The sequence below is a fragment of the Balaenoptera physalus genome (assembly GCF_965194825.1).
Source record: "Balaenoptera physalus genome assembly, chromosome: 16".
NCBI lineage: Eukaryota > Metazoa > Chordata > Mammalia > Artiodactyla > Balaenopteridae > Balaenoptera > Balaenoptera physalus.
In genome coordinates, this window is record NC_138898.1 from 9,628,146 (window position 1) to 9,916,503 (window position 288,358).

At 42.1% G+C, this 288,358-nt stretch overlaps 2 protein-coding genes, 1 long non-coding RNA gene and 1 pseudogene across 8 annotated transcripts; 3 read left to right on the plus strand and 1 right to left on the minus strand.

Annotated features, from left to right (window-relative positions):
- Positions 1 to 87,840: 87,840 nt before the first annotated feature.
- On the minus strand, positions 87,841 to 88,619 carry LOC309646099 (paraneoplastic antigen-like protein 5; the record flags this gene model as incomplete). Its single annotated transcript, XM_082432080.1, has 2 exons — positions 87,841 to 87,872; positions 87,914 to 88,619. The coding sequence occupies 2 exons, from the start codon at positions 88,617 to 88,619 to the stop codon at positions 87,841 to 87,843; spliced, it is 738 nt and encodes a 245-aa protein (XP_082288206.1).
- A 450-nt stretch (positions 88,620 to 89,069) lies between these two features.
- On the plus strand, positions 89,070 to 114,227 carry LOC309644582. The gene is made up of 3 exons (XR_014254509.1): positions 89,070 to 89,285; positions 89,628 to 92,847; positions 93,187 to 114,227. It is a non-coding gene; the product is annotated as an uncharacterized lncRNA (long non-coding RNA).
- Positions 114,228 to 134,091: 19,864 nt separating this feature from the next.
- On the plus strand, positions 134,092 to 209,669 carry ZFP64 (ZFP64 zinc finger protein). Of its 5 annotated transcripts, none has more exons than XM_082428384.1 (9): positions 134,092 to 134,701; positions 137,852 to 138,085; positions 148,739 to 148,900; positions 149,962 to 150,024; positions 153,031 to 153,282; positions 195,624 to 195,773; positions 195,945 to 196,007; positions 205,524 to 205,775; positions 208,817 to 209,669. In XM_082428384.1, the coding sequence occupies exons 1-9, from the start codon at positions 134,656 to 134,658 to the stop codon at positions 209,524 to 209,526; spliced, it is 1,932 nt and encodes a 643-aa protein (XP_082284510.1). In that variant the 5' UTR covers positions 134,092 to 134,655; the 3' UTR covers positions 209,527 to 209,669. The 5 variants fall into 5 exon arrangements, with proteins under 5 accessions (XP_082284510.1, XP_082284509.1, XP_082284508.1 ...); XM_082428383.1 differs by having other exon boundaries at positions 134,093 to 134,701; positions 137,846 to 138,085; XM_082428382.1 differs by lacking the exons at positions 195,624 to 195,773; positions 195,945 to 196,007; positions 205,524 to 205,775; positions 208,817 to 209,669 and adding an exon at positions 159,516 to 160,942 and having other exon boundaries at positions 134,103 to 134,701.
- Positions 209,670 to 237,892: 28,223 nt separating this feature from the next.
- Positions 237,893 to 244,533, plus strand: LOC309644577 (large ribosomal subunit protein uL30 pseudogene; annotated as a pseudogene). The gene has a single exon. The product of its transcript is annotated as a large ribosomal subunit protein uL30 pseudogene (transcript).
- Positions 244,534 to 288,358: the final 43,825 nt, after the last annotated feature.

The window sequence follows — 288,358 nt, forward strand, 5'->3', positions numbered from 1 at the left end:
GAGGATGGGACGAGAAGTGGGCAGTCTTCACCCTGGAAGAGGGCTCTCACCAGAACCTGACCATGCTGACACACTGATCTCAGACTTCTAGCCTCCAGAACCATGGGATATACAACATGGGACAAGTTTTATTATTTATAAGCCACCCAGTCTATGGTACTTTGTTACAACAGGATGAACAAAGACAGACATGTTCCAATCCACAGTTGCAGTGACAACAGTCAGTGTTGAAGTGTTGCTTCCTTCAATCTAGGCCCATGGGTGACCACTGTGAGCAGAGCTTCCCCACCTTCCCCCTCAGATGACCTGCTGGATTTATAGCATGAATAGGAAATAAGCTTTTGTTGTGTTAAGCCATTGATATTTGAGTGTTGTTAGTTACTGCATAATCTAGCCTTGTCCTAAATGATACCAACCCTATATTGATAAAGGATATATCCTTTGTGAATTTCCATGTCCTAAATGCCCTCTGTATCCCCCATCCTTTGAGCTTTTAGTAATCTACCTCTTTTTTTTAAAACATAACTTCTGCCCTGACTAGGTTTTCCCAATCATTTTTCTATAATCATTTATAGAAACAAAGTCCTAGATCCAAGCCATCATTCAAATACTTTTGTCCACTCCTCAGTTTATTTAAAAATTCCATTTTCCAGCTAGAATCACCTCTTTCTATCTCCAGTTGCCCTTGTACATGCATCACCTGTAGGCTTTCTTGGCTACATCATATTTGTCACCAGAAGCAAATCTGTAGTTGTTTTTACTATTGTTGTTAATTTCACGAGCATTTCCAGGTATGTAAGAAGAGCAGAGGTCAGGAGACTCATGTGAAACCTGGATTGTAACTGACTACGTGGCCCCCTTCTGCACCTGACCTTACTTTAATAAATAGAAATTAGACCTCTGCGAAGGTTGTAAATGACTATTCATTAAGGACCTTCCAGGGGCAAGCAAGTTGCAAAATTATGAAATGGCTAATGTTTTCGTGTATTTTGTTGACTGTCATCTTTCTAGTGACTAGAAAATGTGTAGCACAGAGTAGATGTTAAATAAATATTGTGAGTTGCAGAGGGAAGAGGCACAAAGTGTGAAGGCTTCCTGAAGAACACAAGAAAACAGAGGCCAGGAGATACTTTGCTCAAACAGTTCTGGGAAAGTTCCACCATCATTAATTTCAGACCATGAGAAGAATTTCTGTATAGGTCAGCAGTGGTTCTAATGGTTTGGAAAATCTACTCTGAATCAAGGGCAAATGCTACCTTATAGCAAAGGTACTGGGTGTTTCCTTAAGAACAACCAAGTGCCATTTCGACTGTTATGGTAGACTGAGCTGGGAAAGGTCAAGGCAAAGAGAAAGAAGAGAACATATGCTTATAGCAGTGGAGGGGCCAAGACGGGGTAGGGGAGGGAGCCGTGGAGGGCTTGAGCCTGCCTCCCCACAAAAAAAATCCATTATCCTCAAAAGTCATTCCAAATAAGCAGTAGTAAAATATCTTGGTTTTCATTCATAGACATTTTCTTGATCTTAAGAAAATATGACTAAAAGCTACTTTTCAAAATAGCTATCATATTGATTGTAATGCAAGTTAAATAACAGTGTTCTTTCTGTACAAATCCAGCTTTTGGACAAATCCCACCGCCATTACCAGGTTGCTCTTGTACTGAATTTTAGAACAGACCCTGGCTTAGAATGTATTGTTCATTTCCAGCATCAGCACCAATGAATAAAATGGTCCCATCCTCAGTTACCCCTCCCAACTCCAACATGGGAGCTGGTATTATTACATGCTGACTTCCACCACTAGCTTGTGCACTGCTGATTGCAACACTCAATATCAATTTTCATTTGTTTACCTGGAGATAGTAGAAAGCCACCCTGTCTTAGTCAAGATGAGTTTTTGACTAGAAGGATAAGAAACGCAAAATAGCAGAGGGGGAAGTTTCTTAAGTCTGGCACTAGGAAGCTGAGGGTTGACATGGAGCTACATAATGGTAGGGTTCCAGGCTTCCTCTGTCTTGTTTCTCTGCCAGAAACAGTTTCCATTCTCATGATCACTTCATGGTCCAAAATTGTTGCTGGAGCACCAACTGTTGTATCCACAGTCCTACCATGAGGAAGGAATAGGGGGAGAAGGGAGGCAAAGACGTACACATCACCTCCTTTTAAGTGCATTTTCCGGATGTTGTCACTTCCTCCTACAATTAATTGGATAAGACTCAGCTTCACAGTTCCACTTAGGAGCATGGGGAACTGGGAAATCTTGCTGTACTGGGGGCTTACATGTGCCACTGAACAATTAAAGGTCATTTATTAGGAAATAAGAGGGGAATAGCACTGGGGGATAATTGGCACTTCCACCCACTCCAATATGGTTTATGCCAGATTTTAATTTGTCTTACTCTGCCTCTTCTCAAGTGCTAAGAAAAATAATGAGATATATAAAGTTTTCTGAAACCATGAAACCTAACTCATTTACCTTTATAATTTTCTATTAATCTACTACCAGAATTCATTTTACATTTAATTCCAGCCTCTAACACTTTAATGCCATCTCTTTAGTCTTTTACACATTAGTGGTCTCAGTCATGTCAGACTTTTCATCTCCTTTATATTCATTTATTTTAACTTTTAGTGGTCTTCTAGCCAATCCTTTATCCTTTTTATTACAAGAGCATGAAATTTTATAATCCCCTAGAGCTTTGTTAGTCAGCTGCTACAAGGTTCTTAACCTTCACTAATTTATTCCCTCTTTTTTGACTTTCAGATCTGAAGCATGCCTTAATATTTTGTTTTCGAATATGAAAGTAACTTTTATTAAGTAGGTTTATTGCATTAATAGATTTTTATTTTAGTTTTTATGGTTATATTTAAGTTCTCTGCTAGTTATGCCGCAGATCCCTTTAATAACAATTTATAATGCTATGTTATATAATTTATATTTTAATATAATAAAAACGTACCTAATGTAATAAAGCAAGGGTAATTTTATAAAATTTTACCTGGAAATCATTTCTAATAAGCATGTATTTTTTAGCTCCCTAACAAACAATTTTATTGATATTTATTATAATAGAAACTCCCTAAACAAGAATAGCTTCTCTTTTTAAGGAAAAAAATAATAATAAAGACAGTCCCTCTTAAAATACCACGTATGTTTTGATTTTTTATTTGCCTCATCCTTTCTCCTCACTGTTTTCTCAAAGGCAGAGAGGGAATTGTTTTTTCTTCGTCATACAATTACCTGAATGATCAATACCCGGCCATGAAAATTTCTAATGCAGGTTACCACAGCAGGAACAATCATGTTGGCATTAACTGAGATATATATGTGACAATAAAATAATACTAATAATTATAAAACACTCTCTCCTCCTCCACTGAAAATCTGGCAGGGAAATATAGAAAGACTGATCAAAATGCAAATGTTAGACATAGATTTGTGCACTGAGGGAAGGAAAAACCGAAGTGTGAACTTGAGGACGTTAAACCTTCTGGGCTTTAAAGTAAGACCAACACAAGAAAAAAAATGGTCATCAGAGTGTTGGACTCTGATAATATTTCTCTTTAGGCAAGGACCTAACTGACCATATCAGTGAGTGTCTGTTGCGTAATAACCTCCCCTCCCCCACAAAAATAACTCAGTGGTTTAAAAGAAGAACTTTTAGTTCATGAGTCTACAAACAGGCTATTGCACTTGGGAGGTTCTGCTGATCTGGGCCAGGCTTGCTCGATTTGGCTGAGTCTCACTGCAGAGTCTGTGATTGGTTTCTGAGTCGGCTGGGGGGCTGGCTGGCTGTTGGTTAGGGCACCCAGCTCTCATCCATGTGGTCTCTCACCCCCAGCAGGTTAGCTCAGGCTCCATCAAATGATGGCTGGGTTCCAAGAGCAGCAAAGAGGGCACGCCCAATGAATGGGTGCTTTTCAAGCTTCCGCTTGTTCTGCTTAGTGTTTGCTAATGTCCCCTTGTCCAAAACAAGTCATATTCCCAACCCAGATGCAAGTGGGAAGTGGGGAAATGGACTCCCCCTCTTTATGGGAGTAGTAGATGATTGTGGGCATTTTATAATCTACCACATCACACCCAGGATTTCCACCCTCTTTGCTATCAGTTCTTGAATTCCATGGCCCATTGAACACTCCATTCTCTCAATTAATGAGTATTTCCTTTGTCCCAAGCCCTATTTTAGAAGTAGTAAACAAAATAAACAAAAATCCTGGCCTCATGAAGCTTACCTTCTAGTATCAACAGAGGTCCCCTGTTTTCTAAATCAATATTCTTTTTGACCCCAGACAATGTCTCTGCTTCCTATACCCAATAATAGACCTCTCTAGGTTTTCCCCATTCACTTTCCCTTCCCTTTTCTTCAGGCGATAGGCTCTTCCCTTTCCTTTTGGGAATTTCTCCTTCTACCTCCTAGGGGACTGTCAAACATGGGCTTTTTTTTTTTTTTTGCCTCACATCTGATCATGAAATCCAGTCAGGTCAATCAGAATACATCATCCTGGACGCAATTATTGGTCCAGGGTTGGGCAAATGAGCCCAACTCATTATTACATTATGTAATGTAACATTACGTTACATTATTTAATGTTATATACATTTATTACCCACCCCCCCTTGTTTTTAATAATTTCTTATGTAAAACCTTCATTCAAACCCAAAAAAGATGTAAGACTAACTTGGGGGGAGGGGGCAGATAATCACTTTGTCTTTGAGGACTAATCAAAGACATTCTCAGGAATTGATATAAAGTTGTTTAAGAAAATCAGGTATCTCTACCTACAGACAAAATGTGAACTAGAAATGCCAATAATCTTAGATACCCCATGAGAATAAATCAACCAGAGGAAATCAGAACAAAATAATGAAGAGAGACAGAATCCTCATTATGTCATTTGCACTCCTAGAAACAGCCATGCCTGAAGCCACATCCACTTCCGCTCTCAGTTATGTAAGTCAATTGCTTATCAACTTTGAGTTGGTTTTTTGTCATCCACAACCAAGTGAATTGAGATTCACCCAGTCCTCCAGCACTGAACACTGCTGTCCCAACCTCCTAAAGCCAGCTAGAGCCCCTGAAAGCCCTGTGTACTATTTACAGAACACCATGAAATACACTATACATAATTCTACCATACAAACAAAGAGCAATCCATTAGGCAGAAAATAACAACATGATACAACTACAATGTAACAACCATAGATGCATCTTTTCTCTTTTTAAAACATGTTATTAAACTAAATAAGTCCTGCCATTTCCAATTTTTTATTAATAAACATTTGATTTTGTTTATCCATTGGATCACTTATAGTTGGTACTCACAGGCTCAAGATTTATAGGAAGGAAAATAAAAATGAATAAAATTCTATCTGATGGGTCATTTTTTCCTACCAAGTCAAAAATGATTAGCTTCCATTCAGGTCATGGAAAATTCCAATGATTCTTTGGACCACAGACTGAGAACCTTTTTCTAAAGTAATATTAGAGATTATATTAGAATAATCAATTCTAAATTATAAATGGTAAATTCTGCTCCTCTCTAGCCACCTTCCCAAGAACACCCAGGGATTCTAATGTCAGTCTTTGGGAAGTGTATTCCCCAAATTATTACCCAACTCAGTCTTTCTCAAGTGTGTCCTATGAAATGTTACACACACAGAGTTCTGAGTTCAATTATGCCACAAACTTTATCACCTTCTTGGAGAGAAACTGTATGCATTAAAGGCTCCAGAGAAGAACCAGTTTAACTTTGTCTGACCTAACATTTCTCAAACTTGCTGGATCACCAACTACTGGGAGTTTTTTTCATCATACCATACAGGTTATTGTTTATTAAACCAGTTATCCATGGAGTCACTATTAGCCTACCACCTAAATAGGGGTCAACGAACTTTTTCTATAAAGAGCTAAAGAAAAAATAGTTCAGGCTTTACAGGCAATTCAACTATTCAATTTGGTCATTGCAGCAAAACAGCCATAGACAATGTGTAAACAAATGGGCATGGCTGTGTGCCAATAAAGCTTTATTTATAGAAACAGATGGAGGGCCAGATTTGGCTGTGGGGCATAGTTTGCTGGCCTATGCCAGCACCAACAGGAGATTTCAAGTCTAGAAGAAAAGATGAGACCATGAACTTAGTTGATGTTGGAATCCCAGCTCCATGAACAAGCTGCATAGCCTTGAGCAGCTTCCTGAACCTTTCTAAGCCCTGTTTCATAGCTGTAAAATGAGGATTAAGTGTACATTTATACACCTATTGAATTTGCATTTCTACATGATTTCTCTGAGCGGAGGGTGTGCATGTGTATGTAATTCCAAAAAGCGGTTCAGTGTAAAACATGAGCTAATAACATAAGTCAAAACAAGGTGGGGAGATGAAAAGATTCCTACACCAAAGTCATACAGCAAACACAGCACTCAGATCCAAGGATGATAGATTTAAAAATATAAGCCTCCTGGGTATTTGTAAAATTTGGGGAGACAGCTCTGAACTTCTAGTGTATGGAGTGAGGTTTACGCCAATTTTACATAGCTCTCAAGGGCCAGGGAGACCCAATTAACATCTTATTTCCGTAAACCTACCAGAAGCTATATTTGGGTTTATAATGTGTCTAAAGAGACAAAAGAAAACTGCCATCCAAGTCACAAACACACATTTTCGCTATTTAATTTTCAACCCTAGCCTCTGATGACCAAATAGACCATCAGGAAGTTCTGTTTTCCTTTTATTGGTAGGACAAAATGGAGATCAAGCCAAACAAAGAGTTAGGTTATAAACTGTGCTATGGTTCTAAGAGATTGGAATGTTTTACACAAATGTTTGCTTTCATAAAATCTTCTTTACACTCATACTAGCAAAATTATATTTTTATTTTGCCACACTGTGTTCATAATTTCAATTTTTACTACATAATGTAGACAGATTTTTTTTCCATTCACTTTATTTTTTACACACAGAGGTGACGGAAGGGAAAAGAACACTCAAATCCCTCCAGAATTCCCCTTTTGCTCCATAGGGACCTAACATTTATCATGATTAATTTTTTTCTTAACAAAAAAAGAAATGAACATTTCTTTGTCAGGTAGAAGCTTTTAGTCATCCTGACACCAGGCTTTCATGCAGCAAAAATATTACTAATACTATTTTCCCTCTGAAGTGCATTTGTTATCAATATGCACTTAAACTGGTGATCAAGTCTTGCTAAGAGAGACACCTGCTCTGCATTTTCTATCTGTTTAATACCTTAGGGATACATCACTTAATAATTTAGTGCTAAACCATTTAGCATTTTAGCCCATCATCGCTTATATTACACACAGGATTTCAGTAATGTCTGATAAAATTATGTGTTAGCTGCCTTATGTGTGTGTAAAACTTAATAAGTCTTCTTTCCCCCCTCAAGTTTAATAACTGATTTTCTTACATTTATGGATGTGAAATTTTATTGCTCATGGATATAGTTTGAACCTAAATCTTCATATCTTATAAATTGATTTTTAGTTTCCTTTTTGACCTTATGAATTTCAATCAGACAGTGACCTCTTGTTGCTCATGAATCTGACTGATTTAATGCCTTATAACAATAATAGTGGAGAAAAAGCATTATCATAAGAGCCCACAGGGTTTGCAGAAACCCATAACTAGATCTTGGAGGCCTCAAGCAATAATAATTCTTGACCTAAGACCATTCTCTAAAGCCGGCATTCTTTACTGTATGTTAAGCTACAACAAGGATGGCCCATCCTTGTTGTAGCTTAACTAGGCTGAAGCAATGGAAAAGTCCCAAAAGGAGACTGGCTAAAATTGTTTCAAAGACACAGTCTTGACCATAAACCAGTAATAGGAAAGGCACAAAAAGCTAACTTTATCACAATTTTATCATGATTGGAAAGAAAAAAATAATATACTCATGCTGTCTTTGGGGGGGAGAGGCATTTTAAATATTTTAGCTTGATAAAAAAATGAAAATTTAATATTAATTGTCTTTACAGACTGTACTGTTATTACTCTGTCTCATATTGTGACTGCTGTGTCGATAGTATAAATGGAAGAATTGAAGGATTGTTCCTTTGTTTCCCTGGCTATGCTAATTTAATTTAATTGGTTTACTGAATAACTGGGTGCTGATGCTCATTATTCCTTATTAAGAAAGACTCTTAAACCCAAAACAAAAGCAGCTCTTTTTTTCTTATTCTTTCTTTTTTTTTAATGAACACAGGGGTGCAACTTTTTCCTGCACGGAGATCAACAATTCTCGAAAGATAAAACAGCTAAAATTTGGGCTTACCTACCAGCTTCCCCTCTATGAGTCATTCTCTCAACAACTTAAACGTCCTCCCAATTGCTGCAACAAAATGCTGGCAATGGAATGCTGACTAAAACTGAAATTACTTGTGAAGAATAAACCTTTTCTGCTGAGAGAACTTAAGCAGATGCCCTATTTAACTCACTTGCTTGGTAGGTAGCTGCTTAAAAAGAAGAGGAAAGCAGACCGTCAAAAATCTTACTCTGAATGAACCCCCACCTCAAGTTCCACGTGGAGGTCAGCTATTGGGATTCAGAAGTACCTAAGACACTAATACTCATCTCCCATTTCAACCCATCATAATACAAGAGACTAGGAATGGGAGCTGTTGGTTCTGTTCACCAATATTTCCAATACTCCTCCTTCCAGGCATTTGACAGGATTAACTTTCCTGCCGCCTCGAAGCTAGGTGTGCCTATGCGACCATGAAATGTGAGGGGAAAAAAATATATCTAAAAGTTGATGTTTGATTCTACAGTGTCCTCTTCTGCCTAGCCGAGTGTGGAGGTACCTCTTGATCTGCAGGTATGGAGCGGGGTCACTGAACGCGCTGCCTTGAAAAGCTGTGCAAACCATGGTGGGCCTGACTTGAGCACAAAATAAATGTTTTCATTTAAGGCAATGAAATCTTGGCGTGAAAGCCTGTGATGAGTGATACACCTACCCTTGGTTATCTTCATTTTGGGGAGAAGGTATCCTCTGGATAAGGGAAGTAGGGAGGAGACAATATGGAATCGAGGTAGAAATGACTACCTGATCCCAAATAGAAACCTTATCTGTGACACATCTTTAAGCTAAGGCATTGCCAGAAAAGGATCCTATTGGAGCAAAATACAACAATAAATACTTACTTACCAATGAGTGGTCATTAACACATCAGAATACATTAGCAAAATTCTTCTATAAAAAAGGGTTAGGGTTCTAAGATAAAAAGGGCAAAGGAAGGTAATGTTGTCTTTCAGTTCAGAAGTGGAGGAACCCTATTTCTAAAAAGAACATCAAAAGAAAAATGAAAAGGAATGGAAATAGGAGGTGAAGCCATTCATCATTTCATAAACCTAAATTTTGAACTGTTTCTCCAGTAATTTTTTGGTAGCCTTTTGTGGTGAATGTAGACTTAGAGTTACAATGTGGCCCCTGAAAGAGTGAGTAGCAGTCAATGGCTCATTTCTTCCTTGAACAAATATTTATTGAACAACTAGGAGGGCTGCACAACTTCCCACCATGCTGTCAGGCTCTCTCATACTGACTCTGGCCTCTACCGTGATATCAAGGAAACGTATCAGTAAGGGTTTTGCTCTAAAGTGTTAGTAACATGTCACCTCATTCCAAGGTGTCTTGAACAACATAAGTGAGTCTCCCATATCCATCCCGTCTTTGCCCATGATGAGCCGTCCCGGGAGCTTAAGGATGACCGAGCTCCTCAAATGGGATCAAATTAGGCGGAAAACAGCTCCACAAGAGGAAACCTTTGTTTTTAGGAAGGGCAATAGCACAGGGCCACCACAAACTATCCTCAAAACTATTACCATTGTCAACAGTGACAAAGGATAACTTCTTACTTCTATATTTTTCTTTTACTTTCTAATTGTTATATTTTTCAAAAACACACATTGCCTTTGACATTATATTTATAAAAGGAAAAATACTACATTTAAAATCATGTTATCTTCTTATATCCTCAGTTGTTTTCATCACTAAGATTATAGTCTAAGATAAAAAAAATCTCAAATTCAGAGAAAGTCAAACCAATGGCTTGACATCCTGAAATTTGACCATCTATTCCAAAGTTATTTGAATGCCTCGGGCAATAATATCCAAAAAAAAAAAAAAAGAGATTCAATGGCTTTTCTAAACCATATCAAATTATTTGCAGAAAATGGGACACAAATTATGAATAAATCTATCAATATTTATTTCTTCTGGTCTTCCAAGAGCCTTTCCTGGTTCTATTTTCCAGGGTTCATTGGAAATAAGTTCTTTAGGGGGAATCTCATGGTGCCTGGGATCTTTTCTTCTTTTTCATTTCCTTTCATGTTAAGCCATATTTCTCATAATGGCAGAGTGCTAGCTGACTATATAAATCTGCCCCTTTCTGTTTATACTGTAGTTGCCTGTCAAAGCAAATAAGCCTGCTTTGCATTAGAGCTTGGAAATTAAATTGTGGGAGGTTAGGTCCCTCCAGTTAAGGTAAACCAGAGTGGTGTGAATTCATACCCAAAGGAACACACAGCCAGAATATCTGCATCTGTGACAATTAGGCAACCTCAGGGGGTGGGAAGAAAAATTTTTCAAGGCACATATATATACCAAATAAAGTCAACCAGTTTTCTTAAATATAAAAACACCTGCTTTTTAAATATCTTACCTTATCAAGATTGTAACTGTAAAAGTTAATTCTCACTGATGCTATTAACGTAACTAAGAAGAAAATCTTATTTCCTTCTTAGCTTCCTCTACCACTGGGTCGTAATCTTAAAAGGAACTCGAATCACTAAAAGAATCTCCCTTAAAATATAGAAAGTGCAGAAATAGTTGCAGGTGATTATGGTCCCAGTTCTTAACCCTGAATATTTCCCAGAATACTTTACATTTATCACAGGTTTAATAGTAATAAATATTATTGAGTGCCTGTTATGAACTTTAAATTGCTTGGCCCTTGATATACATTATCTTTTTTAATCCATACAACTCTAAGAAATTAGTAAGTATTTGTATGCTTATTTTATGGATATCAAAACCAAGATTCAATTAAGTAATTTGTCAATTACAATTCATAATTTGTTTTCCAAATATACATTAAAATACATACATAACTCATAATTTAAAAAACACATCTCATACATGCACTATGTAAAATTTCTCTCATACTACCTATTACACAGGTACCCTCGGTTTAGAATATTCAAGAAGAAGAAAAAAGAAAAAAAATTTTGTGAAAATCTCAAAATGCCAAGAACTGCCTCTGTGCTTTCCAGATCGTTACTGCATTTGGTCTGTGCAAGCGTAATCAGGTTGCATTACTAAAATCAAGTGCAAGCAATGGGCACAGCTAGGATTTGAACTCAGGTCTCTCTAAGGAGGGTATGGGAGGCAGTGTTAATCTACAGGCTCTGAACTCAGCTGTGTAAATGACAAGCCCAGCTCCACAACTCACTAGCTGTGTGACCTTAGACAAAACAGTGGAACTAATCTGTTTTCATTCCTCGTATTAGTAGTAGATCCCACGTTGTATTGCTGCTGTTCCTCTGAAGATCAAATGAGATAACGTTCATAGAGGTAGTATCTGATGCACGGCAAGCTCTTATGGTAACCAGCCTCCAAGAGGGGCCCAGTGATCCTAGCCTCCTGATAATCACAGCCTTGTGCATGCCCCTCTCATGTTAAATAGGGCTGAGCTATGTAGAGTATTACAGAAATGATTGTATGATTTCTGAGCCTGGGTCATAAGAGACTTTGTATCTTGTGCCTTGGTCTCTACTCACTCTGGGGGAAGCCATCCATCATGCTGTGAAGACACTCAAGCAGACCTCTGAAAGGGCCCATATCAAGAGGAGCTGAGGCCTCCCACCAACAGCCAGCACCAGCTTGCGGGTGCATGTGAGCGGGCCTTCGCAGACGTGGACCTGCCGTGCCCTGGATTCAAGCCTTCAGACTACAGCCCCAGCCGACATTCTGACTGCAATCTCATGAGAGACCTCAAGCCAGATCCACCCAGTTAAGCCACTTCTGAATTCCTAAACCATAGAAACTGTGAGATAATAAATATTTATTGTTGCTTGAAGCCACTAAGTTCTGGAGTACTTTGTTACACAGCAATAGATAACCAATAGAGTGCTCAAAAAACCCTAAGCTCTTAGCAGAAACCGAAGTATGAACTTCACCAAGTTTCATCCTGCTTCACCTTTCATGAAGGAAAGACTACCACTGTAGCGAATTTTAAACCCTCTAGCACAGGGTGGGAGATGCAAGTAATGAGGAATTTTTTTTTAGGGATGGGGGCTTTGGGTGCTACTATTCAGATGACCACATGCCTTATTCACATGTGCATAGCATCATATCCATTGAGAAGTTCAAAATTCCATTACTAATACCACCAGCTGGGGCAACTGCCCTAATACAATCACAAATCAGTAGGCTATTTTACATTTTCAATATCCATTTGCAGACCCCAAATATGCCATCTTTCCCCATGATTCCCTCTATTCACTGCCTTGCTTCTTTTCTGATTTGTCCCAGCAACACAAAACAATAAAAGAGAAGCATGCAAAGCAATATTTCTAGTAAAGAATGTTGTTTTCCTATATGTTGTATCTTTCCCATCGGAGGAACGCAGGAAGCAGGAACGGGTTTAATATTTTTGTATTAACAAGACTCATAGTAGTAACATCCCTCTGCAGCCCTCACCATCACATCAAAATAAATCACCATCTTATCAACCCGTCCAAACACTCCAGGTTCCATCACCCTGTACAAAACTCCTCATCTATCGTTCCAGAAAACGTTTCAGAACCATAGAAAAGTCCTTAGCTTTTCCCGCAGGTTCTATGATGAATGGATCAGCTTCTCTCCTGTTCTGTCCTAAATGTTGGGACGTATATGAATAAGTGGTCAAAATTCTGGAGCTTAGGCACTCTCTCTGCAGATACACTGTTGATGCGAATGTCATTGGGTACAGCCATGTTAGAGATGATTTGGTGACACGATGATTTTGCATCAAGCACTAATTTAAAACTGACTTTAGATCCTAATGCACATGTCAGATGCAATCTCACTGTAAGATAAGGTGTCATGAGAGCAATTCCAGGGGCATGAGAGTGATGGGGGCATAACAGGAAGTGCCAACTAGGAAACAGGTAGCCACATACTTCTGTATAGAACATATGTCAACTAGAGCATTAAACAAAGCAAACATATGTTGAGCACCTACTATATGCCAAGCTCTGTGCTAGGTTGCTTTTGCATGTTAGGATGCTCTCAGTCCTCAGAGTAAACCAATCTACTAACACATGTTACGTTTATAGAATGGCATAAACCGGGGGTGAGCAAACTACAGCTGTGGAGCCAACTAGCCTGCTGCCTGTTTTGTAAATAGTTGCATTGGAAAATAGCCACGCCTGTTGTCTACACGCTGTCTACGGTTGTTTGCACACTACAACAGCAGAGCTGAGTAGTTGGGACAGAGATTGTGGCCCATGCAATGGACTGAATTGCGTTGAAGTCCTAACCCCCAATATGACTGTATTTGAAGATAGGGTCTTTAGGAGGTAGTGAAGGTTAAATGAGGTCATAGGGCTGGGGCCCTAATCCAATAGGACTGTGGCCCTATAAGAAGAAGATCTCCCCTAACCCCCCATGTGAGGACACAGTGAGAAGGCAGCCATCTGCAAGTCAGAAAGAGGGCCCCCACCAGGACCTGACCATGCTGGCGCCCTGATCTCAGGCTTCCAGCCTCCAGGACTGTGAGAACGTTAATTTCCATTGTTTAAGCCACCCAGTCTATGGTACTTTGTTATGGCAGCCCTGGCTGTCTAATGCAGCCCACAAAACCAAAATTACTTGCTATCTAGCCCTTCACAGAAAAGGTTTACGGACCTATGGAAAACTTATAAGCAAGCAGGAAACCCTCTGAGAATTCTCCGCCCACTCTCTATTCACTGTAGGGAAACATATAATTCTCTTAAATTAGGATGGTTGGGTTTGAAGGTCCAAATATACTGTCACACGTTTTCCTTTTGCTTCTGTCTTTAGTCCATAGCAGTTCCAAAAATTCAGTGAGCATAACAGGAATCTGAAATGTGACGTGTCCAGAACTGAACTCCTGGTTCCCAGGCCCTTCCCAAACCTGCTCTCCCGTCTCAGTCAATTGCTTCATCTTTTTGGTTCTCTAGACAAAATCCTCAGTGCCTTCCTGGACTCCTCTTTCTCTCTCAACCTACCCCTACCCATCCAATCCATCAGCAACCAAGTCTCCCTTCAGAGTCCATTCAGAATCCACCTTTTCTCACACAGCCACTGCTACCCCCCGCATCCACCTGGGCTCCCTGCTCCCACCCTGGACTCTCTCAGTCTGTTCTTAACTCAGAGCTGGTGTTTTCTGTTAAAACTGGTAAGTCAGATCATGCTGCTCCTCTCAAGAACTTCCACAGCCTCGTGTCACCGTCAGAGCGAGAAGCCCTGCTCCATCAGCCCCTCTCCCCACGGCATCTGACACTGACTCTGCTGACCTCTCACTGTCCCTCAAACACATGAGGCATCTTCCTTCTGCCGAGAATGCTTGTCCTCAGACGTCCACATGACTCCTATCATCACTGCCTACAAGCCTCTGCCGCTTCTCAGTGAGCTCTTCCAAGGGGACCCTCTTTACAAAGACAGACTGCCTGATGAGACGACCACCCTGATCTGCAGAGTGCATGTGAGCAAGTCATCCAACCTCTCCAACTCTCACCAGAAAACAAAAGAGCAAACAACTCTTTCACAGGGCTGCTTTGAGGAATAAACAAGGTCATGCACGCATATACATTCTGTGAACTATAAATCTCTAAACCAGGATTTAGCAAATGTTTTCTGCAAAGGGACAGAGAGTAAATATTTCATGTTTCGTGGGCCATAGAGTCTCTGTTACAATTACTCATCTCGATCATTGTTGATACAATACAAAAATGGGCATGGCTGTGTGACAATAAAACTTTATTTACAAAAACAAGTGGTGGGCCAGATTTAACCCTTGACTGAAGTGTGCAGATTCCTGTTCCAAACCATTGCTCACTATTATTATTGGTGATGATGAAGAAGATACGTTAAGATGTTACATGCCCAGGGGTACAAAACATACTATTTGTTGTTGTTTTTGTTTTTATTTGTTTTATCCTGGTAGAATGTAAGCTCCAGGGGCGACAGAGATCTTTATCTGTGTTTTTGTGCCTTGTATACTGCTCCACTTCTAGCACCAAGAATAGCACACGGCGCATAGTAGAGCTTCAATAAATATTTTGGAAGGAATGAATGAATTCTATATTTTGTCAATGAGTTAATGTATTTTTCAAGTGTGCTTTTTGACTATGTGTGATTTTTGCCTTACTCTGATTTTAAGGCAGTGATTCTCAACAATCTGGCAATGTCTGGAGATACTTTTGCTTGCCACAATTGGGAAGGGATGGTGCTACTGTCATCTGGTGAGTAGAGACCAAGGATGCTGCTAAACATCCTCCAATGCACAAGATAGGCCCCCATAACATAGAATCATCCTGCCCCGCATAACAAGAATGTTGAGGTTGAGAGACCCTGCTTTAGAGCTTAACATCCCACGAAATCTAATTCCACTGTGTGTACCGACATTTAAATGCACATACTCTGTATTTGTTAGAAGCTTAAACAAATAAGCCATTTTTTTCCTTTCCATAAATAGAAGCCGGTGTAGGGAGTCCAGGGCTGCTAAACATCCTATAATGTTCCTTAATGTCTTCTGCTCAGACAAAAAGACCTGTCACCTCACAATCACAAGATGGCTGCACCACCTCTAGTATCACATCCCTGTTCCAGGAAATAAAAGGGGGAGGGTCAGGGAGGGAGGCAAAGAATAAGTTTGAGGTGAATGCTGCTGTCACTGTCTCCCACCCTTGTGGAGCCTTCCTGGAAGCTACATCCAGTGATTTCCACTTAGATTTTATTGATCAAAACTGTCTCTATCTTCACAGAAGGCTGAGAAGTATGATTATTTTTTAGAATTAGGAATGTGGATGCAGCCAACAAATTGTTGTCCTGTCAGTAAGGAGGAAGGAACCACGGACATTGTGTGGGTATCTAGCATTCTCTACCACATCCTTTGGTTTAGAATTTTCACATCTAAGAATTTCTCACAGCACATAGAGATGTGAATATGAGAGTGTTCATCACAAGAGTCTAATACAGAAAAAAGAAAACTGGCAACCACATAAGTGTATGTACCTGATGCTGTTGGTGTCCCACCCACATGCCTTTAATGAGCTGGTATCCCTCCACCCAAACAGCAGTGACCGCTGGCCACTAATGGCTCAAATCTGAGTCTCTTCTGGAAGGTTGCCTGGGTTCCTCTCCACTGATAAATCATGTGTATACAAATGCCTACCATGGGCACTGCTTCTAGGAAGCCAGAGCTAAGGCAACATACATCAAGAGAAGACTGACCATTTACATTAAGATATAAGCATATAATAATGAATGCCAGTTAGAATTAAACAAAGCTATATACAACGATATCGACAAGATGTCTGAGATTTTTCATCAAGTGCAAGAAAAAAGCAAGTTGAAGAACATTATGTGTAATCTGCTCTGATTTGTATAAAATAAGAATACACCTCAATATGCTTAAGTATACTTAGAAAATTACTAGAAGAATACAAAAGAAACTGTTTGTTTCCTCTGGTTACCTTTTCTTCTTCTATTTTTCTGTATTATTTGACTTAAGAAAAATACGTTTTTCTTTTATGACTTGAATTTTTTTCCTTAAAACATCTCCATTATCCAACACGATCAGAGGTTCAGATTTTTGCTCGGTACAATATCTGCTACCAAAGGATTTCTAACTTTAAAAGCATTAAATAGAAGGCTTAGGTTCCAGTCCAGCTCTGCTATTTACTAGTTAACTTAGGTAGGTCATTCCACCTTTTAGATGCCGCCTATAAAATAAGAGTTAAAGTAAATACTTTAACCCATAGTGCTATCTGAGGAACAGATGAAATAATGCATGTGTAGATATTCTGTGAACTGTAAATCTTTATGCAATAGTTATGTTGTTATCTGTAACGATACCAACAGTACATCAAGACCTTAAAAATCCACGGATACAAATTAAATATTATTATGTGGTATGCCCCAGCCATGGTTCTGTGATGCAAATAAGAAAAATTGATGCTGGTTGATTTATACAGAAAAGGTTATTGGGAAGCTCACAGAAACATTCAGGAAGGCTAGATAACAAGGCTTGGAGAAATGGCAGTACAAAAGGTGGCTTTTCATCCAGAATTACAGAAAAAGCATGTTATAGTTTTGTTATAGTCTGGTGAGGATGAGTTGTGGCCACACATGCTGGAGACAGCAGCTTGTTCTGCCAGCACCACTGACCCTGCCCACTCTGAGCCCTGGAGAGAGGCTGTTCCTGTGAACTGGCACTGCTGTACCAGAAACATAAATGTAGCTGCAGCATCACCAAAAAGATATCCCTCTGCCTCTATTTCATGACCATCACGGGCTACCAAGGCAAAGTTCAGAAGGCGTTTTCCCACGGAGCGGTGCAGGACATCCTAGCTGCAAGAGAGTCTGGGAAAGTGAGCATTTGTCATGTTCAGTTTTAAATGAAAGAATTTGATTCTAACCAAGATTTATGTGGTGGGAAAATTCCTTCCAACATTGGAAGGGAATTTCAGATACCAGAAACAAACACACAAACAGAGATAAATGTTAACTATTTTGTATCAGCATAGAAGACCTTGTGAGTAGCCAAAACACACGTCGCTTTTATTTATATATTTACAAATACATTCATATAAATTGGATTCCCAGGGAAGCTGACTCTGAGACAGAGATTAGCATGCAGGGATTTTATTAGAAAGTGCTCTTAGGATCAACATCCTTGAGGGAAGAGGAGGGCAGGAGGACTGGACAGAGGGAGAAGTTGAGTTGCAATGCAGGCTCAATGCAGGACTTGCAGCATTGTGGTAACAAGAGGGCTGCCACAATCCCAGCTATCACAACCACATGCAAAGGCAGGACACTGGAAATATAAAACACAGAAGGGACAGAGGTCTTCTCCTCAAGTGGTTCTTTTCTTTCCCAGATCCCAGTTGTTGTTGTTTTTTCTTCCCAAGAAGTTCCTGGAAGACTACATCTTACATTTCATTGGCCAGAACTAGATCACGTGATAATTGTTAGTTAAAAGGAAGGCTGGGAAAGTGAGTTTCTGGCGAAGAAGAGAGAGTCAGCCAAGTTTGGGTTAGACTCGCTGGTAAATGCCAAAACACACACAGTGCCCACCCTCACATTACTTAAACCTTGTGGAGCTCCTTGAGCACTTGCTCAGTGCTAACCATTGAGCTAAGACTTTTTACATTAAGCATCTTGTCTGAGTCTCACAATGACCGTATTAGGTGAGTTTGATCATCATGCCCATATTACAGATGAGGAAACTGAAGTTCAGAGCAGTTATATGTCCAATGTCACACAATTAGTAAGCAGCAGAGCTTCAACTCAAACCCAAGCCTGACTGACCCCAGAGTCTGTGTTCTTTGTTGCTTCCCAGCATATGACCACATGTAGAGTTATACTAGAAAAGTGGACCAGGGACAAAACCAAGGGACCTGAGGGATCAGGAAGACTTCATGGAAATCTGGGTTGGACCACGTGTGGCAAAGAAGAGCAGACAGAAAGCATTGCTTCTTCTCTGAACCTGTTTATGGATGCAGAGGAGAAAATCCAACTGAAATTAAAATGCTCGAGCCAAACTATCCAGTCCTTGCTACTCAGTGTGTGGTCCACAAGTCAGGAACATAAGCATCACCTGGGAGCTTGTGAGAAATGCAAAATCTCAGGCCCATCCCAGACATACTGAGTCAGAATCTGCATTCAGCAAGTTCTCCAGGTGATGTGCGTGCACTTAAAAATGTAAGGAGCACTGTTCTAGAGGCTTCATTGAGAACTCAGCCTGGGGAGTAAGCAGAACAAGCCCTGAATGCTGACTTTTAAACTAACTCTCCCAGTGAAATGGACTGGGTATAATTGTAATAAGCCAGTCACCATGTTTATATAGATTATCTCATTTTGTCACCACGGGCCATCAACAAAGCTATGGGTTAAGCACTATTATTATTGACAGAGGAGGAAACTCATTTAGTAACTTGAACCCATTTCACCAAATAACTTGGCAGAAACTAAGATGTGAAACCTCCATAGTTTGATTCTGGAAGTTTCCTTCTTCTGTACCACAAAACATCCCTTCATTACAGATGGTTTGAGGAAGGAATGAGATCATCTTTGTAAAAGACTTAATACGGTGCCTGGTACTTAACATACATGAATAATGAAGAGAAATAATCTGACTCCCTTTAATGAGATTTAAGCCAGTGAACTCTCAATCACCTAAAAGTGGCTATCTGTTGAAAACTTCTAATGCCAGCTTCTACCAACACCCAGAATACATTTCAAGTTTCCTCTCCCATCAGTCCATGTTTTATCAAATGAAAATAAATTTTCCTACTAGCCTGAAGCAAAATGTAATTAGAAAGGTGCATCTGCAGCCCTGAGTCAAATATGGTCCTCCAAAGTCACACTTCAATGATTCCGGGTTTTCCACTGTTTTGAATTATCCATGCCATTGCTCCCCTTATTGGCACTGATAACAGAGTGTTAACTACATTACATGCAATTAAACTCAAAATATTTGTGCAGCAATTATATGGATTCATCAAACCTAATGGTGCAGTCACAATTTCGTGTGTACTCATCAGTACTGCTCAGGAAAAAAAAAAATTGGCATATAGAAATATATTCCCACAAGCTGATCATTATAAAATAAACATTATGTCTGATGTCCTCATAGTAGCTGGTATCTGTCAATAGTAAACACATTAGAAGTTTCCCACAATATTGACCCTACTGCTATCAGTATTTTTACGCACCCTGCATTAGGGATCAGATATAACAGGAGGGTATTTGTTCAGCAAGCAACAAGTAACCCACACTTGCGTTTATTCTTCTGTTTAGAAGGTTATCCATTTTCTTTCTTCTTTTGAAGTCTTCTCACCTTCTTGTTTTTGGTTTTCCGGCATATGAACCCATTGTTAATTCTTAACCCCATACTCTTGGTCCACCTCCAAGTTGACCAGGAGCCAAAGTGGACATTTTCTGCCCACAATGACAGCTTCCTACCTCAAGCATTCATGACTCTTTCTCTCCCTGGGAGCTTTCTCCGGTACCAGGAAAGCTTACTCAGCTGGGAGTTTGAGGACCCTATTGGGACAACCCTCAACCAAAGAAGAATGGGAGTTGGAGGAATCGTACTCCAGCTTTCCCACCGCTCGGTGGGTCAGTTCTGAAGCTGGTCCTACTCAGTTCCTCAGAGGGTTCCCAAAGGGATTGAGGCCCAGATGCCACAGTGGTAAACCACTGGCTAATGCTTCTTTTATTGACTTTTCCCCACTCCTTCACTTGTGCTTCCTGGAATCATCTTCCAAATACACTCCCTGGACCCAAGCTCTTGGAAAAGGGTCTGCTTGGGGGAGAAACCCAGCCAGCACAACCCCTTTTGTTTAAGGACTTGACCTTCTTACAAAACTCCCACGGTAGAAGCTATATTCTCACTTTCCTGGACTCCTTTGTAGTAAGGATACATAACAGAGGCTCCAACAATCAAGTGAGTCTTTGGGAGCTTATAACACAAAGAAGCAGAGCTTGTGCATCATCTATTCTAGCTAAGGTAGCAGCAACAGTGGCAGAGCTATATCTGGTTTCCAGAAATGGCACAAGCAGTGATTCTAACTGAAATCCCATTTCTGCCTGGTGTAGGCAGAAGCATCCGGACCCAGGAGTGTCTTCATGATACCAGTTCCTCCCACAGACTGATTTTGGCCTTTTTCCTGGCTTCTCTGGCCCTCTGGCCCTCTGCAGATCCTCTAATAAATTCCTTTTCTGTTTCAGTAAGCCAGAGTTCATTTTCTGCGGCTTGAAACTAAAAAGACCAACTGATACGGGTTATGTTCTCCTTATGTATAAAAATAACAAGGCTACTCATGACATTGTCTGTCAGAGGCGAATACTAGAGACAAGCTAAATATCCATCAGGAGGAAACTGATCAATTATGAAGTATCAAGTCAGTGGCTAAAAACTAACAAGATAGCTCTGAATGTACATATGTGGAATTTTCCCAAGGTTCAGTTAAAAAAATGAGAACCATGTATGTGGTTTGCTACCCTTTCCATTTTTAATAGATAAGTGTGTATGTATAGTCTTTTATATAATAGAGATAGGTAAGTAGATAGATAGATAGATAGATAGAATGTCCTATATATTTGCACAAGTATTGAATGTCTCTAGAAAGATCTGGTAACAGGGTTTGCATCTTGGAGGGAAACAAGTATCCTGAAAATCAGGTATGGAACCAAGTCTTACATTTCCCTATGTATCTTTTAAATATTTTGAGTTTAAACTTATGAACATTTTTCATCTATGCAAAAATAAATAACATTTCAATTTAAATGTATAAATGAGGACAACAAGCTGAAGAAGAAGAAAAATGCAGATTCCAGGACCCTGATACACTTGGTCTAAGGCGAGACCAAAAATGCTGCATTTCTAGCAAGTAGCTCCAGCGGCTCTGATGCCAGGTGCTTCTGAGACCCTGGTCTATATTGTCAGGGATCCGGAGTGGTTTGTGCTACTCCATATTGTCCAGATCTCTGCAATGAGCCCAAATTAATATTGTATTTTTAAGTCAATACTTTTTTTCAAAGAGTTCATGCTGGGGAGACACACATGCGCTGGCGTCCACAGATTTCACCAGGTGTGTGAAGGGCTGCATCAATATACTAACAACCAGCAGAGTTTCCTAGACCCAGACCAACTGCCCAAGGGCAAAGGTTCTGATTTTTACCTCCTTTTCCATCCTTCTTGGAATATTAAGTGGATATGATCCTATGTTCATAATGTGCTTTTATGTCTACATCAGCGTATACACACACACTCTGCCGCAAACACACACACACCCCTGCACACTATTCTCAGCTCTCATAAACCTTAAAGTTCTTGGAGTGTTTTCCACCACAATATATTTTGAGCATGAGGACAAAGGTCACTCCTTGAAAGTTGAAAGGTCACTATTCTCACTGTGTGGTTGCTTTTCTCGGCTAAAAGGCTTCTTGCCCTATCCCAACTTTTGTCTCTTTCTTACTTTTTTACTTTCTTTCTCTGGGCATCGTGCCAAACATGTAAGGAGGTGACCTACTTTATCAATCTATTATAATCTTTTAAAGCCTCTGCCATTTCAAACCAATTTACTTTTATATGGCATCTTCCATAAAAATTATCTCAAAATACTTTGAGAAGAAGTAAAATTATGATGAAACGGTTGAAGCATTTTAAAAGTTCTTGGTTGTGAGGATCAAGAGTTAAGCACATTTCAGTAATTTCCTGTAAGTTCACAGGTCTTAATGTAAGAGTTTTATTATTCTTAGCAATTCCTGTTTTAGAGAACAGTGGCTGGCAAAAACTGAAACTTAGGTCTAGATTACTCAGAGCGTGAGAAACGTGTGAGAGCCGAATCGGGAAAACACAATTGCATTCGATTCAGACCTGCGGCCTTTCTGTTAAGCCAGCATCCCAGCCCGCTCCCCACGCCTCAATTCCGCCCTCCTTCTTCCCCTCTGGTTCTCTCAGTGGCATTTGACTCCAGTCTTTTTTTGTGGCTCCTCCCTGCTCTGTCCTCTATGACTCCAAACTCAACAAGTTCTCCTAACATTCTGGCCATTTCTTTTCCCTCATTTTTCTGGAATCTCATTTTCTAGAATCTTCCACCTGTCCCTTGGTTTTCCCCCAAAACTGTTTTAAGGAATTTGTAGGAGATCTAAATTTACACCAAAGCTGTTTCTGATCCCCTGTTCTCTCCTTTTCTCACTTGCATCTTCAAGTCTGTGTTGTTGTTTTTATTCCCAATGGAGTCTATTCTGCTGACCAACATATTATTAATGAATTATTCTTCTTTAGTCCTGCTCAGAATCTACTCTTTCTTATGTTGGTAATCACCCCCAAGACCTCCTTTGGAAAACAAGACCTCCACCATCTGTGGTCTGCGTGTTTTAAGTGGAGTCTCCCCCGGGCCCAGGTTACAGAGGTGGGCACATGACCCTGACTGACCCAATCAAAGCTTTCTATTCCCCTGACCACGATCAGTTCACAGATGAGTATGTGGCAGTCGTTTATTTTGTGTGTGATCCCAGGAAACACCAGTAGGGAAGTGGGGGACGTGAGACAGGAAAGGGGAGGCAGCCAATACAGGGTTTGTTAACAATGAAGGTACCATGTTGGGTACTGGGAGATCAGTCCTTCTCAGCCACATTGGCATCCAGTGTAAAACAGGATCCAGAAGCAACAGAAAGTCCTTTGGAAAGGAAATGCAGGTGCTGAATGATGGAATTTGGGCCAGTGTCTAATGAAGTGGTGAGGGCATAGGGGTGGGACTCAGGGAGTACCCGCTACAGCTTATAGGACTTAGTGGCCATTTGCCATGCTTCCTTGCCAGTCCCAAACATGAACCCTCTTTCATAGACATGGGTGAATTCCTACTAATGAGTCTGGATGAAACATAGTGACCACCTACAACTATAAAGACTAAAATCTATTTATTCACATCCCACGCCTCTCTCGCAGCTAGGGTACAGGCATGTGACCTTCTCCAGCCACTGGAATGCACCCAAGCCAGATGTAAATAGTGACGTTTTGGGACTTCCCTGGTGGCGTAGTGGTTAAGAATCCACCTGCCAATGCAGGGAACACGGGTTCAATCCCTGGTCCGGGAAGATCCCACATGCCACGGAGCAACTAAGCCCGTGTGCCACAACTACTGAGCCTGTGCTCTAGAGTCCGTGAGCCACAACTACTGAACGTGCGTGCCACAACTACTGAAGCCTGCGCACCTAGAGCCCGTGCTCCACAACAAGAGAAGCCACAACAATGAGAAGCCCGTGCACCGCAACAGGAAGTAGCCCCCACTCACCACAACTACAGAAAGCCTGCATGCAGCAACGAAGACCCAACATAGCCAAAAATAAATTAATTAATTAATGTTTAAAATAAAATAGTGACCTTTTGGTACTCGGTAGCAGGAACATATTCTGGCAATATTGTCTGGGTCATAGTCTGCGCTCAACAAATGTTAGCTGTTCTTATGATTAAAAGGAATATTTCCAATTATTTTCTTATATTTAAAATATGGGACCCCTCCCTTTAACAACAACAACAAAAAAAAACCCATATGCCCTCCAAAATGTTATTTGATATTCAAAAGAAATTAAATATTATTATGGAAAATAAACCAAAACAATGGAATAAAGCACTACACTGTTGGTAGAACATGCACAGCCCGATCCCCCAGCAGTGTGCTGACATGCCTACCTCCAGACACTTTTTCCCCAATGAAAAAATGGAAGGATTTGAAAGATAATTTATTATACTGACTAGAATGTCTAATTGAGCTTCGCCATGTTCTAGACTCTGCAGATATTGGGGATAATAAGATAAAAGAAAAATACCCTGCCCTTCAAAAGAACACAGATTAGGTAGGGAGATGCACTGGTAGAATAATAATTACCAAAGTGTTACCACCAAAATATTTCCAGAGGGCAATGAGAACGCCAAGAGGGGAGCACCTAATTGCTGGTTGCTTAAGCTGCATCTTGAAGTTCAAATAGGATTTAGCCAGAAAGAGAGAGGGCAGAAACATATTCCAAGAAGAGAAATGGCATGAGCAAAAGAGATAGATGTAAGAGGGTGTGAGCACTTTGGATATTACCAGAGAAGGAGTGAGTGAGAAAGGGTGCAGGAACTTCCAGGAGCTCCTGTATCCACTCCATGGTACACCAATCTTACCATGGCTTCCTTTCTCCAGAAATTAAAGGAGGGAAGGAATTTCAGAGAAAAGATCAAGGCTGCTACTTACAGCCCTCTTTAGAACAAACGTTATCCAATACTAAGGATCGTCCCTGGATCAACACGTGCAAGCACGTTTCCGTGATTCCTCACGTGAGCGAAAAGGCAACTGACTAGAAGATCCCATTCATTAGGAAGCAAAGTTTTGTGTGTGTACACGTGTTTGCGTGTGTGTGTGTGTGTTTAAAGAAAGGTTCTTAATTATAATTTATTTCTAAGGAAAACCAATGTATAAATATGTAGATTTCAAAGTTATTCTTTAAACTAGTCATGATAACTATTCTACAGTTACTTCACAAATAGAAATTATCACAATTAGAAACACAGAATTATTAGTCCAGATGACTTCAGCTTTCTAAGAAATACCAAAACTCCACCTGGAATCACATTTTATTCTAGTACTTAAGTATTTGTTATTATTAAGGAGATGAGGTGACAATTTCCACATCATAGATGTGTCCTTGTTGTTTCATATTTGGAATATTGCTGGTCTCATTCCTTCAAAATATATACGCAATTGTCTTTTATTTTTTTTTTGCAATTGTCTTTTTTTTTTAAACATCTTTATTGAAGTATAATTGCTTCACAATGATGTGTTAGTTTCTGCTTTATAACAAAGTGAATCAGCTACAGATATACACACGTTCCCATATCTCCTCCCTCCCGCATCTCCCCGCAATTGTCTTTTAAAGTTTGATCTTTATTCAGCTTCATCAGAAATTTCATTTTGGTCTTTGTGGTAGTCATCAGTATAAGAAATAACAACTATTCATTTCTCTTTTCAATTCAATTCAAATTGAATCAACAAGACTTATTGAACACTGGTGACTAGTTCAGCACTTAGTACAGAGAAACTAAATTTTCTTCCTGTCTTTTTGTATTTACTACTTCTTTTTTAGCTATGAAATCCACTTAGGAGTCAAAAAAAGGAATTCTATTCAATTTCTTATTTAATGTAGGTAAATCACAAATGGATGCTTTAATTCTGAAAAGCCCAGTATTGTTTAGCCAACAGATCATACACATGATTTTGTTATTGATACATTCTGTTTGAAATCTACTTAAGGATCAAAATTTTAGATGGGGTACTAAGTTTAAAATCAAATTTGCCCAAAATATTGAAGCCAAAACATAAATAAATAAAAGATGGAGTACCTACCTCTATAATAGTCCTTGTTCTGCAAATAAATCTAAAATCAGTCTTCTCCTTCCCGATTTGTGAGACAATTTATCTGGATGAAAGTCTAACTTAAACTCCTGTGTAATTTTGGGTTTGTTTCCAAGTGGGAAATCCAGATGTTAATGGACTAAGAGATTCCTTTGGGAGATGTGAAATGAATGATCCAGATGTTGAAAGCACAATCTGTGTTATTTCTACTCTAGGGGCACAATGCTAGAAACCATCAGAAATGTGGGATGATCTTGGTTTATTATCATGGGAAGAGGTAGAATGATGAAATGTGGGGTTTATTTGGTCTAGAAACCAAATAACTAGTGACCTTAAGAAGAGGATACTTTTGAATGGTCTCATGTTGACTTTTATTTTCCTAGAAGGCAGCTTTACACTCCTCTCTAAATCTGAGTTGTGCTAGTTAGCCAAGTACAAGATGTCAACACAGTCAAGAGACAACTTGCACAGGAGCTGGGCTCTAGAGGCAGCACAAAAAGCTCAAATTACAAATGGTCCAAATCATCCTTAAAAGGGTGCCATGCCTACACCTACCTACCGACTACACCTATACACCATCTCCCAGCAAGCCCAGCGCAGACCCTTTTTCTACAGAATTGAAACAGATGGTTGCTTTTCTGGTCCATTCTAGAGCTCACTAGCACTTAAAGGCCATGTTATATGACCAATATGCCTCTTTAAATGCTAGAACCACAGCAAACAGGGTGAGATGCCCACTCTCTAAGTGAAATGCAGGAATTGAGACCAACCGAAGGAAAAGCAAATTCTCATTTCCCATCTCACACTGTGTGCAGCATTAAGTGTTAAATAGACTGGTAAGCGTCCTTATTTAGATTGCTTTCTTCTTGTTCTCCTTTGCTTTATATACTTTTGACTGATATATATTAAAAGCACATAGGATGGACTCCACTAGTCCCTAAGACAGCTGTGTGATTCAATGGCACAGGAAGCGCACCAGCAGCACGGGGTACATATAAGGCCACACTCAGTAGGCACACCCTGGCAAGGCAATGCCAATTGTTCATTTCCAGCACCTGTTCTGATTGACTGGGCTTCTCTTATGATTGGTTGATGCCTACAGTTTAGTAGTTTTAATACCGCCACTGTGTACAATTCCCTAAATACAAGGGCACAGAAAGTTAGACCACTGACAGAATTTGCAGGAGTCTAGATATGTTCCAGCCTAACCAGTATACAAACTATTGAAACCAAAAGAAGTCAGGAATTCTAAGAAGAAGAATTTTCTGCCCTCTCTGACTCTCAAGGTCATGGTCAGGTAGGCTTTTTTTTTTTTCGAGCTCTCCCCACCCTCAAATAAGCCAACCTCTAAGGACTCCTGCTGTTCATCACATGGGGTCTCAGCAGGCCGTGTGACACAGAGGATGAAGAGCTATATGGTGGGAGCCTCTGACTGTGGGGCGATGCTTATCACACGCCTCGAACAGCCCCCTGTGTCAGGGAACTCACAGAGCAAGTGTAGGCGTTGAAGGCAGCAGATAACCCTCTCTTCCCATCAAAAGCACAAGCCTTCCTTTGGCAGCTACACAAAGGCAGCTCAGGAGGAAAAAGCAAGATAGAAATGAACTCAAAAAGTGAAAGAAAAAGGCTGGAGTGAAATGAGAGAACAGGAAAACGTAGAATGTAAGAAGAACTTGCCAGATACCTCCCAACTGGTCACATCACATTTGGCAGGAAAACAATGGGGCCATCATCTCTATGGCTTTAGCTGTGAGAGCACACTTCCCCCACCCATGTCCCATGTTCTGAGGGGCAGATAGGTTCCTCCTTCCTCCATAGTCATGCAGAGTTTATGCAGTTTCCAGAATGTCACCTACCTGGGCTGGGACAGGAAGGCACCAGGTGAGGTCTCCAGACTCGAACACAATTATCACAGTCAATAGGCTTCCAGTGCAACAGCAGTCTTTTTCACTTTATTCTTGCTCATGAGAAATTATTAGCTGGCTTCCAGAGGGAGGGCACATACATATGACGCTTCTGCCTCTGTCCTCGCACCAGGGCTTGTATTTACGTAGAAATTAGGAATCAGCGCTGGAAGTAAAGAATACACTTAAACTCTAGTTTACTTTTCTCTCCAACCACCAAAATCATCCTGGATGCTCTTCTCCGTGCTAATGGGATGGGCAGTGGGCAGCCTGCAGTGGGGACTTCCTGACCCTCCCCCTCCATGTCATGGTCCTATGAAGCCATCCTGGGTGTTCATGATAATATCATGCTATCGAGTCACATCCTACATGCATTCAACTCCTGCCAAATCTACAATATGTGCTGGGTCGAGCAAGATAGAGGCCGAAAGGAAGGAAACCGTGCATGCTGGTAAGTCTGCTCCCTGTTTTCCTCAGTGAGCGTGTGCCCAGAACAGGTGTGAGAATGAGATGTAAATCTGAGCTCCCCTCTGTCATTCATCACCACGTCCCTCCCACACAGGTGAGCATCTCACCCTGCTGAGCGTAGATTTTGTGCCTCTAAACACAAGCCAGCTCTTTCATCTGGAGTTCCACCAAAGAATCTGTGATCCTGTACTAACCCTGGAGGAAAGCCTGGCTGGCTTGGACTTACTGAAAGATGCTGCATTGTTATGTAATTAGTTTGGGGATTTTCTGGGGGTAGTTTTTTTGTTTTTTGTTTTTTGTTTTTATTTATTTATTTATTTATTTATTTTTGGCTGCGTTGGGTCTTCGTTGCTGCACGTGGGCTTTCTCTAGTTGCGGCGAGCGGGGGCTACTCTTTGTTGCGGTGCGTGGGCTTCTCATTGCGGTGGCTTATCTGGTTGCGGAGCACCGGCTCTAGGCGTGCAGGCTTCAGTAGTTGTGGCACATGGGTTCAGTAGTTGTGGCTTGTGGGCTCTAGCGCGCCGGCTCAGTAGTTGTGGTGCACGGGCTTAGTTGCTCCGTGGCATGTGGGATCTTCCCGCACCAGGGCTTGAACCCGTGTCTCCTGCATTGGCAGGTGGATTCTTAACCACTGCGCCACTAGGGAAGCCCCCAGGGGTAGTTTCGACTCTATAAGAATTTTCCCGTTGAGGATGACTTGAGAACCAAACTGATGTACAGGATGAGCATCTTCCTAGTGGTTGATGAGGATTTGAAGCGTGACCCAAGGTGGCCTCCATGGGTAACGTTTCTGAAGTTGGGACCCAGGACCCATCCTGTGTTGTCCCCGATCTATGTCACAGTTAAAGGAACCCGTTGCACGCAAGCAAAAGTGATTTCAGAATTACGCCAGTCCTTTATATTTGACTGCAAAAAATAACCCTTTAAATATTTCTCCTGTGTCCTCCACTGCCTTGCACAGCCCGACTTCTCACCTCAAACCACTCTGAAACCATCCTCCAGCTCAATTCACCAAACACCTATTTCAATCTTGCTCCCTTCCTTCCTTTTTATTCTCCACCGCAAAGACCTACGTGGCATAAGGCTCTCTTTGAAGGGCAGAAAAGGGGAGGAGATAGAATCAAGCCAAGCCACAGTCTTCTTTAGGAGGCAAGGAATGTGGAAAGGATGGGGAACATTTTATAATCAATATAATTTTTATCCTGTCACACATTTGCAGGCTCTTGAAAATAAATTACGTTAAGCCCCGAGGGCTTAAGCTATGATGGTGGGAATGCCAGGTGGTAGAGGCATCTACCTGGTACCTCTTCAGTCTACACAAACAGAAGCTACTGAATATTCCAAATCACTCAATATGGTCAGTTTGTTAAGTCCCAGTTCTTTAGTTTGGCATTTGAGGCCCCCCAGAATCTACCCCATTCAACTTCCTCCATCTTCTCTCTCACTGTTCTTTCCATGCAGGAACCACTCCTGCAAAACTCACCTACTCACTGTTTCTCATACACACGCATGCTTTCCTAACACACCTTCTTGCCTGTGCTGTCCCCTCCACCCAAATGCTCTTTCCCTTATTCCCACATGTTGAAAATCTGCCCAATCTTCAATACACCATTCAAATGCCACCTCCTTCATGAAGCCATTCTTAAACTCCTTGGCCCTTTTCTTCCACCTATTTGATGGCACTTACCAGTCTGTGTTCTGGGGAGACTCATTTAATACTGAATGAGTATAGCTTAGCCCCAGCATAGACCTAGACAACTAAATGGGCATCTGTCAAATGGACAAATAATGTAAATGTAAAGAGAGAAAACAAAACGTGCACCTGTCAAAGACAACAAGGGAACGTATTTATGTCATCCCTATACCACACCTCTAAATTAGATTGCCAATATATAACGACGTGTGTGTTGTCTTGCATAACTCCTATACTCATAACAGACATTAACAATCAATCATGACTCTCTGAATCCCAGCACACTATGCCTCTAAATCAGATGTTGTAATTACGTAGCATGTGTGCTGGTTTGCATATCTTCTACACTCATGGCAGACATTACTAATCAATCGTGAGTCTTTTTCTCCCTAAACCCTCACAACCTCAGCATCCCTCCAACACAGAGCTCCAGGCAGACACTACTAAGCAATCTGGATCACCATGAAACCTATTGCCCTACAAGCTCTCTTTCTCTAGTCAGAATTGTTTATGCCAATTATTTTATATAACACATTCCATTCTTCTCTTAATTCTTCTGGGTCCAGGCTTGTGCTCATCCCAGCCTCAACTTCAAGACTTAGCACTGGGGACTGTTTCCCACACAACAAGGTCAGCAAGGCATTTGACCACATTTCTAGCTTTCTAGCTAACTGGCTGCCTCAAGTAAGCTGGCCTCTAGTTCAACCCAATTGTAGGACCCTCACCCCTACTTTGGCACTGTTCTTACCCCAGAAAAAGAAACTCCTGTTATGTGCCCACCCCAGGAGCAGGAAATAGACACCTTAGGTCAGGAAGGGCAAATACATAGCATATAAACGGCAACTACCCTTTCCCATGCCCATGGCAAACATTGCTGGTTGAATAAGATACTCTCTCATATGAGTCCAGAGGCATCCTCAGAAGTTTTCTTAATGCAGGACCCCAGAAAACCACTAAAAACCAATCTCAGCTTGCATTTGAGATGAAATTTATTTGCCAGTCATGTCATATGGACCAATGGGGACTCCCGTTCCAAAATCATATAACCCTGTAGAGTGGTTTTGTTACAAAGATCTCTCTTCATTTGCCTCTTAATCCTTGGGAGATTCTTAGAATAAACCTAAAATCCAAATGAACCACACAAGGGCCACACCAAACAGAACTAAGGGCTCAGCTGGAATCTGCTGCCCCAACATCTGAGCAGTGGCACACTATCATGGCCAGCTGAAAGGTGGCCCAGATTCTCAAGTTCTGGGCAATGAAAACTTTCTCAAACTCACTTCCTGCTTTACATTAAGGAAATCTTACAAAAATTACAACCTGTCACATTATATTACCTCAAAGCATGATGTAACATCATAATTTTTTAAAAAGCATTCGTTTTAATTTATAGTGTTGCATTATACCACAGAAATCCTGATTTTCCCCTGAGCACCAATAAATTTTGACAATGATGGTTTATCCCAAAACTTTGGCAGACTACAACACAATGAAGGTTGGCCAAAATCAGGTATTTAACTGCTACTGAAGAACTACTGATGAGTCACCAGGGCACTATTCTGTCTCCTGTCCTGAATCAAACTCTATTGTCCTGTGCTGTCCAATATAGTAGCCACTAACCAATATGGCGATTGAAGACTTTACATGTGACTTATTTAAACCGAGAAATACCACAAGTATAGAATACACATCGGATTTTGAAGGCTTACTACCAAAAAAAGTGTGTAATATCCATTTAGTAACTTTTGAAATATTGATTACATGTTAATATTACATTTTGGATATATTAGACAAATAAAATGTATTATTAAAATTAACTTCACTTTTTTCTTTTTACCCTTTTAATATGGCTGCTAGGAAATTTTATGTTACATTTGTGACTTACATTATATTTGTGTCATTAGCGTTACTACAGAACATTCCACTGTCTCCATGAACAGGAAGACCAAACAGCTGAAATTTTAAGTAAAAGAAACCTTAAATCTCCTTTGTGGGTTCAGATAAGAGATGGCAGTCTGATTCCAAAGAGCAAAACTCTAAGTATTTTTATTTATGCACTCAAAGAGCATTTAGTGAACACCTACTAGACACCAGGCACTTTTCTAAGCACTAAAGATAAGACAGAGTGGAAAAGAAAACTAAGGCCTTCCCCTCATGGAACTCTCACCCTAGGAGAGAGATAGACAATAAATATATGTGACAAGAAATGCTGTGACGAATAATAAAGCACAGTGAGGGATGGTGCCTATCAGGACAAAAGGTCTTGCTATCTTATAGGATAGCGGAGAAGACATCTCTGAGGAATAAGAGACGAACCTTAATGCAGGGCCCAGTGAGCTAAGGGGATGCCTGGGGAAGAGCATTTCAAGCTGACACAACAGCAAGGTACCAAATCTCCAAGGTAAGAGCTGGTTTGGCACACCCAGCAAGCAGCAGAAGTCCTACAGGGACAGAACAAATTGAGAGAAAAAGTGAGAGGTAGAAGACGACATCAGAAGGGGGGAGATAGGCATGTTTAGATCATGTAGGGTAGGGACCAGCAAACTAGGACCAGCGGGCCACATCAGTCTGTTTTTGTAAATAAAGTTCTACTGGAACACAGCCATGCCCGTTTTCGAATGTCAGGGCCAAGTAGTACCAACAGAGACAGCATGGCTAAGAAGTCAGGTATTGGCAGGCTAATTCCTATAGAGTTAATCAAATCAAGTCCTCAAATATCCAGGGTGGTGTCTTTCACCTTAAAGACAGAAAAGTAGGAATTTATGGGATTTTTATTTGGAGAGGGTAGGGCTTCCCTCCTTTGTCATGTTCTAGGTAAGGGTTGGACAGGTCAAATCCAGACCACCATCTGCTCTTATATGGCCTAGGAACTAACGATGGTTTTTACATTTTTCAAAGGTTGGAAAAATTTTAAAAAGGATATTTTCTTATATGAAAATTACATGAAATTCACATTTTACCATCCATAAATAAAGTTTAATTGGAACACGGTCATGCCCATTTGTTTCCAAATTGTCCATGGCTGCTTTCAAACTACAATGGCATAGCTGGGTAGTAACAACAGAGACCACGTAGCCCCTACAGTAGAAAGTATTTATTCTCTGGCCCCTCCCAGGTGAAGGCTGCCCACCTCTGGGGAGGGCATTATACGGACTCTGGCGTGTGTCCTCAGTTTTGTGACCTGACCAGACATGTGGTTTAAGGAGGAGTACTAATAAAATTAAGGGTATCCTGTTTGTCACGTGGACACTTCTGGGATGGCCCACCCGTCTGCAATCTTCTTGTAGACAAAGTTCCTGTCTAGCTCCAAGCCTCAGCAGAGCCTCACTTTACTCATGAGAGGTCCTCTGTAAATGTTTGTAGAGCGGCTGAACAATTGAACGGGAGGCTAGCCCCTACATTTATACATCATGAGCTGGGATAACCTATGTGGCCCTTCTAGGGACAGAGACACTCTACGTGTGTGCCTGTGGAAGCATTCCCTCTGCCTTGTCACACAGCTGTTCCACAGCATGTAGAATTTCTGCCCTAAACACCAGCCACATCTGCTGGCCTAAGAATTCAGTCTTACCTACCTGAGGGAAATTCTAGTGCTACCTGCCAGGATAATTTTTCACCTTGTTACATTATTTGTTTAATTCCTGATTATTTTAACCCAAACAGAAAAAAAAGAAATATATCTCCTTCAATGTGAGGAAGCAAATAACCCAAACAATTATCTTTTGACTAATGGTTTTAAATGTTCCCACTATGCAGACAAAATTTCAAAATATGAGAAAAGATATATGAAAGAGATACCCCCAAAATCATACAATTAAAATTCTAGTTTCTCAGATTAGTAAAAAGGGGGTGCGAATAAGCAATGCTTTGGGACACGTAAAATCTTAGTTCAGCACAAACAGAAATTCTGGAACAATGAAAATAGTGTTCACAGTGATCATGATAACAATACTAAAGTAGCTAGCATGTATTCAGCACTTGGAGATACCCGGCACTCTGCAAAGCTCTTTAATACACTATTACATTTAAAGCCCTAATTCAATTAAAACTAAATTAAAGAGCACAATTATTCCCATTTTACAGATGCAGAAACTACAGTTGAGAGAAGGCAAGTAGCTTGCTCAAAATCACCGAGCCAGTGAATAGTGGAGCTGGGATTCAAACCCCCTTCGGTCTAACTCCATCCCGACTGCAAGCTTTTCACCCTCGCTTCATGTTGTCTTTATTCTCCTCACCTCTTTCCTGACAGGTTACCACGTCCACTCATTCCTGCATATTTCTGTCAAGCCACGTCACCTTCCAGTTCTTGCAAAGACCGGCCCTGTACCTGGGTCTTCGGAAAATTCATTGAGCTTCCAGGATGACTGCATGTTCCCAACCTGTTTTCTCTGTCTAAATGCCTACTTCTGGGCACAGAGCTGTCCCTTTAAAATGCCTGGCAGTGTGTGGATCAACGTTACCAACACAGTGCATGCAATTTCCACTCTTTGCCCCTACAAGCAAATCATCTGTGGAATGTTTGAGGATAGGAAATTTTCATCAACAGTGAGACTTTTGATTCTGGAGCAGGAAGGAAAGGAAAATGCATTATGATGTATTATGCAAAGCCAGAAACCTTAGAACAAGCTCTCTGCTCCTCAGCACTATTGAGATTTGGGGCCTGAGAATTCTGCACTGGGGGAGGGGAGGGGTTTGTCACGTGCACTGCAGGATCTTCAGAAGCATCACTGGCCTCTACCTAGTAGCACCATCCCTGCTTGTGACAACCAAAAAATGTCTCCAGGCGTTGTCAAATGTTTCCCTGGGGAACAAAATCACCCCTGGTTGAGAAATGCAGCCGTAGAAATATCCAACCAAAGTCTGCCATTTGCAAAACATCCCATTTTGAGAACCTTCCCAAGAGAATGTTTCTGCACTGGCACATCAGCATCTCTATACTGAACCTGCAGTTTAAAAAAACAGCATCTGGAGGCCCTGCATCTAGGGAACTGCAGCAAAGACCAGCCCCAAATTCATAGCAGCGTATAAAAAGGCATTCTCCCACCGCTCAGCAAATCCACCTCAACGACTCCTCTTGCCAAGTGGGCTCACATTTGCTTGGGTCTCTGAACTTAACACTTTTACTAGGAAGCACAAGAAAAACAATCCTGAATATCACAGACTTCCTGGCTTTTCATCTTCAGAGTCTAACACACTGAAAATAAACTAGATTTTCTTTAGTGTTCTATAATCTATTTTCACAATCCCTTCCTGGCTACCCGATTGTTTGTATCAGGGTTTCTCAAGCTCTGTTCTACTGACATCTGGGGCCAAGTAATTCTTTGTGGAGGGGGCTACCCTATGCCTTGTGGGGTCTTCAGCAGCATCCCTGGCTTCTACCCACTAGATGCCAGGAGCATCCACCTGTGACAATCAAAAATGTCTCTAAATGCCCCCTGGAAGCAAAAGTGCCCCCTGGTTGAGGACCACTAGGTTACATGAACTTCTCTTTCCCAGCTGTTCTGTCTTGATTAACCATTCCTGGTTTTACCCAGCCATCAAGGCACCATCCCAGGAGCCATTTAATTGTTAAATCCTTTGTCAACCATTAATACATATATGTTGTATCAATAGTTACACTCTATTAATAAATCCATACATTTCTTTTTGAAAAGGGGGAAATCATCCCAAAATATCATCTTGGAGGACATAAGAGGAGGCAGCAGCGTTTCCTTTCTGGAGCATTCGGCAGCTCTCTCCAGCCCAGGAGCATGTGCTGCGTTCCCTAACCATGGCAGCTGCACGATGATGATCGGTCATTTCAGAAAAATACTGAAAGAGCCTCGAATCCTTACTGCCCTCTTGAGAAATTCTAGCAGAAGAGCTCAATCTGTCGCAGTCAGCAGAAAAACAACGCTACCCATCGCAACTGCGCCTGAAGTTGTAAAGCAAACAATTTATTTGCTGAAATTTTTGAAAGACGAGTCTACCAGACCCTTTCCTTTACAATCTCACACCTGAACCATGAGCTGATGTTGGCTCGTGCGTCGACGCAATCGTAATTTTCCCAGCTCCAGGTCCACCCTCCAACACAAAGATTTTATGCCCACAGATGAATCAAATTCCGATCGCTGACAAAGTCACAGGTGACCATATTTTAAATGCAAATACTCAGGTTTGTACAAATGTGTTCTCTGGCCTTTGTTTACTGGCTTACCAACGGTCATATACACAGAGATTTCTTTTTTATGCATCTCAGAAAAACCAGGACTGAAAAAGTTATTCACTAATTCTTCACGTTTGCATTAGGTTTTGGTGGATAAGAACTTTCCAGCACATCTTGGAGCTAATCATAACTCCTTTTTCATGAAAGAAGATTTTTTTAACTTTGGATATTGTTTTGATGAAGACCCATTATTTGCTGACCAGCTGTATTCCAACGAGTGCTGCAGCACAGGTTAAAGAGAGCTTTCCCTACCAAGGTCCTAAAAGAGTTATCCCAGCTCTAAACTCCTGTCTCTTTAGCACAGTTGGAAATTAAAAGAAATAACTTTAAGAAGCATATGCTTGAAGACATACACTAGATAGGAAATCTTGCAGATTTAATCAGAACTTTCAGATCATTGTTTCCATTATGACAGGCAACAGCAAAAAATGCTGAATGTTTATGCCTAATGGGTTTGCCCTTTGCCAGACAAATCCTTTTAGCTACGGCAGGGAAACGCATAATTTTTATGGGCTCTTGGAGAGAGTGCACACTGCCCTCTGATGGTAACACATGCTCATAATTTTATGGGGTCCCTTGATCAGGTTCCAGAAGGCTGAAGGATGTTACTACCAAAGGCAGATCAATAATCCCATAGATGAATGGGCACCAATGGTTATCTTTACTTTTCCAATTTTGTCCATCCTCTTGACAAGGAAGTAAGATACTGGATTCTTTCCTTTTTTTACCAATAGCTGCGAGAACTATTTTGCCAAGAAGAAAACGTGTCAAAAAAGTAATACTTAGAATATTTAAACACCATAAGACACAAAATAATATGCACATACATAGCACAGCACAGACATAAAGCCTCAATGAAATAATGTTTTACTGCTGAATAAAAGAAGTTTCTCTCTAATTTCGAACTATCAATAAGTAACCCACCTAAGGTATCAGAAACTCAGATTCAAAATTAGCCGCCCCCCCCCCAAAAAAAACAAACAATTGAAAGGCTTTTGAGGGCTTGAGGGGCCTTTAGCTAGAGTTCATAAAGGTATTTTTTAGATGAATGAGACAGAAACTATAGTGTAGGATAAATTTTCCCCCAAGCCCTTTTGGAAGTCACCATACTGCACTGTGACCTCTTTAAAAATGTACAAATTTATCATATTCAGCTATTTTTATCTACCAAATTACAGATGCCTCCGAATTTCGCTAATTCCCAACATCTAAGAAAGGGGAACAGGGAAAAATAAAAGCCAGCATATTCCCTATCACAGCGAAGCTCTTGGAACTATATCCAAACGGGGCTGTTGATCTGTGGAAATGTAAATGTCACTTCTAAATATAGCATCAGGGAGCCAGAGAATCAGCATTTCTGTTGATGAAACACCTTTTTGGGAAGCAGCATGCGCAAGGCAACGCTTCTCTCCACACATGGGAGAGTCACGAATCTTCTGCCCAACGCTCCATCCCAGAGGCGCTCCAGCGCCGTTTGTGCTCAGAAGCCAGCGCATTCTCACCGATATCCTTAACCTTCTACGGCACCAGATTGTGAATCAAAGCAAATCATTTCCTGTGCCTCTCTCCTCTTGTCTTAAAAATAAAAAAGTAGAATTTCATTCTGCCTGATTAGGATTCCTTACTAGTTAGGGATGCTCGCAGGCTCACAAAGGAAACCAAAAATGGGGCCGTGGGCCCAACTGTGCAAGCGCACTTATACTGGGATTTGGGGTTGACCGCACAGCCACCAGCTGCCGGGACACAATCATGACCCGCTTTTCAGCCTTGACTCCTGCTGTTCTTCCTTCCCTCAACCACTCTGGAATGTTTTCAGGTTTTGGAGTACTACATCTTTCCCACCTCGGGGGCCTTTGTGTAGGCTGTTCCCTTTGCCCAAAACCTTCTTTTCCTGTGTGCTTTGCATTTCTAGCTCTTTCTCATCTTTCCAACTCAGATTGTCACTTGCTAGTAGGAGCATTTGTGACATCCTTACCCCCCCCCACCTTGATTTTAGTATATTGCAGCCCTGTTGGGTGTAAAACTTCTGCTCAGAAGGGCCCTATACTTGGTTTAATGCTCTGCTATAGCTGTTTGAAATTCTTAATGTTTTTCACAAGAGGCCCTGCATTTTCACTTTTTCACTGGGCGCCACAAATCATGTAACAGTCCTAGTCACAGCCCTTCGTTTCCTTCATAAAACAGAATTTGTAGTTGTTGATTTGTCAGTTTATGGGGGACGGGGACTGATCTGTTTTCTCCATTAAGGCAGAAATTGTACCTATTTTGTTTACTGTCTAGTCCAGTATTGTCCAATAGAGTTTTCTCCAATGATGAAATGTTCTAGATCTTTGCAGTCCAATATGTTAGCTACTAAGCTACAAGTGGCTATTGAACACTTGGTCGCTAATGCAATTGAGGAACTAAATTTTTATTTTATTTCATTTTAATTAATGTAAATTAAAATTGAAATAACCTCATGTGGCTCGTGGATACCATGCTGGACAGGTCTAACCGCTACGGCCTAGCACAGCAGCTGGTAAATGCATCTAGAATATGATGAGGGCTTTTTAAAAGAAGCTCCTTGGCAGCAACACAGCACTTTGGTAGGACGCATCAGAATTCCCCGAGGAACTTATTAAAAATGCAGGTGTCTCTGCCCCACCCTCCAAGACTCTGATTCAGCAAGTTGACAAAAGGTCTAAGCATCTGGTATACCCCAAAATTTGAGAAGCACTGTGTATAGTTTACCCAAGAGGCTTGTCTTTACAACAATTATTTAAATCTTAACTCTTCCTGGTCAAATAATGTTAATACAAATACCATTTCTAGAATTTTATTACCCAAAAAGTGTCCCAGTTACAACCAATGGCTGTTTCAAGCGATATCTAACCCAGTAAAATTCCATTGGAGAAAATAATTTTGACTTTTGGTTTTTTGTAATGAACTTTGATCTATGACCTTGACTTTCAGTGCCAAGAGTGATAGAGAGCTCTTTTTTCAAGACTCGAAAATTATGGGTTAAGTGTATGTGTTTCACCCAGCACTAGGTAAGTAGCACAACTTTATTAAGGAGACACATAGACTTCAACTAGGAATTATTTGTGAGGAGGGACAGGAAAGTCTTTGTTCATAAATTTGGAATGCGTCCTTTTTTGATGACTTGATCTAATCTTACTCTTCCTTTTCACACACAGACACACAAAAAATGCAAAAGGCTGTTAATGTCCAACCCTCTCTTTATGTACCTTTGTCTTTAACCATTACTGTAATTCAGGCCTCTAACATGAGTCCTTTTTCCTCCACTGAGCTATCAAAGACACCTTCCTAATCAACATTACACACAGTAGCATAATAGATGGCACCACAGTGAATACAAGGATAAGCTGTAATTCACTCTGGGGCTCTGCTGATGTCATAAACCGCACGACCAGCTTTATGGAGAGTGGCTGCGCCCAGAAAGTGAATTCCGATCTCGGCTCACTCTGGGAGCCATCTGTTAAGGAAACAGATTTAAATGCCGACCTTTTCGTCTCTGTCGTTTACAGAGACTTCAAACTTTTGCTGTAAAATTTAAACTTTTCAGCCATGAACAGATTAAAATTCCTTTCTAGAGGCACTTTTTGTCATGTATTCCCGCCTTTAACTGACAAAGAGATTGGTGGTCTTACCACCCATTGCCACAAAATATTTTAAAAGGGGGAGATGCACCCGGCTATAGTGAACGTGGCGGCTCTGTATGCCTGTTCCTAACGGCCAGACCCGCCTCCCACCCCAGATACTGAAAACAACCCAATGATTCACCTTCCCAGCCTCCTTTGCGGCAAGTGCAGGTCATGTGACCCAATTCTGGCCAATGAGACACAAAGGGGTGCCTTCTGGGAAACAAGTTTTCCTTGTTTCAAAAACAAGAGCGTGTGAGGAGAGAGCCCTTCACCTGCCGCTCCTCCACTCTTACCCCCAGCCCAGCACTTCCGACTTCAGTTGCTCAGGTGCGAGTGCATTATCTGAAGCTACAGTGGCCATCTTGTCATCATGACGGAACATGCCTGAAGGTACAAAGCCACCTGCTGCAGAAGGGGGAAGGGAAGGATAGAAAAGTCTGGGTGCTTGACCACCTTGCTGAGATGCTGAATGAACCAGCCCCAGCATTGTCCACCTCTGGGCTTTCTGTTAAGTACATATTTCTATTTCAGTTTCCTCCAGAAGCAGAGCCTGAGATCAGCATTTGGGTGCAAATAATTTACATGGAAGGTGACCCCAGGAAGTACCAGTAGGGAAGAGCAGGGGAGACAGGGAAGGGAAGGAAACCAATTCAGAGTGTTAATGAGCAGATAACCCCTTTGGCCATCCAGGGCCCAGTCCAGAGATAGCCCTGAGGCAGAGAATCCTGCTTTGAGTAATAAGCCAGTGACCTACGTGAGAACGCTGTGTATGTTGGGGAGGGGGGTGATGGTGGGCAGGATTCCAATAGCACAACATCTTCTTCTAGAGTAAACCATAAAGGCCTTAGGTTTTGAGTTACTATTTGTCAGTAGTCTATTACAGGTAACAGGTTGTTCCTAATTGACATCACTGCAGAACTGTTCCTCTAAGTCATCTGTACCCTACAAATTTCTCTACAATTCCATGCCAGTGAAAAGCCACAAATGCTAATTTGTTTGGCAGATTCTTACTGAGCACTGCCCTGTGTCCGGCATCAGCAGTGCAATGGTGAACCAGATGGACGTGGTCCCTGCTGGTGCAGGTCTTCCTCTCCAGTGGGGGAGCTGGACACGGCACAAATCACCCCTCTCACGCTTCCCACGGGAACACGGCAAGCAGTGCTGCGCACTCTCAAGAAACGGTGAAAGGATGATAAGAGAGTGCCACAAAATTAGAGTGTGGAGTCAGGGAGGAGTTCATGAATCAGAGACTGGACAGAGTGGGAGGCAGCCAGAAGGAAAGAGAGAAATATTACCCCTAATCCTGGCACAAATGGGGAAGAAGCGCTACTGGATAGGACATCATAAAAGCCCCAGCTGGAAGGTCATTCAAATAACATCTTTCATGGGAAAAGAAAACAAGAATTTGACCCTCACCCAAAAACTTACACTGGGTTGGTCTGACTAAAAAGCAAACTGAATCATTACAAGAGCCATCATTTTCTCTTGAAACCAACCAAAAGTCACGTCCAGACTAAATAAATTCTGATCTTCCTACTGCTTCAGACTAGAAGATAACTCCTTTGGGACTTTATCCTTATAGAAATAATAAACAGTTATTCACAAAAGTGCAATTTTCCTGTGGAAAAAAATGTCACCATTTCTTTACCACCACACTTAGGCATTTGTATGCACGCACATATACAGAAGATCTGATTTCACAGATCAGTCTCTCAAAATGTCAGGTTCAGGCTTCCCTGGTGGCGCAGTGGTTGAGAATCTGCCTGCCAATGCAGGGGACACGGGTTCGAGCCCTGGTCTGGGAAGATCCCACATGCCGCGGAGCAACTGGGCCCGTGAGCCACAGTTACTGAGCCTGCGCGTCTGGAGCCTGTGCTCCGCAACAGGTGAGGCCGCGATAGTGAGAGCCCCGCGCACCGCGATGAAGAGTGGCCCCCGCTTGCCACAACTAGAGAAAGCCTTAGCACAGAAACGAAGACCAAACACAGCCATAAATAAATAAAAAACTAAATAAATTAAAAAAAAAAAAAAAAGTCAGGTTCATGAACATGCCCATTGCCCTGGGGTCAGGCCTCCCTCTCTTGGCCCTCATCATTCCAACACCTCCGCAGACTCTTACACCAGGGGTTCCCAACCCCCGAGCCATGGTCCCGCGGCCTGTTAGGAACCGGGCCGCGCAGCAGGAGGTGAGCGGAGGGCGAGCGAGCAAAGCTTCATCTGCCGTTCCCCATTGCTCCCCATCACTTGCATTACTGCCTGAACCATCCATCCCGCCCCAATCCATGGAAAAATTGTCTTCCAGGAAACCAGTCCCTGGTGCCAAAAAGGTTGGGGACCTCTGTCTTACAAAATTCCATTAAAACACCAGACTACAAAGCACAGTTTGGAAAACACTAATAAAAGGTGTTTTGGTTTTTTTTAACTAGTAAGTCAAGACATAGATAAAGATGTTGCTGATCATCTAAGTCAAAGGTCAGCAAACTATGATCCTCTGGCCAAACCTGTTTCGAAATAAAGTTTTAACGGAACACAGCCACACCCACTCATTTACATACTGCCCAGGGCTTCGTTCTAATGACAGAGTTAAGTATTTGTGACAGAGACTGGAATAGCCTGCAAAGCTTAAAATATTTACTCTGGCCTTTTACAGAAAACAATCAGCCAACCCTTGATCTAAGTCATAGTTTGCAGGAGATAAGCATGATATTAATTCAAACTGTAATCCTGGCCTATACCCTAACAATCAGATTGTAGTGAAAGGAAGAAGGAGTAGGAAGAGCAAAGGGAAACCACAGTGGGATGTGAGGCTCCGAGAACGCCTGGAGGCCAACCTGCCTCCTCCCATCTGAGAGAGAGAGGACCAGGGGCCTGGCCCGGCCTCCAGGGGGATCGCGCCATAGCTGGACTCTCTGACAAACTCAGAAATCCTCTCAGCATCCCTCATCTCTCAACTCTGGGGCTTGCAAATGCTGCTGCCTCAACCAAGAGCATACTTCCCTCCCTTTACTTGCCAAATCTGCATCCTTCTTGTGGCATCTCTGATATCACACCCTTTTAGAGTCTTCTCTGAGCTCCCCAACCTGATCAGGTGACCTCATCTCTGGTCCCACATTGCTTTCTCTTTTCCTGCACCTCCACCTGTCATTCTGTGTTATAACTGATGGATTACTTGTCTGCTGCCTCCACTGAATAGAAGCTCCATGAGATCAGAACTGCACCTGTCTTGTTTACTTTTGTCTTGTTCTCAGACTCTAAAACAGTTCCTGGCACATGGTAATACATAAATGTTTGGTGAGTGAATTCCTTTGTATGAAGGTTTGTAGATGAAATCTGTAGAAAGGGAAGGTGATGCTTATGGAATAGGAAGAATTACACACTATCTGTCTTAGATAATAATCTCCAGGGAGCATGTGCAAAGCCCCGGAGTCATGGGGCACTGGAGGCATGGAAACTAGACCAGCATGGCTGGAGCATAGAAAGCCAGGTGTGAAGAAAATCAAGGCCAGACCACACAGAACCTATACATCAAGTTAAGGATTTTTTTTCTCTCATCTTAAGAGCAATGGAAGAACCACAGAAGGTTTTAAGTAAGGCAGTAGATGATTTGATTTCTACTACCAACAGTAGAATTTGTAAATTCACAGGTAGTAAATAACATACTTAATTAAGTGCCTTTCATTGTGCTAGATATTAAGAATAAGATACTTAAAAAATCATTGTCCCTGCACTTGACATATTTTATATAAGGAAAAGATAATCACAGTTTGACTAGGGTTTCAATAGAGTTAAGCTTAGAGGGCCATAGGGCAAGCACCTAAAAGGCCTCTACATTTTACTCACATGCATAAAAAGAGTGGATTCCTACAGGAAACCTTTAGTATTGCTCTCTACCTGGGTGCATATGACTAAAGGAGAATCACTCAACCCAGTGGAAGTATTTCTGTAGCCAAAATTTATAATAACAGATATGAAGACTGAAAACATGAAATTATTCACAAGAAACTGTTCCACTGGGACTTCCCTGGCAGTCCAGGGTTTGAGACTTCACCTTCCAGTGCGGGGGATGTGGGTTCGATCCCTGGTCGGGGAGTTGGGATCCCACATGCCTCGAGGCCAAAGAACCAAAACATAAAACAGGGGCAGTGTTGTGGAAAATTCAATAAAGACTTTAACAAAGATGTTCCAGGGCTTCCCTGGTGGCGCAGTGGTTAAGAATCTGCCTGCCAATGCAGGGGACATGGGTTCGAGCCCTGGTCTGGGAAGATCCCACGTGCCACGGAGCAACTAATGCCGTGTGCCACAACTACTGAGCCTGCGCTGTAGAGCCCGCGAGCCACAACTACTGAGCCCACGCTCCGCAACTACTGAGCCCACGTGCCACAACTACTGAAGCCTGCGCACCTAGAGAGAAGTCACCGCAATGAGAAACCCGCGCACTGCAACGAAGAGTAGCCCCCACTCCCCGCAACTAGGGAAAGCCCGCGTGCAGCAACGAAGACCCAACGCAGCCAAAAATAAATAAATAAAGTAAATAAATTTATTAAAAAAAAGATGGTCCACATCAAAAAAAAAAAAAAAAGAAAGGAAGAAAGAAACCGTTAAGTGAAAACAAAGCAGAATTCCAATTCCAATATATACCAGGGATGGCAAAGTCTTTCTGTAATGGGCCAAATAGTGAATATTTTTAGGTTTCAAGGACCATGTGGTCTCTGTCACAACTACCAAACTGTGCTGCTGCAGCATCAAAACAGCTGTAGACAACACTGAGTGAATGGGCGTGGCTCTGTGCCAATAAAACTTTATTTACAACAACAGGTGATGGCCAAATTTGGCTCTTGGGCTGTAGTTTGCTAATGCCTGGTCTATTCTACATTAAAATTATTACTAAATAAATGTGTAATGTTTATGAACATAGACAAAAGGAAACACAGAAAATGGAAGCCCTCATTGTGTTTGGAGAATGCAATTATAAGTTTGGTGGCTCTCTATTGATTTTCCCTACTCAACATGTATTTATCCTTCTGGGAACAACACTCTAATTTAGGGGAGAGAGAACTACCTTTCTATCATCTTTAATCCATGTGATCCCTGGGGTTAGCCCACCCCCAAATCCAAAGTAAGGCACATGCCCCAGACCTGGCCCCCATAGGTCATCACATTGCCTTGGCCATGGTAATTCATTCAGAGAGAAGCATGGGCCCAAGCAGACCAATGAGAATCACTTCCCTGCATTTATTTTCTTCTTTAATATCAAGAACAATGAGACCTCCTACTGCTGAGGTTGCTGAAATCATGGTGTAAGAAGCTGGAGCTGATCATGACCATCTTGCCACTCCAAGGGTTGTCCTGCTCAAGAACAATGCCCACACATTGAAAACAGAACTGAGAAACAGAGAAATGCTGATGGATGTTCGTGGGCTCTTGGGATCCAGCCTTATCTGAAACCAGCCCTATTCCTGGATTTTTCCATGACTTGAGCCCATATGTGCTTTCTCCATCTCAGCTTGTTTCAATTTGGTTTTTGTTTTTGTCAACCAAAAACCAAGAGTGAGGTCATTGTGAATGCTTTTCTTTCTTATTTTAAAAAATTCTTTAATGTCACTATTATACCACTTTATGAACAAATAAAAAACATGAAAAGGCAACATGTTTTAAAATTTTATTTCTCAAATTAAAGTCATGCTCTATTTTTTTGCTTTTCCTTATCAGGTGAGTGACTGAGTCAGTTGCAGTTCTTAAATTTGACCAAGAAAATCTAAACACTCTCTCCAAAAATTGACTTGGATTCTATTTTGAAGAAAATATATAAAGACAGGGCTATAGTGGAGATCACAAATGATGACAATAGAAAATATTTCAGGAAAGACCAACTGACTCTGCAAAAATATAGTGACATATGTAGGACAGCTGAAAGTCTCCACGAGGGGATGAAAGTGATCTGTGACCATCACATGGTCACAACTCCGTAGAAAAAAGACTTTGGAAGAAAACACAAATCTGACAGTGTCACAGCTGTGCTTAAAACTCAGCAATGATCCCCAGTTGCCTACTTGAGCCCAAACTCCCACAGTGGATATAATTTTCACAGAACACAAATATGAGTGTAAAAGAATATAATTTTTTTTAATTTTGTAACTCTAATTTCTTTTTTTTTCTCAAATCCCCTATCTACCTAATTGCAGAAAATGTAGTCACTTCCAGGTAAATGCCATCATTTGGGGGTAAACACAATCAATTCAGGATTCTACATGCACACACACACACCCTTTCCTTCTCCCTTGGGCAGCCTCCAAAGACTAAGAGATTTGGGCATATAATCATATGAGGAGGCAGAATCTGGTCTATCACAGTACTCTACTCTCCAGTAGCGTCTGGTAATATTTTCTGGTCTTTGGTGGTGTTGGTGTTGGCTTTTATTTCCCGGCCTTACTGAGATACCCGCGTTAACCTGTGTCCCTGGTTATCAGGTCTACGAAGGTCAAGACACGGCTTCCATGTCCAGGTCCAAGGGAGCTGCTCTGCCACCAACCCTCACAACCGGTTCCAGCAAGCAAGCAGTCAATGGCCTCGCTGCGCACAAGTGCCCCCAAACAGTGGCAAAAAGCACTTCTACTCACATCCATTAGGCCAGAAAGAGGTGAAGTGGTCTCCTTAGTCCCACAAAAGGCTGGGCTATGCCATGTTATTCTCAGTGACACATGCCTGGAGAACCTTTGGGGTTCTCGTTCCTAAGAAAGAAAGGGAGATGTTAGGAGAAAACAAGTGATCTCTGCCTCAGACGTTTAATACGCACCTCAAAATTGTTCGAGGTATAAAGACAATCACAGAGAAGCAACAGGTCAGAGAGACTGAAAACAAAGAACAAAGGAGCAAAGGAAGACAACAAAATTAAAAGAGCAAAGGGAATACTAGTAATCAAAAAAGTAAAGGGTTTAAGAGTCACTGTGGCCAAAAGCTGAAATAGGAAGGAAAAAGCCAGAGTCGAGAACTGGGGGTAGGTGGCAGATTCCAGAGAACAGAATTAGAAGAATTGAGGCCACCTCAAAACGTGAACAAACTTTTCACAGTCATTTCTTGATCTTAAGGGGAAATAAACTGAGCGTGAAGCACAGAAGGTGAGAAAAACACAGCTTATAAATGGAAATGCACCAAACAAAGTGGAAAATTCACACCAAGCCCATAGATAAGTCTCAGAATAAAGGGGTCCTTTATAGGGTCAAAAAAAGGAAAATGAGGTTCTCACACTGGAAAATGTGAGTTGAGGAGGAACAGAAACTTTGGGAAGAAACTAAGCAGGTGCTCCCACCGAAACCTGACCCTCAGATTGGTGAAACTTGGTTGTTTGGTTTTATAAAATAGAAAATGACATGCAGGTTTTATCCTGGAATTTGATACCTGGCATTTCTCATTCTCTGGTTTTGCACCAGTTCTAATTCTGCGAGAGAGAAGGACCTGCCTGCTCTAAACAACACGCAAATTAAGGTGTGACTTTTGGCTCCCTTTTTTGTTATATATAGCTATCGTCTGCTCTGGAATAAGCTGGACTTCTTCCACTGAGTTCATATCTCCTTCTGTCTTTTCTAAAATGCATTTTAAAGCTTCGTGTTTCTTTCTGGAAAATCTACCAAAATGTAACAACAGATTTTAAAGCTTATATGTATATTAATCAGGATGCCAACAACCACAATCTAATATAGTCCTTACCTTTTACTCACAATGTGAATTTTAATTAAGTGCATAATTAAGATCCGAAATGCAGAATATATTTTTGGTCCTGTTAACTGTGTGTAAGAAACTCTAACATGGAATGAACTTAGCTTCCCTGCTACAAAGACTTAACATGTTACAAATTAAGTGAATGGCAGCTACACTTGGGTTTTCAAAGGCAGTTTGAAGCCTTCAAGACTGCTGACAGAAATTGGAAACAAGTTTTATGTTCATCAGTGGAGTGGGGGATGATCAAATAAATTATTGTACATCCATACCATGATCCCATATCCTTTCCTCAAAATAACAGTAAACTTATAGGCACTGATATGGAAAAATTACCAAGATACATTATGTATAACAATATACATAGTATGACTCCTTTAAGCTAAAATATGTGTGTGTATGTGTGTACATATATACGCATTCATATATGTGTGTGTTTATGTGCAAAGATGTATTTGTATAATTGGATACATATTCAGACTTACTCAAAAACATGTAAAAGAGTCTGAAATAACAGACAAGAAATGCAAACATTGATCAGCTCTAGAGCAGGGCTTAGCAAACGATTTAGGTACAGGGACAGATAGTGAATGTTTCTAATTCTGAAGCCATACAGTCTCTGGCACAACTATTCAATTCTGGCCTTGTAGGACAAAAGCAGCCATAGACAATATGAAGCAAAGGTTGTGTCTGGGTCCCAATAAAATTTATTTACAGAAACAGGCAGGGTGATGGGGCAGCTGGCGGTAGCCCATGTGTCATACTTTGCCAAGCCCTGCTCTGGAGCAATGAGTGAAAAGAAATGAGGAAAGAAATGATTTCTTTCCTTCTGCTAACTTTGGGGGGTTTTTGTTCTTCTTTCTCTAATTGCTTTAGGTGTAAGGTTAGGTTGTTTATTTGAGATGTTCCTTGTTTCTTGAGGGAGGATTGTATTGCTATAAACTTCCCTGTTAGAACTGCTTTTGCTGCATCCCATAGGTTTTGGGTCGTCGTGCTTTCATTGTCATTTGTTTCTAGGTATTTTTTGATTTCCTCTTTGATTTCTTCAGTGATCTCTTGGTTATTTAGTAGTGTATTGTTTAGCCTCCATGTGTTTGTATTTTTTACAGATTTTTTCCTGTAATTGATATCTAGTCACATAGCACTGTGGTCAGAAAAGATACTTGATACGATTTCAATTTTCTTAAATTTACCAAGGCTTGATTTGTGACCCAAGATATGATCTATCCTGGAGAATGTTCCATGAGCACTTCAGAAGAAAGTGTATTCTGTTCTTTTTGGATGGAATGTCCTATAAATATCAATTAAGTCCATCTTGTTTAATGTATCATTTAAAGCTTGTGTTTCTTTTTTATTTTCATTTTGGATGATCTGTCCATTGGTGAAAGTGGGGTGTTAAAATCCCCTACTATGATTGTGTTATTGTAGATTACCCCTTTTATGGCTGTTAGCATTTGCCTTATGTATTGAGGTGCTCCTATGTTGGGTGCATAAATATTTACAATTGTTATATCTTCTTCTTGGATTGATCCCTTTATCATTATGTAGTGTCCTTCTTTGTCTCTTGTAATAGTCTTTATTTTAAAATCTATTTCGTCTTATATGAGAATTGCTACTGCAGCTTTCTTTTGATTTCCATTTTTATTTATTTATTTATTATTTATTTTTGGCTGCGTTGGGTCTTCGTTGCTGTGTGCGGGCTTTGTCTAGTTGCAGCGAGCAGAGGCTACTCTTTGTTGTGATGCACAGGCTTCTCATTGCAGTGGCTTCTCTTGTTGCAGAGCACAGGATCCAAGCACTCGGGCTTCAGTATTTGTGGCACACGGGCTCAGTAGTCGTGGCTTGCGGGCTCTAGCGCGCAGGCTCAGTAGTTGTGGTACACGGGCTTAGTTGCTCCAAGGCATGTGGGATCTTCCCAGACCAGGGCTCGAACCCGTGTCCCTTGCACTGGCAGGCGGATTCTTACCACTGCACCAACCAGGGAAGTCCCTTGATTTCCATTTGCATGGAATATCTTTTTCCATCCCCTCACTTTCAGTCTGTATGTGTCCCTAGGTCTGAGATGGGTCTCTTGTAGACAGCATATATACAGATCTTGTTTTTGTATCCATTCAGCCAGTCTATGTCTTTTGGTTGGAGCATTAAATCCATTTACATTTAAGGTAGTTATCAATATGTACGTTCCTATTACCATTTTCTTAATTGTTTTGGGTTTGTTATTGTAGGTCTTTTCCTTCTCTTGTGTTTCCTGCCTAGAGAAGTTCCTTTAGCATTTGTTGTAAAGCTGCTTTGGTGGTGCCAAATTCTCTTAGCTTTTGCTTGTCTGTAAAGGTTTTAATTTCTCTGTCGAATCTGAATGAGATCTTTGCTGGGTAGAGCAATCTTGGTTGTAGGTTTTTCCCTTTCATCACTTAAATATGTCCTGCCACTCCCTTCTGGCTTGCAAGAGTTTCTGCTGAAAGATCAGCTGTAACCTTATATTTGTTGCTTTTCCCTTGCTGCTTTTAATATTTTTTCTTTGTATTTAATTTTTGATAGTTTGATTAATATGTGTCTTGGTGTGTTCCTCCTTGGATTTATCCTGTATGGGACTCTCTGTGCTTCCTGGACTTGATTGACTATTTCCTTTCCCATATTAGGGAAGTTTTCAACTATAATCTCTTCAAAGATTTTCTCAGTCCATTTTTTTCTTCTCTTCTTCTTCTGGGACCCCTATAATCTGAATGTTGGTGCATTTAATGTTGTCCCAGAGGTCGCTGAGACTCTCCTCAATTCTTGTCATTCTTTTTTCTTTATTCTGCTCTGTGGTAGTTATTTCCACTATTTTATCTTCCAGGTCACCTATCTGTTTTTCTGCCTCAGTTATTCTGTTACTAATTCCTCCTAGAGAACTTTTAATTTCATTTATTGTGTTGTTCATCATTGTTTGTTTGCTCTTTAGTTCTTCCAGGTCCTTGTTAAACGTTTCTTGTATTTTCTCCGTTCTATTTCCAAGATTTTGAATCATCTTTACTATCATTACTCTGAATTCTTTTTCAGGTAAATGCCTATTTCCTCTTCATTTGTTTGGTGAGTTTTTACCTTGCTCCTTCATCTGCTGTGTATTTCTCTGTCTTCTCATTTTGCTTAACTTACTGGGTTTGGGGTCTCCTTTTTGCAGGCTACAGGTTTGTAGCTCCCATTGTTTTTGGTTTCTGCCCCCCAGTGGGTACAGTTGGTTCAGTGGGTTCTGTAGGCTTCCTGGTGGAGGAGACTGGTGCCTGTGTTCTGGTAGATGAGGCTGGATCTTGTCTTTCTGGTGGGCAGGACCACATCCGGTGGAGTGTTTTGGGGTGTCTGTGAACTTATTATGATTTTAGGCAGCCTCTCTGCTAGTGGGTGGGGTGGGTGGGGTTGTGTTCCTGTCTTGGTAGTTGTTTGGCATAGGGTGTCCAGCACCGTAGCTTGCTGGTTGTTGAGTGGATCTGGGTCTTAGCGTTGAGATGGAGATCTCTGGGAGAGTTATCGCCATTTGATATTACATGGAGCCAGGAGGTCTCTGGTGGACCAATGTCCTGAACTCGGCTCTCCCACCTCAGAGGCTCAGGCCTGACACCCGGCCGGAGCACCAAGACCCAGTCAGCCACACGGCTCAGAAGAAAAGGGAGGAAAAAGAAAGAAAGAGAGAGAGAGAGAAAGAGAGAAAGAAAGAAAGAAAGAAAGAGAAAGAAAAGTTATTAAAATTAAAAATTTATTAAAAATAAAAAAGTAATAAAAAAAAGAAAAAAGCAAGCAAGAAAGAAGAGAGCAACCAAAGCAAAAAACAAATCCACCAATGATAACAAATGCTAAAAACTATAGTTAAAAAAAAAAAAAAAAAGAACAGACAGAATGCTAGGACAAAGAGTAAAAGCAAAGCTGTACAGACAAAAATCACACAAAGAAGCATACACATACACACTCACAAAAAGAGAAAAAGGAAAAAAAGTATGTACATATATATGTATTAAAAAATAAAAAAGAGAAGAACCAAATCAATAAACAAATCTATCAATTATAATATGCTCTAAATAGTAAATTAAGAAATACATAAAACCAGAAACAAATTAGATCCAGAAAGCAAACCCCACGTCTACAGTTGTTCCCAAAGTCCACAGTTGTTCCCAAAGTCCACCACCTCAATTTTGGGATGATTTGTTGCCTATTTAGGTATTCCACAGATGCAGGGTACATCAAGTTGACTGTGGAGATTTAATCCGCTGGTCCTGAGGCTGCTGGGAGAAATTTCCCTTTCTCTTCTTTGTTCGCACAGCTCCTGGGGTTCTGCTTTGGATTTGGCCCTGCCTCTGTGTGTAGGTCACCTGAGGGTATCTGTTCTTCGCTCAGACAGGACAGGGTTAAAGGAGCAGCTGATTCGGGGGCACTGGCTCATTCAGGCCGCGGGGAGGGAGGGGTACGGAGGTGGGGCGAGCCTGCGGCAGCAGAGGCCGGCGTGACGTTGCAGCAGCCTGAGGCGCGCTGTGTGTTCTCCCGGGGAAGTTGTCCCTGGATCATGGGACCCTGGCAGTGGCAGGCTGCACTGGCTCCCGGGAGGGGCGGTGTGGAGAGTGACCTGTGCTTGCACACAGGATTCTTGGTGGCAGCAGCAGCAGCCTTAGCATCTCATGCCTGTCTCTGGGGTCCGCGCTGATAGCCGCGGCTCACGCCCGTCTCTGGAGCTCATTTAGGCAGTGCTCTGAATACCCTCTCCTCGTGCACCAAGAAACAATGGCCTCTTGCCTCTTCAGCAGCTCCAGACCTTTTCCCGGACGCCCTCTCGGCTAGCTGTGGCGCACTAGCCCCTTCAGCCTGTGTTCACGCAGCCAACCCCAGTCCTCTCCCTGGGATCTGACCTCCGAAGCCCGAGCCTCAGCTCCCAGCCCCAACCCGTCCCGGCAGGTGAGCAGACAAGCCTCTCGGGCTGGTGAGTGCTGGTCGGCACCGATCCTCTGTGTGGGAATCTCTCCACTTTGCCCTCCGCACCCCTGTGGCTGCGCTCTCCTCCATGGCTCTGAAGCTTCCCCCTCGCCCACCCACCATCTCCACCAGTAAAGGAGCTTCCTAGTGTGTGGAAACTTTTCCTCCTTCACAGCTCCCTCCCAGAGGTGCAGGTCCTGTCCCTATTCTTTTGTCTCTGTACTCACATTCTATTGGCTAGAATTGTCATATGGCCACACCTCACTACAAGAGAGTCTAGGAAATGTAGTGCAACCATTGCCCAGGAATAGTTTTGAACAATTAGCAATCGCTGCTACAAGTGCTATGTAAGCCCCTGGAGGGCAAAGATTTTTGTCTATTTTTTTCTGCCCCTGTGTTCCAAGTATCTAGAACAGGGGTCAGCAAACCTTTTCTAAAAAAAGGCTAGATAGTAAATATTTAGACTTGGTGGGCCACATGGTCTCTGTCACAACTACTCAACTCTGCTGTTGTAGCATGAAAGCAGCCATAGTATGTAAGTGAGTGCGCATGGCTGTGTTCCAATAAAACTTTATTTACATAAACAGGCAGAGGGCCAGATTTGACCCTGATTTAGAGCAGTGCCTGACACAGTGGGTGGTGCAGAATAAATGTTTGCTAAATGAATGATAGGGCATAAACAGTCCAATTTCACAGGTTTTTCCTGAGGAATAAATAAAATATTGCATGAAAAGATTTAGCAAAGTGCCTGATGCATAGTAGTGCTGGATAAATGCTATGCACTCATTATATGGAAATACGAAAGAGAAATAAGATATATTCCTCAAGGAACAACCACTATAGTAGAGGAGATAGATATTTCCAGGAAAATAATTAAAATAGTGTTTGTGTGAGGTTATAGGAGTATGTCCAGGGCTCAGATATAGTATAGGGTGGTTAATTCTGGGGAGGAAAAAGTTGGCCAAGGGGAAAATCACAGAGTGGGTAAGACCTAAAAAGGGGTTGAAGAAATAAAAGCACCTGCACAGGCACTCCAGGAAATGAAAATTTCTTTCACCTTTCGGAGCCAGAAACTCATTAAAAGAAAGCTGATAGCAGACGCCAGAGTCTGTGTAGGAGATGTTCTGCCTGTACCAGTCCTCCTCTCCCATGTTTTTACCTTTAGTTCCCATTCTCCCTTCAAAGTATCAGCTCAAACATCACCTCCTAAGGGAAATGTTTCCTGCCCACCTTTCCCTGCCCCATGCCTCACAGACCAGGTCAGCCTCCACTGCTGGATGCACTCAGCATTTGCTCCTTGTAGATTTATACTCAGCTGACTGTGTGCATGTGCATGTGTGTGTGTGTGTGTGTGTGTGTGTGTGTGTGCGTGCGCACACAATGTCTATTTCCCCAGAGTACAATCAGCAGGACTGCATTGCTCACCACCTGGTCCCTAACTCTATGCGAGGCGCAAGGAAAGCACTCAGTCACTATTTGCTGAATGAAAGAATAAATTTTGCATCATGTCCTCCAATGGGGTCTTGAATGTAGTTAATCGGGGCCTATAACTAAGGTCAGAACTACAGTTAAGAAGCTGGGTGAGCTGGTGATGAAGTTGACATGATTTGGTAAAATCTTGGAGTCTCAAGAGACAGTAAAATGCAACGGTGAAACAGTAGGCTCGTACGATCTCTGCAACTCCTCTCGAAATCTAAAATTATTCCAAAAATCAAAGTTTATTTTCTTAAATGGCAAGCTCTAGAGCTGAGCATCAGGGCTGCAGTCTTGGCCCTGCCGGGTATTCGGCATCATTGGGCGTTCACTCAGCCAGCCTCCTTATCTATCAATTAGGGATGGCAGGAATAAAGGCTTGGGCTCCACAGGGCAGTAAGGAATTTGCAATGAAGTGCTTGCGCATGGGGAGTTTTCAGTAACTGTTAGCTACTCCTATTATCATTTTTTTTTTCCTCCTACCTCTTCAGAGTTAAACAGGAGAGCCATTCCCCTTCCCCAGGGGTGAGCCGCAGCGGCAAATGGAGGTGACAGAGTACAGGACCAAAGAGATTTAGTTCAGAGTAATCATCTCATCACATTCTCCGGATGTTACTATGATTTCATTTCCTTGAGAAGATTCACAGACGTTTACACACCAATGCAGGGAAATAGAGCTACTCAGGATAAAATTAGGTCAATATTGATCGAGAAGGCTGAATGACGCTCAGACACACTGCCATGTGCACCCATTTAGCTGTGATATAATTGACGTTTCAAAGTTAAGACCACAGGCATTGGGATGAGAACATGAGTCACAGATATATGTATATACATTTGTTTACCAACTCCATGGTACATACATATGCACACAAGCCATGAATTAATTACCTGATAATTCAATATTAGATGCACATACAGACTCACAAGCATACAATGTCACTTCCATTTAAATAAAACGTGTGTGTGTCTGTGTTTTATAATAAAAGCTTACATTGATCAAGTGTTTACTATGTTATAGGCATTGGACTAAGCATTTTATATACGTTAAATCTGTTTAATAAATATAGTGACGTATAAGTTGGGCTTTATTATCATGCCCGCTTTACATATGAAGAAAACTGATGAGAGGTAAAGCAACTCACCCCAGATAACAGCCAAGAGAGGCAGAACAGGGATCCCAACATTTGGAAACAGTGCAGCACTATCTAATACTAGCTGCTCTTGGTGTTGGTGTTGTCAGCAGTTAGTGTATAGAAAGGAAGGCCCAGGGACTTCCCTGGTGGCGCAGTGGTTAAGAATCCACCTGCCAATGCAGGGTACAGTGGTTCGAGCCCTGGTCTGGGAAGATCCCACATGCCGCGGAGCTACTAAGCCCATGCACCACAATTATTGAGCCTGCGCTCTAGAGCCCGTGAGCCACAACTACTGAAGCCCACGCACCTAGAGCCTGCACTCCGCAACAAGAGAAGCCACCGCAATGAGAAGCCCGCGCACCACAACGAAGAGTAGCCCCCACTCTCTGCAACTAGAGAAAGCCTGCATGCAGCAACAAAGATCCAATGCAGCCAAAAATAAATAAATATATAAATAAATTTATTTTTTTAAAAAAAGAAAGGAAGGCCCAGATTATAATAGTAAAAAAATTAAGTAAATGTTCAGTGTTTAGGTACTAGAACAGAACTGGAATGATTCCAAAGAATAAAACTTAGCTTCATTTACTATCATGACCCATTTGCCTGATCTCTGAAATGAATTCAAGCCCACCAGAACCAAGCCTGGATGGCACACACTGTCTCAACTGAAAAAAAAAGAATTCTTTTTAGCTTATTAGAAACTCCGTGCATTCCTTAACACAGCTTATAAAAAATTCCATAGAAAGAAAATAGGTTCAATAAAAGACCAAATTCTAATTAAAATAAATAGAAACACTAGTCATGGCAGAGGTAAGAGAAAAAAATAGGCAAAAAAAAAAAAAAAGAAACTAAAGCTGTGTGATTTAATCTTCTTATTGTCACATGGAAATAGAGAAACCATGACAAATGAATCTAAGCAGTATCTACTAAAGAGGGGTAAGAGAGGAGGGCACAAGAATATGTCCTTTTACTAATCTGAGATATTTGGCCAGATAGTTCCAGAAAAACAACCAAACACTACTCTTGGCAAAACAGTTTTGCATTAACATTTTCTTCCAAAATTTTCTTGACTTTGAAACAGGAAGATGGGTAATACGGAATTTCTTGAGTCAAGGCCATGGACAGAAACATGCAAAGTTCCCTCTGATAAGTGAAATGGGGAGCCCTGTGGCATCTGTACCCGTCACTTCAGGGCCAGGCTCTTATCACCTGAGTGAATGACACTGACATCCAAAGCCTCTGGAGACAAGTTGGCCATTGGCACAGTAGATCAGAAGGACCAGAAGGACCTCGGGAGGCAGCCTTCAACCACCAACTGACAGTGTTGGTGTATAAATACCCCAACTCCCTCCCTCCTCGGGGGGAGCAACTGCGAGGTGTTTTTCTACACTGGCTTCCAGAATTTTCCAGGAGGCATTAAACTCCAGTTGCCTGTGGTGGTAGCTGTCTTGATGACACAACTTTCCTTCCCTGTCTCACTCCTTACCCATTTTTTAGTATTTCCTGGTACCATCTCCCAAGTAAATGACCTGCACTTGGACCTTTATCTCAAGTTCTGCTTCTGGAAGAACCCTAAATAAGACAGAATCTATGTACATGTTGAGGGGGAAGAAACTTGCAAGGACCAGCTTTGTTCAGGTCCCCAATGGGAGTTGGAGAGGGAGAATGGGGAGATACAAGGAGATCAAGAAGAGAAAATAAACACAACCCACATCCTTTTGTCTCAACCCTTTCATGGGAGTAGTTCCCACAAACAGAAGTTGGGATAAATAGTGATCCTATAGTTTGTATGTACATGGGAGACCCCACATGGGAACTCTCAGAAATGCCTGAGAAAAAGGTGGGTTGCGGGATCTGTGGGGCAGTGTTACCGTGCAGGCAAAGGCTGTGATGCAGGTCAGTGATCAGCACTCTATTACTGCCCCTGGTGGCTGAGGCCTGGGGATCTGGGATCTCAGGGTGGTTGAGAAAGACAAGGCTGATAATTGTCCTAAACTCACAGATACACTTAAATTGCCATATTCTAAGCAACGTTTTTAAAGTTCTCAATTTCTTTCCATAACAGATGGTAAACTTCTAGAAATTACATCCCAAAGGTAATACTGCTTGTAAATTTAAGTAGTTATGAACATTTTTTTTAAAAAAAACTCTTGGATGATACATACATAGGGAATATTTTCTAAACAATGCTGTAAGAATTAAATGAAGAGGTCGATATCAAGAGCAAAATGATTTACCCCTCAGCATAGGGTATGTATTTTGACACAAATATAAAGGTAAATTTAAACCTTCTATACTTTCTAAATGTATTTTTAGATTTGATGTTTACAAAATTCTATTTTTCAGATGGTTGTAAGCCTGGTGTCTGAGGTGGGTAGTCTGGGTTCAAATCCTGGTTCTGTCACTTATTGGCTCAGAAACCTTAGGCAAGTTACTTAACCTCGGTAGGTCTCAAGATTTTCATCTCTATGATAGGAATTAGTATAACGTTGTTGTGACCATGGGCAACGTATTCAGCCTCTCTGAGTCATTAGATTCTGTTATTTGAGGAAAGGCTGTGATTCCAAGTTAAGATGTTCATTGGAAGGTTTTACCACCTCTTACTGAATTTCCCTGGTGGACCCCTCATTTAGGGTATGTATTGCACAAATGCACATCTACAGAAAGGCAAATAGTTAAACAGGGCTAAGGGCTTTGGAACCAGAGGTTATGTGGCCCCTGAGCCTGAGTCCCTAACTCTATTCATCTTCTGTGAGAAGCCAGTATTCTCATGATAAACTCAGGCTTTGTCTAAGTTAACCAGAGTTAGTTTCTGTTGCTTACAGCCAACAACCCTAACTGATAAGATATTTCATTCTATTTCTGGGCTGAACTCTCTCAGGGCAGTTTCTCTGCCTTAATCACCAGTATGACCAAGAACTACTGACCAAGGACCACAGTATTAACCAGGGGCAGAGTACCAGCACGTTGGCAGTGTGCTAGGGGGGTAGGGGAGAGTGTAGAGCATATAAAGTTCTACACATCTTCCTGGCTCTAGAGACGCCACAGAAGTCTACAGGGCAAATACAAGACTGGGAGAGGTGAAGAGCTCAAAATCTAGAATGAGGGAGGTGTGGGTCAAATTCAAGCTCCACTGCTTCCAAGCAAGAGGGTGCCAGGGAATTTACTCTTTGGGTCCTCAGCTTCCTCACTGGCAAAAGGCAGATAATCATTTTTCCCACCAGACAAGGTTACTGTGAGGATGAAATGAGAAATGGTGCTCTCTGCACTCAGTAAATGTGGACCAGTAGTGATGAAGGTGATGAGGGTGATGGGTATGTCTGGTTCACCGTGGTGAAACCTGCAGGGAGCCTGAAGAGCATCCTGGAAGAGAAGTCGTCCCAGGGGAACAAGGATTCAAACACAGTGAGACTGGCCTCGTACAAAAGTCTTAGTCACCTAAAAGAAGGCGTGATTCTAAATATAACATGGTTTGAGGCTCTTGGGTTTATCTCCTGGCCAAGACCCTATTGGACTCTTGTCCCCAAGTCTGATGCAGAACTGGGAAAATGTGAGTAAACACTGAAGATGCTTTAGGCACGGGACCTCTGTAAGACATGGGGGTACCAGCAGATTGTCTGGGGCCCCTTTATCAAAGAGTATTACAGGGGGGCACGTCTACATAATACAGCACACCTTGGAGCCTTGAGAACCCAATTTCTCAGTATTCTCCTCCATAAGAAGGATATCAAAATTTTAAATAAAGACAGAATCAGGAATAGCACTGCATAGCCAAGCCATATGGGAGCCTGAGGCATCAGGAAGCAACAGCTGTACTGACCCTGTCTTCATTTTAAATTTTTGATATTTTGTTCATAGTGGATTTCTTTGCATTCATTTTGATTATTTTCAATGTTCCATTAAAATATTTATCTTGATAATGGAGCTTTGGGGTACCCTTTAAATTCTGCACCCCAGGCGAGTGCCTCACTTGCCTCATCCTTCAGGGTACCCCAAAATATTCATGAAGGAGGAGGGCCACTTGATGGTGCAGAACTGGGCAGATGGAACCAAGGGACAGAAAAAGGTAGGTTATTTCTGTCACTGTGCCCCCAACCCCTATTTGCACTCACCAATAGAGGTAGACAACGGCTATGCTGGAAAGCATTTCAGAACAACTGATATTTTGGTAAAGAGTTGAAAAAGTACCTTGTCAGTTAAATCTGCTTTTTGGTGCATGGTCAGGGCCTGGTTCCCTTTCCTGCCCTGGCCTGCCCACCCCCCAACCCGCTGCCACCACACACACAACACAGGAAGTTTGTCAGCAGCTAATCTGAGCCCATCTACTACTGCTCTTTTGTCCGTAATGGCGTATCTCCACGTGGGGACACAGCAGTACATACGAAATAGGACCTGCCCTCCTGTCCAGCACACACACGCGGAGGCTGAGGCCAGCGCTAACAAAGCCTAATTGGCAGGCTCAGCAGTCAGTTTCTGATGACACAGTCAAAATCATAAAAGACAGAGATGGGAACAAAGAAAGTTTAGAGGGAATAATAAAGGAAATAGCCATACCATGAACATTTGCCAACGAGAAGAGAGGGCAATTTGAAAGAGAGGGGAGGGACAGCTCTCAGGAAAGAAGAAGGAATAAGAAACAAAGACGTGGAAATGCCTTCCTTGATAGACCATGTTAAAATAGATCAAGGCACCAAGCAATACATAAATCGACAGAAGCGCAGATGAAATAGATAATTTGGCATGTTATATATTCTGATCCTGCCATGTACTTGAATTCAAGGAGAGACACACATATACAAGTTAAATTTAGTAATAAGCAGAGTTCAAATTATAAAGTCAAATACTGATGCGACTTGAGGGAATGGCTACAATATCTGTTCACATACCCGCATTTGCCCTAGAGTTTTCCAGGAATATTTTTATCTCCTCATTTGTTACTTCACCCATTATTAAATTCTATAAAATGGAAAAAAAAAAAAAAACCCTACAAACTTCTGGAAGGGAAGGAGAAAAAATAAAAACAAATAACTACGTTCCTTGTAGAGGTCAATGTTGTCTTAAGGGAAACTAAGCAGTTGATTTGTGTTCTTGCAGGAAAACCAATTTAGGATTTCTGCTTAAATTAAAGTGATTAAAAATTTTAAACTGCATGAATTTAGCATTTTGGTCTGACGTGGTTTTTTTTTATTGTATCAAACTCTGTGTATGCTTTGGGGGTTGGGGGGGAAGTATATACTTCTTCAGCAGGAAAATGATGGATTTTTTTTACTGCTTTTGTTTCAGAGAATTTCCGTGTCCAAGGAAATGACCTAGTTTATGGCTTTTCTGCATTCAGGGCATGTTACCAATGTGCACACAAAGACAAAATATATATATATATATATATATATATATATATAGTAACAATGGGAAATATCTTTTGGATTACTAAAAGAAAAATTATAAGCCCAGTTTTATGTATGGAAAATGCTCCAGACTTCTTTGACCAAAATTCAATTCCATTCACATCTATCTGCCTATCTTCTGCGGGGAGGTCACAGTTCAAACCCTAGAGGAAGCTATAAGATGAAGCAGAGGTTGCAAACTGGTGGCCTAGGGGCCAAGCTGAGCTAGAGATGCAGGGTTTTTTTTACCCTCCTGTTGTTGCACTGCAAAGGATATTAAATTTTACTTACTTAGCTGCCAACATTTAAAAATTAGGAGACTTCATATAAAATTTCAGTTTTGGCTTCTCTTTAAAAACCTGACAATCCCATAACATAAGGAGGTCTGCATTCCCACATGAAAACAATTGGCCTGAGTAGTGGCTGCCCCCTTAGACTGCATAAGCTCGCTCCATTTCTTCCCAGTCCCCACCACTCCCTAACGTCCTTTGCATAGAAGCTGAGTCTCAGGTATCATTTATCATCATACTTATGCTACTGTTTTCCTTATAGCGAATTTAAGAAATATGAGTACTATTCCTTATACCCACATCTCTATCTAAAGTGGGAAAATTAAAACAGATCAAGCAATTCATGTGCTTCAAGGAAAAAAATTTTCTCAATTTCAGCTTGCTTGATTCACTTCACTAGTAGGTCCCCATAAAAATAACAGCTAATACTTCTGCAACCCTTACTATGTGTCAGGCAATTTTCTAAGCCCTTTACGTATTTAAGTGCATTTAATCTGTACATCTACTCTATGAAGCAGATGTTGTTATGATCCAATTTCACAGATGAGGAAACTGAGGCTCAAAGATGTTAAGTGACTTGCTCAAGGTCCATTGCTAGGATTTGGGAGGACCCTGTGGGCATTTGAATGCATGCCCCTTGGCATAAATATATGATACCAGCATATAATAAGAATAAGCTAGCATGTGTTACCTGCCTAGCATGTTCCAAGCACCAGAAAAGGCTCTTAAAATATAAATCGGTATAGAAAGAAACTTATGGTGGGTTGCAAAAAGGCTACAAATAAGATGCTTCGAAGGTTACAAAGAGAAAACTGTTACATTGAGTGCCCATAGGAAGCTCAGAAGTAGTTTTCATTGAGGAAATGAAAATTGTAATGGACCTTAAAGTGTAAGAAGGTGTAAAATACATAGGGTATTTTAGGAGAGAACTGAATAAATGGCAGATTGTAAATGGGAAAGTACAGGACACAGCCCAGGACAAACAGGACAAACAGGGGCAAGGCCAAGGTAAAGCTGGGTCATATTTCTTCATGTTTCTTGATATTTCTTGAAGTAGCAGCAATGCATCATGCATTTTGCAGGAGACAGGGATGAACAAACCTTGACACTGCCCTCATAGAGTTAACACTCTGGTAAAGAAGAATAAAGTGTGTGGAAGCATCTCCAATTCAAGGGGGAAAGTGAGAAGTAGCCTAGAAGAGTGGCCCACTTATCCAACTGCCAGAGGAACGTCTTCACTTCACTGTCCTGCAGGCACTGCACCCCAACATAGGACAACGAGGACCCACATCTCCTGCCACACACCCCCTTTCCAGTTCAGTGAAGGGTGGCTTCCTCCCAAGAGGACAGCTCAGATAATTAGCACCATTCTTCTCTTCTCCTTCGTCCTCACTCCCAACATCCCAGTCACCCAGCCCTGCCGATCCTACTTCTCGAAGGTCTCCAGAATCCATCCTCTTCTCTTCTTGCTTCTACCACTGCCTAGCCCAGGCTGCCATCTTCTCTTATCTAGACCATTCTAACAGCATTCTCATTGGATGTCTCCCTTTTCACAGTCTAGCCATTTTCCCTAAATTTATAATATGTATTTTCACTTATTCATGGCATATTTTTCTCTGCTAGAGTCCACTTGATCTTGTGAAAAGACATATTATGAATAAGGATATACAAACTGACACGTTATCAATGTAGAAAATCTATTTAAAACAAACAATAGCAATTCAGATAACACAAGGCTGCTAATCAGCTCTGCAGAGAGTGATATAATGGTTATATTGCATTTTTGGAGTCTACCAGGTCTGAGCCAAAGGCCACCTCCACCACTTACTAGTAGTATGTGACCTCAAGTAGTGTGCCTCTCAGCTTCTCCTTCTATAAACTGGGGTTAATAATAATACCAGAGAGACCTTCAAGAGGGCGGAGGAGTAAGACATGGAGATCACCTTCCTCCCCACAAATACATCAGAAGTACATCTACACGTGGAACATCTCCTACAGAACACCTACTGAACGCTGGCAGAAGACCTCAGACTTCCCCAAAGGCAAGAAACTCCTCATGTACCTGGGTAGAGCAAAAGAAAAAAGAAAAAACAGAGACAGAAGAATAGGGACAGGACCTGCACCTCTGGGAGGGAGCTATGAAGGAGGAAAAGTTTCCACACACTAGGAAGCCCCTTCGTGGGCGGAGACTGCAGGTGGCAGAGGGGGGAGCTTCAGAGCCATGGAGGAGAGCGCAGCAGCAGGGGTTCGGAGGGCAAAGCGGAGAGATTCCCACACAGAGGATCAGTGCCGACCAGCACTCACCAGCCCGAGAGGCTTGTCTGCTCACCTGCCGGGGCTGGCGGGGGCTGGGAGCTGAGGCTCAGGTTTCAGAGGTCAGACCCCACGGAGAGGACTGGGGTTGGCTGCGTGATCACAGCCTGAAGGGGGCTGGTGTGCCACAGCTAGCCGGGAGCGAGTCCAGGAAAAAGTCTGGACCTGCCTAAGAGGCAAGAGACCATTGTTTCGGGGTGTGCGGGGAGAGGGGATTCAGAGCACTGCCTACACGAGCTCCAGAGATGGGTGTGAGCCATGACTATCAGCACGGACACCAGAGACGGGCATGAGACGCTAAGGCTGCTGCTGCTGCCACCAAGAAGCCTGTGTGCAAGCACAGGTCGCTATCCACACCCTCCTCCCGGGAGCCTGTGCAGCCTGCCACTGCCAGGGTCCCGTGATCCAGGGACAACTTCCCCAGGGGAACACATGGCACGCCTCAGGCTGTTGCAACGTCACACCAGCCTCTGCCACCACAGGTTCACCCCACATTCCAATTATAACTACTGTACCCCTCCCTCCCCCTGGCCTGAGTGAGGCAGAGCGCCCTAATCAGCCGCTCCTTTAACCGCATCCTGTCTGAGCAAAGAACAGACGCCCTCAGGCGACCTACACGCAGAGGTGGGGCCAAATCCAAAGCTGAACACCAGGAGCTGTGCAAACAAAGAAGAGAAAGGGAATCTCTCCCAGCAGCCTCAGGAGCAGCGGATTAAATCTCCACAGTCAACTTGATGTACCCTGCATCTGTGGAATACCTAAATAGGCAACAAATCATCCCAAAATTGAGGCGGTGGACTTGGGGAGCAACTGTAGACTTGGGGTTTCTTTTCTGCATCTAATTTGTTTCTGGTTTTATGTTTACCTTAGTTTAGTATTTAGAGTTTATTATCATTGGTAGATTTGTTTATTGATTTGGTTGCTCTCTTCCTTTTTATTTTTTAATATATATATTTTTCCTTTTTCTCTTTTTGTGAGTGTGTATGTATATGATTCTTTGTGTGATTTTGTCTGTATAGCTTTGCTTTACCATTTGTCCTAGGACTCTGTCTGTTTTTTGTTTGTTTGTTGGTTGGTTTGTTTAGTATAGCTTTTAGCGCTTGCTATCACTGGTGGATTTGTTTATTGGTTTGGTTGCTCTCTACTTTCTTTCTATTTTTTATGACTTTTTAATTATTTCTGTTTTTAATAATTTTTTAAATTATTTTATTTTATTATATTTTTCTTTCTTTCTTTTCTTTTCTCCCTTCTGAGCCGTGTGGCTGACAGGGTTTTGTGCTCCAGCCTGTGCCTCTGAAGGGGGAGAGCCAAGTTCAGGACATTGGTCCACCAGAGACCTCCCAGCTCCATGTAATATCAAACGGCGATAACTCTCCCAGAGATCTCCATCTCAATGCTAAGACCCAGCTCCACTCAACGACCAGCAAGCTACAGTGCTGGACACCCTATGCCAAACAACTAGCAAGACAGGAACACAACCCCACCCACTAGCAGAGAGGCTGCCTAAGATCATAATAAGTTCACAGACACCCCAAAACACACCACCGGATGCAGTCGTGCCCACCAGAAAGACAAGATCCAGCCTCATCCACCAGAACACAGACCCCAGTCCCCTCCACCAGGAAACCTACACAACCCACTGGACGAAACTAGGCCACTGGGGGCAGATAACAAAAACAACAGGAACTACGAACCTACAGCCTGAGAAACGGAGACCCCAAACCCAGTAAGTTAAGCAAAATGAGAAGACAGAGAAACACACAGCAGATGAAGGAGCAAGGTAAAAACCCATCAGACCAAACCAATGAAGATGAAATAGGCAGTCTACCTGAAAAAGAATTCAGAGTAATGATAGTAAAGATGATCCAAAATCTTGGAAATAGAATGGAGAAAATACAAGAAACATTTAACAAGGACCTAGAAGAACTAAAGAGCAAATAAACAATGATGAACAACACAATAAATTAAATTAAAAATTCTCTAGAAGGAATCCATCACAAAATAACTGAGCAGAAGAACGGATAAGTGACCTGGAAGATAAAATAGTGGAAATAACTACAGCAAAGCAGAATAAAGAAAAAAGAATGACAAGAATTGAGGAGAGTCTCAGAGATCTCTAGGACAACATTAAATGCACCAACATTCGAATTATAGGGGTCCCAGAAGAAGAAGAGAAGAAAAAACTGGACTGAGAAAATATTTGAAGAGATTATAGTTGAAAACTTCCCTAATATGGGAAAGGAAATAGTCAATCAAGTCTAGGAGGCACAGAGAGTCCCATACAGGCTAAATCTAAGGAGGAACACACCAAGACACATATTAATCAAACTATCAAAAATTAAATACAAAGAAAAAAATATGAAAAGCAGCAAGGGAAAAGCAACAAATATAAGGTTACAGCTAATCTTTCAGCAGAAACTCTGCAAACCAGAAGGGAGTGTCACGGCATATTTAAGTGATGAAAGGGAAAAACCTACAACCAAGATTGCTCTACCCAGCAAGGATCTCATTCAGATTCGATGGAGAAATTAAAACCTTTACAGACATGCAAAAGCTAAGAAAATTTGGCACCACCAAACCAGCTTTACAACAAATGCTTTTTTACAAAGGAAATGCTTTTCCTGCTCTTGTGTTTCCTTATCTCTAGGCAGGAAACACAAGAGAAGGAAAAGACCTACAATAACAAACCCAAAACAATTAAGAAAATGGTAATAGGAACATACATATTGATAATTACCTTAAATGTAAATGGATTAAATGCTCCAACCAAAAGACACAGACTGGCTGAATGGATACAAAAACAAGACCCGTATATATGCTGTCTACAAGAGACCCACTTCAGACCTAGGGACACATACAGACTGAAAGTGAGGGGATGGAAAAAGATATTCCATGCAAATGGAAATCAAGGGACTTCCCAGGTTGGCACAGCGGTTAAGAATCGCCTGCCAATGCAAGGGACATGGGTTCGAGCCCTGGTCTGGAAAGATCCCACATGCCTCGGAGCAACTAAGCCTGTGCACCACAACTACTGAACCTGCACTCTAGAGCCCACTGGCCACAACTACTTAGCCCGTGTGCCACAACTACTGAAGCCCACGCGCTTGGAGCCCGTGCTCCGCAACAAGAGAAGCCACCGCAATGAGAAGCCCACACACCACAACAAAGAGTAGCTCCCGCTCACCGCAACTATAGAAAGCCTGAGCGCAGCAAGGAAGACCCAACACAGCCAAAAATAAATAATAAATAAATAAATTTTAAAATAACAATGGAAATCAAAAGAAAGCTGGAGTAGCAATTCTCATATCAGACGAAATAGACTTTAAAATAAAGACTATTACAAGAGACAAAGAAGGACACTACATAATGATCAAGGGATTAATCCAAGAAGAAGATATAACAATTGAAAATATTTATGCACCCAACATAGGAGCACTTCAATACATAAGGCAAATGCTAACAGCCATAAAAGGGGTAATCGACAGTAACACAATCATAGTAGGGGACTTTAACACCCCACTTTCACCAATGGACAGATCATCCAAAATGAAAACAAACAAGGACACACAAGCTTTAAATGACACATTAAACAAGATGGACTTAATTGATATTTATAGGACATTCCACCCAAAAACAAAAGAATACACTTCTCATGTGCTCATGGAACATTCTCCAGGATAGATCATATCTTGGGTCACAAATCAAGCCTTGGTAAATTTAAGAAAATTGAAATCATATCAAGTATCTTTTCGGACCACAATGCTACAAGACTAGATATCAACTACAGGAAAAAATCTGTAAAAAATACAAACACATGGAGGCTAAACAATACACTACTACATAACCAAGAGATCACTGAAGAAATCAAAGAGGAAATCAAAAAATACCTAGAAACAAATGATGATGAAAACACAACGACCCGAAACCTATGGGATGCAGCAAAACAGTTCTAACAGGGAAGTTTATAGCAATACAATCCTACCACAAGAAACAACAAACACCTCAAATAAACAACCTAACCTTACACCTAAAGCAATTAGAGAAAGAAGAACAAAGAAACCCCAAAGTTAGCAGAAGGAAAGAAATCATAAAGATCAGATCAGAAATAAATGAAAAAGAAATGAAGGAAACAATAGCAAAGATCAATAACACTTTGATCTTTGAGAAGATAAATAAAATTGATAAACCATTAGCCAGACTCATCAAGAAAAAAAGGGAGAAGACTCAAATCAATAGAATTAGAAATGAAAAAGGAGAAGTAACAACTGACACTGCAGAAAAACAAAAGATCATGAGAGATTACTACAAGCAACTATATGGCAATAAAATGGACAACCTGGAAAAAATGGTCAAATTCTTAGAAAAGCACAACCTTCTGAGACTGAACCAGGAAGAAATAGAAAATATAAACAGACCAATCACAAGCACTTAAATTGGAACTGTGATTAAAAATCTTCCAACAAAAAAAAAGCCCAGGACCAGATCGCTTCACAGGTGAATTCTATCAAACATTTAGAGAAGAGCTAACACCTATCCTTCTCAAACTCTTCCAAAATATAGCAGGGGGAGGAACACTCCCAAACTCATTCTACGAGGCCACCATCACCCTGATACCAAAACCAGACAAAGATGTCACAAAGAAAGAAAATTACAGGCCAATATCACTGATGAACATAGATGCAAAAATCCTCAACAAAATACTAGCAAACAGAATCCAAGAGCACGTTAAAAGGATCATACACCATGATTAAGTGGGGTTTATCCCAGGAATGCAAGGATTCTTCAATATACGCAAATCAATCAATGTGATAAACCATATTAACAAATTGAAGGAGAAAAACCATATGATCATCTCAATAGATGCAGGAAAAGCTTTCAACAAAATTCAACACCCATTTATGATAAAAACCCTCCAGAAAGCAGGCATAGAGGGAACTTACCTCAGCATAATAAAGGCCATATATGACAAACCCACAGCCAACATCATTCTCAATGGTGAAAATTGAAACCATTTCCTCTAAGATCAGGAACAAGACAAGGTTCTCCACTCTCACCACTATTATTCAACATAGTTTTGGAAGTTTTAGCCACAGCAATCAGAGAAGAAAAAGAAATAAAAGGAATCCAAATCAGAAAAGAAGAAGTAAAGCTGTCACTGTTTGCAGATGACATGATACTATACATAGAGAATCCTAAAGATGCTACCAGAAAACTACTAGAGCTAATCAATGAATTTGGTAAAGTAGCAGGGTACAAAATTAATGCACAGAAATCTCTTGCATTCATATACACTAATGATGAAAAATCTGAAACAGAAATTAAGGAAACACTCACATTTACTTGCAACAAAAAGAATAAAATACCTAGGAATAAACCTACCTAAGGAGACAAAAGACCTGTATGCAGAAAACTATAAGACACTGATGAAAGAAATTAAAGATGCTACAAACAGATGGAGAGATATACCGTGTTCTTGGATTGGAAGAATCAACATTGTGAAAATGACTACCTTACCCATAGCAGTCTACAGATTCAATGGAATCCTTATCAAACTACCAATGGCATTTTTCACAGAACTAGAACAAAAAGTTTCACAATTTGTACGGAAACACAAAAGACCCCGAATAGCCAAATTGATCTTGAGAAAGAAAAACGGAGCTGGAGGAATCAGGCTCCCAGACTTCAGACTATATTACAAAGCTACAGTAATCAAGACAGTATGGTACTGGCACAAAAACAGAAATACAGATCAATGGAACAGGATAGAAAGCCCAGAGATAAACCCACGCACCTATGGTCACCTTATTTTTGATAAAGGAAGCAAGGATATACAATGGAGAAAAGACAGTCTCTTCAATAAGTGGTGCTGGGAAAACTGGACAGCTACATGTAAAAGAATGAAATTAGAACACTCCCTAACACCATATACAAAAATAAACTCAAAATGGATTAAAGACCTCAATGTAAGGCCAGACACTATAAAACTCTTAGAGGAAAACATAGGCAGAACACTTTATGACATAAATCACAAGATCCTTTTTGACCAACCTCCTAGAGAAGTGGAAATAAAAACAAAAATAAACAAATGGGACCTAATGAAACTTAAAAGCTTTTGCACAGCAAAGGAAAACAAATAAGATGAAAAGACAACCCTCAGAATGGGAGAAAATATCTACAATGAAGCAAATGACAAAGGATTAATCTCCAAAATTTACAAGCAGCTCATGCAGCTCAATATCAAAAAAACAAACAACCCAATCCAAAAATGGGCAGAAGACCTAAATAGACATTTCTCCAAAGAAGATATACAGATTGCCAACAAACATATGAAAGGATGCTCAACATTACTAATCATTAGAGAAATGCAAATCAAAACTACAATGAGGTATCACCTCAGACCAGTCGGAATGGCCATCATCAAAATATCTACAAACAATAAATGCTGGCGAGGGTGTGGAGAAAAGGGAACCCTTTTGCACTGTTGGTAGGAATGTAAATTGATACAGCCACTATGGAGAACAGTATGGAGATTCCTTAAAAAGCTAAAAATAGAACTACCATATGATTCATCAATCCCAGTACTGGGCATATACCCTGAGAAAACCATAATTCAAAAGGAGTCATGTACCACAATGTTCATGGCAGCTCTATTTACAATAGCCAGGATATGGAAGCAACCTAAGTGTCCATCGACAGATGAATGGATAAAGAAGATGTGGCACATATATACAATGGAGTATTACTCAGCCATAAAAAGAAATGAAATTGAGTTATTTGTAGTGAGGTGGATGGACCTAGAGTCTGTCTTACAGAGTGAAGTAAGTCAGAAAGGGAAAAACACATACCATATGCTATCACATATATATGGAATCTGAAAAAAAAAAATGTTCTCAAGAACCTAGGGGCAGGGCAGGAATAAAGACGCAGATGTAGAGAATGGACTTGAGGAGATGGGGAGTGGGAAGGGTAAGCTGGGACGAAGTGAGAGAGTTGCATGGACATATATACACTACCAAATGTAAAACAGATAGCTAGTGGGAAGCAGCCGCATAGCACAGGGAGATCAGCTCGGTGCTTTGTGACCACCTAGAGGGGTGGGATAGGGAGGGTGGGAGGGAGATGCAAGAGGGAGGGGATATGGGGATATATGTATATGTATAGCTGATTCACTGTTATAAAGCAGAAACTAACACACCATTGTAAAGCAATTATACTCCAATAAAGATGTTAAAAATAAATAAATTAAAAAAATAATAATAATACCAAACTTCCAGGTAGTTGTAAGGATTGAATTAAGTAGTCATAATGCTAAGGGCTTTGCACATACTGAGTGCTCAAAATTGTATTGTCTTTATTATAAAGGTTATTTTTTTATTAGGTAATCCAAAATGTTGATTGTTTAATAAACCAGGTGAGCTGCATCGCTGCTCCCTCCCAGCATATAATCAAGAATTCCAGCATACCTGCAAATCCTCAGGGCCTTGAGTACTCTGAAGCTAACCAGTGTGTGTTGCCTCAATTAAGAGCAGAGAAATGGTTTTTTCTTTGTGCTGTGATTTTAAGTAATATCAATGTTTCATAAAACTTATTAGTATAAGTCTAGGTGAAACAAAAATAAGATAGCACACTGGGAAATTAATTTTAAACATATTCCATGTAAAATGCGAGGATTCATAATATTGTTTCTAAAGCAGTCTCATCTTAATATCATATATTTTGCTTTATGAAACTCCTAGTTTTAGATTAATCATATTTTTTTATTTACTACTTCATATAATAATTGGCTTATCTGTGATATTAATATGCATGAATTTTTTTAGTTTGCTTCTTCAAGAAAGCATTCAGCCTGATGTTTATAATATGTTGATTTTAATATGCAATTGATGTTTATATACAGATTAAATTGGATTGCATTCATACTAAACAAGAAAACCAAAATGTAGAGAGGTGCTGAGACCTGAGTAAATCTCATTAAAGTATGAGAATCCATGATGGAATTTTAAGCTCATTCCCTTCTTATAGTATAGCAGTAGATCAAAATTTACCCCGTTTACTTTCATGATGCTCTACATATTTTTAGAACGAGGAGGAGGTATTTGACTCTGGGTTTCTCCCATAGCAGTGGTACTCAATGAGGGAAAGGGGAAGGATTTTGACCCCCAGAGGACATTGGGCAACATCTGGAGATATTTTGGATTGTCACCACTGGTGAGGGGTCAGGGAGGGAGGAGTTACTGGCATCTAATTGGTAGGGGCCAGGATGCTATTAAACATCCTACGATGCACAGAACAGCCTCCAAAACAAAGAATTGTCCCTCCCAAAATTTCAAAAGTTCTGAGATTGCGAACTCAACCCTTACTACACAAAAGTAAAATTGCTGTCTGTTTACAAGCAAATGATTTCTATATATTTATATATATTTACTCATTTATTCAACAGATATTCATTGAATTCCTATGGTGTGTCAGAGACTCTTCTAGGACAAGTCTTCACAGAGTTTACATTGATAGATTGAGATAGATAGAAGATAGATAGACAGACAGACAGACAGACCGACCGATAGATCGATAACAGACATGATACAATTTAGTGGGTAAGTGCTCTGAAGAAATATAAAGTAAGTTAAGAGATGAGGACTTTCAGAAACTCCTTTCTGAAGTGATGACATTTGAAAGAGACCTAACTGAAGTGGAGCAGGGACTCATGCAAATACCTGGGGCCGCAAATGTAGGCAAATGCAGACTGAAGTGGAGATGTGCTTGGCATGATCAAGAAGGAGCAAGGAGGCCACTGCATTGCAGGGAAGTGAACAAGAGGAAGAAAGGAAGAAAATTAGGGCAGAAATAGTGAGAGGTGGAATCAGGTAGGGCCATGAGAGCCCTAATAGGACTTTGGATATTATTTTAAGTGTGACATCTTCATAGGGGTGTGTGCGTGTGTGTGTGTGTGTGTGTGTGTGTGTGTACATATATATATATATACATTTTTTCTGGTTCCAAAAGTAATACATACTTATTGTTTTTAAAAATATTGTATTTCAGATATAATACTTGAAAATACACCAAAACACTAATATTCACAGTTTGATGTATATTCCTCCAAATTTTTTTCCATGAGTATACTAACACTGCCATATGTACTATCTGTTTATTTATTCATTAACTTTTTTACAAGTGAATATACATATACATATCCTTTTTGGCATCTTTCTTTTTTCCCACTTACTTCTGAAACCCAAATGGTCTTGCTTTGTTGTTTTCACTTTTTCAACAACTCACTGAAGAGGAGCAGAGAAGGGAGGAGGAAACATTTAAATAAGTTTTGTTTCCGTTCCTTACCTTTCCACATCCAGCAGAAAAGTAATCAAGAGAAAAAATAGACATGAAAATCAGACCAACGAACAGCACAACTACTGGGCTTTACGACAGCAGATTTCTCTATTTTTCAAGTGCCTGCTTCATTTCTGTACATTTCTCCATAGATATCTCACGCGTCTTTTGTTAGTTTTTTCCTATAGGTGTCACTGTCTTTCTTGAACACCTCACTTACCTGTTTACAACATTCCAAAGAGTCCCCAGGGGCTGCTGGGTAAATGGCAAGCCCCCTCGCTTGACACACCAAGTGCTTCTTCATGAAGGATCTTCCATTTTCACACACGTGTTATGTACTTTCAGACACCTTCCCTTTGGGGCCCTATCCTTTCTGTCAAGAACATCCTTTTTCTTTACTTTACCTCAGAGACAAACTTATCCTTCAGTACCAGCAAAAAATAACACCTCTTAGAAAAACCTTTAATGACCCTTTAATCAAGGTCTGTGGCAGGAGTAGGTCTTGAACTATTGTTCTGTGTTATTTCAACCTCACTCCCTCCCGCACTGTTCTCACTGGCATTCCGAGGAACATTTTCTCCCAAACCAAAAACAGACTCAAAGAAGCCACAAGACTAATTTTGAGACAGAAAAATTTAGATGCATGTTTCCAGGGGGAGTTTTTGTCTCCCAATAAATAGGGCTCAGACTTGGATAGTAGGAAAGGGGGGCAGGGGGCAGACAGGTGGCTCAGACTGGGGAAGGAGTAAAGACCTTGGAATCCTGAAGCTGCAAGAGAGAATTCATTACCGATGGCATTTTGTCTCCAGGACCTCAGAGCAGAATATGAGACCTAGTGCCAACACGTCCCCATGTAGACAGTTCAATGCAATAATCCAAGGTACCTGTAAACCCTCTGAGCAAAGAGTGGGGGATCTGGATATCTTGAGTAGGGAGAGCATCATCAAGGGAAATCCTTGTCCCCTAAGCAAGAATTAATGGAAGAAAAACAGAAAGGTTCTTACGCAAGTTCTCAGCAGTGGGAGAAGAATCTCCAAAGAACCCAGGACAATGAGAGGGAAAAGAGTCAGCTTACACGTCTGCTAGGGCCAGACTGTGGAGGCATTTCACAGCATTATCAGGAACGTGGACACTTCCCTGCTCACCCAGCCTCAACTCCATCCCCATTCGCTGAACAAGAAGGTCAGAAACCCCTTTGGACTGTCTTGTATCTACAGAGTAAAGGAAGAAAGAAGGTGACCATGTCCCTATTTAATGGATGTAGGTTTTCCTGAAGAGCATGTCTAAGGGAAGGATATTTCAATTTAAGTCACGTTCAGAAACTGGCTTCTTATATGGTGCAAAACATTCTAATTTCTGAACTAAACCTATGTTTAGTAACAGAGCAACTGCAGAAATTTCTATTAAAATGAGTGATCAAAAAAAGAATCATCTAGGGGCAGAGGAAAACCCCTCCCAGTTCAATAAAGTTTTAAGTGATAGTGGGAGATAAAATAAAATTGCTTTATGTTTACACCCCATTATTCCTAACTTGTTTAATGTTCTATTATATACATAAAGCCACTACTTAGCATAATGTCTTACACATGGTAAATTCTCAATAAATGTCCTTGAAAGAATGAAGATATCCTTGAAAATTACCATTTCAAGATAAAAGAGAAGGAAGAGAGAGAGAGAACAAGAGGACGAAATCCACATAGGTAATTCCTAGCCCACTTAAATTTAAACTGACATTAAAATTATCATTCCATTTATTCCTGAGCACTTGAAATTTTCTCCTCTGCACCCATTCCTGTTATTAAGTCAGTGAACAAATGAGGTTGATAAGAACCCAGAGTTCCAGGGAAGAAGGGGCTTAGGAAATGTATCTTCTCCGTGAAGAAGAGCAGTATGCTACTACCCCAGAATCCCAAAAGCTCAAGTTTTCAACTAGTTATTCTATCAAAACATAAGCCTCCATAAAATAAGGACTCTGTCTATACACATTTCCCCAAACGGCCAAACTATTTCTCGAAACACTTATTCAAATAGTATCTCTGCCTGCCAAGGGGGATGTCCTCTCTTCACTTCTTTTTTTTTTTCTTTCATGTTTACTAAGATATAATTGACATACAGCACTGTGTAAGTTTAGGGTATAGAGCATAATGACTGACTTAGAACCATGAAATGATGATGCAGTAAGTTCAGTGAACACCCATCATCTCATATAGATACAAGATTAAAGAAACAGAAAGAAAAATAGTTTTCCTTATGATGAGAACTCGTGGATTTACTCTCTTTCATATATAACACACGGCAGTGTTAATTATCTTTATCATGTACATCCCTGGTACTTATTTATCTTACAACTGGAAGTTTGTACTTTTTGACTGCCTTCATCCAATTCCCCCTCCCCACACCCCTACTCCTGGCAACCACAAATCTGATCTCTTTTTCTATGAGTTTGTTTGTTTTTGAAGTATAACTGACCAACAACGCTATGTTGGTTCCAGTTACACAACATAGCCATCGGATACTGCTATACATTTCAAAATGATCTCCAAGATAAGTCCAGTTACAATATGTCACCATACAAGGATATTATATACTTATTGACTGTATTCCCCTCACCATCTTCATTTCTTCTTGAGGGCAGTTAGGATGCGGTCTCTAAGAACTAGGAAATAAGGGACATTTCAGACGGAGATAATAATTGTCTGTGCAGAGAGATGTGGAAGCAAGGAGATATTGGAGACATGTTACCTGGTTTTGTTATGACCCTCTGGAGTCAGTCCCCACCAAGGGTCCTCCTGCCCAGTGTCACTCAGGACAACAGAACGAGACCGAGCTCAGTCCAGAAGCAAAGGAAAGCTTCGTTGTTTGATCCAGGAATGCAGACGCCCGAGCTCACGCTCGAGAGCACGCGCCACCCCACAGGCGGTGGGCCTGGCTGCTTTATAGGGTCTCGTCAGCGGGGCGGGGAGAAGGCGGAATTCTCGCGGGGCTGGGAGCGGCTCTGCTGCTCACGGGATCACAGTGCCGGGTGCAGCGTCTCCGCGCACGGCCCGCCGCCGCCGCCGCCGCCGCCATTTTGGATTGAGCGTCCGGTGCAGCGCTTGTGTACAGGGCGCCTCAGCCGAGGTGTCGGCGCGGATGTTTTGCATCAGGAACTCTGGTCTGAAGGGCCGGGTGCGAGACCTCTGCACGTCGCAGCCTGTGAGCCAGTGAAACCAGATGAAGCACACAGGAAAAAAAAGGTTAGGCTTTTTTTTTTTTTTAAATGGGAATTATTTATTTATTTATGGCTGTGTTGGGTCTTCGTTTCTGTGCGAGGGCTTTCTCTAGTTGCGGCAAGTGGGGGCCACTCTTCATCGCGGTGCGCGGGCCTCTCACTGTCGCGGCGTCTCTTGTTGCGGAGCACAGGCTCCAGACGCGCAGGCTCAGTAATTGTGGCTCACGGGCCTAGTTGCTCCGCGGCATGTGGGATCTTCCCAGACCAGGGCTCGAACCCGTGTCCCCTGCTTTGGCAGGCAGATTCTCAACCACTGCGCCACCAGGGAAGCCCTAGGCTTTATTTTATTACCCAGATTCTATTTTTATTTCCTGGGAATTGTTCATGGGCTTTGCCGGTGACAGTTTGGTTCAGCGGGAACATAGGTTCTGTGGAGCAGGAGGAGGAATAAATGTCAGGACGTGAGATCAAAATAGTAGAGCAAAACTATGCCAGGCATTTGGAAATCTGTTCTGCCAGAGGTCCCAACACTCATCCTGTAAGATGCTACCCTTTGGAAAAGGAGAGTTTTCTCCCAGCATTGTCCCCCTCTCTTCCTCACTTTTAATCAGGTTTTCGGGTCTGCATTCGATAGCTCGGGGCAGAACTCAAGATGTTCTCAAGGTTTTTTGGCTCTCTTTTCCCAAAATCCTGCAATTAACAAACGTGACTTTTAAAAGACAGAGAGAGGAGGTTTGCAGACAAACCCAAAGCATATTGAACAAAATATGTAGGAAAAGGCGTTTCCCCAGAATAGAAGGAGAATCCTTCCAGGCTGGAGAAGATGAATTTAAGCAAAAGAGAGAAGGAAGGTGGTCCTTGGGCTCAAAAAGGTGGGAGGCCTGTACTTCACTTCTTGTAGCCCATTAAAGAGGCAGCAAGTTCCAGAATGTAAATGATCACACAGCAGGTCTAGGCAGATGGGGCCATAAGCATCTCCCCCAAAGTCCCGTCATCCCAAACATGGCAGAGTGTTAGCAGGAAGCTGCTGGGTTTGTCAGGCAAATCGGGCAGTGGACATGCCTATGTGGTTTAAAGCCAGTAGATCAAGGGACCCACCTCTGATGCCTGGACACAGTGCAAGGTCCCCAAACTGTGGCACAAATCAGGAAGGATCAGGACTCATGGCTGGAAGCAACAAAAGCTAATTCTGATTAATTTCAGCAGAAAAAAAAAAAGTTTTAAAGTATTCTCTGTAGCTCACAGAATCTCCCAGAAGCTCTGAAGAACCAGAAGCTCTGGAGACTTTGCAGTCATAACAATGCCTAAAACTGAGCTGTGAGGCTGGTCCCATGGTGATGCCCCCTATGGCCAGCATTGGGCACAGACCCTGTAGTTTAAACAGTGCTGGACATTGGACACTGACGTCAGAACAACTTCTACCTCTGCCTGGACATGACCACTGCTATTGCTACAGCCTACTGCCAGAATGCATCCTGTGCAATCTCTGCTTTTCCTGTCACAAGATTCTCAGCAGAATCTGGAACTTCCAAGAAGACTGGGAAAGCACCTTTCCATCATCAGAAGTGGGAGGTGAGCTCAGCTTTGTAAACATGAGGGCTCCTCAGACTTGAGGAGGGAATTCAGATGCTCAGCAACCAGAAACAAGGACAAATGTCCATGACAGAAAGGAATCTCCAGGAAGAACTTAGTTTAATTTTTCTGCCAACTCAGCAGAGTGGGAGCTCCCAGTTAACGATTAGGTTGAAATCTAGAGACTACAGTTCCATTGTGCATTTCACTTTGCAAACTAAAATTGATACTCACTCCACCATGGCAGTGTGAGATTTTCAAAAGCCCAGGTCGATGAGCTACAGGTTTTGTGTTGGTTACAACCAAACTGTCTAGTACAGCAGCAAGAGCCCAGACTCTCTCAATTTCTGGCTGGAGATTTTTTTGTTGTTTGCAGCATTAATTAAGCACCCTATGCATTAATTTTCTCTGTTGCAAAATGGGAATAATAACAGTACCTACCGCATAGTGTGATGGTCAGGTTTAATGAGCTATAATGGAGGATTCGATTACAGGCCCCAATTCTTTTTCATCCCTGTGTGTACACCCTTTGCCAGATCACTTTACAGTGTTTCTCGATAAAGAGGAAGAATCCCTTATACCTGGGTTGACCTTGTGACTTGCTTTGGCCGATAGAATGCGATCGAAATGATGGTGTGGCAGTTTGAGTCTAGGCCTCAAGAGTCTTGTGTATCCTGCTTGGCCTTCTGCCACTATCATGAGAACGTGCCCAGGCCAGCCTGCCAGAGGATGCAAGATGTGGAGCAGAGACAAGTCATCCGTCACCCAGTGGCCCCAGCTGACACCCACATATGTGAGCAATCCAGACAAAGGCCACTTAGCTGGCCACCCTCAAGAGTAACAAATGCGTATGTATATGTCGCTGAGCTTTTGCAGGAATACCTTAATGATACAGAATGGTTAAAAGAATGTTTAGCAAACAAAAAAACTAAGCACATAGTAAGAACTCTATAAATTTAACAAGCATATCAAAAAGAAGTCATCCTATCAATGTTAGCAGCTGTGTAATTTGACAGAGCGGGGGCTGATAGTCCATATAAAATCATCAACGAGATTTTTCAGCCAAGGGCGCTATCCAAGGCATTAATATTCCTAATGTCACAGGTAGAAAATGTCGACCCTCTCCCTAAAACACAGATCTGAGTGAAGGTTAAAAAATAAAGAACTTGCAGACCCCAGCTATCTAGATTTGATGTCTACTAGAAGCGTATTTGGCCTTGCTGACTCAACACATAAGTTACATGTGATAAAATAGACAATTGAAGCTCAAAATCCTATTTAAGCCCCAGATCAATGGTTTAACTCTTAGGACAGGTAGACACCACTATGTGATGGAAATGTTGTTTGGGAAAAAATGATTTTTCGTGGTGAAAACCAAGACAACCACATCTGTTTTTACTGGTTTAATGTCAAACCAACACTTCAAAAGGTAAATTCCAGATACATGTGAGTGGATTGTGGTGCAAGCAGATTGTTTTTATTCTCTATTATTGCATGTTTCATCTTACCCCAGTGTCTTCCCTTACAAACTTGTCATCTCCCCAAAAATCACTATAGGAATCACAGAATAGTTTTACTTTGCAAATCTACCAAGATTATCAAAAATCTGTTCCTTGTGCTTCATTGTACAATGAAGTCGAAAATTCAGTAAATAGAGCTCGGTGGGCCTACTTTTTTCTCCTGACTCCAGTGATTATCATAATTTGATTTTATAGTTTTCTGTCCTGAGCTACCAGCTAGGGAGTAATCTTCACTGAGTCATGAACTTTCCCATCATTAAATGTCTGCACCTATTTTCAACGTATCAGAAGTGTCCAATAACTGCATTTTATCTGCCTTGAATAAAGTCGAGTTGGGACACAGGGGAGCATACATACAATAGAGTTTCCTTTATGCCTTAGCAACGTCCTTGTGGTTTGGAGTTCCAGCTTTGTCTGTGACTACTTTTTCAGGAGCATAAAGATCGTATAACACATCTTCCGTAGAGACCAGGACATATGTTTACAAGGACAGAAATCTGAGTAATTTCCCACCGGTCCAAAGAGAATATTAAACTCTTCTGTCATTCTGTAGTATATTATTTATGGTCCCTCTTTTGTTGGCTTTTTTTTTTTCATTTGTAAGTTCAACTCCATGTCCTGATAGAAGGTGATAAAATGCTCCATATGTTAAAAAATCTTATCACTAAATCAGGAACAATACTATAAATTTTGGCCTTTGAAATCAAACTGACTGGTGAGGATCATTTTGCTCCTGAAATATTACAGTAGTGATCAATTTGCTGTAAAACTAAGCAGTTTAGCTCAGCAATCTATAGTTGGAAAGCAAGTTGTTCAAGAGGAAAGTTTATACCCAGCCCAAGGGATAAATTAAATTTTATGGGGAAAATATGCATTATTACGTGCTTATCTGTTGAACATATTATTCTTTTCCACATCAGTATAATAAATATATTTAACCGTATATTTTATCTCACATACATATAGTGATGTGGTAATTTTATTCCTCCTGGATCGGCTCAAACATGTTCAATTAATCACAGAATAGAGAAGAGCTTTCAAATCTTTTTTTAAAATTCTGATGCACTTAGCAAATGTACATTCCCAGTGAGATGGAGTTGCTTTGCCATAGGAGAATAGTTCAAATTCTATTTCCTTGAAGGGCGAGCGTCGACTGATCTATTTTATCCTTTTTCCCAATTTAAAACCCCTTCTCCTTGCGTAGCAGCTCTCAGCCAAAAATGCTTTGGCCTTACTTGATTCCATTCATAAGGAGTGATTTCGCTTTGAAGATTTTTGCCTCAGAGTACATGTTGGTTGTAAGAAATCAGAATTAGAGAATATGAATTCAGGGCCTGTGCGTATAGAAGTAGTAAATCATGAGAGCTAACATTAGTTGAGCCTCAGTACTTGTCAGGCTGACTTGCCTCATTCCATGTCATTCTCACAAAAATTCTGTGGGGTAGGAATGTTGCTATGTCCATTTCAGAGATAAGGAAACTGGGCTTCAGGAGTCAGGCTAAGCAGTGCCTGTAGCAGAAGGCGAGAACCACTTAGGAAGCCATTGCTATAACCCCCAAGGGAGAAAATAGCAGCCTGAAACAAGATGGCAGCAATGGAGGTGAAGACAAATAGGTGAATTCAAGAAATATTTGGAAGATGGAATCAACAAGACGTGATGGTTTGGTGGCTGGTGCCATTCCCAGAGAAATGCATTTTCGAATGTTTGCCAGCAAGCTCTATCTATGCGTGTATGAGAATAACTTAATACAGAAAAACCCAGGCATGTTTCTACATTTTCTCTTCATCCCATCTATCTTGCATGTAAATGAGTATATAAGGAAATGTTACCTCAAACTTCAAAGGGTAGAAAAAAGGTTGAGTCTGAAGCTTATTCTAAAAGCATGAACAGTTCAATGCATCATGGTGACTCTCAGTGGGGAGGGGGTGATTCTCCATGGTGTTTCTACATGTCTTGTGACAGGTTTTGTCCCAGACTGTCTTCTCAAGGATGTTTATTTGTATAGCATATAGCCTTGAAAAATAGAAATAGTGTCTTCCTCCAGGGCAGAAAGCAGATTTGTTTCCTGACCTAGAGAATAAAGGTAACGCCCCCCTCTAAGGCAAAGGTTGAGCAGATACGCCAGTAGCCCCTTTATAATGATATTGGAAGTTTCTTAAACATGGGGGTCCTCAGCTATAGCATAAACCTGCTGCATGTGCAAAATCTACCTAGGCCACGCCACAGTGCTCACATGGGACTTGCAGGCGAGGGGAACAGATACAAGTAGGAAGCTCATGCCTCCTGCTGTGCTATGGAGTAACAAAATCTTTTTTCTCTGACCCGAGTCTTATGTCTTCTGCCAGCATCCATGAAACTGTGGCCGGCTCACTTGTTAGCTGGAAAGCAAAGTAAAATCTTATACCCCCCACAGATCTTGACAGTGACATTGCCCATTATCTAGTGATTGTTTTAATTAACTTATTTTTAAAACTTACTCAATTAACCAGTATTCCTCCATCCTCTCCCAAGGACCTAGAACAGCCTATTAATTTACATTGCTCAGGTTCCTCCCTTTTGGATTTCTGCTTCCTTTCTTCATTTTTCAGTTGGTAAAATTACATGGCACATCAGTATTATCACAACCCCAAAGTATGAATTATCACAATTACCTATACTTGTAAATGTCTTAACAACATTCTAAATAGACTGTTTCATATGAACAAACTAGCGTAAGCACTCCATCCATCCATCAATGTTTACTGAGAGCCTTCTATGTGCCAGACACCGCACATGTCAAAGTGAAAAAGACAGACACGATCCCTGCCCTGGGAGAGCCTCAAGTCTAAATAGAAATGCAGATAATTGAGCAAGCAATTACAATGAAAGGGATTAAGCATCATGTTGGAGAGATGGTAGCTGTCATCCAGGGGAGCTAAACTGTAAGCTGATATTTGACACCACTCATGCATAGCGGGGTCAGCCAGGAAAAGGTGAAGAGCCTTGTGGAAAAGTGATTCAGCTTTTGCAAACAGTTTATGCAAAGTCTGTAGGAAAGCAAGGACACAGTGCATTTATAAATAGTGGGACAAGGAAAGAGATGAGGGGAAGGGTAGACAAAAAACAGACAAGGGAGCTTTGTAATCATGAATAAAGAATCAGGTCTTACCCTACAGGCAATGAGAACACAATACAAAAGGGTCTTAAGCAAGGAAATGACATCATCAGATTTACTTTTTTTTTTTTTTTGGCTACGTTGCGCAGCTTGTGGGATTTTAGTTGAATCCAGGCCATGGCAGTGAAAGTGCCTAGTCCTAACCACTAGACCACCAGGGAACTCCCCAGATTTACATTTTAGAAAGTAAAAATCACTCTGGCTACTGAATTGAGAACACATCGGAGGGAATGACTAGAGCAGGGATTCTCGGTACTGTTGACATTTTGGTCTGGAGAATTCTTTGTTGGGGAAGGGGGGCTGTGCATTGTAAGATTTTATCACCATCCCTGACCTGTACCGATTAGATATCCGTAGCATCCTCGTGATTATGACAAAAAAAAAAATTCCCTGGGAAGCAAAATCACCCCAGTTGAAAACCACTGGGGGGAAGGAGACCAGTTTGGGAAGCCATAAGCAGGAGAGAGGAAGGCAGCCTGGACCGTAGGAATGGGGAAAGGAGATGGATTTAAGAGAAATGTAGACACACCCTTGAGATTTCCCATCATCTGTTTATACATCCCTGAGAAGGGTCTGCTGCAATGACCCGCCCCTCCACTTGTGTAAGGAAGTGAATTTTACTACTTGCTTCTGCCTCTTATTCTAAGCAAAACTTGCTGTTGTGTGTGTCTGTCTCATCCCTGCTAAGTTGTATACTTTCATACATATGTATGCATAAGTTAAGTTTTTGCAAGCATAATTTAGACTTTTCAAAACAGTGACACAGTAACAAAGAAAAATTGAGACATGCATGCATTTGGAATATTGATTCCAGTTTCTCACATACTACCCCTGACATTTTCCATGCTGCTTTGTTTTTATGCGTTTGTTTTCTCTGCTTTCCCATGTCTTGCCCAACTTTAAAGGAATCTGCAGCTAACAGGCAATTAGGCCCGCCATTAACTGTAAAATGTAAATACTATTCCAGACCAACCCACCAGAAAAATCTGCTGGTTATTAAATAGGGTTTTCATAGGCTAAGGGACAACTTAAATAACAATATTTTCATAAAGTTTACTTTGGTAGAAATGGAAATTATGTTTACAGGAAGTGAACTGTGTGCTAGGAGCTTTGCAAATATTACCTCAAATGTTAAATCTTCACAAGTACTATAAGGGAGCAATTATTTATCCCATTTTATATTTACAAAATCTGAGATGAGACTCAGAGAAGTAAAGGAACTTACCTAAGGCCACCCAACTAATAAGCTACAAAGCTAGAATAGAAAGGCAGTAGAGCAGGGCTGAGCAAACTTTTTCCATAAAGGTTTGTAAATATTTTTAGCTTTGCAAGCTATTCAGTCTCTGTCACAACTACTCAACTCTGCCCCTGTAGCTGGAAAGCATACGCAGGTGATATGTAAATGAATGGGCACGGCTGTGTGCCAATAAAACTTTATTTATAGACAGTGACATTTCAACTTCATATTTTCACATGTCAAAAAATGTAATTTTTCAGTATTATTTTCTGACTATTATAAAAGATAAAAATAATCATAGCCCATGGCCAGACAGAAAAGCAGTGAGCCAAATTTGGCCCACAGGCCAGAGTTCACCAAGCTGTTGGCAGAGTATGGGAAAGAACACAGACTCTAGAGGCTGGCTCCCTTGGTGTGAATTCCTGCTCTCCCACATCATCTTAAATATATAAACTCAATGAGTTACTTAACCAATATCTCTGTACATCAGTATCTCAGGTTGGGTTCCCCCAAAACAGACCCTGAGACACGTTTTGAGGGCAAGTAGTTTATTTGGGAGGTGATTCCCCGGAAGCACTGGTGGGGATGTAGGAAGCAAGACAGGGAAGGGAGGGAGCCCAATATGGAAAGTTACTGCTCATCAAGGAGCAGGTTACTGCTGGGGACAACTGGACACAATCCTGCCGGGCCCTCCAGGAGACAAGCCTCAGTACTGCCCTGCCTAGCAAGGAAGGGGGATGGGGGGATATTCATCCTCTGCCAGCTGTGGTGGAGGGCTGCTCTCAGGGGTAATGACAGGGCAGTACCTCTACACCCATGTAGATAGACCATTCGCTGGGGACCAGAGAAGGCCCTGGGGCAGAGTCACAGAATGCCTAGGGAATGGGGGGTGGGGCACTGAAAGGTCCCCTGCCACTCAGCTTCCTCATCTGCAAGTAGGCATAATAATAAGGCCTACCTCGTGGGTGTATTGAAAGATTAAATGAATAATATATAAAGTGCTTTAAGTCTGAGACTAGGAAATGTGGGTGAAGCACTTGCCTCAGGCATAGAATTTAAGGGGATGCCAAAAAACTCAGTAATCAAGATCAATCATATTTTGGGACTTCCCTGGAGGTCCAGTGGTTAAGACTCTGTGCTTGCACTTCTGGGGGCGCAGGCTTGATCCCTGGTCAGAGAACTAAGATCCTGCTTGCCACACGGTGTGGCCAAAAAAACAAAACCAAAAGAGTGTTAACTTCATTTTAAAAAAAAAAAAAAAAATCATTCATATTTTGATGCAACATTTTTTTAAAAAACCAAAGTTATTGGAAAAAGTCCATGATGAACAAAATATCAAAATGTTGCATGTGCGGCCGAGCAACGCGGGTCCCGGGAGCGCGGCGGCGGCGGCACGGGGGCGCCGGGCGGCATGAGCGGGGCGGGGGGCGCGGGCCGGGCGCTGGCCGCGCTGCTGCTGGCCGCGTCCGTGTTCAGCGCCGCACTGCTGGCCCCCAGCGGCTCCCTGACGCCAGACTTAGGAAAAAAAGGCGCTTAGAGCTGAAGATGGACCAGGTTTTGCTGCTCATCCATAATGAACTGCCTGGGACAAACGTGACCGTCTACTGGAATTTCGATCGCTGTTATCACTGCCTGCGCCAGGTCCTGGTCGGCGTCTCCCAGAGCAGGAAACCCGGGGAGCCCAGCGTTGAGGCCGTGGCTGTGAGCACCCAGCCCGGATCCGTCCTGCAGCTTCGTGACACCGCGGCGGGGAGGCAAGTCTGTAGGCTGGAATACAAATCTGGAGAATTCGGAAACTACTCTCTCTCGGTAAAGCACACCCATGGTGGAGTCAGTGGAATTGCGTGTGACCTGGTCGTTAATGAGAAGCCAGTCGACAGTAACCTTCCCGTGAGTGTCGCGTTCCTTGTCGGCCTGGTGCTCATCATTGTGGCGTCCTTTCTAAGGTTCTCGCTGAGGGAAATTCATTAAACAGAAACATTGACTGAAACCATTGAACATAGGGCATAACAACACACAGAGGAACTTCTAACGGCCACCGGATCCAACAGGTCCCGGCCCCCCACCCCAGGGTCCCCAACAAGGTGCCTCTGCTGCACCCCACCGGGTGGCCCTCCATCCCCCCCCAGTCTCCCTTCCTCAGGGCCCCGCGGGTGGCCTCTCGCCAGGACGATGGGTGCCGGCAATGCCCGCTCCCCCCGGGGCAGCCCCTCCCCCTCTGGCCCACATGCCCGGGGCCTGGCCCTGCCCTATGGCGGGCACAGGACGGTCCCACAGCAGGGCACGCGCCACTGAGCCGAGGACGTGGAGTCCCGAGGAACAACGGGGTGGCCCAGCAGATCACAGGCCCCGGGGTCCTCCTGCAGACCTCCTGCAGCCCCGGTCCAGGTCTTCCTTCCCAAGGTCCCAGGTGGGCTCCCAGGTCCTGGGATGGGCGCTGGCTGTGACCTCGTCCATCCCGTCCTCCCCGCCGGCTCCTGGGACTGGGCTCGGGGTCTCCGCGCCGGGCCGGGGTCAGGGGGAACTGCTCAGAGGAGAACACACGCACATTTCCACAACAAGAAGCAGCGCTGGGCCTGAATCTACGCCCAGAAAGCACACGTTGAGCTCACGACACTGGCCCACAGAGACCAGAGCCTTGGCTGGCACGTGGCGCACCACAGGGCTCCGCGGGGGGACGATGGCTAGGGTGTGTGTGTTGGGGGGAGGGGATCGGGGGCTGGGGGCGTTCCTTGACACCTGGGTCCCTCTGGGGCCTACAGGGACACATTTGGGCTTGCCAGCACAGGGAGCAGCCTGCCCCAGAGGGGGGACACTGAATAGGGGTCCCCTCTCGGGAGGGAGGCCCAGGCACCTTGAGTGGCCCCTAACGTCTCCCAGGCCAGTGTGGGTGGCAGCCATCTGCAGGTGCCCCTCACCTAGGCCGGGGCTGGCCACTCAGGGCTGCTCCCAGGTGGCAGGCTTCGGGGCTGGCCTTGGCATTGGCAACTGGTGAGTTGTGCTTCTCCAGGCCAGTCCCAGGTCTCCAGTGGCCACGCACAAACCTAGGTAGAACAAAACACTCTTCCCTCCCGCCAACAAATTCTCTTGGACCCTGCCCGGACCCCCCTCCTCCTCCTGCCCCTCGTCCTCTTCTCCATGTCTCCCTCCTCCGTCTCCTCCCTCTCCTCCTTCTCCTCCTTTGGAACAAACGCTTCCCTGCACCCCCCACTCACACCAAAGCCAGTTGTGGGGTACTGGGCCACCAGGTACTCGGCGCCCTGCCTGCCAAGCTGAGCCGACGCTCTCGCCTGGGATCGTCTCCTCACAGCGTTTGCTGTCCTTGTCCCTATTGCCCTTGCAGGCTGCAGGGGGAGGAGACTGCCCCCGGCCCTCACTTGCGCAGAGGCTCCAGGGGGCTGCCTTCCTGGGGCGGGGCTCCCCTTGAGCGGTGTAGATGATCCTGAAGACGGGCTGGACCCTGCGGTGTCACCTCCGGGGCATCTCCTCTCTGCCCCGCAGCTCTTCCTGGCCAGCGCCAGTGCAGGGGCGGCCCTGGGGGAGGCGCCTCTAGGCCCCGCGTGGCCTGGGGGCCCATCAGCATCATTAGCTCAGAGCCCACAGGGTGGGCGTCTGAGGGTGGCCGGAAGACAGGGCTGATGCCAGAGCCCCCGACTATACCTGTCTCAGTCTCTGCTGTGTTGGGGTCTCTGTCTGAGGCTCGGGGACCCCTCGTGCTGGGTATAGTGGCTCCCCGCTTGTGTCGCCGGTGCCTCCCTGAGCTGACTTTGGCTTGGTTGGTGGAGTCCCTTCCAGCTGGTGGATGCCGAGGGGGCTGGGCCTGGGCCTGGCTGCCCTGCCCCTCTGCCCCAGTCAAGGCCCCCACTGTTCCTGCGGACTGCCCCTTCCCCTCGTTAAAGTATCTGGGTTGCCTGCTAGGGGAAGGGGTGCCTGGATATCTTGAGCCTATGCTTCCTCGGGCTTGGGGTGGCTCATGGCCCCAGCCCCAATCTCGTTTCCCAACTGCTCTGCTGCAAGCTGAGGCTTCTGCTTTGTTGGGGGCTGGTTCTCGGCCCTAGGACACGCTGCCTGGCTGTGGTGTTCCTCTCCAGTCCCGCAGAGGCACAGCACCTGCCTGCGCTTCAGTGACAGGGTAGCCCCTTCCTGGACGGTCTCAGCGCTGCTCCCACGAAACAGCCGTGCCTGCACCATGACCGGAGGGGCTGGCACACTGGTTTCTGCCAGTACCTGGGGACCAGAGGCCCTGCGGCCCCTTCCCACTTGCCTCTGCTTCTCCCTGGCCACTGCCATGGTGGCCTCCCACTCCTCCTCGTCTCGAATGAGCTTCAGTAACTCCAGGAAAGTGGGCGCACACCCTCGCTGCTCCAGGAGCTTGAGCTTGCCCTGGAGGGCGGTGCTCATGGAGGCCTGAGCCAGGACGTGTTTCAGGCGAATCATGTCTGCGCTTCTCACTGACAAGGGGCTGTGCTGCAGGGCATTCTGCAGCAGGGGCTGTAACCGTAACAAAAAATCAGAGACTTTCTCTCCGGACTTCTGGCATGTCTGGAGGAAGTTTAAATGTGAGGTTCTATAGTCCTCTTTACTCCCGAAGATCTGCTTCAGGGTGTCCAGGCACTGCTCCACAGTCATGGAGTCATTGTTGGCCCGGAGCACCTGTATGAGGGACAGGGCGTGGCCCTCTAAGCTTTCCAGGAAACGCCGCTGCTTCTCTACCTCAGGCACCTGCCACAGCTGCATCATCTCAGTCACCTGCTCTAGCCAGGCTTCAAAGTTCTCTTCGCCTGGGCCTGGGAATGTGCTTCCTGAAAACACCTTCAGTTTTGGGTACCACATGCTTTCTTTCAGAGGCTGCGGGACTGGTGGCTCGACTTGAGCCAAGCCTTTTGGCTCTACCTCCTCAGGGTAAGTGCTATGCTCCAGGGTATTGACCACATCTACCATTCTCCGGCCCTCGTCTTTCAGGAAGTAGTTCAGTCTGTTGATAAATTCATCACCTGGGCTACGAGGCTTCACCACCACTTCCCAGGTACCTCCCCTTCCTGGGATCTGATTGGGCATCGTAGCAAAATTGACCTCGTCAGCCAATTCGATGAAAACTGCCTTAGAGTTGTCTTCCCTTCTGAACATTCTGCCCAGCGCACTGTAGGCACACAGGGGCTGTAAGCCCGCCTTCAGGGTCTCTGTCATTTCCTCTTCACTACAGTCCACAGGGATGCCCACGATCAGCACGGCCTTCCTGGGGTCCAGGTCCATCCCCTTGCACCAATCCTCCAGCAGATTCACAGCCATTGCTCCCACTACCTATGGACTGATCTAATGCTAGGGGCAGTAATCAGCTCACAGCGTCTGACCAGGACTCAAGGAATTCTGAGTCAATGCCAAGTATGAAGGCAGGATCGCTCCGGGTTTCCACAGCCTCTGCTTGCCGTGGCCTCCTCCTCACAGTCCAAGGACTCCTCTGTGTGTACTGGAGGCGCCTGCTGGAGACGCCTGCAGGCCGGGGCGCTGTGCACCACGCCACCGCGCGTCCGTTCCCACTGCTCGCGCGGCGCATTCTCCTGTAATTGATTTCTAATCTCAGTGTTGTGGTCAGAAAAGATGCTTGATACGATTTCAATTTTCTTAAATTTACTGAGGCTTGATTAGTGACCCAAGGTGTGATCTATCCTGGAGAATGTTCTATGTGCACTTGAGAAGAAAGTGTAATCTGCTGTTTTTGGATGGAATCTGAGAAAAAAAAAAAAATCAAAATGTTACATAAAAGTAGGATCAGTAACAGCTCTGTGTGGATCCATACTGGATCCTGAGTCAAAACAAAAAAATATACATTACCATAAACATGCTTTTATGTATTTTTAGTGGTTAATGTTTTTCAGAATTAGATTTTGAAAATGTTGATGATGGTTTTGCTTCCATTCAAGGAGAAAAGTGAAATTATCGTCAATTCTGTTTGGGGTACAAATAAAATATTTTTTTTTTTTTTTTTTAAAAACAATGTTTTTTTTTTTTTTTTAATTTTATTTATTTATTTATATTTATTTATGGCTGTGTTCGGTCTTCGTTTCTGTGCGAGGGCTTTCTCCAGTTGTGGCAAGTGGGGGCCACTCTTCATCGCGGTGCGCGGGCCTCTCACTATCGCGGCCTCTCTTGTTGCGGAGCACATGCTCCAGACGCGCAGGCTCAGTAATTGTGGCTCACGGGCCCAGCTGCTCCGTGGCATGTGGGATCTTCCGGGACCAGGGCTCGAACCCATGTCCCCTGCATTGGCAGGCGGACTCCCAACCACTGCGCCACCAGGGAAGCCCAAAATATTTAAACTTAAAATAATGTTATGCATTTTAATACACCTGCTTGTCAATTTTTCAGTATTTTTTTTTCCAACTTCTTTAATGTTCTGGAAAAAAACTAACAATTAAAAAACTACATATGAGCATCATATGGGAAATGCAGATTTTCCTTTTTTGCCTTAGGTTTCAATATGGCTCCACACAGCACTGTCCTTTTTTAAATTTTTGATGTTTTGTTCATTTTGGATTTTATGTTAATTTTGATTTTTTAAAATATTGCGCAAAATATGAGTTATCTTGATAACTGAATTTTCTGATGTGCCCTCCCCCCTAAATTTTGTACCCACAGTGAGTGCTTCACTTTCCTTACCCTAGTCCTGGCCCTGGTTAGTATATACCTGGCAAATAAGTGCTTAATAAATATTACAGCTCATCTTCAAACCTGGTTTATGCAGCACTACTATCAGTGTTCTTTTTTGCAGCCCCCATGCTGCTTCCTTGGTCTATCAGGATAACCACATATTCACATCATTATATCTTTTTTTCTATCATGGCATGTGGGAAAAAAACGCAGTCTTTTATTGAATATTTCTGAAGCATATGTGTTGATAACTACTCACATAACCTGTTATGGAGGGGGGGAAAGTTAGCAAAGCCAAGGCAATTATGGCTGGATAATTTGAAGGACCCACTTTTTCTTGACAGCAAATTAATTGATGTTATAATGGGTATGTCACCCTGTCATCCATCAACATTTAGTGAGTTCTGACAATGTGCTAGGTTACACGTGAAACAGAACACACACACACACCAAAATCCCCAACTTGTTCATTGCCAAGTGTGATCCATTGATGATATGGTTTGTAATGTATATTTTTTTAAGTAAAAGGGAAATAATATTGCCTGTACTCCCTGTTTCATCTTAGCCTGCCTCTCACCCCCTCCCTCTCTGTGCCCTCCCACCGCCTCTTTCTTTCCCTCTTCCCTCCACCCTCCCACCCCAAATTTATCTTAGCACAATGGTTCTGGTTCGTTTTGAACACGAGTTGTAATCAACTTCTGAAGTGGAATAAAGAGAATTCTGATTTGTGGGAGGAAGTAAATTTGTCTGATAGATGCATTTTAATGACTTCTGCTTATTAATGACCCAGGCTTTCCAGAACCACATTTAAGAATTGAAGCCGTAATCGGCTCTGCTGATTTGGCCTCACAACATATCACTGTAGAAGCAATTAAAAGAATCAGCAGCAGCTGCCTAACCGACTAACCCCCTGTGCGCTCTTCTCTGGGCCTGTTAACAGAGAGATGCTGGGGTCTGGAGAAGTAAATAAACAATAGCTTTGTTGAAAGTGCTCCTGGAAGAAAAAAAAAAAGCCTATGACTCAAAAGAAAAAAAAAAAATACACCAAGTAATTACAAAAGAAACTTCATTTCCAATTGCTGAATAAGACATTAAAGAATTGCAGGAAGCAAAACCCAGTACAAAAACAGCTATTTAATTTTTAGAGTTGTGGTTAGAAATCAAAATGAAAGGATGCTCTGGGGTGGATTTATAACTTTGTCCATAATTCCACTTCCCCATTTTTTTTATTTGTCTATGTACATTTGTTTTGGGCAACACATTCCAGTATCAGATTGAGACCTACAATAGTGAAATTTCATCCTTAACCCCACATTTCCTTTATTCTAGCAGCTCTAGTTACAACCTAATGTTATTTTAACAGTTTTTCTTTAATTTAACGATATTTAATTTGCATTCGCTCAAGTGACATACAATAGATCATGCTATTACCATGATTTATATCAGATGAACTGGCATAAATTCAACATTATAAATTGCGCCTGTAAATGAAACTATTATTTTACAGGAATTACTGAGCAGAAAGGGTAAGGACCCTCCAGTCAACCTTAGTCAAACCCACTCTTTAGAGTTTTATATTTTATGCCTGCAATAAATGCTTTTGTGAAAGCCCATAACCCACAAAAAAGTCATTCGAAGTACATTAATTACGATAATACTATCCAAAAAGCTGCAAGGGCCTATTTTTGTGACATCATTCTTTGATTTCTCGCTGCCTTAAATTATCCCTCTGATGGCTGTGGAGATTAACAGTCATACTTTTGTCATTAAATATAAGGCATTTTAAAGCTTAATCCACCTAAGTTCTAATTGATATTGCTTTCAGTTGGCAGATAGCAACCTGATTTATAATTTAAATATGCGGCATTATATGCATCTCTTCAGTATAATGAAAAAGCAAAGTTCCTCTCATCTTTCTCAGCAATGTTAAACATCAAGGAAAAGTCGCTTTCTTTTTTCCTTTTATATCCTGAGCCTAATTGAAAACTGTTCATTGAATTTCAACATGATAGAAAAGTCTTTTTATCTCTCAATTTGTCCATTAGCGATTATAATTGAAGTATCTGCTACACAGCTGAATTGATATTGTTCTTGTTTAAATTCTGAATTACTCTAAATCTTTCAGAAGACATCAGAAAATATATATGTATATGTATGCACACACACACACTTGCATATGTATGTGGCTGAGGAGATACCAGCTAACGACTTTGCTTAAATGGAACGTTAGACTAGCTCACTCTCCACGTGGATAAAGCCACACAAAGAAGGAAATCATCTCATTTTGCTGGAGAATGTGTTGCATAATAATCTTACCGGCATGACCATAAGGTTTGCTAATTGCCACATCTGTTTAACATCTGTCAGAGGCTTCCCACATGTTGCCAGCAATATTACAACACAGTACATGACCACAAATTTTATTGTTTTCAAATGTGATTTATTTGTCATAGACATTACTACAGCTAATGATGTCTATGTTATACCACTAATTATTTTCTGTTTTTTTAGAAATCTCTATTTAATCTACTTTCTCAGTTTGGATTATGCCTTTCTTTCCTGCCCCCCATCCCATGACCCCTGGCTTCCTGTAACCTCCCTGACAACCCCTTCATGTTAATGGTACTAATTCTTCTTCATCCAGAGTCATAAATATCCTAATGGGTTTGTAGAACTGAAAAAAAAAAAAGTTTGCAAAATGTCTTCATTTCTTAATGGCACTGCTGAATTCTTTCACTAAATCTCTAGGCTGAGCCCATGTTAGTGATGATAAATGTACAAATATATCACTGTTTAGGCTGCCTTTACGGAGGCAGAGTCTTGCTGATTTTTTTAATTACTTTTATATCTCACCTGGTTCCTCACTACAGTGCCTCCTTTTTTTTTTTTTTTTTAAACTTTTTTTTTAAAATTTTTATTTATTTATTTATTTTTAATTTATGGCTGTGCTGGGTCTTCGTTTCTGTGCGAGGGCTTTCACTAGTTGTGGCAAGTGGGGGCCACTCTTCATCGCTGTGCGCGGGCCTCTCACTATCGCTGCCTCTCTCGTTGCGGAGCACAGGCTCCAGACACGCAGGCTCAGTAGTTGTGGCTCACGGGCCCAGCCGCTCCGCGGCATGTGGGATCCTCCCAGACCAGGGCTCGAACCCGTGTTCCCTGCATTAGCAGGCAGACTCTCAACCACTGCACCACCAGAGAAGCCCGACAGTGCCTCCTTTTTTTTTTAAGCACAGCAAACCACGACATCTATTAAGCAGAAAGTAGAGATTGACAAACTGCAGACTGAGCGAAGTACACATGACCTGATTTTAAATGAACTGATAGGTGTCACTGATCTCTGTTACACATAGCATATGTGAATGCCATATGATGTATTATTTATCCATAGTAGATGCCTTTTTGTTTCATTAATAAACCTGTATATCAGAGATATACAGTACCAATGATTAGTGTGAGGCAGTACAAAACGACATGGTATTTGCCCGCCATTGCTCAATTATTTTCCTCATTTTTTCCCTGTGTCTTTGCATGAATTATTAAGACCTTGGCTGTTTATTTAAGAATCTAATTTTAGTGCATGTGTCCAACTGAATTCTGTTTTCTCCTCTAATGAAGGAAAACAGTGTGAGAATTTCCAATCTTGGTCTCTGATTTTAGATATGCAATGCACAATGCAAGTCGTAAAGGTCACTCTGCTTTTGAACCATATAGTATAGACATTTGATGGGCCTAAAAATCCATTTTGGTTACGCATCACATCTTGCCAGCAAATTAAAGCAGAGCTGCTTGGTTAAGTCAAGCACGATTTGCATTCGCTTAGAGAGAAAGAGATTAAAGGAGCAAGGATCTGATTTGAGCAACCCTACAGAAAATCTCTTCTGTAAAAGGAAGGTAGGTGATTGGAGATAACTTCTTGAAGTTGCTGTGAGTGACCGTTGTTCATATCGTGATGTCTAACGTTGCCCATCCTAGTCACCACATTTTGATGACTTTGGTTTTCATGTCTAGTAATGCACATTCATTTACAACCAAATCATGCCACAACCTGCATAGAGATCTTTGAGAAGGCTTATTGAGAGAGTAGATAGAGATGACCTTACACATAAAATCTGCTTTGCTTTTCTAAATATGAACTGAAGGATAACATTTTGTTATGGATTAAAAGTGATTGAAGATGATATATAGATGTATAGTTGGGGGGTTTACTTAGATTTTTTTTTCATTAAATGACTTTTTCAAAGATAAGTCTGAGACCAAGTTTCTTTAGCTTGTTTGTTCAAGATCTAGTGGAAGGAAAATGATAAGTTTTCAATGTCCACATTGCTTTGAGAGAGTAGTAAGTGCTGCAGAGTCTGATAAGAAATCTCACATGGTATAAATCAAGCAGTGTCTGGAAGCATACAGTCCTGCCACAGTCAAATTTAAATTAACTAGGGAAATGCAACGTGGCAAAATGAAAAAAATCACCACGCACATCAAAAACACCTTTTTCAGAACCAGGCACACTCCTTCATGGCTAGTGGGAGTTTAAATAAATTCAGACTTTTTTAGGGCAGTTTGGCAATAGCTTTCAAAATGTATAATGCTGTTCCATTTGACCCCAGTGTTCTTCTGATAGGAACACACACACTATAGATATTCTTGCACAGGGGTACAAAGTTAAATGTACAAAATCAATTTTGCAAAGTTGTTTGTACAATTAAAGATTTTTAAATCGAAAACTGGAAACACTTCAAGGTTGATCAATAGGGGAATATTTGCACAAATCATGCTTGATCCATTGTAACAGAAGAATATTGGAAGTAATCTAAATGATTATCATTAGGAGAGTAGACAAATGATGGGTTCATATAATGAGATACCACACAACCATTATAAATAATAAAGATCTATGGTACTAATATGGAAAGATGTACTAGATGATAAGTAAAAAACAAGCTATATATAATATGGCCAGTGAGTGTGTGTGTATTTGTGGATGTAAGGTGTGTTGGATGTTTAAAGCTTTACACATCCACTAGAATGTACATCCCCAGAATGGAAGGGATTTGGCCTGTCTTGTTCACCAACATATTGCCTACATCTCTATATCAGTGCCTGGCACAAAATAGAGAATAATTGCTTGTTAAATGAATAAATGAATGCTCATATGCTAGTACAAGCATAAAGGTCTGCGTTAAAGATATGGAAGGATACAAACCAAATGTATAAAAGATAAGGCACAGGATTAAAGGAGACAGACTAGGGAAGGTTGTGTTGATTCTCTACACTGTTGGAGTATTTTTAGAAAGTATTTTTCAAAAGGCTTTATCAGAAAAAAAAAATTAAAAGGCTTTCAAAATATAATAAAACCAAAAAATTGTGGCTCCCATTTGCATTTTTGTATGACTGTAGGATCTGTCACAAAGATCACAGTCTCTTCCGTCATGCCCCATTTCCCCCTTCTGGTTAGAAAAGAGGGCGGGTAAGGACATGATGGGCAGCATTTACAAGGAATAAGATGCTCTTCTAAAGCTCCTGTGATTGCACATTTGGGGGGCTGACCTCAGCTCTGTGGATGCTGACCTTGTGAAATACTCAACAGGAAAAGACTTGAACAAAGCCATCAAGGACAGCTCAATCAAGGTGTCTGACTGTCTGGAGCAGCAGTGAAGAGAGAGGGGGATGGACGGACATGTTAAAAATTAATAGAAAGTATATTAAAGGACTTCCGGTTTAAAATGGTGGGTTGAATTCACCGGTTTATCTTCTCTTCTTCTCAAAACCTTGCTAAAATGATGGTAAAGGGATTAAAGAGTTATAAAGTCCACAAGGACAAAGAGAGTGGGAGAACAGACAATGACAGCAGAGAAATGTCAGCCAAATTTTGAAAGGTTGAGTAAACAAGTGGTAAGTGACTAGGTTCCAGTACTTTCCCATTAGCTCAGGACTGGGTGTTGGGAAGGCAACGTGAAGCCAGTTCAGCTCCAGCACCTGGAGAACTTTGAGACTGGGAGGCACCAGTTACTTCTGAAGGCGGGAGTACAGGCTTGGAGTGAAATCAGGAAAACTCTAAGGATTTCCTCCCCCACCTTCCTCCTACAGAAAGGAAAGTTATTAAGGGCATGAGTTTAAAGACTATGGAGAGAAGGACATCCAGCACAAAGGAGGCTGAGAGTGACAGCCCTTTATGATATAAGCAGGCATACTGACAAAGACCCTCACCATCCTGTCTCTGCTCAGCTCCCAGTCTGGGCTACCAGGTCAACACTCACCTCCCTCCCAAGTGAGCGGCTCACTGTTTCCTCTATGAAAAATACCTAAGAGAAAGGAAAACTACAGATACTGACATCCTGGGGGATTTCCATGAAGCAGGCAAGTCACAGCCCATTGCTCCCACTCAGAGGCCCACCTGTCAACAGTCCATCCCAGACGTAAAGCATTGAGTGTGCTTTTAGTGCCTCACTTCAAAATACAAATGGACATCCAAGCATCACCAGGTATTTGAGAAAAACCTCTAAGATAAATTCAGAGATGAAGACAAACGGGGAAAAGGAGGAACACTAAGGAAATAGAGACTGTGTAATGTGCAAGAAAAAAACGTCAAAAATACTGAAATATCTTCAGAGTGATAAAGCATTCATAAATAAAATGCATATGATGATGAATAGCTTTTGGAAATTAAAAGATAGAGTGCAACATTTAAAAATTCAAATGATAGTTTGGAAGACGATGGTGAGAATTCTCCCAGGAAGTAGAACTAAGGAAAAAGAGGTAGACAGTAGAGAGAAAATATTAAGAAAATTAAAGATACAATATCCAAATAATAGAAGTTTTATAAAACAACAATAGTAAAAATTAGGAGTGAAAAGGGGGAAATAACATAAAAAATTATCCAAGAAAATTTCTTAAACTGAAGACGAGCTTCAGGAACCCATTAGTTACCCAGCTCAGTAAGTGAGAAAAGTCCACACCAAGTTATATCATCATAAAATTTCAAATCCTAAAAACTTTCCAGAGAGACAGAGATATTAGAAAAGCATCATCACACATCACAACAGCCATGCTGAAAACTGGAAGACAATACATTTCTTCAAAATGCGAATGCAAAAGTATTTCTTTCCAAGAATTCCATAACCAGCCAAATTGTTACTCAAGAATAAAAATATTTTCAAACTTGCAATCTCTCAAAAATTCAAATCTCAGATCCCCTTTCTTTAGAAAAAGGGGGACTTTTTTTCTTTTTCTCCAGATAAAGGGGGTTCGTCTGTCTGAGAATGAAGCCAACCCAGAGGAAAAGAGAAAGGGCAGTGGGGTGGGAAGTTGGAATCTCACCATCATCATTTGAGCCCTGGACCCAAAAGTGATGAGGAGTGTGGGTGTGTGACCTGCACCACAGTTTTTGGTTCATTCTGACTAATTCAATCCCTGCTAGTTAGAGCCCATCCCTTTCTACCTCATCCGTGAGTTTTTCTGAATTGTGCCAACCAATATGGATCTCTCTTTTTCCTGATCATGAATCATTTAACTTATTATATTAAACCAGTAAGACACTTTATTTCTAAGGCATTACTTCCTTAGCATGTAGGTTTTATGTTTCTCTCCTACATATAAGCCTGTCTTTCCCAATGGGTTAAAGCTACTCTTGGACTGAAATGGTGAGTTCCTGGATCCACCTCCCCCTCACACCCAATGGGCCACCAAGTTGATTCCACTTCACCTCCTTGCTCCTCCCACCTTCTCTCACATAAATTTCTACTGATTTCCTTGCTTTCAATTTCCCTCCTCTAGAATCAGTCCTCCACACAGCTGCCCAGCCATTCTAAAATGCCAATTGGATCATGACCCTTCTTCCTGTTCGAAACACCTTAATTGCTCTCAATGGCAGCAGGATAAAATCCAACATCCTTAACACATCATGCAAGATCTAGCCCCCAACTATCCGCCTCCCCGTCCCACGTGAGTCATCTGAAACCACTTAGAGCTATTTCATACCCCTATGACTTTGCAAACCCTGTACCCTCAGCCTGGCATGTCCACCCCTTTAGTCTGACAAGTTCTCACACATCCTGCTAGAACCAGCACAGATAAGTCCTGCTCTCTGAAATGTCCCCTAGTCCTTCCCTCCCCGTTTAGATTGCCTGCTCTCTCCTCTAACATCTGTCCTCTATTAGAGCACTTACCATATCTTTTACCTCTTGTGACATGTTGGCTTCCCACACTAGGTGATGAGTTCATTTCTCATTGAGACAGGCTCTGTCCTTGGTAGATAATAAATACTTAGTGATGGATCAATGAATTCTCTTCTAGAACCCACTTCCTAGCACTTTTGTTGAAATACACCTCAATAGATATCTAGCAAAATAAATGGAAGTTTCTTTACTCTCTGTAGGATGCTTTCTTTGGCTTTGTCTGCCCCACCGTATTCCCCATCATGCCGGTGCTGGTGCTAGAATGATGACTTTTTTTTTTTTTTTTTAGGAAACTATCTCTCTCTTGGTCCCTCCCACCTCTCCCTTGTCTTACCAGCTCATGAAAGCTGACTGTTAAATTTTTAGCAACCTTCTAAGCCATTTGAGACTGTGCAGGTAGTCTGAAATCAGGCATGGTGGGAGTATTTGTACATAGAAATGTCCCCTGCCCATCCCCAGAGCCAGTTACTAAATATTTCCCAGATTTCAGCCCATGTGGTTTGACGGGAGTTGACCCCACCCACAGCCCACCCAAGGTGGGTACTTGGCTCAAGCCTGGCCACTCAGTGTGGTCCAAGCCTCCCAGGGCCACAGTGATTGGTTCACAGAGGGACACATTATTTTTGCCTGACCAATGAGAATCTCTCCTGAGACGTTGCTCAAACTACTCAAGAGAGGTGCTCCAGGCACTGACATGGGCATCTCTACAGAGGACAAATAATCCCCGCACTTCTGGCCTGCCAGGAGGGGAAAACCTGTCCGGGAATGAAGCCAACGTGGGGCCAGGGTTGGAGGCGGGGGAGAGCGAGGGAGGTGAAACTAAGTCCTGACATAACCGTTTGAGACCTGGATCCAGCGATGACTCAACCGGTTCTCGTTCCTACACATTCCAGTTTTCCGAGTCAGTAAAGCCCCTTTTTTCCTTTGAGGGGTTTGGGGTTTGTTTGTTTGTTTTTTGTCACTTGCCATTGAACATATCCTGCCTGACGTATAGTTTATCCCACCAGGTCATGTGAGTTTTCCTGTAATGTGGAAGGCACCTCTTCAGGTTGTTACCTTGCTCCAGTCAATGACCTTGCGCTGGGGACTGCCCCTAGACATGGACCAGGGCCCCCAGCAGCAGTCTACACACCATGGCCTTCCCCTCCTGGCCACAACTGAACCTCTTCCTCCCCTGTATTTGCAAGTTTCAATGGGAGGTGTTTTAGAGTTAAACCACATTATTGGGAGCACTTGAGAGAAAAGAGCCACAGGCTTCACTAAGTCCCAAGCTGCCCAGTGGCTGCTCTGCCCTTGGCTGCTTCCTTGATTTTATGAGAAACCCCAATAAATTCCTTATTTCAGCTTAAGTTACTCAGACCTGCTTTCTATTAACTGCACTTAAAAGAATCTTAACTCAACCTTTCCCAAAAGGTAGTTCATGAACAGCTGGGATACAGGATAGTTTTAAGTAGCATAGTGATGTCTACTTCTAACAATTGTGTATTTATTTTATGTATATTCAGAAAGATAAAACTAACACATCTAAAGTGATTCCATGGATGCCATTACTTAGGATGAAGCTGAAACAGGTATTTTTTTTTAATCTGTCAATTTCAAGAGAACATTCAATAAATATACCCATCAGGGTTCTTGGCTACAAGCAACAGACCAAATCTGGTTAACTTAGCAGAAATTAATTTGTTGGCAGGAAATCAGGAAGTCCCCCAAAAGAGAAGAAGGCTGGAAAAATGAGCAGGAACCAAGCAAGGGAAGTTGTGTCAGAGGAACCACTTCAAGGTCACTCCAGAGGGACCTTAACTCTTGTTAAGACACAATTACCCAAGTACCGTGGCCACTGCTGCTACTGGATATTTCTGCCATTGGGCTCACAGCACTGTCCCAATGCCTTTGCTACACATACTAAGTGAAGTACCTCTACGTCCCTCAAGGTTTAAGTGCAACAGGGTATGATGTGAGCCAAGCCAAGATGCCACCCCTGTACCACAGTGGGGAGAGAGAGGGAGTACTTGCCAGTGGGTCTCAAATGTGGCTGCTCATTGGAACCATCTGGGGAGCTTTACAAAATGCTGTAACCTGGTCCCACCCCACAGGTTCAGACTGTATTGGTCTGGAGTACAGCCTGGGCATCAGAGCTTTTAAAGCTGTCCAGGAGGTTCTGTTGGGCAGCCTAGGTTGAAAAGCACTAGGCTAGGTCGCCTAGCTTTCATAGTGGGCAGTTTTATTCACTGAAGGGAGCTCGGCCTTATCTGAACTTCTTTCCTACATTCCACAATTGATTTCCTTACTCTCCTTATATGCTCTAGTGCTAATGCTGTTTTCAGCTCCTTCAATTATGCAATTTCCTTATCTTTATACTATTGAGAATACCTTACAAGATTTCTTAAACAGCAACTAAATTTATCTGCCTGTCATTTTGTTTTCATTATCCATGATAGCAATCTCTCGCATAGCTTATGAGAGCATATCAAGTGATTGGTTTTAAACAAACAAACAAAAATCCACAGAGTCAACATTTGTCCCAAGGTGTGTAGGATGCTTGTTGCTTCGATGGCTTTGGAGTGATCTGCATCTGATTTGGGCGTTCACCCTGGCCCACAAAGACTTCTCTCCTGAGCCTGTGGATGTTTGTTCTTGTCTACTGTTCCCCTTATCACAAATACTGGTGTACTGTTTTCTGGAGTGTGTTGCTGTGGCCCAAGTTTTGCTCCATAATGAAAGCTATAATTCTGAAAGCATGCCGAAGGAATGAAGACGCATGGTAATTGTCAGAAGTTCTTCATTTTGAACGTGAATTGCTCATCGTGGTTGACAGTTGATGGCTTTTAGCCGTAGAATGCCTGTAAAAATAACAAGAATTTTAACAACCTAACTTCTGGCTTGCTTTCAGGTGAGCTTATCAACAAAGGAGGTCTGGATCCGTGGAACACATGAGGAGGTCAAACTCAAAGCTGTGTTGAACCTCAGCTGTGAACCCCCATGATTACCCACTTGGCTACCTGGGTACAGTGTTCATGCGTTTCTACTTGCCACCATCTGCCCCAGAGTTAAACTCTGATGATGCAGCTGGGCAGGCTTCTCTGACTCCTCTAACCCAGGGTTTCTCCACCTCAGAATTACTGACGCTTTGGGCCAGATAATTACTTGTCGTGGGGACTGCCCTGGCGTTGCAGGACGTTTAGCCGCATCCCTGGCCTCTCTTGGTCCACAAGATGCCCACAGCACATACCTCTCCCCAAGCTGTGATGACCAAAAATGCCTCCCGCCATTGCCAAATGTGCCCTGGGCAGGGAGCAAAATCACTCTCAGTTGAAAACCACTGTTCCAGTTCTTGCTGAATATTAGGTTTACCCTTGACACCATCCCAATGGAATCAGAAGCTTTGGGCATGGACCCCAGGAGCCAGCACTGGAAAAGCTACCCAGGGGTTCTAAAGCACAGCCTGGGTTGAGAATTTCCATCCTAAAGCAGCTAGTCTAATATTGCTATGGAGCTTCTTAAAGTCCTGCTCAAATATTTTTATAATCGGACCCTCCACTTAGCAACACATGAGCAGCTACTACATAGAAACAATATTAGCTATAATGTCAAGTACCGTCTCATGGAATTTGCAATTTAATGAGGTCATGAGAGTGCGAGGGAAATAAATTGTTTTTCATGTGTGAGTACATATGGAAAAATACCTGGAAAGGAAACCTAAAAGGAATGAGAGAAATGAGTGCTGATCTGTGAAAGGAGGGCAGGGGAAGTTAATAGACAGGTTGGACCCCGGGAAGCTCATCAGGGGTGAATATGCCCAAGACCCCTAAGAGGACAGGAGAGGCATAGGGCATTTTGATGTTTTGAAGATCCTGGTGTATTTTTAAATGTAGGGGGTTACAAAAACTATACTATATGTTCAGCATTTACCTTTTTTTAAATACCAGCTTTATTATAATTCACACACCATAAAATTCTACATTTCAAAGTGTACAATCCGGTGATTTTTAGTATATTCATAGAATTGTGCAATCACCACCACTATCAAATTTCAAAATATCTTCATCACCCCAGAAAGAAACTTCATACCCATTAGTAGTCACCCTCCCTCATTCACTGCTACTCTCCAGACCCTGGCAACCGATAATCCACCTTCTGTCTCTATAGATTTGCCTATTCTGGACATTTCATATCAACAGAATCATATAATATGTGGCCATTTGTGTCTAGCTACCTAGACAGCATCTAAAAACAAAACAAAGCAAAATGAAAGGGAAAACAAAACCTTCTTCCCAAGAGGCAATTTAACCTAGAGCCCAAGAGAAAGACTTTGGCACCAGACAAAACTCAGATTAAATCAAGTCCTAACCCTCTAGCTGTTTGATCTTGAGCAGACACCTTTGGTCAACCACCTAAAAGCATCCCCAACACCCTTCTCAGCATGCGGAATCCTAGTTCCCCAACCAGGGATCGAACCTGGGCCCCCTGCAGTGGAAGCACGGAATCTTAACCACTGGACCGCCAGGGAAGTCCCTAAAAATCGAGTTGTTTGCTTTTTTTTTTTTTTCTAACACCCTTCTCAACGCCCAACTCTTACCATAGAGACTGGAAAAGCTAAATAGGCATTGTCCCAAGTCTTCCAGTTTTGCCAAAAAGAGAAAATGGGAAGCTGTCTCAGACAGCTCCTAGGAAGGATATTTCCTTCTGTGATTAGAGAGAGATGTACCGGAAGAAAACACTGTGTCATTTGTCCTCCACCCCTTTCTTCCTTTGAAGGATGTGTGAAGGCAGGAAGCTTGGACAATGGCTGCCATATTGTGACCATGAGGGAAAGACCAAGAAGATCACAGAAATGCCAGCCCAGATTCTGATGTGTTGCTACTGAACCAGTGCCAGCAACTGCCTTCTCACTGATTTGTTATGCCCAAAAAATAAGCCCTTGTATGTCTAAGCTACTGTTACTTGGGTTTTGGTTACTGGAAGCATCAACTATCCCAAACTGGAACAGAAAATTATTTCATTTCTATGCGTAATTTCACATGTTGGTGGGCAGAGCTTCCTCACCTATGTCCCAAGAATCCATTGCCATTTGTTGAAAATAAGGAGTAGTTTCCTTTTGGGAATGTCTCTTCCCTTTGGGGAAGCTTATGGGACTTCTGTCCTGTTCTCCTTTTGGTAAGATATGAGCCTGTTACTCATCAGAAACCCCTCCCTGAAATTTGATTTTTGAAATGGAAAATTATTGGAATTCATTCTTTCCAGTGAGAGCACAATGACTAATGAGTCTGTTTCGACCACAGGGCTGTTCCTGTATTTACCCATGCATGCATTCATCCATGCCTTCCGAAAAAAATTTATTGAGCACCTAATATGTGCAGTGTGAGGACGTGGAATTGAAGAAAACAGACAAATTCAAGTAGCTTATATCCTAAGAGAGGGTGTTAGACTATAAACACATCTGTGTCTTATATAACATCAAGTGGTGATGAGGCTATGAAGAAAAATAAAGTAGGCTGAAGGGGATAGATTGTGAGAGAGATGGGGAAAACATGGCTTCTATTTTAGAGGGCAATCAGAGGAAACTATATTTGAACAGAGAAGCTCTGCAAAAGTGTTCCAGGCAGAAGGCAGAGCAAGTGCAAAGGCCCTGAGGCAGGAGCCTGCTTGGTATGTTTGAGGAACAGAGAGGAGGAAGTCAATGTGGCTGGAGCAGAGGGATGGAATGGAAATATGATGGATGAGAAGGCAGGAGAGGTGTCAGGAACTGGATCAAGTCAGATCAAGCCACTTACTAAGACATGAGGCAACCATTTTAACTTAATCCCTCTGGCTGCTGAGTGCAATGTAGACTGAGGGGGAAGACAGGGAGACCAGCGAGGAGGTGATGGTAGTATTTCAGGTGAGAAATGATACTGCCTAGAACCAGGGTTGTAACTGTGGGGTGAATGGGAAGTAATCAGATTCCGTATATATTTAGAAAGTAGAGCTAACCAGGTTTACTGAAGGACTGGATGTGAAGCGTGAGAGAAATAGGAGAGTCAAGGACAATTCCAACATGCTGGCCTGAGGAGCCATTTACTGAGGTGCAGGACCACAAGAAGGACCAGATTTTTGGTAGACGGGGTGACGCCAGACATTATGATGGCTGTCATTACTGTAGGTCTGTTGTGTAGCTCTCTGGGGCTCCCTCTCGGAAAGTCTGGTCCCTCAACCTTCCCACTGATTCAGGGCTCCCGGTATCCTGCCAGTAATTTGGCTTAAATTAACCAGAGTTAGTTTCTGTTATTTGCAACCAAAACCCTGTAATCGATAAAAGGGGCTCACTTGGCTCTTAAGTGTCAGCACAGGACCCTAAACACCATTCTTACTGTGGGAAAAACGTGTTCTGAGCAACAACCGACAAATTCACAAACGAACTTTCGGACGCCACCCATTTCTCCACGGGAGGCTGACTTTCCCTCTCCTGGCATCTCTCCTCAGAGAGACAGCTTCTGCCAGTACAAGGTGGGGAAGTGTCAAATACTATTAAAACCTGATTGCTAATTCAAATGCTATTGTGCTTGATATGCTTGTCATGTAAAAGTGCACAATGTAGCTTAATAAAATTGATAGAACTCCCTTTGAAGATATTTTTGTCACAGAGGCACTCAATAAAACTGTTTCCATCAGGCTCTTCTGCCTCTTGGATATTTTGCTAGTGACACATTTTAGTGAACTAGTCCAGGGCCTAGCAAAGCATGTTTTGCAAAGAATGTTGGAGGGGAAGAAGGAGTACTCAGATCTTTCTCTTTTTTTTCTTTTTTTTAAAAAATAAATTCGTTTATTTATTTATTTTTATTTTTGGCTGTGTTGGGTCTTCGTTGCTGCGCGCGAGCTTTCTTTAGTTGCAGTGAGCAGGGGCTACTCTTCGTTGCAGTGCATGGCTTCTCGTTGCAGTGGGTTCTCCTGTTGTGGAGCACGGGCTCTAGGCGCAGGCTTCAGTAGTTGTGGCACGCGGGCTCAGTAGTTGTGGCTCATGGGCTCTAGAGCACAGGCTCAGTAGTTGTGGCGCAGGGGCTTAGTTGCACCGTGGCATGTGAGATCTTCCCAGACTAGGGATCGAACTCGTGTCCCCTGCACTGGCAGGCAGATTCTTAAACACTGCGCCACCAAGGAAGCCCTCAGATTTTTGTTTTCATTTCTTGTAATTAGGAAGCCCTCTATCAACTGCCTAACAATACAGTTCATCTGGTCACTGGGAAACCATATCAAAGCTGTTTTGCTTCAGAGTCGTGTGCAATCCAATAAATAACCCACAGAGATTGCTGTCACTAACTCAAAACTAGCTAACTGTAAATACTAAGTCCATCAATCTGTTCAAGGAAATGTTTCTTTTCTTCTTGCCTATGTCCAACAAGTGTTTTCGGCCTGGGACCCAGGAGAATCACAGATTTGCATTCACTAACAAGATGGTGGACCTTAACTCCCAGCTTTGGACACAGCCAGCATGGAACAGAAGTAGGTAAGTGATTTCTTAGTGGTAAAACTGACCAGCCTTGGAGGGATACTGACCTGAGTTTAAAGCTGGGCTGTCTTGGACAAATTATATCATCCTGAAGCTCAAGTTTCACATCCGTAAAATGGGGACGGTATACTCTTGAGTGAGTGGTAGTACTCTTCTGAGTGTAAGTAATGGGAAATTCCATTCAAATGGGTTTAAGAAAGAAAAAGGAGATTAACTGACTTCAGTATTTGAAAATATTGAAGCTAGAGCTGACTTCTAACCCAGCCACATTTGGAAGCTCAAAAATCTCACCAAGACCTGGTGGCTCTGTTTCTTGGCTCTGTTTTCGCCTGTATCAGCTTCACACTCAGGCTGACCAGCTCCATATGGGAGCAGGATGGCAGCCAGGTGCTCCCGGCTTACATATTTTTCTAATGAAAAATAGAACACCCCTCTCCAGCCATTTGACCTTTGGCCCAAATTGTGTCATGTGCCCATCCCTAAGCCTATCCCTAAATCAACGATGCTCTGGTTATCCACATGCCCATGATGGAGCCATAATGGTGTCAGCAGTACTCAGATCACATGGATAGACTGTGGGGAAGACATTGTTTCCCCAGAGGGAAATTGTGTGCTGTTACCAGGACATGGAAGAAGGCATGCTGGATAGAAAATGTCTAGTACCAATATCCACTTTATTAGGACTGTTGAGCATTCAGTAAGACAGTATTGGTCTAACACCTGTGTCAATTAAGAATTCTTTTGGTTCGGGGGTGATAAAAATGTCTTGGAACTAGATAGAGGTGGTAGTTGCACAACACTGTGAATGTGCTAAATGTCACTGAATTGAATTCACTTTAAAATGGTTAATTTTATGTTATGTAAATTTCACCTCAGTTTTTTAAAAGAATACTTTTGGTTGCAAATAAGAGAAAACCCTGAGCCACTGGCCTAAAAAGTAGAGATTTATTTGTCTTATACAACAGGAAGTCTGAAGGTTTATAGGCCAGGGCTGGTCAATGAAGCCCTCAGACCTTTCCTTCTTTCTGCTCCATCACCCTCAGCATAAGGCATTTATCTCCATGGTCACAAGATGGCTGCTTCTCTTCCAGCCCTCACATCTGTATTCCAGATGGGAAGAATAATAAAGGCAAAAGGACAACAGGGGGAAGGTAGGAAGGGACTGCACGTGTATCAGGAAACTGAAGTTTGACAGAAAGACCAGCTCAGTCTTCCTGACTAGAACTGTGGTAGATGGCCACCCCTGGTTGCCAGGGAGATGGGGGAAGAGCACTTTTTTTATCTGGACACATTGCGTGCTTAAACAAAGTTGGGGTTCTGCTAATAAGGAGGAAAAGAGAACAGATTAGATAGACAACTAGCATTGTCTTCCACGTGCCTGCAACAAAGTAGGACTTCAACAGAGGCCAGTGGAGGTAGAAGGAGCAGGTGTGGTATTGAAATTCTGAAAACAAAAGATACAGTCCTCCTTGTCATTACCTCCTAAAGCTCACTGATTTTTCAGGCGTGAGTTTAAATAGGTTTATTTTTAGTCTTAAATACAAGCTGATTGAACGGGGGGAAATGAAAAGGTAAGTGAAAGAGACCAATAATCCTCTTATACCAATCACTTGCCTTTTTTCTTGTCTTTTCTTTTCTTTTTTTAGTTTTCATTTTAATGAACTGCATCTGAAACAGCGACCCTAACAAAATCTGGGAGGCAGGTTTACCAAATTCCAGATTTACTGCCTTCAAGTCCCCCCAAAGAATCATTATTTGTAAACACTTTATTTTTCAATCCTGATACCTCCCTGTGACTCGTGTGTTCCCGCAGTAAATTAACGTACTGAGAATGACTTCTCACTCAAGGTACAATGAAAACGTGAGAAATGGGTTTTAATAAAGAGGGTTTGAAGCGGGCATCTGAGGGATAGTAGAGGAGGGACTTGGTTTACATCCAAACATTGAAAGGACAGCAGAGAACACGTGAAGAATCCCAGTCATCACTCTCACCATGGAACTTGTATAGCTTGATTGTCAGTGTTTAGCTAACTATAAAAGACGGTTGCTGTATGACTAAATGTCATTTGCATAAAGTAAGAATTACACTCAGTATGAACAGAAACTTCATTTTCTAATAGAAACATATTTCAGCTTTTTCTCATGAAAAATAATTATTGTATATTTTTGAAAGTCAAATAATAAAGAAAAACTAAAGATCCTCCTCCTAGTCCCAACCCACAGGGAAAACTACTGATCAAACATCCATCTCAGGCTTATTTTTTTATCTATTTCCACAAACATACACACATTTTTAAAGCAAAAATGGAATCACATGGTGATGCTGGGCAGGGAACATTTATTTTCTGTGTCTCACATCTTCCCTAAAGAGGGACCACAATCACAGTATCACTCCTGCTCCCACCCCACAGAGGAGTGAGTTACTTGATAGATGGGTGATAGCCATTGGTCCACATTGCTCAGATGGACGGGCTAACATATTAAAAGGCTAATTGCAACTTGCTCCCTTTCTTCTCTGTCCCAGAACCATGCAATCTTTGAGGCAACAATCTTTGACAAACATAGCTTTTCCCTGGGTGGGCTGTGCCCAGGTGGACGCACTCCTAGAAACATCCTCCAAAAAAATGTTATCAGAAATAAAGCTGACGTTTTTATCCCCATCTATCTGAATTTCCTCTGTACCCATCTAATTATTTCCCTAGGTAAATTTCTAGAAGTGAAACTGCTGGATCAAGGCACATGGACATATAAAGTTAGTGAATTACTTAGCTAGTTATTGCCAGGTTTCTTTCCAAAATATTTATATTGATGGAACTGCAAATGTCTATTTTTCCACATCTTTATCAGCACTGAGCATTTTTAAAATCTTTTCCAGCTCTCTGAAATAAAAATAATGTTGGATTTTATTTGCAATTTTGTTATTACTGAGGCTACATAATTTTTCATGTGCTTAATACATTCTTTTCTGAATTGTCTGAGAAATTAAATTTTATTATTACATAGCCAAGTCCTAATAGACATTTGTTCAATGTCAAATTACGTGACAAATACCTCACGAAGCCTCTTCTCCCACCACTCTCAAATGCACTCATCCTAAAGTCAGGATTCAGAGTTGCAGTAGGAACCATCTCTGGCTGTTTTGAGTAGGAAATGATATTTTGTGGTCAGAGAATCTTCATGAGAGACTGAGAATCAGGCTTGGAGGCAGCTCAGCCAGGAAGAATGCCCACAATGGCACAGCAGAACTGCTCCAGGGGGACACTGATGGCCCCTTGCGGACTCAGAGCATACAGCTTGCACCACCTGCATCACCCTGTGTGCTCTGGACACCAGTCCTAACGTCCCTGCAGCTGCTGCCTCCAGAACCTGGATGGGGCTCCCACTCCAATCACCAGAATGCATTCCACGTGGTGCCTGCTTTGTCTCCCTGGCAGGATCTCAGGATCTGCAGTGGCTGTCTGACTGTGGCTCTACAAGAGCTGCCAGGGAGGCTGGGAAGGTGAGCCTTCTATGGAAGGTGACAGTTGTTACAACGTGGAGAATCTCCTGTGCCTAGGAAGGATGCAAAAAAGGGTTTGAGCTGCCAAAAAAATGGAGAGTGTCTGCCACAATTCTCGAGGACCTGATCCACATGTTACGGTGCCTTTGGACCTTCAGAAGTTTCCATCTGTTCCATCCAAGTCAGGCAATTCAGAGTCACTCCCATCCCCCAGTACACCTATTATCCCATTTTTATACATGCTGATACCTCTCTCTGGGATGCTGTTTCTTTCTTCTGCCTGTCAAAACCCTGCTGGTCCAGGCTACACTCCATTAAAAATTACACTTAAAATATATTGCAGGATCTGAAGTTTCAAACTGTCTCTGATAAGAAAAAAAAATCAACGTGTCTTCTGCTTCTTTCTTGCTACATTTAGAGGAAGACATTTGGCCCATTCTTCTGGGGAGGATAACTTTCTCCAGGATGGAAGACAAACACCATAAAGAGACCCCCTAAAACAGAGGTACCTGTCCTCCTGATGCTTATGTTATCTTTTTTAAGTTTGCTTAATGAGCAAACAGAAACTTCTTCCTTAACCTGGAAAGCCTGGAATCCTCCCAGCTATCCCTTACCACCATTCCTGCACGAGAATGATGGAGCCCTGTGGAGAAAAATCACCTAACAGTGTTGATTGACATCTCGACAAGTGTAGAAGGATGTAACATGTTTTGATGGGTACATTCCACTTTTTTGACTTTCTCTTCACTACACTGGATGGTGCCTTCTAGAAATGGTGATCAGCCACTTGTATATCCCAAAGACTGAGCCTGAGGAAGGAGGATCTAGTTTCATAGTGTTAGCAATTGGAGCTTCTTTTAACAGGCAATCAGGCCCTTCCCAGATGCTCTCAGGGTAGCGAGGAGGGGCCTCTGCATCCGCTCTTGTCAGCTGAGTCAGTCTCACTAAGGACCCCGACAGCTGAGATGAGTGGGCCCCGCATTACAAAATATGCATTGGAAAAAAATACCCAAAAGAAATATGTCAAAATTATAGCAGTGTTTGCCTTTGGGAGGGCAAATTAATAGGATTTCTTAAAGTGTTTTCTGTTTTCTAAATTTTCTACTAGATGCATGCATTTCATTTTCAAACAATAGTTCATCCACTCCAACTACTCCTCACCTTGCCCTTCATCATCACGGGTGAAAGGTCTGCCCATCTCTCAAGACCCATCAGGGATGCCACCTCCTTCAGGAGCCTCCACAGCTGGGTGATTCTCTGTCTCTCTGTCTCCCTCTCTCTCTCTGTCTCTCTGTCTCTCTCTCTCTCTCTGGCCTGGCCTGCTCCACCGTCTCCCACTCTTCTGGCTGGGATTAGATTTAGCTGGAGTCTCAATTTACCCTGCCTGCTAGCTGCCCTCTGTGAGCACAGACTCTATTTAACTTATTTTTTTTTAATTTCAAGCCATGACTGGCACAGCAGCTTACACAGATAAGGTACTCAACAAGTATTCAGAGTTGAATTCTCATTTTTTCTTTAATGAAGGTTTACCTCATCAGATTAATGGTCTCAAATGCCACTTCTCTCTGAGAAACTGAATCAGCTTGGGCTCAGTCATATCCTTGAGGAACCAGAGGCTGAGATTTTTCACAAAATCCACACATGCAGGCTCAGGGCTTTCCCAAGTTCTCACAAGCTTCAGGTGATCCTGGAGACCCCCTCTCACCAGAGATCCATTCAACAGACCCACCAACATGGGCACCAAAGATATATAAACAAAGGTGTCCCCTGCAGGGTTGTGTGAAATATTTTAAAAATTGGATTCAACCTTAATCTTTGAATATAAATGAAAGAACATCCACAGAGACTATGGAATATTCTCCAATGGTTGTAAAGACTATGTTAGGTCCACACATAGTAAAATAAAAAGGTCGCCAAGACACATTGTTAACTAGAAAAAGCAATATATCAATACATAGGCTATAATTACATAAGGTAGAAGTAATCAAAACTAACAGTTCATTATTTTTTAACATCTTTATTGGAGTATAATTGCTTTAAAATGGTGTGTTAGTTTCTGCTTTATAACAAAGTGAATCAGCTATACATACACATATATCCCCATATCTCCTCCCTCTTGCGTCTCCCTCCCACCCTCCCTATCCCACCCCTCTAGGTGATCACAAAGCAGCGAGCTGATCTCCCTGTGCTATGCGGCTGCTTCCCACTAGCTACCTATTTTACATTTGGTAGTGTATATATGTCCATGCCACTCTCTCACTTCGTCCCAGCTTACCCTTCCCCCTCCCCATCTCCTCAAGTCCATTCTCTACATCTGCATCTTTAAAACTGTCCTGCCCCTAGGTTCTTCAGAACCTTTTTTTTTTTAGATTCCATATATATGTGTTAGGATACAGTATTTGTTTTTCTCTTTTTGACTTACTTCACTCTATATGACAGAGTCTAAGTCCATCTCCCTCACTACAAATAACTCAATTTCATTTCTTTTTATGGCTGAGTAATATTCCATTGTATATATGTGCCACATCTTCTTTATTCATTCTAACAGTTTATTTTTAAAGTACAGATACACATAGGAAATGTCTGCAGTCTATACATGTACATGTGAACGGTGATTACTTCTGAGGAAGGAAGAGGATTTTCAGGAAGGGATGAAGAGGGACTATAATGTTTACCTCTATGTTAAAAATTATGTCATGAAATGATTATTGTTTGAATTTTTATGAAAACATATGTTCCTACATTATTTGTGTAATTACAAAAATTAAAAAAGAATTGTAATTTCAGGACAAAGTTAGAATTCTCAAGCATATGCAGATGAAGTCTTTTGTAGAACACCATGGAAATCAATTTATAAAATTTTAAATAACTAAATTTTGCATGTCTGCATTATGTCAATATCATATTAAACTATAGCCTTAAACTGTAACAGTTTAAGAAAAATGTAATGCAGTGAAACAACTTAAATTGAGAAGCTCCTATTGATTAATTTACTTTTCTGAAAATCAGGAGGGAAAGTCATAATTTATTTTTAAAGGCGGCATACCTCAGTGTGGTTTCAAGAATACCAGCATCTCATACAGCGTAGTTTGAGAAGCCCAAATCTAAAGAGAAAGGGAAAGAATCTAGAAGAATAGAAAAGTAGGCCATGATTATCAGAGAGCTAAGACAGTACAAGCTAAACAGACTGAAATCCTGAAAAACAAATTAAAAGAATGTCCTGGAAAATTGGCTTAGATAACAAAAATCACTCTGGAAAAACCGGCAGAATCACCCACCTAGACCACACTGCCTCTCTTTGTCTTTTCACAAAGGATCTAAGCGGACGGTATTAATATTTACAATAAATTTTCTTTGTGCAGTAACATATATAGAGAAACAATAGTCAAAAGACCTATGGGATTACAGTAATTTAGACTTATGTCTTTGATTCTATCGTACCATAATACCATGGGGATTTTATACATATTGAAAGACTCAGGATCATGTTATACTTCTTAAAGTGGAATTTCACACATATAAGCTGAAAATAAAACAATGTCTGGGAGAAAATTTCATAACATGCTCAAGAAGAATTGTATCAGAATTCATAGCACTGTAGTCATTTTTTTTATTATTTTTACAAAAAGGAAGAGAATGTTAAATATGCAACTAAAGAGCGCCCTCCAGTGGGAGATAATGTTTATACAAAATACTCAGAATTTGACCTATTTCCAGAAAATGTTGCAACTCAGATTTGCTATGGATAAAAACAGACTATGCTTAGAATATATTGCTTCAAATCACAGTATTCTTTGTTAAAATCATTACATTTCACAATGCTTTTTCTCTTCAACTATTAAATGCAATTGGTTAGTCTAAAATATCTTTTTCTCAAAGCATATCAAGATTGGAAACAATCACTTTTTCTTATTAAAATACCCTTCTTTGTTTAGAAATCCTTGAATCTTGCAAACATGACTTCAAATGAATATAAGATGAGGACACATTTGCCCCTCTTAAAAACTTCTCTTCTTTGGCCTTCAGTACAAATCTGCTGATGCTGACTTGTGGCCTGATGCAGACAGTGATAACGACCAAATTAAAATCCCTCTTTAGGCAGAATTGAAAGGTGCTGAGGAAGCCTACCACAGCATATTTCAGAAAAGTACCCAAGACTGGCCATCTTTATACAACCATTAATCGTAGTTTTTCCCTATTCGGTACACCAAAGAACTCATCACACAAGTAACGGGGAAAAGATATTAAACCCTTAAACACTGAGAAGGTTTAACATATGATCCAAAAGACCAACAATAAGAGTTTCACCAAAACAACAAGGTTCTCAGAGAACACAGAAACACTGAACTTTTGAATCAGGAGAGCATTTAGAGTTTGTTTTACTCAGTATCTCACTCTCATGATTTTTACCATATTAACATCCCATCTGTACAGTTATTAGCTTAATATTTGTCTTTAATCAGTTTGACTTTCATTTAAAGACCAAGATCACATACCATAAATAGAAACTAACCATAAAAATAAATTAAATTAAGAAAACAGTAGTATTACATTCTAGAAACTGGGTTTTGCATTGGGGTTTGCTCTTTTTTATGAAAAAGAGGAGGTTGCAAGAGAAAAGAAGTGTTTGGGACAAAATAGCACCCAAGGTAGACTTTCCCATCCATATTTCTGGAAGGGCTGAACGAATCAGGATTCAGTGCTATTTGAAGCTATGTCCGTGTAGCACTAAAATCATCTCTCATTCTGGCAGTGGTCCATGTCCACAGTTTTAGGAAGCTTTCCTCAAACTCTAGCTTCTCACATGATTGGCGAAAATAAAACTCAAGAAGGGAAACTGCCTTGCCCAAGGCTGTTGGAGGGACCTGGCCGGTGTCTGCCCACAGCCCCTCAGGCATTTCCATTGCTGTGCTCTCTAGAGCAGCTTCCCACTGGCAGCGTCCCATCTCTTTGCCTAGGGGCTCTTTCTGGTGGAGGGAGCCCACTCTGCATGTGCACTCAGGGCAGGCCAGAAGTTCTGGAGAATTAACATCCCCAAGAGCAGTTCTCAACAAATGACCAACAGGAACCGGTGTATAAATACCCCAGCTCCCTCTCCCTCCTATCAGGGAGGCATGCCATCCACTCTAGCTCCTGGGGTTCCCACAAGGGATGGTCAGGAACAAAGGCAGGAGCTAGTGCAGAACAAGAGTCAGGGGTCATTACCCTTGGACCATCTTTCCATCTCTGAGTCACTTCACTCACAATTCAAAGTCCTGGGTTAAGAGAATCTGATTTACTGACCTTAGGTCACTTGTCCACCCTTGGCTGCACTGGAATAATTAGAAGTTTCTGGAAGAGACCTCTTTGGCCTCCACAGTGGGAAGTGAGAACCCTTTGATTAACCATGCTCATGAGGGAAAGATAATATCTGAAAATGAAAACAGGATACTGTTGGAAGAGGGGGAAAATCCTGGGGTTGACTATAAGATAAACGGTCACAGAAATGTAAAGTAGTGGTAATAGTACCATTTTTCTTATCCTTACCTGGAAGCCCTGCTGTACACATTTGGGGGAGAGGGGGATTGGGGAGGGGCAGTATTTGCTCCCCTAAAGGACTTCTTCACACTCTTTTTTTTCCAGCATTATTGCAAAAATTTATATACTTAATGGCAAACATAGGCTCTAAGTTTTGATTTATACAAATACAAATTCTTCTCCCAAAAGTATCAACCATAAATAGCAAAAAGATAAGTAAATAAGAGCATGTTAAGCATGAGGAAATCCATGGGCTTCATGACTCACGTATGAAATTCCTGATGATAAAAACATGATCATATGATCATGCATTTTTAAGGCAAAAATAGTAGATCATGTGGCTAGAATCAATGTGAGGCATGACCATTCAGTTGGGAAAGAAATGTTCTTTTTTAGGTTCAAAAGAGAATGAATCATGGCCTGAAAGTCCAAGAACATAAATTTTACCATCATCATTTACAAAATATTACTATTGAAACCTAGGCCATTATGCAAAAAATACAGGTAGTTCCTCAAGGGGAAATACTTCAAACATTAATGTAAATAATAATGTTTTAAAGTTAAAAATGTTACCAAGAATGCAAGACTTATATACATAATACTTGACTTTTTGTTTTTTTTAAATGCCATTCCAGGAAAAAATGTCTTCTCTTGGGCACATATATAAAGGTTAAGAAATATTAGCAGATCATATGTATTACTAGTTTTGTTTTTCTACCATAAAACAAGAAAAAATGTAAAACAATTAAAAATTTTTTCATGCTTCATCCAAATGATATGTCAAAATATGCCCAAAAGAAAATATTTTAAATAAACAATAAAGTAATACAGAAGGCCTCCTACTTCTGTGAATTTGTTGAAGAAGGAAGAAGAAGAGTGGCAGGGGAAAAGAAGAAAGAAAATGAAAAAGAATAAAAAGAACCCGAAGTTGTAATGCTAAAAGAACACCTTTACAACTCAAAAATTCATATTTGGTTACACTGTAAATATTAGAGCCAAACTGAAGTAAGTCACCTCTGAGAATTTTTTTTAATGTTTGATTGACGGTATTTGAATAATCCATTTAAACAAACGCCAGGCCAGTTGAATTTCAAAACGATTCAGCATTGCGTGAGGCAAAACTGTAAGAGGGACTTACTATTTTAAATTATATGATATGTTACTATCAATAGAAGTGTATCCAACATGTGTCTAAATTTTGCCTACACAGCTAGAAAATAATAGATAACAAAAGCTTTTAAGAAGTACACATTCGTATACATATATCCCCATATCCCCTCCCTCTTGCGTCTCGCTCCCACCCTCCCTATCCCATCCGTCTAGGTGGTCACAAAGCACTGAGCTGATCTCCCTGTGCTACGCAGCTGCTTCTCACGAGCTATCTATTTTACATTTGGTAGTATGTATACATATAGCTGATTCACTTTGTTATACAGCAGAAACTAACACAACAATGTAAAGCAATTATACTCCAATAAAGATGTTTAAAAAAAAAGTACACATTCATATAAGTTCCATTTTCTATTATCTATTGATACTGTATCTCATGTTCTAATACAGTGGTTGTTCCGATGACACAAATTACACAGAAACTCACTATTTTCCCCCAATTTTACCCATCATTCAAATTCCAAGTCAAAGAAAAAGTTCCTCTAAATGAATTTTAGGACCTCCTTCCCCTTCTGTTAATTTTTTTTCAAGGCATTAGGCAGCTAACAAGAGAAAAATACATTCTATACATTTCACAGTTATTTGAAAATATTATGCTAGTGGAAAAAGCTGTACAGTACTGTCTTTATCAATAAACATCACCCAGTGTAAACACCACAGTGCTTTATCTGTAATGCTTGGACTGGAGGAATAGCATAAGATTTGTAGAGTAAAATCTCCACCAAGAATATTACACTGGGTAAGATTTTGGTGTGTATGAATTAATAAATTTCTTGTCAGTCTGGCCCTTAGGATTACTCTTCTGTCTGAATTTTGGTTTTGTTTTCTCTCTGTCCCTCCCTCATGGAGTTGAACCTGGAAATAGCATCACTCTTGAGCTCGTTAGTTTGATAAACTGGCCTAAGTGTGCAGCGATAGTGGGTACCTCCAGCACAGAAGCATTTATGGGTCTCCAGGGAATTCTGAAAAACACCAGGAAGTGTTTAGGTACTGAATCACAGCCAAGTGTTCTGAATCTTTAATTTTTTTTCCTATGAGGATGTCAGCACTAAAACATAGAACATGCTTTTCCCACTTGGTTTCTATTACTTGTAAAGCATTCAAGAGCTTACAGGCTAGAATTACCTCCTTCCCAGGCAAGAGAACAGGCAAAAATTCTAAGATGCATTAACAGTCCCTCTGCTGGTCTTCTTTTACATTTTTTACCCAACAATATAATAAAAATGACTAAATACTAAACCTGAGCATTGTGCTTCTGAATCCATCATATTTTTTATCATATTTATCCATGCAGTGTTCTCATCTTTGGTGGTTTAGGTAATGCATGTTGAAATAAATTTCACACGATAACTAGTTTGTTTTCAGATATGACACGTCCATCATCCAAATAACCAGGCAATTATGACATTGCAAACCTTTGGAATAAATGATTTGTTTTAAAGATGGTTTAGGTTACAGTTAAAAATTAAACTTCACAGCAAAGGCTGGAAAAAACAAGACAAAATTAATGTTTGTAAATAAGAATTTAAAACTGAAATTTGGGTGGAAATGACTTATTTTGTTTTGTTTTAATTAAGCACATGTATTATTTATGTTGGAATACCTCAGACAACCGCTGGCGGGGGAAAGAGGGATTACAACTGTATTTTCTCAGATCTTAGCTTATCTATCTTTGCTTGCTGACTGCATTAGCATTTTTTAAAAATCACCGCAACAATTGAACATTGAGATATTTATCCATAATCAAATAAGCAAAAATGTAGGTACAAAGATGTTGAATTAACCAAAATATAATATTAACAAATTGGAGACAACTGTCCATCAATAGGGAATGACTAATAAATTTTAATTAGAGTCATATAATCGGGATATAGAATGCTTTGCAGATGCTTTGAAAAATTGAGCAGATCTGCTTATACCAGTGTGGAATTTTATCCGTGACACAGAGTTGAAGACAAAAAGCATTCTGCATTCAGTAAGAATAGTAAGATGTCATTTTAAAATAAGCATTCATAGATATATTTGAACATTGCTTGCATTTTTATAACAAAAATATATTATTTGCTCACTGTATTATTTTTCAAATGATTATTTAAAGGGTCCAGAGGATACCAAAAAACCTGTTAATAGTTATTGTAGTGAGCAGGATGTGAGAGAAACACATTCACTCTTTACTTGTGTCCATATTACTCTTTTTAAACAAAAGACCCCATATTGCTTTAAACAACACTCATTTTGTCTATACCCTGGTTCAGCAAAGAATGAAAAATATGTCATTTATGTGAGGTATAAGGGGATAATATTAAAACAGGTGTGAGTAACAGGGACTAGGGAAGGAAAAAGCATGAATATCTAATGAAAGAAATGTAAACTAATATAATAATAATATCTAACTTGGCAAAAAGGGTATTTAAAGTATTTCAGTGGATGGTAGGAACAGAAGTTGGCACAAATTTATAGAAGGCACCTCAGCGTTACATAGCATGAACTTCACAAACATTTGTGCTCTTGAATCCAATGTTTTAACTTCTAGAAATTTAGCCTAAGAAAAGGGTTGATGCTAACAGCACTACTTTAAAAAGCAAAGAGCAGGAAACAACCTATATATCTGGTCAGAGAGGATTAGATGATTTTATTATTATTATTGTTATCATTATTGTTATTATCTTACCTTTATTGATTATAATATACTAGGCATTGAAATATGCTAGGCATTGTTCCAAGGGTTTAATGGACCTTCTGCCATGTACTCTTGTAACAATCATATGAGATATACACTGTTTCTTTCTACTTTTATAGGGAAAAAAAACAGAGACATGAGCTGTTCCATAACTTGCCCAAGATCCGCAGCTAGTGAGGAGTAGAGGAGGGATCAGAACAGATGGATAAGATGCCACAACCTGTGTTCTTAACCAACACATTAATCTATATTCATCTGACAGAATACCAGGTAGCCATTAAATATCGTGGAATATTACTGACCTGGAAAAATATTCATGATTTCTTGTTCCATAAAAAGATATAATTCAACAATGTGTATAGTATATACTTTGGAAGTGCACATTCACATACAAACATAGAGTTTTCTAAAATTAACATATATCCCTTTTATGATCAGAATTAGACATAGAAGAAGTTATTTTTAATCATTTTATGAATGTTTAATGACATAGTAAGCAAAAATAGAAGGTGCCAATTGCATATATTATAAAATATGATCCCAAATGTTGAAGCCCCAAACCCCCATGCCAGTGGGCCTTTCTAATTGATGTCTTCATCTGCCTCTGGCTGATATCTTATACATACACACAAACACACACACCCACGCATGCATACAGACACACACACACACACACAAAGGCCAAAGATGGGAGAGCAATACATAAAAACATTATCAGTGGTCCTCTGAAAGGTGGGATTTAATCTTTTTCATTATACTTGCAAAAATATTTTCCAAATTTTTACAATACAAATGTAGTATTTTTAATATCAGAAAAATGTTATAATTCTTATATTTATATATATAATATATATATGTAAAGCAATACAACAAAGCTTTCTCTATTACACATCTATTTGTATTATATTCGTAAAGTTGTATTTTGTATTGAAAAAATTCAAACATACACAGTAGTATGACGCCCCATATACTCATTATCCAAATTCAAGGATTATCAAGAATTGTTAAGACTGTGCTGCATTTACTTCAATTTATCAGGAAAGAGCTCAGGAGCAGGGCCGAGTTTAGGGTGAGGCAAGTGAGGCATTCACCTCAGGAAAAGAATTTAAGGAGGCACCAAAAAGCTCAGTAATCAAGATAAATAACATTTTAATGCAATATTTTTTAAAATTAATCCCAAAAATCCATGATGAACAAATATTTAAAAATTAAATAAGGACAGGATGTATCCCTCCACTTGCAAGACTCATTCACCCTAGTCCCAGCTCCGGCTTTTAGAAAGGGCAATGTGAGTGGAGGAGGGGGGGAAGGAGGAGGATGAAGACAGGAAAAGAGAAAGGGCTCAGTACTCAGAGGCAGGTCCTAGTGTGGGAGAGAGAGGAGGGGCTTGCCCAAAACACACCCAGAAGACTGGAGGTGAGCTGGCCCCCCAAAAAGGGAGGCAGGCTTCAAACCATCCAAGGATTAGGGAGGTGCCCTGAGAACAGTCTGAGGTCTCTGGGCTCTGGTAATTTCTAGTAAGAAATTTTGCAGTGCTATCAATACCATATCACAGTAGAGAGGATTGTGGGAGCTAAACCTCAGTCTGCCAGAGCCCCCATTTACATCCACGATGCTTTTCACCAAATACATCTCCAATTAAGGAGCACTATGGAAATACACACATGAAAAATTATAAACTAAGTATAATTACAAAAAGAGAGAGAGATTCAGTTCATCTCTTTGTATCATCTTAGATGATGGCAAAGAATACTACCAAAATTGTGAAGCCTAAATTAGGAAGGATTATTTGAGGATATACATTTAAGGTAATATTTAAAGAATGAAAAGAAGCACATGTGCTTTCCATTTTTAGCTGCATAGATATCCTGGCAAACAAACAAAATTAGAAGATGGTACAATCCTTATCATGACAGACAAAAACCCTGCCCCCTCTCCCACCAAAAAAATAAGTTTTCATGAACAGAAAGTTCTGGTGATGTGGCCATTGACACCTCCTAGCCACTGGTTTGAAATCTAAGATAGTCTGGAATTTCCCTGAAACTTATGGACCACCACGTAACAGATGTGGACAAAAAGGAAACTCCCAAATAATACATTTCAGAAGAAAAAGTAAACATCACTTCAGAGGTTGAACCTCAGCTCTGACAATATCCTTAATATTTCCTGCACACTTCCCCCAAATAATTATACATATTAGGAAGGAAGCAGACAAATTACTGTTTTAACATAATTAATTTGACATTTATTCATTGTTGTAAAATTATTATTGTCACGTAATCATACTTTAATGTGCACATGTCAATAAGGCAGACCAAGGATGAGGATTTTAAATAGTTTTAAGAAGGAAGACAATTAACTTTTATGATTGTTGCATAAACATTGCATTAAGTGTCAAAGTAACACATTGGAGGAATTCAAATGGCTTCATAAAATCGAAGAGTAGGAAAGTCATAATTACACATATCAGAGAATGATTGACTATTCTTTCTACAGAATTCCTTTGCTGAAGATTAACAAACTTAGTTTTTGCCAGAATGTTCCAAAATTTGCACCGTCAGTGGGACAGGAGATAAATATGATTCTATTTTAATTGTTCTGTGTTTAATTTATCATAGAAATATGACTAGCGTGCCAAGCCTGAGACGCCACAGTAGTATTACTTATGATGAACATTTGTTTTAAAAGTTCTTATTAAAAAAAAAAGTTCTTATAAATGAAAATAAAACTAAGTCATTGTATAAGTACTACACAGACTAGAACAGATGGTGTTCAGATGTAACAGATACAATGTCTCTGAGCACCCCTTTCCCGTTTTCCTGCACACGGACTCTCAACTTGTACCTACTTCCGGTAGCCCTGCACGTGGGTTTTTTGTCCACTTCAAGCTGCCAAAGGCAGTTTTGCCTGGGATCAGGCAGAGCTAGAAATGCCTTAACCAAGCCTTTAACTAATGACCAATAGGCGCAAGGGTATAAACCAGGTTCATCCAATAGAAATATAATGCCGTCCTCCTGTGTCATTCAAAATTTTTCTAGTAGCTACTTTTCCCAAAAGCACAAATAAACAGGTAGAAATAATTTTTTTTTTTGTTTTTTGGGTGCCTTGGGTCTTTGTTGCCGCGCGCGGGCTTTCTCTACATGCCGCGAGCCGGGGCTACTCTTTGTTGCGGTGCGCGGGCTTCTCGTTGCGGTGGCTTCTCTTGTTGTGGAGCACGGGCTCTAGGCACGCAGGCGTCAGTAGTTGAGGCTCGCGGGCTCTAGAGCGCAGGCTCAGTAGTTGTGGCGCAAGGGCTGAGTTGCTCCTTGGCATGTGGGATCTTCCCGGGCCAGGGCTCGAACCCGTGTGTCCTGCACTGGCAGGCGGATTCTTAACCACTGCGCCACCAGGGAAGCCCCAAGGTAGAAATAATTTTAATTATGCATTTCATTTAACCCATTACAGTAAAAATATATCATTTCAACATGTAACCAATATTAAAAATTACTAATGAGGTATTTCACATTCTTTTTTTTGGTACTGAGTGTTCAAAATCTAGTGTGTATTTCACACTTACATTTCAATTTGGACTAGACAACATTTCTAGGGCTCAGCGGCCACATGTGGCTAGGGGGCTGCCATATTGAACAGAACAGATCTAGACAGGTGCTGTGGACTGAATGTTTGTGTCTTCCCGTTTCTCTTTTTCTGTGTGTCTCTCTCTGCCATGTGAGAATACAGTAAGAAGGCAGCTATTTGCAAACCAGGAAGAGAGCTCTCACCAGAAACTGAATTGGCCGTCATCTTGATCTTGAACTTCCCAAACTCTAAAAGTGTAAGAGACAAATTCATGTTGTTGAAGCCCCCCAGTCTAGGGCATGTTTGTTACAGCAGCCCACGCTGACCAAGACAGTAGCAGGGCATGAGCAGCATGCCCCCAGAGCTCCCTGGGGGGCTCAACCAACATAAATTTTGGAGGGTACACAGTTCAACCCACAACAGAAGCTGGGCCCTAAACTAAGTTATTTGTGTGTCTCTTTAAGCATTTCCCAGGTGGGAAGCCTTGAAGAAAAAAAAAAAAATGTGCAACTTGTGCCAGAAATGAGCTGTTATGAGACCTTATTGAAATCTTCTTGATCAATTCTGCTCACTTTTCTTTCTCCTTTTAACTCTAGGCCCGGTCAGCCAAGTGTACACACCAAAATCATCCTTTTCTTTTTTTTAACTTGAGCCAAATATGCTAGGACACAAGACTAAAGAGTAATGACACCTTGAAGTGCTGAATAAGTTTTTTGGAAAAAAAGGTCACATCCCCGCCAACAAAAAAACAAAGCAGACAATGAAATCTCTGGTAAAAATCAAAAAGGAAGTCAGTTGTGATGTTTCAACCATCGAGTCCTCTTTGCAATGTGGTAAAAGAGATTAAAGTCAGTAACCATCACTGTATAACTTTCTTCTGTCTCTGACACCTCCTGGACGTGGCCTCATTAACACCAACTTTATTTCCTATGACTACAGGAGGTCTCAAGAACCTTTTATGTACTGTGGTCAAACAGAAATGCTGACCCAACATGATCTTTGTTTCTCATAATTTTAGTTGAATTTCTGTTACATTAATAGGAGCTTGGGGATTTGAATGCATTTTGAAAACCACATAAGTGATCCTGATATAATAAAAGCTTACTTTAATTCAGGCTGCAGGCTTCATTTTGAGTTATTATGTTAGTGAGTTTTTCAAGCACTTCTCCACACCAACCTTTTCATCTGAGGCACAGGCACTAAAATTCCCTTTGTGTCCCAAAGCAGAGAGAAGTTTCCTCTTGCTGCTGTACCAAATTACCACAAACTTAGTGGCTTGAAACAACACAAATGTACCATCTTACAGTCATGGAGGTCAGAAGTCCAAACTCAGTCTCACTGGGCTAAATTCAAGGTGTTAGCAGGTCTGGTTCCTTGTGCAGGTGTTAGAACCAGTTCAAAGGAGGATCCGAAGAACAGACACATTCACAGACCAGAGATATTGAATGAATGTGTGAAAAGAGGTGTATTGGCTTCCTAAAGCTGCTATAACAAATCACCACAATTTAGTGACTTTAAAACACTAAGTGGCTTATTAGCTTACAGTTCTGGAGGTCAGAAGTCCTAGAACCAAGGTGTCGGCAGGGCTGCATTCCTTCTGAAGGCTCATTGGGGAATCCGTTTCCTGGTCTTTTCCGGCTTCTAGAGGCTGCCTGCTTTCCTGGGCTCGTGGCCCCTGTCTCCGTCTTCAAATCCAGCAGTGTAGCGTCTCCGAATCTCTCTCTTTCTCTGACCTCTTCTTCTATCACCACACCTCCTCCTGCCTCCTTTTTATACGGACCCCTGTGGTTACACTGGACCCACCCAGACAATCCAGGGTCATCTCCCCAACTCAAGATCCTTCATTTAATCACATCTGCAAAGTCCTTTTTGCCAAGTAAGGTAACCGGTCCATGGTTTCCAGGAATAAGGACTTGAACATCTCGGGAAGGGGAGAGCATTACTCTGACTACACAGGAGGAGAGACAGGAAATTTGAAACCAACTTGCCCCTAATACGGTGTCAGAAAAGGAGGGGCCTGTAGAACTCCATTGACACACACACTCCCTCGCTGAACCTCAAATCTCACCTCTACAGAGCCCAGTTCTAGGGGTTCAGATTATATACCTTTCCAAGGGTAAAGCCTTTCCTTAAATTTTTCATTAATTAATACATTTAAAATTTGTTTTAGTTTACAATACAGATAACTTGATCTTTTTCCTTTAAATGTACAGATCTACATATTTTAACCCACGTATAGATTTGTGTAAGCACCACCACAATCGGGATACTGAACAGTTCCATCACTGTCCAAAAAAGACCCTCATGCTGCCCCTTGGTAGTCACACTCTCCCCCCACCCTTTAAAATCTTAAAATCTTTAAAGTGTGTTCACTTTTCTACCAGTATGAGAGTCATGATTTTAGCTTTTCTGAGAATTCTCTTGCAACACTGAGAATGCAGTGAACAAGTGGTAACTGAATCAGCAGATCCAGGAAAGCCAAATCCTGAGCCGGCAGTGGGAAAGGCCAGAAAGGAGTCCGTGTATCCTGCGGAGCCCTGGAGATGCTCAGGAATTAGTGGCACCAGATACCTCTGCAAGCTGGAGGTGAAAGTGTGACCAAAAATAGGAAGAGTGCGCGAAAATCTGAGAAAGAGTCCGATCCCCATTCTCCCCTCCCCCATGCCACATGCTGGGCATCTGACTCCCTTCAAACCTGGTTAAATGACTGGACTTTGTGCCTTTGAGAGGATAAAAGAGAAAGAAGTTCTCTGGACAGGGACTAAACTGAAAATAGAGGGGACAGGGGAAAGGTGACATTCTGATTGCTGAGACCCCGGCCTTCCTCCCCACCCTTTCCAAGACCAGGCAAGAAGGCTGAACTCCTCCAGGCAGGTGAGTGGACAAGAATTCCCTGGAAATTTTGCCCATAAAGAAGAAAACCTAAAGATACTGATATGTGAGTGTAGGGAGGTGGGTGATGGGCAATGACACAGCCCAGCAAGGTCACTCCACAGCAATGCTCAGGCTGCCTCTTTCTAGAAGACAATTGGACAGCCAAGGAGTACGAGACCTTTGAGGAAAACTGAAAGACACAGGCTAAAAGAACCAAACAGCCAAAGGCAGCCCACACGGAGGAAAGCAAAACTCTCTCTCCCTAAAACAGTAACATCATCGATAAGAGAAAATACTGCAGCCACAAAATAAGAATCAGAGGTCATTTTTTTTTAATTCAGATAACAAGGAAGAGTTCTGGGAAATTAAAAATATGAGCACAGAAATGAAAAACTAAGTTGAAAGCTTGGATGACACAGTTGAAGCAGAAAGCAGAGCAAAAAAATAATAATAATAACAAGACATGGAACTTGGAGAGAAATGATAATTAAGAAAAGGAGAGGACCAGTGGAGGAGTTCCAATGCCAAATACTGGGAGTTCTAGGAAGAGAACAGAGGAAACAGACGGGATGAAAAAAAAAAATCCAATAAAATTCCCAGAACCAGAGGACATGAGTTATTAGACAGTAGGGATCCATGCAATGGGTGGAAATAGACCCAACCAATAAATATCATCATTAAAATTCAGATTACAAAGGGACAAGGAAAGGTAGAAGCTAGTGGAAAAAAATACGAAGTTTGCATCTAAAAGTACAACAATCAGAATGGCATCAGACATATCCTCAACAACATGGTAAACTCAAGGACAGTGGAGCAAGGCCTTCAAACTTCCGAGGGACAATTATAGTTGATCCTCATTATTAGCGGATTCAGTATTTGGAATTTATCAACTCGTTACAATTTATTTTTATCACCAAAATCAATACTTGAGAAGCTTTGGGGGTCATTCAAAGACGTGCAGAGCAGCCAAAAAAATTGAGTCACATGAAGCATGCATTTCCAGCTGAGGCCAACCAGGGCAATGCTCTACCTTCTTGTTTCAGATCTCATACCTAAGCAAGTGGCCTCTTCACAGGCTATTTAGGGCCACATTTTTTGTGTGTGCTTTTTGTTAGTGATTTCAAACTGTTTAAAACAGCCTCCAAGCCTAGTGCTGAATTGCTATCTAGTGCTCTAAGTACAAGAAGCCTGCCATGAGCCTTGTGGAGAACATCGGTGTGGTAGGTAAGCTTTGCTCAGGCATAACTACGAGCTCTGTTGGCAGAGAGTTCAACGCTAATGAATAAACAATACATATTAAATAAGCTGTCTTTCAACAGAAACACACATAAAGTTATGTATTGATGTGTTGATGAAAATGTCATGACCAGGGACTCAAAGGAACCCAACTCTGTATCTCCTCTAGAAGCAGTTGTTCGGTTTTTGCTAATTTGGTAGTCATGGTGACTGTAGGACACAACTAACTCAAACACCAAGAATCAACTAGAATTATAACCTAGGATGTTTCTTTCATTTTTGTTTTATAATACAGGTAATGACTTTTTTCTATCAGTGTACAGTTCTATGAATTTTAACATGTGTATAGATTTGGGTGACCACCACCACAATCAGGATACTGAATATTTCCATCACCCCCAAAATTTCCCTGGTGTGGCCCATTTGTACTCAAAGCTTCCCCTCACCCTTAAACCCTGGCAATGATTGATCTGTTCTCCATCACTCTATCATTTTGTCTTTTACAGAATGTCATATAAATGAAATCCTACAGTAAGGAACATTTTGAGACTGGCTTCCCTCATTCAACCTAATGTTTTGGGATTCACCCAAGTTTTTACAAGTAGCTATCATTTGTTCCTTTTCGCTGCTGAGTAATAGTCTACGTAGCCTAGAATTTTAAACTCAAATCAATAAAGTGTGAAGATACACAGATCTTAAAATGTACCTTCCTTATACTTTGTCACAGGAATCTACTACACACACACACACAAAAAGGAGAAGTTAGGGAATAAACCAAGAGGTGAAGACATAAGATCTATAAAACCAGGGGATCTGCCATAAGGAAGAAACATAAGAAATTCCCAGGATGATGGTGAAGACAACATCTTAAAACAATAGCTCTTTAGCTGCTCCAATCCACATTGAAGAAACTTCTTCAGAAGATAAAATCGATAGAAGTTGTAAAGTGTTTGAATACATTGAGAAGAGATTTACACAACTGGTGGTGACTAATTCAGATGAATTAATACACGGAAAAGTAAGCAGACAAGCAGAAAAGGAAAATTATTAACTCTAATGAAAACAAAAAGGTGTGCAGAACAGGAAAAGTAATCAGAATACCCTATGGTGTAACTATGACCACTGAATATTTGTCTAAACATAATTACACTGTAATTCCTTCGGGGCCTGGGAAATAGGGGTGGGGAGATCACTCTCGTTCATAACAAGCCTTGCAGAATTATTTAACTCTTTAAAATATGTGCCTTTATAACAGATAAAAATTAAAACTAAACTTAAAAATTTAACTTGATGAAATATTTTTTTTTATATATATAAGGCCCGAGAGAGAGAGAGAGAGAGAGAGAGAGAGAGAGAGAGAGAGAGAAAGCCATTCCTGATAATACCATCCTTGAAGCGGAAGTCAGTAATTCCCTTCTTTGTCTAAAGCCAGTTCAAATTTGGATTTCATTAACAAAAGAAAACTGACAAATACTAAAGCTATGGACCCTCCACACCAGGAAGCACCATGTCTTCATTGTGGTCCTCCATTGAGCAGCTGGGACGGTGCAGGATGTGCTGAATGTGGTCCAGAAGGTGCTCCACCAGCTGGACGTCCACGTCAGCTGCAGAGCTCACTGCTATGAACAGTGGCCAAGACGTCCTGGAGCTGCTGGAGGAGCTTGTGTTCCAGATGCCCAAGGAACATGGTGCCCAAGCCGACCAGCATGGGGTTGGTTGGGGGTCTGGCCAGATCTCCTAGCTGGTCCATTTCCAGGTACGCAGTGGTCCTGATCTCTGTCTTTATATAAGTTGGTTACTTCACTGCGTCCTCAGTTGTGCCTGTTTAGTGGATGCAGGCTACCAGCAAGTGATTGCTTGAACCACACCTCTGTGTTCTGCTGGTGGTAGTTCATCATTATTGTAAAATATACGATATTTCACCTTTAAGTCTGATTGGACTTGAAAGCCATTTGCACTATCACAAGAAATTCCAACATTTACCAGTGACAGGAAAGGATATGCTTGCTGTTAGAGCCTTTAAATAAAACGTTAGTATTGGAAATTTCTGAAAGTTTGTTATAAAAATAGTGTATGTTTTGGGCTTCGCTGCTGGCGCAATAGCGAAGAATCCACCTGCCAATGTAGGGGTTATGGGTTCGAGCCCTGGTGCAGGTAGATACCACATGCGGCGGAGCTACTAAGCCCGTGTGCCACAGCTACTGAGCCCATGTGCCACAAGTAGTGAAGCCTACGTGCCTAGAGCCCATGCTTGGCAACAAGAGAAGCCACCGCAATGAGAAGCCTGTGCACTGCAACGAAGAGTAGCCCCTGCTCACTGCAACTAGAGAAAGCCCGCACACAGCAACAAAGACCCAACGCAGCCAAAAATAAATAAATAAATAAATAAAATTTAAAAAAAAAAAAAAAAAAAGACACTTTCATCCACTCTCGTCTCTTAGGAAATTCCAAGGGGTTTTAGGAGCTCCATGCCAAGAAAAGTGGAAAACCAAACACATATTTCTCATTATAAATCACACCATACACGTCCACTGGTAGACTAATTACTAGTGAAAGGAAATGAGTATTTTCATGTATACCTTAGAAGGAGGCTGGACACAGCCCGAGACAAAAGCTAGTCCTGACCAATGTAACCAGTCCGGCAGCTCCAGTAAACCCACTCCTGTCCATCTACTGAGAGGACTGACGTTATCTATGCCTTGAGGCATAACTGAGAAAAACTCTATGTAAGATGTTGGCAGCCAAAGGCATCCTAACTGAAACAGGCCAACAAGTTAACCAGTGGTTACAAAACACTGTGGTAAGTGCTAGAATATGGCCACACAGAGGGATCTAAGGAGAGGCTCCTAAATCGACCTAGGAGATCCTGAAAGAGGTTCCGTAGAAGGGGACCTTGAGCTCAGATTAAATAAGGAGATATGATCCTGGTACATAAAGTGAGAAACAGAATTTCAGATGGGAAACAGAATAGAACCTATATGGTACAGAAACTTGGATGAGCTTCAGATAATTCAGTATGGTAGGAGATGCTGGCTTGGTCTGCATCACATGACCACCTTTGTGACCTTTGGGCTGGGGGGCTGCGATTAACATTCTGTGGAGTAAGGGTAACCTTTCTCAAAGGAAGTCATGGAAAGAAGCAATCCTGTTATCAGAAGTAAGAAAAGGATACTAGGAAGACCAAACAAAAAAGTCCAATAAAGTTAGCTAAATAATAATACACTGAATTAAAACCTAGGTCTACATATCTCCTGGGTGATACATCATCTGAGAAAAAGTAGAGAACCTTTTCTGTGGCAGACAGCTATCCATCCATCAAAACTTGCCCCACTCCCACTCTAGAAGGTCCACATCTCCTTCAGGGAGACCCCCTTCCACTGACAGCAACACCTATCTTAGAATGGGGAATGAGAAATTAGTTTCTATGACTTTGGGCCTTTGTATTTTGGGGACTATTGATTTTGTTAGCAAGTGTAGCCTAACTAAAATACTTACTGGGACACTTTAATGAAAATCTGGATTATCAATACAATTGTGACATGACTACCTTCTGAATTGGCTGTGAACTTGGATGGGTCAAAAGCATTTAAAAGTAACGAACATTTCAAGATTTTTTTGGCAAGACAAAAAGAATATGATGTTATCACTGGGGTGGGGAGAAGGTAATGTGAGAACTCTGTACTGTTTTTGCAAATTCTTGTGAGTCTTAAACTATTCCAAGAAAAAAAGATATTAAAAAGTATTCAAAAAGGTAAAAAAATAAATAAATATTTTCAAATTTCCACCAGCAGCTTTGGATTCCCACAAGGGAAGGACCTCAGTTTCCCATTCTGTAAAATGAGAATTACAGCAGTGGTTTTCAAACCATAGGGTCACTGAGGGTGTTTCAAAAGCTCAGCAAATATCTGATTTGAATTTTATCTTTAACATATTAAAACTACTTGAAAACACACAGGCCAAAGCATTACATGCTAACTTTTAACACAAGGGGGACCCCCGCAAGTTCACATGAACTGTCACATTAGCTCTTTGACGTTCAGACTTTGGAACAAAGTGTCTTCTTTGCCATCTATGCATTATATTTGAACTTCTACTGAAACAATAATTACGCATTTTGTAACTACATTGTTCTGTTTTGTTGCAGATAGGTGTTAGGAGTTTGTTTCGTTTTGTTTTGTTTTGTTTCTTAAATTCAGAACTGTATCATAATTAGAGAAATGCAAGTTAAATTTACAACATAGCATTTTTTTTTTTACCCACCAGATTGACAAAGATCAGAAACTTGATAACACTGTGTGAGTTAGGATGTAGGAAAGAGGTGTCCTAACAAGTTATTGATGGGAGTTCTAAGTGCCATTGGAAAGCATCAAAACTTTAAATGCACATAACCATTGACCTAGCAATTCTATTTTAGGAATGTATCCTACAGATATACTCTCTTCTGTACAGGCATAGATACAGATATATATTCATTGCAGCTTTGTCTGTGGTAACAAAAAAACAAACTAAATGTTCATTAACAGGGAATGTTTAAGTAAATTTTAGTATATGTATATACACAATGGAAACCTGAACTCTTCCTAAAGCAATGAGGCAAATCTAGATCCACTTGTAAGCAATATTTTCCAAAATACATTGTTATGCAAAAAAAAAAGCAGGCCGTAGAGTGTTGTTTGCATTACGGTATTATTTGGAAGAAAAAGAAATGGATGGATATACAGATACCTTTCTGAAGAACACCCCAGAAGCTGGTAATAGTGACTACTTCCTGGAAAGGAAACTGGGGGGCTGTGAGAGGTTGAAGGGGCGCCCACTTCTCACTGTATACCTTTTTATACTGTTTGAGTGTTTTCATGTTAAGATATTAACTATATAAAAGAGTGAAAAAATCGAGCATGTGTATGCTTGCTCGTATGAAATTATCTAAGTGAATATACTATTAAAACACAGGTGTGCCACCCTCAGTTAGATGCCAGGCAAGACTCAAAGCCAGCTCTCATCAAAATAATTGGTTGTATAATCACCACTTAATGCCTGACAGGTTGAGTCTTGATTATATCCTATTACAGCAGGTTTTAGCACTTATCTAACTTTCAAGTGTTTCTTTATTGACCTTCATGTTTATGTAAGGACTGCACACAGTTGTTAAATATTGTTAGTGAATCAATTTTGGAATATAAAAAATTTTCCCCTGGTCTGCTCCAAGATTTCAGATCAGGTTTCAGTGAAAAGGTCAGGAGGGGCTTGCTGGTGTCATCCACGACGTGTGTCCATGCTACATGCCTGGAGCCCACGCCCCAAGATTCTATTCCAATGCATCTGGGTGGTGCCTGAGCTTGTGTGTTCTCAGCAAGTTCCCTTGGAGACTCTAAGGCCCTCTCCAGTTAAGAATCACCTGCCGCGTCCAGAAAAGCAAGAAGAAAATTATAAGCCCCACAAACCTTAATCTAAACCTTAAACCAGAGCCCAACCAGAAAGAGAAAGCAACTCTGAGGATTTAAGTAAAGTTGATGTCAGGAACTGATTCACAGGTGATGAAAGGGCTGAAAGGCCAAATGGGAATGGTTAGGCAACCAGAGATTAGTAATGGCTGGAAGTCACTACCCCTGCTCCCCAGGGAGAAGGCTGGGGACCAAGGGAGGAGGACATATTTTCAGACACCAGGAACCAGTCACCTGCCAGAAGCTGAGGCCACAGTGGGCCCTTCTGGGATCTGGGGCCATAGCAGAGACACAGCCACTGCCACCCAGATAGGGAGAGTGGGGGAGAAATACTCTGGTTTCTCCCTTCCACCCATTAGGCAAACCCAACAGGAAGCTAGAAGCCCCAGGAACCTGGAAATTACAGGGGTCAGCTCCCCTGACATGCAGAGCTGAGAGGAGTGGCAAGGAACGGATCAAAGGGCAACAGACTCAGGGCCAGCTCACCAGCCTCGGTTAAATTTACAGGTGAAACTTTAGGCCAAAATTTCCTGTAGCACTTTTGAGGAAACTGAGTGGAGAGGTTGCTGACACAAGTACTTCTGAAAAATGCAAAGCTAGCCATTCTCGTTAGCCTTTGTCTGGGAAAATAAAGGAGACTAAAAAGGTATTTGCATACCAGTTACCACACAACTTAAATGGAATCTATAATTTTTCTAGATTCTGTCATTGTACCACACTTTTGTCTCTCTGTTTACTGAAAAGGGAAAAATGCTCTTCTGTAATAGTCAAAGGTTTGCTTTAATAGTTATCTTCCAAAGTAACCGTGATACTAATCACCCACCCATCCATCACTTTTTAGATACCAGGCACTGTTATAGACGCTGGTGTACAACAAGGAAGAAAATAAAAGTTTCTGTCTCAAGAACTTAAATTTTAGTCTATTGTGCATGGTTGCCATAGGAAACTAAATTTGTTAAAATGTCTACTATCAAAAAATTTTTTGATCACTTGAAATTACAAATGATTTTGTTAAGAGAAGGATATCTTTGCTCACAAGACTTATGACAATTAACCTAGTGACTATGGCCTCATTATTCTTGTTATGATTAATATTACCGGAATTTTAAAAATATTGTGTATTTTCTTAATAATTGAAGAAAGTATCTGGAAATCTCCTGCCAGGAATCATTTAATGAAGGATATAATTCTAATTGATTGACTTTGAAGCATATGCAAATCTCTGTACTTCTACAGTTTCTGATACTTGCCCTCAAGTATTCTTAACTGAGCTGGTCCTTTATTGGCCTTTTGACTGGAGGAAATTTATTTAACCTTTAAGAGGCTCAGTTTCTACATCTATAAACTAGTACGATAGTGTCTATCTCTGTGTTGTTCTGAGGATTACATGACATAGCACAGGTAATACAGGTAATTCCTTGGTAGAGATTTTTAGTCAAAAGGAATATTTAAACCATAGGGGGGGTAAACCCCTTTTTCTATCAGAAACATGTTGGAAATTTTGTATAAATACATTTTATTTGAATGTAAAAACTCAAATACATGCAGCACAAGGGCAATGATCTAGGGGAACTGATACTCAGTCTTGATATCAAGAAGTAATAAGGAGGAGTGGAGACTGGGGTAAACTGGAGAAGTCAGGCTTCATCCAAAGGAGCGGCTTCTCAGACCTAGCCAAGCGCTACCATGTGATATTCCAAGTCCAGATTGGAGTGCCCACTGAGGCAAAGAGATTTTTATTTTTAATCCCATGTTCATTAGGATTTATTTAATGTAAGGGGCAAGGGAAAACAGGTAATAAACAAGTAAATTGTCATCTATCTCTAAAGACAGATATACAGATAGACTGATGGATTGATAGATAAATACAGATAGAGATATTCCAGATATACAATGTTAGATGTGATAAATTCTAAGATAAAGCAGACCGGAAGGAAACAGGGAGCCACTGGGTGGTGGAGGAGGGACTGCAGGATTAGAATGGGCTAGCCAAGGAGGGCCTCTCTAAGGATGGGAATTTGAAATCAGGACCTGAAGGGGTTATGGAAGGTGGCAGGTGGATACAGAGGGAACGGTAAGCACAAAAGCCTTGAGGCTGGAGAGCGCTTGGGGCTGCGCCTGAGGGAAGGAGAGAGTAGTAAAGAGATGAAGTCAGGCAACCGGTCAGATCAGGGAAAGCAGCGTCCACCAATAGCAGGAACTTCACCTTATAACTTAGAAATGCTCATCCTCGGGCCTCACCCTAGGCGCACTGAGTCAGAAACTCTGGGGTGGGCCCAGCAGTCTCCGTCCTAACAAGCTCTCCAGGTGACAGTGATGCACAAAAAAGTTGGCAGACCCCCGGAGCAGGGGGCTTACATTGATTGATCCCAGTTGTTACTCAGGCACGTGATCACGGTCCTCTTTATTTCATTAGCTGGGCAGGGGACCCGCCCAGCGCTCTGCTGATTTGCCGGGCGCTGACGCTCAGCCGGGGTTCACCTCAAGCCCGCGGCGCCCCGCGCACCCACCCAACTGCAGCCCGACTCGGTCCTCTCTGCAAACCACCCGGGCGACCCGGGGCGACACGGCTGCCCGGCCACAGTGGGGACCAGACGCCCAGGGCTGCAGGTGCAAAGGCGCCAGAGCCGGGGAGGCCAAACGCGCCGGCCCAGACCGCAGGGGTGTGAGCGGGGCGCCGGCTGCCGCAGCCCGGGGTGCGCATCCCTCTCCGCCCGTGGTCGCCCAACCCGCGGAGACGCGTGTGCGCCATCCGACTCCCGGGGGAATACGCGGGTGCAGGGCCTCGCGGCCCGGGCATCGGGATTGGCCCGCTGCTTCCCCCGGGAGCCGCTGATGCAAAGGCAGGTTGGGGCGGCCGAGCCCGGCCAGCGCCCTCTAGGCAGCGGAAGTGGAGCTTGCTTTACATCCGTCCTCCCCGCCTCGCAGAGTTGGGAGAAGGAAGGCTGGGGGGTGTGGAAAAATAAAAGGAAAAGTCCTTGCACCATGTAGACCCGCGCCCCCCTACCCTGGCACCCCGGCCGGCCGGGAACCTCCCAGTCTGCGGCCATGAACGCGAGCAGCGAGGGCGACAGCTTCCCGGGCTCGGTGCAAAGTAAGTGCTTTTCCGGGCGCAGCGCGCGCTCCGGGGCCCAGTGCGCGCTCCGGGGCCCGGGCCCAAGCACGTCTGCGACGCAGCTAGCAGGCCCGGGGCCCCGAAATCAGGGTGACGGCCCGGAACCGGCGTCTCGGGGACCGCGGCGGGCGCGCCGTCCGGGAGGCGCCGGAGAGGGCTGGGGGGGGGGGCCCAAGCCGGCGTGAGGGGGCGCCGCTCTCCAGCCTCCGGAGATCGCTTGGAAGGGAATGGTGGGGGAGGGCATGCCGTTCAGACAGTCGTCACCCCCTTGGGGCATTCCCCGCCCCCCGGCGGAGTTTGGAGGTAGATTTGGGGTAACCGCGGCAACGCTGATGGGGAAACTTCTGTCTCGGCGGCCCCAAATTCTGGAAGTCTGAGGCTCGGGGACTTTCACGAGGTCTGCCGGCTTACTGCAAAGCCTTTTCCACATTAAAGGTGGAGATCTGAATGGGGAACGGGGCCGTGGTCGTTTTGAGTTTAGGGTTCATTTTAATTTTCTTGTTGAGGACAGCCTTTTTCAAGCCCATGGTTTCGCCCGGAGCATTGTTTCCCAAAGTGTGGACCAGGGACTGAGAGCAAACCAGCCACCTGGGAGCTCGAGCGCTTATTGAAAAAAAAAAGAAAGAAAAAAAAAAGCTCTCTGTGCCCCACCCATCAGGTGGAGGGATGGGCTTGAGGGGAGGAGGGCGGCCTTATCCTGGGCGATTCTGATGCACATAAAGTTTGAGAACCCCTGGCACCTAGTAAGCGCTTAGCTTGTTAGCTGTTACTGTTTACAATTTTGGAGACATTGTTTCCCAAACTTGGCTGTGTATTCCATGCATAACTTGTGAAAAGTGCAGATGTCCCTAAACCTCAGCCCGCATTCAGCCCACCACCATTGTGACTCAGTATCTCCGAAGTGGGGCTCACACGTGGCCATATTTAAACAACGCCCCCCGCCCTGCCCCCTTATTCTGATGCGGAGACAGGTTTGGAGAACTTTGCAAAGATAAAGGAATTCTTTTTGTTGGTGATACGCACAAATTGTGCCCATTGTTTGTTACTGGGTCTCAATTAATACAGATTTTCAGAGGGGATACTTTCAAACTCAAATAGGGCACCTCAGTAATAACCCCACCAGGTGACATGCTGGGGGAGGGGATCCCTGTGCTGGCCTTTTACAAACACCATCTCATTTAATCCTCATAACCATCAACCATCGTATGAAGCAGAAACTTCTCCCCATTTCTTCTTGGGTATCAGTCCTATTTGATCATTAAGGAATCCTCAGCGATGCAATCACTACATCTCTTGGTTCCTTGTCTTCCTCTCAGCTTGGGCACCTTAGTAGCTACAGGAAGGCAGTGTTCCAGAGGAGAAGAAAAGTGTCCATTCCTTCCATCCATTCCTTTCGTTGTTTGCAAGATGGCTTATAAAACATTACCATGGGGCTTCCCTGGTGGCGCAGTGGTTAAGAATCTGCCTGCCAATGCAGGGAACACGGGTTCGAGCCCTGGTCTGGGAAGATCCCACATGCCGCGGAGCAACTAAGCCCGTGAGCCACAACTACTGAGCCTGCGCGTCTGGAGCCTGTGCTCCGCAACAGGAGAGGCCGCGACCGTGAGAGACCCCCACTCACCACAGCTGGAGAAAGCCCTCGCACAGAAACGAAGACCCAACACAGTCAAAAATAAATAAATTAATTAAAAAAACAAAAAACAAAAAACATTACCATGCTCAGCCCAGAGGATCTCTTCATAGCAAGTCAACCAAATTGTATTTCTGCACAGAGATGTCTTGTCTTGGTTGGAAGGGGGAAATTGGACGTAAAGCAAATATTTTATAAATTTTCCAAAAAGATTGTGATGCATGGATGCCAACCATATGTGTACAAAGGTAGTTCTCGTACTGTTTAGACTGGGGAAAATTGGGAATAATATACAAACCTTATAGCTACTGAGAAATCATGAGGCTTGGAAAACATGGAATAATGTGTTGTCATTAAATAATTATTTTATAGAGATTTTAGTGATATAGCACAATGGTTGTGCGATAGCATGTGGGAAAAAGATTAATTTACAGTGCACTAGGATCTTAAACAATGTTTAACTGAAAATGAATGGAAGAAAATATTTTGTAATGTTCAAGGTACGCATGGGTGGAAAGATTGTGAGTGATTGCCCTCCTTGCTTCGTCTCTTCCAAATTTTCTGTTATAAACATGAGTTTCCTTGTAATAAGGCAAAGAAATTTTTAAAAATAAAAATTAAGGTAGTCATATTAGTTAGAGACTTATTAATTGTATTTCTTTATTTAACAAACATTTATATAGCACTTTCTAATATAGTGCCAGGACTGTGGTAAGTGCTTTGCAAATGTTAATACAGTATTAACTCTTTGTATTATTACTATTGTGAAATAACGCCTCTGTCAGTTAGGAATGAATTTTGGTTGCAAGTAACAAAACTGAACTATACTGGCCTAATGAGAAGTCTAGAATTGCTTGATTCCAGGGTTGATTCAGGGGATCAGTGAAGTAAGCTTTTGTAGAGATCTTAGCATTTATCTCATGGTTACAGCATGGCTGCAGAAGGTCCTGGCATCACATCTGCATTCAAGGCCAGAAGAAGAGGTGGACAGTGTTAACCATGTCAGATCCCTTTTTATCACGAAAGCCACACTTTTCCCAGAAGCTCCTCCAGCACTGTGCTGGAGGGTTTCCCAAGTATGTAGTGGACCAAGATTATTTAGACTAGTGGTTCTCATAATGGGGTAAGGGGTTGGAATAGTGGGGGCATTACTTTTCATAATGACTGGGAAGTACAACTACCTTTTAGTTGGGATAGGAGATGGCTGCTGATCCTTTGACCTGTAGGGTAGCCCTGCACATTGGAGAACCTTCTCACATAAAATACCACTAGTGCCCCGTAGGCAATGATCAGGAGCATCGCTTGGGTCTGGGTACATTGCTGCTAGGGCAGAACTGGGATTCTGTTTGCAAGAAGAGGGGAGTGGAACAGATATTGGGCCAGCAACTAGCTTTGTCTGCCACCATGCCCTTTTTTCTTACCATGAATCTGGTTTGTGTTGTAATTTCAAGCTGTTTGGAATTAATCTGTGACTTCCCCTATGTCCCATGGAGTTCCAGGTGGCACAACAGTGCTGGTTGAGCTGACTCCCGACATCCACATCTGCGGCATCTGCAAGCAGCAGTTTAACAACCTGGACGCCTTTGTAGCTCACAAGCAGAGCGGCTGCCAGCTGACCGGCACATCTGGGGCGGCGCCCAGCACGGTACAGTTTGTATCAGAGGAGACGGTGCCTGCCACCCAGACTCAGACCACCACACGAACCATCACCTCGGAGACCCAGACGATCACAGGTATGGCTGGGGGATGGGGGAGTCACTTAGAGTTGGCCTGGCTATGTCCCAAACGCCTCCACAGAACTTGTTAAAAATATAGATACTCAGGGCCAAGCCCCTAGGGTTGCTAATTCATTATTTTTAACAAGCTCCACTGGGAAGCCAGCTGCCCAGCCAGGTTTGGGAACCGCTAGGTTAAAACATTAAGTGGTAGCAGTTATAAATTGTTGTCATGTGGTAAACAAAACAAACAGACAAAAACCAGGTTTCTAAAACAAAAACCTATATACTACGAAAAAATACTCGCAGGAAATGGTAAAAAGGAAAAGGTGGTAATTTGGGGTGGTGGGAATATGTGTGTGATTCCTGAATTTGCATTATTTGTCTAAAGGGACAAAAAAAAAAATGTTTAAATGTTTTTTTTTTAGTTTTTAAATCTATAAACAGGCGTTGATGCCTCCCCTCCCTTGTGCTACCAACCAGGAAAACAGAAAAGTTCATCCTAGTTCTTGGTTGTGTCCAAAATAAATTGCAAATGGATCTAAAATTTAAATGTGCAGCATGAAACTGCAAAAGTTCTAGAGTAAAAATTATACACACACAGAGACCCAAACACTTAAACACACACACACACACACACACACGCCTATACTTATACCTACTTATACCTAGTAATGTTAATGAGAGAAGTAAGCTGTGCATAAGGCATTAGGGAATGGTGAGGACTGTGGTAAAGTAGAGAAAGCTGCTCTTTGGATCCAGTCAGATATTTGGGTTTTTCTGAGAAACTGAAAAATGTAAAATTTCCGAAATTTTAAAACTTTGTTGGCCAAACAGAATACATCTGTGAGCCTGACTGAGCACACCAACAGCTTCTGGCTTGTTCTCAGTGTCTTGCAAGCAGTTAATCTGGAGCTGAGGTGTGGAGAACATCTGAAGTGGGGGTACCAACTTTCCCCCTATCAGTTGTACATTGGTGTGGTGTCTGAATTTTTCAGCAGCAAGCAAAGTTTTGTGGTTGTTTCCTTAATGCCTCCAAAATAATGTTTCTGCTGAATTCCTTAAGCATTGAAATATAATTGATCACCTCACAAACTTTAATAAGATTACCTTGAGGTCTTCCCACTTTCTCCCGAATTTATTTTAATTCTCATTTTAAAGGAAGTCACCAAGAAAATGTTAAAACTGAAAACCACCTTAGAGATGAGCCTGGTACAACCTTCTCCTTTTACAGCTGGACAAAGTAATGCTGCAAGTGGGGATGAGACATGGCCAAGGTCCCACCACAGGTTCAAGACGGTCCTGGGACTTAAGCGCTTTGGCCCTTTACCCTCGTGGTCTTCTCCCTGAGGACTTCGTGTTGGGTTCCCTGTCCTCAAACACAAACACCCAGTAACCCCACACCCTGGGTGTGAAGCCTGGGACACAAGGCCCCAGCGTGAGGAGACCTCAAGGCCTACACTTTATTTGTGGCCATTGCATCTTTCTGGGTTCCGAGCCTTCACTTATGCTGTTCCCTCTGCCTAAAATACCTTTCCTGCCTGGCTGACACCAGCTCAACCTCAGAACTTTAAGGTTCGTGACAGACTGCACACAGAGGATCTGGCTTCATCTCAGGACATTCCCCTCCCCTCTGAATTGCAATAGCCTTGATGATGTCCTTTCTGTTTTCCAAATGTGCCACGTTTCCTCAAGCCTGGGAGCCTTTGTAGGTGTTGTTCCCTCTGCCTGGAACTGACTCAATTCTTATGCGTGTGTCAGAGCTGGGCTTAAAGGCATTTCGTCAAAGAGCCCCTCTTTGACAACACACATGCACGTGCACGGTTCTCCCAGACCAGGTCAAGTCCCAGTACTTAAATGATTATTTGCAGAACAAACTTCAAGGTCTGTCCCATCGCTGAACCTTAAGCACCACGAAGTCAGGAGCTTCACCCCTCGTGTTCACCGTGGATCCCCGGCACCTTATTCTAGGCACTTATTCTTTGTGGAGTGAATGCACAGTTGCCCAAATCTCACATCCATCCGTGAAGCTGACCCCACACCAAATAACTGCCCCTTCTTTTGTCCTAGTTCTTTGCTCAGAGATGTTCACCCTCCTCTTAGCATTTCCACTACCCTGCCGTCATTCTCTCTGGCCATGCCTCGGTTTTGCCAACTGCCCTCTACGCTCAGGCCAGGCCTGGAGCCCTCTTTGTGCCCAGCTCATGGTGGTACCTACTGCACAGAGCTGACAGGAGCTCCAAGCTCCAGAGACGGACTGCTGGACATTTATCCCAGTCTGCCGTCCTGGCCTGTGGACAAGTCGTTTACTCTGCTTAATATTCCTCACCTGTAGAAACGGGTTATAATGGTACTTAATACTATTAGGTAGTAGAATTCGGTTCCTAATACCTAGTATCACTGGGTTATTGTGAGGACCCTGCAATAATCCACATAAAGGACCTGGGACAGTCATCTCAATAAACGACCGCTTTTATTAATGCAGAGATGAATGCGTGGGGTGAGGTTTGCAGGATGCCTGAGTCTCTGCCTGACCAAGATTTGCAGGATGCCGAGTCTCTGCCTGATCCAGCTGCTCTCCCTGATTGCGCCTGCATTTCTGCCACAAAACACGCAGAATCTTGCTTTTTTTCCCTCTCTTTAACACTATTTAGTTTGGTTTTCTGGGCCCAACTTCCCCCAGGTTTGGGCTTCAATGTTGCACTAGCCGCAGTTTCCAGACCTACCCGTGGACCAGGATCCCCGGGGAGCTTGTTAAAGATACTGGTGCCTGGGCTGCACCTCTGAACCCAAATCGCTGAGGCTTAGGCATCTGCATTTTTAACAAGCTCCTGGGGGATTCTGGGCCTCGACCCAGTTGGAGAGTCGCTCACTGCCCGAAGCCACAGTCTGACCCCTCACCCTGGCAGATTCCTCCAGATACCCACACCCAGATATTGTCCAGGGCAGTTTGTCCCTCTTCAGTCCTTGATTAAACCAAACCCTTCCTCACTCAGCTCATATGTCTTGTCTCAGCCCAATAATAGTTGGATGTAAAGTAAAATTTATTCTCTGTCTGCTAGCTTTGAAAGCTGCCTACTGTTTGGCAGTTAATTTAAGAACTTTTCTATAAAAGCAGTAAAATTAGATATTGATGCTGGCAAAAAAAAAAAAAATTAGCATCCTACATGCATTTTTAAGTTCACAGCTTAAAATCATGGGGCTTTGGAGTCAAGTCCCCAAGTTTGAGTCTTGGCTGCACAGGGCCTTAAGAGCTGTGTGACCGATGCAAATTATAATGGCTCTTGGTGTCTCATTTTTGAAGTGGGGACATGAATAAATAGAAAGGCCACAGACTTTGGTAGTGAAGAGTCTAAGGTCCTGAGCCAGACTGCCTGGGTTCAAATCCCAGCTACATCACTTGCTAACCAAGTCAACCTTGGGCAGGTGACTTAGGGTTTCAGTGTCTTCGTTTCCCCAGCTGTAAAATGGAAGTAATGATGGTTCTCACCTCAGAGGGTCCCAGCCAGGCTGCCATGGGCACCTACATGGAAGACACTTAGAGCTGTCAGGGTTTAGCTCTCATTACTTACCGAATCAGGGGCTGTGAAAATTAAATGAAACAGCACACGGAAAATTTTGCACAGGGCCTGGCTCATGGCAGGCCCCCAGCCAATATGAGTTGAATTATCACTGGACCTAGAATGATCTTTCCCACCTCTTCTGCTTAATTCCCACTTTCTTAGGTCCCAGGTTAAAAGTCACCTCCACCTAGAAGCTAGCTATGATTTCTCCCTCCCCCCCCCACCCCCCCTAAGGTTAGGTTCTTCACTGCTTCCTCACCTAGCATGTATCACAGTTGCAATTAATTTGTTATTTCGTAACAAGCAGTCTTTAGCCAGAAAAGTGAATTCAGATGCCCCTGGGGATCAGGCAGTGGCAGCAAATGCAACCGCAGATCCACTGTGGTGGAGAGTGGGCGGGGCTTTGGACAATAAGGAGAGGAGGAGGAAAGCAGCCCCTGAGAGCCAGGAAGCAGCGTCAGCTGGGCCTTGGTGTTGCTGGGAGCTGGGCTGACTCGCTGGTGGGCCGTGCTGTTCTCCTGTTGAACGCAAACAGGTTCACAGAACGTCTGCGTGAGACGGGGCCACTCTGACTGTGGTGGGACAGGATGAAAACAAAACCCCTCTGTCATCATACCTGAGCCACAGAATACCAGACATCCCCTCCTCCCCCACCGATCTGAGTGACACTGCTGCTTTACCTATTACAGCTTTAGCCTTCTCTGCTTCTCGGTAATAGTTGCTGAGATATCAAATCGTAGACTTGTCCCCACTTCCTGACAGCCTCCAATGCAGGCTTCCTTGAACTGTCCCCCCAAAATCATCTAACATGAGCCCCAAACCTCTAATACTCTTTAAGTCTTTTCTAGCACCCTCTTCCTGAGACCCTCCACGGCTCCCGTAGTATGAGGTTTCCTTCATTATAATGACTAATCAGCCTATCCAACTACAGGTGTGTCTCTGGTGGTCTTTGGCCAGAGGTCATTGACCTAGGGAAGACCCAGCCCACCTAGTTGATTTTGAAAGCCTGAAAAAAAAATTCTGAAGGCTCAGTTTGGCCTGTGGGCCCCCAACTAGTAGTTTAATATCTAGTTTACTAGACTGTAAATCTCCCTGGAGCAGGAACTAATCAGTCTTGCTTTCCTGCCACCCGGCACCAGGCCTGGCACATCCTAGGCACTCAATAAAACAGTTACCAAGTGAATGCAGGAAAGGGCAGCTGTAAGGATTAACTTCATTAATGTGCATGGAGTTCATGGCGTGGCGTCTGCCCCATCATCAGGGCCCAGCGAGGGCAGCTCTGGGACTGTCGTGTGTGCCAGATGCTGGAGCCGAGATAATGGAGGTGCTTCCCTTGGAGAATTCCAAGCTCATCAGGGAGGGGAGGAGAATTTAGCTGTAAGACATACAAACCCAGCCATCTGTGACAAGTACAGCCTTGTGTAGAGAGTTCATGCAGTAGATTGGTCCCAACGGGGAAAGCCAAGGGAAGAAATGATGAGTGAGATCAAATGTATAATAGGCCTTGAAAATCTCACCTGCCTTGGGGAGGAAGATGGGGGGCGGAGGGCGGGGAGCATTTCCTCCTGGTGGTGTGGAGGTGGAGAAGCTGATCTTGCTTCTGAAGGCGAGATGTGATAACAGTGGCAGGAGATGACACAGGGCGGCGTATGGGGCAGCAGCCCTGCTTTGATCTGGCCTTTAGCGTGAAGGAGCTGGGGAGCCACTGAAGGTTGCCGAGCGTGTGAGTAATTTAGTAAGACAAACGATGTAATGATTTGCCTGGAGAATCTGGCAATAATAATAATAGCTGGGCTTCCCTGATGGCGCAGTGGTTGAGAGTCTGCCTGCCAATGCAGGGGACACGGGTTCGAGCCCTGGTCTGGGAAGATCCCACATGCCGCGGAGCAACTAGGCCCGTGAGCCACAACTACTGAGCCTGCGCGTCTGGAGCCTGTGCTCCGCAACAAGAGAGGCCGTGATGATGAGAGGCCCGCGCACCGCGATGAAGAGTGGGCCCCCGCTTGCCGCAACTAGAGAAAGCCCTGGCACAGAAACAAAGACCCAACACAGCCATAAATTAATTAATTAATTAATTAATTTTAAAAAATAATAATAATAGCTAATTCTCATGTACTGCTCATTATGTGCCATGTACTTTTTAAGTACTCTATATGAAGTAGTTTTTCACGACTTAAATTGTTACGAATTTAAATTTAACATTTCATTTTAAAAATTAAATTTTCACAACATAAATTAGGTACTAAGAATTATTATCCCCATTTTACCCATAATGAACTAAAGCACAGAGGAATTAAATAACTTGACCAAGGTGACAGAGCCAGAAAGGGGCAGAACGGGGCCTGAAAGCCAGGCTACCTGGCCGAGGAATCTATGCACTTGACTGCACCACCTCACCCCTTAGTAAAGTCCTCACTGCAGTGTTTCTCCAAAGAACCACATGGAGCTTTGGTGGAAAATGCAGACACCCAGCCCCCTCCCTTAAGTATACCATCTGGGTGGGTCTGAGCAGGGTCCTGGGACTCTGGACCAGCCAGTGAGGGCTTGGGTCAGTTCAGCTGCTTTCAGTTGCTCTTAACAGCACTAAACTCCAAGAGGGCTGGATGGTCAGACATTCCTTCTCTCAGGACAAGAACGGCAGGGCAGACCCGGGGTCTTTGCATCCTCAGGGCAGACCCGGGGTCTTTGCATCCTCAGGGCAGACCCGGGGTCTTTGCATCCTCAGGGCAGACCCGGGGTCTTTGCATCCTCAGGGCAGACCCGGGGTCTTTGCATCCTCAGGGCAGACCCGGGGTCTTTGCATCCTCAGGGCAGACCCGGGGTCTTTGCATCCTCAGGGCAGACCCGGGGTCTTTGCATCCTCAGGGCAGACCCGGGGTCTTTGCATCCTCAGGGCAGACCCGGGGTCTTTGCATCCTCAGGGCAGACCCGGGGTCTTTGCATCCTCAGGGCAGACCCGGGGTCTTTGCATCCTCTTGCTGTCCTCCGCAGTAGTCCTCCTCACGGCCACAAGGTGGCCGCTGCTGCTGCTTTCAGCCTCAAGTCTTCACGCGGCCCTGCCCATGGACGGGGAAAGGGGCGGCTTCGCTCTACCGGAGAGGAAATGCTTCTCCAGAAATTCTAGATCCCATTGGCTAAGATGCCCCGTTCCGCTGTCTTGGAAGAAGCCAGGCCAGCAAGGGACAAGGAGGAGGGGCTTAGCAGTGGAATCCAATCCCAAGGCCCCTCTGGACAGCCACACTCCTGCCACTACCCTGTTAGAATAGTCTAGAGCAGGAGTTCTCAAAGCTGGTATGCAGAAGAATTACATGGAAAACTTGTTAAAAATCAGCTACAAATATACCCAGACTGTACCTAGATCTCGGCATCAGAATCTTTGGTACATGGTCAATTTTGAGAACCACTGGACCAGGAGGAGAAAGGCAAGAAAGGATGGAAATCTTTTAGTGGCAGTGTCAGGCACATAGGTGCTTCTTTTTTCAGAATGAAAGTCCACGCCAAGCCGCATATCTTCGCCCCAATTCCTAATTCCAGGACGGGGGACAGATGGGCTGATGTGCTGGGGCAGGTGTGGACCACATTCGGGAAAACCCTTTGGAAGAGCATGAGAAGACTTTTCCTTCAGAGAGAGGTGGATTTTTCTCCCAGGAGGTGAATTCTGAGTTTGCATTTGAATCAAGACCCCTAAGTGTGAGTCCTAAGCATGGCCTATTTTGGAAGAAACAGGAACAAACAAACGATAGATTTGACAATATGACAATGAAGCAATTTCCTTAATATGTAAAGATTGGGACTTCCCCGGTGACGCAGTGGATAAGAATCCGCCTGCCAATGCAGGGGACACGGGTTTGATCCCTGGTCCAGGAAGATCCCACATGCCGCGGAGCAACTAAGCCCGGGTGCCACAACTACTGAGCCTGTGCTCTAGAGTCCGCGAGCCACAACTACTGAGCCTGCACACCACAACTACTGAGCCTGCCCTCCAGAGCCCACGTGCTGCAACTACTGAGCCCACGAGCTACAACTACTGAAGCCCGCATACCTAGAGCCCGTGCTCCGCAACAAGAGAAGCCACCACAATGAGAAGCCCGCACACCGCAACGAAGAGTAGCCCCCACTCGCCGCAACTAGAGAAAGCCTGCGCGCAGCAATGAAAACCCAACGCAGCCATAAATAAATAAATAAATAAATAAATAAATCTGTAAAGATCATTTACGAGTCAATGAGAAAAACATAAAAATTCAATAGAAAAAAAAGCTAATAGCATGAATAGGCAGTTCATAAAGAAAGTATATGAATGAATAAAATATAGTGAAAAAGAGATTCATCTTCACCAATTATTAATGAAACGCAAATTAAACTAAAATGATCTCATTTTGTCCTGTCAAATAGTCTGTGTGATAGCCAAGGTGAAGGGGAGAATGTATATTGATTTAGATTTTCTGGAAGGATCTCATAATTATGAATCACCAAGCAATAAAATGACCATTGCATTTTGACCCGGTTCTTCAGCTTACAGGAAGGTATCCAGAGAAACTAGAGATAAGTTAAAATTTTTGGATAGGTATTATTTATAAAGGTAAACACCTAGAAACCAACTCATTGTCCAAAAGGGGGGAATGGTCAATTTAACTGTGACAGCCAACATGGTGGCATATTATGTAGCCATAAGAAATTGTGTTTTGGATGAATGATAACGTGGCAGAATGCTTTCACATAGCAAAATTGTTTAATAAAATTGCTTAATTGTTTAATAAAAAAGAAAAGAATACAAAACAATTTAAGCCATGACCCCAGTTTTATACTTTTAAAATCTGTATACAAAGGCTACGTTAGCCATTTGGTCCATCATTAATTCAACCAGTGTTCTCTGAGCCCCTGCACTGCCAGCGTCTGTGTGAGGTTCTGGGAAACAGTGATGGAGAGAAACAGGTGTTGTCCCCACCTGGTTCATCCAACCAAAGGAGGAGAGGATGGTCATTAAATACTTTCCCAAATAGCTATTTAATTACAGTAGAGATAAGTACTTTGGGGGAAAAGTTCGGTATTTAATGAGCATATCATGCAAGGGGGTATACTGCTGTATGGGGACAGAACTGGGCAGGTTTTCTTCTCTACACTTTTCTGTCCTCCCTAGATTTTCTACAGTTGGTGTTTACTTTTGTTTTGAAAAAATAATACATTTTTAATTTTAAAAAATAGAAAAGGATTTAAAAAATGGAGTTTTTAAGTCGAAGAAGAGAAGGGAGAAGCAAAGTGGCTTGGGAGACGTGAAATCTTCAGCTATTTGAAGAACAGTTTTGTGGGAGGAGCTACAGTTGGCCCATGTGAGCCCAGCGGGTCTAAGACACCAGTGGGTCCTAACCACAGAGAGAGATTTTGGTTCCATGTGACATTCTTACTTTTTAAGCAACAACATGAGTGAATAACTGAACACCCAAGGTGCTCCTGCTACAGACCGGGACTGCATATAACAAACCGTGCGTTTCAGATGCGCACCTGGGCACGCGGGCAAGCCAGGGAGAGCCCCGGCGGCAAAAACAAAACCAAAGGCAGGCGTGAGGCTGTGAGCTGCTGGGGGTTGTTGGGGGAGGGCTTGGCGGGGGGGGGGGGGGGGCTGATCTCACTAAGCACTGGACTTGGTTATGAGAGCCGTTGAGAACATTCTCCCCTGGGGATAGGTCACGCCTCCGCTGGAAGCAGTTCCCCCCTCAGCAGATCTGGGTGCTTGGGGTTGCCCCTGCTGCCTTCACTTCTGCCGGACGCTCAGATTCCCCAAGGCCACTGCCACTATTTATGCCAAGTCTGAAGACAGACAAGGGACCCCCCCCCGAAATGATCCCTGCATTTGGGTGCCTGACTCCCTATGCTTCCTGCCGCCTCCCCCAAGACACCAAAAGCACAGGCAACAAAGGCAAAAATGGACACCTGGGACTGCATCGAACTTCTGTGCATCTAAGGAAACAACCAGCAGAATGTAAAGGCAACCTACTGGATGGGAGAAAATATTTGCAAACCATGTATCTGAGGAGGGGTTACTATCCAGAATACTCTCGTGTTTCCCCTTTGCTGTGACTCACCACGAAAGGGATGCTAAGGCTTACGGTGGAGGGGCAGGTGGACAGTTAGGGGACAAAGCCCCATCAGTCTCCCTGGAGGGCGAGAATCCCAGGCTCAGGATCATTCAGGACCCAGCACTTACCTCCCAGGAGGGTTACGGACTTCACAGCTGAGCTGAGCCGAAGGGAGGGTCTGGCCACTGTCACAACCCCTCCTCACCCCAGTGTCTTCCAGCCTTTTTTTGTTCAAAAAGTGGTAGAGCAGAAAGTTGGGAGGTCATGGTAGCATGAACAGCCATCCTAGTTTTAGCACTGAAGGTCCTGTATCCTGGGGAACCCTCAGTCCCAGGCAAACGAAAGCAGTTGGTCTCCCTGAGTCTTGATCATTCCCGTTGAGAGTCTGGTGCCCAGTTCTGCTCAAGTGTAGTAACTAACATTTACTAAGACTCAGCTGTGGCCATATCCTGTGCTACTGATGCTCTCATGAAACTTTGCGATAACCTTACGAAGTGGGCACAGTGATTATCCCCACTTACAGGCAAGGAAACTGAGGCTCAAAGGAGTCACGTGACTGGCCTGAGGTCCCACACCTAGGAAGTAGCTGAACCTGGACTTTTATCAGTTCAAAGATACATTGTAACATCTGAAATGGGGGTGCACCTTGGAATCAGTGAGATGGCTGCCAGCCAAGAGGCAGTCACCAAAAAATTGTCTTTGCGCGCTTGTAAACAACCTTGATTGCATTGTCATTGATCACTTTTTTTGTCCCTCTGGCAGAGTTGTGTGCATTTTTTGGAGCTTGAGTCAACTACCTCTCTTTCTGCCCCCACCTTTTTTTCAAATCAGGGAGAAAATCTTTTCCAAAAGCCCTGCAGCAGATGTTCTCTAGTGTCTCATGGGCTAGAATGGGGCCACATGATCACTCCTAAGCAGCAAGGGAGACTGGGAAAGCAATCTTAACATGTTCATTCTCTACAAAGGAAGGTGGGCAAAGAGAATATCTATTGGGTATTCATATTATGAAAATTAATAATCATCATATCTTTTAGTTTCAGCTCCAGAATTTGTTTTTGAACATGGCTATCAAACGTATCTACCCACGGAAAGCAATGAAAACCAGACAGCCACTGTCATCTCTCTCCCTGCCAAGTCACGAGCCAAAAAGCCCACGGCCCCAACTGCTCAGAAGAGGCTTAACTGTTGCTATCCAGGTAAAGGCAGCATCATGTCCTACTTTTGTAGAGAATGTGACATTTAACAGGTCCAGGACTCGAACTCGTGTATTCCTGACAACTGGACGTAGATGTGCTCCAAACTGCTTGGCTTAAAAAAATCAACCCACAGCATTTGCATCATCACATACGACCTGTCTCTCACTGTCTCTGGGCACCATGCACTGGGCTCTAAGACTTTTATAGCCATGGGCCTTTCTTTGAATGGGACTAGTGAAAATTTCCAATTACTGTGAATTTTTCTTTCTGTGCTATAACTTAGGAAGACATCCAGAAAAATTATTCCTTCCTTACTTTAAAAAAAAAAAATCCTTTAGGGAAGGCAAGGAAAATTTCAGACTTAAGGAAAAGTTACAAAAATAGCACAAAAAATTTCTGTGTACCTTTCATCTGGATTTCCCAAATATTAACATATTACGTTTGCTTTGTTGTTCTTTCTATATATACGTATATTTCCCCCAAAGTTGCAGACATGATGTCCCTTTACCCCTAAGTACCTCAATGTATATTTCCTAGAAACAAGAATATTCTTTTCTATAACCACAGTACAATCATCAATATCAGGAAATTAACATTTATACATACTATTATCAAACTGCTGACCTTATTAAGATTTTACCAATTGTCTCACTAATGTCCTCTGTATCAAAAGAAAAACTGGTCCAGGATCCAGTTCATACTCACACACTGCATTTAGTTTTCATGTGTCTTTAGTTTCCTTTAATCCTAAGCTTTTGTCTTTCATGACCTTGACAGTTTTGCAAAGTACAGGCCAGTTATTTCATATTGAATAAAATGTTCGTCACTTTGGGTTTGTCTGATGTTTCTTCATGATCAGATTTAGGTGAAGCAATTTGAGCAGGAAGCACAGACGAGATATTATGTACTTGGTACCTGGTATCAGGAGCACACTGATACCTGTTGGTCCCGTTATTGTGGGATTAACTTTCATCACTTGGTTAAGGAAGTTTCTGCCAGGCTTCTCCATTCTAAAGTGACTGTGTTTCCCTCTGTCATTGATCTTTCCTTGCCTTCTTAAGGTTGCCAATTCAAGACTGCCTATGGCATGAAGGACATGGAGCGTCATTTAAAAATCCACACGGGTAAGTGTTTCACACACATCCCTTCTCTGTGCTGGGAGCTGGGGATCTGGACAAGTCAGACACATGATATGATGCAGAACCTCACTGGTCATCACGGGAACACAAACACAAATGAAATAAAAACGAGATGCTGTTCCTACACATGCTTTTGGCAGAAAATGTTTAGAGCAATAAAATCCAGTGCGGGAACAGATATGAGAAAACTTAGAAGTGGAAATGTGAACTGACAGACATTTTGGAAATTGATCTGCCAGAATTAATTAAAATTTAAATGCACATATTCTTCTCATTTGGAGGAGATGATCCTGTAAGTAAGTAAATGTGTGTGTGTGTGTGTGTGGTGTGTAATGACTGGTAAACAGATGAAGAAGGGGGAGAATAGTAACTTTTCATTTATGTATCTTTACACTGCATCATTGGATACCTGAGTGTGTTAGTTTTGCAATTTTGAAAGGGGAATTTAATAAATACTTTTTTAAAAGGAGAGAAAAGGATTGCGTGGAAAAAGAAAACCGTGATTATTTCTGGTGATTTTAATTTTCTCTAATGTATTATTTTTATGTCTCCCAGACCTTCTGCATGGAGAAGGAATTGCTTTTAGACTATTTTTAACGAAGTATTAGATGCTCATAATTCAGATGATACAGTCATATATAAATTCAGTGAGTGTCAATGTGCATAAGGGAGGGACACTGAAATTTGGCGTGGGCGTCCCTAATCGCCCAAATTCTGCTACTTAGCCTCAGATAAAATATCCAGAAGATAAAATATCCAGCAGTTATCTCTGATATTCCTTGGCCACGGCCAACGATTGCCGTGTTGCACTGGGATCACCATCATGTCTAATCAGCCTCACAGCGTCATGTCATTTGGATTTCTTCTAGGTATCAGAATCTGAAGTTATTAAGTTTTAGGTATTGGTAAGCATTCTCAATGTAACAAGCAATGAATCTCTCCTGGTGGGTGCCCTGTGTTGAAGTTCCATCAGTCACACGTGGCATATTCATCATTGTAAGAGTAAAGTGCTGTCATTATTCATGATAATTGGGGAAGCATTATAAAAATATAAGTGAGGACAACACCCTGGAGTTCATCGCTGCAAATCTTCAGGAAGCAGCCTCTGCTCACAGCTAGCCAAGCTTGGGTTTGTAGGATGGTTTCTGCATAACTGCAGCATCTCCGTCAACATCTTCAAGTCAGAGAGTTGACAAGGTGTACTTACCTTAGTTACTTTCGGGGAAGAGGGCGTGGCCAGGAGCAACAAGAGTGGGGCTCTTTACCAGCAGAGCTGGCCGAAAACCATCCAGCTCCACCGACGTCCGGCATCTGCTCGGTGTTGCACATACACGGGATGGCGCCCACAGAAGCTGTTTAGCAGCTGACAGTAATGAGAAATTATTGTTCCTGGATTTTTTAATTTGACTGTGAACATTTTTAATAATAAAATTACAATCTTTAATACACTTCTAGATGTATTCTTAAATCCCAGATGTTTATTCTATGAGGATAGTGATCAACTTTGGCTGACAATTGATTTTAGCACTTAGCTCTTTAGGATTTGGCCAAAATACATGTTTGATATGTAAAGAGTGAAAATCCTGACTCACAGCCCACATCCTTCTCATCTGACACATGCCCAAAAGTCACCAGTCTTAATAGTCCAGTGTGTCTCATTCTTAAATTTTGGCATGTCTATACCAGGCTTAAACACACAATTTACTTTTTCCATCTCTTATTAAGTTAATAATATATACACTATCACTGCAACTTTCTGTTTCTCCTTTAATGCTGGATGTCTTTCTATGTCCTTATGCATGTATCTACTTCATTCTTTTCGATGGCCAAGTAGGAAATTGGTTCAATAATTTATAGTACATCCATATAGTGAAATACTTCAGCCTTAAAAATCATGTTGTAGAAATTTAATGATGTGAAAATGATTGAAATTATTTTAAGTGCAAGAAAGTAGTCAGTGGAGAGGCAGTGTTGCATTTGGCTAAGAAAGCAAGACTGTCCTGGGTTCTAATCCCAGTTGTTGAGAGAATTAAGTAAAATCAATCAGGGGCACAGTACCTTTCAAAAAATAAGTGTTTAAATTGACGTTGGCCAAGAAGGTTTTTATACCCCAAAATGTACACACACACATACAAGATAATTGGAAAAGTATACATCAAAAAATTAGCAGTTGTTCACGCGTGGCAAGTTGACGATGTGCGTTAGTGAGTACAGATTAAGCTGCTGTAGCAAAACAGCCCAAACACCAGCTCACACAAGGTAGGGGTTTATGTCTGTCTCACGTAACTGTCCAGAGGTAAGCAGGTGGTCTAGGCAGGTAGGCAGCTCTGTCCCCATCATCCAGGGACTTAAGTTCTCTCTATGTATCACAGTACGTTAGGTTACGTATCCACCATCTGCAGGTATGCTGTCCTCACCTGCTTGTTCACCCTCATGTCTTGGTAACAGCTGGCAAGACAGGTGGAAAGAGAAAAAGCAAAAGGCAAGCCATTTCCTTTTACGAAAGGGACACATTTACCTTCTCTGCCATTTGATTAATGAGGACTTCATCGCAGAATTACCCCTGGCTGCAAGTGAGGCCGAGAAATGTATTCTTTGGCTGGTCAGCCGTGAGCTCTACTAAAACTTAGAGATTCTGAGTTTTAGGGTGTGTTTGTTATGAAAAAGAAAAAAGAACTAATGGGTATGAGACAGTGTTTCTTATTTTACTTAGCTGTACTTTAAAATTTTGAGTTGCCTTCTATTTTAAATTGATAAAGAATTCATCTTCAATGTAGGAAAAATTAGAAAATACTAATAAACAACATAGAAGAAGCAATTCCTCCTCTCCCAAGACGTTAGCTCTTTGCCCATCATCCGTGTAGTTTTGCGGGGAGGGGGGGTTCTAAATATTCTTGGGTGACTGTGTCTTACGCTTTTCATAAGGCAGTGGGAAATAAGCCTTTTTCCTTTTTCATCTTGTTTCCTGATGCCGTCTGTGCACGTCTGAAGGAGACAAACCCCACAAGTGTGAAGTCTGCAGCAAGTGCTTCAGCCGGAAGGATAAGCTGAAGACCCACATGCGGTGCCACACGGGCGTGAAGCCCTACAAGTGCAAGACGTGTGACTACGCCGCGGCGGACAGCAGCAGCCTCAACAAGCACCTGCGGATACATTCCGACGAGCGGCCCTTCAAATGCCAGATCTGCCCGTACGCCAGCCGCAACTCCAGCCAGCTCACCGTGCACCTCCGGTCCCACACAGGTAAGTCCTTCACATGGTCCTTACGCTGCGCCCCCAACTTCCTGTTGCTTAAATCACCAGCGCCTTCAAGCACTGAGTCACAACCTAAGTAAAGGACCTGGGCACGTTAGTTCATTCCATGGTTTGCAATTCATCTGCTCAGAGGTCGCTTTCTCTGTAAAATAGGGAAAAACATCAAGGTTGTAACTTTATACATATCTTTATGTAGCTTTAGACCCTATTCACTAGTACTTAACTGAGGAGGTGCGCTAAATGAAATACAGATATAAGCAATGCATTTTTAATCAATGTCTGCATAACGTATGGTTAGGCATTTCAGTCATCTTTTAAAGACTACTCTTACCAGTTCAGCATGGGACAGCTTGATGAAAAAACTCAGCTGAGTAGGTAACTTAACAAATGATGTATGTTTTCCTTTTAGCAAATGTGTCTCTTAGCTTTTGATACAATGGTACTGTGTAACCACCACAAAATCTCAGCAGCATATTATAAAAGCATTTATTGCTCACATACTTCAGGTCAGCAGGGAGTTGGCTAGACATTCCATTGATCTTGGCCGGGCTTAATCACATGTGTGGGAAAGGCTGGGTGTCCGCTGACCTTGGCTGGGGATCTGCTGGCTGTCTCCTTGCCTTGGCTGGGGCAGTCTGGCTCTGCCCACATGTCTCATAGCCTCCCTCTGGGCTACTCCAGGTTTGTCCTTCTCATGACAAGGGCAGACCTCTGCATGGAAGACAAAACAAGTATGCCCCAATGTGTAAGCTCATTTTGAGCCTCTGCTTGCATCCCATTGGCTAAAGTAAGTTAAATGGTTGGGCCTGGTGTCAAGGGGTGGGGCTGAGCTCACCCACAGTGGAAGGTCATCCCAGGGTTACATGGCAAAGGCCATTTTTGCACCAACCATCATTCACCAGTTCACCCCACCATCATTCACATCTCTCTGCAGATGCATTCATAGCCTCCCAAGACCCACACAAGCCTAGCCAGTCATAGGATCAGGCTTAAAGACCAGGAACTTGGAGTCTCCATCAGGTATAGATATGGCTTCTCTTGACCGAGAGCCTTCTGCAATAAAAAGACAAGCTGTCTGTCCCCACACTCCCAACATGCGGCAGTGAAACGCAGCCAGGATACTTATAATATTCCTGCTGTTCCAAAGGGGAAGAACAGGAGGCGCTTGGCAGTCACTGGTGCACAGATTTCTGAAATCCCTCTGGGCAGATGTTTCTAGGTGCCCCCAGTCTGGGAACAGGGAATGTTTCTTGATTAGGCATTGACTCGGCTGCCTGACTTTTGACTCTGCTCACTGGAGCATCCTTTCATCACCTCCCTTAACCACTTCTGAAAAGGAGTGGAAAATGTGCCTTTGAGAAGCTTTCTCAGCCTGCTTCCTGCCTACCGAAAGTTGGGATCTTTTTAGATTTTATTTTAGTCTCGACTGACAGCTTTGCTGATAGAGCTATCTTAAAAACGTTGTGAGTTTCCTGTGTATCTGTGTGCCAAAAGCCACACCCATAATTCTTTTGGAGACTTGCCTTTCCTCTAAACTCAATTATAGGCACTTTTGGCAAATAATGTTCTGTAGGTTGAAGCCGGTGAGACTTTTAGGAATCCTTGTCCAGCTGAGAGGACTTCCTTGGCACCAACTTTATTCTTTTGGAGATTTTAACAAAGAACCTTATGCTTACACCCTTCATTTCTCATTCGTTCTTCCCTCTGCGATCAGTTCTCTGGATATGATCTTTGTCCCCAGGCTTTTGTCTTACTTTGAAAATCTTTTGCTGGTTGAAGATGGGAAACTTCATCTAACCCAGCACATCTTTGATTTTCTGTATTCTCGCTAAATTCCATTTTGAAAATGGCCAGTTCTTTTTTGAATTTGTGTGTTTCTTGTGGGACCTTATCATATGCAGCTTGTAAGACATTTTCACTGTTCGGCCTAGAACTAATGAATCTCTTTCCTCAAGTCCAGAATTCAGTGGGTACATTTTCTATCTTCTAAGTTACGACAGGCGACAGTTTTCCCAAATGCTTGCCATGAAATGTGTGCACTGCCACTTTTCCAGCCTTTACCTGCCCCCCAAACCCAAAGCTACGTATTTCAGTTTTCTGTTACGGCAGCGCTCTGTTTCTTGATGCCAATATGTATATCAGTTATCTGTTGTCACAATAATGCAGTGTAACAAAAACCCCCACAGAACCTCAGTGGATACAACAACATGCCTTCTCTGTTCATTTTGGGGGATCAGCTGGGTGTCATCTGGGCAACTCTGCTGGTCTTTGCTGGGCTCACTTACAGATCTCAGAATCTGCTGGCTGTGGGCTGGCTGTCCACTGGCCTTGGCTGAAACAATCCAGCTGTGCTCCACGTCTGTTGTCCTCCTCCTGGGATCAGCGGGCTAGGACAGGATTGACCTTCTCCTGGCGATGGATGACAGAGGTACAAGCGAGCAAACCCCGATTCACAAGCCCATTCAAGCCATTACTTGTATCAAGTCTAGTTAACATACCATCAGCCAAATCCAATGACGTGATAGAGCCTATTTTATTAGGGGTCATGGCAAGTCGTCCTGCCCCTGTCGGGAGAGCACGCATAATTACATACATGGCAGAGGCCATGGCTACAGGGAGCGATAGGAGGTGGGGAGGTCTGGGGACATTAATCTACTACAGCAAGCTAAGACATTGGCACAACTGGCACCCATCTGATTTTCTTCAGAAATCTCAGCCTAATTTAGAGGCGCTGAAGGATTCATTTAGGGAAGTTGTTCAGAATCATCTTGACTTAGGAGGGTAAACTTAACCATTTCATTTATAATAGCATCTTTAAGTTGGTCTAGAAAATGTATTTTCTAAAAATTTAAATGTATGCTGTTTATGTAGTATCTCCATGGAATGTTCATTTCCCTTTTATAAATCTGTGGCACTTGTAAAATTTTACAAATTGTAAAATTAATAGGATTTTGTCTTTACCCTTCCATCTCTTTGATCGACTATATTGTCTCAGTAGCAACCTAAACTCAAGAAAGATCTGTCAGCTTAAATATATCAGTTGCTTGTTCACGGAGCAACATTCATTAAATCCTCACCAGGTACCAGACACTGTGAGGGTCAGATAGTGGGCAGGAATGAACGTGGTCATTAGCTTTGGGGACCTTATGGTCCAGTGGGACTGGTACTGACCAGTCTGCCTCATTTAAGAAATAAATCTATGGTGAAAAGGAAAAAGAAGATAATGATGATGAAAAGATTTAAACCCTTTGCCTTCACGTCAAAAAGTGTTGTTAAGCTCTGCGACTCAGCTGTGAGATTTGGTTATCTGGTTTTTCTGGGTTTGACCTCTGCTAAATTGCTTTTAAGAAAAAAAAAGGCAAACAGATCGTCACTAATTTGGGCAGTGATGTAACTGGAAGACCTAGTAGAACATTCTACAACAGTGATTCTTCCTCTGAGTCCACAGACACCTCCACCCAGGGATCCATGAGTAGAATTTAGGAGGACCCTGAACTTGGATGAGGAAAAAAATTACATCTTCATTTTCACTCATCTTACTGAAATGTGACGTGTCCTTCAGTTATGAAAATAGGCATCCAGCCTGATTACAGTGCGTGTGAACTTGTCGCCAGTAGAAATCACAGATCTTTTTTTTTTTTTTTTTTTTTTTTATTTATTTATTTATTTATTTTTGGCTGTGTTGGGTCTTCGTTTCTGTGTGAGGACTTTCTCTAGTTGCGGCGAGCGGGGACCACTCTTAATTGCGGTGCGCAGGCCTCTCACTGTCGCGGCCTCTCTCGTTGCGGAGCACAGGCTCCAGACACGCAGGCTCAGCAGTTGTGGCTCACGGGCCTAGTTGCTCCGCGGCATGTGGGATCTTCCCATACCAGGGCTCGAACCCGTGTCCCCTGCATTGGCAGGCAGACTCTCAACCACTGTACCACCAGGAAAGCCCACAGATCTTTTTATAACATGTTTTTGATAGATCAAAACATCGTTTACACTCTTCTCTATTTAGAAATTGGTGTAGTCACTAGACCCACCGCTAGAGCTTGTTACTTAATGCACACACATTGCCAAATCACAAATTTTTTCTTTTAATTTTTTAATAATTTTCAATGTAATTAGTTTCTTTTGTATTCCTTTTGATTTTTATTTTCGTTTACTTTGTGCATTTAAACATTACCCCGAGAAAGCGTGCATGGGTTTCACTAAACTGCCAGAAAGGGGTCCGTGGCATAAAAAAGGTTGAGAGCAACATGCTAAGGCAGAAGTCAGCAAACTTTTTCTATGAAGAGCCAGATAGTAAATATACTTTAGGCTTAGCGGGCCATACAGTGTCTATCACAGTTTACTCACCTCTGCCAGTTGTAGCATGAAAGCAACCAGAAACAACACAACAAATGGACGTGGCTCTGTTACAATAAAACTTTATTTACAAAAACAGGCTGTGGGCTAGATTTGGTGCACAGTCTGTATAGCTTACCATTCCTTGTTCTAGAGTTTCACGTGAATGATCTCAGTGGCATTTAGTCATGCAACGCATTGTTTAGTTTGGGGCTTCTTCCTTTTCTCGAAGCTTGTTTAATTTGCTCCATCATTAATTGCATTTATTAAACAGCTCATGGTGATGTTATAGGTCTTATACCAAAAAGCCAGAACACAGTCCCACTCTTTGGAGCTTATGGTAAGAAAGTGAACATTAGTCATATGTACAGATAATCACCTAGCATCCAAGAATACCAGCTTTGGCTACATACTCTAAGATGTTAACCAGTATATGACATTCTGGAAAGGGTAGAACTATAGAGACAATTAAAAATATCAGAGATTTCAGGGGTTCAGGGAGTGGGGTTAGGGGTGAATAGGTAGAGCACAGGGCATTTTTAGAGAAGTGACACTATCCTGTATGCTACTGTAATGGTAGATATGTAATAGTATACATTTGTTGAAACCCGTAGAAATACACAAAACAAAGAGTAAATCCAATGTCAACTATGGAGTTTAGTTAATAATAATCTATTAATATTGGTTCATCAGTTGTAACAAATGTACTGCATTAATGCAAAATGTTAATAAGAGGGAAACGACGTGCAGGGGAGAGAAGGAGCATATGGGAACTCTGTACTTTCTGTATAATCTCCCCAAACCTAAAACTGCTCTAAAAAAATAAAAAGTCTTTTAATTAAAAAGAAAAAAAAAAAGAATACCCGCTTTGGAATCAGCCTGGGTTGGAATCCAAGCTCTGCCACGTACTACCGAGTGACTGGAAACAAGTGATAGAGTCGCTCCAGGCCTCAGCCTCCTCATTTGTACAGTAGTGTTGAGAATAATATTGATAATAGTACCCACCTCATGGGAATGTCGGGATCATCAAATGAGACCATTCTTGTGGAATGCTCAGCAGGGCGCCTGCCATCCGGGAAGCCACCGAAGAACCTTAGCTGCTGTTGTTTTGCTTGCTTAAACAATATTGCAATGGGCGGGGTCACCAATTCGCTTGAATTATCAGATGATTGGGACTTGGCATTCACTGAGGAAATAAATTTGGAATATCATGTCCTTTCAGATGTTGCAATTTCGCTTTTCCTGTTCATCTTTCACCGAACATGAATTAAAAAAAAAAAAATCAAGCAGCTGGATTTTGTAACTTCACAAGTAAAGAACGCAGCTGGCAATGTGGGATAAATAAATTGTGCGCAATAAACACGTCTTTATTAATAAAAATCTGCATGAAGTGTAAGCTGGGCGTTTCAATCATTGTAAAAAGAATATTCTGATGAGTGAGCATGGAGCTGACTGATTTGAAAATGTGCCCTTGAATCTGTTACAACATGTAACTCAACCAAAATCAACGGATTATGCAAAATTATACAACCGCGAATGGTTCCCTAGCAGAGCGAACACAATAACCATAGGAACGATAGCTTGACTGTTTTCAAGGATATACTAAGTGTACTCGCAAATCTTAGTTTTTTTACTGGGGACAGTTAAATAGCTTGATTTTCAATCTCCGTTTTTCTTCTGGGTGTTATAATGGTGGTGGTGGTTTAAGTTTGGGAAAAGGAGAGAAGCCCCCGACCCCTCTTTTTTTTTTCTCCCAGGGGCTGCTAGGAGCTGCAGTTAGAAGGTCTCCACCCGCCTGCCTTGGTATAAGCGATTTTCTGGTGTGTGCTTCGGGGGGATCCGCTATGGTTGTTGCCTGCCTGTTCTTATCGAAACTCACCTTGTGTTGACAGGGGACGCCCCCTTCCAGTGCTGGCTCTGTAGCGCCAAGTTCAAAATCAGCTCGGACTTGAAAAGGCACATGCGCGTGCACTCGGGGGAGAAGCCTTTCAAGTGCGAGTTCTGCAATGTCCGCTGCACCATGAAGGGGAACCTCAAGTCGCACATCCGCATCAAGCACAGCGGGAACAACTTCAAGTGTCCGCACTGTGACTTCCTGGGGGACAGCAAGGCCACGCTCCGCAAGCACAGCCGGGTGCACCAGTCCGAGCACCCCGAGAAGTGCCCCGAGTGCAGCTACTCCTGCTCCAGCAAGGCCGCCCTGCGCATCCACGAGCGCATCCACTGCACCGACCGCCCCTTCAAGTGCAACTACTGCAGCTTCGACACCAAGCAGCCCAGCAACCTGAGCAAGCACGTGAAGAAGTTCCACGGCGACGTGGTCAAGACCGAGGCCTCGGAGAGGAAAGACACGGGCCGGCAGAGCAGCCGCCAGGTGGCCAAGCTGGACGCCAAGAAGACCTTCCACTGTGACCGGTGCGATGCCTCCTTCATGCGCGAGGACTCGCTCCGCAGCCACAAGCGGCAGCACAGTGAGTACAGCGAGAATAAGAGCCCGGATGTGACCGTCCTGCAGTTTCAGATCGACCCCAGCAAGCAGCCCGCCGCGCCCCTCACTGTGGGGCACCTCCAGGTGCCCCTCCAGCCCAGCCAAGTGCCCCAGTTCAGCGAGGGCAGAGTCAAAATCATCGTTGGCCATCAGGTGCCCCAGGCGAACACCATCGTCCAGGCTGCGGCGGCCGCGGTGAACATCGTACAGCCCGCCTTGGTGGCGCAGAACCCAGAGGAACTGCCCGGGAACAGCCGGCTGCAGATCTTACGCCAGGTCAATCTGATCGCCCCTCCTCATTCCTCGGGGTGTCCGAGCGAGGCGGCGGCGATGCCCCAGCCGGCTGTCCTGCTGACCACTCACGACCAGACGGACGGAGGCACTTTGCACCAGACCCTCATCCCCACGGCCCCGGGCGGCCCCCAGGAAGGCTCTGGCAACCAGACTTTCATCACCAGCTCGGGCATTACTTGCACTGACTTCGAAGGCCTGAACGCTCTGATTCAGGAGGGGACCGCTGAAGTGACTGTGGTCAGCGACGGAGGCCAGAACATCGCCGTGGCCACCACGGCTCCGCCCATATTCTCCACCACCTCTCAGCAAGAATTACCCAAGCAGACTTACTCCATCATCCAAGGAGGCGCCCACCCAGCTTTGCTCTGTCCGGCGGATTCCATACCAGACTAGTGCTTATAAAACAAAAGAAAGGGGGAAAAAGGAGTGACCAAAAAAGAAGTCAGAAATGGAATTCTGTAAGAGGTTTGCCCTTAATGTTTTTAAGGATTGTTGTGAAAACACCCCGCCCCCATAATAAATTGTAATTTTATACTGCTTACTGAAATTTTTTTATGCTGCGATAATTTTGAGACCTCTGAATCGCGGTGTTCTAAGTGCTGTAGAATCTTAAATACTACCAAGATGATCCCGATTAGGGGTTGGAATGAAATGAATTGAGTAGTGAATACATTTGTTTGCTTCCAACTTGATTTGCCAACTCTAATAAAGGTTTTTTCCATCTCATTAAATTTGTGTAGTAGATGGTGCTTCTCAGCCTCTCTTAAGTCCCCGTTCTGAAATACCCCCAATGTTTGGGGTATTAGTTTTTTAATACATGGATACAAATCTATCGGCATGAAGGACCATTTTCTACATAATGTTACATGGATTTTTGATCAAAAAAAAAAAAAGGTTTAGCATAAATGAGGGAAAAAAAGGAATGGTTTCCTAATAAATTGTTACATCATTAAAACATAACAAATGTTAGTGATTCTTCAGAGTCACAGTATGATTTGGGTTATTGGGGTTTGAATTATATAATTAAAGAGAACTTGAAGAAGCAAAGGTTCTTAGTCCTCTCATAAATAGTATATAAATGCCTTACCTTCTTCACAGTCAAATCAAATATGTGTGGTGCCTAATGTGACCCAACTATCATTTTTATTTTGAAACTTCAGAGTGACAAACCTGACGTTTCTGTTTAGATGGTAATATAATTAACCTTTAGGTTAGGTTAATTATAATATTAACCTTTAGGACAGTTTTCTAGGATGGCATTGTTTTAGATAGTAATATACGTGCAGTCCCAGGGATCAGATGAGAGGGATTGGAAAAGCACCTAGGTCCAAAGCATGGGCTGTATTGAGGAGAGGGAAGTTCAAATTGCAGTCTGTTTTGAATTGAAATGCTGTGTGATCAGTAGGTGGCGCCAGAGAGCGATCTCAAATTACCCGTGCTTGGATCCAAAGACCTGAATTTGGGTCTTCATCTCTGATTTCCAGCTTCTAGCATTATCTTCAACTCAGGGTGGGCTCTTAATAAACACTGCATAAATGAAACATGCTGTCACAGAGCATGAGCAAGGATTGGTGAGGAGGGGAGGTTACTCTTGTGAGAGAAGCATATTTAAAATGTGAGAACACTTTAGATACATTTTTACCAGAGTAACCAACATTTTAATTTTATTCCCTAACACACAAACTTATTAAAATTCTCATGCATATCAATTCACTTTTACATAAAGATATTATTCCCTCCCGCTTTTTTTTCTTAATAACAAACTAAGGAAATATGGAAAATGGTGATGTTGAAAACCTTGAGAATTGCCTGTTAAAAATAGAAGGTCAGCATCCCTTAGGATACACATACAGGGACTTCCCCAGAAAGCCAGTGGTTAAGATGCGGTGCTTCCACTGCAGGGGACGCGGGTTCCATCCCTGGTCGGGGAACTAAGATCCCACATGCTGCGCAGCGTGGCCAAGAAAAAACAAAAACACATACATATATATATATATCCTCAAGCTGGGCTTTGTCTTCTGTCTTTTTATTTTTGATCCTTCTTCTTCGCCAGAAATTATTTTCGTATCAGCAGTGATGATAACGCATCATAACTATGGTTTGGTAAGAAATCAAAAAAGCTTGCAGCTTACTCTGTTAGTATTTTAGTAATTTTATCACTTTAGAATTATTGCTTGCAGTTCTTTAGGAAACTATTCAGCCATTGGATTTTACCTGGGAAACTTCTATTGTCATGAACCTGTGTTCTACATCTTTCTTTTTTCCCAGTGTGCCCCTAGTTTCAACTTCTAAATGATTTTTTTTCCTGATTATAAATGTAATGTGTATTCAAGAGACAAAATATGGGAAACACGTTATAGATCTTCCTCGACATACGAACGGGTTATGTCCTGATAAACCCATTGTAAGCTGAAAATATGATTAAGTTGAAAATGCATTTAATACAGCTAACCTACCAAGCATCATAGCTTAGCCTCACCTACCTTAAATGTGCTCAGAACATTTACATTAGCCAACAGTTGGGCAAAATCAGCCTATTTTAGAAGAGAATATTGAATAGCTCATGTAATTTAATGAATAAGGAAAGTGAAAAACACAGATTGGAGGGGTACAGAATGGTTGTAAGTGTATCAGTTGTTCACCTTCGTGACCCATGGCCGACTCACTGCCACTACCCAGCATCGGGAGAAAGAATCAGACCACATAGTGCTAGCCCAGAAAAAGATCAAAATTCTAAGTATGATTCTCTTGAATGTGTATTGCTTTTGTACCATCGTAAAGTCAAAAAATTGTCAAGTTGAGCCATCGTAAGTTGGGGACCATCTGTATGTATATTATTAAGAAAAATTTAAAAGTCACTAATAATTTTACTCTCCAGATGTAAAAATTGTGACCATTTTAATGGACTTCCTTCTAATCTTTTTTTTCTATGCTTGTGTATGTTTTCTATTTTTTAAATTAATTTAATTAATTAATTTATTTATGGCTGCATCAGGTCTTAGTTGCGGCATGTGGGATCTTTCATTGTGCTGCGGGCTTTGTTGTGGCATGCAGGCTTCTCTCTAGTTGTGGCGTGCAGGTTTTCTCTCTCTAGTTGTGGCACACGGGCTCTGTAGTTTGCGGCACGCGGACTCTCTCATTGAGGCGCACGAGCTCAGTAGTCGTGGCACGCGGGCTCAGTTGCCCCACGGGGTGTGGGATCTTAGTTCTCCCACCAGGGATTGAACCCACGTCCCCTGCATTGGACGGCGAATTCTTTACCACTGGACCACCAGGGGAGTCCCGTATGTATGTTTTCTACTCCAGTGACAGAGTTGGGGTTGAACTGAGCATACTATTTTCTTTTTATATACTATATTTCTCTTTATATCATTATATCTCCACGGAACTGCTGCCTTCCGTATATACATATAATGCACATACACATACATGCATATACATACACACACATGCATATTTGGATTTTTTTAACAAACTACAACAGCAAAACTTGTTCCTTGTGATAAACTATATATAGAATTGTACAAAAACCAAGCCAATAATCTCCAGCCTATTCTCACCTCACCCAAGATAAGTAAGGTCTCTGTGTTCATACCAACTTAAAAGATAACCTAGAAAAGGCTTTCCCTTATTTTTATAGTAATTGTATCACACTATGTACATTTCTCTCTACCTTGCTCTTATTATTCCATTTATTAACAGTACTGTGTGTCAGTACAGCTATGCCTACCTTTTTTTTTAAGCAAACGGTAGACTATGACTTACCATGTTATAAGCACCATGCTTTATTCACCCATCTCCATATTCATGGGTATTTTGGTTGTTTTGGGGTTTGTCTGCCATTACAAACTGCCACAGTAAACATCCTACATAGTTCCTCTTATTCAGTTGTGCTTTCTTTTCTTTCTGTAGGTTAGCGTCCCCAAAGTGAGTTTCAATGAGTTTCTGTAGTTTGTACTTGCATTGATTCAGACGATTTTTTCAAAACGATAGTCTCATTGGTGGTGTGGGCTCCAGCTATCACGAATCTTGTTATCAATCTTTTGAAGTTTTGTAGGTCTGATGTGTGAAAATGGTAATCTGGTCTTTGTGCGTTTCCTGAGCTGGTGTTTTGATCTGCATCTCTGTGACATCTCTGCATAGACTTGTTGATTATTTGCATTTTTCTTATCTATGAACTTTAAACTCATACTCTTATTTTTCTCCTTGGGCTGCTGGGCACCTGGGGATGTGAACCCCATGTCTGTCAAATGGTGCTGAGTTTTCTCCCCTCCTATCCTTTGTCTTTTGACTTTCCTCATGGTGCTATTTCCATATAAAAATAATCATTTTGTATGCAGTCAGATTCTTCTAGTGCTTTATTTGTGGCTCCTGTAGTTTCTAAGAAAGTCCTCCCTTCCCTTGAGGTTTTTTTCTTTAATATTTTCATTATTTGTTTTCAGTTTCTGCAGCCAGAATTCATATTTATATGTGTATGATATAGGAGTTTAGCTGCCCAATTATACCAGGACCACGTGTTAAATAAAATATTATTTTCCTTGGAACTGAAATCTTAATGTCACCTTTAGATGAAGTTCCCAAATATACTTGGCTCTATCTCTAGAATCTCTGTTTTGTCTCACTGATCTTTATATCTTCTCTGAGTTGCCAACATTACATATTTGATTATATTAGCATTAAGGTAAGCCTTAGTATCTTTTAGACTTGCAAAGCCTCCCCGTAGCTATTATTTTCCAAAATTTTCTTAGCAATTCTTAAATATTCATATTTCTAAACAAACTTCATTTTGTCCATTACCCCTCCCCCCCACAAAAAGAAAACCTTTTGAGGATTTGTATTAGAATTGTATCTGTATGGTTACATGAACTCATGAAAAGAATGACCTTTTTAAAAATGTTAAATCTGGGACTTCCCTGGCAGTCCAGTGGTTAAGACTCCACGCTTCCACTGCAGGGGTCATGGGGTCGATCCCCGGCTGGGGAACTAAGATCCCACATGCCACACGGTGCAGCCAAAAAAATAAAAAATAAATGTTAAATCTTCCACCCAAAAACTTTTATTTAAACCCTGTTGTAACCTATAGTTTTCTTCATATACAGTCTATTCTTATTAAATAGGGCCTGTATTTTCTTGTTGTTTTGAATTCTATTGTAACTGTAAATAGGATTTTTTTATGTTAAAATAATTATTTGTTGCAAGCATAGAGAATAGCTATATTTGGTATACTTGTCTATATTGTACTACCTTAGAAAAAAATTTTTATTGACAGTAAGTATTTATTAGAAACTCTTGGTCGCTGATAAATATGACTTATGATGGTTGTGGTATAGTCACCTCATTCCCAGGTGTTTTTTTCTTGTCCCTTGCAATACTTATACTACTTATTTTGCAGTCTTGTCCTATTGTATTAGTCAGAACCTCCAAGCAATGTTGAAACAGCTGGCATCCCTATTGCATCTCTACTTTTAACTTGAATGGCTTTAGAATTTCCCAATTTAATATAATATATGCTACTCCTTGGGTGACAGTTTTTATAGTACTTAGTCATTTTCTTCTCCCATTTTCAGAGTTTTTATCGAGGTGGGTTGCTGATTATTGTCAAATATCTCTTAAATATCTCTTGACATAAATATTTGGGTTTTGTACTTACATATGCTGCTATGTGAATTAGTGTAGGACATAGCCTGGTACTGAAGCCTCTTGCATGCCTGAAACAGACCGTCTAGGTCATGTTGGATTATTCTTCTAATACATTCCTAGATTTCATTTACTAATATTTTCCTTGAAATTTTTATAACCATATGTGTAAGTGCAGATGAATGCTGGTTTTCTTCTTTGTTCTCTGACTTTGCTTGTTTGTTTGTTTTAGGTTATGTTACTCTGAAAATAAATTGAGGCTCTTTCCTCCTTTTTCAGTGACCAGCAATAGTTTGTTATTTCAGGAATTATCTGTTTATTTTCTGGGCTGATACCCTTTTTCGTTGTACATTCTTAACAAACTTTCTATTTTTTTCTGTAATTAATGGTCTATTTGGACTTTATGTCTCAACCTGATAAATTTTGGTAATACATACTTTGCAAAAGAAAAAATCATTCATTTTGCTCTGTAATTCCACTTAACATTCTCCTAAAATTATTTTAGAATCTTTGGCTTTTTTTTTTTTTTTTTTTAATCTAACAGTGCTCTTGTTACTTTTTTTGGGGTGGGTGGTTTTGGGGGAGTTTGGAGGGCTTGGGGTGGGTTGTGTTTTGTTTGTATTTTCAGTCTTCTCCTTAGGGAGTTTGCCAGGAGTTTATCTGTTTTGTCATTTATGTAAAAGTAAAGCTTTTGCTTTTATTTATTCTCTCTTTACTCCTCCATTTTATTCATTTCAGTAGGTATCTTTATTAATTCTTTCCCCTGCTTTCCTTTCAGTTTATTTTGTTAGTCTAATTTCCTGTATTAAGTTCACTTATTTTCAGCCTTTAATAATGGGAAAGCATTTAAAGCTGTATATTTTCCAGTATGACTTCACCTATGTTAAAAGATCATTTTTTTCAAAGTTAAATCATGACTGCCATACAAATATAAAATGAGCATGTGTTAGCAATTTTATTTAATTCATTAATTAATGAGGAAATCAGTGAGTTGTTACAACAGGTTTGAAGGAGAATTCAATGAATGCTTACACAGGCAATCAGGAATGCTGAAGCAAATTTACAGACAGATGCAAAACTGGTTAGGGTCTACAGGGCAACCATCAGTTGCATTCCACCCACAAAGTGTGTTTACATTCTTATATGTTTTTTGCATTATTATATGTTTCTGTAACTCACAAAGTTGTAAAATATCCCAAAAACACTAAAAGGCATTGACCGCTATAGAATTAGATAACCCAGAGCTGGGATATGACGGGACAACCAGTAATCTTTTTTGCCTATTTCCAAGTCTTTCAGAAATTTTCATGACATACATATCCCTGTAGATTTTTATATGAAGTGTCCTTCTTTCGTAAATTTCTAGATACTTCGTTATTTCAGTTTTAGGGTTGGTTGGTTTGTTCGGTAAGTCAGGGGGATAAAACCCAAGAGTTATATAAAGGTTTATTTCTTATTTTTCAAGTAGTTACAGTTTGTGAAACTATATTTTCATTTTTGGTTTCTGATATTAATGAGTTTTGATCTGAGAATACGACCTGTAAAATATGCGCTTTTTGTAATTTATTAGTTTTCTTTATGGCCATGTACATGACCAATTTTTGTAAATGTTTGGTGGAGATCTATGAATCAAGCATGTTGACTTTGTTATTCAGATTTTCTAAACCCCTCTTAGTTTTTGTCTGCTTGATAAACTTTGAAAGAAGTATTTTTAAGCCTCTTACTATGGCTGTGTTTTTTTATCATGCTTTTCTTGTATTACTGTGTTTCATTTTATTATATTTTGTCATATGTTGTTTGATGCATGGAAGTTTGTGGCCACTATGTGTTCTTTGTCAATTTTACATTTTACCCTTTAGTATATGCCAGATCTTTCTATTTAATAGCTTTGGGCCTTAAATTACACTTTATTTAATAACAGTATTCTAAGTCTTATTTTATATTTTATTACATTTGCTTGGTTTATCTTTCCCACTCTGTGATTTAATATCTTCCTTTAATAGCATCTCTTTGTCTTTGGTTGGAGAAGTCAAACTGTTTGCATTTCTCATAGTAACGTATACTTGGTATTATTCATTTCTGTCTTATTTAATATTTACTATTTATTAAACTTTGTAATTTTCTCCTTTTTCTTTTCTAACTTTTCACTTTGTTCTTGAAAGTTCTTATATGTTTCCATTCTGCTAATAGTTACTTTCTAAACTCTAGCGATTATTTTTAAATCGATTCCTCTATTGCTATATCAGATATAAAGATCAACTAGGCCCCAACCTTTCATTAAGAAGTCTCCTCCTCACAAGAGGAGGCCGTTGGGCCACATCTCTTTCTACAACCCCTCTCTCCAAATCCTGGGTATTGCTGAGGTAGCTTATGAGTTTACTTCCAGGCTTTTTTTAAGTTTTGCCCTACAGTATGTCTCTTTTATGTTCTAATTCCCAAATCACCACATCCACTGAGATTTAACCAAAGATTACAACATTCGTTGTTCACCATAATTTCTTATACTCTTCTTCCCGTATTTCACATCTTTACTCTGAATTTATCCTTATTCCGTTAATTTCTTGAGTATATTCCTTAGAAAGGGCACATAGGCTGGTATTTCTTTTGTCCCAGCAGATGAATGATACCTTTGCACAGCAGATTCTTTTCTCTTCGGTAATCTTTAAATTCTGTTCTCGTGGAGATGAGAAGTTTGATACTTATCTGATCCAATTCTCGAATGCCCTAGATCCAGCGACCAGCAAAGTTGAGACAAAATGGTAGTGTTGCCAGGAAAAAAAGTTGGGAGGTCTCTCACCTCAGCCAGTCAGGTGGAAAGAACCAATCTCTGAAATTTCCAGAACAGAGGGAGGGGATTGAAAATGGGAAACATTACTAATCTTGAAAAATTTTTGTTGTTCATTTCATCCCACTACTCAGCAACAAAATTATGGTTCTATAAATTGAAACACATTTTTTATTCCCTTTGACTGTAGGGCTCCAAGCTTTAAACATTTCTTTTACATCAATTTATCATTCAAAACAACTTTTTGTTGTTGTTATGTTGTAAACTACATAAATATATTACACATTTTTGATAAATAATTAAAATAAGCAAAAGTATATCTTAATGAGATTGATAGGCCTAGTTTTTAATCAGCTTATATATCTGTGATGAATATTACTTTAAAAAAAATTTTTTTTTACCAACTGCTAGAATGAGATACAGATCTCTTTCAGCTATAGTCCCAATTTTCTTTTTTTTTGATGTAAATGCTGAGAAATCTCATTCATATAAATAAGGATAGGGACATAGAAAGTGTATTGTTATAGCAATGCTTCTCAATTATTTTAATTCCTTCTGAGTTAAATGCCAGAAAATCATACAATGATCAATCATAATTATTTGGGTCAATTTCGTTAAAAGCAAAGAACTGAAAACCACCTGGGGTTTCTTTCCCAGTCATGGAGCAATTACTTTCTCAACCTCGGCACCATGAGTCACCTTCTGGGTGTATTCTTAGATGATCAGTTTTAGGGAAAAGTACACATCAAAGTTGAGGATCTGAGACTTGATTTCCTCAATCATGCCCATACACATCATGAGAAATCTTTGTATATTCCCCAAATACAAGAACCCCAGCTGAAGGCCCTTGCCCTGGAGCAGGGTTCAGCAAACTTCTTTGGTAAAGGACCAGGTAGATGCCACGGAGCAACTAAGCCCGTGCGCCACAACTACTGAGCCTGCGCTCTAGAGCCCGCGTGCCACAACTACTGAGCCCGCGTGCCACAACTACTGAAGCCCGTGTACCTAGAGCCCGTGCTCTGCCACAAGAGAAGCCACTGCAATGAGAAGCCCACGCACCACAACGAAGAGTAGCCTCCACCCGCCGCAACTAGAGAAAGCCCATGCGCAGCAACGAAGATCCAACGCAGCCAAAAATAAAGAATAAATAAATAAATAAATTAATTAATTAATTAATTTATTTATTTATTTTTTAAAAATAGGACCAGGTAGAAAATATTCAATATTTTTCAGCTCTGTGGGCCACATGGTCTTTATTGAAGCTCTTCACCTCTGCTATTGTAGCATGAAAGTAGCCAGAGACAATAGTAAAGGAGTGGGTGTAGCTGTGTTCTGATAAAACTTTATTTATGGACATTGACATCTGAACTTCACAAAATTTTCAAGTGGCACAAACTATTATTTTTCTTTTGTTTTTTTCCAACCATTTAAAAAAAATGTGAAAACCATTCTTGGCTCACAGACCACATAAGAACAAGTGCGTTGGACCATAGTTTGCCAACCCTTGCCCTGGACCCTGCACATAATAGGTACATAACAAATATTTATTAAATAAATGGTACTAATGATTTTCAATGATAAAAAGCTAACATTTATTGACTCAGGATATGCCAACACAATGCTAAATGCTCTACCTAATAATCTCATGTAATCCTCCCAACATCCCATGAGGGAGGATTGCTATTATTACCCACATTGTGCAGAAAAGATGTTTCCCAACTTGCCTGGTTTAAGAATCACCTGAAAAACTTGTTAAAAATGCCCACAGCTACAGCCCAGCTTTGGAAATCCCAATACAGCACATCTGGGTGGGACACCTGAGAATCTGTATTTTAAATCTAGGACCTCTGGCTATTTTTCTGATCCAGACAATATGGGAGATACCACAGTAAAGAACCAGAGGCTCAGAAAAGGTATTGTTATGATTACCCAGGGTCACACAGAGATTAGGTGATGTTTAAACCAAGAGCCAACACTCAAATCACCTGCCCTCGTTCTAATCAGCATGTTTTCTCTAGTCATGACCTTCACCCAACTTGCTAAATCTGGGCTTCTTTGCAGGAATTCATTTCCCCTCTACTCCCACCCACCCCTGGATCTCCCTGGAATGTTAAGTGGGACTGGGCAGGCCTTGCTGGGGTGCCTGCCACGCCCACCCCCAGATGTGAGTTACAGGCCTGTTTTGTTGCACGTCAGTTTACCACTGTAATTTGGGAAGTTCAGAGTCACTATCTTTGCTCTGAACTTCTTATACACACCAAAATATTTCAGTTTTGTGTCCCACATTATTCTGCTGTGCTTGATCTAAGAGGTCAAAACATAAGCCTGCTAGCATCTAGTTTTACATAGGTTTTCTTGGGGAAACCAAGAATTCAAGGGTTGTGTCCTAGAACAGGGTTACTATATTGATACTTCTTTGGGGGGTTTTGTTTGTTTTCTTGGCTTCAGAAGGATTCTCTGAGCAATAAAAACTGAATGCGTACAACTGAAATTGATCTTCGGTTCATCAGCCAGAATTGGATCTTCTGGAAAGATTTCAGTTGAAGATCTGGAATAAAAACTATGATAGCTTCTCTCCCCTGCCCTTCTGTTTCCTTTACTGCTGTGACACTGTCCTGTCTTTAAGAGGCTGTGTGAGGAACGAGATTCGATTCAGGGGGCTCTCCACAGCGGGACTGCCTAATCTCAGGCAGGAACTGCAAGGCCCATGACTACAGCCTGCAGAGACGCTGAAGTCTTGCTTAAACCGACCCTTCACGCTTTAAAATGCTCTTCCGCACTTTCAGTGACATGGGGAAACCGAGCAAGAAACAGGTCACATGATTTGCCCAAGCTCACTCTGCTGGTCACTGGTGTTTGCTTTTGAGCCCAGGTCCCTACCTCCTTCCTTCCTCACCCCTCCTTCCCCCAGCGCTGAGTGTCTGGCTAGTGGGTAATAAACAGAGGCAAGAGTACCCATTCCATTTCCTTTGCTTTAGTTTTCTCATTTAGCTTGGTGCTTCCGACTTCATCTGGCCCAAGCCAGAGGACAAACTCAGAAAAGGCTGTGGTTTAGTATTGAATTATTGGGAGCCAGCAGGGTCCCACTGCCACTATCCTGGACTAGGGGCACTTTTGCCCCTTCCTACACACACACACACACACACACAGAAAATAATAATTATATATATAGAGAGCGAGAGCGAGAGAGAGAAACTTACATTTTACAACTGTGTGGGCACAAGGATAAATATAATCTAAACTGGATTATATTAAAATATTTTTCTTCTGATTTTAAAACAAATTAAAGCTCTTCCATGGGCCCCTAATTGGAGATGTCAGCCCCTGGGGGTGGGGAGATTATAACCAAGACGTGAGGAATGTTAAGAGAAGTTTTCATTCTACAGGGAGAAGAGACAGGTTGGACAGAAAGATAATTACGTATCTTGGTTTTGCCTAGTTTGTTTTTTTATAACAGCTTTATATTGAATTCTATTGAGATATAATTCAAATGCCATAAAAAGAATTACATTCTTTTAAAGAATATAATTTAGTAATTTTTAGTATATTCATAAAGTTGTGCAACCATTACCAGCATCTAATTGCAGAACGTTCTTACCACTCCAGAAAGAAACCCTGTACCCGTTAGCAGTCACTTCCCATCCCCGCTCTTCCCAGCCCCTGGCAACCACTAATCTACTTTCTGACTCCATGAGTTTGCCTCTTCTGGGCATTTTATCAATACATAATTGGAATCATACCATATGGGATCTTCTGTATCTGACTTCTTTTACTTAGCATAATGTTTTCCAGGTTCATCCAGGTTGTAGTGTGTATCACTACTGCATTCCTTTTTTATGGCCAAATAATATTCCATTGTGTGGATAGACCACATTTCATTTATCGATTCATCGATTGATGGAAATTTGGGTTGTTGCCATTGTTTGTCCTAGTTTTAAAGATACTCGTGTATTCAGGTTTTGGGAATTATTTGTGAATCTTTGTCATGATACCCACTACCTACTGAACAGCTACTCTGTGTCACTCACATTAACTCTTTGAACATCCCCATCAGCCCTGTTCAGGACCTCTTACGCGCGTCATCATTTTAGGGTTGGCGAGGCTGAGCAACAGAATGGGTGAGCAGCTGGCCCTGGGCCGCACAGCTAGTCTAGTTGACTTGGTTGGACTCACACGGTGATTAAGATCCTGTTCTAGATTCTGATCCTGCCAGAATCCCGTGTTGCAATCTAGTAATGGGCGGGGCACATTCATCCATCTTTGCATGAAGACAAAGACAAAGCAGTTGATTCTAGCCCAGTGATCAGTATGAAAATAGTCAGGCACGACAGGGAAATGACACACTGTTCTCTCAGATAAGTAGCAAAGGTGGAGCCTGGCCAAGGAGCTACTCTGTTCTCTTAGCAAACTAACGTTTATTGAGCACTTACTACATACCAGGGATTTGCTAAGCATTTAACTGCTGTGCCTCCTATAACCAGCTCTCAAGAAACCAAGAGTGGACCAGAGGAGAACTCCGAAATTTCTTCTGATCCAGTATTGGCATCCCTTAGTTCTCAGGAAACACATCCATCCATACATACATCACATTTACCTTTTTTTTAACACACATATATATATAGATATGTACTTGTATTTTTAAAACACGATTTCTCAGGATAGTCAAAATGTTTTGCAAATTATAAGTAAAATAGTACTTTTGAATACTCTTCCTTGAACCAATCTCTTTATTTTTTTCCAAAAGTGCTAGCTATAAAATTTTAAAAGAATTCCTTTAGTTAGTTGTTCAGTTTTTAATGCTGATTTTGTGGTTCTTAAACAGTGATGGGAGTCATTTATCTTGGGCTATATTTTTCTGGTATTATCTTTCCCTGAGCATTACTTCGCTGAATTTTGAGGGTGGAATTGGGTGATATTTAGTTATTAGGGAAAGGGAGACAATAGGGCGAATGTTCTGAATGCCATCAGCTGCTTTGGTTTTGTGAGTTGATTGGTAGGTTCACTCCAGGTAGGTGTATAGAACTTTCAACGGGGCCCGCGGAGCTATGAGGACACTAGAGTCTATGATTGAGCCACTGCCTTGAAGCAGCTTATTGTCTAGATGCCACTGTTTCTTGTCTTGTCATTGCCTCTACCAAAACTGTGGATCTTGAGGGCTCAGACTGGTTCTAACCATGCTAACCCCTGGAAGGAAGTGTTCAGCAAATGTTCACTGAACTCATTCATTCATTCAGTGTTTCTTGAGCACCTACTCTGTGCCAGGTGTGGTTCTATAAACTTGGGAGGTATCAAGAGCAAACAAAGAGTAATCCTTGCCCTTGTAGTCTACCTTCTAGTGTGGGGAAAGAGACAGTGCATAGAGAACAAAACACATATGTACATTTTACAGTGTCTTAGAAGGATAAGTGCTGTGGCATGGGGGCAGGGTTTGATAGGGGAGAGGGGTTGCAGTTGTATATAGGATGGTCAGGGAAGGCCTCCCTGAGAAGTTAAGACTGGAATGAGCGAGGGAGGGAGCCATGTGGATATCAAGAGGGAGAGAGTTCCAGGCAGAGGGAACAGCCAATGCAAAAACCCTAAAACAGAAATGTGCCTGGGGTGTTTGAGGTTAATGTGACCAGAGAAAAATGAGCAACAGAAAGAGAAACTGGTAGAAAGTAGGGTTGGGAACAGTATGATTCTGTTTTTTGTATTCTGCCACATTTTAAAATAACTAAAACAATAACAACAGTTGCATTCATTCAGCAAATACTAATTGCATATGATGGTAGTGACACAAGGCAGGCAGGGTCCTTGCCCTCTGGGATCTGACAGACTAGTAAGGCAGATGGGCAAGTAAACATTTGTCACAGTATATGAATGCTCTATCAGGGGGACATAGCAGGACGACAGGGAACCCATATAACCCAGGTTTGGAGGGCCCAGGGGAGGCTGCTCATGGAAAGTCAAAATGATAATTGAAATTGGGAACAGAGAAATGGGGGGTGAGCATTCTAAGGTGGGCTGGAACACATGAAGCCCTGGAGGAGAGAGGTCATTGGTAATCGGAGCATTTTTCTAGAAAGGAAAAGGCAAAAAAAAAAAGGTGCTCCTTGGAGAATGTTAGCTCCTGGGAAGGTTGTTTATTTCTAGAGAAGTGACACCACATTTACACCATTTATATAAAGTGATCATATAGTCCATCATCCAGACTGGGACATCAGACTGGGACACCTTTGAGAGTGAGGTGGCAAGCACTATGGGTAATTATGCTGGGAGAGCAGGTGTAAGTAGGCTCCGATATGCCCTTACCACCCTTACGGATGGAAGGCCAAGCCCAGAAGCTGTAAAATGATGCCTAATGCTTCTCCCTAGTGGTGGAATGCAGCAACACAACACAAGTCAAAGATCAGAGTTTCCTATCCCGTGAGTCAGTTTTCCAAGAAAAATAACAAGTCACATGCCACAGAGCTAATCAGAGTTTGGGTTTTGACCTAATGCTTTAGAGATAAATGTATTACTATAAATGTATCAAGTCTTTACCCATCTGTTTATTCTTCGCTGTGTGATTGTATTCCTATTTTCAGTGTTAGTGGCTGTGGTAGATTAGATTTCTGTTTCCAGCCCAACACACCCTCCGTGGTACAGAATCATACTTATCCACCCTTGCACATTGGTATCATGGTGGGTAGAGTGGCTTCCTGGCCCCATTGACTTTGGGTGAAGCTGTGTGATTTGCTTTGCCCAATGGAATATAGTAGACCCGATGGGAAGAGGGGTTTTAACTGTGTCTATACAGTTTGGCTCATCCTCTTGCTCTCATGTGACCTGTCATGAGAAGAACATGCTATGTGTAGCGAAAGACCCCAGGAGGCACGAGCAAACACGTAGAGTTGACCTCAACCCAATCCAGTAGAGCCACAATGACTCACAGACACATAAAAAAGAACATAATGGGGCTTCCCTGGTGGCGCAGTGGTTGAGAGTCTGCCTGCCAATGCAGGGGACACGGGTTCGAGCCCTGGTCTGGGAAAATCCCACATACCATGGAGCGACTAGGCCCGTGAGCCACAATTGCTGAGCCTGCGCGTCTGGAGCCTGTGCTCTGCAACAGGAGAGGCTGCAACAGTGAGAGGCCCATGCACTGCGATGAAGAGTGGCCCCCACTCACCGCAACTAGAGAAAGCCCTCGCACAGAAACGAAGACCCAACACAGCCATAAATAAATAAATAAATAAATAAAATTTAAAAAAAAAAAGAACATAAATATTTGCTGTCGAAAGCCACTGCGATTTTGAAGTTGTTTGTCACACAGCAAAAACTGACTAATACAGGAGACTATTAGTAAATGTACTCAACTTACCATTGTCTACTGAATTGCCATTTCCAGTGTTTAGCATTTACTTGAATGAGTGAAATAATGTTTTCCCTGCAATACCACTTTAGAATCACTTTCAACACAAGTATGATGAAAAAAGTATTTGTCCTTGTAAAATCTGGATGCAAATCCAGCAGGTCTCTTCTTCCCATCTTGTCTTGCATCGTTTTTTTTTTTTTTTTTTTTTTAATTTTTGGTCAGTTCCCTTTCATGGGAGAGAGAAAGGAAACCTGCCCAGAGGACTCCCCACCCAATCTACCCAAGACCTGTTAGTCTCCATAAGGGCCTCTTTTGTTAGAGGCAACATTTTCCTCACTGGCTCTGAGACTCAGTGCCTTCCAAGAGAAGATACATGAGAGGAGTAAAGTGCTGGAGATGCCTCAGCTTTTAAGAGACTTTACACCTTTTCTTAAAGAGGATTCCATTCATTTTGAGCTAACTCTAAATTACCATGTGTCTTCAGAAAGATTCGCAGAGTTCAGATTAATTTGAAAGATTGGTATGCTGAAGGCTCAATGAGAACTTAAATTTTTTTTCAGTATTAAAGTTCTTGAAAGTTAGCAAATCGGCAGTCGTCTTTACAGAGCTTCTTTCCACCTAATCCAGTGTAGACAGCATAGATACACCCAAATTACCTGTAAGCAGGTGAGTAAGTACTGTCATTCAAAGACCTTGCAAGCCTGGGTTGTACAGCAGGCCCATGGAGAAGTGGAACAGTGGATGGTAGTGGTTAAGAACAAGGGCTCTGAAATCAGAAAAAGGTGGGTTCAAATCCCAGCTCCATATTTTCCCAGAGATATGACCCAGACAAGTGACCCAACCTCTCTGAACCTCAGTTTCTTCTTCTGCATAATGGGGATAATAACAGTTCCTACCTTATAGTGTTGTAAAGAAGGATTAAATAAAATAACACATGTTAAATAAAATAATACATGTTAAGGTATAGAAAACAAACTTGTGATACCAAAGGGGAAAAGAAAGGGAGCAGGGACAAATTAGGGGTGTAGGATTAACAGATACAAAATAAAATAGAGAAGCAACACAGATATACTGTATAGCACAGGGAACTATACCCATTATCTTGTAATAACCTATAATGGAATATATCTGCGAAAACACTGAATCACTATACTGTACACCTGAAACTAACACAATATTGTAAATCAACCATCCTTCAATTTAAAAAGAAAAACAAAAATAATAATACAGGTTAAGTACGTAGCACATAGTAGGCAGTCAATTAATGTAGCCATATAGGTAGCAGCGCTAATGATCTGCTTTCTCAGTTTTTCTGTATCTTTGGTTAAGCCGTCAGTAGCTCACCTGTGTCATCATCAGGGCTGCTCAGGGTGCACCGGCTTCCTGTGTAGAAGACATCTGTCGTTGTGCTCATCCAGGTGGAAGGCAGTGTCCTACGCACCACTGTACAAGCCGGTGAGCATCAGCTACTCCCACCACTTCCCTGCAGCTTGAGGACAAGCACAAGCCCTGGGCTTGGCCAGTCAGGTATTCCTGCCTAAGACCAAGCAAGCAGCACAAACCATAGGGAGGTATTCAAATTCATTCACAGTAGCAGCATTTCAGCAGAGGTTTAAACAGTGTGTGATGACGGCAGCAGCGGTTTCTGGGAGCAGTGGGGCCCAGCTTAGGGCTTTCCAGCATCAGCATCAGAGATGTGCCCCTGCAGCATCCCAAACAGACGTCCTTGCAGGGCACCTCGTTCTGGCCTGCCTCACTTTCTGCCCATCACCTTAGCTGGGCTCTCAGGTCCCTCACATGCTGCCACTCAATCAATTCCTGTTCTGGTTCAATTGGCCAGCAGTTTCTGTTGCTTGTAATCAATGAACTCTAACTGATACACTCCCAAAGAGGGAAGCTCTGACGGGCTCTATTGTCATTGACCAATAGTGAGGACTCCAGTTGGGCAGAATTGGGGGCCATATCAGCGTAGAAGTCATTGCTTTAGACTCAGCCTTTGCACTTAGCTGAAAAGCCAGCTCAGATGTTTTCAGTCTAACAGCGCAACCCTTGGCACCTTTAAGCAGAAAGATGCCCCTACCACCACCATGGGAATTCTCCTTCCTTCTGAGAGCCTGATGGGTACCAATGCTTCAGGGCTGGCCTTTGACTTCATTATAGAAGGGGAACTTCTTAAAGGAAAAATGTCCAACAATTTTTTTTTCCATAAAACATTTCAAACATACAACAAAGTTGAAAAAAAATGTTTGATGATCACCCACATTCTTTCCACAAAGATTCTGTCATTAACATGTTACTCTTTTTGCTTTATCATATATCTCATTACAATATTTTTAATTGAAAAACTAATACATGCAAAGAGTGAAAAAATTCAAACATTCCAACATGGTATATGATGAAAAATTATTCTCCTTTCCACATCAGATCCCCAACTCACTTCCCCAAAAGCAATCACGTGTTTACATATGCTTATATGTACAGTTTTTGTTTCTTCTTTTTCCTGATTTAACGTTTTCCTTTTAACGGCCCCTTACTCAACTTACTGTCTTGTCGTTTGCCTTTCTTTTTTCTTTCATTTAACAATATAGCTTTCATTCAGGATTCATTTCATAAAAGCTTATTAAGCACCTACTCTGTACCAGGCACTTTTTCCATAAACCAGGCACCCTGAATGGGTGGAGTAGTTCTGCTCTCCTCCCTCAGGGCCAAAAATTCAGAAATCATCCCATGTCACCTCATGTGAAACTAGTTAATTCTTTTTTTTTTTTTTTTTTGGCTGCATTGGGTCTTTGTTGCTGCGCACGGGCTTTCTCTAGTTGTGAGTGGGGGCTACTCTTCGTTGCGGTGTGCAGGCTTCTCATTGCAGCGGCTTCTCTTGTTGTGGAGCACAGGCTCTATGTGCATGGGCTTCAGTAGTTGTGGCACATGGGCTCAGTAGTTGTGGCTCACGGGCTGTAGAGCGCAGGCTCAGTAGTTGTGGCGCATGGGCTTAGTTGTTTCATGGCATGTGGGATCTTCCCAGACCAGAGTTCGAACCTGTGTCCCCTGCATTGGCAGGCAGGTTCTTAACCACTGTGCCGCACCACCAGGGAAGTCCGAAACTAGTTCTTTTTTTTTTTTTTTTAATAAATTTATTTATTTAATTTTGGCTACGTTGGGTCTTCGTTGCTGCACACGGGCTTTCTCTAGTTGCGGTGAGCAGGGGCTACTCTTCATTGAGGTGCGCGGGCTTCTCATTGCGGTGGATTCTCTTGTTGCGGAGCACGGGCTCTAGGCGTGCGGGCTTCAGTAGTTGTGGCACACGGGCTCAGTAGTTGTGGCTCGTGGGCTCTAGAGCGCAGGCTCAGTAGTTGTGGTGCACGGGCTTAGTTGCTCCGCAGCATGTGGGATCTGCCCGAACCAGGGCTCGAACCCATGTGCCCGGCATTGGCAGGCGGACTCTTAACCACTGAGCCACCAGGGAAGCCCAAAACTAGTTCATTCTTAAAGCGACTTTTAAACCAGGGCTTAAATGCCTATAAGACCCAGGTGATAACAAAAATGTACGAAGGTATCTGCAACACAAAACAATAAACATTTGGAATCCCTGGCGGTCCAGTGGTTAGGACTCTGTGTTTCTACTGCAGGGGGCACGGGTTCAATCCCTGGTCGGGGAACTAAGATCCCTCATTCTGCATGGCAAGGCCAAAAGAAAAAAAACAAAACAAAATTATGATGTAACAATAAACGTTTGACCACCAGGTGTGCAGGAGATCAGAAGTTGGAACTAAAATGTATTAGTTCTGGGAATTCTTGGGTATTTTCTCTGCTATAAATGAAACTCAGCTATTCCACATTTGGTTGGTTGGTTGGTTTCTTTCTTTTGTTCGGCACCTTGCCCTCTATTCTGTATCTTTTACACACCTCATGGTTTCTACTTCCCTAGGGTTTTTGCTTCCTCCTGATTTTAGGTGAGGGTAGTTCCTCTCTGGCCTTTCTCTATAGCTTGACCACATATTTCCAGCACTCTGTTGGTTACAAGGAACAGAAAACACAGTAAAACTAGCAGAAGTAAGAAGACTTCCTGGACAGATACTAGGTCGTTTCCAAAATCAAAGAAAGAAACACAGGGTTCAGGGCTGCTCCCCGGACGTTGAAACCTAAACCAGGGAGATGGTGGCGTGTAGCCTCTTTTTTCATGATCATTCTCTTCACTGCTGGCCTTTGCTTGTTCTTATTCTTTCCTCCTGCAGGTGGGTTTTCTAAACTTGGTAGAAAGTTATGGTCACAGTTGGCAACCCCAACTTAACATCAGCCCAATGCAGCAAATTCAGAGGGCAGTCCTTCTGTCTCTGCTTTTGTACCTAAACACGCCAGGAATGGTGTGCCCAGTGCCAGAGCACATCTGTGGTCAGGCAGACACAGTGGGTTAGGCTGAGCCCATCCTGGCCAGTGGCCCACTCATCTGGCCATCAGTGGCTTTCCATAAGTGGCATCCCTACCAGAACTAGTTCCCCAAAGGAAGGAGGGTAGCATGGTTAGACAAAACCATGAATATTCATTGCCAAGGCCCTGAGCCTCGGATCCCTCTGCTAACTACCTCCTTCTCTGTGCATTTTCCAGATTTTCCTTCGGGATCCACTCCACCCCCTCTTTCAGCCTATATGCTTCAAATGGGGCTAACACACCCCCTTCATGAGGGGAGGGCATGTATCCCATGCTTGGCCAATCATAGCACCCCGTCACCTTGGTCAAAGTTTTAAGTCCAAAAGCAAGGGTTAGCAAGTTTATTCTATAAAGCAACAGAAAGAGTTGCTGGTTTCAGCAGAAATAATTGATAGTAAATATTTATAATCTCTGTTGTAGCTACTCAGTTCTGTAGTTCTAGCACAAAAGTAGCCATAGATAACATATAAATGCATGATGCTCTGTTCCAATAAAGCCTTATTTACAGAAACAGGCAAGTGGGCCAGATTTGGTCCACAGGCCATAGTTTGCCAAATCCTGGTCTAAAGGATGGGTATATCTATCACCCAAACCAGTCAGGCACAATGTAGGTATTCAATAAAATATAGAATAATGGTTATTACATTTTTAAATAGTTTTTAAAGTTATTATAGTGTAAGGGTAGTAGGTAGATGGCTGCCAATAATAAATAATAATAACTAATAAACTTGATTCTTTACTATTTGTCAATCCCTTTACATATATTTCCCTTTTAATACTCAGAAAAACCATTTGAGGTAGGTAGAATTATTATCCTCATCTTACAGATGAGGAAACTGAGGCTTGAGGAGGTTAAGAGACTTGTTCAAAATCACACATCTCTGAAGAGCTGGACTCTGGTGAGATAATATATGTAAAATATGTTCTAAAATGCTACTTAGCACATGGTGAGCCTCTGTGGATACTCACTCTTCTCATTGTCATTGTCATAGTCATCACTACCACCACTGTTGTTGCGTCTCAGGTTAGGAGAGGTTGAGTAACCTTCCCAAGCCAGGCCTAGGATCTGCCTCTGGATGTGTCCAAGTTTAAAAGGGAGAGAGGGGAAAGGAGAAATAGGAAATGGTTTAATTATACCCTACTTGCTATACAAAGCCTTTGCATCTACTCCCTACCCATGTTCTGTCTCCAGCACTCCGCCCACCTCCAGCCAGACCGAGGTTCCTCAAAAGTGCCATAGCTGGTCTTTGCACAAGCTGTTCCCTCTGCCTGGAACCCTTTTCACCTCATTTCTCTGTCTGCCCAAGACCTGCTCTTCTTACACCTCTGGGGTTATGAATCTGCCTCTTGCAGGAAGCTTTGCCTGACCACTGTGTGAGTCTTTTTTTTCTTTTCTTTTCTTTTTTAATACAGCATGTGTGAGTCTTTATCACACTGTATTGTAACTGTCTGTTTTCTTATTTTTCCTCTTGATTAATCTGTGACTTCCTTAAAGGCTTACTGTTGCATTCCTAGAGGTTAGTATCGTACCTCACACCCAGATAGAACCCAGTTAATGTTTGGTAAACAAGTGAATGGTTCTGGAACAAGCCCTGGTAGAATATGTCAGTCAGGGAGACTGTATGCCATAAGATATGGAACATGAAAAGAACCTGAAAATGACTGTTGGTCTGGGAGATTTCAATGTCACCAGAAAAGGATTGGAAACTCATTTTTCTCAAGAGTAGGTAAGACAACTGACCAGCTCAGGCCTGCCACACCCAGCCCCACATCTAGAAGCTTAGAATTGCTATTCTTGGATAACATTCCTTTACAGTTCAGGAACTTCCAAACCTGTGGGGGGTAGCAGGTGAATTGGAGGCTGTTTTCACTATAAAGGTCCTGATCCACATTGTTGTTTATACAGTATCCTCTTCCAGTATTTCATCTCATCATTTCAAATTCTAATCCATGAAGGGAAGGGGCTGCAGTGGGGGAGGAGAAAGGAAAGAGGAGGAAGAACTGAGGATCTGTATCATGGTTATTTCCATTTTCAACTAAGACTGTGCCCTAGTGACTTTTTAACTAGCTTTTTTTTTTTTTTAATTTTTAAAGTTATATATGCTGATGGGAATATAAATTAATATGGCCACATTGGGATAGAGTTTGTCATTTCCTAGGAAATTTGAACGTAAGCATATGCTCTAATCCAGGCATTCCTCCCACACTGCATTTCTCAAACTTACCATGCATGAGAATCACTAAGGGATCTTGTTAAAATGCAGATTCTAGGCTTAGAGAAACTTACACATGTGAATCAGGAAAGCTGTGCAAGAATGTTCATAGCTACGTTGCTCATAATTACAAATTGGAGACCACCCACTGGCAGTGAAGGTGTAGATGAAGTGTGATACATTCACAGGGTGACAATGAATGAACCACAGCTGCCTGCAGCAACCTGTTGACTCTCACAGGCTTAAAGGAGCAAGTGAAGGAAAATTAGTCATACTGTTCAACAAGTGGCAACACTAAGCAACATATTTAGGTGACAAAACTATTTTTAAATAATTATTACACAAAATTAGCGATCCTGGAAGAAGGTGGCAGAAGGAAGGAGAAGCTGATGGATAGGAATATGTGAAGGACTTCTTTAGTACTAAGAATGTTCTGTATCTTACAGTGCTGATGGTTACTAAGGTGTTATTCCTTAAATTGCACATTTATGTTTTATACATTCTTGTATGTGTGCCAAATTTTAAATTTTCAAACTTAAAAGACTGTAAAAAGGTATATAGCAAGATGTCCGTCACTCAGACAACTGCACCACAAATACTGCTGTCCTGTCCCCAGAGATAACTCATGTTACCAGCAACCTGGTCTCCTCTGCATTCACAAGTTTATGTGTGTATGTGTGTATATGTATATATGTTAAATTTTATATAGAGAGATACTGTTACATATATGTATTTACATACATATATACACATACACACAACAGCATTGTTTGTGTTCTTTTCTGTCCTTTGAGTATTTCACTTAATACATCTTGAAAATATTCCATCAGTGCACAGAGAAACACATTATTCTTTTTATAGTCATAAAGAATTTATTCTATTTTATGATAGAACTATAATTTAGTCATTTTAATTATTAATTTTTAACCATAAAGTAGTATGTGAACACACTCCCTATTTTTAAAAAATGTGACTAGGGATAATGTTCTCTTATGCATACCTGTGGAAATTGTAGGTTCTCCAATCCTTCCCCTCTGAATCTACTCCCTGCCGCCACCTTGCTTAACTCACAGCCAGTGTGCATCCTGCCAGGACTTTTGCCCTCTGGATTTTCATTTTCACCACTGAAAACATATGTGGACTTGAATATGTGTTTATATCTATGTAGAACTTACTTTTCCTCTTCAATGCAGTATATCTGGAGCTCTAGCCATCCCTATAAACATAAAACTGGCTGATTACTTTTATTTGCTGCCTGGTATGGCTAAACCACAGTTGAATCTAACCATTCCCCTATTGTTGTACACTTAGGTTGTTTCTCAAGTTGTTTGTGATGACAGTAGTGTTGCAACAAACATCCCTGGACCTGTCCCCTTGTGCACATGTGCAAGCATTTCTCTATAGGAGAAGAGATGGAAAGCAGAACTGATAAACCATTGGCAGGGCATATCTAGAGATTGATTGCCAGATTGCCCTCCAAAGTGGCTATAACCATTCACACTCCCACTAGCAATGCATTAGAAGACTCATCTCCCTGCACTCTTAGTAAAAGTAGATGTTATCAGCAGTCTTAATTTTTCTTGAGCTGATAGGTGAAAAAAAGGAGGACTTTATGGTGAATATTCATTCCCTTATAGTTAGTGATGCTGAACGCCTCTTATAAGTTTGTTGCCCAGAATCTGCATTTAACACGATCCCCAGGTCATTCTTCTGCACATTGAAGTCTGAGAAGCACTGGAGTCAGAATCTGCATTTGAACAAGGTCCCCAGTGATGCCCATGCACGGTTTGAGGAGTACAGTGGGGGAGGAATAGCTGGATCACAGCATACGCTCACTTTTACTAACATGTGTGGGGTTACGTTTATCTTTTCTATTCAGACAGGATATAAAACAGTCCTTCAATGTATTTTTAACTTGTACTTCTTTAATCGTAAGTGAGCTTGGACTTTTTTTTTCAAATTCTTACAGGCATATTTTTCTTCTCTGGAAACCAGGTAGTCACTGAATCTTCTTACTTTGCTTCAAACACACGAAAGCTGATCTCCTGGGGGCTTTTGCTGTTATGGTTTTCTCTCCCTGGAACGTTCTCTCCCTGGTTCTTCCCAGGGCTGCCTATTATATTCAGGTTTTAGCTTAAAGGTCACGTCTAGCGAAACTCAGGTACCATCCCTACTACCACTCTTCATCTCGCCACCCCGTTTCACCTTGACCGTGGCCCCCACCCCTATCTGAAATGACCTGCTCACTCGTTCTTTCCTTCCTTCTCTGACTGCCCTGCTGGATCTTGTTGTCTTGCCTACCCCTCTATACCCAGCACCTGGAACAGAGCCAGGCAACAGTCTGGACTCAAATTATCATCAGATGAACAAATAAATGAATTCTCGGCAGATGAAGAAATGAGATTTGCTCCTGTCTAGCTTTACGCCCCACTGGGGCATCACTTTTACCTGGATAAACATTTCTTGATTCATTCCTGTATCCACAGTGGAAAATACTAGGTGGTAACGACAGAAGTCAAGTGAGGTGGCTTTAGGAGAACACGACCCAAGCAAGGTGCTCAGCCCCACGGGAGGCCCAGGACAATCAGAGAGACAATTATATTTGTATCTATTTCTCTTAAAAAAGAAAGCAATTACATGACCAATATTAAATAATATTGTAGTACTCATTTAATAGAGAGAGAGAGACTGGTATAAAGGCAAGGAAATCTGCAACTCAAGAAGGGTTGGGTAATGTCAGTACAGGCTTGTGTGCTTCCAATTTACTCCCACATAAAACAGAATATCTGTCCCAAGTTCATTGGAACCACCAATTTTTTTGTTTTTTGGCTGCGCCGCACAGCTTGTGGGATCTTAGTTCCCCAACCAGGGATTGGACCTGGGCCCTCAGCAGTGAAAGCGCCAAATCCTAACCACTGGACCACCAGGGAACTCCCAGAACCACCAATTCTAGATGAGCATTAGCTATTTTTACAGATAACTGTAACTCTTACCCTACTATTATAAATAACTTAACATTTAGAGAGTACTGCCTCTGTAGTAGACATTGTTCCATGTACTTTATATATATGTATTCATTCATCCTCACAACCACCCTGGCTGTATTAGCATCGCCATTTTATTGAAGAGAACACTGGGGCACAAGGCGGCTTTCTCAAGGTCACATGGTAACAGAGCCAGGATTCTCACCCAGGCTGGCCCCAGTCCATGTGCTTCGTAATGACATGATACTGCCTCTGGAATCTTTGTAATGCTTTGTAAGATGTTGAATGACCAGGAGAATCTTCTGTATAATTCAGAGGTACACTTCACCTCTTGGCAAAATGCTTAAGTTATCAAAATTACAAATATACTCCGTTTTTATTTTACAAAGGGACAAGCGTTGAAAATTTATTGACTTTCTTTTTGAAGAAAGGGAACTACCTAACAACCATTAAAAAAAAAAAAATCAGGATACAGGTGATATACATATAAAGAATGAGAAAGTAACTAGTTTCCAAGAGAAGCATGCTGTGGAGTGAGTATTTGAAATGCATGTTTGGCCATGATTCCCTTGTTAGGTGATTTTGTTGCTGAAAATAATGAGAAGTTGTCACCTGTAAAAACCTCTATCTGCGTGTTTAAATTTGGCAACAGAATTTCCTAATCTGTTTAAACATCTTCCAAATAAAGAGCTTCAGTGGGTTTGAAATCCAGTTGTTAAAGATATAGTTTAGGTTAACCTCTTCAGGTTAATTTGTAGAAGCCCCAGCTTGATTATCAGGGAAAATGAAAATTTACGAGCTGGATTTCAAAGAAAATAGTCAATTTGTGTAACCGGTGAATGGGATTAAAAAGGGAGAACCATGATTCAAGCATAGCCAATGATACTTTGTTTTTTTCCACATATCCTGTGAGGGTTTTTTTTTTTTTCTCTTCAGTTCTTCAGTGATAACCCTTGAAATCAAGCCATTAAAACCAAACATGGTAATAAAATTAATTTAGGACCATAACGTTGAATGGATGTACTGTAAAATACTAAAACAGTGCCTTCAAAAAAGGAAGCAAGTTTTGTTTTTTTTAAAATTTATTTATTTTTTATTTATTTTTATGGCTGTGTTGGGTCTTCATTTCTGTGCGAGGGCTTTCTCTAGTGGCGTCAAGCGGGGGCCAGTCTTCATCGCGGTGCGCGGGCCTCTCACTGTCGCGGCCTCTCTTGTTGCGGAGCACAGGCTCCAGACGCGCAGGCTCAGTAGCTGTGGCTCACGGGCCCAGTTGCTCCGCGGCATGTGGGATCTTCCCAGACCAGGGCTCGAACCCATGTCCCCTGCATTGGCAGGCAGATTCTCAACCACTGCGCCACCAGGGAAGCCCAGGAAGCAAGTTTTAATCTGTTGCTGTCATTATATTTGTAGAAAATATTGATAATTTGCTTTGCCTTTTGTTGAAATATATTCAAGGAAAATGCAAATCAAAACCGTAGTGAAATATCATTGTATGTCAATTTGATTGGCAAAAATTAAGACATCTGACAATACGGAGTGTGGAAAAGGATGTGACTCCACGGTACCTCTTACCTTGCTGGGAGAAGTGTAGATTGGTGCCTCCACTGTGGCATCATTTCTTACATAGTCACTTACAATCCAACCAATGTATACATTCATTTAAGAGACTGACACTTTTTAGAAAGATCATAGCTGCATTATTCACGTGGCAAAGACTGGGAAACAACCCAAGTGCCCATCAACAGGAAGGCAGATGAACCAACTGTGATATTTTCACACCATGGAATATTACACGTCAAACTGGTTGAACAACAGTGATAATTTGGATGATCTTAGCAATATAATAAATGCGGGGGAGGAGTAATTACTGGAAGATTACATGCCCTTTTCATGAAGTTCTTTAAAAATTAAAATTTAAGGAATACATGTAGGTGCAAAAAAGACTTGCTAAGAAAAAAAAGCAAAGGAATGAAGAATGAAGGGTTTAGGTGGATGGCTATTCAATTCGGGGAGGGGATGAAGGGTGATACATGAGAAATGCAGGTTATGGTTAAGGTCCTAGCTTGGGTCAGTGAGTTCCTTGGTATTAATTATATCGTAATAAGCCAAGCAACAAACAAGCAACCAGACAAATACAGGTCAGCGACAGGTCAGGGATGACAACGGGTCTTGTACCAAAGATTGGTTAATCCAGTTGTGTGCACCTGAGCTGAAGAAATTATTTCTATCCGTAGCAAATACAAACACACCTCAAGTAGTAAAAAGCGGTATCAGATGCCTCCCAACCTCCCGGCTGGGTGCATTTCCTTCTTCACCTTCCCCAGAGGCAACCATTGGCCCCTAGAGATCCTTCTGAGACATTCCAAAAGGTCACACGATAAACAGAAGCACACACGTATGTTTTGAAATGGCTTTACATATATGTGTACCTAGACACATATACACACATCCCAAAGAAAACTTTAAAAGTTGCTTTTTAAAAATTTATCTCGAAAATTTAACCTTGAGTGACTTCACCTGGCTTTACACAAACATCCCTACAATCAATTCACAACTTGAAAATCAACGGGAAGTTTGAGGAAAACAGCTCCTTTTTTAAGAAATATAAAAATGCTCTTCTTGCAGACAGTCCCTTAGGGTTTGTCAAGGGTAACCTCCCAGAAGGTGAATTACAGGACGCTGCGAAACCCCACAGGGCCGGAGCAAGCCATGGCAGAAAAGCTCACCGCGGCGATGTTAGAAATACGAATTCCCAGTCCCCGCCCCACGGATTCAGAGCTGAACACGGGTCTTTTTTAACCAAGGCCCCCACGTGACTCTCAGGTTCGGGCAAGCTTGGGGCACAGCCCCGCCTTAACTCCCCAATGGAAGAAAGTAAACATCTGGGGCTTGTAGGTGGCTTTCTTGCTCCCTGTTGGATGTCGTTTACCTGGTGCAAGGAGGGGTCCCCTCGGGTCTCATCAGGGGCCCAGTCAGTCTGAGCACGAACGCCAATTAGCTCAACCCCCCGAGGACCACGCCTCAGTCACCTGCTGGGCGGGGCCCGCGCCCCTGTCGGCCCCAGGCCTCTTTCCTCCGTGTGGTCTCAGACCCCGGGCGCCAGAGTGCGGGGGCCGGGGGAGAGACGCTGCATGGAAATGCAGATGCCTGGGCTCCGCCGCCTGAAGCCAAAACTTCCGGAATCTGCATTTTTAACCAACTCTTCCAGGACCAGTAAGTTCACCCTGCCGTTGGAGACGCACTAGCCTCATTTAAATTTTAAATTCGAATATGCAGCCACGAGTGGAGGTCGTGCTTCTCAACCTTGGCTGCCCTTCAGAATAACCTGGGGAAGCTTTTTAAAAATATATGTCCACCAATGCCCAGGTTTCAGTCCAGACCAATTAAGCCAGAATCTAAAAGCGCGGCCTCTGCGGCAGGAGCCGCAACGGCATCACCTGGGAGCTCGTTAGAAATACAGACGCTCAGGCCCCACCCCAGACCCACTGAGTCAGAATCTGCATTTTAACGAGATCCCCCGTGATTCGCGCGCACATTAAATTGGAGGAGAGCCGTGCTTCTAAAATTTTAATGGGCAAACGAATCACCTGGGGATCTCGTTAAAATGCAGACACGGTTTCTCAAACTTAAATGTGCATGCGAATCACCTGGGGAGCTTGTTAAAATGCAGATTCTGATTCAGCGGGTCTGGGGTGGAGCCCGAGAGTCTGCATTTCTAACGAGCTTCCCAGGTGGTGCGGGCTTCCCGGGTGTGGACCGCGCTTCCCCAGGAGTCCCGAGGTCTTGGCTCCGGGCCAATCAGCCGTCAGGGCTCTTGATAAATCGCCCTGCTCGGGCTGAGGAGCAGAATTGCCGGGACATGCGCGCTCCGGCCGACGGGGGGGAGGGGGGGGTAATTTCCCAACTCCGGGAATTGGTTGTGTGAGGCTGGCCACTCGTAGGGACGCGCCAGAGCCCTGGTCCTCACGCCATGTCGCGGCGCAAGCAGGCCAGGCCCCAGCATCTCGGCTCCGAGGAGCCGCAGCCAGAGCGCCAGGAGTTCGCCGAGGCGGCCCCGGAGGTGCTGGGGGAGCCGGGTGAGTAGTGCTGCGGACGCCCGGCCCGGGGGGCTGGAGGCAGTTTTCTCGGACGTTCCCCGGAGCCGCGCGGGTGCGAGGTCCCGGCCACCGGGCGTGGAAGGGCTGGTGAAGCTTCCAACCCGAGTTCTGGGGCTCGGGCCTTGCTAACCCCGCCTTTGTGAGTTACACACACCCCCCCCCCTTGTAAATTCACCCTCCTCGGGTAAATTACGTCGCTCCCCGAGGGGATTCCTGCAGCCACTCCCCCTCCCCCCAAGCGCTATGAAATGACGGTTCATCTCCCGAACACGTTGGAAGGATGCTCTGAGACCCCTTTGGAGGCTGTCTTCGGGGTGCGCCGGCACCCGGGTGCCCGACCTCCTTGGCGCTGGGCTGGGGCTGAGCGCCTGGAAGGTGGGCGCTCCGAGACCCGCGCCCCAGGCGTTTTCCTGAGGGATGGGGGGGGGGGTCTGAAAAATGTCTGAGCTTCTGCCGGGACCTGGGGCTAGGTGCTGGAGAGAGACACAGCAACGAACAGGGAGGATAGAATTCCGACCCTTCTGGAGCTTATTATGGCCCAGTGGAGGCGAGAAAGATGGCACATGAGATAAAGCGGTGGAACGCGAGGTGTGTTAGGGCTGAGCGCCGGGGGAAACATCGAGCTGGGAGGGGCTTGGGAGGGGGTTGTCCCGGGAAGGCCTGTCCGTGGAGGGCGCCGTCGAGTAAAACTCTGGAGGTCGTGAGGGAGCGAGCGGTGGAGATGGCCGAGGGAAGAGCATTCCAGGCAGAGGGAACAGCAAGTGCAGAGGCCTCGGGCGTCAGCGAGGCTGGAGCTTGGAGGCGCGTCCGGTTGAGCTTTTGAGAAGTGACGGGAGCCCCGGGCTCCGGTAAGGACTTCGACTTCTACTGGAAGCGAAGTGGAGCCATGTTGGGGGCGGGGAGTGAGCAGGGCAGTGCCGCGGTGGGATTTCACCCCGGCTGCCACCGGGCTAGAGGGGCTCCGGGAGAAGCCTAGGGACCCCGGACTACCCTAAGCCCCCGGGGCAGTAGTTCTCACCCGGTGGGCCTTGGGGCCTCTGCTTCTGAAGAGCCTGCAGGTAGGGAGCTTCTAGAACTCGCTAAATTCTCAGGCTCCCACCACCCCCTCCGCTGCTGTGATCTCAGGGGTGGGGTGGAGTCGGGGACGCTGCATTTCTAAGGCGCTTCCCCTTCTGATTATCTTGCACTCAGGTCAGACGATGTAGGTTCCTACTTGACGGTGCCTCTGCCCTCCACCTTCCCTCCGGCCCGTGGTTAGCTGCTGCCTTTTGCTTAGCAAGGGGGTAGTGAGAGGAGTTTTTAGCAGAACTTTCTTCTCTTCTCTCCCTCCCGCGCATTTTCCTGGCTCAGAAAGGGAGAGGGGGATCTAGTCCCTCCTGCCAGAATGATCAGACTTCCAGCAGCAGGTCTGTCTGGTGGGCTTTGATGACCATACGCTCCCAAGGAGGTAGTGGAGGAGAGCAGAAGCTTAACAAAGTCACCCCTAAACTAATAGTTTGGCATCACGCTTTAGTTTTAAATACAGTCCTAAAAATAAAACCAAAGAAAACCAACCCTTTAGACAAATAATAGCTAATTAAACAAAATGTTTCAAGAAACTCTTAACATTGCCTTTGGGGGGAACTGGGTAGCTGGGGAGTGGGGTTGGAAGGAGACTTTTCACAGTAACTTTTGGATTATAACTATTAACAATCTATTTATTACCTATTCCAATAAATAAATAAACGTTTCTTTAAAAAACAAAAAACCTAAAGCTTGGCTGGATGGAACTACTATAACCAAAATATCCTGTGTTTGTGCTCAAGGTCTAGAGTGGCGATAGGCGGGTGGAACCGGAGTGCGGTTCCACCCTAACCCTAACCCTAGGGTGGGGTTCCTGGGGTGGGAGCAAGGCTTCTGCTGATCCTCTGTAAAAGAACTGGGGAGGTATTGGGGATGTTGAGTCTTTGGGGGAAGCGATTATAAAAGACAATTCCTGAAAACCCGGACTGTTCAAAGTGAGTGCCGTGGGCTGCTTTTTCTTCCTGCAAACAGCGCTTGGAGGGCACCTCTTGGAGCCTTGCCCTGTGTTTGGAGGGGTTGCGGAGGGTGTTCTGTGTTGTGCAGCACGGTGGGTGCCAGGGCATCTCAACACCAGCCGCCACTGTGGGGAAAAGCAGCCTCGCAACTGACGTTCCCCCTCCACGCATTTTAGGTCTGTTATGATGCTGAGCTAGAAGCCCGCCTTTTTTTTTTTTTTTTTTTTTTAAGGTTGGGCCACTCTTAATTTGCAGATGGCTTTGCAACTCACCTAGCTTTTGGAGGAGATAGAACAGAGCAGGTCAGTTGGTAGACTTCAGTCACTTCAATCATAAGAGGGGCAGGAAAACAACCTTACCGAAGGAACATCAACAGTTTCTCAAAGGGTTACTGAGTTCTGTCAGATGTGGCCCCAACCCCATCTTTCAGACTAGAAGGGTCTCTGCCCCAGCTGTACCTTTCTCAGGAGTGTAGGCTTCTGACCTTCCTTGCTTTCCTGGATGCTTAAAATTGAAGGAGGAAGTCGCCTTTAGAGGCTCTGCATGCCTCTGCCATAGTCTGCCTTGGTGACCCTTTATAGCCTTGGGCACAGTTTTCTGATAGCTTTAACCCATCCATCTCCCTTCTACCTGTCTTCAAACTTGCATAGCTCAGTGTGTTTTCCACTCCCTGAGAATCTGGTGGCTCGTGTGTGTACACATCAGTGAATAAAACCAGTAACGTTTATATAGCGCTGACTTATGTATAAGGTTCTTTTACGTATATACATTAAAGAACTTAATCTTCGTCTAAACCTGTGAGATGGGGGCCATAACCCTCATTTTACAGACGTGGAAACTGAGGAACAGGGAAGTTGAGTAACTTACCCAGGGTCACACAGCTAGTAAAGGATAGAATTGGAATTTGGAACTTATCACCTGGCTTCCCAGTCGGTTTGCTAAATCACTGTGCTTTAGAGCCTCTCACTTAGATTTCAGCTTTTCAGTCTTCCTTGGTTTCTGTGGGATTAAAAACCCTCAATAGTTTAATGGCTTTCTTTAACATGTGAATTGCTAAACAATGCAAGGTTTTGTGTCTTCCTCTGAGGGGCAGAGTGATGGACTTCAGATCTGGCAAGTGTGGGTTCTAATTGGCTGAAACCATCTAGCCCTGCGGCCTTGAGCAGCATCTCCTCCGAGCCAGTATCTTTTCTCGAAGAGCAGAAATTCTCAAAATGTGGTCCCCAGACCAACAGCATCAGCTGGGAGCTTGTTAGAAATGAAGAATTGCCAGCTCCACTCCAGACCTACTGAGTCAGGAACTCCAGAGGTGGAGCCCAAGCCACCTGTACCTTAACAAGCCCTCCAGGTGATTGTGATGCACAGGTTTCTGAGTAGTGCTGGCTTGGAGTTATACTTCTGCCACTTTAATGAGCATAGGTATCACCAGGGGATCTCATTAAAGTGCAGATTCTGTAGGTCTGGGACATGAGAGTCTGCATTTCTAACAAGCTCTCAGGTCACGCTGATGTTGGTGCTCTGAGGACCACCCTTTGAGTAGCAAAGGCTTAAAGAGTAGTATGAGGATATCACTTGGAGTGCTTTAAAAAGGCAGGTTCCTGGGCCCACCCCCAGTTAAGTCTAGATGAGGCTTTGGAAACTACATTTAACCCGCAATTCAGGTGATTCTGATGTAGGTGTGGAGGCCGTCCTGTGCATCATAGGATGTTTAGCAACGTCCTGGCCTCTGCCCACTAGGTGCCACTATCGCAAACGTGTGCACACGATCATGACAATCAAAAACGTCCCCAGGTATTGCAAAATGACCCCCAGTTGAAAGCTACAGGACTAGGTCAGTTGTTCAGACCCTGTTAAGGGGCTTCAAGCTCCACAGCTACTTGGATGTGATACCTGCAGTCCTTTACCTGAAGCCCTGTAATAGCATTGACTCAGTGGAGGCCGGGTCCTGTACCAAGACTTTACATTGCTCATCTCTTAACTCTGAGGCAGGTCGGTGATACCTTTTTACAGATAACCTTTCTGAGCCTCAGTTTACTTAAGTTGCCAATAGTCACACAGCTAGCACGTGGCTAAGCAAACCCTATGCCTGGAACTGAAGCCCTTATCAACGTGTTCTACAGCTTCTCATGGTAAGAAGGTTTACCTTAAACCTAGCAAGAAAGATGGAATCCACCTTCTATAACTGGGGCCAAAAGTCCCTGACCTTGGCCTGTAACTCATAAACTAGTTAATATATTTTTTAAGACTGAAGATATTGACAGCACCTCTTTTTACCTTGGTCTTAAATCTGTTTGGAGAGAAATCACTTTACAATCTTCTAGGAGTACTTAGGCTTTGTTATAGAAATTTTTTAACCTGCATATTAGGTTGAACCATATGAAATTATCTGATCATTTTGGCCCACAAAAACAGCAGTTTCACCTAGCTTAGCCTTACTAACAGAGAGAATGATACAGTGAACTTCCTGGACTAGACACTCAGTTTCAACAACTAGTTACACGTGGCCAATCTTGTTTCTTCTGTGCAGCCATTCCCCTCCCTGGATTATTTTGAAGCACATCAGACATATACTATTTATAAATAGCCATCCCTAAACTAATAGAATGCTTTTAAAAACTTTAATTTCATCTTCACACCTTTAAAAAAAATTTAAAAATTCCCTTATCAAACTTTCAGTTAGTGTTTGCACTTCCCATGGTCTTGAATGGCTTTTTTTTTTTTTTTTATAAATTTATTTATTTATTTACTTTTGGCTGTGTTGGGTCTTCGTTTCTGTGCGAGGGCTTTCTCTAGTTGTGAGGAGTGGGGGCCACTCTTCATCGCGGTGCGCGGGCCTCTCACTATCGCGCCCTCTCTTGTTGCAGGGCACAGACTCCAGACGCGCAGGCTCAGCAGCTGTGCCTCACGGGCCCAGTTGCTCCACGGCATGTGGGATCTTCCCAGACTAGGGCTCTAGCCCGTGTCCCCTGCATTGGCAGGCAGATTCTCAACCACTGCGCCACCAGGGAAGCCCCTTAAATGGCTTTTACAATATGTTTAAATTGGGATCCAAAAAGGTCCTGATACTACAGACCATCTCACATCTTTTAGTCTCTGATTTTTCTTTCTCCTCCTCCATCTTTCAAGTTGAAACAGTGGCATTTTGTCCTGGAAAGCAGTGGCACTTGAAGTGTGGTCTGTGACCTGTTACTGAGTTGAGTCAAAATAAATTCAGAAATGGAGAGTAAGCACTTAAAAACAGCTCAACATTAAAAAAAAAAGCTATAAAAAAAAAACAAAAAAAAAAACAGCTCAACATCCAGCTTTCTGTCATATCTAATAATGTTTGGGCTTTTATTGTCTTATTCCACTTTTCTCATAATTTGTCTTTATTTTATAAAAAATACTGGTCTGACGGATCAGAAATTATTCTATGTACCAGGTCTTCCCCATGTCGTTTGAGAAGCGCTGCTGCAAAGTTTTGCAGTCTGAATCTTGGCAGTTGGGTCCCTGTCACGATACCATGTTCCTTTGCCCCCTGTACTTCCTGGAAATTGGTAAAGAGGAAGAGGATTGTTAAGACCAGAGTGTGCATGGCTTCTAACTTGTGATGTTTGGGTTTTTGTTTTTGTTTTTTTTTGTGGGGGGGGGTGGTAGGTGAAATAAGCCCAAACCTGCTATAAGACTTACCATGGTGCTTATATTTGAGAAATTAAGTAACGCTTACTATTGTCTCAATTTCAGCTTCAGAACTAGATAATGATGTTCCAAAACCAACTTATCCCTCCGCTGACAGCAGTGATACCCAGAAAGCCCCTGTCACAGCTCTTCCCTCCGAGTCAAAGGAACAAACAGCGACCCTTGGGGAGAGGACCTTCAACTGCTGCTATCCAGGTAAAGAGTAAACTCGAGGCACTGAGCCCCTTCTCTGTACGGGGCTCGGTCACAGGAGCTCGGAATCAGTTCGCTCACTGACTGAGCATGTGACTTGCCAGAATTTCAGATTCCTGGTCGCTTTCCTCTTTGAGGTTATTTATATTAAGGGAACCTGTTTTTCTTTTCTAGGTTGCCACTTCAAAACTGTTCATGGCATGAAAGATTTGGACCGCCATCTAAGAATTCACACGGGTAGGTATCCATTCATTTGCTCAAAACTTGAGTGTTGAAAAAAACCCAAGGATGTGGATATGAATGAAGTGCTGGGCATATAGTGGCAAGCAGGACAGAAACAGTCTCTCTGCCTCATGAAACTTAGTCTAGTGGGAGGGTCTGGGACCTAAAAAGTCACAAAGGCAATAAGGGTAACTAACAGGCGAGGGGAAAAGTACCGGGACTGTAGTAGGGGGATTTGATCTAGGCTGGTCATGACGGGCTTTTCGGAGGAAGAGACTCTTACATTAAACTATGAAAGATGGCTGAGGGACTTGCCTGGTGGTCCAGTGGTTAAGACTCTGTGCTTCCACAGCAGGGGGCACGGGTTCGATCCCTGGTCCGGGAATTAGATCCTGCGTGCTGCATGGCAAAGAGAAAAAAAAAAGATGGTTGAGTAACCAGATGAGGAGAGGGAAGGGCTCCAGGCAGAGGGAACAGCGACACAAAGGCTTGGAGGGAGCAGGAGCTGAATGGGTGTGAGATGCAGCTGGAGAGGCCGGTGAAGGGAGGGGAACACCGCCGCTTTGTGGCGGTAGGAATCTTAGATAAGAGCAATGAAGTTGCTTCTCGAAGGTGCCTTCAGAGCACCCAGCTTCTGAGAATACAGGGAAACCATACGTGCTGGAGCAAAGGAATGTGTGATCACGAACCAGGCTCTGCACACTACGTACGGCCTGTTGTCACGCCCACTTGTCTAACTATTATCTGTGGCTGCTTTGTTACCAATAATGTAACAGCAAGCCCATGACATATTAACAATTTTATGAAAAATAACTATTTTCTGGCCCTACAGTGGGGTTATTGAGTAGTTGCTGGAGACTGCATGTTGCACAAAGCCTAAGGTGTATTATACTCTCTGGTTCTTTACAAAAACTTGGCCAACCTCTGGTCTCTAGTGTAGACTCTACAGTAGCCTGTATGAGTTGGGATACTGATGTCTTTGCTCTCAGAGAAACCAAACTAAGTGACTTAAACACAATCAGATTGATTTCTCTCAAGTACAATTTAAGAAGTAAATAGTCCACAGCTGGTGGAATAGCTGGCCACCTAAACATACAGCTTCGTCTCCTGGTCCAAGGCAGCTGCTCTAGAACTCAGTCTCTCAACCAGTGGGAAAAAGAAGCAGGAGGAAGGGCTCACAGCATGCCTCCCTCAGGTCATGCCCCAGAAGCAGCATCTCCTGTGACTTAGCGGGATAATGAGGAGAACTTAGTCGTGGCCACATCAGGCATGAAGGGGGGCTGGAAAATGGCTTCAAGAAGGGCAGCCATATGCCCAGCTAAAACCCTGAAGCTCCATCATTAAGAAGACAGCTTTCTGGACAACTAGTCTCTACTGAAAATGGGCGTCGTGCTATGGAAACTAGACAACAAAGGGTCCACTTTGCCTGGGAAGGGTGGATCATGAAAGGCCTCCTAGTGAAGCCTTGAAAGACAAGGCTGCCAGGATGATGTCGGTAAGAGCATGCAGACTGTGGGAGCCATTTGAACAAAGATGACCCCCCCCCCTCCTCCCCAGCAGGGTGGCCTGGCTAGGCAACTTCAAAGTGGGTGACTCTGCCCTGAGGATAACTGAGCAGTCCTCCATTGGGGCGGTGCTACTGCCATCTAGTGGGTGGGGGCCAAAGGTGCTGCTGAAATCCTGCAATGCACAGGACAGGCCCTGCAAAGAATTGTCAGGCCCCAATGTCAACAGTACCAGGCGGACCTAGGGAGCTAGGCAGGGGCTGGATTAATGTTTTATTGAGGCGATACAGAGCATGATGGGGATACAGAAAGTATAAGGCAAGGCCCTGTCCTTGGTGGGGTTCACTGAGTCAGGGATGCATATGCAGGGCAGACCCGTGCTTCTCTGGTAGGTGTACACTGAGCTGCTTCTCCGGATCCAAGGCAACTGCTCTACTTCTCTGAATCTCTTACCCAGTGGAAGGTAGGAGTGGGGCCTGGGAGGCTCACAGCATCTTTCCCTCTGGGCATGACCCAGAAGTAGTATCCCTTGTGACTCATGGAATAGTGAGTAAGCAACTAAAGGTTGCATGAAACCAAAGTATTTCGTTCCTGTGACAGTCCAAGCATGGTGGCCGGGCCCCATGGTTTCAGGGACTCGGGCTCTTCTTTTGTTGCTTTGATATCCCAGTGATGTAGCTCTCCTTGGTGTGGTCTGAGATGGCTTACTGCACCTTAAAGGCACATCCTAGAAGTTACACACATCATTTGAGTTGACGCCCATTTGGCCAGAACTTAGTCACATGGCCACTCTTAGCTGTGGAAATGAAGGCCGGGAGCTTGAAATCTTCAATCTGTGTGGCAAGTGCCCAGCTACAAAGAGAAGGTTCTATTACCAAGAAAAAGAACTAATATAGACCAAATGACATCTCTGACCCAGCTGTTAGTGGGAGGCAAGGATGGCAGTATATGTGTGGGTGATCACTTAAGGACCTTTGCCAGATGGGTAGAACATTGATTTCCCAGACACTCTTTGAGATCTTTTACACTTCAAAACTGAAGATCCCCAAAGAGTTTTTTTTATTGACAGTTACTGCATTAAAAGTTAGAACGAAAACTTTAAAACATTTATTCATTTAAAAACAGTGGACGACTTCCCTGGTGGTCCAGTGGTTAAGACTCCATGCTTCCAGTGCAGGGGGCGTGGGTTCGATCCCTGATGAGGGAACTAAGATCCCACGTGCTGCACCACGTGGCCAAAAAAATAAGTAAAATTTTAAAAATTTAAAAAAAAAAAAAAAACAGTAAGCTCATTATATATAAACACTTCTATGAAAAGTAACTATTTCCCAAAACAAAATGTGATAAGTAACATTGTATACACATTTGCAAACCTGTCTTAATAGCTGGATTCTCATCCCTCTATTCCAGTATACAGTCTGTTGCCATGTGTTCCTTTGGGGTATATGAAGAAAATCTGGCCTCTCATATAATGTAATTGGAAATGGAGGAGTATTTTGATAACCTTTTCAGATAACACTACACCAAAATACAACAAATGATGGTTTGTTAAAGACTAGTTGCTGTATAGAATTTGCAGTCATATCCATAAAGTTTTCAAACTGTTAAGTTAAAATCCATTCATTAGTTTGTTTTCCACTTTGGCTCCTACTCAGGCTTGATTTGACAGTCATACACTGGACATTTGGGAAAATGTAGGTTTTGCTAACTTTTATAATTGTTCCAAATGTTGACCCATTTCATTGTAACCATAGGAGAAAAATCACATTTAATATTACCAATCTCATCAGAAGTATCTAAGAACTAAGATGCTGCAGGCCCAGGGTAATGGGGATATATGTTCTGAAATCCAAACTTTTCTTTTAGAATCCAGAAGTTAACCTCACAGTATCATCATTAACGTTCCTTGACATGACAGTCTCACTTAGTTCATATTTTAGAAAACATCTGCCAAATACCAAATCTGAAAATAATCATGGTTTTTCAGTTCTTTCAAGTCAAAATGGTGCAGCATAAGAAAAGCACCCGGTTTTCAGTGCAATCGTCACACAAGCGCTTGTTCTCAAGCCAACTAGCGTATTTTGGTTTACAGCAGACTTTTTTTTTTTAAATGTAATTGACATTTTTGATAGGGAAATTTACCATTCAAATATCAAATATACTAAATAAGTTAAATATTAAAGTCTATGACTTACTAGCAAATATAGGAGGACAAATTTATGGGGGAAATAGACAGGCAAAAACAATTAACAAAGACCACAAGAAGACAGATTAAATATGACTAAAGTTAAAACTTACAATAAGATACCATTAAGGAGTTAAGACAAGTGTCCCACAAGAAATTTGCAACATGGGGCAGAGTTCATCTTCAGAACACACAAGGATGCCTACAAATCAAAGATCACTCCAACGGAAAAGGATTTGAACAAGCAATCACTTAAGAAATAGAAGTGCCAATATTCACATGAGAAGCCCACATGGAATAAAGTCCAAAAGAAACAAGTACTGTATTTTCCTCAGTGGGCTAGCTGAAAAGTACTAAATTAAGATTGTGAATCACAGAGCATCATGTATCACCTGGCACTTAATTCAATCATCACCACACCCTGCCTCCCCACCTTCCAAGTGGGGATGTGCTTATCTTTAGGGAGGAGACTGGGATTAAGGATGGGGGAGCAAGGGGGGACGTAGGAACTGGATAGAGTGCTGAAAGGAGCAGGACTAGTTTCAAAAGAATTTTGTGTGTTCTCTCCAGGCCGCTTGCTGTCTTAGTGATTCTAATAGTTCAAGTGGATTCTTTTGAATTGTCCAGGTAGATTATCATATGCAAAGAGTGAGTTTTCCTCTCTTTCTGCTTGATCAGGGGTGCCTTGGCCTTGGTGCTCTGGGTCAGAGTTGAAGAGTAGTGGTGAAGATAAACCATCCATATCTTACCCCTTACTCTAATGAAATATCTTGATTTCTTTTTTTGGGGGGGGCGGCGGGGGGGCTGTGCTGCACGGCTTATGGGGTCTTAGTTCCCTGACCAGGGATTGAACCCGGGCTCTTGGCAGTGAAAGTACTGAGTCTTAACCACTGGACTGCCAGGGAACTGCCTTATTTTTATTTTTTTAACCACCATTTGTGGTTCGAGTCCTTAGAATTCTCTCGAGATCATTTATCATGTTAAAGAAGTTTTTTTTATTCCAAGCCTTCTGAAGTTGGTTTGGGGGCGTGTTTTGTTTTGTTTGGGTTTGGGTTTTTTCATCAAGAATGATGATTGAATTTCACATGTTCTGCACTTGTAAGATGGTTCTCTGGCGTTTAGCCTCATAAAAGAGAGTGACTTCCAATGTTTGTATTTTTATCCCACTCTATATTTCTTCACTTGGTATTGATATCAGGATTAATCTATCATGAAGTGAGTTGAGGCATTTTTTTCTTTCCCTCTGTGATTAAACAATTGAACATGAAAACACTTTTGCTGGAAAATCGGGTAGAACGCGCCCGCAGTACTCCGTTTATGACTTTTTTCCAGAGGCTGGAGAGGGTGTAGATTAGGCTGTGACGACAGTGTCCATCTCAGTGGCCACTGGAGCCTGCCCTGCTCACCCCTGTGTCCCCAGAGTCAGTGGCAGCTCCGCGCCTTGTGGTCTTCTCACCAGGGCCTGGCTGGTGGAGCGACCGGTCTGGAATACGCCAGATAAAGGCGTTCTTGACCTTTTTTCTTGCTGTGGACTCCTGGCAGTTTTGTGAAGCTTACGGGACCCTTCGCAGAACAGTATTTTTAAACATAATAAAAGCACATTAAACTATATTTAAGTACAATTGCTATCAAAGTGTTCATTGTGTGGTATTTTAATACACTAAACCCTTACTTTCCTGAAGTGTGGTACAGACCAGAAAGGTCACCACCACCTGGGAGCTCGTTAGAAACACAGAATCTTAGTCCCCACCCAGGCCCACTGAATCTGAAACTGCATTTTACTCTTTGTTTCTATGAGTTCTGCTTGAGAAATGGGGAGATGTTGGTCAAAGGGTACAGACTTATAGTTATTAGAGGAATGAGTCCTAGGGATCGAAGGTACAGCACAGTGACTGTAGTTAACAATTCTGTATTATATACTTGCAAGTTGCTACGAATAGATCTTAAATGTTCTTACCACAAAATGGTAAACTGAGGTGATGGAGGTGTTAAGTAAACTTATTGTGGTAATAATTTCTCATGATATACATGTATTAAACCATCACATCATATACCTTAAACCTACACAATATCATATATCAATTATATCTCAAAGCTATGAAAAAATCTGCATTTTAATGAGACCTCCTCACCCCGAGATGATTCATTGGCACAGAAGCACTGAAGCTCTGCAGTTAATTTTCAGATCCAGTGGCTGGTCTACTATCTTACTTGTGAAGTAGTGATGAGCGTAAAGGGTACTGAGAACTACAGCAAGTAGAATGTGGTCTGAACACGGCTCATGTCTATTAATGGGGGTCTCGGGTACCATTATTATGGTTTGTTGACTACATCCATAATTGGAGGAAATGCTAAACTCCACTTAGAGGTAATGGAGATAAAAATTTAATCCTTTCCCGTGCAAGGTCTTGGATCCCCTAAATTGTATCCATGAGGCCCAAAATAAGAACCCCTGCTCTGGTTGAGAATCCGCCTGCCAATGGAGGGGACACGGCTTCGATCCCTGGTCCAGGAAGATCCCACATGCCGCAGAGCATCTAAGCCCGTACACCACAACTACTGAGCCCGCGTGCTGCAACTACTGAAGCCCGCGCGCCTAGAGCCCGTGCTCCACAACGGGAGCCACCGCAATGAGAAGCCCACGCACTGCAACGAAGAGTAGCCCCCACTTGCTGCAACTAGAGAAAGCCCGCACACAGCAACAAAGACCCAACAGAGCCAAAAATAAATAAATAAAGTAAATTTATTTTAAAAAAAAGATGAACCCCTGCTCTTCACAGGGAATAAGCCAATATTTTATAATAATATAAGTGGAATGTAACCTTTAAAAAATTGTGAATCACTATGTTGTACACCTGAAATATATTGTACAGCAACTATAGTTCAAAAAAAAAAAAAAAAAACCAAACAACCCCTGATCTGGAATGTTACAGGTCATCTTGGGCAAGAGAAGCGAGTGTAGCCAACCAGACACTGGCTCTTTTTTGTTGTTGTTTGTTTTTGTTTTGTTTTGGCCACACTGAGTGGCTTGCAGGATCTTAGTTCCTGTACCAGGGATCGAACAGGAGTCCCAACCATTGGACCACCAGGGAATTCCCAAGGCACTGGCTCTTAAAAGCATTTGCCTAACAGTGACTCATCAGTTTTGCTCCTCTTCCATTGGGCAGAGCCAGTCACACATCCAAGCCTGCAGTGATGGGACCATGCGGCATAATTCTCCTGGGAAGGACAGTGAATATTTGAACAATAAACAATTCACCTTGGGGTACATCTCTGACATAGCAGTTTTTCTAAATTGTTTTTGCTCCGAGCAGTTTTTCTAAATTGTTTTTGCTCCGTTTTCTTTCTTGATTCAGACTGTAATTTTATATCTTCCTGGATGATCACCATTTTATTGAGTCTTCTAAACTGATTGGGGTAAAGTCCTATTTAATAATCATGGTTGAGTTTGTCTATTTCTTGTCCCCTTTCTCCTTTCCAATGTCTATTAAAATGGTTCTCAACCAGGTACAATTTTATCCCCCTCCCCCCCCAGGACATTTGGTAATATCTGAAGACTTTTTTGACTCTCAGAACTGGGGAGGAAGGTGCTACTGGCATCTAGTGGAAAGGGTCAGGGGTGCTGCTAAACATCTTACGTGCACGGGACAGGGCACAGCAAAGAATCACCTGGCCCCAAATGGTTGTAGTGGCGAGACTGAAAACCCTGGCCTATTGGTATCTTTTCTTTGAGCAAACCTCCCTTTTTAACAGCCATTTTTTGTTTTTATTGATCAAGTGCTGTTCATCTTCATTTCTTCTAGTTTCTTGAGTTGCATATGGTTCGCTTGCTTTCAGCCTTTTGTTTAAAATGAACTGAAGTTCACAGACATTCTCCTGAAAAGTGACTAGGCTATGGGCTTTGATACATGGAGCTCCCCCTGTTCATCTCTTGGGAGTTTGTAATTGGATTTTGATTCTTGAGCAAAAGTTGTTTCAAAACATGTCCTACAATTTGCAAGCTTTTCTTTGAAAAACCTTTTGTGAAACCTTGTTAGATTCATAAGTTTGATTCGCATCTACTTAGTGAGTTCTGTCTCCTCAGTATAAAATTTTTAGTGGCTTTCACCATGATTTGTTTTGCCTAGTATTGATATTTCTGATGTCTTTTAGCATTTTCCTAGAGTATTTTTCTATCGTTTTCTACTTCGCTGCCATTTTTATTTGGGTAGCTTAAGAGCATTAAGCTGACTTTTTTTTTTAAAAATGTAATTGACATTTTTAATAGGAAATTTAATCCATTTGTTTCTTGTACTAAGTGATGTTTAGTTTGATATTTACCTCATTTTGTGTTCTGTTGTATCCCTTTTTTTATGACTGGTTCTCTTTGGTGGTTTGGAAGCAGTACTTTCCATTTCATTACTTGTATCCCACATCTTATCCACTTACCTTTTTGTTGTTGTTCTGACGTACACGGTTCAAGTGTGATACCCTGCGTCATCTGTCAACTGGCTTTATTTTTTCTTCCCATGGAATGCTAGTTCAAGTACAGGATATAATTTCTGTGGAACTTTGCAGATACTGTTCCCATCTTGCTACCATCCAGTGTTGTCTGAGGAGTTGTGTGCTCATCTGGGCATTTTTTTCTGAAAGCTTTAAGATCTCATCATTCCTAGGCTTCTGACACTGTCCCACAATGGCTCTAGATAAGCCATCTTAAAACACATGTCTGGGGAATTCCCTGGAGGTACAGTGGTTAGGATGTGACACTTTCACTGCTGGGGGCCCGGGTTCGATCCCTGGTTGGGGAACTAAGATCCCGCAAGTCGGGTGGTGCAGCCAAAAAAATTTTTTTAATTAAAAAAAAAAAAAAATCCATGTCTGTTTTTAGTGTTGAAATAATTATTTTCTTTAACCTCAGGTTCTTGAGTTGGGCATGCCTTTCTGTTCTGACTTTCCCCAAGCATTTGGTTATTGGGTAGATTTTTATTTGGATGTGATCAGTCTGGAGTGGTTATGGGGGGGATGCGTGGAACAGTTTGGTGGCGATGTTCTGGGCTTGGGGTTCTCTGCTCTCCAGGGTACCTCTAGGTACTTGGGGCCTTTAACATTGTTTCTCCAGCCTAAGCACGCTCACTTCCTAACAGCCTGGGAGGTAGACACCATTGCTGCTTGTGGTTTAGTACAAGTAAGGGAAGGATCAATCTGACCATTCTCCATGTGGTTTATCAACTAGTGAGCCAGAAAGCTGTTCCAATACCCTCCCACCTGCCCCCTCTGATCTTGAATACTTCTTTCTTTTTTTTTTTTTTTTTTTTTTTTTTTGGCTGTGTTGGGTCTTCGTTGCTGTGCACGGGCTTTCTCTAGTTGTGGCGAGCGGGCTTCTCATTGCAGTGGCCTCTCTTGTTGTGGAGCACAGGCTCTAGATGCACAGGCTCAGTAGTTGTGGTGCACGGGCTTAGATGCTCTGCGGCATGTGGGATCTTCCTGGACCAGGGCTTGAACCCGTGTCCCCTCCATTGGCAGGTGGATTCTCAACCACTGTGCCACCAGGGAAACCCTGATCTTGAATAGTTCTATGACCACTCTCGTTTTCCCAAACAAGGTTTGGCCTATGATTTTCTTTCAGTCTGATACTATCTCTGTGCCTTAGGAGCCTTCAGAAGTTCTGAGCCATGAATGAATAGCACACCTACTTGTTTCCCAATGTGCTAATCTAGACCTCAGTGTCTTCCTATCTCTGGGCATTTGGTGAGAAGGAAGAAGCAGACCCCTAGGCTCAGGCTGCCACCTTGGTCACATCTCTTTGCAGTCATCTTGGTAGAGAAAACCCTTAAAACCTTGACTCTTATGTGTTTGAAGGAGACAAACCACACAAGTGTGAGTTCTGTGACAAGTGCTTCAGCCGGAAGGACAACCTGACCATGCACATGCGGTGTCACACCAGCGTGAAGCCCCACAAGTGTCACCTGTGTGACTACGCTGCCGTGGACAGCAGCAGCCTCAAGAAGCACCTGCGGATACATTCCGACGAGCGGCCGTACAAATGCCAGCTCTGCCCGTACGCCAGCCGCAACTCCAGCCAGCTCACCGTCCACCTCCGGTCCCACACAGGTAAGTCCCACACCTCGAAACCTCGGTGCCTCCCTTGCCTCTAATTCCTTAGTGTTCATTTAGTTAAAGCACAAGCAACTTAAATGACTTCAGGGTGTAAGTAAAGAAATTTGGAACTTCTGTGTTGATTGTGAAGTTTGTGGTTTCTTCTACCGGGACAACAGCTTTCAGTAAAACACGAAAGTCTGACAGCTGGGTTTTCTAACTTGACTACATAGAATACCACTGGGGATGATAATCCAATTCAGCAGTCAGGAAGCAAAGGATGTATCTCAATAAAAGTCTGATGTATAAACTAAGTGTTTCTGTCATTTAACTTAAACTCTGATTGCGTGGCTTAATTCAGAAACATGTAGCAAAATCACCTGAATGTAACTGCAAGTCACAGACTTCTAGTTCTAGAAATTAGACTTTGCAGAAAAGCTTTTCCTTCCCTTCTTTGTGAGACCCTGTTGAAATAACAAGATAGAACCAACCAACCCAACATGGCACAGAAAAATGGGCATTGGGAGGCTCATAAGGAGAGTCGTAAAATGAGAATTTCCAGTGAATTCATGGAAAATGGCAAGCAGACAGGCATATACTGACATCTAAAATTGAGTAAAGAAAACTGTGTCCCAGCAGACAAATGGGAGGTAGCTATAGTGTTGGGAGCCAATCTTTCCAGCCAATTTCTCTCTGCGTTGAGCGTTCTGGACTTGGAACTGGTGTGTAGGCTGCAAAGGTCAGAGTTCAGAGGAGAAACTGAAGCCTATTAGCAAAATGGTCTAAACTATCCAGTAACAGGTAAAACCCATGACACCTATGTCTAATCCTTAAACCAGTCTACTCCTCCTAACTGTAAAATGTCAACTATGGATTATCTCATCATCTGCAGAAAATGAGTGGTATGAAATGTGCCAAATCTAACAAATAACAAATTCTGGAGATAACAGAGTACTTGGGTAACTTACAAGAATTTTTCAGTTTTCTTTGGTATCTACCCACCGGCAGAAATGTTGCATCCAAGAAGAGTTTTATGAGGAAAGGTAGTCAGAACAAAGAGGTATGAATTGAATCTAAGGTTGCTGGCTATAAAGTTAAACTTTCCAGAGACCAGGAAAAAAGTTGGAGAACTGATGATAAGAAGATAGAAGTCTGGTTTCTGACTAGATCTAGGAAGAAAAGAGAAGTGAGAAAATCAAATGAGAAAAATTTTCCAATTCTCAGGGACCATGAGAGATGAAAGGGCTTACAAGATGCCACACAGGACAAAGGGCATGGCTGGAGAGATCCATACCTAGAAAGACTTTTCAGTAATATTGGCTTCTCGGAGATAGTGGAACAGTGCCCACAAAGTTGAGAAATGATTTGGTATGTAGACTTCTATACCCAGCCAAACTATCTCAAGTGTGAACGTAGACTAGACAACAATGCGCAAGGACTTGAGACTTCACTCCCAGCCACCAGGCTAGTGGAAGTTACTGGAAGATAAACTCTAGCCAAACAAGGGAGGAAACAAAATTTGGCATGAGATATTTGATATGTGAAGATCTGAATGAAGCTGACTGGGGTTGCAATAAAGGGAAATATCAGGATGATACTTATATAGAAGGTTAAGAGGAAATTCAGCAAATCAGAAACTCAAAATCCATGTAAAATGTTACATAATTAAGAGACTGGATGGCTTTTGAGATGATGGTGAGATTCTTTTTTCCCTCAATGCACAAGCCAAGAAGCAGGATAAAATGTGACCCCCAAGTGAGCATGTAAGAAAAGAGAATTAAGGGAAGGGCAAGATAGGGGTATGGGATTAAGAGATACAAACTACTATGTATAAAATAAGCAACAAGGATGTACTGTCCAGCATGAGGAAATATAGCCATTATTTTGTAATGACTTTAAATGGAGTATAATCTATAAAAATATTGAATCACTATGCTGTATACTTGAAACTAAGATAATATTGTAAATCAAAATACTTCAATGTAAAAAGAGAATCAAGGTGAACTTGATACTAGCCACATGATCAACTGGCCCAGGTGGAAGTGGACGTAATCCCAGTGCAGAATTTGGCTCAGGTGAATGTCACATACCCAGTCATAATATACATTACCTGTGGTTTGTGTCTAAAGTTTAAAGCAACTAGTTAAAGCATGGGAATTAAGTCAGAATGCAAACCGAACTTAAATGTAAAAATAAAGCTATTTCTCGAGCAGGGAGAAGGTAGTGTGACAAAGAGAAAGGAATCCTTAAACCTCTCAAGCTGATGAACTAAAAGTTGAAGCTATTACTCATTTTAGAAAGTAAGGCTAGAAGAGTCAAAATCACAACCAACAATGCAGGAGAAGTTTGGGAAAAGGATGGATATGTAGGATAAGTAAGAATCTCATCTTTGCATATAGTCAACTGACAATGATATTTAAAGTAACAACCTCCAAAAGAACTAAGCCCTTAGCAGTGCCTCCAGGGAGTACAGAGGGGGCTATGGCATTTCATGATTTGTCTTCTCCTGCTGCCATATTCATGGGTTAATTTTATAAATAAAATTCATTCTGCCATTGTGAAACTACAAAACTTTAATAATACAAGCCAGTTAACTGATGTAATAATACAGGTTAAACATTAAAGTGAGCACGTTTGTAAGTCTTAGCTTGATTTGGAACAGTTGTATGTAACATAAACCACACCTCTTCCTTCCATGTCCAAATTTGAGATGTCAAGTGAGTTTAGATCTGAAACGGAAGTGTCATGAAGAGTGTGGGCTTGGATGCCATGATGCCTGGATTCAAATCCCTGCTGTTTGGCCACGGTCAAATAACTTGACCTCTCTGAGCCTCCGTTACCCCATCTATTAAAATGGGGGTAGTAGTACCCACACGTAGGATTGTCGTGAGGATTAAGCGAGTTAATATACGTGGTTAGTGGTGGTGTTACCAGGTGACAAGTAATTGGAGTTCAAAGACCCAGCTACCTCTCTGCGGCCAGGTGTTCTGAGGTGTGTTTGGGGGGAGTTCTGTGTTGCCTGCCTGCTCTAATGGAAACACACCTTCCGTTGCTAGGGGACACCCCCTTCCAGTGCTGGCTCTGTAGCGCCAAGTTCAAAATCAGCTCGGACTTGAAAAGGCACATGATCGTGCACTCGGGGGAGAAGCCTTTCAAGTGCGAGTTCTGCGACGTCCGCTGCACCATGAAGGCGAACCTCAAGTCGCACGTCCGCATCAAGCACACCTTCAAGTGCCTGCACTGCGCCTTCCAGGGCCGGGACCGGGCCGACCTCCTGGAGCACAGCCGGCTGCACCAGGCCGACCACCCCGAGAAGTGCCCTGAATGCAGCTACTCCTGCTCTAGCGCCGCCGCCCTGCGCGTGCACAGCCGGGTCCACTGCAAGGACCGCCCCTTCAAGTGCGACTTCTGCAGCTTCGACACCAAGCGGCCCAGCAGCCTGGCCAAGCACATCGACAAGGTGCACAGGGACGAGACCAAAACAGAGAACCGGGCCCCGCCAGGCAGGGAAGGGTCCCGAGACAGCGGTGGCCAGCACGTGGCCCAGATAGTGACCCAGCGGGCCTTCCGCTGCGAGACCTGCGGCGCCTCCTTTGTCAGGGGCGACTCTCTGCGGTGCCACAAGAAGCAGCACAGTGACCACGGTGAGAACAAGAACTCGGGCTTGGTCACCTTCCCGCCCGAGAGCAGTGCCTCGGGGCAGCTGGGCACCCTGGTCTCCGTGGGGCAGCTCGAGACGTCCCTGGAGCCCAGCCAGTGCCTCTAGTTCCGCCAGGGAGGGTGGGCAGCCGTCCGGAATGCCAGACACGCGCCCCTGCCCGGTCCTCTGCACTCAGGCCGTCGAGCCAGACTTGAGTCGCCAGCTGCGGGGACACCTGCTCCAGCTTAATCGGCCCGCAGAGGCCATGGCCCCAGTCACCGTGGCCTGAGGGCAGGCAGGCGCCAAGGCAACGCTGTGGAGACCCTCCCCCATCCGTGTCCCTGTCTTCCCTCCAAGAATCGTCTAAGCAGGTTGTCTCGGTTCCAAGGTGGGGGGCGTCCATCGAGCACTGCGCCCTCCAATAGGGGTAGTTTCTTCGCGATGGATTCCAGTTCTAAACCGATCCATCTCTGATGGAATTATGAAACTAATTAGACCACATGGAAAAACTAATACTACACTCATCTGTAGAGCGGGAAAGGTGAAGGTGATGGCGGGGTACCTGGAGGGTCTGGGGTGGCCGGAAAAGTTCTATTTCTTAACCTGGGTGGTGGTTTATGAGTATTCGCCTTCTACGTTTTTTGTGTGGTTCCTTTTATCTGTTGTCTTATAATAAAAAGGCAAGCTCATCTGTAGAATGGTGTAAGAGGGACACTCCATTTCTATGGTCTCCCATAGACAGGTTATGATGTGGGGTTCTGCGGCGCTGCCCCGGCCCCATAGTAATTTTCTCTATAAATGCACGTAGGAGATCTGTGTCTTAGTGCTGTAGTGACGCGAAATGCAGTTTGATCTGTAGGTGGCGCCAAAGATCAAGCTGACGCTAGCTCAGCCTGTAATTGTGTGTTGTGAAATTCAACCTTGGCCTACTTGTGTTCATAAAAAGAGATGAGGGGCCCAAGGGGCCCAGTGGGTCCTGGGCTTGGTTCTGGGACATATGATGCGTGGGAAAGCCTGAGACTAGTGTCTTTCATCACAGTAAGCCCTTGGTGTTTGCTGAACCAACAAATGAGAAACCCCAAACCTCTTGTAAATGGACATTTCACTTGACGGAAATTTAGGAGGCCATGGAATGCCAGTGGATATATAATTTATCCAAAGTTGCTTTGTTCTTTTCTTCAAATACAGTCTTTGTTTAATACAAATTCTTGTGTGCCCTCATCAAGCTAAACATCTGTGCTTTTAAAACATTGAATAGATCCATTGTTTTTGATAAACTAGAAACAAGGATGTGAAAACATTTTTTTATAGATTGTATGCAGGGGACTATGTCACTTATGAAATAGAGGTACAGAACTTATTTTAGAAATTTTGTTTGAACAAATCTGATTCCATTTAAGTCTGACTTCAGGCGAGTTATAATGCACTGTTGGATCTTTTTGTAAGAAGAAAAGATGAAAATGATAGAATTAATCATTTCTTTGCTTTAGAGCTATTTTTGGTTGCTCAGAAGTGTTTTGTTACTGAATGCTGGTGCATTGTACAGATTCTTTTGTCACCTTTCTGCCGTTTGTCAAAGAGTCTTATCTGTGTTTCTGTTCTAGTAACAGAAGGGCTGTTGACCTTTCAAGTGGGAACCGATAGATCGAAATCGTAGAGACATTGCTTGTACTTCTGGTGTTATAGCTCTTCAGATAAACAGGAAAAATATCAGCCTCTTTAGAAGACATTTTTTCACACCTGTATGGGCATCAAGGGTCTTGGATCCACGCTGGTATCACAGCAAATTTGGTTGCCCAGTAGAGCGGAGGTCAGCAAAAAGTTTGGGATCAGATAGTAAATATTTGAGGCATTATGGAGCCATTAGGTCTGCTTCGTGACTAAGCTCTCTGCACAAAAGCAGCCAGACTATAAGAAAAAGAACATGTCTGTGTTCCAGCAAAACTTTATAAAATGAGGATGAGACTTAAAATATACAGCTAATCACCAAATAAAGCTGGGAAGCAGCCATAGTAGGTAAGAGGCCGCTGACATGGTTTCTGCACCCAGCTCTGTTTCGCAAGGTCAATATGGATCTGAAAGGGGAAATTGATTAATGAATATGTTTGCAGTTTGACATCACCTGGACCAGGGGTTGGCGAACTTTTTCAGTAAAAGGCCAGATAGTAAATTTTGGGGGCTTTGCTGGCCCTAGTCTCTGTTGAAACTACTCAACTCTGTTCACCTTTGTGGCACAATCACTCAACTCTGCCATTGTCACCGAAGCAGCCGTAGATAACAGGTAAGTGAATGGGTATAGCTGTGTGCCAATAAAACTTTATCTACAAAAAGCAGGCCATGATTTGGAGGGCCATCTTTTGCTGACCCCTGAGCTGGGCTATTGAGTGCAAGCAACGGGGTAATTGCTGATGGGTGAAAACACGGGAGAAATACTGAGAATGCCAAGTTTCCTGGGATCCCTTTAAGGAAGGTATAGCTTCATGCAAGAGATAGGCAAGTTCCAGCTTAGGCACTGGGAAAAGCTGCGTCCTTTTGATCCTTAGGCAGTGTAGCTATAAAATCTCCAGTGAAGAGTCCAGAAATCAGATGTTACCCTCTTGCTCTCCTCTGATTAAGGTTTCTTGCTGCCTTCTAAACATTGCAGAACATGAATTTTTTGTTTGTCCCTGGGTTTAATTTCTTAAAAAAGTATGCTCCTCAATTTCTGTTGCTGTGTTGTTGTGAGTCCTTACTCTGAGCCAGACACTGTGCTGAGAACGTGACCTGTGTTAACTCATCTACTTCTCCCAGGTGCCATCCAGAGCTGGAACTAGGGTGAGACAAGGGAGGCACTTGCCTAGGGCACTCAAAACTCAGTAAGCACTCTTTTTAAAGCAGTGTTTTTTTAATTGGAAAACTATGGCCCACAGGTCAGCTGCTTTGTTTTTGTAAATGAAGTTTTATTAGCAGTTGGCCTGGGAATTAAGGCAGGACCATGCAGGGGCAGACTTGGGCCTATCTTTAAGAGTGTGATGTTTTTGTTCATTGTGGACTTTTCTGCGTTACGTTTGGTTTTTAGGAAAATTGCATTAAAATAGTCACCTTGATCAGTGAGATTTTTGGTACCACTTTCTATTTGCACCAGAGGGGATTGCCTCAACCACCTCACCCTAGTCTCTGCCTCTTGTTCAGATACGAAGGTGAAGAAACTTCTAGAACAGAGTTGGGTGTCAGTCCCAGGCAGTGTAGCTCCAGAGTCCACATTTTTAACCAAAGCACTAGGCTGGGTTTCCAATTTTAAAGTATACATATTTTGTTAGAGTAATAAGTTGATCTGAGTAAGGTGATGACAGAACCATCCAAAAGGAGCCTTCTTTTGTTAAAAGGTAACAGGGTTGAGGAGAAAGGAGGTAAGAACAACCCTGCCTCTGGCACTACTGTCTGGCTGACGTCCGGCTAGAGATTTTGCCTCAGATTCTCAGTTTGCTTGTCTGTAAAATGGGCCATTTCAGGCATTTGGCTTAATGATAAAGTCGACTGGTTTAAAACACCAGAACAGAAATTGGCTCACCTGTGTGTCTTTTTCTCGTTTATTTTGTTTGGGGCCGGGGGATGGGGAAAACCAAGAACTAGTACCGTGACCTTATGACACTGGACATGGTGGTTTCTATCTTACTTCTCAGCCCTGCCCCGCATCTTCAACACATGGTCCAAGGTGGTGGCAACTTAAGCTCCAGCCAAGATAGGAGGGGGAGGCCATCCTCCCTCTTCTTAGCACTGCTGGAAGGTTGCACATAAACCTATGCTCACCTCTCCTGGCTACATGGCTGGTCATACACCATGGCTGTTGCAAAGGATGCTGGGAAATCGTGGCTCTGGAGTAGCCTTGCCGAGTTAAACCCCACCCCCCCCACCCCACCCCCACCCCCGCAAGGAGATGCTGAGTCATGAGTATTCACTGCCCCTGAGCAATAATGCAGGCTCTTGAAGGCTGGAGATGACTTTGCTATGAAACACCTGGCACAGGTCCTGAACACCCAGGGTATTCTGTACATGAACGTTTCTGTTTTATCAGGGCTTTGTTGGGGCACCCTCTGTCTGTTCTTTGTGCGTATTGGCCCATGGCATTCTTCCAAGGCTTTCTGTCACTCTAGTCCGGTGGGTCTCAACTGTGGCTCTGGGCTGCAGTACCTGGAAAGCTCTGAGGTATTTGGAGTCTGTCTCTGTGGGGAAGGGCCTGGGCATCAGTACTTTCTAAAATTCTGCAGGCGATTCTAATGTGCAGCCAGCTGGGAAGAGCTGCTCCAGTGAAGGAGCAGGGCTGTCTTCACGCGTGCTTGCCGTCTGCGCAGTCACGAGGGGCCTCACACTTGGGTGCATGCTGTGCTTTTGCTGTCTTGGAATTCTTAATTTTTGAACAAGGGGTCCTGCATTTGCATTTTGCATCAAGCCCTGCAAATTACGCAGCCAGTCCTGTGAGGAAAGAAAACATGCCTAAAAAGGGAGCCTGTGTGCATCACTGGTACAGAAAAGGTCTCAACTTTTGAAAACAAGACTCCTGGCTGGGGCTGGCCAGCCAGGGCTCTGGGTGGGAGGAAGAAGCGCCGTGAACCATGAAGTTCAAGCATTTCCCTGCCGGATTCCATTCAAACCTTACGATGAATGACATTTGTATTTGCCGTTACAAGAGAAAACTAATCTTCAGAAAAGTTAACCTGCTCAGGGCAGCTAACACAGGAAAGTCAGACCCACGTGTGCTGGACTCCCGTGCCTGCATGTTATTTGCAGCCTGAATTTCCACTTAGACTAGGGTGTCTTCCACTGGCAGAAGTAGGGGAATCGGGGACGGAGTGATTTGAGTTCTAAGTGTCGAGGCAGGAAAAGGACAAGATCTTTTGCACGAATGGTGAGGTCGATAGTTGGATTGGAAAAAATTTTGAATATGGGTGTTGTTGGATGATCGGAAAATGTCCCTAGGCTGTCTGCCCACATGCTGGGGGCAAGTATTGCAGGAATGACCCATGTTACATTCCCCCAACAGGCAGGTTACAAAATGTTTGAGCAAATTTTGCTTCGATACTGATCGTTGGTGATAACCGCACTTGAACTCCCAAGAGTATGAGTGGCCACCTGAGCCTGTGCTCAGCCTCTCTCAGGGGCCACGTGGCTGGGATCTCATATATGCCCCACCTTGAGACGCTTCTGTTTTAATAGAGAAGAAAATGAAGGTAAAGAACCCAAGTCCAGCAGTTGGTCAGGATTAGAACCAGTGTCTGCGTCCTCCAAGTGGAGCTCCTTCTAATACCCAGCACCACCTGGTTGGGAGACCTGCCTCAAGGCCAGTTTTCTTCATTGCTTTTTGAGTCATGGACTCCTTTGTCAGTCCAGTGGAATCTCTGAATCCCTTCTCTGAGTGATGTTTAAAAGAATAAAACAAAATGTATAGGTTTGCCAAGGAAAACAGTTATATTGAAATAGTTACCAAAATATTTCTTGGATTATGTGCATTTTTATTAGCATTATATTAAATGAAGGCTGTAGCAGCAGACCTAGTTAATAACCATAGTTGACCCTTGAACAATGCGGGGCTTAATCTTAGTCTAATTTATAGTCGGCCTTTGGCCGTGCATGTCCGCAGTTCCTCCATGTTCATGGATTCAACCAACCACGACATGTAGTACTGTAGTATTTACTTTTGAAAAAAAAAGAATCTGCGTGTAAGTGGACCAGTGCAGTTCAAACTTGTGTTGTTCAAGGGTCAGCCATACTCTTAATTTTGAAGGAGAGATGCGCATAAATGTTATTTCAAGATAGCTACAGCAACCAGAATGTTATATGAAAATAGCTGATTTCTTTTGCTGACTGAATCACTGGTCCTCTTAATGCTTCTGTGGTTTGGTACCTACATCCCAAACTGACAAATGCTCAATTTCAGTTAGAGGCGAGTGAAATAAGATTCATCTTCCTTCCCATCCAAATCCCTGGACCCTCTAAATTCTATCCATGGTCCCTTTGCCACTAGGTTAAGACCTCTGATGCTAATGGCATTTCTGGGGTCTGGTTTTCTTGGTAAAATTTGAACTTGCAGTTTTTTCCATCATAACTAGATCTAGTAGCACCAGCACTTAAATATTTACCCCTGCCTCCCCTCACCCACCCTCCAAAAGACGTTGCATTAGGAGGGATTCACCGAACAAAGCTCTTTGTAATGCCTACGTACAGCCCTTTTCTGATAAACTGTTCTTAAGATGGCTCAATTCTCACCTGTTAGTTTGAGGGACTTTGACCTATAGAAAATAGACTGTGTATGTTTGTCAAACAATTCTGAAATTCTCGAGGCATTACACATACTCACGTGCTCTCACACTGCACCACCTATTTCTGGAAAGGTCACAACGGACTGGCTTCAGCCTAAAGCTAAGGGTAGGGTTTTTACCCAAGGCTGAGAGAGTAACACATGAATAACAGCAGATAATTCTAGTATTCAGCCCAGGGTTATCTGCACTTGTTCATTTTAAGCATCCTGGGAGGGAAATGGTTATTTCAATTGTATTGGTGGTACTTGTGGATTTGAAACAATCTACCTTCATTTCTTTTAGTTTTGATAAATGATCCCTTTATATTTAAGAGAAATTCACGTCCTCTGTGTAACTCTTTCAAAACACATAGACATCTCTAGATTTTGAGAAAAAACTGGACATATTTGCCTCTTATTTAATTGTCCATTTGTCCCTCGTTGCAAGAAGACATTTCTAACATCGATATCTGAGGGAATCAATGGTACAGACATCGTTTAGAAATTGTCTTTAAAAGAAAAATCTTTATTCCAGTTACTCATTTCTCTCCTGACCCTAGCCCAGTCTCCAGCCCAAAGGCCAGCAAACTTTTCTGTAAAGCTGGTAGGAAATATTTTAGGTTTTGCGGGTCGTACGGTCACTTGCAACTGCTCAGCTCTGGCCTCACAGCACAAAAGCAGCTGGAAATGGTATGTAAAGGAATGTGCGTGTGTTCCCGCAAATCTTTACGGACACCGAAATTGGAATCTCATGTAATTTCACATCACAAAATATTTTTAATTTTCTCAACCGTTTAAAAATCTAAAAAACCTTAGCTCGTGGATTATACAAAAACAGGTGATAGGTTACATGAGAAACACAGGGCAAAGTATACAAGGGATCTCTGTTACTTTTATAACTACATGTGGATCTACAATTATCTCAATACCAATTTCACTTAGAAAAATAAACTAACAGGTAGTTGGCTAGATTTAGCCCGCAGGCTGTAGTTTACTACCCCTGCCAGTCAGAACAGCTTATGAAAATATGATACATAATTTTAAACTGCTCTATTTCTTGATTGTTTTTGACATGAATGGAATGTTTGAATAGGATTTTTTTCTGACGTGTGCTGTCTCCAAATATTGGTTTTATATTACAGTTCAAATACAAAAGCCTTAGCCATGTAGCTGTTGTAATTAAAGATTCTAGTGTGGCTTAAGTATCTAAGTGATACTAAGTAAATTTACATTTGTCAAATGTTCACTTAACTAAAAACCTCAGCATGCTCTCTCCGAAATATGAAAGTCATTTATAAGAAGGCTTGCAGTCCTAAAATGTTTTCTTTTAAAATAATAATCTTGACTTCTTTTTAAAAAATCAAGCAATACCAGGGGCTGTGCAGTGAAAAGTCTGTCTCCTTTCACAGCCCCTCATTTTCCCTTTCAACAGGCAGTCACCATTAGCAGTCGGTGTCTATAAACGTTTTGGTTTAAAATTTGTCATCATGGCTGTCTTTTGGGGTTGGCTTCCAAAAATCATAATGATAGTAGCTGCCAGTGCCAAATGGTGCTTGAACCTCACAAACATCTTGACTCCATACAGCAACTCTCCAGAGTAGGTGACGCTGGCCCCATTTTACAGATTGAGCTCTTGAAGGGCAGAGTCATCGGACACAAGTGGGTCATGGTGTTTGCATGGTTTTGTGGTTTGATGAAACAAAACCCTCCTGATGCTGAGTGGCTGTTGGTATGGAGGTTGGATGAGACATTGGAAAGATAAGCTACCTTCCGGTGTTGAAAGCGTTCTGTTCTTAAGAACTGTCACTATTGTAAAGTGACTTTGTCTTCTTATTACAAAAGCAACATGTGGTCACTGGAGGAAACGTAGAAAAGCAAAATAAAAATTAACCTGTAGGGGCTTTCCTGGTGGCGCAGTAGTTAAGAATCCGCCTGCCAATGCAGGGGACACGGGTTCGAGCCCTGGTCCGGGAAGATCCCACATGCCGCGGAGCAACTAAGCCCGTGAGCCACAACTACTGAGCCTGTGTTCTAGAGCCCGTGAGCCACAACTACTGAAGCCCACGCACCTAGAGCCCATGCTCTGCAACAAAAGAAGCCACGGCAGTGAGAAGCCGGCACACCGAAAACGAAGAGTAGCCCCTGCTCTCCGCATCTAGAGAAAGCCTGCACACAGCAACGAAGACCCAACGCAGCCATAAATAAATAAATAAATAATTTATTTAGAAAAAAAAATTAACCTGTACTTTAGCCATCACAGCATCTTGCTGTTGGGGTTGGGGGGCACCTCCAACCCAAGGCAGGCAAGGAAGTTTTCCATCATCAGTGCTATGATGAAAAGCTTTGTGGAGAACTGTGGAATGCATCCTTATTTCCTGAAGATGAGCTTTGAATGTAGCATGGTAGTTAAGAGCCCAGAGGCTGCATTCAGAGTACCTGGTTGGAATTCTGGCTCTGTCATTTTGTTAGCTGCATGACCTTGGTCATATTAAGACCCTCTGTGCCTCATTTTTTTAAATCTATAAAATAATTGTAGTACCTACCTCATAGAGTTGTCATGAAGGTTAAGTAAGTTAATCTATGTAAAGAGCTAGAACAGTGCCTGGCACATGCTAAGCCCCAGACTGGACTAGCTAATCATAATTTATATTTTTTAATGAGTAGTTAATACTGCCAACAATTCTCAATTACCCAGGGGTTTCCTTAATCCTCAAATTGGTATGTGTGACTTTGGAATTAATTACATATTTTATGAATTGGATTTACTTTCTTAATAGTAAGTTCTGATGCACCTACTTGAATCAGGACAAACCTACACAGACCTTGCCGTTTATCCTCTTCTCTTTGGTCAAGTAAAAAATGCCTGTACTTTGAAAATAAATGGACGTAATAAGTGAACACAGTGGAATAGAAATCACCTCTTCGTTGTAAACAAAATTTAATTCTACAGCCAGATAGTGGGAAAGAGTATTCTTATGCCTTGCTAGGGGGAGCTTTTGAGGGGGACCAATTTGGTGATATCTACCAAAATATTAAAATGTGAGTTCCCTTTGACCCAGCAATTATTCTTGTAGGAATTTCTCCTGGGGAATTAATTCAAGTATGCAAATGAGTATGTTCAAGGATGTTCAGAGCAGCATTGTCCACAAGAACAGTTAGCAGGATACAACCAAATGTCCATGAGAACAGGGCTGGTCAAATGATGATAGTCATGCAGTCCTGGCCACGCATCACTAAAAAAAAAAAAATGTGGTTGACCCATGTGTGTTGAGATACAAGTGGTTGAAGGTCAATTATTAAGTAAAATTAAGTTGCAGAGTACTCTGTACAGTTTAATCTCCATTGGTGTTTTTTAAAAAAAGTTATATACATGAATATTGTCTTAAAGGACATGAAATAACTTTAATGGTGGCCGTCTCTGGTAAGTGAAGCAGGCGTGGGAAAGAGAGGAGAGCTTTTATTATTACTTTAATAAAATCTATTCTGTTAGGCTTTTTACAACAAGCAAGAATTACAAATAAAAATAACTTTTAAATTTATCTTAGAGGTTCTCATCCACTTTGCCAGCTTATTCACTTTGATGCCCAGTTCTAAATATAAATGATACATTAAATGTGTAAAATCCTTTGGAATTTAAACATTCTATGAACATGTCATCTCTTGTGTTTTGCTTCTTCTACACTCTTCCTCCACACCTATAGCCTCCTACTCATCTTTGGACGCTTTTTAACCTCATTTTCTGGAAAATACTTGGGTAACCAACCGAAAAGAGTTCTCTAAATGCAGTTTGTGAATTGCACAGAACAGTCTTTCAAAATGTGAGCATGGAAGAATTGATCACCTTCAGGGGTTTCTTTGTTATTTTCTGGCATTCTAACTTCAGGACAAAATAGGAATTTACCCAATTAGAGCAGTAGTCATTTCAGCAGCTGACCTTGTTTCTGCCAAAAAAATTCAGTCACAGAGTAGATCTCTTCCCTGATTTCATCTGTGACTCACCTTGCACTCCTGTGCTTTCCTTTAACAAAATATTCTCGGAGAACGTGACCACACCTCTGAAGAACAGGGAATATTGTGCTGGGGGCAATACAATGCACTATTGATATTTCACTCCAAAAGAATATATTGATCTTAATGTTTTAATTTAAAACTATTGCAATACAGTCGATCATTTTTATCATATTAAATTAATGCTTATAGAAAATTTGGAAAATACAAAATAATACAGAAAATTACCTATAATCTAGTCCCAAATCCATAGGCAACAATTGCTAACATTGTACTCTATTTTCTTAGTCTTTTGCTCTGCTTAGTATGTTTTTACATCATTGTGTAATACATGCTAATGTCTGCACAATTCGAAATTTTTATTTTCCCCTCTTTGTAACCTAATATAGTATTTCTCCATGTTGTCAAAACTACGTATAAATGTTACTTACCATTACTCCCTTGGTGGACATTTGAGTTTCTTTTCATTTTTTTATTCTTAAAAATAATGCTACTTTTATAATAATGCATAAAGCTCTTTCCATATATAGCATTATTCAGCTAGATTCCCAGAAATTGAATTACTAGGTCAAAAGTCATGAACATTTTAAAGGCTCTTGCTAAATGTTACCAAATTGCTTTCCACAAAGGTTGTACCAGTTTACCCTCATCAGCAATGCTGAAAGGCCAAGTTGAATTTCTCCTTCTCCAAAACTGTGTATTATTTTGTTAAGTACGATGCTAATTTAGATAAGCTGATTATCATTATCGCATTAGTAACTTTTAATGGCATTAGTGGAGGACTTTTTTAAAATCCATCCATGATCGTATTTTTGCATTAGTTAAGTGATGTGTATTAAATTTTAAAACGGCAAAAAATATCACAAGTGTCCTGATGACCAGGTATCAATTTGCAAGTATAAAATCCGCCAACCCCTTAATCCAACAGCAGAGTAGGCACTGTATAGACATAAAATCACTTGAAATTTCACCACTAATAATAATATATATAATAATAAAATAATAATGTCATTATTTAGCACATAATTAGTGCAGTAACCAGCAAAAAGGAGAATTATTAAAAATCTGGGTGGTTTGCCCAGGGATGTTGGGAATTTATACCATGTGCCTTGATTAGTGTAATCAATATGAAATACCACTTGTATATAAGTCGTAGGACTTGGCAAATGCTGTAACTTCTAATTGGACGATGACGTTCATGATGACCAAAGCTCCCAGCATAATTAGTTCTTGGTGATAAGTCTGCTTGAAAACTGCCGGGCAGGGAACCATTTCCAGTGGATTATCTTTCACTGCTAATAGCCTCACAGACTGTTTCTGTTCCTATATTTAAATGTCACTCTTGAAAGCTGAACATGGCTGTGATCAAGGAAGGGGATGGGGCGGGCACCACAAAAAAATTAATGCAGAGCTTTGCCGGATTTTCAGTAACTGAGGGCAACCTATAAATTGGAAATGCTGCAGTTGAAAAGCTCATATCAGAAAATGAATGGGAGCCTTGGGATGGGGTGGGGAGATGGAGGGAAGCAATTCCTTAAAATTGGACATATTTAAAAGGAAGGAAAAAGAAATGCTTATCTAGTGTCTCTTAAGGGCTACTCCTTGTGCCCTCATTGCTGTGTCATTTAGTTATTTGGGAAAAGATTCAGGATTGCTGCAAAGTAGCTTAGTTTAAGAATAGCCAAAAATGGGTGATATGAATAATCCTTCAGTGATTAAGGGCTTAAGGGCATGAAGATTATATACTATTAGTTGATTTCATTTTTTTTTAACATCTTTACTGGAGTATAATTGCTTTACAATGTTGTGTTAGTTTCTGCTGTATAACAAAGTGAATCAGCTATACATATACATATATCCCCATATCTCCTCCCTCTTGCCTCTCCCTCCCACCCTCCCTAACCCACCCCTTTAGGTGGTCACAGAGCACGGAGCTGATCTCCCTGTGCTATGCGGCTGCTTCCCACTCGCTATGTTGATTTCATTTTTAAAGCAGAAAATCCTGGTACCCCACATTCCTGTTTTTATATCTGTAGAATGGGATTCTGTAAAATCTAACTGAAAAACTGGCGCTAAAAGAACAAAATCTTTAATAATATGCTCTTACCCCCAAATGCCTGTAATGATGCCATAGCTAATGTGAAGATTATATCGCAGATTATATACCATAATACTGTTAGGAGAAAACAGAAAAGTTGACACCTTCAGTTCAGAAATATTTACTGAACACATACTATGTTCCTGGCATTGTGTGAGCCATGGAGAGACACGAGAGAAGGACATCAATATATGTTTTTATTCCTTTCAAATAATTGTATTTCAGCTATTGCTATTATAAAAATAATACATGATCATCTGAAATAGATTTAAATCTTACATGTAATTTAAAAAGAAAGACGGAGGGCAATTCAATAAATGTGGCTGGGGAAATTTACTATCAAGCTAGAAAAAATAAAGTTAGATTCCCTGCTGTAGTTACAAAAATAAATCCCCCTTGATTAACAAAACCTGAACAAAACTGACAGTTGTGGAAGAAAATACGGAGGAATATATTTTTAGTTTATTCAAAAGACACAAATACCATCAAAGAAAAGAGATTCGACAGCTCCAAATTTAAAACGCTGATAATAGTAATAGCAATAAGGCACCAAATAGCAAATTTAAAGGCAAGCAGGATACTTGCCACCTATTTTAGACAAATTATTAACATCCAGCATGCACAAAGATCTCTTTCAAATCACTAAGAAAAAGACAATCCAACAGAGGAGAATATGGCAAGGGCTAAGGACAGAAAGATGGTGGGAGAGGACAGACAGGTGGTCAGACCATTTGCAAGGGGCTGACTCAAGAAAATGGACTTGAAAAGGACAGGTGAGCTAGTCTCCAACTGTAAGATCGGCAGACCTTTACAGTTGGTGATACCAAGTGTTGGCAAGCGTGGCTAAAATATAAAATATGGGACTTGAGGGTCCAGTCCTTGTAATATATGACTTGTATGTTGCTGCCTTAAGCAAACACTGACTTGGACAAAATTGTAAGCCCTCCATGCCTGGTCCTGCCCTGTGCTAATTGTGGAAAGAGTAGAGTACAAAGCAGAGGCCCTGCAACTGTGATTAGAAGCCTAGACTCACATCTCAGGCCAGCTCTGCCACTTACTGGCTGAGAGGCTGGGGGCAGTGACCCCCAAATACCTTCACTTCATCCTCACACTGTAAGATCTCGAGCAGGTTCATTAATTTCCCAGAAACTCAACATCCTCATCTAAATGATGGGCACAGGGTTAGTGGGAGGATGAAGTGAGATAAGGCATTTGGCCCCTGGCCCAGATCCTGACACATGGTAGGTACTCACTTAATGATGGCTATAATTGGAACTTTGTATTCGATCCCCCATAAATTGTATAATACCTGTGACAATAGACTCTGGGACAGGCACAAAATAAATACTAGCTAATTCTAGTGTTTTGCCTCAGATATTCACAAGAGATTCTCATTTTAGATAATAATGAAATCAAGATATACATTTATATATCTTGTATGCAATTCAAGATGTGTACATTGGTATACATTCATAAACCTGGCCTCCCCTGCTGGAATTTCCCCTGCTCCCTTCTGGAAATTCAAGAGTGAAGTGTTGCCCAATAATACAGCTCCTACTGGTCGTATAAAATAGATTTTACTGTGTACAAATAAATGGGTGTATAGACAGACACAGATTGCTCAGGGATGATTATACAGTTCATCTTCAGTATTAGGGCATTTTTACTTGTATCTATATCTTATCTTACTTGATAACAATGCAAAGCAGAATGTAACTTTTTTTTCCCTTTTCTTCCTCCCAACACACCTCTTGATCAGCAATCCTGTTCATCATTTCTCCAAACCAGATCTTTTTTTTCCCTGGAGCTTTAAATGTTTTTATTTTGAAATAATTTTAGATTTAGACAAGAGTTGCAGAAATAGTAGTTCCCAGAAATACCCTTCACTGAACTTCCCCAAATGTTAACATCTTACATGAGCACAGTACAACTATGGAAATGAGGAGAATAACCTTTCTACGATACTGCCGCCTGATGTCCGGACCTTATTCAAAATCTGCCAGTTGTCCCACTCAGGTTCCTTTTCTGGTCCAGGATCCCGTTCCGCATCCCACGTTCATTTAGTTGTCCTCTAACAGATCCTCAGTTTTCCTTTGTCTTTCATGACCTTGACACGTTTAAAGAGTACTGACCAATGTTGTATAGAATGTTCCTTAATTGGAAATTCTTTGATGTTTCCCACGATTAGGTTGCAGTTATGTAACTTTTTTTTTTTTTCAGGAATGCCACCCGTGGCTTTTTTCAGTGCATCAGGACTTACCTGAAGTCAATGTGTCTCATTACTGATGATGTTAACCGTGGTCACTTGGTGAAGGTGATGTCCATAGGGTTTCTTCATTCTGAAGTTGCTCTTCTTCCCTTTGTCCTTAATAAGAACCCTGGGGGGGAGATTCTTTGAGACTATGCAAATATTCCATTTCTCATCATTCTTTTTTTTTAAAATTTATTTATCTATTTATTTATTTTTGGTTGTGTTGGGTCTTCGTTTCTGTGCGAGGGCTTTCTCTAGTTGCGGCGAGCGGGGGCCACTCTTCATTGCGGTGCGCGAGCCTCTCACCATCGCCGCCTCTCCTGTTGCGGAGCACAGGCTCCAGACGCGCAGGCTCAGTAGTTGTGGCTCACAGGCCCAGTTGCTCTGTGGCATGTGGGATCTTCCCAGACCAGGGCTTGAACCCGTGTCCCCTGCATTGGCAGGCGGATTCTCAACCACTGCACCACCAGGGAAGCCCTCTCATCATTCTTTTGCTCACTAACTTTAGCATCTAGCCACCGTTCTTGGCTGTAACAATTATCCCTGTGGTGTTTGCTAAATGGTGATTTTCAAATTCTATCATTCCTTTCACATTTGTTAATTGGAATTTCTGTAAGAAGGCTCTGTCCTTTCCCCCCCATTTGTTTATTGACTTATATCATTTATTATTCTCATTGCTTATTTAGTTTGTTCAAATCACTCTAGATTTGGCCATTCGAAGGCCCTTCAAGTTGGCTCCTGTGTCCTTTCAACATGGCCCCATAGCTTTTAAAGCACTTCCTTACTTTCTGGTATCGCAAGATGTTCCAGGTGCATCTTGTGTATTACCTGCCCCAGCTCTGAGATTAACTGTTTCTCAAAGGAGCTCTGGTTCTTTTTATTGGAGAATAGTATTTAATCGTGATCTGCACACTAGTGTATCCATTGCCACTGGGTGTCTCTAGACTGTATCTATCTTGCATCTTCCCTCCTCTCCATCCCCACCACCATCCCCCTGGTACAAGTCATCATCGTATGTCACCTGGATAACTGCCTCTTTATGGATCCCCTACTTCCAGTCTTGCCTTCCTCCAAGCCATCCTCCAAACAGCAGCAAAAATAGAATCTTCAAACATTAGCTGGACACCGTCATTTCCTTGCATAAAACCTTTGCTGGGTGTCAAGATTTGGTCAGAATAACTGAAATAACTCTGTCTTCAGACACAGGGGGAATTGAAGCCTTGCTCAAGGCCTGCCATGTCTTAGCACAGGGTTGGCAAACTTCTTTTGTAAAGGACCAGAAAGAAAATGTTTTAGGTTTTGCAGGCCACTCAGCTCTGCTCTTGTAGCACAAAAGCAGGCATAGAGGGCTTCCCTGGTGACACAGTGGTTAAGAATCCGCCTGCCAATGCAGGGGACATGGGTTCGAGCCCTGGTCCAGGGGGATCCTCCATGCCGCGGAGCAACTAATAAGCCCATGCGCCACAACTACTGAGCCTGTGCTCTAGAGCCCACGAGCCACAACTACTGAACCCACGTGCCACAACTACTGAAGCCCGTGCACCTGGAGCCTGTGCTCCGCAACAAGAGAAGCCACTGCAGTGAGAAGCCCACGCACTGCAATGAAGAATAGCCCCCGCTCGCCGCAACTAGAGAAAGCCCACGCAAGGCAACGAAGACTGGCAGAACCTGGAACCCAGGGGGAAGGGGATTCTGGGAAATGTCAAAATGGCAACAGACAGATTAGCCAAGTGGCTTTCACGTTCCCATGGACTGAAATTCCCTCCATACCGTGGCTGCTTTCTCCCCTTGCTCACTGCACACACTCCACTATGTTCTTCTCTCTCAGTTCTTCAAACCTGCCGGTCTCTTTTCCACCTCAGGACCTTTGCACATGCTGTCCCATTTGCTTGGAATGCTCTTTCCACCCGCTTTTTGAGCTTTTTTAATCTTTTAGATCTCAGATGAAAGGGTACTGTCTTGGAGAGGCCTTCCCTGACCCTTCTATTTAAAATCGCCTGCCCTTTTAGTAGAATCTGTCTTATCTCAAAGCTAAGGGACCTTAGCACCTTAGTTTTGTTCCTTGTCACCTCTCCAAGATTTAGAACAGTGCCTGGCACACACAGGTGCTCAAATACATACTAAATGAATGTAACACTTAGCATGATTGGCTAACATTTCACTTACCTTATATACTATGTTGATTGATTGATTGTTGATCTGCTTTCTATATCCATATAAGCTCTTTTAGGGCGGAGGTTAGGACTCTAGCATTTATTGCTTATACCTAGCCCCTAAAATAGTGCCTGGAACATAGTTGGTATTAAGTAAATATTTGTTGAATGAATCTCACACATTTTAAAAACCTTACTATGGATAGTAAATACTAGATAATCATGGAGATCAGGTAAAATTACATAGCAAAATTTTCTTTATATTAAGTATGTTCTGATGTCCATTCAGTGTCTAGACTTCTCATATTTTCATGTGGCAACCCACCCAAGGAGGGGAACTCTGGATTTGGAAGGTCCCCTCCAAGTGTGGGACCAGTGTGCCCTGTCAGTTCTTTGCCTCACCTTAAGATGTCACTAAGTGACTTGGCCGTGGCTTCCACTGGCTGTTGCTGGAAGAGCTGGGAGGTCAGGCCAGGGAGGGAGGAAATGACCTGGTGTCATGAGCAAATCTCCCACTTCCTACGGCGCCTGGCAGACAAGGTGACGAAGTGCTGATGTGTCCCTCCTGCTTTACGGGGCATTCATTAGCACACCTGATATTCCAGAGCCCTGGAAACCTGTTTTCTTCTACAGCCAGAACTTTAATAAATCAGGCCAAGCCAGATAAATCATGTCACGTCACCATTGACTCCATGGTCGTGGGTCCAGCACTGTTCCTAGGACGCTAGGATGGACTCACGTGTTCAGTAATATTTCTGCTTTCAGGAAGTGGTGGGGGAGCTGATAAATACAGGAAAGAAAGAACTAAAAGTAACAGAAAAATCCTAAAAACAAAGTGGTATTCTGGATTGGATCCCAAAGCAGCGAAAAAGAACATGAGTGGGGAAAATCGGTTAAATACAAACAAAATGTCTAGTTTAGTTAATAGTGTTGTACCAATGTTAATTTCTTAGTTTGTTAACTAGGAGAAGCTAGGTAAAGCATATCTAGAACTGTACTATCTTTGAAATATTTCCATAAACCTAAAAGTAGTTTTAAAAGTGTACAAGGCAGTGTTGGCTTGGATAGCAGGGATATATTTTGTAGGCTCCTGAGGCAGTGAGGGAATTCCTGAAATCGAACAGACCTGGGATGAATCTTTACCTCTACCGCTTACCAGCTCTGTGACCTTAAGCAAGTGACTTAACCTCTCAGAGTTTTAGTTTTCTTATTTTTTTTTTAATTTGTTACATGTGTTTAATCTCCTCCTCCACCACTTTAAATTTATTTATTTATTTATTTATGGCTGTGTTGGGTCTTCGTTTCTGTGCGAGGGCTTTCTCTAGTTGTGGCAAGCGGGGGCCACTCTTCATCGCGGTGCACGGGCCTCTCACTATCGCGGGCTCTCCCGTTGCGGAGCACAGGCTCCAGACGCACAGGCTCAGTAATTGTGGCTCATGGGCCCAGTTGCTCCGCGGCATGTGGGATCTTCCCAGACCAGGGCTCGAACCCGTGTCCTCTGCATTGGCAGGCAGATTCTCAACCACTGCGCCACCAGGGAAACCCCTAGTTTTCTTATTTTTAAACAATGTCCATGTCATTGGGTTGTTTTGAGGGCTCCGTGAGATAATATCTCCTAGTATGGTACATGCACATCATAAATTCTCAATAAATGCTAGCTCTCCTTTCTCTGGCATTTCAGAAAAAAAAAGAGCAATCAGCTGTGCTTAAATATTTGGAAAATAAATAACAGGAGGTGAGATTTGTATTAGGTCACCAAGGTTGGCTCTTTTGTATTAGAAAAGCAGGAAGGGGACGAGCGCCCCACCTGAAAGTGAGCCAAAAGAATCACATTTGGTCAGTTTTTAAATCTATGAAAAGTATTTCTTAAGCTGTTGAAAGGCATTTTTCTATTAAAACTGGTCTTAAAAACTTGTGATTTTTTCCTAAGATAAAATTAGAGATGAGCAAAGCAACACTTGTGAAGGTTATTCACTGCAGCACCGATTATAAATGCAAAAGATTGGAAACCACTTAAATGCCACCAAGTAGGGAAGAGTCTGGCTAAATAACTTATGGTTCATCTATTTCATGGAATTCTCTGAAGACATTTTTAAAAATAAAAAGCAAGTGTCTGTCTGTATATATACATATATATTTATATGACATAGTCATACTCAAAGATGCATTGACAAAAAAGAATAGGGTACAGAATGTGCACACAATATGCTATCATTTATATATCAAAAAGAGTATATGTTAGTATTTATTTCATATATGCATCCAGTATCTCTGGAAAGATACGCAAGAACCTGGTAATAGTGGTTGCTACTTGATCTGCACCAAAGAAAGGGACCATCTATCTTGTTAAAAGTCACATCCATCTTGTGAAAATGTTACTGCCAATAAAATTTAACATTTTTTGTTTAGGAATGTTTAGCCAGAATTTATAACATACTTCTTCAATATATTTTTTAACTTTTTATTGTGGAAAATTTCAAACATATACAGAGGAGTGAGAATCATAATGATCCTCCCTGTACCCATGACCCAGCTTCAACAATGATATAACTTCTGTTGCTCTGATTTTGTAGTATAGTCGCCTTGTTTTCATCAATTACACAAAAATTAATAATTGTAATAGTGACTCAGTTCTGGCCAAAGGAAGTTAAATTTTTTAAACTTATATATAAATTTCCTTGCTGAGAATTTTGATAAGGTGATCAATAAAAGACTTCTAAGCAAAAAATATTTATTACATTAATATAAAATTCCATGAGGATGTGGAATTCAAGTGCAAATTTAAGGAGAAAACTCCTTAAATAATGACATAAAATTTCAACTATTAACGAACAGCTTATTCATGTATGATTTAAGTGGGTGACAGTGGAGGTCAAGGATACATGATATTTAGATTATTTTCAATACATTTAAAGAAATTATGTAACAAATAATTATAGTGCCAGAATCCTTTTAAGCTGTTTAAACATAGGAAGGTTTAGATATAAACTTGAAAACAAGTAAGGGAGTACATACTTTTAAAAAATTATAGAGTATGAGAGAAAAACAGTTTGAAGATCACAGCTCTAGAAGACCTGCTGTTTATTTCCAAGTCTCAGGGAGCTGTTGTGTTGATGGGATAGACGGTCATGCCTGCCTGAACCCTGAGACAGCAAAGCGAACCTGGAACCTGAGATTGAGGTCTGATCAATGTGTCTCTTTCCCACTATCCATCATGACTGAGTTGGGTTATTTCAGGAATGCAAGGTTGGTTTAACACTTGAAAATCAACCAATTTAATTCCCCCATCCAAGCCTAGGGTCACAGATGTTTAAGTCCCCTTGGCCATTGTGTATATATAGAAATAAACACCACCAGCCACCATCCCTTCCTTTACTTATCAAGCAACCTGTTGAAAGCAACCTGTTTTCTCTTGAAAACTTTTTACTTTCTTCAATGAGTGGATAGTGGAGGGTGAAACACATGTGTACTCTAACCAACTACCTTGAAAGAGTGGTGGCCACTCTCTGTCTCTTCTCCCTGGCTGCATATTCTGTCTTAACACCGTGTTCTTCCAAGAGTGGCTTGTTTTCTACCTGCAGTTGGAATCCCCTGTAGATTCCTGGGCCCCAGCTCAGAACCACTGAGTCAGGCTTTCTGGGAATCTGTGCTTTAAACATCTCCCCTCTCCCCAGTACCCTAAAGTTTATAAAATACCATTCTAACTCACTTTCACTCTTCACACTGTTCAGAAAATAAAGTCTCTATTTTATTTCCACACTGGGGCCTTCCCTAAACCCTGTCTTGGCCTTTCTGCTACCTGACTGCTCTTCCTCTGATCCCTTTGAGGGTTTCACTTCCTTCCTATATTCCTCCAAATCCCTATGCTCCCCAATACATACGCCTCCTGCCCAGTTCTCTTCAGATTTCAGTTGCCTGCCTTTCTGCTGTTGATTCCCAAGTTCCCATCACTAATCCCAATGATTGCCCTAACAGTAGCCAGCTTTACTGAGTACTTACTGAGGAATGTACACTAGACCTTGACTTTGATTAGCTCATTTATTGCCCAGAGGAGCCCTTTGAGATAGGTCATCATGATCACCCTCTTACAAATGATAAAACAGAAGCTCAGAGGGAGAAGCAACTTTTTCCAGCTTGTAACAATTAAAACTAGGTTTTGAACTTGGGACAGTTTGACCGCTTAACCTCTCTGTAGATACCTCACCTGTGCTCCAAAATGCCTGACACAGAACTTGGTACCTTCCCTTTGCATTCTCCCTCCACAACTCCTAGGCCAGATATCTTCTGTTTGCCCTTCCAGAACCACAGGATGTAACCCCATGTCCTGAGTCTTCACATCTGGAAATACTCCCTGCAGATCTCTAACTTCATCCTTTTACTCTCTTATTTCACATTTTTTTGCCACTCACTCTCCTATTACTAAAAATGAAGTACAATGAAGATCTCTCAAAAATTATCTGAACCTAGTGACAGAACCAGACACAAAGTAACATGTCCAGGTATGGAGGCTTCTCTACTTGTAAACAGGACGTTGCTGAGTCCATATTATGCAAAGTCTAAGTGATGGAACACAGGTAACCCTTGTTAAGGTGTGAAGTGAAGGTGTAAATATAACCTTCACTTTCTTTTCTAACCTAATCACATACCTCTTCTTCCCCACATTTGACTCTGTCATTGCTTTAGTATTTATCAAAAATGAATAATTAATGATCATAAACCCTTCAAAAATAAGCACAAATAGGAAAATGCGGTAGACCAGAAGGCTGATCATGGTGGCTTTAGTAATCAATCCAGCCTAAAGACTTAATCCCTCCAAATGTGCCTTTTAGTTTTTTAACTTGGATTATTTGTAATATCGATTTTTTCATATAAAAACCCAAAATTTAGCATTCTCTTGAGAAATCAGACAGTCCAGCAACAGCAGGTCCACTTTCCTACATGTCAGTAATTGGTAAGGGCAGAATGTTGACAGTTCTCTTTAGACAGGGCATGGGCTCCCCAGATCACTACATCTCTACCATGGCCTGTCATCTCTCTGATTCTGCCCCTTAGCGTCAGCGGCCCTTCATCTTCCCACTTGGCATTGTTTGTTTAATCTAGCCTGCAGTCTCCCTTTAGACTTGGGCAAGAGGAGCCTCTGCCCTGGACTCCTCACTTTTGTGGCTCTGAATATAAAACACACAAAAAAGATATTTGCTAGTCATGGGCAAGTCTGCCCCTCAACATCTGGTACTCAGCAGTGGCATTGTTCAACCCATGGCATTAAACAGGCACGCTTGTGACTGACACCGTTCAGACCCCAGGAAACACTTCACATCTCTGGTCCTATTCTGCAAAGCAAAAGGCACTTGCCTCTGAATGCCTTGAAGGTTTGTTGTCATACTGCTGCCAACATCAGACAACACTGCTTCACGGTGCATGGAGGATTTGAGCACGGGAAGCACTTAGGAAAGAGAAAAGACGACTGAATTAACTGTCGAAGCCTTCTCCCATGCCATAAATGCATTAGATACTTGTATAGCCCATCTCCATAGCAATACCAGAGCAACCCCTTTCTTGTTTCTCATTGTCCCAATTCATTATTCTAGAGGTGCTTACGAAGAGCACAGTATTTGTACCAGTTACACATGGCAGCAGAGGACATTTTGTAATATTAATTCATATAACTCTTCAATTTGCTTATACCTTGGTCCTGATGTAACAGGCTTAGGTTCTCAACGTTGGCAGCTAGATGAACACTGAATGCTAAAATTGAAAGTAGTTTTATTTTTATAATGAATATTTAATGGGATTTAACAAATTCTTTTAACTATATATATATATTTCAGCTTTGTTTAAATAATTTTTATGTAAAGCTTGATCTCAATTATCATTGGTATTTTACCTTTCCATCTTAAATAATTTTGAACGTTTTGGTAGAAAAATATTTTAAAACATTTGTGAAGTATTTATAACATCTAATTTTTTAATGAGTATTCACATTTTTTATACTTTGATAATTGTATTTGATTTTTTTTTCCCATTTTTTAGATGACTATTGACAAAATCAGGGGTCAACAAATGACGGGATTTTATTTTGAACAGCCTAAGGGCTATATTTACCCCATGAACTAAGAATGGTTTTTATATTTTTAAAGGTTTGTACAACAAACCAAGAATATATGAGAGAGACCATATGCAGACCACAAAACCTAAAACATTTATTATCTGAATCTTTACAAAAATATTTTAAAGTCTTTGGTCAATAGAATATAAATTATGTAAAAACCCGACTGTAACTGTACATTTTATGAGTCTACTGAAATGGAAGCAACAAAAAGAAATGGGATAAATAATAACTTATGAATTATGTTTGTTACTCATATGAATATCACAGGCCCATCAACAGAACACCCAGATACGTGCAGTAATAAGTAAATTCTCTCCTCTGTGTTTGTTTGCAGACTTTGAATCATATATAAACAATAACTTGACACATATGTTTTGCTTTTGTCATTATGAATGTGTACGTGTCAAAGTGGGAAGATTAAATGTTTTGAGATTTGTTTAATGACTTGCACGCCTCCTGGCATACGGTGTGTGGGCCATGACCCACAAATGTTGCTGGCAGATCTGCCTGTCCGTTTTCCTCTGCCCCCTGAGTGCATCTGAGTTTCAGTATTGCCTTAGCCTAAAAATTTTGACGAGAACTCAAGTGACAGATCCCAGTATCTATCGCCCTCTGTTGGTGCTGAGCAGAGTTGCCACACTTTTGCTTCCGCGTGGAGTTGTGTTCAAATCCGGAAAAGCTCGGAGTTGAACACATAACTAGAGGATTTTCTGTGCTTTGTATTAATATCCTGGTTACATAATAACTTCAAAATACTTGAAGCAGCAAAGGTGCTTTATGAGGCAACATTTTTTTTTTTGAGGCAACATGCTTATCCCAGAAAAAAAGTCATTTTGTTCAAATCCTATCTTTCTTTTTACTAATCATCATCATGTGCTGCAAATGCTTTGGGCCAATGTTTCCATTCACTCTTTCAGACCTTTTTATTGATATTATTTCGACACCAGGAAAGAGACACATCTTCCAGTTAATTGATGGAAGAAATAACACGAAGTCAAAGGATGGGAGGGCATTGATAACCCCAAAGAAAGGCTCAATCCCCTCGCCACTGGAGGCAAAATAAGACAGAAGGAGAAGGGGGAGGAGGAGAGGGATGGTAGGGGAGGAGCTGGGAAGGGAGGGTGAGAGAGGATGCCTCTGGGCTCTGACCCCCACTGGGTCCTTATCAGCTGCCTCTACCTTAACTGCTTCCTCCTTAACAGGCTTTCACCATCTACGCCGGGTACTTTCTTTCAGGGTGGAAAGAGGTATTGCTCCTTTTAAGGGTGAGCCTGAGCGAATCGGAGCTTTGGAGTCTTTCTCCTGAAGCCCCGCTGACCAACCCCCAAGTGCAGGCTCTCAGTGGTCAGACCCCACTCATGAGAGCAAACAGACCACCCTCCCTGAGGGACGCCCCTGAAAACGTTTGCGACCTGTTCTGCTCTGGGATTGGGTCCCGAGAGGTTCTGCAAGTGCAGCGAGGGACTTGTCTCAGCACTACAGACGCGTGCAGAGCAGTATCTGATCCTGTTCCTTAAAGGAATCAGGACCGTTGCTCATCCCACATTTGAATCTACATCTGACGCTTATTTTGTCCTGCGTTGTAACTACTCAGGCATTTTCCTAGAGTTGCATAAATTAGTTCTTGCCTGTGGCTTTCAGTTTCACACCTTTTGAGGATCTTTACCATAATCCGAGAACTAATTTATGCAACTCTAGGTTATTATACTTCTGAGTGTTCCTTTTAGGGTTCAACCTATAAAAGCCAGAAAGGAAAAAATAAAAAGTTTGGTCTAAGAAATTAAGAAAGATTTTCACTTTTGCTGGGGAGTATGCTTAATTCTGCAACTCACTTTTTAAAAATACATTGAAGTAGTATTCTAGCACACTTGCTACATTTTCAACATTCCTAAAATCGCCCACAGTACTTTTTTTAAAAAAAAACCCTCTAATCACATTTCACGTTGACTTTCATTTTGTCACTTTGAATTGGGGCAAAAGCTCTCAAGATCTTTTCTGTTTTCTTGTTTTTGAAAATAGCGATTCCAAAGGAGGGGCCTTTTGCCCCATACAGGATTTTATTTTTTAAACTCAGATCCACTGTTCTGACATGCTAAGACATTGGAGTCTTTTTGTGCCTATACTTTCCCTTAATTCCATCATTGACATATTTTGATGTCTGTAAACCCAACAGAAGGAAGGGTCCCGAGTAACCAGACGTTAAGTCAGTATAAAAAAGGAGTTGGGGGGTCTTGGGGACACTGACTCCTCTTCAGAATCCCCTGAAGAGAGATTGACCATTGACAATTTAAATCTTCAATGCTTTATCTCTTTGTTTGAGTCTCGGAATGCCATTGATACCTTCTTTGTATTTATAATTGTTTTAATTAGCCACCCAGCAGGGGCCCCTCTCCCAGCTGGATTATGGGCAGCGCAGCAGGACCTTACAACCCAGTTAAAACAAAGCCCAGACTTTATGGCTCGCTTAATTTCTTTTATCTGTATCAAAAATTTTTGTTCTTTTTTCTCTTACTATCCCTCATTTTCACTCTTTTTTCCCCTCCCCCACGTGTTTGTGGGGGGCAGGAGCAAAAAGCTTAGACTCCCAAAATGGCTTTGCTTTTGAAGAATCAAAGAATTATGGAAAAACCTCTACAGTGAATATTTATCAGCAGCTCACATCTCAAGGAGGAAAATAGCGCAGATGTGCTTGGCCCCTGGTCTTCGTAACATGCCATAAACCTCCACCGTGATTGTATCTTGAGCATTACGCTGAAATTGATGTCGGTTGCTAAACTTTAGTGGGTGGAGGGGAGGGGAACGTTAGCAAAAAGGCTCCTCTGTTGTCCCTGGTGTTGTTTGTTCTATTTGACCACATCCTTCTTTTGTGGATGGAAATCTGGAGGATCAATTATGATGCAGATCTGACACCATTTCCATTTGTGGGAGCGGCGTGGCCAGGGATGTTTGGACTTTTGGAAATTCTTACATTGTTAAGATTGTTTTTCCTCCACTTTGAACTGGATGCTGCTACTTTGGTGTGATCACGAACACACTGCCTGACCCAGAGCATTTCATCAGAAGAAACAGAAACATAGGGCTTGTTTGTGGCTTTATAGAAATTGCCAGGGCCTCTCTTTATTTGTGACTCTATAGAACTGCCAGTCTAGAAATTAAAACAGGACTGATCCCTGTGGAAACATGCATCACTGCTAAAAGTAATCTTCCTGCACTATGCTGCAAATAATCTAGTTTAATTTTTTTCTAATAATACCCAAAGTAACTTATTTGCATTTAAAAAGAAATGATAGCTCCAGTTTTCGGATATGGAAAAGGCTTTGAACTGGCTTCTGTGTTTCTGTACAAAGGTCTTAAATGTTGTTGAGCCCTACCTTTATTTCTAGAACTTTCCAGCAACCAGACAGGGTTGGGAGTGGAGGGGTGTTGTTTTCAGTTTGTGTACAATTACGCAGTATTTGGGTGTCTTGAAAACCAAGGATGGTTATAATTAAAATTTTATCGTGTTACCTGGATTTATTTTTGTTTTTGTAGCCAATCAGAGACCCAGACATTCACTTGGCTTTGTAAAACAGCAAATATCACAAAGACCATGAATAAATACCCATAGCAATTTGTTGGGTGCAATTGTAAGGCTTTGAAATTCAATGACAGGATTGAGAAGAGGCAGGAAACCCTGCGTGAGCTAGAGGCCTAGGGGTTGGGAGACTCTTGCAGGAGCCTAGTGTCCTTGAGGGGCACTAAATTACTAAAGGATCAAAGAACGATGCCCAACATTGTCACGTGCGACATATGTATATATTTATGTTCATGAAGATAGTATAGTTTGATAGTTGCACAACATCACGAGTGAGCTATGCCTCTTAATTATACACTTTAAAACAGTTAATTTCATGTTAGGTGAATTGCATGTCAATAAAAAATAAAGTGAGGCGATCTTACTGTCTGGCTTAATCCTCATAGGATAGGACCCCTTTGGGATCCATGTTTTGAATATTCATCTCATTTCGTATCAAGGCGAGGGGACTCGACTCACCTACAGTCACCCTCTAGTGACAGCACAGAACTAGAGACTTAGAAATCCTGCCTTTCTCTAGTGCGCTTGCTCCATCAAAATGACAAACAACAGCCTAGTTTTCTACGTGTCGATTTACAGGTTTTGTGGATGCTTGTTTGCTTGCTTAGATGGTATTAGAGTGGGCAATGTGGCGCTTAGAAGCCAAGCAGATCTGTGCTGGGAGCTGCTAAGTACTTGCTCTGAGCCCCTCCTCCTCCCCACCCGCTACCCCCTCCTCCTCCCCACCCGCACCCCCCTCCCGTGCTCATCTCCACCTGGGGCTGGATCTCACCCAGCCTCCCAGGGCTGCTGTGTGATTTCCAGAGCCAGCCCAAATGCAGTACGTTATAAACATGCTTTATAGTGTATCCATTATGCAGCCAGACCTCAGTAATGGAGCATTTTCACTTCTATGATGATGATTATAATCGCTGTCATTTTTATTCCTGTAAATGTGACAACATTGACCCACAATCAAAGGCAGAGAATTCTTTTCAATGTAGAATATGGTTCAGAGCGTCAGCAATTTTAATCTGTGTGCAGATTAAAGATAAACAGGAATTTTTTTTTTTTTAATTACACTATACTAGGTGTGCTTTATTTATTTATTTATGGCTGTGTTGGATCTTCGTTTCTGTGCGAGGGCTTTCTCTAGTTGTGGCAAGCGGGGGCCACTCTTCATCACAGTGCGCGGGCCTCTCACTATCGCGGCCTCTCTTGTTGCGGAGCACAGGCTCCAGACGCGCAGGATCAGTAATTGTGGCTCACGGGCCCATTTGCTCCGTGGCATGTGGGATCTTCCCAAACCAGGGCTCGAACCCGTGTCTCCTGCATTGGCAGGCAGACTCTCAACCACTGCGCCACCAGGGAAGCCCCAGGAATATTTTTAAAATCACTTATTTGGGAGATTTTTACTCCCCTCACAGATGTTACTGTGAATATCTGTATGTCTGTATAAGTATATACATATCCATACAAGAAATCCCCATCACTGTAAAATATTATATGTTAGCAAAGGCCTGGAAGGAAAAACGCTGGAGAAACCCATGGTCCCTGGAGTGGGTGGGCTCATAGTTTTTCCTTTCCATGGAACGTATTTCGTAACGCTTGATTTTTTGTTTGTTTGCCTTCTTCATCCTATATCACCAGTCCTGGAAGCATGCCAGGCACAAAGTAGACGCTCCATACATTTTTTGTGGAATTAATGTATATAGTAACTATGTAACCAGGAAAGCAATGAAGGGAATTACACAGAGTAAGTTTTACGAAATCACCGCTTTATCGCAGTAAGGAAAATACCCTATGATAATATACTCATCAAATTTCCAACAAAAGGTGTATTTCCAACTTTATTTTTCACTTTCTTTTTTCTTAAGCCCGAACTGAAACAACAAAAGGCATGTTTTTTGCAGAATCTGTTAGAGGCACTGAGCTCCTGGTGGAACAAGCTGGATGGTTCTTGTGCTGGCTAAGTTCTATTAGCGGAGGGCCACGCCGGTGGGTTTGCGTTGCCTTGCGAGCTTCAGACGATTTCGACTGCACCTCCTGAAGTCCCTCTTCGTGACATCATTCACATCTGTGGCGACTTAAGCCTCCTGTTTCTTTGAAAACGGAATTTGAGAATATGAAGGGTTTATACTCTTTAAACTAATTAGCAGTGACCAGTAACTTGAGGAGGCCAACGTGCCCTCTAGGACACTCAGTTTACCTGGGGGTCTCGCCAGGTCCATCCAGCCATTTCTAGATACGTTACCAACCCCAGTGAGGGAGGAAAGGAGGCGTGCACGTTTTTAAAATAGAGCACTAATTAAGTATAGTTCTTCCAAGATTTCTTTTTGTATGATGTGACCTGGCAAACAAATGTAGCATCCGGTGTTTGAGAAATGGATTTTCAAGGAAAAGGTGGTGCTTTACGGAAAAAAGTTTAATTATATAAAGCAATTAGTGAGATCGATACATTAAAAGAGAAGACAATAAGTGGGTTTTCTTGCATAATTGTAACATACAAACTATGTATTTATAACATACGTAAATAATATAGTGTGGTCCATTCTGATATGGAACAAACTTGAAGATATAGTAAATAAAGAAGTCCAGGTATAAAAAGGTGTACATAAGAACTGAAATTCGAATGGCTAGGATGGCAAGAAAAGCCAGCAATTTGTACGTACCCACTGAACCCAAATTGGCATTTGTCATCAGGATCGGAGGTATGAGTGGTGTGAGCCCAAAGGTTTGACAGGTGTTGCAGCTTCTTCGCCTCCATCGGATCTTCAATGGCACCTTTGTGAAGCTCAACAAGGCTTCGATGAACATGCTGAGAATTGTGGAACCGTACATTGCGTGGGAGTACCCAAACCTGAAGTCAGTAAATGAACTGATCTACAAGCGTGATTATGGCAAAATCAGCAAGAAGCGAATTGCCGTAACAGATAACGTGTTGATTGCGCCACCTCTTGGCAAATACGGTATTATCTGCATGGAGGACCTGATTCCTGAGATCTATACTGTTGGAAAACGTTTCAAAGAAGCAAACAACTTCCTGTGGCCCTTCACATTGTCTTCTCCACGAGGTGGAATGAAGAAAAAGACCACCCGTTTTGTAGAAGGTGGAGATGCTCGCCACAGGGAAGGCCAGATCAACAGGCTTATTAGAAGGTTGAACTAAGGTATCTACCATGATTATTTTTGTAATCTGGGCTGTTAATAAACAGTGACTGCTTTCAAATTGAAATTAAATAAATAAATTAAATTAAATGGTGTACATAGTATAACAAAAAGCATATAGGTAGGCAGTCGATCTATACATATTTGCTTGCAATTGCGTGGAATCTCCCTGGGAGAATACATGAGAAACTTATAAAAAGCCATGATTGGTAACAGTGCTCTTCTGAGCCATATTGGAGCTTAACGCAAAAGGAAAAATCTGTAATACTGACCTTGTTTTTATTTGAAATTTTGATATTTTTGTTTGTCATGGATTTTTTCCATTAAATTTCAAATTTCCATTAATTTTGGTTTTAAAGTATTACATTAAAACAGTATTTATCTCGATTACTGAGGTTTTGGGCACCCCCTTTGCATTGTGTGCCCAAGATGAGTGAGGGACCTCTTCACCCTAGTCTTGGTTCTCGCTCCCCTTCATACTGTTTGACTTTATTTTCACCACATACAAATATGGCTTATTCAAAAATAGGGGAAAAATGCATTTAGCCACAAGTGGTATTTGGAACCCTTTGCAATCGTGGTTCTTAGTCTTTTGGGGGTTATAGATCCCACGGAGAATCTGATGAAACTACAAACTCTGCACATACAAACTATATTCTGCATTTAATTTCAAGGAGGCCGACAGACCCCCTTGAGCCCCATCCAAGACTTTTAAAGAATACAACTCCAATTAGAGAGATTACCAAGAGGCCAGACTTCCTCTTCAACTAGTGTTCTGATTTCCCCTACATCCTCCCTACCAAAGAAAAAAACTAAATGTCTTATTTCTATTTTTCATGTCTTTTTAGCTATTCCTTAAGTGATGGGGCGTATGTTGTCTGTCGTGGGGACAAATAACATATTCCTTGTTCACCAGCTCATCTCTACTGTTTCTGTAGTTATTGGCAGGGTCTCCTGGGATCTGAATAATTCCCCCCAAGTGAAATGATATGTCATAGGCCAGGCCCCATAGTAAAAGGGAATTACTCTCAATTTATGTCACATTGAAGGGCCGCCCTCCAATACATTACTCAACAAACTCTAGACCTGGTTTCTCCACTCCAGCACTACCGGTCTTCTGAGCTGCAGAGTCCATCGCTGTGGGGGCTGTTCTGCGTGTTGTAAGATGTTTAGCAGCATCCCTGGACCACTAAATGCCAGGGGTACCCCCCCAGCTGTGATAACCAAAAATATCTCCAGACAGTGTAAGATATCCCCTGGATAAAATCATCCCTGCTTAAGAACCACTGGACTAGGGAATTCCCTGGCCGTCCAGTGGTTAGGACTCCACGCTTTTACTGCCAAGGGCGCGGGTTCAATCCCTGGTCGGGGAACTGAGATCTTGCAAGCTGCATGGTGAGGCCAAAAAAAAAAGAAGAACCACTGTGCTAGACTGTGCAAGTCATCTGAAGATTTGGTGACTGTTTTCCAGTTTTTCATCTCACCAACTTTTGGTGAGATGCTTGCATTTCTTATAGTAATGATTAATGCACTGGGTAAACAACATGAATGGATAACTTACAGATTTGTAGAAATGTTAATCCTGAAGTTCTGTCCTTTATACAATCAATACTATTGTTTTTTATGAATTCTCAACCATGGAAAAATTCGTAAAGGCCTCCCCCTCCCTCAGTTGGACTCTCCTTCCTCCTCCTAAAATATCCTCTTCTGCTTCTCCAGCCCTAACTCCAGGAAGTTAAAACACAACCATTTACCTGTTACAAATGACTAGCTAAAGTAATCCCCAGTCTTTATGGCCCCCAACTTTACTTCCGAAGAGTGTTTTTACGCAGCCCTAGAAGGTATTACTTTCTGCTCGAGTGTAATTAAAATCCCAGTCATCTATTCAAGAATGCCATTGCCAGTAAGATATTAATTGTGTCTTGGAGCTGGAAAGTATTCTTCCTAACAGGACTTAATGGAGCGCACAGATCCAAGAGACATTCGTAATCATTGTCCCCTCCGGAAATATGACACTGGGGAGACGGATCATTCACTTTCACTGTTTTAGGATTTAATGGAGGGTAAAGTTTTTAATCTACTTGTTGGGAGCTTAATATTTCTAAGAAAGAAAAGACATCTTACAGTCTCAAGAGCCAGGCGGAAGTCTCTTTTTATTTTTATTTTTTTTCGTTGAGTTTAAAGACCTTTTCTGGGTTTTCTTATGGGGATTTATTCGTCATTATCTTAATTCTAAGCAACGTTCATTTTTCCCACTCTTCATTACCAAATAGGCAGCACAAAAATGTTATTTTTTTAAAAAAGGCACAAAGGAACAAAACAAATCATTGTGACTACAAACGCACAGGGAAAGCCACAGGGATATCGGGATGTGTCTGTCTTTTGCACACCTTTATGATGGTGGAACTCAGAGCAGAGCTCAGAATTGATTCTGGAACATCAGGGCCAATACCAAATCCGTGGAAGGCATTATATTCCGTCAGTGGATTCTGTTAGGAAGGCCTAATTCCCTAACATGTCTTAAAGTCTGAGCCAAATTCCAAGCCAATGTTTCAATTTTGTTGGGTCAGAATACCTTAGATAATCCTGTGTTGTTTTGGTGTCTGCGATTTCTGCTTGTCGGTTTTTGTCATTTGCATGTATGTGATTTATTTATTTAAAAGAGGTAGTCCATTCGCAGGATTGAATATTCAAAAGGTACAAAGGGCTGTGCAATAACAACATTTGCTTCTATTTTTCTGCAAGCACCGATTCCCATCCCATCTCAGCCACCACTGTGAGTTTCTTGTTTATCTTCCTGGAGTTTTGTATACATTCACAAGCAAAGGTTTTCACACTGTCTTTTTTTTTTTTTTAAAGGTTAACTATTTGAATTTATTTATTTATTTATTTATTTATTTTTGGCTGTGTTGGGTCTTCGTTTCTGTGTGAGGGCTTTCTCTAGTTGTGGCGAGCGGGGGCCACTCTTCATCGCGGTGTGCAGGCCTCTCACTATCGCGGCCTCTCTTGTTGCAGAGAACAGGCTCCAGATGCGCAGGCTCAGTAGTTGTGGCTCATGGGCCTAGTTGCTCCGTGGCATGTGGGATCTTCCCAGACCAGGGCTCGAACCCGTGTCCCCTGCATTGGCAGGCAGATTCTCAACCACTGCACCACCAGGGAAGCCCCCACACTGTCTTTTTTATTGGTTGCTACAAATGAAGCATATTAGGCACACTGATTTTTATCTGCTTTTTCCACTTATATATGCATCTTGGACATCGACCCCTATTATCAGTATTAGAGAAAGCTACCTACCACATTTTTTAAAAATAGCTGCCTAGTATTTCAATATACAGCTGTACTTAATGTTTTTAACCATTGACCTACTTATTGCTATTTACATGGTTCTACTCTTCTATAACAACAATGCCACAATGATTATTTGTAAATACAAAAGCATAATGTAGCAACTACCTGAATACCACCCGTACCATCTGAATTAAGAAAGACTCCTCTGCACTGCACCCCAGATTAAAAAGCTGCTCTAGAATTTTTTATTATTATTATTTTAAACTAACTTTTGTGGAAAGCTTTGTATTTACTAAGATAAGTCATTTTTATAGACTGACTGTTTGTGTCCCCCCCAAAATTCGTATGTTGAAATCCTAACCCCCAATGTGATAGTATTAGGAGGTAGGGCAGGGAATTCCCTGGCCGTCCAGTGGTTAGGACTCTTTCACTGCCAAGGGTGCGGGTTCAATCCCTGGTAAGAAGAAACACCAGAGAGCTTGCTTCCTCTCGCTGTGGTCCAAAGAGAGCATGTGAGGATACAGTGAGAAGACAGACAGCCATCTGCAAACCAGGAAGTGGTCCCTCACCAGACACCACATCAGCCAGCACCTGGATCTCGGATTTCCAGCCTCTAGAACTGTGAGAAATAAATGTTTATTTTTTAAGCCACTCAGTCTATGGTATTTTTGTTGTAGTAGCCTACACTGACTAAGACTTTCATACACTTGTTTATCTCTAGAGACCCTAGAATTGAAGGAAAAAACTCTTATTGCAAGCTACATCAGTCAAGTCTCCTTCAACTGTGAGAAAAACCCAGCTCACATAGGCTTAAACAAAATAGGAAATATACTGGATTGCATAACTGAAAAGGCAATTGCTGTCTGGCTCGCTTCAGGCATGGCTGCATCCAGGTGCTCAGATACTGTCCCACAGGCCCTGCCTTCCTCTTAGGCAGGCTCTATGTGCGGGATCCTAAGGAGCTCCAGGCTTACATCCTCCCAGCTTCCAGTCCAACACCAAGAGGGTATATCCTCAGGGTTAGATCAGGAGTTCTAAACAAGAATTCCATTTTGCTTTTTCTGAATGGCCTGGGATGGGTCATGGGCCCACCTTTGATACAGTCAATGTGGCCAGGGACATTCAATATTGGAAGAGAGCCTCTCTGTTTACTCTACTTGTTCCTATCTTTGTGTGGGACTGAGTGAGAATGTGATGGCTATGGCAGCTTCTGGCAACCACGTGGCAACAAGTCCGAAGATGGAAAACCAGTGCAAGAGGAGAGACAGCAAAAGGATGGAGAGACCCTGAATGCTGGTGGCTTTGCTGAGCCACCAAACCCACCCGGGACCACCTACCTCCAAGACATCTTGTTATGTGAGATCATTAAATATCCTTAGTATTTAAGCCGTGGTTACTTGCAGCTGAAAAGATCCTAGTGGGCACAGCATCCCTGTGAGATAGGCTTTCTTCTTTTCATTTCACAGTTGAGGAAACTGATGCTCAGAGAGATTAGGTTCTGGCTGAGAACAAAATTTTAAAAAATAAATGAAAGAAAATGGTCCTGTTGGTTTCCACATTGCCTCCCTCACCCCAGCCCTACCTGTTCCTCTCAGTCTTCCCCATCTCATGTTAGGGTATCACCAATCGAGGCTCAAACCAAGCTGCTAGAAGTGATTCTTCTCTTCTCCTCACCCAGTCCAGCTGGTCCAACATCACAGCCATCATCCTGGACTCTAAACCCATCTGCCTCTCTCCACCCCTACCACCACAGCTGAATCCAAGCCCCGGTCCCCGTCACCTCCCACCTGGCAACCAGCAGGCAATCCTCACTGGTCTCTGCTTCTATTTCTGACTCAAACATTGTGTTCTCCACCCAACAGCCAGAGCGAGCTTTTAAAATGAAATCAGAGGATTTCCATCACAACAGAATTACAAACAAATAAAACCCTAACCACGGGACTTCCCTGGTGATGCAGTGGTTGAGAATCCGCCTGCCTATGAAGGGGACATGGGTTCGAGCCCTGGTCTGGGAAGATTGCACATGCCGTGGAGCAACTAAGCCCATGCGCCACAACTACTGAACCTGTGCTTTAGAGCCCGTGAGCCACAACTACTGAGCCTGCGTGTCTGGAGCCTGTGCTCCGCAACAAGAGAAGCCACTGCAATGAGAAGCCCATGCACCGCAACTAGAGAAAGCCCATGCGCAGCAACAAAGACCCAACGCAGCCATAAATAAATTTATTAAAAAAAAAAAACCACGTCCCTTGAATAAAGTCCAATGACCTGGGCCCAGCTCACCTCCGCAAATCCATTTTCTGACACCCTCCCCCAGCCCAGCCTTCACCCCAGTGTCCTTTTAATCCTGGAGGTCTCTGAAAGGGGCACTGGAGCAGCTTGGGTCCTACATCCGCTGGCTGAAGGATGGGGGCGTGATTACATCACTTTGTGGAGTCCGTTGCCCGTAAGCAACTCTACTGGCCTCTGGGAAGACAAACTCATCTTTCAGCCAAAAAATTATTTGGTCCAAGACTGCAGTTCTCAACTGGGGGCAGTTTTGCCCCCCAAGGGACATTTGGCCATGTCTGGAGACATTTTTGATTGTCACACCTGGGCCGTGCCCCCAGCATCTAGTGGGTAGAAGTCAGGGATGCTGTTCAACATCCTCCAGCGCTCAGGACAGCTCCCGCCACAGAGAACAATCCAGCCCCGAGTGTCAGTAGTGCCAGAATTGAGAGACCCTGCCCTAGGAACGGTGGCCCCTTTTGGATGGGGACCTCCTCCCTTCTTGTACTGACCTCCTGACTACCATGTGCGACTTCACCCATCGTGGGCTCCCTTCGGGTTCTCCCTCTGCAGACCCAGTGTCCACTGCTTGGGGTTCACAGCCCAGGGTCCCAGGGAGGATGGGTGTGGCACACACATTCTAAGAGAAGGCTGTCCTGTGGGGTCAGTGTGAACCCCTCCCCACTGTGAAATGTGCTTGCTGTCACCTGCTCAGAATGCCCCACGCCTTCGCAAGTCTTTGCACCCCCATTTCATCCGTTCTCCTCCCTAAGCTCCTCCCCGCAGCCCCATCCTTGGGCCACTACCCAGCCCTGGTCTACAGAAGGAGCCCGCTAAGGAGGCAAGGCGGTGACATTTAAGCTAATCCAAGGACAGTAGGCAGGAAGCAGGGGTGCACTGGAAACTGGTGGGGTGTTTGTGGCTGTTACACTAACCAGGGACTGTCCCCTGGCATTTAGTGGACGGGGCCAGGGATGACAGATGTCCTCAGTATGTGGGATAGCCCCACACCACAAAGAGATACTACCCTCTCCAACTTTCTGTGTGTTGTGGAGCATTAATGTAGGACCTGTAAGAACATCTGTAAGAGATTCACCTGTAAGAACGTCACTCTTGCTCATTTTGTCCTCTGTGCTTATCTGTAATTGGCCTTGGCCTGTTATCACGATGTTAATTAAGGTCAACTTCCATTTTCTCTTATCTGATACAAATAAGCCTGACCTGTTCTTTCTTGTTGTAATTATGTCCATGCATGCCCTTTGCTCTTTCTTTTCCTAGTCTCATTGGCTCCTAAATCCAAACTTGGCCATTATTGATTGGAATAATTGTCAGACTTCTTTCAAATGTCTCCTAGCCTAGTATCCCAAGCACTTCCATATGGAAATAAATATTAACATTTTTGTCTAGAAAACAAAAAGTTGCCTCTACTGGGAAGCCTTCACTGCCCCCGCCATCCTCTTCAACCCTCTCACTGTGCTGAGAATGTCTCTTTCCTGGCACTCATTGCCATGGTAGTTAAATTGTTTTATCTGTACCTTTGTTTAACGTCTGAGTGCCCCCTACCCTGCAAGCTTCCTGAGAGCAAGAACCCTGTCTTTCTTATTCTTCATTGTACTGCATTGCTTGGCATGTGTTCTAGAACACAGGAGATGACCTGTATATATTTGTTAGATAAAAGAGAAGGGACAGAGGAAGGGAGGGAGGGAGAGAGGAAAAAATTATATCCAGAGTTTTGTTTTTTGAACAGATATTAAATAATGCATTGAGGCTCCTTTTTGGGTTTGGAGGGACACCTGCTAGGTTCACTATAAAGCGCTATGTCTAATATTTTGCTAGCTTATATGTTTATTATTTATTCCCTTGAGGGGAATTTTTGAAAAGCGGTTCCTGCTTTAAGAGACCAAGCAGAATCGACAAAAGTGAGTGGCCACTTTCTGTACAAGCAAAGTTTGGAGTCATTCTTCTGACAGGTGACAAAGTTCCTACTCTGGGCCCAGCAAGTCCCTGGTCCTGCCCTCAAGCAGCTCACATGCTGGAGGGCGACTCAGACTCAGAGACAGGTCGTTACAGAGATGTCGGGGCGGGGGAGGGGGTCACGGGGGGCAGAGTGCCCAGGAGCGCTAGACAACATGGTGAGGGCTGGTGTGTTATCCAAACATGTCAGTTTCTGGTGACAAATGGAACCACCAGGGGGGTGACAGCCTCCTCCAAAGCAAGCATGGCATGTGATGACTGGGAGTTGGACGCAGTGTGTTAAAGCCGTGGCCATAAATCGGACGATGTTCAAATGTGCCATCACTGGGTCAGGTCAGTCTCCAAATCTGTCAAACCACTTACTCTTGGCCCCGGGTCAGCCTCTGTAGAAAGAATTGTTTTCCTGAACTGCCCTCATACTTCATTTCCTTACTGTTTGTGATCCCTTAAGTTTGGATGAGTCTAGATGGTTTTATAAAAGCTTTTTCTTGAAATTACAAAAGTAGTAAGGGAACATTGAAAATAACTTATAAAATACACACACAAGAAAAAATTGTGTTCAGTTTTTAAGATAAAGATTTCAGTGTCATTTCTTTGCATAGATACTTTTTTAACAAAATGGGATTTTTCTATATATACTTTTTTTTTGGAAATAATTATAAACTCCCAGGACATTGCAAAGAGCATAGAGAGGCCCCATGTTCCTTTCACCCAGCTTCCCCCAGTGGTCACGCCGCACATGACCGTAGTACAATGTCTGTACATACTATTGTGTAGCTTTTTAAGAAAATTACTACTCTAATGCGAACATCTTTCTGTGTGTTACTCTCTGTTCTCCCAGGTGCCACGCTTGGCCCCTGCGGTCTAGTTTTCACGCTGCAGCCAGAGGGATTCAGTTAAAATCTAAGGGGGATGGCAGCCCTCCTTTACTCAAAATTCCCAAGGGGATCTCACCTCACTCAGAGTCTTCACAGTGAACTGGGAGGCCATGATGATGGCACCAGTCTCCCACCCCCAACCCTCTTAAAGTCTGGTCACTTTTACCACTCTTCCCCCTGACTCACTCTGCATCAGCCATGCTGGCCTCTTCGCTTTGTCCAACATCTCAGATGTGCTCCTGCCCCAGGGCCTTTGCACTGGCTGTTCCCTCTGCCTGTATGCTTTTCCTCAGGCATATAATTGTTATATCTGTTATTCATTGTATGAACAGCTGCCCCCCAATTAGGATATAAGTTTCATTAAGGAGGTATCCCAAGCACCTAGAGCACACTGCTATATACCTAATAAGAGTTCAGTGAAATATTCACTGACATACAAATCAATAGTGATTAAGAGCTTGGATTCTGTGTTTGAATCCCAGCACTGCCACTTAGCTGCATGACCTGGAGCAAGTTACTTTTCTGTGCCTCAGTTTCCTCATTTGTAAAATAGGGGAACAATAATTATCTATCTCACAGGATTTAGTTACCTTAGCTAAAGATTACCTTAGTTAATGCATGTAAAGAGCTGGTGCAATGTCTGGCATTAAGTAAATGGTAAGCAAATGCTAACCACAGTATTGTTTTATAGCATTGCTGTTAATTATTTGCCATGATTGATTTTAACAATAGCTGGATATTTAGTTGCTTTCCATTTTTCATGGACTTATAGAAAAGTACAGTGAGCTTCCTTATAGCTAGAACTTTGCACATGCTCCTAATTATTTCTTTAAGAAAAAATGTTCGTGATAGCTTTCTTTTTCCACATAACTGCTCTCCCCAACCAGGCTATTTCTTGCTGGATAACAATTCCTTTTGATTGTTTTTCTGTCACCAGTGTCTTATATCTCATAGGTTGCACAAATAGCCCTCAAGCAATCGTTGTTGAATAAATGAATATTTAAGTGAATGAAAAATATACTTTTCCTAATACAAGCTGACACATTAGTAAACTGCACATTAGTGTTTCAGAAATGGCACATGGTAGGTATCTGTGGCAGAGACTGCCCTTGTCCTCAAGTAGTCATTCTTCTCTTCTATAAAAGCAGAAACCCTGATTGATGGTAGAACACACTGGTGTCCAGAATAAAGACTCATTTCCCAGCCTCCCTTGCAGCTAGATGTGGCCATGTGACTGTGTTCTGGCCAATGAGATGTGAGAACTTCCCAGTAATGGCCTTAGGGAAGGAACATGGTCTCTCTCCTTCCTCTTTTCTATTAGGTAAATGTTGATATGGTTCCTGGAGCTCTTGCTTCCTTATTGGACAATTTGAGAATAGTAGGACAGCTAGATGGAATGAGCTTCAGTTCCTGACAATCATGAAATCACCATACTGGCACTCTACTGCCTGTATGTACTTGAGAAAAGTAAACGTGTCTCTTTGTTTAAACTACTGTTACTTTGGGTTTTCTATCCTGCACAGCCAGACCTAATCCTAACTCATTCAGGGCTCAGTAAATATTTCTTGACTAAATGAATGGAAAGTTTGTACCTACGTTCCTGGGTTTGCATTTGGCAAAGCATTTTCTCAAGCTTTATTTAATTTGGTAAAAGTCCTAAATTAAGTTTCCAACCTTGTACCTTCCAAAATCTACTGCTAGTCTCTGGTATTTCTATAATGTGATGTATCATGTAGGATGCATCTGTATACAAAGGTCACTCAGTTTGGTTTAGACAAAGACATTTAATTATCTCAGAAAACAAAAGTCTTGCATCTCCATTTGACATAATGATTCAGTGATGTCATCCAGGACACAGGCTTTTCCTACAGGCTGTTTCCCCTTTCTCAGCATTTTACTGACATCTTACCTCATGGTCCCAAGATGGCTGCCACCACAACCAATATCATATTCTCACACAGCAAAGGTAAATGGGAGTGGGCACAACAGTGCTTTTTCCTCCTGTGGCTTCCTCTTTTTGTCAGGGAGGGAAACCGTTTCCAGAGGCCCCCCAACTGGTGTCCATCTCTTTGGCCAGACTGGGTCACGTGACCTCCTCCACAGTAATCACTGGAAAGGTGACAGAATTGCTCTGATTGATACAGACCAGCTGGTCCTCAGAGTGTAGTCCACAGAATCCTGTGGTCTCTGAGACCCTCTGAGTCAAGGGGGCTGTGAAGTCAAAATGATTTTCATAATAACACTAAGAAGATACTTGCCTGTTTTCATTGTGTGGACATTTGCACAAATGGTGCAAAAGCAGATATGAGAATCCTGCTGTCTTCTATTAAAGCCAGTCATTGAAGAGATTTGCATAAAATATAAAAGACTGAGTGCCACTCTTCTCAGTAAATTTTTTTAATTTTGAAAAATATTCATATTTCATAATTTTTTTATTACCATGTAATGGGATTATTATTGTTTTAAATGAATTACAGTTGTCCCTCGGTATCCTCTGGGGATTGGTTCCAGGGCCCCCGCAGACACCAAAATCTATGGATGCTCAAGTCCCTTATATATTGTAAAATGGTGTAGTAGGGTCAGCCCTCAATATCCGCAGATGCAGGACTCACCCATGCAGAGGGCCGATTGTAACAAACAAATATTTTTAATTTTCTCAGTTTTCATTTCTAAGTTGGTATCTTGAGATAAATCAATTTGAGAATTGCTCATTTAGATGAATCCAGGAGGCAGAAACCATTTGGTCTGCACAAAATCAAGGTCTTGTTATAAGGAATGAGAGGAAAATGGTTGTCCAGGAGACAAGCAAGAATGTCTGCCACACTTTCCAAGAACTCAGATTATATATACAGCCTGTGTATTGTTAAGTACTTGTATCTATTTTTTTTTTGTCATTTGATTATATGGTTTATATTAAATTTATACTTCATGGCACTGAGTTTCATATTTAAGAGTTTAGACCCAATGGTTCCAGCACTAATTAGTTATATAACCTTCAACGGTGCCTTCACCTCTAGGAGCCTCAATATCCTAATCTGTAAAATGGGATAATGGACCACTCTTGTCATTTTTGCAAATTCACTCTTCTGGTGGGTTAAAGAGATAAAGTACAAGAGCACCTAGTACCATTCCTGACACATAGTTAGTAGTTGCCATTAATTCTCGCTTTTAACTTTTATTCATGTTCTAAGTCACAATCATTCTCATAAACTTTTGGTTCCTTGAGAAACTGAGGCCTACCAAGGTGATTTTTTTTTTTCAGGGTGATGTTTTAATATGACATGTGGTGAAATAGCCAGAATGACATGTGTGGCCCTCACTGTCAGCGGAACATAAAATTGCATGTGACCAGGCAGTGGTGAAATGGTTCTTCCCTTCTCCAGCGCCTGATCTATTCTCTCTCTCTCTCTCTCTCTGTCTCCCTGTCTCTCTGTCTCTCTCTCTCATACAGACACAGCTACCTAAATATATACATATGCATCTGTATTTATTTATTTCATGCCTGACTTTATATCCTATCATGAGAAATAGAACCATAAATAGATCCAGTAAGCAATTTCCCACCATCTTTGATGGGCTTATTGCATTGTCCCCACCAGGAGTAAAATTGTTATTTTAAAAAAAGGCCTGAGGGGCTGCTTAATGGGCGCGGGAGTTTCCTTTTCATTTAATGAAAATGTTCTGGAACTAAATCATGTTGCTGTTTGCACAACATTGTGAATGGACTAAATGCCACCGAATTTTACACTTTAAAATAGTTAAAGTGGTAAATTTTATGTTATGTGTATTATACCACCAAAAAATACATAAAGCAGTCCAAGAGGCTTTCTGGTCCATTTTAGGGAGACTTGGAGAGGGGGTAGGGTTCCCCAAACTCAGACCTTCCACCACAGTGAATCCTCCCTCTGATGGAGGCTTGGGGCCCTACTCACAGACTCGCTTCCTCTTGGACTGATTGGTCCACCTGCCTGTCCCACCTCTTCATTTCCTCCTGGCCTGGAAGCTGGAAACATTACAAATACACCCCCAAAAATGTCTTATGTAGGATGATCTGCAAAGCTGTGTCTCTTACCAGAATGGAACTGTTGTTGCTAATGCCTAATGAACATCACCTTCTGAAGCTGCACCAAGACGTGTGTTCACAGGCAATGTCTTCATCCTTCCCCATTTCAAGGGAAGGGGATGGCTTCTTGGCACTTTTTGGAAATCCAAGATGTGTACTCCAACTGTTCAAAGACCCGCCGTTTACTTACTGTACTTGTGTTATCAAAGACCCCATAAAATCAAGTGATTTCCTCTGCTTTTGTCCAGGACTCTGGAGAAAATGACACTTAATCACCTCAAATTCCCTTCTGTCTGTGATCCCCTCCGAGAAATAAAGCCATAAATATGTTGAGTTTTGTTGACATTCACACCGGAAAGAGCAGAGAGTTCCAAGTAGTGCGGTTCCTTTCCTATTTTATTACCAAACAGCAAGAAAAAAATAGCAGAGGGGCTTTCCTGGCAATTCAGGGTAAGACAATGTACTTGTTTTTTCTCCCCAAGGGGGAGGAGCATATCTCTTCACACCACTGCCAAAGCCAAAAGGCTTCTGAATGCACTGATGCGGCACAGAGCCGTTCAATAAAATGCTTAGAGCACCTCTGCCCCGAGCAGGGAATCGGGGGATCTGAAAAGCGTTCACGAACAGAACTGCGTCCTCTCGTCCTCCCTGCCTCACGTTTGAAAATATCAACAACATTCCTGTCCACTGTAATCAAATACTTACGCAAAAAGCTATGGAATGCGCAATAATTTGTCAGGCGTCCTTTTAGTGAAGTCCGCTAGAGCAAACTCTGGTGGGCCCCCTTGACCCTGAGAGAGTGTGCCCTTTAACCTTATTTGGGCCTCTTTTATGTGGGGCTTCACTCTGACCAGATGGCTAAACTATCAAAGGATTTTATGAGTAAAAACTGCTTTCTCGACTCACAAGTTGTATATTTCTTTCCATGTTAATGTGAACTATCAACCCAGAAGCTTTAAATTGAAAACACAAAAGGTGTCCTGCAGCTGGGCCTCCAGCCTCCCCGCATTGTGTGTGAGCCCAAGGGCTACGGGTGTTTGCAGAGAAAACAGCTGACACCCAGATGAGGACAATTTCAGCTAAATATTTAAAATAGCCATCAAGAAAGGAATGATTGATTGATTTTTTTTTTTTTTTTTTTTTTTTTTTGGTTCCAGCCATGATCTTTTATCAAGCTGCAGGCAAACATGCTTCCTGCATAAATCCAAACTGTTATCTTTCTCTCTCTCTATCCCATGCTTCCAGCTTTCAGGAAGGCTGGGTGACAAAGAGTCATTAGACCCAATTGTGCCTGGAATCCAAAATAGAAAACGTCGCCTCTCAACGTTAGATTTCAAGTTACATAGTCCTGAGAGCTTGGGTGGGTGGTGTGTGTAAATGAATAGTTTGTTTTGTAAATTCTTGGAAACGTTCCTCAGAAATGAGTTGACTCAACAAATATTTATGAGCGGAACCCATGAGGCAGACACGATTCTAGCACCAAGCAGATTGCTTGAACCAGAGCTGGAGGACTCTTATTGAGAAGATGCTCATTTATGTTGTGTGCTGAGAAAAGCAACAAAGAGATAAACACCCCAAGATGCCAGGTGGTAATAAGTGCTAAGATGAGAACAAGACAAGGCAGTGTAATGGGGCCATTGTGTCGTACAAGGCTGAGTCTCAAGTCTGTATGGTTAGGAAAAGCCTCATTGAGAAGATAATGTTAAAGCAAAGATCTGAGTGAGAAGGAGCCAGCCTCAGGAAGATACAGGCCAGAGCTCTCCATTCAAAATATAACACAAGCCACGTATGTAGTGCTAAGTTTTCTAGTGGCCAGCTTTAAGGAGGTAAAAAGAAATGGGTAGAAATAATTTAAAGTTATGTTTATTTTAATAAATGTTTTAAAAATATTAATTATACTAATTACTATTTAAATGTTTTTATTTAAAAAGTTATATTTTATTTTAATGATATATTTTATTTCATTTGTATTATATACAATTTTTATTTTATTTTGAGTTTTTAAAACTATTTTAAATTTATTTTTATTTATTATTTTATTTATTTTTACATGTATTTAATAATACATTTTGTTATATTTAACCTCATATGTAATGTTAAATTTTCTAGTAGCCAGATTAAAAAGGGTAAAAAAGAAACAAGTGAGATTAATTTTAATAATCTATTTTATTTTTACTAAACTCAGTGTATCCGAAACATGATCTTTTCAAAAATGTTTTGAAAAAATAACAAATGAGATTTTGTTACTTTTTTTTTTTTTTCCACAATAAGTCTTTGCAGTCTGGTACACGTTTTTTACCGACAGCACATCTCAATTTGGACAGTAAATTTTCATGAGAAAGATTTGATCTGAATTTCAATTTCATCACGTTTACAATTGAAAAGGTAGATTCACATACACAAATTGTACTAAAGATACTTAAAAGTGTTCTAATAATTGAATGAAGTATCAGTTTTGAAGTTTTAAATTAAAATGAAGTAAAGTTAGAAATCCGGTTCCTCAGACACAGCAGCCCCATTTCATGTGTGGCCCCGTGACACGTGGCGATCAGGTGGGCCAGCTCAGGTCTGGGGAGGAACATCAGAGCTTCAGAAGGGCAGCTCGGGGGAGGACCAGTTAACGCAAGGTCTGGGGGCTGGAAAGGGCTTGCTGTCTTCCAGGAGCAGAGAGAGTGACCACGGTGGGGAGCAGAGGCAAGGATGGGCTCCAGCCAGGTCCCGCTGGGTCTCACAGGCTGTGCAGAATGCTCGGAGGTATCTTAAGTGTGACTTGTTAGTCCCCAAATAGAAGGCAGGGGCATAGAGTAGAACTAAGTTTATTGTGGTACTTTGGAGAGTAAGGTATCAACTTCTGGGAACACTGAATATGTCCACACCAGACAACCTAGGAACACACACCAACAAATGTCACAAGGTCGTAGGGAGGTTCACAGCACTGCTGGAAAAGCAAAATACTGCAAACAGCCTGAATATCCACCCATCTGAGAAAGGATAAATAGAACGTGATATGTTCCTGAGAGGAAATATGACCCTGCAGTTGAAAAGAATCATATGTATCAACATGATACGTCTCAAGAACAAGAAACTCTTTATATAAATTAACTTATAACATTTAAAGATACAGATATATAGATAGAGGTGTACATATAGAATATTAAAATTATTGTGACATAGGCTAGAAGGAAACATCAATATCGTGATAGCAGTCACTTTTGGGGGAGGCCTTCAGAAAAGGTACAGTGGGCTTGACTTAATCAGTAATGTTTTATTTTTTATTTTAAGAATATCAGAGATTGCAACAGAATGATTCTATTTGCTGATTTGGTGGCAGTGGGAATATAAGTGTTCGTTCTACTATGCTCTGTACTTTTCAGTTGATTTGAATATTCTCCAAATTAAAAAAAAAATCTATCAGAAGAGAAGAGAAGGGAAACCTTTGTCACCCTCAGTCCTCGTATGTTATCTGTCTCTGCATTTTCTGTAACCTTCCAGCGCTGACCATGGCTTAGAATTAGGCAGTACGGATCTATTACATACTGTGTTTACTTATAACCTTTTCTGGAAAAAAAAAAAAGTTGCTGGCCTGGTTCTGCAATGTCTGAGGCTGACAGTCAAGAGGATTTTTAACTCTTTCTTCACTGGCATCAAGCCACCTATTTTTTTTTTCTCTCCCTGTGGCTTCAGGATTTATTTATTTATTTTTTTTTTAAATTTATTTATGGCTGTGTTGGGTCTTCGTTTCTGTGCGAGGGCTCTCTCCAGTTGCGGCAAGCGGGGGCCACTCTTCATCGCGGTGCGCGGGCCTCTCACTATCGTGGCCTCTCTTGTTGCGGAGCACAGGCTCCAGACGCGCAGGCTCAGTAGTTGTGACTCACGGGCCCAGTTGCTCTGCGGCATGTGGGATCTTCCCAGACCAGGGCTCGAACCCATGTCCCCTGCATTGGCAGGCAGATTCTCAACCACTGCGCCACCAGGGAAGCCCGGCTTCAGGATTTTGAGGCCTCACATGTCCCTGTACGTCTCATGGTTTGGAGCATTGAAGGCAAACGTGTTCCACATTGAGCAAAATAATAAGTAAGTGGAAATTCCAGAGTTGGCGTCACCATTCTCCATTGCTGCAAAGCAAGTAAAGAAATTCCTCTTCTCTGATTTCTGAAGCTATAACTTCTGTTATGGACTCCATGTCTGTATCCTTCCCAAAGTTGCATGCTGAAACCCTAAGCCCCAGTGTGATGGTATTTGGAGGTAGGGCCTTTGGGACATCATTAGGTCATGAGGGTGAAACGCCCAGGACAGAATTAGTGCCCTAATAAGAGGAAACACTAGGGAGTTTGCTTCCTCTCTCTCTGCTCTCCACCATCTGCAAACCAGACACCAGATCTGGTGGCACCTTGATTTTAGACAGCCCAGCCTCCAGAATTGTGAGAAATCGATGTTTGTCACTTATGCCACCCAGCCTGTGGTATCTTGTGACAACAGCTCGAGCTAAGACAACTGCTGATACAGCCTTTCTATAAAGCTGTGTGGCCCTCAGCACTCAACTTCCCCGAGCCTTAGTTTCCTCATCTGTCTCATGGGGATAATAATCATCGTTATCTCCCTCATAAAACTAATATGAGGTACAAATGCAATAATGTGTGTAAGGTCCTTGGCACAATTGGCGTTATATACATATATGTTAATTATTCCTGTATCTCTCTTTTTGTTGCTAACATTTATGTGACCGGATGACTCTATTGGATAGTGGCTAAGAGCACAGGTTTGTCAAATAAGCGTGTTGGAAACCTACTCACCCACTTGTAAGTGAACTTGGGTCACTTGGTAGCCGTAGGGTAGTTGAGAGAACTGAAGGAGATAATCCTTGTAAAGCCCCTCCCTGGCAGGGGCCCTGGCCCGAGGTTAGTGCTCCGGGAATGCGGGCTGCCAGTGAAGGCGCTGATATGCGGAAGGCCCTGGTTCCTATTCGTTCCTATTCGTGCAGGACTGGAGCGGTGTTTGCAGCAGAGAAAGTACTAGCATTTCAGAGAGGCCCGCCTGCTCATGTGCAGCACACAAGCTGACTTAATCTTGCAAATTCATTCAACAATTTCTTACAGACAAATGTTATTCTGAGCTGCATCTCTATCAACCACCACACATCCTTTTAAAAAGCAGCCTTGTATATTTAAAAGAATGATTTGGCCTCCCGTTTGTCGCTTTCTTAAATTGCTCTCGTTGTCATTGTTAACCCATCAGGCTTGCTTACCCAACCAGGTTTATCAATGGCAAATGTTGAGGGCTTCACTGAGTTATGACTATAAACATAAGGGATACGAGAACAAGGTGAAAGGTGGCTTCTTTATAACAGCTGTAATTTATCCAAGATTTTGTCCTGGCCTTTGATTTGGGGGCTGAGGATCTAGTGTCCCCCTGATTGCATTAGGAGCAGCCTTAGGGGTCAGACGGAATTCCAAGGTCCTGGAATCAGTTAGAAGGCTGGAACATGCACATGTGTGAAGGCACAGGGAAGAGGCCTTTATAGCAATCATCCTCCAAGACCCAAACACCAGCTCTCTGCCCAGGCGACCTTGGGAGAGGACGGGCCAACTTCAGGGACATCCAACCTGCTCTTGTGCTCAGAAGGTCCCCTTAAATGCTTGGTTTAAGGCTCTGCTGTTGCCATCTTGAAATTCTTAATAAGGTTTTTTTTTGTTTTTGTTTTATTTATTTATTGGCTGCATTGGGTCTTCGTTGCTGCTCGCAGGCTTTCTCTAGTTGCCGCGAGCAGGGGCTACTCTTCGTTGCGGTGCGCAGGCTTCTCATTGCGGTGGCTTCTCTTGTTGCGGAGCACGGGCTCTAGGTGCACGGGCTTCAGTAGTTGTGGCTCACGGGCTCTAGAGCACAGGCTCAGTATTGTGGTGCACAGGCTTAGTTGCTCCGCGGCATGTGGGATCTTCCCAGACCAGGGCTCGAACCCATGTCCCCTGCATTGGCAGGTGGATTCTTAACCACTGCACCACCAGGGAAGCCCTCTTAATAAGGTTTTAACAAGAGGTCCTGCACTTTCATTTCGCATTGGGTCCTGCCAGTTCTGTAGCTGGTCCTGGGAGAGGAAGCCAGGGCTCTTGCTCACCCCAGACACAATCAGGACAGTTATAATTGATGACAAGTATATTATACACCCAGGGAATAATACTTATCACAAGTGACATGCATGAACCAAGGACTTGCACAAACTATCTCATTTCATCCTCCCATGGACCCATTTTAGAGACTGTAAAACTGAGGCACGAAGATAGTAATGATAATTTAGATTTATCAAGGACTTGCTATCAATATATACCAGTCATCTTGATAAGCACTTCACAAGCATAATCTCCTTTAATTTTGATAACAGTCCTGTGAGGTGAGAGTCATTGGTTCAGCCACATCTTAATTATTCTTACAGATATAAACTATTAAGTAAGAAAAAAGATAGAATAATCCAAAGAAAGCAGAAGGAAGATGGTAATAAAGATAATTTTTGAAATAACAAAATAGAAAACAAAGATTTTGAGAGGAAAAAAACTAGCCAAGCCAAAAGCGGGTTCTTTGAAAAGACGAATAATCTAAGGAAAACATCTAACTAGACCAATTAAAGCAGTTAAAAAAAGAACGTGTAAATAAAAATATTAGGGATAGAAAGAGGGCTTAACTACAGATACAGAAGAGAATGATAATTACAGTTGAATACTGTGAAAGATTTCATGCCAAAAAAAGATGAACTCTTGGCAAAATTAACTTCCTAGAGAAACATCACTTATCAAAACTGAACCAAGGGACTTCCTTGGTTCAGTACACATGCATATCATATGTATACATGCATATACACACGTGTACACACACATGTATGCACACACACTAGGCAAGAGCAGGTTTACAGGCTAGTTGTACCAAATATTCAAGAAACAGGAAAGTAGAGGCCGTTTACTACTGCCTGATACTGATAGCTAACATTTACTGTGTACCAAGCACTGTGCTAAAGACTTCAGATGTTTAATTTCATAAAAGGTGGGGACTAGTATCCTCATTTTACAGATGAGGAAACTGAGGCCCGGAGATTTTAAGGAATTTGCCCAGAGTCATGCAGATGGCAGGTGGTAGAGAGAGCTGGAATTGAATCAGTTCTTGTGTCAACTCTACAGTGTAGCGTTCATTGCCTCTACCTTCAACTCCCACCCAGAACTGGACAAGGGAAGCCATGTGGTCTGCGTCTAAGAGACAAAAGAGCAGGACCTTTGTGGGCTCAGGCTTGACTCAGTGTCTATTTCAGTCCTTAGGATATTCACCCAATTAGAGCACCTAATGGGGTTCCCTGCCCCCACCTAGCTCACATTCCACTGTTTTCTTAAGTGGTTTTGTTTGATCATCCTCTTAAGAGATAGCAGCTTTGTCATAGGAGGGCATTGTCTTTTGGAATCTAATCACGCTTGGAGGTAGGACCTGATGAGTATCTCAGCCCCGTGATTAAGAACAAGAAGACAGCTGTGGACTTCCCTGGTGGCTCAGTGGTTAAGAATCCACCTGGCAATGCAGGGGACGTGGGTTCAAGCCCTGGTCCAGGAAGATCCCACATGCCGCGGAGCAACTAAGCCCGTGTGCCACAACTACTGAGCCTGCGCTCTAGAGCCTGTGAGCCACAACTGCTGAGCCCGCATGCCACAACTACTGAAGCCTGCACGCCTAGAGCCCGTGCTCCACAACAAGAGAAGCCACCGCAATGAGAAGCCCCCACTCGCCGCAACTAGAGAAAGCCCTGCGTGCAGCAACGGAGACCCAACGCAGCCAGAAACAATAAATAAATAAAATAAAATAATAAAATAAATAAATTTTTAAAAAATAAAAATAAATAAAGCAAAGACTATAAAAACATCTTATGTTTGCAAATTTTACAGAAACATGTGACCATGTGAATAGATGCTAGGGCCCTTACTAGGGCCACTGAAGGAAACTTGAAACTTAGGTTTCACATGCCTAACACATCCATCTCAACTTCTCTTAAATCATGCTTTCTGGACTTCCCTGGTGGTCCACTGGTTAGGGCTCCGCGCTTCCACTGCAGGGGGCATGGGTTCAATCCCTTATCAGGGAACTAAGGTCCTGAATGCCGCGTGGCCAAAAAAAAAAAAAAAAAAAAAAGTACATTCTAAATTAAGAGATCAGCACCTTAAAACAATCACATATATATATATATATATATAGAGAGAGAGAGAGAGAGAGAGAGGGAGAGAGGGAGAGAGAGAGAGAGAGGGGGGGGGAGAGAGGGAGAGAGAGGGAGAGAGAGGGAGAGAGAGAGAGACTACTATATAAAAACCTCATGGTAACTACAAAGAAACTGACACTGGTACGTGACTCTTAGCTGAACTCCGGACTTTTATTTGAACTTCATAAAAGGAGCATTTTAAAGGGGCTTTTCATAGCTAACATTTGTTGAACACTTACTATGTGCCAGGCATTGCACCAAATACTTTATGTTTTGTTTCATCCACACAGCTCCCTGGTGGGGCAGCTGGTTTGATTAGCCCCATTTTACAGATGGGGACACTGAAGCCCAGAGACCGCAATGCTTATTAAGATGGAGATTGAATCCAGGCAGCCCAACTCCAGAGCCCCCACTGCAGACCACTGCATTAAGGAGTTTCATTTTTTTTTCTTTTTTTCTTTGGTTGTGCAGCGTGGCATGTGGGATCCTAGTTCCCTGCCCAGGGATCTAACCCGCGCCCCCTGCAGTGAAAGTGCAGAGTCTTAACCACTGGACCGCCAGGGAAGTCCCTTAAGGTGTTTCTTGTACCTTCTCCTGAGGAAAACATTCTCATTCTATCCCTTTCATCACCCAGAAAACTCAGCTCAAGACCAGAAACCCCATTCATTCATTCAGTACATATTTTGTTTCTTCCTCAACTTCCCCAACCCCTCCCCATCACCACTATCAATGATCCAGCCCCTTCAATGAACTTAGATAACTTGAAACACCAGCATCACCAACTCAGTGACCTCAGGGCCCAGGCACAGATCAGAAATGCGGGCAGCAGGCCAGGTGGGAACTCCGGTGGCCCGGAAAGCCAGTCCATATCCAGGGGTGCGTCTGTGTGTATGTGCGTCTCTCGGCCCGTCTGTCTGTGTCTCTGTCTCACTCTTGCCAATGCTCTCCATGCAGAAATGCAGGCCCCAAGTCACCAAATCTTTCCAATTTTCAAGTAAAGCCAGAAGCTCGAATTTTATATGAATTTTACCAACCTTTCAAACTCTTTGTAGGTCAGACAAAATCTATCCGTGAGTCGGAGGTGGCCTAGAGACCACCAGTTTACAATTCCCTCATCATTAGAATGGGAACAGGAAAAGTTACTATGAGAACCAAGTCAGTTAGTATTTATAAAGCAATTTAGAACCATACTGGACACAACATAGAAACTGTTTGCCTTGTTGTTGACGTTTAAATAATAATAATGAATGAATTCGCGGGAGAAACCTATTCAAGCGGAGTCATTGATTGCATCTCCCTCCCTCCGCAAACCCCTCCGTGTTGACTAACTGAATCTTTCAACTTTCGACTATTTTTAGTCCTGTTGACACAGCCTTGGTGCCTGCATTTGAGCTCAGTGGGACCTCACCCCACAGCCATGTGGCTGGAGCCATCAAAGGCCTCCGTTCACATTAAAAGACGCAAAAAGGAAAAACTTTCCACCCCCAGCGATGGTCCTCAGCGTGTGCCGAGGCTCACAATATTCCAAAAAATGATGAGCTCTGCCAGAGAGAGTTTGCTCACTGATAATGCCACCTGAGGTGCCACATGACGCATATAAATATCTCCTTTTTCTCTTATTACAATCTTCCATCTAAAGATGTGAAGCTGGAGAGCTGATCTTAGGTCAGATGATCTGCCCTCCGTTTTCTATTTCTGACACGAGAAATCAAAAATAAAGTATAAAAAATAATAAAATAAAATAAAGTGCAGCTCAGAAAGGCCTGGAAGCCTCTATCTCTGACTGCTGAAAGATTGTCTCATTTTTAGTTCGCTGTAAAATGAGAGAAGTTATCCCCAGATGTTGTTATCAGTGGATGACAAAGAGCCCCCTGCACTTCTCATTGATACGGTGCCTGGCGTTGGAAAGTGAGGTGCAGATGTTTTGAAAACTCGCATGGGGCCGGGGGTGCCGCTGGGGCAGAAATAAACCCGACACTGTCAAGGGAATCGTGGCTCCGTTGTGCGCTAGGTCACCCAATCTCCAAGCACAGGGGTGGCCTGGGGGGCTTCATTCATTGTCTAAGAAACCCCCCACTGCTGGGATTTAGGGAACTTCTTGCTCAGGTCCTGGGGAACCATCACGTTGAAATGGAATCCAGTGGGATGGTCCTATGAGAGGAGAGAAATCAAGCAAATGGCCAAGGCCATCCCCCTTCTGCTTTGTGCCTTAGAACCATGTAATGTGACATTCCCAAGTTTGTGTTTTCTTTAAATTTCTGAAATTAGCCACACAAGTGGTTTAGTTGTTTCACTCACTTTCTTCGGAGCCCACTTATCTAATTCAATAAGATTTGGAATTTTTAAAATATACAAATAGCAATTGTACTACTTATTCAAACCAAACGTCCAAAGCATGCTGGGGTTTCCCCCCCCACCCCCGAGCCACTGGTAGCCCTTTAGAAACATTTCCAACAGACTGTATGAGTGTGTGTGTGTGTGTGTGTGTGTGTGTGTGTGTGTGTGTGTGTGTAGTGTGGGCATGTGGGGTTTTTGTTAAAAAATTTTAAAGGCACAGAGGGTAAGTTAGCAATCTAAATTTAAATTAACTTCTTGAACTATGCATACGTCCAGGCCTTATTATTTAATTTTCTTTCTTTGTGTGTGTTTTCAACTAACTGATAAAAAAGATCAGTCACAGGCCTGTCAGTAGGACGGGGTAAGGTGGTACCTTAATATTTGTCATCTTTGCCTAACTTACCCTGAGAAAACAAACAGCAAAGAAAGCAGCTTTTCATGCGTTATCAGCCATCCCAAACATCTGGTTTCCCCCCCAAAATAAATCACTCCAAGTCAGTGAAGCCTTCGTGATGATTTCGTATAATTCTCTCTAAATAACAACAAAAACACCCGTTAAGGAACCTAATAGATTAAACATGGCATATAATCAACTAAAGGTTTAATTTTTGTGTTATTTGCCATTCATCCTGCTTTTGGTTAAGAAAGCTTTTGTTTTACAAAAGAATTTAGCAAAGGATCTGTACTTAGTAGGCATTCAATGGTGTTATATTAATGAAAAGCATTCTTAAAACTTAAAAAAATTAACCGGCTTAAGATACATTGGAGACAATGTACCAAATAAAAGTTCAGCCTATTTGACTGATAAAAATAATCAGAAATTTTATTTATATAACTTGTGGGGTTTTTTTAACGGGGTAGTATAGTCTCATATTACAAGATTGAAAAGACACAACAGAGTCTACAGCAAAAAGTCCTCCCTCCCAATGAGCCAGTTTCCAGGTGAGCCCATATTATGCAGGAGGTTTTATCAAAGAGCAGACCATCCTATGTACAATACCATATTTAAATGCTCCCCAAAGGCTCTTATTCATGTAATTGAGGTTTTCCTCTTCTGGGTTTCTTCTAATATATGAGATGGTAATTTTAGCAGGACCTATTCAACCTAAAGTAGTATCCTTTGGCCAAGAGAAGCTGAAAGCTGAGTTCTGAATAAGGTAATAAATGCATTACCAAGTGCTTCTGCCCTTGCTCCAGAATTTAAATTTGCGCAAAGTGTTCAAACCCACTAGAATCTGCTATGATGCCGTGTCTAGGCATCCTGCATGGGAGCCCTGCAGAAGGAGGTTTGCAGGAGAGAAAGCAAAGTGATTCTTTTCAAGGCCCTGGGAGTCAAACAGCTCTTATGCCAAGTTCCTCACTCTCTGGGGTCTTCCACCAGATTCCACTACACAATAATGTGTTGTAGCATGATTTTTGTTCCTTGGATTATATCCTGCCCACGGCTTCCCAAAGGACTTAGAGTAAGTTCTGTAGGATATAGAGTGGCCGTGATCATGGGCTCTGCTCCCACCTCTCTCCTTGCTACCCATGAACACGCCAAGCAGGTTACCACAGCAGGGGCTGTGTATGTGCTAATCCCCCCTCCCCGAATGCCCTTCCCCCACATTTGCATAATCTCATCATTCAGGTTTCAGCTCAGAAATCCCATCCTGGGAGAGCCCTCCAGGGCTACCATTGCTGAAGATCCTCCTTAGTCATCCACCCACTCCATCATTTTCTACCCAAGTACCAGTTTTACTTCATCATAGACATTGCCGTCGGTACCATCCTGTCGTTTATTTCTTTTTTTTTTTTTCCATCTTTATTGGAGTATAATTGCTTTACAGTGTTCTATCATTTATTTCTTGATTTATTTGTTCTCAGGTTTATGATCCACATTCCCCACCAGACTGTGAACTCTATGTGTGTCTGTCCCATTCACGGTAAAATCCCAGCAACTAACAGCATAGAAGTTACTCAACAAATACTGTTGAGTGATTGAAACATATCGACCCTTTCTCTTTGTCAAACATACAAAAGTGATCTATACTTGATGGGTTGGAATAGCTTTATTTGGTTTTCTATTGTTGGGGGTGGAGAGAGAAAGCCTCCAATAATTATTATGCAATATTCCACATAAAATTGCATGGAGAAGTCACAAACTCCTAGATACCATTCTGGTCTGCCTCTTGTCACCTGTGTGAACTCAGGCATTCCCCACAGAGCCTCAATTCTTCATCTGTAGAAAGCAGGGATCAGAACAAATTTACAGGATCAGAGGAAGAATTAAAGAGTAAAATTGAATTTTTTTTTTTAAAAAGACACCATTCTGATATTAGGCATTATGACCATGTGACATGTTTCTCTGAAGATGAAAAGGGGTCCCACTGTCTTCGTAGCACTGATCACTCGTTAAAAGGATTTGGTTTATTCATTTTTCTTATTAGTTAATCTATATTCGTAAGCTTCTACAAGGGGAGGGTTTTGGTCTGTCCAGTTAGCTCAATGTTTAGATTACCATTTATTTAGTAGTTAGTTACCATTACTATTTCTGTAGTAGTAGTACCTTCCTGATAGGGTTGTTTTGAAAGGAAATGAAATAATACACATAAAGTGCTTTGAATGATGTTTGGCACGTGGGAAGCGTTTAATAAATATTAGTGATAATTATTATTTATACTATTATTTTGTGAACTCAGATTTTTGATGCTTTGACTTAAATTAGGAGGGAATTAAAAGTACCTGTGTTTGTCTTTTAAGTCCCCGATCCTGTTTAAATGGCAGGGATAGATGGCATCAGGAGTTTAAGAAGTAGCAACTGTTGCTTAAAACCATCTCGGGACTTCCCTGGTGGTCCAGTGGTTAGGACTCCACGCTCTCACTGCCGAGGGCCCGGGTTGGTTGGGGAACTAAGATCCCACAAGCCGCACGGCACGGCCAAAAAACAAAACAAAACAAAACACCAAAAAATCATCAGAATCTCTATATAGTCAGAAAAAAGAAATAGCTTAGGGAAACTTCAGAGAATGTACCAGACAGAAGTCATATGTTAAATGAGACACTTTACTTTCCACTAGGAAAATCATAACATATTGGTTGAGAACTATCTTATTCCAGTACCATCTTCTCTTCATTATGTTTAAGAAATAGGAGGGGGAATAGCAGGAAAATAATGCAAAATGTTATTAATGAGAGAAGGGAGAAGTAAGAGGTGAATGGGGATCTCTGCTTTAGGAAAATTCATTTTCATCCAACTTTGATAGGCACTTTTAGAAATATAAGATTTGAGGTTGGAGATGAGAATTATCATTTTCAACATTGTCCTATAACATGTTGCTATTCAGTGTCATTTTGGGATTGTGTCTAGCAAAGGGAAAAGAAGTGATTCTCTACCGAGAAAATTTGTGCAGTTGCCTAGATTCTATATAATAAGTATCCATAAATCAGTATATTAATACTTTGTGGTAGTATCTCCTAGAAATGCATCACCACCATCTCCATCAGGGAGCAACAATTATTAAGTACCCATGTGCTGACTCCAGGAAAGTTCTAAAAATTAAGTCTAGGACGAATATGTGGGTGTCCATGCATGGAAGTAAAGCCCCTGTGACCACATGTAACGAACTGACAGCAACAGCCACCTTCTGTGGAGACGGGGACGAGATTTAGGAACAGTAGTCAAGAACTTTTAGCTTTATCTCTGAAATATGAATGTTCTTCAGTATGAATTGGATTCATGCATTGCTTGTGTAATTAAAATTTGACTTTTTAAATGGTAAGACAATCATGCTAGAAGTATAAAAAGTAATAAAAGCAGTAGTAAAAAAAAAAAAAAAAAAGCAGTAGTAGCCATTAAAGAAAAAAAAAATGCAACCAAGCACATTGGTTTAATATCGACATTACTACACTTATGTTTATTGTACAACAACATATGTAACTTGCGTGTCTTTCCTTCAATGAATAGTTACGATATTTTAGAAATGAAATTTGAACATATGATAATATTTAACGCTGACATACATTTGAAACCCTGCTCATGCATCCCTCCTCCTGAACCACCCTGAACCCCACCCACAAAAAAAAAAAAAAAGAAAGTTCCTAGTTTTGATGAGACCAACAGGCATCTTTGTAGTCAAAATGAACAGGCAAAGCTGTTTAGCCTCTTGTAACTGCTACTGAATCCCTGACTCATGGCACTCCCAGTTTGTCCCTTGATTCCTCTGAAAAACGTCTTATCAGATCAACAATGATTTCTGTCAAAAAAGAAAAAGAAAAAGAAAAATCCCCCGTCTCCCCTCCAAATGAGGGGTGTCAGTCCCTGGGCGTAGATTCTAAAGCTCCGGGGCCGTGACGGGCCGAGGAGTCATGGTGCGTCTGAAAGGATAAGGGAAGATAAAGTGTATCAAAGGAGCCTTGACACATGGGATGCTACGCAGGCCTGTCTCCCCGAGAGCATCTCTGGCATGACTGACAGGGGATTAATCCACGGGAGGGCGGTAAACAATAGCGGAAGTGGGTTTGAGGCCCAGCACCTGGATGTGAGGTCGGATGCGGCGCGGGAGGCTTCGAGGGAGCGTAGCCCTCTCCACACCCTGCCTGACCGCCCTTCCGCGTCTCCGGGCTCTGGCTTGGCCCCCTTTCTCTTGGATAAACGTGTTTGAAAAATAGGTCAGGATTTTTTGTTTTGGTTCTGTGCTTGGGGGCCAGGGAAGCAGAAGATGTCAGAGATTCAACAGTCTCCTGCCGGGAGTTCTTAACAGAAAGGGTTTCCTATGACAGCCACATGCAGGGGATTGGTTTGGATCCAGACGCCGACAAATCAAGAGTAAAGTAGACATTTTTGAGATGCTGCGGGCCACTGGAAGATGGGCTGGGTGATAGCAAGGAATCGTCCCTTTCGTTAGAAGTGATAATAGCATCGTGTGGTTTTTTTTCCCCTGAATAAACTGGGGTTTTATATCTGAATACTCACATGTGTAGGGTGAAATGACATGAATTCTATGACATGCTTTAAGATACTAAGGGTGGGGAGGGAGGAAGGAAAGGAGCCTAGCTGAAGCAAGTGCAGCAAAATCTTAATAATTATTAAATCTGGGTCATTACCTAGAGCCTAGAGCATTCACTGTACTGGTCATTCTATTATTGGGTAGAGTTTGAACATTTTTACCCAAATAATAATGATGATAATGATAATAATAATCTTTTGAAAGTGTTCTGAAGAATGGTAGTGGTGGTGTGAAAATTTACCAAGCCCTGCATCAGTTGGGTTTGTTAAGCCCTCTGAATCATGGACACATTCTTATTGGTGAAGTCAAGAAAACCTTCTGAAAGTGATGACCATTATTGCTGGTGACAAGCAAAACTGGAGTAAACTGAGATCGTTTTATTTCTTGAGTTGCACTGCCTCATTAGGAATACCTGCTCCCTCTTGCTGAGAGCCTGCTCTACGTGCATGATCTCATTTCATCCTCACATGGCTCAGAGAGGTTAAGTAATTTTCCCAAGGTCACCCAGCTAATAAGTGGTAGGTCCAGAGGTCAAACTCAAGGCAATCAAGTTTTAGATTCTGTGCCCTGCCAGGTACCTACTTTCTGACTAGAGAGAGGAGAAAGGAAAGAGGAAATTCACAAGCTTTGCTGCCCTGTCCTTCTTTGTCATCATAATTATTATTAAAAAGTAGTTATTTAGCTTCAAATGACATTTGGATTTTTTCAAAACTTAGTGCAATCTTCTTATGGTTTCAGTCTTTATCCATAATTTTGAAATTTTGTTCATCGTGGATTTTTTTAAGGCACTGAGCTTCATATGTGTTATCTCATTTAATCCTCCACAACCCTGCGAGGTAAATATTACTCCCATTTCACAAATGAAGAAACAGAGACACAAAAGATGAGTATCTGCCCAAAGCCTCATAGCTAGAAAGGGGCAGATCAAAACACTGCATTTTTTAAAAATCATTGCATTAAAATATCATTTATCTTGATGACTGAGTTTGTTTTTTGTTTTTTAATTTATTTATTTTTGGCTGCGTTGGGTCTTCGTTGCTGCACGCGGGCTTTCTCTAGTTGCAGCGAGCGGGGGCTACTCTTCGTTGCGGTGCGCGGGCTTCTCATTGCGGTGGCTTCTCTTGTTGCGGAGCACGGGCTCTAGGCGCACGGGCTTCAGTAGTTGTGGCACGTGGGCTCAGTAGTTGTGGCTCGTGGGCTCCAGAGCGCAGGCTCGGTAGATGCGGCGCACGGGCTTAGTTGCTCCGTGGCATGTGGGATCTTCCTGGCCTAGGGCTCGAACCCGTGTCCCCTGCATTGGCAGGCGGGTTCTTAACCACTGCACCACCAGGGAAGTCCCGACGACTGAGTTTTTTGGTGTCCCCATAAATTTTCTGCCTCACCTTCGTCCCAGGCCTGCTTGCTTGGTAGCTAATGACATATTTTAAAGGTCTTTATAAGTAAAGAAATTAAATAGCTGGGTTGGGGCTTTGGCCCTCACTACTGTGCATTTCTCCCAAGCAGAGACCATATCTCATTCATTTCATGCCCCTAGCTGTTAGCACATGGAAAGGTCTAATGTAAGTGTCCAGTTAAAGCAAAATCTCTGATTACCACGATGTTTCCTCCTGTTCAGAAATTCTGGCAAATAATAATAGTCTAAAGATGACAACGATGGATGAAAACAAAAAAACAAAGAAACCACAGTCATTGATTATGTCGCTGTGTCAACTCATTAGGAAAGAAGAACTAGCATTTAAGCACTCAGAGCTCTAGAAAATAATATTCCTAAACAAGTCTTAGAAGTAGGAAAGGAAGCCCATGTAGACATTTTGCCTAGGAATTGTCAGTTATTGTAGCTGAATGTAGGAAAATGCTGGCTGAAACTTTTGAAGGAAGAACCAGCAGAAACCATGAAAGAGAAGTCCATCATTAATAATAATTTTTACAATAGTGATAGTTTGTCCTTTTAGAAATCAGAAATTCCAGGCTAAAGCAAGAGAACACTACATCTTTTGGGGAACTGGCATGAAATTTTTTTCAACTTTGGGTCAAAAGGCCTGTAGCAACAAGAAGCATAATCATGATCATAATTTATTGTACAATTAATAATATGTACAAGACACTTAGCTAAACACTTTATATGCAGTAACTCATTTAATCCTGTGATGAGTATTACTCCCATTTCATAAATGCAAACATTTGCCTAAAAGACTCCTAGTTAGAATCAGGCAGAGCAGAGATTTGAACCAAAACACCATAGTGCCCTGCCCAACCATTTAAACCAGGAAAAGAAAAATCAGTTATTTAATTTTTTTAGAGGTGTCCCAAATTCCTTTAAATTGTTTGATTGGAGCTCATGCCCTTCTGTTGGCTTCTTCTGAGCCTTAAACTATTAGCAGTAGAATCTTCCAGCCTGATCCAAAACTTAAGATAACTTTCAGTATTCAAAAGGACCTAAACTTTTCTCAGCTCATTGTGGGTTCATTCTTCCCAGAAGATAATTAAACATTATCCTACTGACCCTAAACCAAACTGTCAAGTAAAATAATAAAAAGGAATCGGTTGCCCGGAAAGGTGGTTCTGATTTGTGGCCCACGGAACCCATCCCAGCAAGTGGCACTAGGGAACATTTGCGGGGGATAGTTTCAGAGAAGACCTTCCTTAGATCAGTATCAAAACTGTAGAGTAAGGGACACACATTGGACATTCCTTAACAGAACACAGTCACCAAGGGAGAAAAAAACAGCTGAAAAGGATGATTCATTTCCCAGTAAATTGCAGGAACAAATTCCATAATCTCTCCCAATGCTACCAAATTTCATCATTCCCAGATGCACATTTTTACACATTTTTACATCTCTGATGTTAGGCCTGCCTCTTAGAATGGAAGGCATGCCATAAGTTAATTAGCCTCAGTTTTTCTTTCCTAGCGGTACGTAAAATAATTACGCGGTCTACAGTCTATGGTGTCTTGGATTCGATGAAATCATGTGTTAGAGAATCAGTCTTCTATGTGGTTCTCTCTAAAAATCCCAGTTTATATCCGCAGAATCCAAAACTTTAGTACAGACGTTGGCTCATAATCGTGAAAAACAGAGGCTATGGATCCAAAATATATTTAAACTAGTGGAAGTAAAAACAGATTTGTGGATTGCAGCCTCAAATTGCTTATTAAAGAAGTCAAGCTGAATTGTTTCATTAATTCACTGCCCCCTGCTCCAGCCATCCGTAATTTTAAATCTGTTGAATGTGATTCGGTTAGAATATGGGGGTGGCTCAATTTTTCATATCGGCTTGCAGAAGTTTTGTCTCCACTCAGCACCAGGAGTTGCGGACACAATGGCATGCATGAATCTTGTGTATCAGTAAAGAGAGCCCCTTGAACTCCGCCTGAGGGGAACAAAGGGTTTCCAAGATGCATCCGAGTAGCAGATGTTGAGTTATCTGAAGGGTCAGAATGCCAATTAGATATTGAACATGGCAGGAGGAGGGTGGAGTTTCCAAAACAAATGAAAGATGAATAGGAGCCGTCCCGAGTTAAGGCTCAGGTCCTGCTGTTCTTTTGTACCATGATTTGTGGCAAATTTGTTTTGTCACTGAGGCATAGTTCCCCCGGGTCTTAAAGTGATTTTGTAATCACCAAAAGAATTTTTTTTCCTTTAAATGTCCTTTTCCTAATCAGAACTGGATATCAATTTATTACCTTAAAAAATACATTTGAACAGCTGCATATTATCGACGTGGGAGATGTACAAAAAAGAGTGATCCTATATGGAAAAGTAGAAGGCAGACGTGGTCAGGAGGGAGGAAATAATTCAATTTAAAAAATTCTTGGAAAGAAATCAGGAAATTTTTTTTTTTACTCTTTTCTAAAGATTAAAAACTTAGCATTTGGTCCAGCAATTTGCAGATTTTACTGATTTTCTGTTTTATAGGATAAGGATATCATTTTAAATCTAAGATGCCTGCAAATGAGAGAAATGTGGGAAACCTAAGATACAAAATGCTTCCACAGTTAATTATGTATTTATATTGGTGTTACCATCATAAATCATTCTTAGAGAAACAAAACCAAGTAGCAGGAGAACAACAATGGCGTTCTGTTTAAATAATTTCATTTGGTTCCTGAAATACTTCTGGCTATTTTTTTCCTTGAAACCACCCACATTTAGTAAAATTATATTGCTGAGCAGACCCTACCCTGCTCTCTCTCTCTCTCTTCTGACTTCTGGCGAGTACTAGACCGTGGAATACCAAAGGCAAACCAGCAAAAAAGGAAATTGGGATTGCATTGATTTAAATCAGCCAGGGCTGTGACCAAATTATTTAGTTCTCTCTTGACCTTTGGAGGTCAGATTTGACTATTTATGCTATCTGCTAATGCTTTACTATTTTTCATTGCTTTGCCTGTTAACAATTCTGACCTACAGCCTTTCCAGCCTGCGGGGTCGTTATATTAAACAATCACTAATTACTTCTTGAAACATATGCTCCCGTTTTAAAATGTCATTGAAATAAAAGCCCAGCCAGAAGCCCTATGTTCATTTCATGAACGAAAACAAAATGTAAGCATTTGAATACTTCTGAGAAGTCAGACATTGCCAAATTTGAGGAATAAGGGGAAAATAACCTACCTTACTCTCATTATTAACTTGGAAATTGTTTAAAGATTACTCCTTAGAATGAGTATCAAAAGCAGCAGGTATTCTCCTTCAATCACATTGTCAAATATGCTATTTTAACATTCCTGCAAAGAATATGATTTTATACTTGCTAAAGATCTTAAATGCAAAAAAATATTACGTAACTTTTTCCTCTCTTCCTTCATCTACTGTACAAATGTGGATATTAATTATGTGCCAGACACCATGTTAGGTCTTGGGATATATGAGTGAGAAAAATAGCCAGAATTCTCTGAAAATTGGCGTTTTTGTTGTCTTCCTTGAAAATGTTTCATTCATTAGAGAACAAATAAAAGACAAACAGGTGTTCATATTTCCAACGTTTACCATGGAGAGAGGTGAATATGAACTTATGGGTCAGGGAACATGGTTTACTTTCCAAAATTTCTCTCAGATTGTATTTGAGACATAAAAAAAGTTTTTACTGTCCACAAAATAAAAGATAAGTAATTTATTCTAAATCAAAATAGCCAGAGACAAAGAGCACATTAAAGTAATTCAACTAAAATCATCATCATCATTATGCAGTTAACCCATAAAGTTAAAATTCCACGCAGGAATTTCAAGGGATCTGGTGGAGGTGTTCGTGTGTATCCATCCATGTGCACTTGCCTTTAGAGCTCAGAGATGTGTCACATGTCAAGGTCATCTACCAAAATCTCTCCTCTTGATGACACTGCTCCAGGAAAACTAATGAAATATGACAGGAAAGGGGTGCCCCATCGAATTCCTGATTTCCTGCACTTTACATTCTTACACATAAACCTCTAATTCATTTCAGAACACAAAGGTCACCACAAAAAAAATCTGAGGCTAAATATACCCTTTTGTCCAGCAGAAGGGTAACAGAGATCTTTTTTTTTTCTTTTTACCAAAATGTAACCATAGCCAGGTGTTTCCCATGTCTGACAACCCACATCAGGAGAGTGTTTACAGACCAAAAAATTAAATAAAAAAAAAAAATAGCATTAAACAGTCTTTTAAAAACTTATTTGGAATAATGTTAGATTTACAGGAAAGTTACAAAGTTGATACAAGGAGTGCCTGTCACCCCACTTCCCCTATTAGTAACATCTAATGTACCCACATACATTTGTCACAACGGAGAAATTGGGCTTCCCTGGTGGCGCAGTGGTTGCGAATCTGCCTGCCAATGCAGGGGACACGGGTTCGAGCCCTGGTCTGGGAAGATCCCACATGCCGCGGAGCAACTAGGCCCGTGAGCCACAACTACTGAGCCTGCGCGTCTGGAGCCTGTGCTCCGCAACAAGAGAGGCCACGACAGTGAGAGGCCCGCACACCGCGATGAAGAGTGGCCCCCGCTTGCCGCAACTAGAGAAAGCCCTCGCAAAGAAACGAAGACCCAACACAGCCAAAAATAAACAAACAAATAAATAAAATTTTTAAAAAATGGAGAAATTAACAATACTATTAACTAGACACACTGTGTGGATTTCACCAGTCTTCCCACTGATCCTTGTGCGCGATCCAGTCCAAAGGCCACGTTGCATTTAGGCATTTATCAACTTGTAAATTCAAATATTCTTATGGTTCACCTCTCAAAAATAATTGATTTGGAAATTAGTTAATTTTAAGAGGCATTTTAGGAGTAAAAAGAGTCTGGATTTGTTTTAATCCGTCAGATCAAGCAAAAGAACTCACGTTTTACAGACATTTATGTGTTTTCTCAATTGAGAAATTCTCTTACCCAAGTAATAAAACATATTGTTGTCAAATTTTAAAAACAGAAGAAAAAGAGATACCTTTAAAGGTTAAAACCACAAGGTACCGTTTCTCACCCATCACATTTGCAACAATTAAAAAGATTAACAATACTTTTGGTCAAGTTTTTTAGCTTCTCTACACCTCTGTTTCCCTCTCTGTAAAATGGGGGTAGTCATTGTTCTTACCCCATGGAGAAGCAGGATAGCAGAGTGGTGAAGAGTGTGGACCCCGGAATTGCGCTTTCTGGCTTAATCTGGGCTGTCCCACTTTTTGGCTGTCTGATACTGGAGAAATTACTGGACTTACGTCTGGTGCCTCAGTTTCTCATCTGTAAAGTGATAATAACGATAGTATCTACCCCGGAGAGTTGTTACAGGGTCGAAATGAGATGATATTTGTAAAACACTTAAAACTGGGTCTAGTATATAAATCCTATAGAAATACTTAGTATTTTGGGGGGGATTTTTCTAAGGATTAACTCAGTTAACACATGTAAAAGCCTTAGAACATAGTGTCAAATTAATGTGAGTTCTAATTATCCAGTGTTGATGAAGAGGGCATTCTGCCTTTGAAGTTCAAATTTATAGCAACTCTGATCAAAAGTTTACATTTGATCCACAATTCCACTTATGGGAATCTAGCCTGCAGAAATACCTATACAAGTACACACAGATGTTTATATGTATAGGATGCTCATTACAGCATGATTCATAAAAGCACCCCACCTACCCCCCTGCAAAAAAATGAAAATATGGAGACAACTTAAGTTTCCATCACTTTGGGACTAGTGAAATGCCCTATTCTGCAACTATGGAAGAGAATGAGATGCAGCTTTATTTGCATGTATGAACTTTGAAGGATAAACATGATAAATTCATTGTTTTTCATCTATTTATCCATTTATTGATTATAGTAAATATTTACTGAGTGCCTGTTGTGTGCCAGGTTCTGTTCTGGGTGCTGGGACACAGTTTTATAAAAGACAATTTCTGCCACCATGGAGCCAATATTCTAGGGAGGACACAACCAGTGAACAAGTTAACAAGTAAGTATCCAGCCAGATGTCAGAGATGAGAGCTAAAGAAAATGAAGTCAAGGAGGTGAGGAATGGAGGTGGAGGAGGGGACTAGCTTCCATAGGGAAGTCAAGGAACGCCATCCTAAGATGTGCTCAGATCTTAGTACAAGAGGGATGCAGGCCAACAGATACCTACCTGGAGGATGAACGTTTGAGCAAAGGAGAATAGCAGATGCAAAGGCTTATGGTTTGGAGTTCTGAGTGAAAGACAGGTGGGAAAAGATAGGCATAGATATATGCATATGCATGGCTTCTATTTTTGACCAGGGGGGAAAAAAGAGATAAATAGATGAGGAGATAGACTAACAAATGTCCGTAAGTAGAAAAAGATAAGAATACGCCAAACTGTTAATAACGTTTACCCCACGGCATGGCAGAAATTCTTTCATTTATAAACTTTTCCTTTATAAACGTCTTTTCCTTTACAGACATCTATCTTGTTTCTGTTTTTCCAATGAGCATGTATTATTTATAATGTAGAAGACACACAAAATAAATTTCAAGAGTTCTAGAAGAATGATGGTCTTATCTTTTCTTGAAAGAGTCTAGAATAGGGTTTCTTAGCCACACTATTGACATTTGGGGATGAGTAACTCAGGGTGGGGACCTGCCCGGTGCATTGTAGGAGGTTAACAGCATCCTTGGCTTCTACCTTCTAGAATCCTGTAGCACTCCCCAAGTTGTGACAACTGAAAATACCTGCAAACATTGCCAGATGTCCTCTGGGGGTGACAATACCCACACACCCACCACCACCTTGGAGACCTACTGGTCTGGGGTAACGCTGGGTTCTGGAGGCAGCCTGCCGAGGTTCCAATCCCAGCTCTGTGGCTTGCAAGCTGCAGAACGTGTTATGTCTCCCCTCCGTGCCTCAGTGTCCTCATCTGTAACATGGGCATAATCGTGTTGTCTTCCTAGGCTTTCTATATGGATGAAAGGAGCCAGTTCATGTAATGTGCTTAGTACAGGACGTGACACACGAAAACACGGGGTAAATGTTATCACTGATGTCCTTTGGTGTCCCCCTACCATCTGAGACTCCTTCAACAAGATAGACCAAAGCCTTCTTCACGTTCGCCCTCAGTCTCCCTGCCAAGCAGCCGAGCAGCCGTTTTCAGCCTGAGCCAGGCTCTGTCCCTGTGATAGAAAACTCAGACAAGGAACAAAGGCAGGAAAAGAGTGGCTCAAACTCATTGTTCAGTTTTGGGGAGACATCCTTGTTAAAAGCTTCCTGCATCTTTTGTTTTAAGGGGGAAAGTGAGATTTATTTTAACTGAAAGTGGATTGTGTAACTGCAAGTGTAGTTTTCTTGCCCTAAGTGTTTCCAAACCTGTCTGCGTGTGTCTTTACCAAGAGGTCATTGACCAAGAAATCATGTTGGCCACCCTTCCCCTTCCCCCCACCCCTGATGGGCACGCACGCACACACACACACACACACACACACACACATAAGATAGCTTATTTTCCTCAAAGCAAACTGCATTCCTCTATGAGGCCGACTCATCCCCTACCCCCATCTGGTCCACATTTCGCTTTGGTGGAAATTAGAAACCATACCACTTTGGCTCAAATTTTGGACTGCCCTTTGTTTCCTTAGATTTTTCTTTTCTGTATCTGTGTTTTTTTGTTTGTTTTTTAACTTTGAACTGTCCTCATCAATGCTTTCCTTAATTAAAAGTAAATGTATATTTTTTTACATAAGTTTATATATATTTTAGATTTCACTTGTATTTATATATTATATATGTATACTTATATATGTATGTTATTTATAAACAGGTTTATTTATATTTAATACTATTTTATGTTAATAATATGTTATTAAATAAGTTAATATTATATATTACATATTCTATATTACATATATTGCATATTCTATGTTATATAGGTGTGTGGATGTTTTTTTTTTTTCACACACACACACTGTATTTTATTTTTACAAGAGATAAATAGACTGACACCAAGCATTGTACATGGATGACCACAACAAAAGCAACAATGATTGCAATTACCAAACATGAAACACACTCATACTGTGTCATAATATTGACATTCAGTCCAGTAATCCTCCACTGTAACAGCTCCTTTACTTTGCAGTGAAAATTGATTTGTATATTCTTTGCCTCTGAGTCCTTGTGGGATTTTTTTTTTTTAATTCAAACAGAAAGTCACAAAAATTATACTCATCCTCATCAGTTCACTCAGTCCCATGTAATTAATTTTTTTTTTCATCTTGATCTTTTGTTAGCACTTTTAATTAAGTGTATATTTAAAGCAGTGGTTCTCAACCAGGGGCAATTTTTGTCCCCTCCATCCCCAGGGACATTTGTCAACATCTGGGGACATTTCTGATTGTCATGACTAGGGTCCTGCCACTGGCATCTAGTGGGAAGAGACCAGGGATGCTGCTAGACATCCTACAGTGCTCAAAACAGCCGCCACCACAAAGAATTATCTGACCCAAAATGTTAATACTCCCGAGACTGAGAAATCCTGATTTAAACAAATGAATGCCATGCAGCCATCAAACTGATACCTAACATTTGCTGAGTGCTGAGAGTTTTACATACATCATCTCTTTTTTTAATCCTTTTTTTAATCCTTCTATCATTGCCATTTTGCAGATGGAGAAACCAAGGCAGACAGAGTTATGGATCTTGCCCAAGTGCACACAGTTAGTGAAAGGCAGAGCCAGGATTTGAATCCAGAAGCCAGGGTCTTACCTACTGTGTTATGTGACCTGGAAAATCTGCCTTGGGTATACTGTTAGGCAAAAAGAGGCAAGTTAATAAGCATGGTTCCATTTCTAGAAAAGAAAAAAATCACTGTGCTCACTGTGGAAAAATCAAACAGGAAGAGCATCCGCCATGCTTTAGCTGGTGGTCCTCCTGGATGGTACTGGCTTCAGGGAGGCACAGTGACACACATAGATACACACACACACACACACACACACACACACACACCCTTGGTCTCCTGTGGTAGCCTCTAGTTACAAATTGCACATTTCCTACACAGCACTCACTACGTCCTAGAATTTTATATTGCCTTGTGAGGTCACTTGATCGTTCTCTTTGTCCCCCACTACAGCGTTGCCTTCTTGGAAGCATCTTCAGTGCCTGGTTTTCCCCTCTGTTAAATCCTCAGCTCAGCTCAGAGCTCAGCATGTATTTGCCAGATGGATGGTTGGGGTGGGATTATGGGAAACTGTTCCTTCGTACGTGATAGAACCCTGTAATGTTTGAAGTTATTTACTTCAAATGTATTCTTTTTGAGATCAGAAAAAAACAATATCGTTTATGCTTTTAAACACAAATGTGGTCTATCCATACAATGGAATGTGGCACAGCCTATAAAAGTAAAGTTGTAGGTTAAGATTTAATGCATGGAATGCATATTGTTGCAGTTGAAGAGGGAGAGAACTAGAAAAGTGATGTGTGTATGGTTGTGTGTGTGTATTGATGCAGCGAAAACAAGTTAGGGAACATGATTTCTTTTGGTGGGGAGGAAATATGGGCGATTTTTGCTCTCCTTTCTCTTTTTTTCTTATTAAACTTTTTCTAGATTTTCTACAATGAGCATGCAGTTCATTTTGTAATACAGTCGGTCCTGTGACACTCATGTTCCTAAAAGTCACCGTGCTATGCAGAATTGCACAATAAAAACCATAGGGCTGATGGAAAAGCGGGAGTGGGTACAGTGTTGAAAAACCTCATCGGTGACACCTTTTTTAAAAAGACAGGAACCTAATAAAAATGGTATCACCGTTTTACATATATTAAATTGTTAAAAAGTATATAAATACTTTAATAAATAACACTTTACCTTGAAAAAGACCTCAACTTTGCTTATAGAAGTGGACGTTGGAAGGTTGCACCTGTGAGGTATTGTGACGTGGAGGGAGAGGGTTATCTGATTTTGAACAGAAAGTTTCACACCAGGTATGGAAGGGTCCGGCTCGTAACACACAGGGAACTGAGGCAGCTGGTAGGCACTTAGATGTGTGTGCGTGCACTTTGCATTGTCCCTGTCTCTGATCACCTGGGTGCAGTTTCCCACATCCATCTTGTGTTTCTTGCAAACGAAATTGCATGTAAGCAAATGCAAAATTCATGCTCCAGTTGCCTCCTAATATATGAATCACGATAGAACAGATTCGTGTTTTCAAAACAAGTGTTAGAAGAGAACTGACTGTATGAGGAAGGAAAACATTTCAAGTCACTGAAGTACTAATATTTATGGATTATAACTTGACTTTTGTACTTTTCCACCGGTTGTTACTCAGGCTTTACAGGAAAATAGTAGACGGGCTATGAAGCTTTAAAAGTGGTAATAACAAACGTCTCTGCGGCACCTACTACTCACTTTTTTTTTTTTTTTTAATTTATTTATTTTTGGCTGTGTTGGGTCTTTGTTGCTGCACGCAGACTTTCTCTAGTTGTGGTGAGTGGGAGCTACTCTTTGTTGCGGTGCGCGGGCTTCTCATTGCGGTGGCTTCTCTTATTGCGGAGCACGGGCTCTAGGCACGTGGGCTTCAGTAATTGTAGCGTGTGGGCTCAGTAGTTGTGGCTCACGGGCTCTAGAGCACAGGCTCAGTAGTTGTGGCACACAGGCTTAGTTGCTCTGTGGCATGTGGGATCTTCCCGGACCAGGGCTCGAACCCGTGTCCCCTGCATTGGCAGGCGGATTCTTAACCATCGTGCCACCAGGGAAGCCCTACTACTCACTTTTTATGTGCATGATCTTATTTAATCCTCCCCGAAACCCTTGAGGTGGGGACCACATGGAGGAACCTGAAGCACAGAGAGGTGAAGCAGTTTGCCCAAAGTCACACAGCTGTGACGTGCCAGAGCTGAAATTCAGACCCAGGTCTTCCCTGACCCAAGATCATGCCCTCACTCATTATTCTATATTAATCTGAGTTGGACACGATACTAGTAGTGATGTTTACATGTCAAGCTATAGGAGGCACATCGTAAAGGATAAAGGATGATGTAGCTTCTGGAGGCTTGGCTTAAATGTGACGGACAGTGTGCTAGGGCATGTGCCAGCAGTCCTGCCAGGAATACCAGCTGATATGAGACCATCATAATGACCCTCCAGGACATGTCCAGCCTTGCACACAAACTCTCAGATGTTAGATCAGCAAATCATATTAACATCGAGATTTACAGACCTGCAAAGGCAGGTGGTACCCCACTTTGCTGTTCAGAGCAGTATTTTACCCTACAGGACATAGCAAGTATCTGAATCATCTCAGAGGCAGTTTGGTGTAGTGTTAAGAGTGTGGGCTCGGGAATTCCCTGGCGGTCCAATGGTTAGGACTCTGAGCTCTCACTGCTGAGGACCCGAGTTTGATCCCTGGTTGGGAAACTAAAATCCCACAAGCGGTGGGGTGGGGTGCGGCCAAAAAGTATATAAAAAATAAAGTGGAGAAAAGTTTAAATACATTTAAAAAACGGAGTGTGGGCTACGCACTTGCCTGGGGTCCAATCCCAGCTTCACTACTTGCTAGCTGTGTGACCTTGGGCAAGTCACTTTACCTCTCTGTTTCCTCACCTATAAAAGAGAGGATAATAATAGAGTGGTTGTGAGGATGCAGCAGGTTAACCTGGATAAAGGACTTAGATCAGTGCCAGCCATAGTGAGTTCCTAATAACCGTTAGTGGATAAAGTGATTATTGCCACCCATGATGGCCCAATATTGCTCATAAATAAAATTTTCTGATCAGAAATTTAATCTGGTAGAATACCATTATGTCTCAGTTTTTCTTACATAGATGCAGAAAATAGGTCCAGCCAGTGATCTCCAAAGTTTAAATCATGCACCCTAGTAGTTATAACATTTTTAGTCCACTCCCTGTATATGGGTGTGTTTATTTATTTATAAACTCTATCTATTTAGAACTCTACCACTTCAAACACTGTAATAGCTCTCATTTCACTCAGAGGAAAAGCCAGAGTACTTATAACAGCTGCAAAAGCCCACCCCAAATGAATTAGCCTCCTATTATTTCTCTGATTTCATCTCAAAATTCATTCTGCTCCAGCCAGCTCTGGTCTGCTGCTTCTTTGCAAACATCAGTCAATCACGCATGCTCCCACCTTTGGACCTTTGCATTGGTTGTTCCCTCTGCCTGGGAGCCTCTTTCCCCTGATTTCTGCAAGACTCACTCCCTCACCTCTAAGTCTGCACAAATGTCCCCTTCTCAGTGAGACCCACCCATCTACCTACATAAAACTGCAACCACCCTCGCTGACTTCCACGCCCCCATCCTGTTATTCTTTTCTGCTCTAATAATCTGTACCTTCTAATATAGTATGTAATTTAATTACTTATATTTATTATTTGATATCTTTCCCTCCCTGCTAGGGCATAAGCTCCCTGAGGCCAGGAAATTGTGTTTTATTCACCAATGTAGCTCAGCCCATAAAACACTGCTTGGCACGTAGTATGTGCTCAATAAATATTTGTTGAGTTAAACCATTGGATGAATGAATGAATGTTTTTCTTCATGCATATGAATCTTTAGGCTAAATCCAGCAAGATAATTTTATTTTGGTAGAAACTTTGAAGTTGTCCCTCAAGATCCCAACTCTCTTTCTTCCACATAATAGAATTTTCAGCTGGGCTGAAAATTTTCACCAAGGAAAAAAGGCTACATTTCCAAGCCTCCTTTCTAGTTTAGCTGAGGTCATGTGACTACATTCTGGCCAATAGGATGTATAAAGAAGTGGCAGGTGGCAGATGAGTAGCTTTGCTGTCTTCTCTGCCCCTTCCTCCGTCTTGCTGCCTGGAACTTGGCTGCTGACATCTGGGGCCCTGAGGTCAGTCGAATCTGCAAAGCAGAGAAGAGAGAGAAGCAGCTTGGGTCCAAGGAGTTCATAGCAGCCCTAGACCACCTACCTAGCTTTCAATGGAAAGAAAATAAACTTCTATCTTGTTAAAGACACTATTTTTTTAAGGGCTTTCAGTATCCCTCTCTGCTGCAAATACATAATCCACTACTTTTAACATGGAATAAAAATTAAGTTAGGCTTCTGTTTAACTTCAACGTGCAATTGGCAAGCTTTTCCCAAACACCCAGCCAGCAGAGCAGCCCCCACTAGTTGATTTCTGTTGCTGAGCCTCCAATGTCTAACATTTCTGGAATCTGAGTCATGTATACTCCCTTGTGTTATTACACATAATATATTGTTATGACTTTAATCAAGGAAACATTTTTTCACTTGACATATTAGTCGTGTTGCTTCTGGACGGTCAGAAACAGCCAAGAGTGCTAGCTAGGATTGCATCATTTTTGTCTGTTCCTTCCTCTGCAGACTGGTTTAAAATCAGATCAGCTAGATCCAGGCAGATACTGGGTCTTGCTTTCATTAGTTTCTGCATTTCATTTTTCAAAAGGAATCAGTTTCCAAGGCAGAGGAAGGAAATAAATACTGTTTGCTGGGTTTTGCTACTGAAGTGATGTAATTTACAAAACAGCAAAATTACAACCTAGAATCCTAAGTAGCAATTATAATCTTAAAGAACAAGACAAAATTTTACTCTTAAGCCAACAGCAAAAATAAAGAATGGGAAACATTGGTAAACTTCACACAAAATTTGACTACTAATTTAATCTCATTTGCCTAGAAGGGGAAAAAAAACAAAAACAAAAACAGGCATTCTTTGACACTAAAATTGAAATAGAGAGAACTCTCACAGACAATAAATTCAATTCTAAAGGCCCCAAAGCGGGACAGTAGACACGGAAAGACCCAAAAACTCATAGGAATGAGGTTGCGGATTAACTTTCTAAGCCTAATGATAGATATGATCCTCCGCTAAACAAACAAACAAAAAAGCTAAGTAGGAATTCTCATTTCGTCCTTAAGACAATCCTAGATTTATTGTCTTGGACACACTCGGAGCGGTTTTATAACCCTCCCATTTGTTCTAACGCTCACAAACCATGGTTTAATTTTAGGTAAGTTATTAGTAAGCAAATTTTGGTCCTAAAAAAGGTGAACGTAATCTTCATTCAGGATATAGTAATTGAAGGAAGTATTGGATCGGGGGACCAGTTAAATGCCCATCACCGTGGAATATTGGCAAGGTCAGTTTTCCCACAGTGAGGAATGGGCTCAAGGGGGTGGTCTGGAGATGAGTTTAGCTCCTGTGCTGGACAGTTTAGGTGGGGCACGGACAGGGCATTCAACAATGCTAAGAGGGTTTACCGTCAATCTGCCTGATTACATTAAGGAGAAAGCCTCTGTTTGGTGCTAATAGATCCTTACTGCCCTTCCACACTCACTAATTTCCCATTTAACAAAGAGATAGCAGCCCTCAGGTTTTGAGGCTTTAGTAGATGAGCATGCCTAACTAGGGTTTAATTTTTTTTAATTCATTTGCACCGTTACCTTCTATTTATGATAACTGATACTGAGTTCTTCATCATGACAGTGATAGACAAAATTTCCTTTTAAAATAAATACGTGTAAGTAAAAGAACATGAGTTAAACTGCTTTATGTGTATTAAGTAAACTATTGTATACTCAGATGTGGCAAGAATTTGATGGCGCTGCAAGAATGATGAATGCTGGGAAACGCTGGACTGGAGATCCTTTCTCTCCCTTTGTCTTCTGCCATCCTTTTCATATCCTTTAGGAGAGAACTCTGCACTGTGGTCCACACATGACGTCCTGCCATCTATCTTGAATGACAAACCAGTGAAGAGTGGTTTTTCCTTTTTTTAAAGTTATACAATTTATTTATTTATTTATTTATTTATTTATTTATGGCTGTGTTGGGTCTTTGTTTCTGTGCGAGGGCTTTCTCTAGTTGCGGCAAGTGGGGGCCACTCTTCATCACGGTGCGCGGGCCTTTCATTATTGCGGCCTCTCTTGTTGCAGAGCACAGGCTCCAGACGCGCAGGCTCAGTAATTGTGGCTCACGGGCCTAGTTGCTCAGCGGCATGTGGGATCTTCCCAGACCAGGGCTCGAACCCCTGTCCCCTGCATTGGCAGGCAGATTCTCAACCACTGCGCCACCAGGGAAGCCCGGTTTTTCCATTTTTAAATGGTTGAAAAAAAGAAAAAGAAGAATACTTTGTGACCCCTGAAAATCATATGAAATGTGATTTTCAGGATCCACAAATAAACTTTTATGGGCACACAGCCACACCCGTTGTTTATGCGTTACAGTCGCTTCCTCAACGTAAAGGCAGAGTCGAGACCCAGACAGTGAAAATAAGATATCCAACTATTGGCAAAGCTGGGGTTTGCACACCTGTTGGGATTCACCCAAGGAGCATCTTATCTTTTTAAGGTTTTGTACTTTGCAGAATGCTTTGCCCATTTATGAGCTCATTTATCCATTGTTCCCTAAAATGCTCCGGGTGAACAACATTGGTTTTGCTACCTGGCTTTCAGCCCTTTTCTTCCAAAGAGAGGAACGAGGTGAGGGAGTGCCCAGCGTGAGTCTTACTGAGCTGCTGAATGAATTAAATGATACGTTAATTATTTTATTTTTGTGTTGTTTATTTCACTCATTATAAATATAGTCCATGTTCATAGACGAGAAGGAGAAAAATATAGAAAAGTAAAATGGAAAAATCACCTGAAATTCTACCACTCAGCAATAGCAACTAATATCCTAATACACATACACATAAGTGTTTTTTTAAGCTGTAATCTGTGATGATACGGAACAGTCATCAGAAAATCAGTCCTCTGTGAACACTAATGAACATAAATCTTTTTACCTTGAGCTTCTAGAGTGTGTAAGCTCAACTCAAGACACCTGTTGAGAAATACAAAAGGACAAATTCTTCTATGGTTTAGTTCAGCTGGATGTTAAGGTCTTTAATCATGTTGTCTGATAAACCTACCTGGTTTTAACTTTAATATCACCTGGTTGGTGAAATACATGCTCACATGGAACGATAACATTATGTTCACCAGGATTAATTAGTCAGAGTTTCCTCTCCTGACCTATTTCTTTAGGCTGTACTTTTATTTGCATAATTAAAAGGTTACTTATAAGCTGGAAAAACAGGTTTGATTTAGTTCAGATGTGTGACAACTGGTCACTTAGAAAGCATTCCTCTTGCTTCCAATATGGGGTAATACTTGTCAAACTAGTAACACGAGTTAGATTTTTTTTTTAAATACACAATCAGTAAGTTTAAGTTGATTGTAATTGTGTAAGGAAAAAAAAATTATCCTTAAAATAAGGTGGAGGTGGTGGAGTGCGAGTAGAATTTTAAATTTCTGTTTAAAGCTGTAGTGTCTTCACGCTTTCTATGAGTAAAATATGTAGAATGGTAATTTTAAAATAATAATAGACATGGGACCAATAATGATAACGTTTTCTATTTGTTTTTAGTTAGAAAACAGACAACATGGCCTACTGAATTTCACTGTCTATGAAACAGTTCTGGGTTTTTTATATTTATTTATAGTCTTTTTTCTTAAGTGTACGTTTTTCTCAATTAGAATCACAGAATCCTTCAATTATGCTTCTGACTTTTTCTTTTTCTTTTCTTTTTTTTAAGAAAGCAGTTAGCTAACTTTTTTTTTTTAAGGGAATAGTTTTTATTTATTTATTTATTTATTTTTGGCTGTGTTGGGTCTTCGTTTCTGTGCGAGGGCTTTCTCCAGCTGCGGCGAGCGGGGGCCACTCTTCATCGCGGTGCACGGGCCTCTCACTATCGCGGCCTCTCTTGTTGCAGAGCAGAGGCTCCAGACGCTCAGGCTCAATAATTGTGGCTCACGGGCCTAGTTGCTCCGCGGCATGTGGGATCTTCCCAGACCAGGGCTCGAACCCGTGTCCCCTGCATTGGCAGGCAGATTCTCAACCGCTGCGCCACCAGGGAAGCCCCTGACTTTTTCTTTTAATGTTTTTCCCTGATGTAAAAACATCTTATACTCATTATAGAAAAACTGAAAAATACAGAAACATGTAAACTTATAATGAAGAAAATTAAAATTACCCCATAACTCAGAGATGATTTCTATTAATATTTTGGGGGATATTTCTTTCTAATGTTATATATATGTAAATGTTTTATATGTGTGTGTGTGTGTTTTGTATACACACACACCGACAATTATCTTTTTCCGTGTTACTACGAAATGCAGATCATATTGTATCAGTTATCATTATAATCACTTTCCCATGTTGCTGCAAATTCTTCTTAATTCTCATTTGTAGAAGCTGGGTATGACTTTACTGAATATTAAATGTACCCAAGCTCATTTCATTATTGTTCCATTGTTGGACATTGAGATCTCCTTTAATTGGGGGGTAAAAAAATACAGCCTTTAAAAAATGTAAAGTCTGTAGAAATGCTTATGAGAAGAGGAAAAATGTACATATTTGCAGGTGATAAGAGCTGACAGCTGGGAGAAAACAAAGATAATAGACTTTGGGGATATAAGCTATTTGTTCCTGTTAGATTTCTATTTAATAAACAAGTGTTAATTCCCTATATCTTCGGACTTTTGAGTCACTCAGTGGGTAAAAGGTTTTTCTTTTCACTTCAAATAATGATAAAATTCCATACAATTTTAAACACTGACTTCAGATGTACTGGACATTTCAAATGATACATCATTCTTTTCGTTGTTATTTATAATAATAGTTATTGAGTACCTGGCATGGATTTTCTATTTGTCGTCTAATCCAGAGGTCAGTCAACTTTGTCTATAAAAGGACAAAGAGTAAATATTTTCGGTTTTGCAAGCCATACAGTCTCTGTGGCAACTACTCAACCTGCCTTTGAATGGAAAGTAGCCAAAGGCAGTGTGTAAAGGGGTGGGCGTGGCTATGTCCCAGTAAGACTTTGTGGACACTGAAATTTGAATTTCATGTAATTTTCATGTGTTACAAAATATTATTCTTCTCTTGATTTTTTTTTTCCCCAGCCATTTAAAAATGTAAAAATTATTCTTAGTTCACACCTGTGCCAAACAGTTGGTGGAACATATCTGGCCCATGGGCCAGTTTGTGCAGTCCTGTTCTAATGTAATCTTCTCAACGAACCTATGAATAGAAATTACTTTGCATCATTTTGTGAATGAGGAAACTGAGGCTCAGAAAGTTTAAATAACTTGCCCAAGGTCACACAGCCAGAAAGTGACAGGGCCAGGATTTAAACCCAGCTCGCTGATAGCAAAGCTCTCATGCCTTTTCGGAGCTGGGTGGTTAGAAGCAATCATGTGACCTCTTCAAACCTCAGTCTTCCCATCGGTAAAATGGGAATCATGAAAAAGTAACTTTCCATCAAACAGTGGTGAGAATTTGTCGTAACAAAGCTTGTTCTTGGCAGTACTAAGAGGTGAAAAAAAATGCAACCAAGTATTATCTTGTGTTATAATTACCTCTATACAGAGAGGTAGTGACTGAAAGGGTAGAGTTTGGAATAGAACTGTTTGGGTTCAGATCCTGCCTCTACCAGGACCTCAAGCAATGTAAGGTCTTGTACCTTAGTTTCTTATCTATAAAATGGATGACAACCATAGGTCATTATGGGATTAAATGAGTAAATACAGGTGAAGTAGGTAGATCTGGACTAAGTAGACCTGGCACAGTCAGTCAGTTTGAGCCAGTATCATTCTATCTTCTCTTCCTGCACTTCCTGAATAATTCATAACCACAGCATCTGACTTTGCAGCCCTCACACAATGTCAGGCACATCAACATGAGCTCCAAAAATGGTGCTACAGAATGAATGAATGAATAAATGAACAAACAGAATGAATAGATGAACAGACAGACAAATGAATGAAAAAAATAGTGAAAAAATTAAAGTCAAAATTTCAGTGGTGGTTAATTTTTGGAATCTGGTACCATGAGAGCCAGCTTTATTTCTTCTTTCTAGTATATTCACTGCATCCTCAATGTAGTCGATGGTCAACATAGACCTTGTCCTGTCTGGGTCATTACTCCATGTCCAGTGCAGGCTTAGAGGTAGAGTTCTTAGCGTCTCAGAGGATCTTGTGGAGGCCCAACTGGGGCAGAAACATGTTTTCAGCGTTAGAACTAGAAGAAACTCAACAAATGACTTTTTCCTGTGGTTCCCCCAGAGTTAGATGTCTCTGATCAAAATGTGTGGCAAGATATAGGATTCCCAACTTTTTATTATACAGACCAAAAGGACCTTAAATTAAAAGAGTAGCAGCTACCAACACCATCATTTCACTTTAGGATGGGTATTGTAATACCAAAGTTAGGAAAAAAAGGACAATTTCTGAATAAAGGGTATTCTTTTCATTGAATAAATCTAGCTCTATTTTTAAAAACAAAAGCAAAAATTCAAATCCCAGCTCTACCACTTCCTAGCTCTGTGGCCTTGAAGAAATCACTTCTCTTAGCCTCAGTGTACTCATCTATAAAATGGGAAAAATACTACTAATAATACCTGCCCTAGAATGTGGCTGTGAACATTCAATAACGTGTTGCTTATACACAGCACCTTAGCGTGGTATACATCAGGGTTTCTCAACCTCAGCACCACTGACGCTTTGGGCCACGTCATTCTCCGGGCTGGGGTCTGTCCTGTGCATTGAAGGATGTTTAGCAGCATCTCTGGTCTCCACTCACTAGATGCCAGTAATAATCTCACCCTCCCTTTTCACCCAGTTGTGAAAACCATAAGTGTCTTTGGACATTCCCAAATGTTCCCTGAGGGGTAAAACTGCCCCTGACCTAGAACCACTGGCTTACATATCCCCCCGCTCCATGACTGGTCCAGGTTCCTCATCTGTATTTAGAACCACTGGTATATTCCAGACCTCGCCTGTTACAGATGAGGAAACCAAAGCCCAGAGTGATCTTCCTGTAGTTATTGCATTAGTTTCCTAGAGTTGCCATAACA

Excerpts from the sequence above, each read along its gene's own strand:
- ZFP64 (XM_082428381.1), top strand. The coding sequence starts at position 134,656 with ATGAACGCGAGCAGCGAGGGCGACAGCTTCCCGGGCTCGGTGCAAA. Across the intron at positions 150,025-153,030 it reads TCATTTAAAAATCCACACGG|GAGACAAACCCCACAAGTGT; the intron begins GTAAGTGTTTCA and ends GCACGTCTGAAG. Across the intron at positions 153,283-159,515 it reads GCACCTCCGGTCCCACACAG|GGGACGCCCCCTTCCAGTGC; the intron begins GTAAGTCCTTCA and ends TTGTGTTGACAG.